Below are 288,358 nucleotides of genomic sequence, written 5' to 3'. Positions count from 1 at the left end.
AACTTGTGTTCAAACAATCTGAAATCCTCCCCCTAATCAAGAGAAAGATCATTCTGCACCATCAGATCATGCTTTGTCCTTCAAGACTACCCTTCAACTTTATTTTAATCAAACTGGTTAACATGCACAAATACCTCAGCTGAATGTGTATATGTGTAATCATCACTTTATCTGACCCCCTGGCTAGATAAAGGTGTTTTTTAAAAACTCAGTCTTCTTTTTCTTAGGTTTTTGAAAATTGCTATTTGGCCTCCACCCTTCTGGGATGAATGAGCCCCTCCTTATCCTCCTCTCTTCAGACATCTCTCATCAATCCTGATTCTCATTTGAATCACGTGCCATCTAGAACAACATGATCTAGGTGTGTTCTAACTGGGAGAAAGAAGAAGGTGAGACTAATGACTGAGACTTTCTTTGAATCTTTCTTTTTCATACTGATCAGTTTTCACCTAGAGAGAAATCTTTTCTAACACTGCCCTCTTCCTGACATCTGGAAGAAGGCTTTGCATTCAAGAGAGTAATTACAAGGAAGGAAGGAATCTGAGCAGTTGTTGAGAGTCCTCAAGTATAAGGATAGATCAAGAGCTGGGATCTCCAGTGTGGTTCTTTCCCTGACATTACCCAAAGGAAGAAAATTGATGTGTAGGGCACTTATCAGGGACCTCACTTTCTAGCAGGCTCCAACATCAATGTCCCATTCCCCAGTGACTTTTCTCTCCCAATAATCTCTATTGGCCAGGAAGTCTACAGAAAGGTTTTCACTGTTCTGGAAGTGAAAGACATCCATCTTATGTGGAGGCTCCAAAGGAACCAGAACCATGAAATGATGAGTTTCAGCTTAGAAAGAAATTTAGGAACAAGCCAAGACAGAAGGCAGAAGCAGAGCTAGAGAGTAATCAGAAGAACTAGTTGCAAGGTTTGCAAAGCTATGAAAAATATTACATCTTTTGGACCTCACAACATCACTGAGAGGTATATGTTGCTATTATCCCCATTTAGCAGATGAGGAAAATGAGGTCAACAGAGAATGACTTGCCTCGGGTCACATAGCTAGGGAGTGTCTGAGAGTTAATTTGACCTCACTCTTCCTGACTCCAGGCTCAGCAGCTTCGCTACTGTACCACACAACTTCTTCTGGTGTTGCGCTGAATTGGGTTCACTCTAAGAGGTCAAGGAGGTCTTGTTTGGTGGAATCAGCATGAACTCTGGCCTTGGCTTAGCATTTGAGGCATCAAGACATCTAACCATCACAATATTTAAAAAAAAAAACTCCAACACCCTTATAATTTATCTTTCATTTATCTGTTCCTTCTAAGAAAACTTAAATTCTCAAGTTTTTATTTTATTTCTTTTTTCTCCCTCAAATCACTTAGCTAGAATATGATTAGAAAAGTGATGCTTAGTATCTAATAGGATAATTAGTTGGTCTTTCTATGAGAAGTTGGAGAGAAATGATGGGCAATCACCTAGACCAGGGTTGAGGAAAAGAGACATTCATAAGATGTGAAAAGACTTTCTCATTGAGTTATGGGCACTGAAAGTGATGCATCCAGTGGAAGAAACTGTGTGCATCATATACAGAAATAGAATTTAAACCAGAGACTATTCCTGTCCTTCTGAAACTTGCTACAGGAACTGTTTAGGGTAAAGATTCAATCTACATAGCTCAAAAATATTGAAAGCCAACCTGGATTGACTGCCAAACCATATGTAGACACACAACTATATAATGATCCTGATTTACCATAATGGTAATAACAGTTACAAGTGGTTGCAATGAATAACCTTGATAGGATTCCTTCCGTTCTTTGTATGAGCTAAAAAATCAGTGAGTGATAAGAGAACCAGGTCTATTAGGTTAATCATAAGGCTAAATTACAGTATCATAGATAAGCCAAAAGATAACAGTTATCAATATATCAAGGTGACAACACTAGTAATTGTCTACATCAAACTTGCAAACAGTTGTTTTTGTTAATACTGTACATATGAATTACTGCATGTTTGAATATGATTTTTCTTACTTTACAATTTGTTCATTTGACTACATTTTTATGTTATAGTCACATTGGAGCAATATCTATTTGGTCCTTTTTTCACATATTATGCTGTTTAAAATTGAGTTATATTTTACATATAAGCCTATTGATAGTGTTTCCTTTTGAGATGTGAATGAGTTATGTCTAATATGTGTAAAGGTCTGAAACTCTGAATAGGTGCACTGGAATCAGACAACCAAGCACTTAAGGCTAAATACCTATTGGACAGTACTCTATTAGCATATGCTTGGAAAATGGCCCTTCTCACTATTCTGTGCTGGCTCGATCTTTTGGTATATACAGATAATTGTAGGAGGGATAAGGGGGTGGAGTAAGACAAGGCAGAGTCCCTTTGGAGAACGATGAGGAGAAAGGAGGTTGGTGGCCAGCCTTGTGGAGTTTCATCCATCTCCTTTACTTCTCCCCCTAAAGACAAAGGACTTTTGCTGATCCTGACTCTGCCTGATCCTGAGGTCAACAGGAAGCTGATCTGGTCTTCACAAATATGTGATTAGGTATGCTGTCACCACAGTATCTTTCTAGTTATGGTCTGTACGATGCCATGTCTACTGCATGTACTATTCATGTGCATTTGTTTATTTTAGTTTCAACAATACTAAAGCTTGGTCACCTGGGGCTTGAGGAAAATCATCCTTGTCGTATTAAAGTACTTATCCTTATTGCATAGTTATAGGTTCTTGACTTTCCTGTTCTTTGCAAGGGAATACAAAGAATTTCAGCTGTGGAGAGAAATATAACCTGGGTAGCAAGGTGATGGCAATGGATAGAATACTAAGAAATAGCTGAGTCCAAATTTATCTTCAGACACTTACTAGTTGTGACTCTGAGCAAGTTATTTAACCTTCTTCAGTCTTGGATTTCTTAAATGTAATATTGGGATAATAATAATACCTATATCCCAAGACTATTGTGATATATTTGATAGTGTTATGAGTATTAAATGTAGGATTGGTATTTGATGGAAAGAGAGTTAAGCCTCCTCTCACCATTAATGAACAGTCATACAAAGTTTAGATTGAAACTAAAACTACATCCTCTAGACTAATAATATTTAAAAGAATGGATAAATATAATTCTAACTCGGCATCCCTCTTTGAGGAGAAGAAATGTGTCAACCACTGCTCTCCACCCCCCCACCCCCCTCTCCACCTGGAAGGGAATAAAGGCTTTCTTGAAGAGAGGTAGAGAGAAAAGAGACCAAGCTTTCTCTGTCAGTCTCTCTTTGCTTCTCTCTTTGTGTCCCTCCATGTTGTGAGTGTATGTGGGTGCATGTGTGCATATACATGATTGAATTTCATAAGAAATCATTCTTAAATTTGATAACTGATCAAAGGATAAAAACATGCAGTTTTCAAAGAATTAATCCAAGCTATCAATGGCCATAAGAAAAATGTTCCAAACCACTAATAATTAAACAAATAAAAGTAAATAAAAAGTGATGCTTAGGAATAATGGTTTATGAAAGGCTTCCTGCCATTGGGTTCTGCATTCTTCAAGACGTGTATGGCTTTATTAATGCAGTCAAAAGTGGTAAATGGATTTGGAAGAACTCATATTATCACAACATCTTAAAACATTTCACTTCTTTTTTATTTATATTTTTTCTGCATTACATTTGAAGAGGAACATGATATTTTTTTCATTCAAATTTTGAGTTCCAAATTCTAACCTTCCATCCTTCCAGGCCTATTGAGGAGGCAAGAAATTCACATAGGCTACACTTGTATGATCATATAAAACACATTTTCATGTAGGTCATTCTGTGAAAGAAAACATATACAAAAAAAGAAAGTAAAGAAAAAGTATCCTTAGTCTACATTCAGGCTCTGAATGGTCTTCCTCTGAAAATGAGCAACACCTTTCCTCATAAGTCTTTCAGAATTGTCTTCAATCATTGCATTTTTGAGAATAGCTAAGTTATTCATTGGAGATCATTACACAATATCGCTACTGTGTACATTGTTATTTTATTATTACTATTATTGCGTACAATGTTATCCTGGTTCTTAAAATAACACTTTGTATCAGTTCATGTAAGTTTTCCCCTGTTTTTCTGAGAGCATGATGTTCATCATTTTTTAAAGAACAACAGTACTCCATCACAATATACCACATTTACAACAACTTGTTCAGGCATGCCCTACCTGATAAATATACCTTAATTTCTAAATCTTTGTCAGCACTTAAGGAGCTTTTAAAATATTTTTGTAAGCATAAGACCTTTTCATTCTTCTTAATCTCTTTGGGATACAGAACTATTAGCAGTATTGCTTGTTCAAAGAGTATGCATGATTTTATGTGCCTTTAAGCAAAGCTCCAAATTGCTCTCCAGAATGGGTGAATGAGTGTGCAATTATACCAATAGTACATTTATAATGTAATTACTTCACATTCCCTGCAATATTTTTCATTTTTTCTCTCAGACAGGTGGAAGGTAGTAGCTCAACATTGTATTAATTTGTATTTCTCTCATAAATAGTAATTTAGAGCCTTTTTTATCTGTTTGTAAATCATTCTCTCAGAAAACTGCTAGTCAATTCTTTTTTTTTTCTTTTTTTCTTTTGTTTTGTATTGTTTTTAGCCAATTCTTAATTGCAGGCCACACAACCTAGTAAATTGAAATTATTTGATGAGTTCCTTGCGCCTTCTACAATGCTCTCTTTAGACAGCTCCCCCTTTCTTCATCAAAATCATTCCTCTTTGTGTCATCAGAATTTCATGGTTGAGAGCCTCCTATCCCTCTGGTATTCACTTCAGCCTTCTAGGGAATTATAGAGTCATTCAATGACTACCTTCTCGTCCTGGGTGAAAGCACACACTTGCCACACCCAGTAGTAGAGCATGAGGACCTGGAAATGACCAGGTTATGAAAGTTGCAATTTCTTCCAGATTTTTTTGGTCTAGAGAATTAGTGTCAAAATTGCCCAGAGTAACAACAACACAAATGTCCCTCCCATTCCATGTGTTTCTGACTTTCCTGCAGACCTTAGTGACTGACTCTCCTCAACACCTGAACTCAAAGTGTCCTGCCCAGGAGGGTGTTTCCTGTTTCATTTTTCCCAGGTCCTGTTTTCCCCACAAGGACAATTCAAAGTTTGAGCTCTTTTGAATCTCCTCCACTGTTGTCTGGGTCTTGGAAACAAGTGTGAAACAAGAATGAATGACTGCTTTTGTTAGGTGGTTGTAATAAAACCCTGCTCAAAAATCTCAGCATGATATGGCAATGACCCTTAGGTCCTTAAAGGCTATGCCCATGGAGCAGCAGCTGAGGCAGGTCCTAACAATCTGGACAAGCTTTGAATATGAACTAGTTCTCTATTGTCCTAGTAAAATTCATATATCCATGCCAGTAGAAGTGAGATCACTACCAGCAGGTACCTATGTGGGGGACGAAGAGCTCAGAGATGAGGTTTCTTAGAATTATATAGTTACAAATGCCAACCTTCCTCTGGGGTATAAGCTAGTGCTTGCTGGTGAACATATGCAAGCGTATGCCCATTTATACATAGCCATATTAAATCTACATTAAATTATACATTATAAAAGCTACATTAAATATAATTACATTAAATCCTTGAGACATTCCCTCCATTTTAGGATGTTTGTGTGGTAGGGGAGTATATTCCTCTCTCCCCCTCAAGAAGCTGAATTATTATGTCCTAGTTAGAATCCATGGGGGAAAGCAATAAGCTCCTCCACGAGGAGGTGTTTCATTTTCCCTTTGGAAAAAATCCATATCCATCCTTCCTGTTGGAAGTACTCTGTTGGAAGACTCATAACCATAGGGTGTTTGCCTAAGTTAAGGTTTGATTTTGTGAAATTAAAGTCTTACACTGAAAAAACAAATGTGCTCAAGCTTAGAAGGAAAAAATGAAAATTGGAAATGATTTTTATAGAAAGATTCTCTGATAAAGGTTTCATTTCTCACATATAAAGAAAACGGCATCAAATTTATAAAAATAAGAGCAATTCCCCAATTGACAAATAGTAAAAGGATAATAACAAGAAATGTTCAGAAGTAAGCAAAGCTATCAACAGTCACATAAAAGTGCTCTAAATCACTAATAATTAGAGAACTGTAAAGTAAAACAAGAATGATGTTCTATTGCACACCTATCACATTAGTTAAGAAGAAAGAGGAACATGACAAATGCTGGAGGAGATGTGAAAAAGTAGGAAAGCCAAGGCATTGTTGGTGGAGCTGAGAACTGGTCCAATAATTTTGGAAAAAAATTTTATAGTCCAATGGCTATAAAACCCTGGATACCCTTTTAATTAGCAATATACTATAGAGGGCCAGCTGGAACTAACAACCTAGAGCTTCTCAAGAATTAATTACTCTGTAAGTCTGAGCTTGTTCACTGCAGACTCACCACTTCCTCCAAGGCTGACCTATTACTCATTTTAGTGGGATTTAAGAAGTGTTGCTAGCACGAGGAAGTAATAAATCTGAAAGTCACATATATGAACATGTAGGCATCAGGAAAACCTGTTTGATATAAATTTACAATAACCTTGATGATGAATGCATGTAATGGGAACAAGGCATCACAAACCTTACAATTTATGACTATGTTACCATAAATAGTTTGTTACTGCTTAATCTTAATGTATAGCTAGAATGTAACTATGGAATATACACTAAGTAACTTAGAGATATCTGGTGTTACTGCGATGCTGCTTTAAAGAGTATATGAATTCTGGCTTTCAGATTTAAAGGGACTTCTTTGCTGAAGTACCTGCCTGTCCCATGTTGTACTTTCTCCTCGGTAGGGCCCTTGAGCTGATCTCAATACACTAACTAGGTCAATATCCTAAAGAAATTTAAAAGGGAAAGGATCTCTAAGAGAGAATTTATCACAACTTTTTTTTTTTCCTTTTTGAAGGTGATCCCGAAGTATTGGAAACTGGAGGATGGTCATCAATGGCAAAAGGACTGAACAAGTTGTGGTATATGATTGTTTTGGAATACTATTGTACTTTACAGAAAGAGGAGGGAAATAGTTTCAGAAAAACCTGGGAAGACATCTGAATGGAGGCCTAATGAAGTGAACTCCACCTTGAGAACATCACCTGCAGTAACAAGATTGCAATGCTGATCAATAGTAAAGACTTAGATACTTTCAGCAATTCAATGATCTATGACAATTCCAAAGGACACCTGATGAAAAATGTTATTCTCAGGACTCATGAATTCTAAGTATGGGTTTTTTTTTTGGTTTTTTTTTGTTTTGTTTTGTTTTTTGCTTTTTTCCTGAGACAATTCGGGTTAAGTGACTGGCCAACCTAGGAAGTGTTGTGTCAGAGACCAGAATTGAATTCAGTTCCTCCTGACTTCAAGGCTGGTGTTCTATCGACTGCACTATCTAACTGCCCTGAAGATATCTTATTTTTTCTTTGTTTTGTGGAACATAGATAATATGGATGTATGATTTGCATGACTTCAAAAGTATAATGGGCATCATATTGTTTGCCTTCTAAATGATGATTTAAAGGATTAAGGATGGAAAAATTGAAACTCAAAATAAAATAAAATAAATATTAAAAGGTAAACAATCAATGATTTCAGAAAGGCCTGGAGAGACTTACATGAACTGATGCTGAGTGAAACAAGCAGGGCCAGGAGTTCCTTATATACTTCAACAACAATACTATCTGATAATCAATTCTGATGGACCTGGCCATCTTCAGCAATGAGATGAACCAAATCATTTCCAATGGAGCAGTAATGAACTGAACCAGCTATGCCCAGAGAAAGAACTCTGGGAGATGACTAAAAACCATTACATTGAATTCCCAATCCCTATATTTTTGCCTGCCTGCATTTTGGATTTCCTACACAGGCTAATTGTACAATATTTCAGAGTCCAATTCTTTTTGTACAGCAAAATAATGGTTTGGTCATGTATACTTATTTTGTATTTAATTTATACTTTAATATATTTAACATCTACTGGTCATCCTGCTATCTAGAGGAGGGGATGGGGGGAAGGAGGGGAAAAATTAGAACAAAAAGTTTGGCAATTGTCAATGCTGTAAAATTACCCATGCATATGACTTGTAAATAAAAAGCTATTAAGTTAAAAAAAAAAGGTAAACAATCAAATTAGAAAAAAAAAGTTAAATAAATAAAAATACAGTACAATTGAAAACTACAGTTTATTCCCTATCCCCCTAGAATTTGAGTTAGCAACCCAAAGCTCTTCTCCAATCACTTAACAGATAATTAGCAAGTTTCCTTTACCTGTTGTCTACTAGATTTGGCTATTGCCCCTAAAGCCAGGCAAGAAGGTCTCTGTGTCTTCTCCAATTAATTCCAGGGATGAGTGTTCATCTTGACTTAGACAGTCCATATGACTCGACATCATAAATCTCTCTATATTTCTCTCTATATAATCCCTTTTCAGCTAATCTTGAATAAATGAAGGAATTTTTCAGTTCAATATACTCATAACTTCAAGCAGTTCCTGTGTTTATACATTCCAAGACTCAAACCTGGAAAATGAAATAGCAAATAACATCTTGGTCCTCATCTATCATCATCCTGCAACAGCCCCTCTCCGAATTTAATTGTCTCTACCAGAAAACATGGGTGAGCATATTTCTGTGAATATAATGGGATTCAGTTGGCAGTACCTGCTATTCCCTCAGGTCCAATGTATTCCAGAAAGCCAAGGATGATATTAGAGGAGTGAAGGTGGAGACTGGGAAATAAAACTCCAGAACATATGCAGAGTATTCCCAAATTTTTAGTGCACATTTAAGCTACTAAGACTTAAAATAGCACTGAGATTTTGGGGACACAGTGTTATCAGGGAACAGAGGCAGAGAATGATGTGAAGTCAAGCAATTGATTGGTGAAAAGTCAGCACTACTACCTCAAAGTCCCAAATCATTCAACAGGTCTCTTACTTCATCTTCTTCAGAACCCACATCAGAAATATGATGCTTGGCCAGCAGCAAAATACAAGGACAGTTTAAGTGACTTCTTCTCTCTAGCAAGAGACAAGTTCCTGGCACTCAGCAATGGGTGTTTTCATAGATCTAAGCAAATTTATCCTGTCCTAAGAGCAAAAGTGAATAACCTTCTTCTAAAGAAGAACCATTTTTATTTCTCTGAAGTCTTATGATTTCCAAGAGGGCCAGTGAGGAGGCTTCTGATACGAGAGGACAATATCTGCTTTACACAGGCTGAGTAGGGGTCACTTTATGGAGGCAAGGAGACTGCCCAGAGTCAAGGAGGAGGATACTATGAGGATATACAAGCCCATTCCCTCATTTTATTGAGTCCCAGGGTGGATAAAATGATTTGCTCAAAGCCACCAAGCCAAAAAGAGTCAGGATATGATGCCAGGTCCTCTGCTTTCCATATTAATATCCTATTACATGACCAGGTAGAGTTTATGGTGAGGAGGAAGAAGAGGAGGAATATGGGGGTGTGGCCATGATGGCTCAGAAGGGAGAATGCAAGGAAGAGCAGATGTGCAGACTGAAGGAGAGAAGACTTAGAAAGGGCATGGTCACTGTCCTCAGGAATCTGGAGGGATATCATCCAGAAAAGGGAATCATCATCCTGCTTGGCCTAGAGAGCAAATTTGGGGCCAACAGGTGACAGTTAAAGGGAAAATATTTTACCTCAATTGAAAAGGAGGAATTCCCTAATAATGGGAGCTGCCTCCACCTTGGGATGGGCTGGCACAAAGTGAGCTCACCATCACTCAAGGTGACCACACTTGTTAGAGAGATAAGAGGGATTCCTTCTGCAAGGAGGACATTGGGCTCTAAAGCTGCATCTAACTCCCATGATTCTCTTAAGTCCTCAACTTAAAATGGGACCAACCTCATTAATATAACTTTAGAAATTATTGCTTCCCTGTAAGGAGGAAGCCTGATTGTTAAGGGACAGATCAATTCTCTGAGAGCTTCCATAGTTGTGAATCATAACATATGAAGGAGTTGCAAGGCAGCCTTTGCTAACCCAGGTGTTGCAGACTGGGAATAAGATAAATTGGAGTCAGAGGGAAGAGGAGAGAGGTGAGACAACACAAAGGCCTCTCAGTCAGAGAGATTAGAAAACAGCACCTGCCTCTCAGTTTCCTTGTATCATCCTCTCACAAGAGGAGATCCATTCTTCAGGTCTGGGATGGATCTCCAGCAGCCACTGTCAGGTGGTGCCCATATATTCCAACAGTTCCTGTGTATTCCAACACCTGACCACACATTTTAGTGAGAGGAAAGGAAAATTGGGGAGTTGTGCTGCTCTCAGATTCACAAAGTATGTTAAAATTATCTCTGTGGATCCTCACAACCATTTTAAAAGATCAATGCTATTAGTATCTCAATTTTACAGATGAAGGAAATCAGGTACACAGAGAGATTAAGCATTATTTAGACACTAAATACTAACACAGAGATAGTAAGGGTCTGAAACTGGATTTCAAACTGTCTTTTCACCTCAGGGTTCAGCTCTGTATTCATGGCTAAGCCCAGATGACTCAATGAAAAGTCTGTCAGGGTGCCCAAATCCTGTGCATGGGACAGAGGAATATTTTGACAGTATTCCTTTTGTCCCCAAAGTACTATCATTCCGTGTGAGAACAGCTCCCAAGAAGACATTGCACAGAAAATGAATAAAGCAGTTAGAATTCAGAAAAAGTGATGTGCTATGACTCTCATTTCATTATGATAAAAAGCATCTTCAAATTATCACATTAGGGAATTTAAGTCATTTGTGTATATCTAGAATAAAAACCAATGCTCAGAAGAAATTGGGGAATGGCAGGTAACTGGTAATGATTTTCAATAGTAAGAATTTCAGGCATTTAATTTAATAATTTCAATTAGTAAATATATTTTCTACCTGACATTTTTCTAGGAGAGATAGGAGTAAAATTTGATTGCTCAGAGGTGCCTTGAGCAACCCCCCTCCCACATGAAATGGATCCTTACAAACTGTAATTAAGTCTCTCAGTCTGACACTCTAATTTCATTGAGTGGATGGAGAAATTCAATGAGTATCCCGATCAGTCCCCACACTCTTTCAACTTAGTTGTTAAAAGTAGCTCTCCCTTACGCAAATTGAAGCTTCCTTGATGTCAGAGGGGGTCCTCACTGGGTCATTCCTGTCACTGCTATGACCAGTCCAGCCACTATCATACACACCAGAAACTCTGAACCTGCCACAGTCCCAGGAGTCAATCTATCAATGTCCCAACAATTCATATCATTTCCTGTTTTGTGTTCATGCCATTTTCCTTGCCCCTCCTCATCCACAGCCCCAGTGTCACAGTCTTTATACTATTTTATATTCCTTAATCTTATCACATACTTCAAAAACATCTGGATCATGTCAGCCTAGGATTACATACTTTGGTGTCACCAAAACAACAGTTGGCTTCCCAGGAGGGCAGGTTGGGGGAAATGTCCTCAGAGCAATGCTCACAACACTGCTCTCACCAAGCCCCAGCTCATAAACAGCAAACCTGAACAGATATTTTGTGCTAGGCTCAAAGCCACTCACTTTTTAAAAAAAAAAAATAATTATAGCTTTTTATTGACAGAACCCATGCCTGGGTAACTTTTTACAACATTATCCCTTGCACTCACTTCTGTTCCAATTTTTCCCTTCCCTCCCTCCACCCCCTTCCCCAGATGGCAAGCAGTCCTATACATGTTAAATATGTCATAGTATATCCTAGATACAATAGATGTATGCAGAACCAAACAGTTCTCTTGTTGCACAGGAAGAATTGGATTCAGAAGGTAAAAATTTTCTAATTTTTTTTTTTCCTTTTCCTGGTTGGGTTTTTTTTTTTTTTTTCTTTTTGGTTGAGAAATGGATAATACGAATGTATGATTTGGGTCACTTGAAATGTATAATGGATATCAGGAAAAAACTGGAACTTAAAATTAAAAAATGAATTTAAAAAGTTAAATAATAATAAGAAAATGTTAACAAAATATTACCCCATTTGGACCTCACAACACCTTTGGGAGGTAGATGCTGTTATTATCCCCATTTGACAGATGAGGAAACTAACAATAGAGAATGACTTGTCTGGGGTCACATAGCTAAGGATTGTTTGAGGAATTGAGCCGATAGTCCCATCCAGCTCAGCCCAAACCTGCATTGTTGCCAGATGGTCTCTAGTATGAGGGGAAGAACACGGGCTGAGCTAATTCACCTCTAAAGGAATGAGCCTCTGCTGAACCAGCCTTTGAAACCCCGGCCCAAGGCCTGGAAAGCATCAAGAATTTTAAACATCATTATTTTTAAAACTTCAAATCAACATAACTTTTCTCTCATCTCTCTGCTTCTTTTAAGAAAACTTAAATCCTCAGGGATTTTATTTTATTTTTTTTTTCTTCCTCCTCAAACACTTGCTTAGGATTTGATTAGAAAAATAATGATTAAGAATAAAATGAAGTTATGAGTCCTTTAAGTCTTCCTCCTCTGCTGTGATCTGTAGAAAACAAGTGAAAGAAGAATGAACGACTGCTTTTTGTAGACAATTGTAATAATCTCAGCATGACATGCAGGTGACCCTTAGATCCTTAAAGGCTATGCCCATGGAGTACCAGCTGAGACAGGTCCTACAATCTGGGCAAGCTGTGAATATTGACTAACTATTATCCTAGTAATATTCATAGATCCTTATCAGCAGAATGGAAACCATCTCCAGTAGTGGTGACTATTTGGGAGGGAAGAAGAACTAGGAAATGGGATTTCTTAGAATTCTATAACTGCAAAGGCCAACCTTTCTCTGGGGAATAAACTATTGTTAAGCTGGAGAGCATATAAAGTCACACAATTAGGCAGCCCTCATTATATACAGCTGCATTAATCAGTGAGGTTTTTCCTCCTTGTTAGGATCTTTATTAGATAAGGGAGTACATTCCTTCCTCCACTAAACAATATGAATTATTATTTACAGTTATAATCCCTAAAGAAGAAATCTATAATCATCTTCAGTAGTAGGCCTTTCCTTTTTCCTTTGGGAAAAAAAAATCTATCCCTCTACCAGTACTCTGTTAGAAGATTCATGACCATATTAATTGGCTATTATTCTGTTTACCTAGGTCATTTAGATATTATGAAATTAACATTTTTACACTAAAAAAATGTACCCCAAATTAGAAGGGAAACACAAAATTGGGAAATGATTTTTACAGCAGAATTCTCTGATAAAGATCTTATTTCTCAGACACAAATGGAACTGTATCAAGTTTGTAAAAATATGAGCCATTCTCCAATTGATAAATAGTGAAAGGATATAAACAGGATATATTCACAAGAAGAAATCAAAGCCACCAATGCTCACATTGAAATGCTTTAAATCACTCATAGAGAATTGTAAAGTAAAACAACCATTATGTGCTATAGCACTGATAGCAGTACTATCAGATTAGCTAATAGGACAAAAGAGGAAAATGACAAATGCTGGCGAAGAAGAGGGACACTAATGGCCTGTTGCTAGAGCTGTGAGATAGACCAAGCATTCTAAAGAACAATTGGGAACTATGGCAAAAGGGCAATAAAACTTAGCATTCCTTTTTATCTACCAATACATCTGCTAGGTCTATGTCCAAAAGAAATTAAAAAGGGAAAGGATCTATATCAAGACATAATTTATAGCAGAGGTTTTTTTTTTCATTTTTTGTTTGTTTGTTTTTGTGGTGGTGGTGGTGGCAAAGTATTGCAAACTGACAGGATAGCCATCAGTTGCAAAAGGGCTAAAAAAAGTTGTGGTATGTGGTTGTGTTTGAATACTATTGTACTATATGGAAAGCGTAGGGAGATGGTTTCCAAAAAACCTGGAAAGACTTACCTGAATGGTTGGTATAATAAAGTGAATATCAGATGGAGAACATCACCTGTAATAACAAGATTGAAATGCTGATCAGTGGTGAAAGATTTACTTACTTTCAAAAATCCAATGATCCATAACAATTCCAAAGAACTCCTAATGAAAATGTTATTCTCAGAAAGAACAAATTCTGAGTACAGATAGAAGTATATATTTTTTCACTTTCTAAAATTTTTCCTGTTTTTCCTTTGTTTTATGCAACATGGCTAATGTGGATGTATGATTTGCATGACTTCAAAGCATAACAGATATCACATTGTTTGCCTTCTAAAAATAATTTAAGGGATTAAGGAACTAAAAAATTCAAATGCAAAATAAAACAAAATGAATTTTAAATGATAAATAATGAAATTGGAAAAAATTAACAAAATAAAATAAAATAGAAAACAAGAGTTTTTTCCCTGAACCCCTATATTCTAAGGTAACAACCACCGGCTCTTCTCTTCTCACTTAACAGATGATTGGTTTAAGTTTCCTTTACAGATTGTCTATCAGGATTTGTTATTGCCCTGAGAACCAGTCAAGAAGGTATCTATATCTTCTCCAGTTAACTGCAGGGATAAGTATCCATCTTGACCTAAATGGCATATGTGACCATATATCATAGATAAGTTTCTCTATATCTCCCTCAGCTAATCATGAATAACTGAGGGAATAACTGATGATATGCTCATCAACTCAAACAATTCTTGTGCTTATACATTCTAACACTCAGACCTCAATAACATTTTGGTTATCACTTCCTCAATAACCTCTTCCCCCAATTAGCTGTCTGAAACTAGATTTCATGATGTCTTCTTTTTAATATGTTGAAGTGTATGTTAAATACAATATATGTATACATATTTATACAGTTATCTTTCTGCACAAGAAAAAATTGGATTTAGAAAGAAGGTAAAAAATAACCTGGGAAGAAAAACGAAAATGCAGGCAAATAATAACAGAAAGAGTGCAAATGCTATGTTGTGGTCCACACTCATTTCCCAGTGTTCTCTCCCTGGGTGTAGGTGGTTCTGTTCATTACTGCTCAATTGGAACTGATCTGGATCCTCTTATTGTTGAAGATAGCGACTTCCACGTGATAAGTCTTTTCACCTCAAGATCCTTCTCTCTATCCATTACTAAGACCAACTGCCTCCTTGAAAAGTCTGTCAAGGAGCATGAGATGGCAGACAGGAATATACTGACATGAGTATTCCCGTTGTTTCTAAAGAACTATCCTTCCATTTGGAAAAGAAACAGACATCTCAGGCTTTCCAAGAAGACATTACAGAGAAGAAGCTACATATGAAGTAGCTAGGACTCAGAAAAGGTGACATACTATGATGCTCACTTTACTATGTTAAAGAACATTGTGAAATTTTCAAGTCAAAAAATGTAAGCTGATTTCCATTGGAAAAAATAAATTTGTGTCAAAGATCATTTTTATATACCAGGAATAAAAACCATTGCTCAGGAAAAAATTGGGGAATGGCTGTCAATTGTGATTATTTTCAATAGTAAGAATTTCAAGGCACTTAATTTAGTAATAGGAATTAGTAAATGTCTTATCTCCCTGACCTTCTTCTGGGAGGGGTAGGAATAAAATGTGATTGCTCAGACAGCTCCACATTAAGAGGACCCTTACAAACTGTAAATAAGTCTCTCAGGGTCTGATGCTCTGTAATTTCATTGAAGGGATTGTATGAGTCAATGAGGGTATTGGATCGATTCCTGCAACACTTCAAATATACCAATAATGAAGAATGTCCTTATGGGTTATAGTGGCAAAAAGTCCCTTACCTACAGCTGAAGCTTCATTTTTGGTAGACAGGGTTCTCACTGGGTCACTCTTTTCACTGCACTGACTAATCCAGCCACCATCATACACAGCAGAAACTTGGAACCTGTATACAGTCCCAGGAGTCAATCCATGAATGTCCCAAAAATTCACATTATATCCTGTTCTGTGTTCATACCATTTTCCTTTCCCCTCTTCATCTGCAGCCTCAGCTTCCTCTTTATACTCTATTTTATATTCCTTGATCTTGTCATGTACTCCACAAAAATCTGCCCACGGCCAGACTAGGATTACATAATCTGTTCCTGCAATAAAAACCTTTGGCTTCCCAGGATGGCAGGGTGAGGGAAGTGTCTTCACAGCAATGCTCATATCACTGCTCTCACTGAGTCCCAGCTCATAAACCTCAGCACATCTAAACACATAATCTGTGCAAGGCTCAAGGCCATTCACTTTGAGGACCTCTGGTTTTCCAGACACAGGGATGACAGTCCAATCCTCTTCCCCTAGAACCTGGTACTCTACCTGATAGCCAGTGATCTCCTTGCTCTCACATGATGGGATTAGTATGAGCTCAACACTGTCTTTTGTGATCTCTGCTATCTGGGGAGGAGGAGGTTTGACTGGAAACTCAAAGTTGGAGCTGACCTGCAGTCCATTTGCATAAAGATAAATGGAGACCCCCTGCATCTGCTTCTCCTGGTCTGGGACAGATGCCACAATGAAACGAGTCTTCTCCATGGAATGATTGGTCCTGGCAAATGCTGAAAAGGATTCTGCCAATTGTATGGCTTTTCTCCTTGTCTCTGTGTCCTTCACCCATGAGGAATAAATCTTTTGCTCACAGTCAGGAGTGAATGATGCTGGATCCCGAAGCCACTGTTTCCAATCTGCTAAGTAGGATTCCTCCTGCAAGGAGGTGAATGCAAACACCAGGACAAATCTGTGGGGAGAGCCTAATATTACACTGTCTAATTCATTCTGGTCAGCTACGACCTGCAGCTCCTTCAGAAGGGTGAGGTAGTACTTTATCACCCTCATCTCAAAGAGCTTCTCACCTAGAAATTCTGAGTGCCTCCTGGTGCTGAATGGGGACTGGCTTTCCCTAGATAAAATATTGGTTAGCTCATCTACCTCTGCTCTGCCCGCCCGGATCAAGGGTAGTACCTTGGCTATTTTCTTCTGTAAAAGCTGTTTGTGCTGCCTATTTAACTCCTGGAACAGCCTGATCTTTTCCTTGGTTGCAGAAAAGACTGAGAGATCTGGTGCCTCCAGCATGTCATTACACCTCATGTCACATTCACATAATTTCTCCAGAGTGTCCTGGGCTTCCCATACCAAGCTCATGCTGATCCCTCGAACCAGCCTGGCAGCCTTGGAGCTCAGCTTCTCCAGAGGGTACATCCAGACTTTGAGGGGTACCCCACAGCCCCTAAGCAACTTAGGAAGGGAGGCATAGACTCGTACTGCATCTTCATAAGTCACTGGATTGGTCTCAAGAACAAAATCCCCATAAAATTTACAGCTGAACCCTTTAGTTGATCTTATGTCTCTCTCTTCCATTTTGATCTCTGCCCCAATTTGTACTGATACTAGGGGAATCTTCGTTATAGCAGCTTTCAACATTCCTTCGGATTCCTTGACATTTTTATTGGAGGAAACTTTTTGATCAAACACAAAGAAAGCCTGGGCCCCATAGAGCACTGCAGTGACCACATGGGTGGCAGTTCCATTATCAAACACATCATGGTAGGAAATATTCTCATCTCCCAGGTGGCTCATTGTTAGGTGGGAATACTGGGTAGTCATACTGTACTTGAGAGTGACCCGGGCTTGCTGTTGGGAGGTCTTGGTATCACATAAATATTTGCCAGAGCCTCCTATTTCAACCAGGCCCCCAAGGACACTTGCTTTCAGCTCTCCAGTGATGTTCATGGCATTGGTCTTTTCCTCCATGGAGTCAGAGGTGATGATGTCAAACTCAGTCTTGTATTGATCTTCTGTGGTCACATTTCTCTTTAGAGTCTCCTTGTCCCATAAAGTGACACCTAGAATGGGACAGAGACATTAGGGAGGAAATTGCAGATTGCAGGGGGCCACAGCCTCCTCACTTGATAAGGCATAAAATTGTATATAGGATATATATGTGCAGTCATAAAAACATTCTATTTGTCATGTTGTATATTCCACACTGCAAATCTCAGGCTTATCAAGGAAAAGTGATAACATGCCTCCCCAAACACATTCCCCTTAATCCTTCATTCTGCACCATCATGTCTTTCTTTCTCCTTCAAGGCTGCTCTTCAACTTCATATTAAGCAGACTGGTTAGCATGAAAAATGCCGTGTGTGTGTGTAATAATTTGCACCAATATCTCCCAACACAGTGTATCTGACTCACCTATGTCTCTGACCTTCTCTCTGAGTAAAAGACTTTTTTCACAACCTTGGTATTCTCCTTCTTCGATCTTGCAAAGATTGCTTCTCTTTTTAATCTTTACTTTCTGAGGTTGAATCAGCCCCTCCTCTCCCTGCCCTTCTCAGATATCCCCAATCCCTCCTGGCTTGGATTTGCCATCCCACTGCATCTCCCTTCAGAACAACATGATCTCAGAGGGTTCTAACATGCAGAAAAAAGCTGAGATGTGCTAATCACTTTGATGGGCTCTTAACTACCTTTCAGATCATACTTTTCAATTAAAAGAACTCTTGCCCAACACTGCCCTCTCCTGATATCTGGAAGAAGGCTGTGCATTCAAGAGAATAATTACCAGGGATGAGGGTATCTGAGCGACAATCATATAGTGTTCCCAGATGTAAGGGACGACCAAGGGCTGGGATCTCCATCATGCTCTTCCAGGTCAGGTTTGTAGGAGCTTCTTTCTCTGCCATTTATCTAATGAAAGAAAATTGAGGTCTAGGGCAGTTATCAGGGAAGTCACTCTCTTACAGGCTCCAAAGAGAAATGCCCCATTCTTCAGTGACCAAGCTCTCCCAGTTCCTGTTAGACAGGAACCCCCCAGGGAGATAGTGACTATTCTGAGATGGAAAAACATCAGGATTGTATGGAACTCACAAGGGAGCCAGACACAATAGGGCGAGGTGATCAATTAAGAGAAAATTTTAGAAACTGATGCTCCCTCTCTTACATCATCTCACATCGCACCTGGACAGGCAGATTGCTAAGGTGGATAGAGAGCTGGCTGGGCAGAGTTGGGGTTGGGTTCAAGATTTCCATCACCTGACATTTGCCACCTTGTCCAGGTCATGTTCTAACCTCATTCCCTTCTCTCATCTGCACCTGCTCAAGGGTCAGGAGTTGCCTACGAAGAACCACTGCTGAGCCTCTTGCCAGCCCTGAGGGCCCTGACTCTGGTTCTCATCCCCAATCTAGAAGAAGGGAATAACTGAGACTTTCAAAGCCTTGGGACTTTAGCTCTTTGATTACCTCTGTCAGAGAAAAAGTGTTCTAAATCTATAATTATTGTTTATCCTTCTTTCTGAAAGAGGAATAATGATGTCACGAGGTCATGATATCAGACATTTCAAGACAATCTTAAGACTGTCTGGCACTTCCCACCTTACCCTTAAATTTTTTTCAGTGGATCCATTGTTTTCATTGGAGTAGGGAATTCCTGGTGAGGAAACTTTTACTAGTACAAGTCAACTCACATCCTGCAATCCCCAGCTTTAGTAAATTTGCTGCACCAGTGAGAAGTTAAGTGATTTGTCCAGGTAACATACCATATGCCAGAGATGAGTCCCGCCAGAATTCTCGGTTTCCTTGTTCCCTTGTTCCCTAGTTTTAAGGCCAGCTCTATGCACTGCCCCACAATGCTTTTCATTTCCCTGTTTTAGATAAGGCTGATTATAAAATGATACCCATCATTTATAGTGTGGTGTTCAAACACCAAAACACACAGGTTTGTGACAGATAATAAGATCAACTTTTATAAGACTGCAGGAAGCATGGGATTGGGGATCTATCTTCTCTTTAAATTTTAGGGCCCAAGAGGAAGGTACCAGAATGCAATATGTAAAATACTCTTTCTCTGTCAATCTAGTACCTATAAGAGGCTTTGTAAGAATTTTAATAAGAATTCAAATACTCTTTGAGGCCTGTGTCTATTCTGGAGCAAAATAATAAAACCTGCATTTTTCCATCTGTAATCTCTGTATTATGTCAAATATGGATGTGAAGTTTAGCCATAGTGGGAACTCAGAGAGAAGTTTTTCCCGTGAGAGATCACAATCCTAAGAAGACTTTATGAAGTTAAAAGCATATTTGCAAAGCCATGTTGACATATTGCCTGTGCATGTGCAAAGAGGCTGCAACAAATGGCATCTGGAAATGAGCCTTGCTTATGTACCCTGTCAACTTGTACAAAAAAAAATTAGAGCAGCTACATTATCAGTGAATAAAGTAAGGCATGTTATTTAGGGTCGACAATGACAACCAGGCAGACCTATTCTCCTAAAATGTCTTCCTTACTCTTCCTGAATGGTGGGTCCATATTGTGGGTTCGGCATTGCCTCCTCCCTCAACTACTTTTCTTTTTATTTAATAACTTTTGTTGACAGAACCCATGCCAGGGTAATTTTTTTTTATAACATTATCCCTTGCACTCACTTCTGTTGCAATTTTTCCCCTCTCTCCCTCCATCCCCTCCCCCAGATGGCAAGCAGTCCTATACATGTTAAATATGTCACAGTATATCCTAGATACAATATTTGTGTGCAGAACCGAACAGTTCTCATGTTGGACAGGGAGAATTGGATTCAGAAGGTAAAAATAACCCGGGAAATAAAAACAAAAATGCAAGCAGTTTACATTCATTTCCCAGTAATCTTTCTTTGGGTGTAGCTGCTTCTGTCCATCCTTGATCAATTGAAACTGAGTTAGATCTCTTTGTCGAAGAAATCCACTTCCATAAGAATACATCCTCAACTACTTTTTAAGAAGACAAATGGTTAATTGGTAAGATAATAAGACACTGTCACAGCAACACTTCTGTAGGAGTTTCCTGAGAGTATTTAAATGACTTTAGTCTCTGACAGGAGAAATGGGGCAGCACTGAGATTTATGCATCCCTGTTCCCTTCCTAGTGACCCAAACTTCAACTGAGTAATGATCCCAATCGTACTCTATGGGCAGGAGATTGGTTTGTTCTTTCCTTCAGATTTCCTGATCAAGGGCAGTTTTCCTCTCTAACCCACTACCCCTCAAGAACAGCCCTCAACTCCCTAAGTTGGCAAAGTGTGAAAGGACAAGCATTCATCTGAGAAGGGCTTATCCTTAGGAGCCAAATCTGGTGTCTTGTGGGGAGTGAAGAGCAGTCATCACACATTTACTTCTCCCCTGACTCAGTAGGAGTCAAAGTTAAAGCTTTATGCAAGCTGAGAAACAAAGCAGACTCCCCGAGAAAGGCATTTCTGGGGCCAGGACAGAAGAGGTAGCCTCCCCCCAATAAATGCCAGCAACCCCTCACCTGACCAATCCCAGCACTAAGGCTGAACAAAAATGCACAGGCTTCTGCCTCCTCCTCACAGAGCTGAGCTTTCCTTTCAGTGGTGATGTAGCATGGGTGTGAGCTGTGTGTATGTGAGTAGCAGAAGACAGACTAAGAAAGAAGAGAAATGAGGGAAAACGAAAGCTGTCTGAGCTAGAGACCGCCCATTTCCTGGAAATGAGGAAATTAAGAAAAAGAGATGTCTGAATCATGGCAATGGGTGTTGTCCTGCTGAGCCCTTCTGAGCCAAGAGGCTTCCTGAGCTGAGGAAACAGGAATTGGATATTTGTGCTGGGCACAAAACACTATAGACTCTGGACTCACATATAATCAGTTCTTCATTATCAGCCTATACTCATTCACACTCTCTCTGTCTCCTTCCCTTTGTCCCATTTTCCTACTTGCTCCTCTGACCATTATTTTCAAGCTGCTCTTTTCTCTCCATTAAAACCTTCTGACAAATGAACTTTCCCTCTCCTCTGACCGTGGAAACCATATTGGACCTACAAGGCCATTGAGAAGTTTTGTGAGGAAAAGGAAAGAAAAGAAACTTAAAAAGAAGAATTATCCTTTGAGGAGTCTAAGATAAGGAACTATTAATAAATGTAACTTTGGATGTTCAAAAGGAAGGTGAAAAAAACTTTTTTTAATAATTAAAAAAATGGTAGGACTTATATGTGTGAAGAAATGGCTTTTCATTTGGAATTTTGGCAGTTTCAAATAGAAAGTTAACTATCTTTGATCTTCTCATTGCAGGCAGCCAGCTGACTGGGAAAACATTGTTTTTAGACTGTTACAGAGTAATGGTTCATGGGAAGAAATTATGACAGAGGCATCTGCCACAGTTCACAAACATTTGCCATTTGTCATGGGAAATAGCTCAGGGCCCAACCAAATATGCCTAAGCAAGGCAGAATCAGACATGAGAAGCAATGTTCTTCAGGATTCAGGAACTGTTAGTGTCCAGGTAGATGAGAAGAGGGATAAGATAAGGGAGTAAGGGGAGGAAACAGGGAGAAGTTAAGGAGAGGCCAGAGAGGGATCAAGGAGAGGTCAGGTGGAGTCTATCTGACTGATCCGGCCCCAGACTTCTCTAAAGATACCTTCATCAAGACAGTCTCAGAGATTGAAGACAGGATGGGTGGGTTAGGGTTACTAACAATGGAGGACAAGTGAGCTGAGGAGTTCAGGCTTCATGTCAATCTGAAATTGTGAGTGTCCATTCATACTGCTATTTTTAAAAGAAGAGACAGTTCTCACTTTAAGAAATTTACCACACTTTTTTTTTTTAAATTCTGTAAAAAAATATCTGCATCCCCATTCTTTTTTAAAAATAATTATAATTTTTTATTGGCAGAACCCATGCCAGGGTAACTTTTTACAACATTATCCCTTGCACTCACTTCTGTTCTGACTTTTCCCCTCCCTCCCTCCACCTCCTCCCCAGACGGCAAGCAGTCATATACATGTTAAATATGTCACAGTATATCCTAGATACAATATATGTATGCAGAACCGAACAGTTCTCTTGTTGCACAGGGAGAATAGGATTCCGAAGGTAGAAATAACCCGGGAAGACAAACAAAAATGCAAACAGTTTGCATTCATTTCCCAGTGTTCTTTCTTTGGGTGTAGCTGCTTCTGTCCATCACTGATCAATTGAAACTGAGTTAGATCTTTTTGTCAAAGAAATTCACTTCCATCAGAATACATCTTCATACAGTATCATTGTTGAAGTGTATAATGATGTCCGGGTCTTGCTCATTTCACTTAGCATCAGTTCATGCAAGTCTTTCCAATCTTCTCTGTATTCATCCTGCTACTCATTTCTTACAGAACAATAATATTCCATAACATTCATATACCACAATTTATCCAACCATTCTCTAATTGATGGGCATCCATTCATTTTCCAGTTTCTAGCCACTACAAACAGAGCCGCCACAAACATTTTGGCACATACAGGTCCATTTTCCTTCTTTAGTATCTCTTTGGGGTATAAGCCCAGTAGTAGCACTGTTGGATCAAAGGATATGCACAGTTTGATAACTTTTTGGACATAATTCCAGATTGCTCTCCAGAATGGTTGGATTTGTTCACGACTCCACCAACAATGCATTAGTGCCCCAATTTTCCCGCATCCCCTCCAACATTCATCATTATTTTTTCCTGTCATCTTAGCCAATCTAACAGGTGTGTAATGATATCTCAGAGTTGTCTTCATTTGCATTTCTATGATCAATAGTGATTTGGAACACCCTTTCATATGAGTGGAAATAGTTTCAATTTCATCATCTGAAAATTGTCTGTTCATATCTTTTGACCATTAATCAATTGGAAAATGGCTCAATTTCTTATAAATTAGAGTCAATTTATTTTTTGAAATAAGCACTTAATAGATTCCTAACCTAAACATGCTTTCCAGTTTGTTGCTTCCTCTAATCTTGTTTGGCTTAGTTTTGTTTGCACAGCTTTTAATGATATAACTAAAACCTTTTCGCTGATCAATACTATCATCTTCCACCATTTATGATCTGTTCTTTATTGCCCAAATCAACTTTTATCTTATCTTGGTATACAGTACTAAGTGTGGGTCCATGCCTAATTTCTGCCATACTAATTTCCAGTTTTCCTAGCAGTTTTTGTCAAATGATGAATTCTTGTCCCAAAAGTTAGGATTTTGGGGTTTGTCAAACACTGGTTGATTATTTTGTATTGTGAACCTAATCTATTCCACTGATCAACTAATCTATTTCTTAAATCAAATGGTTTTGGCAAATGTTGTTTTATAACATAATCTAGATCAATGTTAGCCACCTTCATTTGATTTTTTTTTTTTCATTAATCTTTGAGATTCTCGACTCTTTGTTCCTTCCATACACTTCTAAGTTATTTTTCTAGATCTATTAAAATATTTTCAAGAGTTCCATCGGTATAGCACCAAATAGATTAGTTTAGGAGTACTGTCATCTTATTATCACTCCGCCTATCCACATAATTTAATATTTTTTCCGACTATCAAATCTAAGACTTTATTTGTGTAAGTAGTTGTAATTTTGTCATAGAATTTGACTTTGGTAGACCATTTTATGCTATTGACAATATTTTGAATGGAATTTCAATTTTGCTGTTGATTTGTAGATAAAAATGCTGAGGATTATGGGGATTTATTTTGTATCCTCAACTGCCAAGCAAAATATTCTAACAACTTTAGTAGAATCTCTAGGGGTTTCAAGTATGCTACCCATCATGTCATCCGCAAAGAGTGATAGTTTGCTTCCTCAATACTCACCTCCAATTTGCTTTTAACTTTTCTTGCTCTTATTAAGGAGGCCAGCATTTCTAATACAATATTGAATAAATAATGGTGATAGTGGGCAACTTGTTTCACCCCAGATCATTGGAAAGGTTCCAGTTTTTCCTATTAACATGAGGCTTACTGACAGTTTTAAATATGCCTCAATGTTATTTTATATGTAAAAGTCCATTTATCTCTATCCTAAGTGTTTATTAATGGATGTTGGATTTTATCAAATGCTTTTTCAGAATTCATTAAATGATCGTATGCTTTTGTTAATTTATATTGATATAGTCAACTAGGCTAATAGTTTTCCTAATATTGTCTGCCCTGCATTCTGGTATAAACTCATTTGTCATGTCATTATTATCCTGACACATGATTTTCTTAATCTTTGCCAATATTTATTTTCAAGATTTTTGCATCAATATTCAATAGAGATTGGTCTATAATTTCTTCTTGTTTTCAACATACCTGGTTTAGGTATCAAAATTATGTTCCAATTATAAAGGAATTTGTAGGACTTCGATCCTTGCTTTTAAAAAATAAAGTTTATATAGCATTTATTAAATTTGTTCCTTAAATGCTGAAGAATCTATGTAAACCAGATTTTTCAGGTTGATTACTGCCTGTATTTTTCTAAAATAAACTGTTAGTCTATTTACATCTTCCTCTGTTAATCATGTTTATATTTCAGCTGTATTCTTCCATTTCATTTATTGTCAAATTTATTACAAAGTTAAAAGCACCCACTCATGTTTAATTTCCTCTTCATGTTATCGGTATTAGTTCTCCTTTCATTTTTACATCAACAATTTGATTTTCCTTCTCATCAGAATTGCTAAGGGTTTCCACTATTGAAGTTTCAGAACCAACTCAATAATTAATTAAATAGTTTTTTTTTCAACACCACGATCTCTTTATTTTAGAATTTCAAGTTTAGTGTTTGCCTAGGGGTTTTTAATTTGTTCCTTTTCTAGAATTTTTAATTGCAAGCCCAATTCATTGACCTTTTCTTTCTCTATTTTATGCAAGTAGGCCTATAGAGATATGAAATTTCCCCTTATTACCGCTTTGGCTGCATCCCACACATTTTCATATGACGTCTCATTATTGTCATTTTCTTGGGTGAAGTTATTAATTATTTCTATGATTTGCTGTTTCACTCAATCATTCTTTAGTATGAGATTATTTAGGTTCCAATTATTTTTTGTTCTATTTTCCCCTGGCTTTTTGTTGAATGTAATTTTCATTGTATCATGGTCTGAAAAGGACTGCATCCCCATTCTAATTTAAAAAGCATGCAGGATTTCATAACATGCAAGTGTCAGGAGAGGCTGCTAGTGAATATACTGAAGCCAAAAAAAAATCACTTCCCAGAGTACCTGTGAAAAATAATTTGTGAAAGTCCCTCCCTGTAGAACTGAGCTACTTTATCAAAGAAAGTCATCTCAAACCAAAGTCTGTATTAAACAAACAAACAAAAAAAAAACTCTGCTGGGACATAGAGTTTCCACAGAAAGAATCACTCTACTGCAAGGAAAGAATGTATCCAGAATTACAAGTTAAAGCCTGCTCTTGTATACCACTCAGAAAATCCCAGAGCATTGAAAGGAGCCAGCAAGGAAACATTACCTGTACATTTGGTTTGTAAAGAATGCCAATTATATCCAAACCTTGAAGGGATGGGTAAAGAATCTGAACTAGTAAACTAAAGCTTGCTCTTCATTCTGTATTCACTGTGTCCTTCTTTGGACTGCACCCACTTCTCAATAAATCAAATATAAGATTCTTCTTTCACTCTAAAAGAAAGCTAGTTGTAACACTACGCCTAGACAAGCTTGTAACTAGGGAAGCCATGGGCATCAATAGCTCATCCCAGGCTTACTCTCCCAATCCTTCTGAGTTTCACTAGGTCTTTTGATATAAACAAGGAGAAATCAAAGCTATCAGTATTCATATAAAAAGGTGCTAAATCACTAATAGTTAGAAAACAGTAAAGCAAAGCAGAATTGATGGGCTATTGCATACCTTTCAGGTTAGTTACCATGACAAAAGAGAAAAGTGATAAATGTTGGAGAGGATGTGGAAAAAACACAAGGAGGGAGGGAGGGAGAGACAGAGAGACAGAGACAGACAGATAGAGAGCAAGAGAGAGAGAAAAAGAGAGAGACAGAGAGAGAAAGAGAGAGAAGGTACTATACTTTAATGGCATATAAAAGTATAGCCTGGCACATAATAGATGCTTGATAAATGTTTATTAACTGTTGCATATGGGGAAAAGAGAAAGTATAGTCAGTCAATCAAAAACTTTATTAAATGTGTATTATGTGTGAGTTGTTTTGCTAAATACTAGGTATTCAAAAAAAAAATAAGGCAAAAGGCAATCCCTGCTTTCAAAGATCTCACAATCAAATGAGGGGTGGGGGGGGGTAAGAGGAAAAAAATTTTTAAAGGAGGGGTATGCATAATGATAAGTGATAGCTGGGAGGGAAATGATGACATAACTGGTGAGTTCTTTCCTTACATGGAGGATCTGGAGTACTTCTTTAATATCCATCTTCCATACTTCAAATCTGAAGGGAGAAGTCCTAGATCCAGTAGATATATTAAGGAGGTGCCAATTTCAAAATTGTCATAATCTTGAAGGAAGATTAATTACTGAATATATGAAATCATTCCAAGGTTGTGAATCTAAGTGATGGAGGTTGTTCCTGCCACGGCTGTAAATAGGGAAGTTAGAAAAGGGGAATGATGTACTTTGAAGAAAAATGATGAGCTCCATTGCAGCACCAATTCTGTGCTCCTTTATAGATTATGAAGAGCCCATGGGACATGCAAGTGGCTATAGGTAGAGAGGAAATAGTCTCAGGAGAAGGATAACTGCTCAGGAAAGGGATGAAAATAGAGTATGTAGATTACTGAGTGATCTGCCTAAAAATTAAGCTATGAGATCCTGACAGATCACCAGGAAGAAGATACAAGAAAGAGTGTATTTTACTGTATGCTGCTTGAGACAATGTCCTTGTTTTTTGGGTGTGCATTAAAAATGGAATGCAGAAAATTACCCTTGTGAGAGGATTCATGACCACGAAGTGTGGAAGATGTATTTGAACTGGGAAGGAATTTTGTGGGTCATGATTCAGGTCACACTACAGAGTAGATATGTATGTTCTTCATCTAATGATAACTTTAGACCTGGCTGCAAACTTTTGTTTTTGCCTCTCCCCTCATTGTGAGCAGGAAATGATTATTATTCTCACCAGGCTCAATCTACTTCCTTCAGATAAGTGCTATTGAATGTAGGACAAAGTAGCAACACTGATCATGAGCTTCCTGATAATGTGTAGAGGGGAAGTCACTGAGAAATGAACTGAGAACCAAGAGATGTGAACGATTAATATAGGATGGAGTGGAGAGAATGAAGGAGACAAAGGAGAGAGAAAGTGCGCCAGCATCTGCCTTGGACAGCACTGACAATTCCACTGCAAACTAGTTATTGAATGATAAGAATGTATCAAATTAGAAATTGTGTTGTATTGGAAGAATTTTTAAAATTTACTAGGTGAGAGGGACAAAAATACAAGCAAGATAGTCCCTGTACTCAGACAACTTACATTGGAAGGGGAAGATATCACATATAAGGGAATGATGGACAAGGAAGAATGTTTGAGACAGTGAAGTCAGAGGGCAGGGTTGTTAGTTACACAGGATGATTGCTTGATTGTTATGTCTTTTCCAATCTTGAAGTAATCATTCAGAGTTGGAGCTAGAAAGTGTGAATGTGGCAGGGAGAGAAGGGAAATAAAGGTTATGTCAAGTCAATTAAACAAGCATTTATTATTTATTATACACTGGGCAGTGTACTAAATAGTAGGGATACAAAGAAAGGCAAAAAAGGGTGAAGGAGATTAGCATTTCTCAGTACCTGAGTCAGGCACTGTGCTAAGGGATTTGAGCTTTACAAATATTACCTGTTTTGATCTTCGCAACAACCTTGGGAGATGAGTGATGTATCCCATTTTACTGTTGAGGAAATTGAGAATAACTAAAATTATGTGATTTTCCCAGGGTCACATAAATAGTAAGTGTCTTAGGCCAAAATAGTTGTTACAAAGAGTTAGATGGGTTGAAAATGAGTGCACATCTGCAAAGAATGGAATAACTTAGAAAATATAATTCAAATTAAGTCTAAAACAACTTATTGTACATGAGGGATAGGATGTATAAAAAAAGTGGTCAACATTGTTAAAAATGGGAGCTTATGGAAAGTCTAATGTGAAATACAAAAGAAGTCAAAATTATTCCATTTTGATAAAGAAAAGTTCTGGAAGCAGAGGTCACAGCACCTTGATAGAGAAAGGCTACCAGCTGACTGAAATCAAAGAATCAGAACACATTTCCATTACAGCTATTATTTAAGTGACTACCCACTTTCTAGAGGATAATTATAGTTCTATGCATTCTAAAGGATACCTGGGTGTTAGTGATTCAGAAGCTGACAGCCAAGGATACAATTTCATGAAACAAGAATGAGACCAAGGACAGGGCTGGCCTTAGATCTAAAACTTCCCCAAAGCTAAAAACCCTTTTCCTTTCTGTATTATCCCTGAATTCCCTTCAAAAGTAACAAAACTTCCATGCAATCTTCCATAAAACTACCTAATTGATAGTCCTAATAATCTCATGCCATTATATCCATATGCAAACATCTTTAGTGGCTCCCTATTACCTTTAACAAATTCTTCTATTTTACAGATGTGCAGACTCTGGGGAAGTTAAGCTACTCATTTTGTATCACATGATTTATAATTGCCTTCTCTAGGACTTGAACACACATGTCCTATCTGTTATTATACATTAGTGGATTAGCCATACTGGGCATTTTTATTTTTAAAAGAGGTATTTTTACACTAAAAACATGAATCAATTGTGATTGAACTTTAGACATCCTTTGATGGAACAGAGAATCTTAGAGCTGAAAAGAGTCTTAGATATTATTTAATCCAACTTTATATATGAGGAAACTGAGGCTCAGGCATATAGCCTGATTTCCTTAAGGTCCCAGAAGTTTAGAAATAATCTCCTGACCCTGATTCCAGTGAACTTCCTTTTATTCACCATGACCTTAGTCCATGAAACAGTCATAATTTACTGTCTGTATTCATTATCTCTGTCCTGTCCAATTTCTGTCCATATTCATAATGCCAAGAGGGATGATTCCACCCAAAGTTTCTACTATGTATTTAAATTCTATTGTTTCTGTGACTGTTTCAGGTAAACATGAGAAGAAGGAAGATGAAAAGAGATGAAAAAATCTCTATGGTTTGGGTTTTTTTTTTCATTATTTATTTAATATTTAATTTTTCCCTGGTATATATAAAAGAATTTTTAATATTTATTTTTAAAACTTTGAGTTCCAGATTCTCTCTCTCTCCTATCCCCACTGAAAACTCACATGTTAAGTTATGTAAAACATTTCTATAAAAGTCATGCTATGAAAGAAAACAAATTTGCCCCCCAAAAAAGCAAGTAAAATAAAGTTAAAGAAAAAAAGTATGCTTCACTCTACAGTCGTCAGACACAATCCATTCTTTCTCTCGGCCTACATAGCATTTTTCAGCATAAATCCTTCAGAGTTGTCTCTCTCTCTTTTGACCCTATCCCTCCTCAAAAGTGTTTTACTTCTGACCGCCCTCTCCCCTAACATACCTTGTCCCTATTCTCAGAGGCCCATCTCCTTCTACTTTCCTGAAGGATAAATTCGATTTCTCTCCCAATTGACTTTGTTTTTCATTAAACTTCAGTTTCACCATCTATAAAATGAAGTTCACAGAATCTCAGTTTTAGAAGGGAGGAACCTACAATAATTATAATTTTTCCACCTAGAATAGAGCTAGGAGCGAGGATAGGGGAAGGGTCAGAGCCTTCTGAGACTATTTTCAATGGCTTGACACCATGGGAGACTACAGCAGGAAGGGACCAGATTTGTTTTCTCACTTGTTAAATAAAATAGTCATACCAGATGGACTGACTTGTTCAGGCCATAGCATTAGTCATTGGCAAAACTACAGTGAGCGGTTGGGTCTTTCCGATTGTACTCTGAAAAATGAAGGGATTGGATTATTTCTAACATCCCTTTCTACCTGTGACTCCTTTCATCAACTTCACCAACGGAGTTGCAGAAAGAAGAAGATAAGATTATGAATAGAAAAGTTCATTGGAAAGTATAATACTGAACACATCATGGGATGGGGTTGTTTAATCTAGGCTTATTTGCCATGAAGTGATCCTCTGGGCTAATGACACCTCCCTGACCTTTCTTCTACACAGATTCCTGGCTCTCAGTTCTTTCCTCTCTATCACAATGCCTGGATTCAGCCAACTGGAAATGGTTTTTGGATTATAAAAAGGCATTCTGTTAGAGAAATGTTACCAGAAACCATCCAAGAGGTCTAAGACTTCTTGTCCAGTACTGATTTTTGATGCTGCCTATATTTCCTTCGAATGTTCTTCAGATTTTCTAGGGCAGAGAGGGTCTGATTTGACTCTTCTGATAACATATTCTTTTTACAGAAAGCTCCCTTAGAGTACTGTCTCTGGCCTGTTGGCTCTTTTTTGAGCTCCTCTTTTAGCTGCTTAATATTTTCTTGGATGTAGGTATACATCACATTTGAGTAGCAGCACCAGTCATTTTTCCTAAGAACTCTTTCTACCATCCCCATCAATTCCTTTAGTTGGCCTTCCTGTCCCTCTCCTTCAACTTTATTGTTGAAACCACAGTGAAATCCTTCACAAACCCTACCCAAGCAAAATAAGCTTTTGTTCTCTGTATCACTTAAGTAGTCTTTCAGGGTTCCCTTCCCCAAGTCTTCTTTCCTGGTGAAGACAAGGATGGTGTGAGACAGGATTCCAGCTCCAAATATCTCCTGGATGCACCTGAGGATCTCCTTGTCCTCACTGGTGTACCAGCCCACCTGGATCACTAGAAGCAGGGCATGAGGCCCTGGCGATGAGAGCATCATACTGCGACAGATCTCCAGATCCTTATTTATTTGGGCTTTGAAGGAAAAGATATCTGGGGTGTCGATGACAATAAGTGTCCTTCCATCCCATTCTCTACTCGCTCTTTGGCAGCTCTTAGTCACTGGCCCATAACTGAGCTTTGACTCAAAGACTTCCTTGCCAAGGATGCTATTTCCAGTGGCACTCTTCCCACTTCCTGTCTTCCCTACCAGGAGGAGTCTCAGCTCTTTTGGCATCATTGGATCTGGAAAGCACCAACATGAAAATGAGAGGGTCAGAATTCTGAAGGATGCAAACATCCCTTTTCTCTATTGAGCCAAATTATATTGGAAAACAAAAGACAACCTGTCATTGTTCTTGTTAACAGATGGACCATGGGAAGTCAAAATGGCTCTTCCCACCCTTTTAACATCTGCATTACTCCTCTATCATGAAAATTTCTGATCTCTTTTATCCCTCCTGCAATATCAGTTATCATTAGATTATGAACTCCTTGAAGACCAAGACAATCTTCTGTCTCTTTCTGTACCCCCTGTGTATAACACAGTGCCTGACCATAGTCACCATTTAATAAATTCTTACAGACTTAATAAAGTCTGACTGATCCAGTGTAATCAGGGGAGACAGCATTACATGGTTAGTAAATTCCATAAAGATGATTGACATCTTACACAACTGACTAAACAGCTTTATAGCAGATTTTGAATCAATGTGGTTGACACCAATTTGATGGTGTCTGATACCATCATGATGGTTTGGGGTTATTATCTGTTAATTATACTATTTTGAGAGAATGGATAGGACAGTGATATCTAGGATAATATTGTTCAGAGTCAAAATGCTTTCTAGGCATTTCCCTTTAATAATATAGCTAGAAAGGTCAAAGGCTAAGAGCCAGGAAACAGGAATTGAGAATATAATTTCCAAAAGATTAAATTACTCTTGATCCATTAGATAAAGCAAAATATTTAGCCCAAAACATTGTTTTCTCATTTTGTGACATTTTGTTAGCTTCTGTTTTCTGAACATAGAGTGATGTTATGACAAGGGGATTGGGGAGGAGGAAGCAACTATGGCAGTTTGGAATTTTTTTCTCTAAGCTAGAAATGCTTGTTTTTAGATGAGTGTTAAATTAATTGAAAATTTCTCTTGTAGACGTGTGCCTAAAACAGAGAATACGGTATTAATTTTTTTCTTTAGCATACAATTATATGAATGTATGTGTCTCATGAAAGAATTCTCAGTTCTCTAAAATTAAAATGTACAAAGAAGTACTTCACATAGAAATGGACTGAATGAAATTAAATTCTTTCATGATGCATAATGTACTTTATTTCATCATGAAAAATGTAAATTATCAGCCATAAATAAGCAAGAAAATTTGAGTTATTTGAGTTTTGGAAGTTAGAGGTGAAGAATTTTCTATGCATGTATTCTTTTATATTTTTTCTCATGCTTGCCCAATTTCTCATCTACTAAATCTCTTCTTTTGCAGAATATTTAGAAGACATATGAAGCTATTCTAAAAGCAAGCAATGATTATAAATTTTTCCACTTTGAATGCAAATTATCATTATGACCATTATTGTTGTTATTGTTCTTACTGCTTCCTATCCTGATTATGTCTAGTCAATGACTATTAAAGGTCTGGAGTCAAGGCTTCTTTAAAACCCTTCTTCTTCTTCCTTCTCACCCCTTTCCTGGAGTCAAAAGATCTAAACAACCTACAAAGCAGCCTTAGATCACAATTAACCCACCAGTCAGAATTTATCAAAAATATATTATTAGAGATAGTATAGTAGAAGGCAAAGAATCCTGGATGTGGTATCTTAGGACCAGAGTACAAAACTTGACTTTTCATTTACTATTTGTGACTCATGACAAATTATTTACTTTCTCTGGATCTTGTTTTTCTCACTTGTAAAATTAGGGTCTTAGTATAATGGATGGAGATCTATGTTCCCTTCCATCTCATAATTTGTGACTCAGTTTTTCTTATATGCAGTTTTCTATCATGACAGAAGTTTTCAATATAGTTTCAAAAATAAATTTGACTCACATAAAACTACAAAATAATAGAAGACAGGACAAAATGAAATGCCAAACTGTAGGAAGCAAACTCCAAGAGGGTGATGGCAGAAAAGAGACTGGTAAAAAGTAAGAAGAAGGAAAAGATTTCATTTGGGGACTTCCTTCCAATATACACATTCTTTCCAATTCTCCCTTTTCCTCCATCCCCACCTTCTCTAGAGTATCTACATTTTATTTTCTTACCAGATCTAACAGCAGGTTTCATAAAGATACAAAACCGGCCTCCATTGTCATATACCATTTTGTCAATCTTCTCCAGAAGCTCATTCACTTGGAGTCGTTCCTCCTGTCCTGTGACTCGGTAATTGAAAGCATGGTACTGAAACCCATAGTTCCTAATGAGATTCTGAAGAGACTTATTTGTGTTTGATATGAATTCCATCAAGTCCTTGCCTGCCAAGTCTTCTTTCCGGGTAAACAGAAGGATTACATGTCTCCTAAGAGCCTCTTCTCCAAAGACTTTCTTGATGTTCCCCACCACTCTTTCATCTTCCTCTGTGTAAGAGCCCAGTGAGATCACCAGGAGGAGGGCATGCAGACCTGGAGAGCATAGAGAGGAGACATGGTGGAGCTCTTTCTGGAGATCTGTTTGGGAAAAAATATCTGGAGTGTCAATGAGCACAACTTTTCGTTGTTTCCAGATCCGCTGCTCTGTCCTGCACACTTGGGTCATGGGCTGTTCACTGAGTCTGGACTCAAACACACATCTGCCCAGGATGCTGTTTCCTGCAGCACTCTTCCCTGAGCCATGTTTTCCTACAAGAAGAATTCTCAATTCTTGTATCTCATTGTATTGCTTGGGTTCTGTCATCTGTCCAAACCCTGTTGGGAAAAACAGACATTAATTAATAATCTTTTTCTGCAAAAGGCAACAGAGTTCAGCCGAATTTAGGCAGAATTTGGGACCTGAGTAAGATGTCTCATTTTACCACTCTCAAAACAGAGGTCTTGAGAGTGAGTAGATCCTAGAATCTCTGAGTCAAAAAGGTTCTCAAAATGTTTCTCATGTGAAAATTTCAGATTTCTTCTATATTAGTTCTAGTACAACCGTTTTATTTGTAAAGTAAAATAAAGCCTGCTGAAGCTTTTTAGAATTTAGCTAAGAGTTCCAAAAGTTAACAAGTAGGACAGGGCATATTGCAAGTAGAAATGCCTAATGTTTTTCCTCTTCATTAACATAGAGAAACCTTTGGGCATTTTTGGAGATGCCTATTAAGTAGTAGACTTCAGGCCGCCTTGAGGTGGATCCCCTATCATCTCCATACTTGACCAATGGGGTGTAATTATACTGGTCAATCAGATAGATGCAATGTAGTGACAAATCAAAAACACATTCTGGGAGCTTTTAATCCAGATTAGTGCATTAAATTTCAGTACTGTCTAAGAATTCAGATGGGTCAAATTTCTCCTGATGGAGAATACATGTCAGTATAATAGACTCAGGACATTTAGGGAACTAATTTGAGTTCCTTTTCATTAAGGGTCAGAAAAAAGGAGGCTATTTCTTCATTATCTACTTTTTAATTTGTCATGGACAAAGAAATTAAAGCATGTATTTGTTCCCTACAGGACTTATACAGAGAGCTCAGAACATGCCTGTTGACTTGACTTGACTTGATTTGGTTTAACTTGATGGGATGTGCCTGGAGCAAAAAGGACACTCTATAAATAAAACTCCTACCAGCTATGTTCAGTCTTTGCCCATGCCATGTTCCTTTCTTCCATGCTTTTACTCATGCTCTCATGCTATTTCCCTTGACTAAAATGCCCATCTTATCTCTTCCTAACCAACTCTCTCTTGTTTTAATCTACATAGACAGGTTCATAAGATATCAGACTGTAAAGAGGTAAAATAAAAATGAAGATATGGTCTTACCAGACACATTAGCTTCCTTTTGATAGGCCTTGACTATATTCACCAATCCCTGAAAAAAATAAGAGAGGAAAGGTGGGGAACAATCTTTGTGAATCACCAAACTCATCTTCCCTCAAAGAACTGACATAAAAATAAAAATATATTCTTTAAAGATCAATAGTTCAGCCTCCTAAAGAGCAGAAAGTAGACCTTGATATTATGAATCAGAGATGAAATGATAGGTACCTGCCCTGCCAAAACCTGGGGACTCTCAAGAAAACCAGTGAGGCCTGCCCAGAAAGACAATAAGTTGTTAGTTCCATCTTGCTGCTGACAGTACCTGGAAATCATCCATTCTAATTCTCTCATCTTACATTAGGAGAAAATTGAGGCCTCCTGATGTACTGGCCAGTTTGCTTTAGATTTTACCATTCTCTGTCTAGTCTAGACTTCTATGAACAAAGCTTTCTTGATCCTACAAATCATTAGGGCCTTCCCTCAATACTTTTTTTTAAATTGTGTGTATTTTTTTTAACAGTTATCTGTATGCCTTTTCTTTCTTTCTGGTAAACTAAGACTCTTGAAAGCGCAGAGTGTTTCATTTTTGTTGCTGTCGTTCCAGAACTTAGCAGAATGTCAGCTACATAAAAGAAGCTTAACAAATGAATTGAACTGATATTGAATAAGTGAATTCTCAAAAGGTTGTATTATATATGTAGCACTTGCCTTGGATGTGAACATGTAGTATGGCCTCTTATCAGGGCACATGTGCTCTAACTCCAATGCACAATCTACTCACTCCTTTTTGGAACTGAAAGCACCACAAAATGTCAAGAGATTATGTTGATTATTGTAATTCTTAGATTCAAGCTCTTACCTGGGATTCTTGGGCACGTGATGGTTTTGGCAACATATCTGCTTTAGAATTTATAGTATTTTCTTTCTTTCCTATATTTGCATTAAAGCGTGCATAAGATCCATCATTCTTCTGCATCAACCAATCCATCTGTTCAAGGAGACTCCTAACCTGAATATCCTGTTCTTCTCCACTGATTTTGTTGTTGAAAGCACAGTACCGATTCCCACAGTTATGAGTCAGTTCCTTGAGGTATTCATTATCAGTTTCTTTAATATACTCTGGAAGTGCCTCATCTTCCAGACCTTCTTTTCTTGTGAAGAGAAGTAACATGTGCCTTGTGGCTTCAGCTCCAAATATCTCCTGAATACCCTTCACTATCTCCTTATCTTCCACTGTGTGAAAGCCAAGAGGGGTCACCAAGAGCAGGATATGGGGGCCAGGGAAACAAAGGGTCATGCAATGCCTGATCTCTCGTTCCTTATATCTAACAGAGATTCTTGAGGAAAACAAATCAGGGGTATCAATGACCACAACTTTCCTTTTCCCCACAATTCCACTTTCTTTCTTGCAAGTTTTAGTCACAGGCTCTTCACTATATTTGGATACAAATACTTGCTTCCCCAGAAGGCTGTTTCCTGTCGCACTCTTCCCTGAACCATGTTTTCCCAGAAGGAGAATTCTTATTTCTGAGGATCCAGAGGCCACTTCTGGCTCCATCTGCAGCTTCTGGATCTTGTTAGTTGATTCTGTTGGCACAAAAGTAACCTATTGATACCCATTCTCTCTGACCATCACAAGGTTATCAGAATAACTAGAGAGTACATATTATTTATTTACAGTTCAACACCATTCAACAGTCATTCACCAAGTGGTCCACTACATGTAGTGATTGGCTGGTAAGTAGAAAAGAATGTGAAACCATCATCCCTATTGTTTACCATTACAATTCAAATCAAGAAAAAAAAAATTTCCTCAATATTCATTAGGGAAATTCGTCTGTAGTTTTCTTTCTCTGATTTGACTCTCTCTGATTTATGTATCAGCACCATATTTGTGTCATAAAAAGAATTTAGTAGTTTCATTCACGTATTCTCCTATATAGTTTATGTGGTACTGAAATTAATTGTTTTTTAAATGTTTAAAATCCATCAGGCCCTGAGCATTTTTTCTTCAGAAGTTTGTTTATTCCTTGTTCAATTTCTTTTTCTAAGATTGGAATATTTAAATTTTAATTTTAAATATTCTATTTCTTTTTCTGTTAATTTGAATAATTTATATTTTGTAGATATTCATTTTTAGATTGCCAAATTTATTGGTATAATTGGGCAAAATAGCTCCTAAAATTGTTTTAATTTCCTCCTCCTAGGTACTAAATTCACCTCTTTCATTTCCAATAATGGTAATTGGGTTTTCTTCCAAAGAATTATCCCTCCATGTGGAAAAGAGACAGACATCTCAGATTCCCCAAGAAGAAATTGCACAAAAGGCATATGAAGTAGGTAGGAGTCAGAAGAAGTGACATACTATGATGCTCATTTTATCATGTTAAAAAGAACATTTTTGAACTTCTTAAGTTAGAAAATTTAACCTGACTTTCATTTGAAAAAATAATTTTGTGTCAATTTTTTATATACCTGTAATGAAAACCATTGCTCAAAAAAAATTGGGGAATGGCTGTCAATTGTGATTATTTTCAATTGTAAGTATTTTAGGCACTTAATTTAGTAATTGGAATTGGTAAATATCTTATCTAATTGGCATTCTTCTGGGAGGGGTAGGAGTAAAATTTGGTTATTCAGACAGCTCCACATTAAATAGACCCTTACAAACTGTAAATAAGTCTCTGAGTCTAAGACTCTGTAATTTCATTGAGTGGATTTTGTGAGTCAGTTATGAGTATCTAATCAATCCCAGCAACCCTTCAAATATTCCAATAATGAGGAATATCATTATGAATTATAGTTGCTAAAAAGCCCCTTACCAATGATTAAAGCTTCATCTGTAGTAAAGGGGGTCCTCACTGGGTCACTCCTGTCACTGCTGTAACCAGTCCAGCCACCATCATACACAGCAGAAACTTGGAAACTGTATACAGTCCCAGGAGTCAATCCATCAATGTCCCAACAATTCACATTATATCCTGTTCTGTGTTCATACCATTTTCCTTGCCCCTCTTCATCTATAGCCTCAGTTTCCTCTTTATACTCTATTTTATATTCCTTGATCTTGTCATGTACTCCACAAAAATCTGGACTCTGCCAGTCCAGGACTACATACTCTGGTCTCATGAAAACAACTTTTGGCTTCCCAGGAGGGCAGGTGGGAGGACGTGTCCTCACAGCAATGCTCACATCACTGCTCTCACTGAGTCCCAGCTCACAAACCTCAGCAAACTTGAACAAATACTCTGTGCAAGGCTCAAGGCCACTCACTTTGAAGACCTCTGGCTTTCCAGACACAGGGATGACAGTCCAGGCTTCTTTGCCTACAACCTGGTACTCTACCTGATAGCCAGTGATCTTTTCCTTCCTCCCACTTGCTGGAGTCAGAATGATCTCAACACTGTCTTGTGTGATCTCAACTATCTGGGGAGGAAGAGGTTTGAGTGGCAGCTCAAAGTTGGAGGTGACTAGCAGTCCTTTTTCATAAAGATAAATGGAGACCCCCTGCTTCTCCTGGTCTGGGACAGATGCCACAATGAACCGAGTCTTCTCCGTGGAATGATTGGTCCTGGCAAATGCTGAAAAGGATTCTGCCAATTTTATGGCTTTTCTCCTTGTCTCTGTGTCCTTCACCCAAGAGGAATATGTCTTTTGCTCACAGTCAGGATTTAATGGTGCTTGATTCCAAAGCCACTGTTTCCAATCTGCTAAGTAGGATTCCTCCTGCAAGGAGGTGAATGCAAACACCAGGACAAATCTGTGGGTAGAGCCTAATACCACCTTATCCAATTCATTCTGGTCAGCTATGACCTGCAGCTCCTTCAGAAAGGTGAGGTAGGACTTTATCACGTTCATCTCAAAGAGCTTGTCAGCTAGGAATTCAGAGAGCCTCCTGGTGCTGAATGGGGACTGGCTTTCCCTAGATAAAATACTGGTCAGCTCATCTTCCTCTGCTCTGCCTGCTCGAATCAAGGGTAGTACCTTGGCTATTTCCTTCTGTAAAAGCTGTCTGTGCAGCCTGTTTAGTTCTTGGAAAAGCCTGATCTTTTCCTTGGTTGCAGAAAAGACTGAGCAATCTGGTGCCTCCAGCATGTCATTGCACCTCTTGTCACACTCACATAATTTCTCCAGTGTATCCTGGGCTTCCCATACCAACTTCATGCTAATCCCTCGAGCCAGCCTGGCAGCCTTAGAGCTCAGCTTCTCCAGAGGGTACAACCAGACTTGGAGGGGCACCCCACGGCCCTTAAGCAGCTTAGGAAGGGAGGCATAGACTTCTACTGCATCTTCATAAGTCAATGGATTGGTCTCAAGAGCAAAATCCCCATAAAATTTGCACCTGAATTCCTTAGTTGATATTATTTGACTGTCTTCCATTTTTACCTCTCCCAAAACTTTTCCTGACACTTTGGGAATCTTTTCTACATTAGCCTTCAATATTCCTTCTACATCCTTGATATTTTTATCCATGGAACTTTTCTGATCAAACACAAAGAAAGCCTGGGCCCCATAGAGCACTGCAGTGACCACATGGGTGGCAGTTTCATTATAAAACACATCATGATAGGAAATGTTCTCATCTCCCAGGTGGCTCATTGTTAGGTGGGAATACTGGGTAGTCGTAATGTACTTGAGAGTGACCCGGGCTTGCTGTTGGGAGGTCTTGATGTCACATAAATATTTGCCAGAACCTCCTACTTCAACCAGCCCCCCAAGGACACTTGCTTTCAGCTCTCCAGTGATGTTCATGGCATTGGTCTTTTCCTCCATGGAGTCAGAGGTGATGATGTCAAACTCAGTCTTGCATTGATCTTCTGTGGTCACATTTCTCTCTAGAGTCTCCTTGTTCCATAAAGTGACACCTAGAATGGAACAGAGACATTAGGGAGGAAATGGCAGATTGCAGGGGACCATAGCCTCCTCACTGATAAGGCATAAAACTGTATATAGGTTATACATGTGCAGTCATAAAAACATATTCTATTTGTCATGTTATACATTCCATACTGCAAGCCTCAGGCTTATCAAGGGAAAGTGATAACACTGCCTAGCTAAACACATTCCCCTTAATCCTTCATTCTGCACCATCATGTCTTCCTTTTACTTTCAAGGCTGCTCTTCAACTTTATATTTAGCAGACTGGTTAGCATGGAAAATGCCTTTTGTGTGTGTGTGTGTGTGTGTGTAACAATTTGCACCATCATCTCCCAACACAGTGTATCTGACTCACCTATGTCTCTGACCTCCTCTCTGAGTAAAAGGCTCAGTATTCTCCTTCTTCGATCTTGCAAAGATTGCTTCTCTTTTTAATCTTTACCTTCTGAGGTTGAATCAGCCCCTCCTCTCCCTGCCCTCCTCAGATATCCCCAATCCCTCCTGGCTTGGATTTGCCATTCCACTGCATCTCCCTTCAGAACAACATGATCTCAGAGAGTTCCAACATACAGAAAAAAGCTGACATAGGCTAATCACTTTGATGGGCTCTGAATCTCACTTTCTGACTGATAATTTTTCACTAAAAGAACTCTTGCCCAACACTGCCCTCTCCTGATATCTGGAAGAAGGCTGTGCATTCAAGAGAATAATTACCAGGGACGAGGGTATCTGAGCGACAATCATATAGTGTTCCCAGATGTAAGGGACGACCGAGGGCTGGGATCTCCATTGTGCTCTTCCAGGTCAGGCTGGTGAGAGTTTCTTTTTCTGCCATTTATCTAATGAAAGAAAATTGAGGTCTAGGGCAGTTATCAGGGAAGTCACTCTCTTACAGACTCCAAAGAGAAATGCCCCATTCTTCAGTGACCAAGCTCTCCCAGTTCCTGTTAGACAGGAACCCCCCAGGGAGATAGTGACTGTTCTGAGATGGAAAAACATCAGGATTATATGGAACTCACAGGGGAGCCAGACACGATAGGGTGAGGTGATCAGTTAAGAGAAAATTTTAGAAACTGACACTTCCTCTCTTACATGATCTTACATCTCACCTGGACAGGCAGATTGCTAAGGTGGATAGAGCGATAGCTGGGCAGAGTTGGGGTTGGGTTCAAGATTTCCACCACCTGACATTTGCTACCTTGTCCAGGTCATATTCTGACCTCTTTCCCTTCTCTCATCTGCACCTGCTCAAGGGTCAGGAGTTGCCTAACAAGAACCACTGCTGAGCCTCTGGCCAACCCTGAGTGCTCTGACTCTGGTTCTCATCCCCAATCTAGAAGAAGGGGATGCCTGAGACTTTCAAACCCTTGGGACTTTAGCTCTTTGTTTATCTGTGTCAGAGAAAAAGTGTTATAAATCTATAATTATTGTTCATCCTTCTTTCTCAAAGAGGAACAATGATGTCATAAGGTCATGATGTCAGACATCTCGAGACAATCTTGAAATTGTCTGGCATTTCCTCCCTTATCCTTAAATTTTTTCCACATGATATCCATGGTTTTCATTGGAGTAGGGAATTCTGATGAGGAAACTCCTACTAGTACAAGTCAGCTCACATTCTTCAATCCCCAGCTTTAGTAAATTTGCTGCACCAGTGAGAAGTTAAATGATTTGGTTACATACCATATGTCAGAGATGAGTCTGATGTCCTGCCAGAATTCTTTGTTTCCTTGTTCCCTTCTTCCCTAGCTCTTAGGCCAGCTCTACCCACTGCCTCACATACAGTGCTTTTCATTTCCCTGTTTTGGATAAGGCTGATTATAAAATGACACCCATCATTTATAGATAGTGTGGTGTTCAAAGATCAAAACACACAGGTTTTCTACAGATAATCAAGATCAACTTTTTTAAGATTGCAGGAAGTATGGGATTGGGGATCTATCTTCTCTTTAAATTTTATGGACCAAGAGGAGGGTACCAGAATGCAATATGTAAAAGTGCTCTTTCTCTGTCAGTCTAGGACCTATCAGAGGCTTTGTAAGAATTTTAATAAGAATTCAAATACTCTTTGAGGCCTGAGCCGATTCTGGAGCATAATAATAAAACTTGGGTTTTTCCATCTGTAATTTCTATATTATGGCTATTATGGATGTGAAGTTTTAGCCACAGTGGGAACTCAGAGAGAAGTTTCTCCTTTAAGAGATCACAATCCTAAGAAGACTTTATGACGTTAAAAGCATACTTGCAATGCCAGGTTGAAATATCGCTGACTTTTGTGTATATGTGCAAACAGGGAGCAGCAAATGGCATCTGGAAATGAGCCTTGCTTCTGCACCCTGTCAACTTGTACAAAAAAAATCAGAGCAGCTACGTGATTAGTGAATAAAGTGAGGCGTGATATTTAGAGTCAACAAATGACAATCAGGCTGACCTATTCTCCTAAAATGTCTTATTTATTCTTCCTGAAATTCCCTTCTTGGTGGGTGTAAAATATTGGATTCAGCATTGCCTCCTCTCACAACTACTTTTTAAGAAGACAAATAGTTAATGGGTAGGATAATAAGACACTGTCACAGCAACACTTCTGTAGGAGTTTCCTGAGTGTATTTTAGATGGCTTTATTCTTTGACAAGAGAAATGGGGCAGCACTGAGACTTAAGGAACCCTGTTCCCTTCCTAATGAGCTTCAACTCAGTTATGATCCAGAACTGACTCTTATAGGCAGGAGATGGGTTTGTTCTTTCCTTCAGATTTCCTGATCAAGGGCAGCTTTCCTCTGTCACCCACTACCTCTCAAGAACAGCCCTCACTCCCAAATGTGGCAAAGTGTGAAAGGACAAGTTTTCACCTGAGAAGGGCTTGTCCTCTAGGAACCAAACTTGGTACCTTGTGGGGGTGGGGTTCAGTTATCACACATTTACTTCCCTCCTGACTCAACAGGAGTCAAAGTTAAAACCTTAAGCAAGCAGAGAAACAAAGCAGACTGCCTGAGAGGGGCATTTCTGGAACCAGGACAGAAGAGGTAGTTTCCCCCCAAAAGGTACCAGCAACTCCTCACCTGATCAATATCAGCACTAGGGCTGGATGAAAATGCACAGTCTTCTGCCCCACAGAGCTGAGCTTTCCAGTGTTGGTGTAGAGTGTGTAAGAGCTGCAAAAGGCAGATTAAGAAGAAAGAAAAATAGGTGAAAATGAAAGTTATTTGAACTAAAGATTGCCCATTTCCTGGAAAAAGGAGAAAGAGGTTTATACTAAGCACAAAACACTATTCTGACTCACATAAAAACAGTTCTTAATTATTTAATCTATGGAGTAACTAGACCTTTGCTCCCTCACTGTCTCCATATCTCTCAGTACCTCCCTCCATTTGCCCCATTTTCCTTACTTGCTCTGCAGGGCGTCACTTTCAAGCTGCCCCTTTCTCTCCCACTAAAACCATCTGACAAGTCAACTTTTCCCCTCCTCTTTCCCATTAAGCTACATTGTCCCTTTAAAGTCCTTTTCACATGGAGCACTTATGTGGTAAGAAAGAAAAGAACCGATTGTGTAAAACTGAAGATTTAACTTGAGGAACTATTCACAAATTGTAACTTTGGATGATCAAAAGGAATGTGAAAAGAACTTTTTTTTTTTAAACAAAAAAAAAAAAACTATAGAATGTAGGTGTGTGGAGAAGCAGCTTTCATATGGAATTTTGGGAGTTTCAAGTAGAAAGTTGACTTTGTCTTTAACGGAAATGATCCTGTCATCCCAACGAGCTAGCTGATTGAGAGAGCATAGTTTTAGATGGTTAGAGAGTAATGGTTCATCTGAAGAAATCATGAGAGAGGCATCTGCCACAGTTCACAAAGATTTGCCATTTGTCATGAGAAATAGCTCAGGGGCTCAACCAAATATGCCTAAGCAAGGCAGAATCAGACATGAGAAGCAATGTTCTTCAGCATTCAGGTGCAATGTCCTACTTAGCTTTCTGGAGGTCTCAGGACCAGCATTGTTTTCACCACAAAAATAGCCAGAGATAAAGTCCAAAAGTCTTTATTGTCTCCTTCACAGTCTGTCTCCTTGCCAGGCACTCAGCTAGCTTTCTGGAGGACTTCAGATGGGCCTTGGTCTCAGTGGAAGAAGCAGGAGGATAGGCCAGCCACCACAATGGTGTGAGATGGAATGAATGACTCTCCTTGGCTCTGAGACCTTGAGTTCCAGCCTCCAGTCCTCTCTCTTCTCTGAGTCTGTCTCCTAGTCCTCTCTAGGTCTGTCTCTGACCTCTTAAATACTCTATTACAATTAAATCCACTCATCATACTGAGTATAAGTCAATCATTATATCACTAGTGAACCATTACTTGTGAGATTCAATCAATCATACCGAATTTAGAGAACTATTAAGCACCATGCTAAACTAGATAACCATTGTCTCATCAATTCCACTGAGTTAACACCTTGTAAGAATCATTGTTTCAAGTACAAAGTTCTGGCCCATTTCATTCAGGTACCTCTAGCCTCAGGGTGAATGAGAAGCAAAACAGGGCCTAAAGAATAAGGGGAGGAATTGGGGAGAATTTGAGGAGAGGCCACAGAGGGATCAAGGAAGAGCCAGATGAAGTCTGTCTGACTGGTCAAACCTCATACTTCTCTAGAGATAAGCTCATCAAGATAGTCTCAGAGGTTGAAGAAAGGATGGGTGGATTAGGGTTACTAACAATGGAGGACAGATGAGCTGATGAGGAGTTCAGACTTCATGTGAATCTCAAATTGTGAATGTCCAGGTTATAATGCTATTTTTAAATGTATAGACAGTTCCCAATTTATGTAAATTTGCTTCACTTTTATTTTGAAAATTCTGAAAATAATTTGCATTCCTATTCCAATTTTAAAATCATGCAAGATTTCATAACATGCACATGTCAGGAGAGGCTACTAGTACAGATACTGAAGCAGCAAAGAAATTCTAGAATTTCTGCCAAATTTAATTAATGAAGGTCTCTACACTTGGAACTAGCCTATTTTATCAAAGAAAGCCATCTCTATCCTATATCTGTGTCAAGGAAAAAACTGCTGAGGCATAGAGCTTCCTCAAAGAGACTTTCTACTGCTATGAGGGAATGCATCCAGAATTGCAAATTAAAACCTGTTCTTGTACACCACTTGGGAAATCCCAGGGCATTGAAAGGAATCAACAAGGCAACACTACCTGTGCATTCAGATTTTAAAGCCTACCAATTGTACATAACTCTGATTTAAAGACAACCAATCTAAACCTTGAAAGGATGAGTAAGGAACCTAAACCAGTACTATAAAGTTTGCTCCTGGTTCTGTATTCAGTGTGTCGTTCTTGAGAGTAACTCAATTCTAAATAAAATCAAATAAAGGATTTTTCTTTCACTCTAGTAGTACACACTACTGCTGAACCATCTTGCAAATGGAAAAGCCATGGGCAGTGGCAACTCCTTCCAGGCTTACTCCCCCAGTTCTGCTGAGTTCCACAGAGTCTTTTGATAACAAAAGGAGAAATCAAAGCTATTAACATTCATTTTAAAATGTGCTAAATCACTAGCAATTAAAGAACAGTAAAGCAAAGGACTATTGCTGGGCTATTGCATACCTTTCAGATTACTTAACATGACAAAAGAGGAAAATGACAAAGGTTGGAGGGGATGTTGGTGAAAAGCTGGGATACTAATTCCCTGGGCGTTGGAAGATTTTTTAATTAATTGTTTTATTTTTTCTGGTCATACATATATATTGATTTTTAATACATATTTCTGTATGAATCATTTTGGAAGAGAAAAATCAGAACAAAAGGGAAAAACCATGACAGACAAAACAAAAAGAAAAAAAAATCAGCATTTGCTGATTTACATTCAATCTCCATTATTCTCTTTCTGGATGCAGATGGCATTTTCTATCCAAAGTTTATTGGGATTATCTGGAATCACTGAACCACTGAGAAGAAACAAGTCTTTCATAGCTGATCATCACACAATCTTGCTGTTACTATATACAGTATGTTACTGGTTCTACTTATTTTATTCAGTACCACTTGGTGTAAATCTTTCCAGGCCTTTCTAAAATCAATTTGTTCCTCATTTTTTTATAGAACATTTCATTACTTTCATATACCATAACTTATTTAGTCATTCCCCAATTGTTAGTTATATACTCATTTTTCAATTCTTCACTAGCAAAAAAAAAAAAAAAAAAAAAAAAAAAAAAAAAAAAAAAAAAGAGAGAGAGAGAGAGAGAGAGTGAGAGAGAGCTGTTACAAATATTTTTGCACATGTGGGTCCTTTCCCCTTCTTTATGATTTTCTTGGGTTACAGACCAACTACACTAATGTACTGTTGATGAATTGTAAATTAGTCCTACCATTCTGGAGAACAATTAAGTATATGAAAAGACAAGGGAGATGGTTTCAGAAGAACTTATCTGAATTGATGTATAATGAAGTGGACCTCATCATAAGAACACTGTCTGCAGTAACATTTAAGATTGCAATGCTGATCAATAGTGATAGACATAGCTACTCTCACTAATCCAACAATCCATGACAATTTCAAAGAGCTCCTGATGAAAAATGTTATCCTCTCTAGAGAAAGAACTAATGAACCCTGAGTGCAGATAGAAGTATGATTTTTTCATTTTCATTCCATATCTTATCTAGATTCATATGTAGAATCCCAGAAAAAAAAATTAGTACTTCTATAAATCTTTATTTCCTTTCAGAACTTAGGAATTAGAGACTTACAATGATCATGGTTTTTTTTTTGTTGGTTTTTTTTTTTTCCGGGATTCTACATATGAATGCCTTAGTATAAATTCTTGTTTTCTACTTTATTGTATTTTTATTTATTTTGTTAAATTTTTCTTATTATATCATTTGTCTTTTTAAATCCATTTTTAAATTTTGAGTTCCAAATTTTTTTCCTTCTTCAAACTCTTAAATCACATTTTAGAAGACAAACAATATGATACCCATTGTACATTTGAAGTAACACAAATAAGGCATCCATACTATCCATGTTGTAACCAAAAACAACAACAACAACAATAACACCAACCAGAAAAAGGAAGAAATATTTTAGAAAGTGAAAAAAACATATATTCTGCTGCACTCAGAGTTCATCATTCCTTATTCTTGAGAAAAAAACATTTTTCATCAGGAGACCCTTTGGAATTGTCACGGATCACTGAATTGATAAGATCAGCTAAGTCTTTCATCATTGATCTGCATTGTAACTTTTTTTTTTTTAACGCTTTTTAATTTTCAAAACATATGATAGCTTTCAACATTTACCCTTGCATTTATCTTGTGTTCCAATTTTTTTTCTCTCCCTCCCTTTCCTCCAAGCCCTCCCCCGGATGGCAAGCATTCCAATATATGTTAAACATGTGAAGTTCTTTTATAAATATTTCCACAATTATCATAGCATTGTAATATTGATGAAACTGCAGACAGTGATCTTATAATGAGGTCCACTTCACTATGAATCAATATAGATAAGTTTTCCCAATTTTTTCTGAAACCATAGCCTTCCCCTTTGCATATAGTACAATATATTCTATCGTAATCATATAGCATAACATTTTCAGTCATTTCTTGATTGATGGACATTTTTACAATTTCAAACACTTCGCCAAAACACAAACACACACATATGCATGTACACATACATGGAAAAGGTACTATAAATGATCTCTTAGACACAGATTCTTTTTTTTTTTTCCTTTGATTTCTTTTGGTTATAGACACAGCAGTTATATTGCTTGGTAAAAGGGGATGCAGAGTTTTATAGTTCTTTGGGGATAGTTCCAAATTGTTCTCCAGAATGGCTGGACTAATTCATAGTTCATAGCTCCATCATCAGTGTATTATTGTGCTCATCTGTATCCCAGGGAAATTATAAAAGAGGGAAAATGACACACATGTGCAAAAATGTTTGGAACTACTCTTTTTGTGGTGGCAAAGAATTGGAAAATTAGTAGATGCCCATCAATTGGGGCCGAATAAATTATGGTATATGAAAGTAATGGAATTTGTTATTATGTAAAAAGTGAAGAACAAGCTGATTTTAGAAAGTCCTGCAAAGACTTACAAGAACTGATGCTGAGTAAAACAAGCAGAACCAGGAATATACTGTATACAATAGCAGCGAGATTACACAAGATCTACTTGGTTCTCAGTAGTTCCCCTAGTTGGGGAACTAGAATTCTCCAAAGCAATCCTAGTTAACTTTGGATAGAAAATACTAAGTGCATCCAGAAAGAGAACTAAGGAAATTGAATGTAAATCAACTCATGTTATATTCATTTTTTTCTGTTTGTTTTAATTGTGTTTTTTCCCTTTTGTTTTGATTTTTCTCTCCCAACATGATTCATAAAGAAATATGTATTTAAAAAGTTAACATACCTGCATAACCAGAAAAAAATGAAATGTTTAATAAAATAACAACAGTGCAATAGTGTCCAGAATTTTCCACATCTCCACCAACATTTGTCATTTTCCTCTTTTGTCATGTTAAGTAATCTGAAAGGAATGCAATAGCACATCAATGTGGTTTTGCTTTATAAATCTCAATTATTAGTGATTTAGAACATTTTATGTGAATATCAATAGCTTTGATTTCTCCTTGTTATTATGAAAAGACCATATGGAATTCAGCAGAATTGGGGGAGTAAACCTGGAAGGAGTTGCTACTGCCCACTGCTTCCCTGATTGCAAACTCATCTAGGAGTAATGTTACAACCAATGTGCTTCTAGAGTGAAAAAAAGAATCCTTTATTTTAGAAGCATGTAGTCCCAAGAAGGACATAGAATACAGAACCAGAAGCAAGCTTTATGCTGTTAGTTTAGGTTCCTTACTCTTTCCTTCAAGGTTTAGATTGGTTGGATTTATACTCAGTTATTTACCACTGGTAGACTTTACAATCCAAATGCACAGGTAGTATTGCCTTTCTGATTCCTTTCAATGCTCTGGGATTTTCTGAGTGGCGTACAGGAGCAGGTTTTAACTTGCTATTCTGGATACATACAATAAAGTTATTCTCTTTGTGGAAGCTCTTTGCCCCACCAGAGTTTTTTCCCTCTGTACAAAGGTGGGCTTCAGATTTCATCAAATCGGCCAGTTCCACAGATAGGGATATTCATCAATTATTTTTGATAGGAACATTGGGAATTTCTGCACTTGTGTCTGTACTAGCAGCCTCTCCAGACACTTACTTGCACATTATGGAATCCTGCAGAATGTTTAAAGTGGAATGGAAATGCAGATTGTTTTCAGAATTTAAAAACAAAAGTAAGACAAATTTGCATAAAGTGAGAATGGTCTATACTTTTTAAAACAGCAGTATGAACTAGATATTCACAATTTCAGATTCATGTGGAGCCTGAACTCCTCCTCAGTTTGTCTAGCCTCCACTGTTTGTAATCTTAATCCATCCATCCATGCTTTAACTTTTGATATTATCTTGATGAACATATCTTCAGAGCAATTTCCCTTGATCCCTCCCTGGCCTCTCCCCAAGTTCTCCCTGGATCCTTCCCGTACTCCCTAGACCTTGCCCTTGTTCCTCCTCCACCTGGAAGTTACAGGTTCCTGGACCCTGACTAGCATTGTTTGTCATCTCTGATTCTGCCTTGCTTAGGCATATTTGCTTAAGCTTGTGAGCTATTTCCCGTATCAACTAGCAAATCTTTGTGACCTGTGGGAGATGTCTCTATCACTATTATTTCCCTCTTTCGGACATGCCTGACTATAAAATGACACCCACCATTTATATCGAGTATGGTGTTCAAAGACTTAAACACACAGATTTGTTAAAAGTAATTAATTATAATCAACTTTCTAAACATTGCAGGAAGTATAAGATCTGGTTCATTTTATGGCCAGATATGTAAAAGTACAGATATGTAAAAGTACATTTTCTCTGTCAGTCTGGTGTAAATTTATCTATAAGAAGTTTTTTAAGAATCCAAATTAGGGTCTAGGTATTCTTTGAGGCCTACGCCTATGCTAGAGCATAATAATAGTACCTCCTAGGTTTTTCCCTCTGTAATCTCTATATTGTGGTAACTATGAATGTAAAGCATTAGCCATAGTGGGAACTCATAGAGAAGTTTCTCCCATAAGAGATCACAATCCTATAAAGACTTTATGAATTTAAAAGCAGATTTGCAATGCCATGTTGAAACATTATTAACTTTTGGGTATGTGCACAACCACCTTGCAGGAAAAGGCATTTTGAAAATAAACTTCACTCATGCACCCTGTCAACTTGTACCAAAAAACCAACCACAGGATCACTGAATAAGTGAGATATACTATTCAGAGTTAACGAATGACTACCAAGCTGAATTATTCTCCTAACATGTCTTCCTTACTCTTCCTGAAATTCCCTCCTTGGTGGGTCATTCTCTTGGGTTCAGCATTGCCTCCTCCTTGAGATCCTCATTAAGAGGACAAATGATTTTTGGGCAGGAGGATAAGACACTGTAACCCTAATACTTCTGTAAGAATTACCAGGAAGTGTTTTAGATGACTTTACTGTCTGACAGGAGAAATGAGGCAGCATTTGGCCCTTTACATCCCTGTTCCCTTTCTAGTGACCCAAGCCTCATTGGTTTGTTCCTTCCTTCAGATTTCCTGATCAAGAGCAGCTTTCCTCTCTCACCCACCACTCCTCAGGAACAGCCCTCACCCATAAAATTGGCAAAGTGTGAAAGAACCATCACTCACCTGAAAAGGGTTTGTCCTCTAGGAGTCAAACCTGGGGTCTTGGAGGGAGTGAGAAGCAGTCATCACACATGTACTTCCCCACCCCCACCCCCCAACAGGAACCAAAGTTAAGGTCTTAAACAAGCAGAGAAAGTAGGGAGACTGCCGAAGAGGAGCACGTCTGGCTCGAGGACTGAGCAGGGAACTCCCCTTCCCACAGAGGTGCCACCTCCCCCCCACACTTGGCCAATCTGAGCACTGGGGCTTGACCAAATTGCACGAGCTTCTGCCTCCTCCTCACTGAGCTGAGCTTTCCTTTCAGTTTTGGTGTAGGAGGGGTCTGGCCTGGGTGTGTGTGAGAAGGCAAAGGCAACTAAGAAAGAAGAGAAATGGGGGAAAATGAAAGTTGTCTGAACTAGAGACTGCCCTTTTCCTGAAAATGGGGAGATTAAGAGAAATAGGTGTCTGACACCATTGGACCGGGTGTTCTCCTGCCTGCTGAGCTCTTCTGATCCAAGAGGCTCCCTGAGCTGAGGAAACAGGAATAGGATATTTGTGCTCCTTACCCTACTCTCTGCAGACATCCTTCATCAGTCCTGGCTCGGATTTGTATCACTTTCTGTTCAGAAGATGTGATCTAAATGGTTTGTATTCTGTTTTTGAGATGGAATTTGGCCACACAACAAGGCATCATCATATATTGTTTTCATAAAAATCAAGTCTTCAACAGTGTGGTGCTTTCTTAACCACAAAAATATTAATTCTCAACTCTTAAAAAAAACTAGTAGTTGTCACAAATGCAGCTACTGTCATTCTCGGTATATCTGTGTTTATGTCAGAGTCACTGAAATGAAGGGAAATTGCTCAGGACAGACACTAGTATCTCCTCCACAATAGCAGCAGCAGCAGCAGCAGGAGTGGCCACGTGAGTCCTGAGCTTGTGTTCTTGAGCACCAGGTGAAAATGAGGCTGCATAAGTTGGTCTAGAAGGAGGTGGACTAAAAGGAGTAAAGCTGTCTGGAAATCTCATCAACCAGAATGCAAAACCAATCTTTCATAGCTGATCATCATACAACCTTGCTATAACTGTATACAATGTGTTCCTGATTCTACTTGTTTTGCTTAACACAACTTGGTGTAAAACTTTCCAGGTCTTTCTAAAATCAGCTTGTTCGTCATTTTTTATAGAACAATAATATTCTATTACTCTCATATACTACAACTTATTTAGCCATTCGCCAATTGATGGGCATTTACTCATTTTCCAATTCTTTACCAGCAAAAAAAAAGAGCTGCTACAAACATTTTCACATAGGTGGGTCCTTTTCCCTCCTTTATTCTTTTCTTGGGATATAGACCCAGTACCCTAAGGTATTGTTGATGGAGCTGTGAACTGGGTCCAAGCATTCTGGAGAACAATTTGGAACTATCCCCAAAGGGCTATAAAACTCTGCATGCCTTTTTATTTAGCAATACAGCTGCTATGTTTATATTCAAAAGAATTCAAAGAAAAAAAAGGATCTATGCTTAGAGATTGTTTAGTGACTTCTCTCTCTCTCTCTCTCTCTCTCTCTCTCTCTCTCTCTCTCTCTCTGTGTGTGTGTATGTCTGTGTGTGTGTGTGTGTGTGTGTGTGTGTGTTAGGGAAAGGGTATGTATGTGTTTATATATGTGGGTATTGGCAAAATATTCAAAATTACCAATATGTCCATCAATCAAGGAATGGCTGGACAAGTTGTGTTATATGATTTTGATAGAATAATATTGTATAATATGAAACAGAGATATATGGTTGCAGACAAGCTTGAGAAGGCTTATCTGAATTGATACATAGTGAAGAAGACCTTATCATAAGAATGCTATTTGCAATAACATCAAGATCACAATGAAGATCACTGCTGACAGACTTAGCTACTCTCACCAATTTAATAATCCATGATAAGCACAAAATTCTCCTGATGGAAAATGTTATTCTCTCCAAAGAAAGAACTAAGGAACTCTGAGTGCAGACAGAAGTATATGTTTTTTTGTTTTGTTTTGTTTTTACATTCTAATTTTGTTTTTGCCTTTTACTGGTTGTTGTTTTTTGTTTTTGTTTTTGTTTTTGTTTTTTGGTTGCCACATGCCTAATAAAGATGCATGATTTTTGTGACTTCAATCGTATAATGGGTATCATATTGCTTGTCTTCTAAAGAGTGGCTTAAGAGATTGGAGAAGAAGAAAATTTGGAACTCAAAAAATAATTTAAAAAGATAAATAACATAATAATTAACAAAATAAAAATAAAATAAAATTGAAAACAAGAGTTTACTCCTTATCTTATCTAGATTCAGAGTCTAGGAATTTATATGTAGAATCCCAGGGGAAAAAATAAGCACTTCTATAAGCCTCTGATTCCTGAATTGTGAGAAGAGCCCAAGGCTCATCTCCTATCACTTATCAGATAATTGATAATTTCCTTTACAGATTTCTATTAGGTTTTGTTATTACCCCTAGAACCAGTCAAGAAGGTCTCTCCATTTTGTCCAATTAACTCCAGGGATGAGTGCCCATCTTGGCCTAGATGGTCCATATTACCTGGAATGACAGATAAGTTTCCCCATAGCACCTTCTATGAACTTTCCCTCTCCTCTTATCCTAGAAGCTACATTGTCCCTTTAAGGCCATAGAGCAGTTTTGTGAGGAAAAAAAAAAAAGAAAAAGAACTTTTGTTCTCTTTGTGTAAAAGAGAAGATTTATCCCTTGAAGAGTCTAAGATGAGGAACTATTAAAAAATATAACTTTGGATGTCAAAAAGAAAGGTGAAAAGAACTTTTTAATAATTAAAAAAATCTCTAGAATGTATGTGTGTGAAGAAACAGCTTTCATTGATAATTTTGGCAGTTTCAAGTAGAAAGTTAACTATCTTTGATCTTCTCATTGCAGCCAGCTAGCTGACTGAAAAAACATCATTTTAGACTGTTACAGAGTAATGGTTCATGTGAAGAAATCATGACAGAGGTATCTGCCACGGTTCACAAACATTTGCCATTTGTTACAGGAAATAGCTCAGGGGCTCAACCAAATATGCCTAAGCAAAGCAGAATCAGACATGAGAAGCAGTGTTCTTCAGGATCCAGGAACCTCTAGTCTCAGGGTGGATGAGAAAAGGGATAAGATCTAGGGAATAAAAGGGGGAAATAAAGAGAAGTTGGAGAGGCCAGAGAGAGATCAAAGAGGAGTCAGGTGAAATCTATCTGACTGATCAGGCCCCAGACTTCTCTAAAGATACTTTCATCAAGACAGTCTCAAAGGTGAAAGACAGGATGGGTGGATTAGTGTTACTAACAATGGAGGACAGATGAGTTGAGGAGTTCAGGCTTCATGTCAATCTGAAATTGTGAGTGTCCAGTCATCCTGCTATTTTAAAAAGAACAGACAGTTCTCAGTTTATGTAAATTTACCACACTTTTATTTTTTTTAATTCTGTAAAAAAAATCTGCATTCCCATTTTAATTTAAAAATCATGCAGGATTTCATAACATGCAAGTGTCAGGAGAGGCTGCTAGTGCATATACTGAAGCCAAAAAAAAAAAATTCCCAGAGTGGCTGTGAAAAATAATTTATGGAATTTCCTACCTGTTGAACTGAGCTATTTTATCAAAGAAAGTCATCTGAAACTGACATCTGTATGGAATGAAAAAACTTGGCTAGGGCATAGAGCTTCCACAAAAAGAATCACTCTAGTGCTTGGAGGAACGGATCCAGAGTTACAAGTTAAAGCCTACTCTTGTACACCACTCAGAAAATCCCAGAGCATTGAAAGGAGTAAGTAATGCAACATTACCTGTGCATTTGGATTGTAAAACTTGCCAATTGTAAATAACTGTAAATCTGACCAATTCCAAAACTTGAAGGAGTAGGTAAAGAACCTGAACTAACAATGTAAAGCTTGCTCCTGATTCTGTGTTCTGTGTGTCTTTCTTTGGACTACACCCACTTCTCAATAAAATCAAATAATAGATTCTTCTTTCACTTGAAAAGAAAGCTGGTTGTAACACAATGCCTAGACAAGCTTGCAGCTAGGGAAGTCATGGGAATCAGTAGCTCATCCCAGGCTTACTCCCCCAATCCTGCTGAATTTCACTGGGTCTTTTGATACCAACAAGGAGAAATCAATGCTATCAATATTCATATAAAAATGTGCTAAATCACTAATAGTTAGAAAATAGTAAAGGAAAGCAACATTGGTGGACTATTCCATACCTTTCAGATTAGTTAACAAGCCAAAAGAGAAAGGTGACAAATGTTGGAGGGGATATGGAAAATTTGGGCTACTATTGCTCTGGAGGACTGGAGGAATATTTTTTTATTAATTGTTTCATTTTTTTCTGGTCATACATGTACATCAATTTTTAATACATATTTCTTTATGAATCACGGTAAGAGAGAAAAACAGAAAAAAGGGGAACATCACAAAAGAAAAAAAAAGGTGAGCATAACATGTGTTGATTAACATTCAATCTCCAAAGTTCTCTTTCAGATGGCATTTTCTATCAAAAGTTTATCAGGATTTCCTGAGATCACTGAACCGCTGAGAAGAAACAAATCTTTCTTTCTTTCCTTTTTTTTTTTTTTTTTTGAGGGGTAGTACAATTTAATTTTCAATTATTTCATTTGTAAAGTTCTGCTGTTATTATTTCAAAACCTTCCTTTTCCTGTTTTTCAAAACACACAAAGAAAGCAAGAGTCCTATACATATCAATGAATGACATAAAATTTTATTTCAACCTGAGAATAATTAAAATTCTTTTGTTCCTGCTTTCTTGAAGTTGTCATTACAGTTATTATCTCCATAGTAGTTATAAACTAAAGCTTTGTTTAATGGATCACTGCATTCTTATCACTACCAACTTTACAAGAGAAAAAATAAAACTGGGAGACATACCATTGTAAGATCAAGATTCATGCATTTAGGGCTGTGAGAGATCCAGGAAGAGAACCTGAAGATCCTGTCAGCATCATATAAATAATGTAAGTCAAACCCAAGTGCTGACTCCAAATCCCTGCACAGGTAGCTGCCTTAACTTGCTGCTCTGTGCTTTGCAACTTTTCCATGGCTGTAAAATGAAGGCAATTACTGCTCTGCTTCCTTTTAGATTGTTAGATGAATTAAATCAGATTCAGGATGACAGAAGAACCTGAGGGTTCTGAAAGATATAAGGGTACTCTAGATTCAGCAATAAATGAAATTACTCCTTATCCAAGTTGGCACTAGTATAACCAACAACAAGTGGTTGTTTAAAATCACTTGGAATAGTCCCCATCAGCCTTTTCCTTGACTCCTTGACTCCTTGTACTCAAGGAATGCTCAAGAAAGACATGTCATACTCTGATATTTTTGGACCCAGACACCTGAAGGACCTGCTGGGGTCTGATCTGGAAAAAGAGACAAGTTGATTCTGTCCAACAAGTACTGAACACATTTTGCTCCAGGTAGAAAACAGCCAGAAATAAATGATTTTTAATGTATAAAAATAAACTCTTGCAAACATTATTATCCTCGGTCATCTTAGTTTAGTTCCAAACGTGGTTATTGCCGAAAGTGAAACAAAACAAAGGGAAATGATTTGTGTAATTTGGTGAGAACTAGGAGAACAAGTTGGTGGTTGACCACATGAAAATATGTTCAAGAAAAGCATAAAGAAGATGGTTGAGGGGGAGTAGGAAGGGATAAAGAAACTTTAAAAGGAATCATCTCATTTTACTCAAAGCATGGAGTTTGGATTTTTCTCCCAAGAAATCAAGCCTAGTGATTCATTAATATAAACAAACTGCACCTTCAAAAATATCAACTGTTGATACAAACAAATGGACAACTGTTTTTTTCTGAAGAAAACTAATAAGCAATGCAAACCTTTTTATAATGAGGTAGTTCTCTAAGAGTAGCAGTATTACCCACTTGAGTAGCAGCTGCTGGGTTTGGTTCTGCTTTTGAGATGCAATTTGGCTTTTTAACCTCACGACAAGGCATCATCATATATTCCTTTTATAAAAACCAAGTCTTCAACAGTGTGGTGCTTTCTTAACCACAAAAATATTAATTCTCAACTCTTAAAAAAAAACTAGTAGTTGTCACAAATGCAGCTACTGCCATTCTCAGTATATCTGTGTTTATGTCAGAGTCACTGAAATGAAGGGAAATTGCTTAGGACAGACACTAGTATCTCCTCCACAATAGCAGCAGCAGCAGCAGCAGCAGGAGTGGCCACATGAGTCCTGAGCTTGTGTTCTTGAGCACCAGGTGAAAATGAGGCTGAATAAGCTGATCTAAAAGGAGGTGGACTAGAAGAAGTAAAGCTGTCTGGAAATCTCTTCTACCAGAGTGCAAAACCAATCTTTCATAGCTGATCACCACACAACCTTGCTATAACTGTATACAATGTATGTCTGGTTCTACTTGTTTTGCTCAGCACAACTTTGTGTAACTCTTTCCAGGCCTTTCTAAAATCAATTTGTCCATCATTTTTTTATGACCTGCAAGCAAAAGTAGCAGATAGCACCTTTTCTCCCATTCTGGCACATTTTCTCCATCCCCATCCCAGAAGGAGGTCACATCCTTAACACAACTCAGGAATGGGATTTCCTATACAAAAGGAAAATGGGAAACCATCTTAGGAGGCATTGCTATACCACTCCAATTTGGAAATCAGTTCCTTCATTACAATGTAAGTTTTCCCCAATAAAATGTAAGCTCATTGCAAGCATTACTTTCATATACTATAACTGATTTAGCCATTCCCCAATTTATGGGCATTTACTCATTTCCCAATTCTTTGCCACAACAAAAAGATCTTATACAAACATTTTTCCATATGTGGGTCCCTTTCCCTCCTTTATAATTTTCTTGATACAGACCCAGTACACTAATGCACTGTTGATGGAGCTGGATAGGGGTCCTTGAACAAATGTCTTCTTTCTTTAAAGAAAATTCCTCAAACTCTTGAATTCTTCACTCTAATTGTTTCTTTCCAGTGATGACTCTTAATTGAAATGACCCTTATGTCTCCCAATATGATTTTACAAATAAGTGTCTACCTAGGCTTAAACAACCTGGCACCTGGGATCATAATGTGAAATGAAATATCCCTTTTCTCAACTGACCTCAGAGAGATGGGCCAATCCCATAATTCTCATCCCCCTCCACCTCTGACAATGTTCAATGACCTCAGCCTATAGACCAGTAAGCAAAAGTAGCAGATAGCACTTTTTCTCCCATCCATCTCCATCTTGACACATTTCCCCCAGAAGGAGGGCACATCCCTAATACAACTCAGGAAAGGGATTTTCCTATACAAAAGAAAAATGGGAAGACATCTTAGGAAGCATTGCCACACCACCCCAATCTGGAAGTCAGTCCCTTCAATAGGATATAAGTTTTCCCCAGTAGAATATAAGCACTTTGTAAGCAGGAATTGTTTCATTCTTTGTACTTGTATCAAATATCACCTCATATACTTTTAGACATTTAGTAAGGACTCAATAAATACTTGTTGTTTGATTGTATCACTAACTGTAACATCTCTCTCCCATCTGCAGCCAGCTGTAAAGAATATCTTGTAATATACATCTTTGGCACATCCAAGTCTTGAGTGGGTTTTTCTTGTTTCCCCTTCCTATGGTGGCTACTATATTATCACGTAATCACTTACCTATCCATAGGGATAAAAATTGAAATGGGCTGGAAGAGTTGATCAGTGTCTCCTCACTCCTAAACACCTTGACCTCAATCTTCACTCCTGCCACTACAGAGAACATTTCCAATTCAGGGACATAACAAAGGTAAATACTGGCAGTGTAGGGCAAAAATATCAACTGGGGAAGGGGGGGGGTCTAGAGTGAAAATGCATATAGAAGAACAGAGGTGTGTGTAAAATGGGATTCAGTTGGAAGTAGCTGTTATTCTCCTAGGTCCATAGAATTCCAGAGGGCCCAGGATGGTAGTGGAGAAGTGATATAGATCCTCATTCTTCCCACCCCAATACCCAATACATATCTTTCTACCCTGAGCCCCTCTGTCCTTCCATAGATAGTGAGGCCTCTCCTCCTTATAGTCCAGAAACTGCAAACTGATAGAAGTCCACATTGATATGAATTCACAGGGTTTACAAATCCCTTTCCTCCCAACACTTCTCTGAAGTAAGTAGTGCTACACAATTAAACTGAGTCTCAGAGAGGTTGGTCAACTTTTTGGAGAACATATAGCTAGTATCAAAGCAGAGTCCTTTGCCTTCTGGCTCCAAGAGTAGCCTACCACACTGTCTGCCTTCCTAGAGACTGGAGGTGATCCCGAGTAGAATCAGGGCCTGGCGTGTGAGGGAAGAATGTTGTACATACATGGCATGTTTGCCAGTGTTAGTTGAGAACACAACCTTTGATATCTTCCCTGAGAAAGAAAAGCAGCAGCTATGCCTCAGAAGAAGTATCACTCCTTCTTTGTTGTCTTGGCCAGAATGCTAATTTTTTGAGACATTCAGTGCTGCCAGTTAATAATAATATTATTCCCAAACATGTATATATTAGTCTCATAATTGCAGAGTATTGAGGAATGGCTGAGTATGTTGTAGTGTATGATTATGATGGAATACTATTATGTTATAAGAAACGACAGCTGGAAAGACTTACATGAACTGATGCAAAATTAAGTGAGTGGAACCAAGAAAACATTGTATACAGTAACAGCAAAATTATACAGTGATCACTTCTGAAGAATTAAGTATTCTCAGTCATGTAATGATCTGAGGAAATGCTGAAGAATTTTCAGTGAAAGATGCTACCTACTTCCAGAGAAAGTACTGATGGAATATGAAAGCAAAGAATTTTTTAAAATTTCTTTTTCATGAGTTTATTTGGGGTCTGTTAGTTTTCATTACTGCATATATATGACCCCTATAAAATTTCCTACCTTTCCATGAAGATAATGGGAAGGAAAGAAAAGAGCTTGGAGCTGAAAATTTTTCAAATTTTCAAATTTAACATTCAAATGATCATAAAAATGTGTTTAAAATGAATGATTTTACATGGGATTAAGAAAATAAAATTTAAAATAATAAATAAATATTTGCAAACTCTTTGCAAACATTTTTTCATTTGATCCGCAGAACAACCCTGAGGCTTAGATGTTATTGTTATCATCCCACTTTCATAGATGGGCAAATTAAGACAGAAAGGGTTAAGGGACTGCCCAGTCTCCACTGTGCCTAAGCCTGTATTGGGACTCAAGTCTCCTTCAATTCAGACCCAGTTCATTCAAGTCCATCCACTGCACCACTGAGCTCCATGCTATTAGCTGGCTACCAGGACATGCATGACTCAGGAAGGCAAGAGTAACTGGGATAGAATGAAATCACTCTTCTAGATACTTCTTATTATTCAGCAGTTTCTGACTCTTTCTGATGCCATCGACCAGAGCTGTTCATGGGGTTTTCTTAGCAAACATACTGCAGTGACAACCATTTCCTTTTCTATCGAATCCAGTGGATATTTTTGTCAGACAAGAGGTTAAAGTGACATGTCCAGGATCCCACAGTTAAAGAAGGGTCTAAGGCTGAATTTGAATGTGGATCTTCCTGATTCCAAACCAGGTGCTCTATCCTCTCAGGATCCAGCTGCCTCTCTTCTAGAAGCTGGTAAAGACCAAAAGCCAATATGTGTTCAAACAACCTGCAATCCTCACCCTAATCAAAGAAAAGTTCATTCTGAACCATACTTTCTCCTTCAAGGTGGCCCTTCAACTTTATTTCAACCAGATTGGTTAACTTGCAACAAAGACTATGTGTGTAATTATCTTCCATTCACTCCTCCCAACACTATGTCTGACCCCTTGTCTGGATAAAGGTATTTTTAAAAGCTCAGAGTTTTTTATCTAAGATTTTTGAAGATAGCTTTTTGATGTTCATGCTTCCAGGATGAATGAGCCCCTCCTCACCCTATTCTCTTTAGACATCCCTCATCAGTCCGGGCTCAGATTTGTATCACTTTCCATCCAGAAGACGTGATCTAAGTGGGTTCTAAGTGGGAGGAAAAAAAAAAAAAAGTGAGACCTTCTAATGACTGAGACCATCTTTGAATCTTTCTTTTTCATACTGATCAGTTTTCACCTAGAGAGAAATCTTTTCTAACACTGCCCTCTCCTGACACCTGAAACAAGGCTTTGCATTGGAGAGAGTAATTCTAAGAGAAAAAGGAATCTGAACAGTTGTTGAGTGTGCCCAAATGTAAGGGTATATCAAGAGCTGGGATCTCCATTGTGGTCTTCAAGATCATGTTGATGACCTTTTTCTTTCTCTGGCATTTCCAGAAGGAAAAAAATTGAGGTCTGAGGCAGTCATCAGGGAACTCACTTTCTAGCAGACCCCAACATCAATGTCCCATTTCTCAGGCACCAAACTCTCCCAATCTCTGTTAGCCAGAAATCCTACAGAAAGGGAGTAACTGTTCTAGGACAGAAAGTCTTGTATGAGTCTCCAAAGGAACCAGACACCATGAAGTAAGGTGCTCAGCTCAGAGAGAATCTTAGGAACAAACCATCTCAGAAGACAGAGGCAGAGCTAGAGAGCAAGCAGGATCACTAGTTTGCTTGGAGGTGAGGGGGGAATAAGGATTTATGTATCATTACAAGGTTTGCAAAGCACTGACAGTTGAGGAAACCAAGTCCAGCAGAGAATGACTTGCCTGGAGTCACATAGCTGGGGAGAATCTGAGGGTGAATTTGAACTCAGATCTTTCTGACTCCAGGCTCAGCCCCCTAGCCACTGCACTACCTGGCTGCTTCTTGAGGAGAGGAAGGAGGGGCAGTTAAGTGGTGAGGAGGACCAGAGTTCAAATCTGGTCTCAGATTTGTTACACTCCTTGGGCAAGGCATTTAACCCCAATTGCATCAGAAAAAAAAATCTGAAAAACTGAAAATATAAATAAGAGGACAAAGAGGCCTTCTTTGGTGGAATCAGCCTTGTACCTTGACCTTGGCTTTGAGCCTGAGATATCAAGACTTCTAACAATCACTATTAAGAAAAAAAAACAACAACTCCAACACTAGCATACCTTCTTTCATCTCTGATCCTTCTAAGAAAACTTAAATTCTCAGGGTTTTAATTTTATTTTTTTTCTCCCTCAAATCACTTGGTTTCCATCTGATGAGAAAAGTGATAGTTAGGAATAAATGGTTGGTAAAAGGCTTCCTCCCACTGCATTTAGCATTCTACAAAGGCCTGTATGTCTTTATTAATGCAGCCAAAAGTGGTAAATAGATATGGAAGAATTCATATCGTCAGAAGATCCTAAAACATTTCGGATAATGTACTTTAACTCACTTATTTCTTATTTATATTTTTTTCAGAATTACTAGGGGAAAAGATTTTTACATTCGTTTTGTTCAAATTTTGAGTTCCAAATTCTCTCCCTTCTGTACCTTCAGGCCTATTGAGAAGGCAAACAATTTCACATAGGCTATACTTTTGTAGTCATACAAAGTCGTTCTGTGAAAGGAAACACATTCAAAAAAAAGAAAAGAAAAAAAAAGAAACAAAGTAAAGAAAAAGTATCTTTGGTCTACATTCACGGTCTACTAGTTGTGTCTCTGAAAATGTACATTACCTTTCATCATATGTCTGTCACAATTGCTGAGAATTATTGCTGAGAATAGCTAAGATCATCACTCAACATTGCTGTTACTATATACAATGTTTTCCTGGTGCTGTACATAACACTGCCTCAATTCATGTAATTTTTTACCTGTTTTTCTCAGTGCATCCTGTTCATCATTTCTTAAAGAACAACAGTATTCCATCATAATATACCAGATATACAACTTGTTCAACCATTCCCCAAACTGATGGATATACCCTTAATTTCTAAATCTTTGGCCACCACTCAAGAAACTTTTAAAATATTTTTGTAGGCACAGGATCTTTTCGTTTTGTTTCATCTCCTTGGGATATTTATTAGTAGTATTATTTGATCAACAAGTATGTGTAATTTTATATGCCTTTAAGTAAAGCTCCAAATTGCTCTCTAAAATAGTTGAATGACTGTACAATTATACCAACAGTACATTTGTGATTTAATTACCTTTTATCCCCTGAAACATTTTTTCATTTTCATTTTCTGTTATGTTAACGAGACAGGTGTAAAGTAGTAGCTCAGCATTGTTTTAGTTTGTATTTCCCTCATCAATAGTGATTTAGAGCATTTTTTTTTCATCTGATTGTAGATAATTTGGATTATTGTGTCAGAAAACTGCTACCTTATTAATTGCAGATCACACATCCTTCAAAACTGTGAGAAGCATATTTGGATCATTCTCAACCTTGCTCCAGAAATATTTATCATTATTTCTGTACCTAGCCCATAAATATTCTTTTTCTTTCTTCCCCTGAGTTTCATTAAATGGCATTGCAATTTAATGATTTCCTTTGAACTTCCAAAAAGAAGGAATTTGGTCATTGTACATCTCCCTAATTTTTTTTCTTCATTTCCATCAGATCCTTATAGTATTATTGATGAGCTTTTGTGTTTTTCTGGAGGAGTGCTTCCACAGATTCATATATTTTGTGGGTAAAGTGGTTTCCCCCATTGTCTTGCACCATGTTCCCAACCATGGCCACTAGCTCTGACACCTGGGCATTTCTCTGGGCTCCATTAGTATTATTCTCAAATACATAGCATCAGTGTTCACACTTATCCAATAACTCCCTGATATGAGTCATCATGGTTCCCAAGTAATCCCTTATACTTCCTTTTCCTAGTTTGTCTTTCCCAGTGAATATAATGATCAAAAACTTCACCACTCCATCTTCTAGGGTATTATAAAGCCATTCAATGGCTGCTTTCTCCTCTTGAGTGAAACTGCCCACTTGTAACACCAGGAGTAGAGCATGTGGTCCTGTAGATGACAGTGTTATAGAATAAGCAATTTCTTTCAGATTTTTTGGGTCTAGAATGTTAGTATCAAAAATGCCTGGAGTATCAATAACACAAATGTCCCTCCCATTCCATGTGGTCCTGGCCTTCCTGCAGACCATGGTATTTGAACCCCCTGAACATCTGGACTCAAATTCTGTCTTTTTAGGAGGCTGTTTTGTTGCACTTTTCCCAGAAGAACAATTCAAACTTCAGGCTCTCTTAAGTCTCCTCCACTGTTAATCTGAGTCTGTGGGAAACAAAGTGAGAAAGAAGAATGAACGATTGCTTTTTATAGATGATCATAATAAACCCCTGCTCAGAAATCTAAACATGACATAGAAGTGACCCTTAAATCCTTGAAGGCTATGCCCATGGAGCACTGACTGAGACAGATACCAACAATCTGGACAAGCTTTGATTCTTCATTATCCTATTAAAACTCATATATAGAGAAGAGAGACCACCAGCAACAGGTAACTATTTGGAAGGGAGGAAGAGCTCAGGGATGAGTCAACCTTCCTTTACTCTACCTGGATAGACAGATTGCTGAGGTGGATAGAGAGCTGGCTGAGAAAAAAAAAAACTGAGGTTGGATTCACGTTACCACCATCTAACATTTGCCACTTGTTCTAGCCTCGTTCCCTTCCTCCTTTGCACCTGTTCAACTTACCCATCAGGAGGAGCAGCTGCTAAACCTCTGTCCAGCCCTGAACTTTCTTCTTATTCAAAGGGGGAGGGCATTTTTGGGAAATGCTCAGATCACCATTTTCTCTAAGAGAAGCTGGCTTCTCATTTTGGGGTTATAACTTTGTCTATGGGTCCTTATTTCTTTCCTGGTGACCCAAACCACAACTCAGTAATGGCCCAGGCCTTACTCTATAAGCAGGAGATTGGTTTCTTCCTTCGTTCAGATTTTCTGATCAAGGACAACTTTCCTTTCTGACCTACCACTCCTCAAGAATAGCCCTCATTCACAAATTTGCCAAAGTGTGAAAGGACAAGCATTCACCTGAGAAGGGCTTGTCAAACACCTAGTAAGTATCTCAAACAAGATTTGACACCAAAGCCAGTACTTTGTCCACTGTGCCATCTTGTTGCCCCAGCATGGACTTCTTTTTAGAAAGCAAACTCCAAGCTGAAAAGAGAGGCTTCCCAATCTGTGGAAGGAACAAAGGGGCCCAAATTAAGAAGATTTATAGTGAGGTCCTGGGTAGAAAAAAATGAGGATCCAGATTTAAGATTCAGAGTAAAAGCAGGCTTTGTAAAGGTTCTCCATATCAGTCATAGTAGGTTCTGTAGAACAAGGAACCTTCAGAGACCTAGAGAAGTTTCTTCTAGGTTGGGAATAGTATTTTCTCTACCTATGTGCTTTTTGCCATGCTTAGACGCCTTCCAGATGCTGCCTCCTAGGTCCAGTTGTCCCTGCTAGAAAGGACACCCTAACAAGCTGTGGACCATCTACAATCTGCCATTTGCTCCCTAATGTTTCTGTCCCATTCTAGGCATCGCTTTATGGGACAGAGAGTCCCTTGAGAAAAATGTGACAAACAGAAGATCAATACAAAACTGACTTTGAAATTATCACTTGTGATTGATTCTATTGATGAAAAAGCCAAAGCCATGAACTTAGGCCCTTTAGACCTGAAAGCAAGTATTCTGAGGGGGAGCTGATTAAAACAGAAGGCTCTGCCAAATATTTATGTAACACCAAGACATCCCAACAGCAAGCTCAGGTCACTCTCAAATACATACTACTACCCAGTATTCCCATCTAACTATGAACCACCTGGGAGATGAGAATATGTCTTACCATGATATGTTTGATAATGAAACAATCACCACATGGTCACTACAGTGCTCTATGGGGCCCAGGCTTTCTTTGTGTTTGATCAGAAAGTTTCCAATAATTGAAATGTTAAGGATATAGTAGGAACATCGAAGGCTGTAGTAAAAAAAGATTCCCAGTGTAGCAGGAAATGGAAGTGGAGAAGACTGTATGATAAAATCAACTAAGGAATTCAGGTATAAATTTTATGGGGATTTTGTTTTTGAGACCAATCCAGTGACTTATGAAGATGCAGTAGAGGTCTATGCTTCCCTTCTTAAGCTGCTTAGGGGCAGTGGGGTGCCCCTCCAAGTGTGGTTGTACCCTCTGGAGAAGCTGAGCTCCACGGCTGCCAGGTTGATTCAAGGGATCAGTATGAGCTTGGTATGGGAAGCCCAGGACACTCTGGAGAAGTTATGTGAGTGTGACATGATGTGCAATGACATGCTGGAGGCACCAGATCTCTCAGTCTTTTCTGCAAACAAGGATCAGGCTATTCCAGGAGTTAAATGGGCAGCACAGACCATTTTTACAGACGGAAATAGCCAAGACTTTACCCCTGATCCAGGTGGGCAGAGCAGAGGAAGATGAGTTAACCAGCACTTTATTTAGGGAAAGCCAGTCCCCATTCAGCATTAGGAGACTCTCAGACTTTCTAGCTGAGAAGCTCTTTGAGATAAAGATGATAAAGTCCTACCTCACCCTTCTGAAGGAAGGGCAGGTCATAGCTAACAAGAATGAGTTGGACAATGTGGTATTAGGCTCTCCCCACAGATTTATCCTGGTGTTTGCATTCACCTCCTTGAAGGAGGAATTTTGTTTAGGAGACTGGAAACAGTGGGTTCAGAATCCAACATCATTTACTCTTGACTCTGAGTAAAAGGTTTATTTCTTGTGGGTCAAGGATGAAGAGACAAAAAGAAGAGCAATACAGTTGGTAGACTCCTTTTGCACATTTGTCAAGGCCAATAATTCCACTGAGAAAACTAAGTTAATTGTGGCATCTGTACCAGACCAGGAGAAGCAGGGGAATCTCCATTTATCTCTATATAAAGGGACTGCATGTCAGCTCCAACTTTGTGCTTCCTCCCCAGATTGCTGACGTCACACAAGACAGTGTTGAGCTCACACTAACCCCAGCAAGTGAGAGCAAGGAGATCACTGGCTATCAGGTAGAGTACCAGGTTGTAGGGGAAGAGGACTGGACTGTCATCCCTGTGTCTGGAAAGCCAGAGGTCCTCAAAGTGAATGGCCTTGAGCCTTGCACAGATTATGTGTTTAGAGCTGAGGTTTGTGAGCTGGGGCCCAATGAGAGCAGTGCTGTGAGCATTACTGTGAGGACACATTCTCCCACTTGCCCTCCTGGGAAGCCAAAAGTTGATGTGGTGGGACCTCAGTCTGTTACCCTTCGCTGGCAGCATCCAAGTGATGGAACAGGAATCAAGATCAAGAAATATAAAATAGATACCCAGAGGAGACCAAATCCGTGGGTGTGGATGGGAAAACAGAATGGCAGGAACATAGAACAAAAAATAATGTGACTGATGAACTGAAACCTCAGACTGCGTATAGGTTCCAAGTTTCTGCTGTGTATGATGGTGGCTGGACTAGTGCCAACAGTGGCAAGAGTGATCCAGTGACCCTCTATCTCACAGAGATTTTGTTGTCCTCAGTTAATAAGTTGACTAAAAGCATATTCCCCAAAGTCTTTTAAGATCTTCAGATCCTGTCATATCTAGTTGCCATTTTGGATTGCATTAATAAAGACATATAATACTTGAAAAATGAAGACTCCAATATCAGGAAGTTTTTCACAAACATTTATTCCTAACCAGTACTTTTCTAATTATATCCCAAATCTCCATCATATTAGGATTACTCCATCATACACCCAACCCTAATCAAGTAGTTTGTTGGAAGGAAAGAAATAAAAGACCTGAGAATTTAAAATTTCCTAGAAGGAGCAGACAAAGTGAAAGATAACCTATGTTGACGGCAGAGCGGGAGGGAAAGAGGAAGAAGGGCAAGGGGGGAGTTTTAATAGAAATTTTGAAAAGTTTCAAATATAAGCCACTCCTTATTTATAAAACTTCCTTTATATGTCTAGAGTCTGTTACTTTGGGAACATCAAAAATGCATTGTGTTTAAATCAGCTTATGCCCTGAACAATTATATTTGATATACTTGTAAAGGTGAAAGTCTAAAAACAAAGTAGAAAAATTTAGGAAACTGAAAACCTTGCTTGTCCCCATGAGGAAAAATGAAGGGAAACCCTTACCTCTCTTTTGGCCTGCCTTTTTCTTTTCTATGCCTCTTCAGGAAAGTTTTAATATTTCTCTCTCCTAACCTTCTTTTATAAAATAAAAGAGATTATCTCCTTCATGGAAGGTATTTATAATGTTATTTTGTCACACACACTCTCCCTGGCTCCAGTCAATGAAGATCAGTGGTTCCTTATTGCCAGGATCCAGTATAATCTCCTCTATTTAGCTGTTAAAGCTTTTCCTAACATAGCTCCTTCTTGCCCTCAGCCAGAGTGCCCTCCATGTCTTCAACAATCCAGTGACCCTGACCTTCTTCCTGTTCCTAGTTATTTCACTGGATTTCCTCCATGGTTGGAATTCTCTCCTTGAGTATTTCAGCCTCCAGACTTTCTTGGCTTCCTCCCAATTCCTTCCAAGATGCTAAAATGGCCCCTTTTGTAAGAAGCCTTTCCCCCTCATCCTTACTGCAGGCGCCTTCCCTCTGTGATCATCTCCATTTTATCCTGAGTAAATCCTGTTGCCTCCCACATTAGATTATGAACTCCTCAGGAGCAGGGACTGTCCTTTGCCTTCTTTTATGTCCCCTATGGTTAGCACAGTACCTGGCACAAAACAGGCTCTTAATAAATGTTTCATGATTTGACTATTTTGTCCTGTGGTTTCATTTTCACATGGCTGCTCCAATCCAGTTATAACTGATTAGATAATAGGATGTTTCAGGTTATCTCCTCCTGATTAATAGCTTCTGACAGGAGGCAAATCCTGGTCACTTGAGGGGTTGGAGATTGGGAGTGGGGGAATGGAGTAAGAATCATATTTCATTACCTCAACCATCAACAACAATATTATCTATCAGTAAAAAGGGTCCAACTACTCTGAAAGGGAAATCAAATATAACAAACTCTGGATTAGAGATCCTGCAGTTTTGTCTAAAGGACTTTCTTTCCTTGGGACAATAATATAAAAGTGTAGTATAGTACAGATATCCTTTCAAAAATTGTAAAAGTGTAGAGGTCAAATCCCCTTGTCTCCAGTCCTTGAATCAGAAATGTCTCCTCATTCAGATAAGCCCTGCTAGCTGAAATATTCCCCCAAAATCTTTCTTTGTTCTTTTGAATGATTGGTCTTTTCTCTAAGTGTTTTTCCCCCTTCCCTGTGGGAATTTTAAGAAGCTGTCAAGAGAAAGAAAAAAAAATCTTAGAGAAGGGAGCCAGTTGGGCCTCCTGATCCCTTCCCCTATAACTTTTCCTCACTTCCCACATCAGCAGTTGCCCTATTCAAGCCTGTCCCTTGTCTTTGAAACTCTAGAGAAGTCAAATAAGAAGTGGAAAAAGGAACATTCTAAGAATGGCTCTTTTGGGTTGTGTTGTTTATGATCAGTGTTTGCTCAAGGGTCTGTACCATACTATACTTCTGTACTACACCCCCAGTGGCAGAACTATTGCAAACTGGGGCTTTCATCAAGTTGTTTTGATTTGGTTTCTCTGGAACATTTTTCCCATTTGGTTATGACTTCTTTACAATTCTTCTCTATCACATTTTTTGAGCATTTATGTATTGGGAAATGACTATTTCCCAATAACATATATATGTGTGTGTGTGTGTGTGTGTGTGTGTGTGTGTGTGTGTGTATGCTATGTATATCATATATACACACATACACATAGTTCCATTTATATGTTCATCCTTTATATATCATGGTTACAAAAATCTTAACAGAGAAAATGAATTCAAAAGTTTTTTTTTATCCCCATTTAACCACTTCCTTTCTTATCCTATATGCAGAAGCCTTTCACTATCAAATCTTCAGTTAATCTGTTTTAACTTTTATAGTTTATAAAATCAAAGAACCAAATTAGCTCAGAGGGTGCTAGTGTGAGCAGAGTAATCAGAAAAACTAGTTTACATGTTTCAGTATCATCCAAATTACTGGAAGTAGATTCTTTGATATGTATATCTACCACACTCATGTGTTCTTTCTGAATTTACATTTTCTTTTAGCCTGTTAATAAACATTCTTATTTAAATCCAAGATGTTTGGAATAGGACAAGGAAAACAAGAGGAGGTCAAATTTGTAAAGAATGAAAGAAAAGGTAATGAAAGATAAAGAAGACTGAACTTTCTCTAACCCAAGAAACCAAGTAAGCTCAGGAACCAAGAAGTTCAGGAAGTCTGGTGTTTTCTTGGAGTTGGACTTTGGAGATCAGCAAAACTTTAGCATTTGAGAATGCAACAAAGTTCTGTGGTCAGAGGCAAGGTCTCCAGGTTGGACTCAAATATAAAATTACTTGGCTTTTAAGCCCTTTATAACCTGGCAATGAAATGTTTCAGTTTCTTACACCTGATTTTCTTTTATATACAACTCAGTAAATAATAACAGCTAGCAATTATATACTACATTAAGGTTTACAAAGCATTTTTTGCTAATATTATCTATTTTATCCTCAGGACCACTCTGGGATATTAGAGTCATCATTATCCCCAGCTCATAAACATAGAAACTAAGACAGAAGAGGTGTATCAGGAAGATATGATCTTTCTTTTTCTTTTTAAGGCAATTAGGGTTAAGTGACTTACTCAGGATCACACTAGTAAGTGTTAAATGTCTGATGTCATCAGAATGGCTACTCTATCAACTGCACCAACTAGCTGCCCCTAAGAATCTTATAGAATACTATTTTATTGTTAAAAATGAAGGCAACATGAGGAAAATTTCAATAAAAACTAGGCATGTTCTCTCTAAGCAATGTTGATCAGGGGCACTAACTGCTAATAAAACAATTTTAATGGCTTACCTCAGTTTCTATCCAAAGACAAAGAATTGAACATGCAATTGCTTTTTGTGGCCTACAAAACAGATGAAGAATCATACAGTTGATTATAGGATTGGCAACATCATGGGATTGAGGAATCATGATTGGCTACATTAAAGAAAGGGGATTACACACACACATGAAGAATTAGGACAATCTTTCTATGTTTTAAAGCAGTGTTTCCAAACTTTTGACATATGTGTACCCCTTCTATAGTTTTCATAACACTGAGTACCCCTCGTCAAAAAAAGAATGTATTTTAATAACAATAAAAATATATTTATTTTTTCTTTTTTTGGTACATACACAAAATAATGAACGAAAAATGAAATTATTCATAATAAAATATAAATCCATGCCAGAAGGTTTGTCACATGTAGAAGGAGAGCAGTTGTTGGAATTGGCTTCAGATGGATTCTTGAAAAATAAACATAAGGAATGTACTTTAACATCATTCTGGTTACAAATGCAATGTGTATCCTGTTTTAACTTCAGAAAAAAGTTCTGAAATATATCTTGCCTTTTCCAACTTCATATTTATGTGAAGTTGCTTTTTCAGCATTTGTAGATATTAAGTCCAAAAAAAAAGGAACAGGCTATTGGACATGGAGCTGCATCTCAGATTAAAATTAACAACCAATAAACCAAATTATGAGGATCTGTTATCTCAGCACAAACAATTTCATCCTTCTATATAAAAATAATCAAAATCAGTGGGACTTACTAAAGCACATAACAAACCTTTTCTATAAAAAAAAAATTGCACAAAAGTTAAAAATACACAGGCGCCTGGAGAAGCCACTAACTATTAACGAAGTAAGTTGTATATAGTAATGTAATGAAGTGCAGTATATTCATGCTGTGTCACACTGGACCATCTCACACCTCACAAGATTGTCTTGACTTGACTCATGAGAACGTAGAATTAGGCGCAGCTAAGCTTGGTGCAGTGTATATCCCCACCAAACCCCAGTACAACGCATACCCCTACCAACCTCTTCCCGTTCCCCTAGGGGTATGTGTACCACACTTTGGGGAACACTGTCTTAAAGGAATGCCTTATGGATTTATGAGATCCATTTGTATCCCATCACCATTGAGAGTTAAGGTTAGCAGACTTGTTGGTACCTGGGAATCAGATAAAGCCTTTTTTTTTTGGACATTTAATTGAACAAAGACAAGCCTAAAATGGGACAAGGTCAGCTCATCCATTCTCAAATGTAGCACACGGGTGTCACTGAGTTCTAGGGAGCTGAAGTTATGAGGGATAACAAGTTTCCTTGTCACAAAGTGATTTGCAGGAGCTGCTAGGAAAATAATTCCTTAGAGATAAAATGCTTTGTGAGAGTACTAAACTTAGCTCAGCAGTTTTCTTTACTTAAAAATAATCAATAGGAAGAGTAAACTTTAATATCTAACTGCGAGAGAAGAAGACTAAACTCTTGAACTCAACCTTCACCCCAAAAAAGAAGCTTACATTTTTGTCAAACAGAATATGGAATGTGGCTGAGAATAGAATCAATTATATAGTGAATAAAACATAAAATATGTGATCAATAAATAATTCTCACAATGGGGGTGGATTCAGAAAAATCTGGGAAGAAATCTATGAAGTAATATGAACTAAGGCAAAGTGAAGTGAACAGAGCTAGGAGAACATTGTACAAAGTCACAGCAACATTGTATCAGAAGTCAACCAGGAACCACCTAGCTACTCTGGCCAATACACAATACATGACAATTCCAAAGGACTGATGACGAAAAATTCTTTCCAACTACAGAAAGAGAACAGAAGAACACTGAGTAGAGATTGAAACATATTTCTTCACTTTTTTTCTTGCTTTTTTTTTTTGCAACATGGCTAATATCAAAATGCATTTTATATGATGTTACATGTATAATGGACATCCTACTGCTGGTCTTCTCAACAGGTGAAGTAAGAAATGGAGGAAAGATCAGAATTTGGAACTCAATTTTTTTTTTTAATTCATGTTAAACATTTTTTTAATATCTAAAAATATGAGGGGGGGGGAAGACTATCCTAGAACATTCTTTGAGAGGGCAACTTGTCCCAAGTCAGCTAGTACCAGAAGTAAGAATTGAATCCAAATCTTTCTGGCTTTGAATTTTGATCTCTATTATATCACATTGCCTTTCTATTCTACCTCCCATTTAAGTATTTATATACATACTATAGCTTCACATAAAATGTGAGCTCTTTGAGGTCAGAGCATGGTTTTCCTTTTCTTTGTGTTCCCAATACCTGTCACATAACAGGCACTTGGTAAATGCTTGTTGACTTGTTGATTTGGCCAATAGGACAGAGCACATAACAGCACACAGCTGAATAACAGCAGCACACAGTCATATTTCCCAGTGAACAAACATATCCCTCCCTTTAGCAGAGAGACAATAAGAGCCAAAGGATTCAGATTAGACAAAATCACTATAATCAACTGGTTTCATTTCACTGTTTTCTTTGCTCCAAAGGAGTACTTCCTGGTGGGAGATGGGATAAGCTCCAGAATGTGATGTAAAAAAACAACAACAACAAAAGATGATTTGTGCCCAGATTTATTGAACATTCATATTATCCATTGCACTAAGAATCACTGATCTCTACCACATACAAGAGAGCCAAGGAGGGACAGAGATGATCAAAGTTCTGTCTAAACACACCCTTCTAACTCTTTCTACTCCTGACCTTTGCTTGAAGCTGCTGGAGAGAAGGGAGAACTGCCAGGAGAGGAGAGTCATGTTTTTGTCCTTAGGGCCAGATGTGGAGCCACTGGGAAACTGTTGTCAACCAGCTGCTGCTGGGACAAGATCAACTCATCCATTCTCAAGTGTAGCACATAGATGTTACTGATTTCTAGGGAGCTGAAGTTATGAGGGATAACAAGTTTTCGTGTCACAAAGTGATTTGCAGGAGCTGCTAGGAAAATAATTCCTTACCTCCCCTCTACCCCGGGGCTGTAATGTAAAACCTTAGGTCCGGCTTCTAAACTGTTTCCCTTCTCAGACCATACCAAAAATCTGGGGAGTGAGCAGGAGCCAGAAGAGCAAGCAGAAGTTGGGAAACCGCCATCAAACACCTTGGTTTGTTCACCAATCCTAGATCATTAAACAAAAGGGGAACTGAATACAATTGGGACAAACACAAACCCAGGGAATCTGAGAACATACAGATATCCCTGGTTTGTAGATGTGTATAGGGGTAAGGGAGGAGAAGGAGGAGGTGGGAAAAGCTGGTCAACCAGAACCAGAAAATGTGGACAAGAATAGTTCTTTTTACATATCTCCTAAGTGTCTTATAAGTGATAAATAATTAATGTCAAATAAATTAATTACTTAACAAACAAATAAGAGAACCATACTTCTTTAAGAGTGAGTTTGGTTAGGAGAAAAAACACCAACCTGGGGAGCTGAGTGCTCTGGGTCCTAGCCTCAGAACTGCCATATACTGGATTTTAGTCCTTGGACAATCCTAACCTCCCTTGGTTTGCTTCCTTATTTCCAAATGAGGAAGTGGGCTTAGAGAGTGGCTAAAGGCCCTCACAGTTCTATAATCCTTACAATACAAAGCTCTAACACTAATTATCCCTCTGGGAAGCTTGATGCTGCCCTAGCTAACTATTGCTCAGAACATGACACAGTGACCAGAAAAAGAACTTCCCCTTGCCTGGTGGGGTGTGTGTGCTTTCTCAGGGATATGACCCAAGAGTTCCAACAAGATTATCAGGTAAAAGGGAGGGAAAGGAACACCTAAATTACTTAATGTCAGCTCCAGGCATTCCATTACATCTGTATATCCCATTGGCACTCAATTTATAGAATCAAAGATTCTCCATTGCCCTCATGTTAGAAAGGAAGATAGTACAATTCAGAAAGCTGAGGTGACTTGCCCATGCTTCCATAAAGGGTTACCAGCACAGCCAAAATTTGACTTCAAAGACAGCCAGATCTCTGATTCTAAATTCAGTACTCTCTCTTATTGTTGTTATTGTTTAGTCATATCTGACCCTTCATGATTGAATTTGGGTTTTTCTTGTCAAAAATAGGGGAGTAATTTGCCATTTCTTTCTCCAGCTCATTTTATGGGTGAGGAAATGGAAGCAAATACAGTTAAGTGCCTTCCCCAGAGTCAAACAGCTAGTAAATGTCCTAGGTTAGATTTGAACTCAGGAAGATGAGTCTTCCAAACTCCAGACCTGGTACTTTTTCTGTTTTACACTCTAGCTGACCCTTTCTACTATACCATGCAATCAATTATTTACATGTTGCTATGGGAACATTCTCAAGTCTTTCCCTTTTCCATCTTGTATTTCCAACTAGTTTGTGGAGTAGCAGAAAACCTGAGATCACATCTTCCACAGGTTCCCTAGTGCCAATTTTAATGTTTAGCACCCCCCTTCAAAGGAATTGTGGTAACAGACCAAGGGGACATCTAGCATCTATCTGCTCTAATTGAAAGGGAGTTGAATATATTCAAGAATTCAATGACTAAAGACTTAAAATTTTTTGAGGGAATTTCATTTGTTTTGTTATTAATGTTATTTTTTTTCTCTTCAACTATTAAAAATTTTCTGGTTTTCTTTCATTCTTTATATAAAATTAGCAAGTTCAATGGATAAGCAGACCAAGTTACACACAATAAATATACTTGTTCTTTGGCTCTGAAAAGAACATTTAACAATTATTTCATATATTTTTAGTTTTTACTCCAATTCTATGTTTTTCCAAGAAAGAAAAGAAAGATTCCTCTCCCCTCCCCCATGGCTCACAATGTCCACAAATTTTATATCAAAGTATATTGCAGAATCATAAAGGGAAAATCAAATATTAAGAGCTGGAAAGAATCTCAATACAACTCCCTTACAGGGCCAGGAGAGGTTATGACTTGTCCAGGAAGATTGCAGGTCTCAAAATTCATGATCCAAAGTATCTTCTAAACCAAAGCTTCTTAAACTGTGGCTCATGACTGCATATGAGGTCTCAAAACTGAATGTGAAGGCCATGAAATTACGATTTATTATCAGTAAATGTTTGATTTGTATACTTGTTTTTCATACCTATATACCGGAGGTTGCATAAACATTTCTCAGGCTAAAGAGGGTTGTGAGCGGGAAAAGTTTAAGAAGCTCTGCTCTATATTATATTACCTCCTATCCAAAAACTCAATCCCAGACCCTAGGAATATTGGACACACTCAACAGAGACCTATCCTCATCTTCCTATGTTCAAATCTGATTTCAGAGTGTGGGAAAATCTCTACACTTAGTCACATTTGTAGAAAGAAAAATCACATATTTGGCAGGGGATTAAGTGGACCTGGAGAGAAGGAGGGAAGGGGGTGCTAAAAACTGACAATCCTTTCACTCTGGCCTGAATTACAAGTCTCTCTCCCTTGAGCCCCAGATCTCCCAGGGAAAAGGCTATTTCTTAGAATTGGGCTGGGTTCCTGCTCAAATCCAATGGTAAGATTTGGGTCTAAAAGTGACCAAATTGAAGAGACAATAGAATAATACCAAGAACACAGAGATGGAGAGGTGAGAGGACCATCAGGGTTAACTGGGCCTGAAATCAGTAGAAGAGCAAGAGGGCTGGAGAAGCTGAAAAGACAAAGACAAAATGGATATACAAACATGTGTTAATTAGGTTTTCCTGGCAGCAAACACAATTGAAGTCTTTCTCTATGACCACTTCCCCCTCCCCAGTGCTTCCTATGCTGTAAATACTGTGTCTCTTCCTATTCTCCATGACAACTACCCCAGAGAGAGAAAATTTAAAAAAAGAAAAAAAAAAAAAAAGACTAGAGGACAGTGCCTTGGATCAGAGCCTCTGCTTTTGGGTATGCCTCCTTGTTCTCCCGCCCCAGCAAGGGATTAAAATCCTTCTCTTTCTTTAATTCAAATTGACAAATATTATTAAGCAACTATCCTATGCTAAGGGGACAAAGGCAAAGATCAAAGAGTTCACGTTTATATCCTACCCTGGGAATACAACACATTAATAAATGAGTACAAAGTTTATACAAATTAACATGGAGTAATTCACTAATAATTGGGGAGAGGAAGGAGTTGGAGGAGGAAAGGTTTCATGTAGGAGATGGTGCCAGAGCTGTGCTGAGGAAGAAGCTGCAGAGGGGAGGGAGGAAGTATATCCCAGAAATGGAACATTTGTGGGAAGACATGAAAGTGAAAGATGGAAAGTCATGTATAAGAAACAGGTAGCAGGCCAATTTGACCAGAAAAGAGAGTGTGTTGAGGGGAAGTAATATGCAAAAATCATGGGAAGGTAAATTTTGTATATTTATCCTCGAGGCAATATGTTGGAGGTGAGGTGATCATATCTGTATTTTAAAATTTTCTACTTGACCAACATATGAAAAATGAATTGAAAAGAAAAAATGGTGGCAGAAAACCCAATCAGAAAGCTAAACCTTATTTCAGGAGAATTTGTGATGGACTAAAATAGGATGGCAACATGACAGGGAGAAAGGGATGCAAAAGATTTTCCAGTGTGGGGACCACCTACTTTATTGAGCTTTCCCTAATACCCCTCCTCTCATCAATTGTTCCAGAATGCATTGTTGTCTAGACCTTTGCCTCCATCACAGGTCATCCTGCATTGGTACCAATTCCAGTCACTCCTTTCTGATGAATAGGTAATCAGTTCAAAAACATTTTTCTTCTCAAAACAACATGGAGACCTCCAAATCTATGTACATGTTGTATACTCATTAGACTGTGAGCTACTTGAAAGGCTCAGAGTTATTCTTTCTATTCCGTCCTTGTGCCCATGTTTGTTGAACTGAGTTATCTAGAATAGCTTCTGAAAATCTCAGAAAGCAGGGGTTCATTCAGGGGTAGGCTGAAACCAGCTCACACCAACTTTCAAGAACAAGGATAAATGAGAGCATTTATACTTCAGAAAGCGGCGAGTGATACAAACTAGAGCTTGATTTGTTTTATTGGTTAAGCTTAAGAACGTGCTGGAGAAAATGTTAATATTGCAAAAGATTAAACTCAAAAGCAGGTCCTACTTATCAGAAAGCCAGTATATCCCAGGTTGCCTCATGGCTACTCTAGACAATATAGACAGTAAACTCTCCCAAGGCTTGGATGCTGGGAGGCCCCTCTGGAGTGGGCCATTAGAAATGACCTGAGCTCACTCTGCTGATGTGGGACCTGACTCTGCTGATGTGGGAGCTAACTCTGCTACTCCTCACCACATATACCACTTTCTGTCTCCTTTTGGGGATAGTATCTATCAAACACATACTTTTAGCTTGCCAGAGGCATGTATTACTAAGCTCTCCGAGGGCTAAAATTTTGAGCTGGACCTTGCAATTAAGCGACCCAAATCAAAATGTTTCTGTAGTGACTGAGGGAGAGAATATAATATCACCCATCAAGCTATGGAGTTATTGTAAGGGGTCTATCAATTCCAATGCACATCAAGCATTACCATTTTGAATTTTCTTTAACTTGAACAAAATATGAATGTAATTACTATCATGTGAAGGATAACTGAGAAATTTTTGAGGTTAAAAAAAAAGGTTCTCATACTCAAAAGACATCGGGAATCAATGCCCTGGAGTGCCTCCTTCAAAAAAGCCTTCCTTCCTCACCCATAAAATGTCAGTATTTTAAGAGTGCAGAAAAAAAGAAAAGGTCCCTTTTTGCCTGGGGTGGAAGGGTTGGGAAGGCCTTAGGGTCTCCATTGCCCACACTGGTACCTGGGACAGATGATGGCAGTCGTCACTCCCACAGGAATCGGACATACCAGATGGTCTCATTCTTCATCTGGGGCCCAAACAGAGGATTCAGCTGGGCCAAGATGGCAATCAGCCAGCTATCAGAGGCAAAGACAAGAGGATGAGTTTGAAAGGAGGAACTTCACCCTGACCCTCAGACAAATGAGTTCATCTAATGGGATAATTTTTCCATGTAAAGAACTGCTGCTCTCCTGTCAATCATTAGGGCTTGTGATTTGAGTTGCTTTCTTCTAATAATGATTCTGCATTACATGGAACCAAGTACCATGTATCCCCTGACTGCCCTATGACTAAGCACATGAATTTATGTGATAGTTAGTCAGGGTTACGTCCATAAATCACTGTTTTTCTTACATGGCGAACTAGCTCATATAGGAAAAATCCATGACTTAACATTAACCAAATAATCCTAGTAGTCCAAAATGACTTAAAATTTCTTGAGAATTTTCTGGGATCTGAACACAAGACTGAACTTACTGATTAGAGCCTTGGAAACTGAATTTACTGACTTAGGCCCAAGGCTCAGTTCTGCCACTAATTGATCATGTGTCATGAGACAATCACTCATTCATCAAGTACTTATTAAGTGCCCTCTATGTAACAGGCACCATGCTGATTTCTGGAGATACAAAAACAAACATGAAAGAAGGTTATGTTAAATCACTTCCCTTCCCAGAGTCTCAGTTTCTTCAACTATAAAAAGAGGACATTGGACTAGAGGCTCTTTAAAAGTCTATATTATCAGTCTTCAGCTGGGGTACAAATAGAAGTTTGACTGAGCCAGAGTGGTAATGGGCCAGTTACTGGTGATGAAGAAAAAACAGCTTTCCTTTTTTGTAGACTTGTAGATTTCTGGAGAAAGAAGGTTGGTGCTGGAGATTTCCAGGATCAAGGCTCAGACATCACCTGTGCTTGAGTTTTTCATTCCATCCTATTCTATTGAATCAGGTTAGCCTTCCTAGAGGAAGAACTATTATTATGGTTCTTTGCAGTTTATAACTTTACAACTGTGGGAAATAGGTAGCATGTATATTATTAGCTTCATTTTATAAATGAGGAAAATTGAGGCTCAGTGTGAGATGATGATGATAGTAATAGCTAGCATTTATATAGTGCTTTAAGATTTGCAAAGTACTTTACAAATATTCTTTATTTTTATTGTCACACCAATCAAATGTTGGCTGTTTTACAGATGGTGTAATTGAAGAATACAGAGGTTAAATGACTTGCCTGGATGGAAAAGTATTTGAGGCTGGATAAGAATTCAAATCTTTCTTGACTTCAAGCCCACTGCTCTATACACATCAACATTAAGATGCTCCAGATTGACTGACTTATTTGGAGTTACATAGTTATTACAGCAGGGCCAGAATAAATATACACACAGGTCTCCTGCCTTGGAGTGCAGGGTTTTTTCTACTATATCAAAATGACTACCTAATAGGAGACAGGCTGGAATTCTTCCTGCCAGAGCAGTAATAAAAACCAAAGCAATGAGTCAGAGGGAGGAAGCTGGCTTGACCATTTAAAACCAAGAGAGAAGAGCCTCTATTCCAGGTTCAATCAACTCTCAGCCCCCAAAGGCAATGGCACCCATCTTTTTCATTAGTCAAGATGGCAATAGCCATCACTGTCTTCATTCACTTCACCTCACCTTCACTCCTTTTCATAGCCATATATGCTTTATGGAACTCTCATGTCCTGGATAAACTTCTATATTAAGTGACTATGTGTAAATCAGATCACTTTCCCACTTGCTTACATTTTAATGTCAAGACCTTCTTTTTCCTTACTGAGAGCAAGACAAATACCTATTCAGCATTCCCTCTCCTTGCCTCAACATTTAAGGAGTGCTTTCTTCACACTAACTATGATAATATCTGACATGGAGATCACATTCCTCCAGCAGAGAGGATGACTTTACTATTATTCCCTAATATCACATCATGTGCAGGTAGGTGGCAGAGTGGGTAGTATGCTGGACTTGAAATCAAAAAGAGCAGACATCAAATCATTCTTCAAATACTTATGACCTAAGTAATCCTGTGAAAATTACTTAGTTCCTTCATTTGGAAAATGGGGGTAATAATAATTAACCAAGGGTTATTATAAGGACCAAATGACATAATATCACTTTGCAAATTTTAAAGAACTTTTATTATAAAGCCTTATTGTTATCAGTTATTATTATTATTGTCACATCACATCAAGTTCCTGTGTCCTATGAATGTGGGGACCATTGACCAAGAGAGATTTCAGCTACTGGGTAGAGACTCTGGCTTTATACATTTCCTATTTTAAATCATTTGGAGCAATAATTCATATTGTCTCCTACTTTAAATTTCAAATATGAGTAGAAGCAGTTGCAGGAGAACAGGCATAGGAGGAATAGTCTAGGCATTTGCAGGTTGAACACCAGCAAAAATATTGTAGTCTTTCAGGAAGCTGTACTGTGGATATATGTCAGAGAGAAACTAAGGCAACTGGTTACTAGGCTAATGATTCAAAGAGAGTAACACCAGAAAGACAACTAATATCCAACTCCCTTGTTGGATAAGTAATATAGTATCACACTGCCTTTCAACAGACATCAATTTGGGCAGCTGCTACTACTGTAATCTCTCTTGTGTTTTATGCAATACTTACAAAGTATCACTTGCAGACCACAAAGGAATCACAAAACAAATGAAAAAATACTTTTGTAATGCAAATTTATCTGGTTATAAGTTAAATTGTAATGTATTGGATTTTCTTAAAGCAGGAGGCCCTTGTAAAACTCCACCTCACTTCAGAGAACCATGGAACATTAGTTTCAGAGGGACCTAGTGGCTATCTAGTCTCCCCTCTTACACATACATAGCGAATTGTCTTCCAAATCTTATCTACTTTAAGCAGATCAGTGCAAACTCTGTGATGTTTTAAATGCTCAACTGGCAGAATTAGGGATGTGGGGAAGGGCAGATCAGCAAAATAATTGGTTTAAGGGTTTGGACTTCCTGGAGAGTTACTTACAACAGGTAACAGCAGACAGCAGTGGTGACCAACATGGTGATGATTACCCTGCAATGAAAGAGAAGAGAGGTAAAGATGAACAAAGACAGATAGGTCTAGAATTCACTTGGAGGGGGCAGTAGAGAGCCTTCATGCTGGCTTTTTCCCTATTGCAGCCCACCAATCAGAGGAGTTCCTGAAAACTCATGGAGCAGAGATGGCCAAAGGAAGACATACAACTCATAGAATTTGTAAATTGTAAAAGTCAGAGCTAGCTGCAGAGTTCAAAATTTAAAGAGAAAAGGGCCACGGAAATAAGAAGCTACGTAGGAAGATGTGTAAAGATATGGGGAAAGCAGGAGAGAAATATGAAGTACAGTGAATTTTTTAAATTAAAATCTCAACTAGCTACTTTTCATGTCCACATGAAGCAGAACTGAGAGAGGCCTTTAAAACACATCAAAAAGTATTTTAGTCATATCAAAGAAGAAAAAAAAAACCCTCAGTTCTGTCAATCAATAAACATTTCTTAAGTGCCTACTGGTTTTTAGGCACTGTACTGAGAGATTACAAAGAGATAATTTGGCCCTGAAATTAGTTACAATGAACTGAGGAATTATTATCTACTTCATAGGAAATTAGTTCACAAAAGTTTTTTCAATAACCCTGGGAAAGGGGGAGGGTAGGGGTTAAAGCTGAAAAACATGCAGCCCAGAGAGTGTTAGCTTCTTCAAGGTAGGCACAGTGTAATTTTTCATTTTTCTATCCCAAATGATTCACAAGGTGCTTTGCACATAGTTACTTGATTGGTGTTTGTCAAACTGAAATGACTCCTGCAAGATCACATGGCTAGTAAATAAATGGCAAAGCCTGGTCTTCTCCATTATCCTAGGCTGCCCAAGAGCGCAGTCTCAGTAGAGCTCTGTTTGTCTGGCCGAAGGTTAGCGGTGGATCTACCAGGTAGCCAGGAGTCATTCTCTTTACCCAGCTCCTCACCTGTTGAGTAAACAGTCATTTTACAGAAGCATGGCTCATTCTGACTGCTTGCTCTCTTAATACTTATGACAATCCCTCCCACCCCAGGAGCTAGTAACTGATCTACTGGCTGTGTGACCCTGAACAAGTCACTTCAATTTGTCTGCCTCAGTTTCTTCATCTATAAAATGAGCAGGAAAAGGAAATGGCAAACCACCTTAATATTTTTGCCAAGGAAACTCCAAATAGGGTCATGAAGAGACAGACGTGAGTGAAGCAATACAAAACCAATTTTCTCTACTGATCTGGCACTGTCCTTTGGGGCAGGTAATCCTGTCTTTCAACTCAACACGCAATTTTTTTTTATTATAGCTTTTTATTGACAGAACATATGCATGGGTGATTTTTCAACATTGTCCCTTGCAATCACTTCTATTCCAACTTTTCCCCTCCTTTCCCCCACCCCCTCCCTTAGATGGCAGGCAGTCTCATACATGTTAAACACGTTAAAGTATATTTTAAATACAGTATATGTGTACATATTTGTACAGTTCTCTTTCCACACGCAACTGTTAATCGTTTACTGGATGCAGAGCACAATATTAGGCGCAGAGGAGTTAACTACAAAAGTTAATTCAGGTTTGGTATGATGCCTGCCTTCAAGAAGCTTACAAAAAAGAGCTTTTTCTTTGATATCCATCTCTACGTTTATGGGCCGGAATGGAGACACAACACGAATTCAATAAATATTACTGAATTAATTAAATCAGTAACTGAGGTGAAGAAATAATTCAATGATGGAAGATGAAGTGGAAAGAGCTGTGGGTGGGGATGGGCTTTAAAGTAAGGGAGAGGGCCAGAGACAAATGAAAAGGTGACCTGGTGATTGACAGGTAAGAGGAAGAATAACGCTTAACAGGGCCGGAGATAAGGAAGGGGAGAGGGATCTGGGACTCACGAGCGCTTGGAGAGACAGAGGGGTTTCCTCTTACCCGCGATTGGGCCCCTTGGGCACGAACCAAGGCCCGGCAATCCCGATAAGGCCCCAGAAGGTGGTGAAGATAATCACCGGGACAGCGAAGGAATGAGCCGTCATGGCCGGAGCGCGCTGGAACTAGAAGGAATATTCAGGAACACGTTAGAACGGAGGGGGCCCGGGATGGGATGCACAGGGCCGGAGAAAAAGGCTCGGAAGCAGAACCTCTATGGCAGCGTCGGATTTCTCTGCCTTTGATTAAGCACACAGATTTAAGGAATCAGCAAGCTCAGCCCTGAAGCATGCGCAGTAGCCGTCCTCAGCCTGGGGCTGCGAGAAAGACAGGAGGTTTTTAGGACCCAGGTGAAATTCGCAATATTGGCCCCTTTTTCAGTTTATGCACCAGTTTCCCCAGGCAAGCCTGGCAAGCCTAGCAAGGGCCGAGCAAAGAAGAACCCTGGGCAGCGACTCCTTAAAATGTGGGGTGGGGTCGTGGGAAACAAGATGGGAAGGAGGAAGGAAGAATAAAATCTGCTGGGATTCTGATGCTTTTTCTCCAGATAGGATTAAATTATCCCACTTTTTCTTCCTCCTTTGCACAGAAATCACGGGATGTTATATACCTGAAAGCGACCTCACACGGGCATCTTCATTTTACAGATGAGGAAACCGAGGTCCAGAGGGATAAAATGACTTGCCTACCATTGCACAATGCATAACTAAAAGGAGTACCAGATCTGGCGGCAGAAGACCTAGCTTCGACTTCCCGTTCTGCTACATTGTGTGACCTCGGGCAAGATATTTTCAGTCTTATGATTCTCAGTTTCCTCATCCGTAGAATGAATGGTTTGGACTAGATCCCGTGATCCTCTGATAAATGACAGACTTGGCAACTGAAACCTGCTTGCTATTCAGTCTCTATTCTGGTGCCTTTTCAAAATTAATCAACGAATAAACAATTTACTAAGCGCCTACATCGTGCCTATCATCGCGCGAGACTCCGGCGGAGATACAAAATTTAGACAAAACTTGATCCTAGACTTCGCTTTCAGATCTAGGAAAGAAATAAGAGCTAAGCCCTTGTAGCTATAATTCACAATATTACTGGATTACAAAATAAAGTTTCTCGAGGACTCGGAGGAGGAAGGTTTTTGGGTTTGTTTTGGGAGGTTTGGGTGAGGGGTGTATGTTTGCTTTTTACCAATAGGGAAGAAGGGGGAGAATCGGCTGGAAGCTTTCCGGGAGAGATGAAGTTGGAATTGAGCTTTAAAAGCCCGATTGGTGTTGCAAAGGGGAAAATGAGAGGGATAACATGAGGATCAGCCCTGACCTCCTACTCTCTTCTTTCCATTTGGCACAACGTGCCTAGAGAGCCCCGGCTGCAGGAGCACACCGAAGTCAATCCCATTCTCTTCCGGCAATCCTTGCCGTGCCCGCCATCGGTCCCTTGTTTATGACTTATTTTGAGACTCTCCGAGACACCACTTTTAGTGCATCACATCTCTTCCTCTTATCTAAACTAACATTAGAGGAGGCTGAGAAAAAGCTTTTCACCTTGTCCCTCTTTTAGGCATTCCACGCCGACCCCGATTCCTGGCCCCGTCGCCCAGAATGCAAGAAGAGTGGCCAGTGGGTGTGGGTGCCTCTGGGAGTGGCTACCAAGTACTACAAGTCCCACAACCCACCGGGGGCGAACGGAGAGAATGGGAATAGGCAGAAGCCGCCCAGGTCTTTCAACAGGCACAGCCTATTGGTCCACTCTAGAGCAGAGGAATAATGAAGATGAATCTCACCTTTGGCAAGAAGGATGCTCTTAAATCCTGTCTCCTCCAGCATCTCCTAGTCTGGTCTCAGATTTGATCTCCACCCTTATCCCGTCTCTTATACTGGGCCCAATCCTGCTGTCATTCTCCTCTAAACCCTTCCCACCTGCTAATTGCTTTCCTTCGTCCTCTACCTCCTCCTGTTTTCTTTGTCCTTCAATGTCTATATCACTATTCTATCCCGCCCTGAGTGCCTGAGGTGCGTGGAAGCTTCCCAGCCAGCCCGGCTTGGCCAGCCGGAACAGAGGGCCCAGAACAGGCCAGGGTTCAAGCCGCAAGCCAGTCGCCTGTCTCGGTGACACGCAGAGCTTCCAATGTCTCAGCTGCAGCTCATGCAGGAGAGCCCCGGCCCAGGGCCGGTCTGGGGCCAGAACGCAACCTGGGTATCCGAAAGGCTCTCTCTGCAGGTAGGACTTCCTGCCCAATCTTCCGGGCAGTCCCGGACCCAAGAGAAGGCCCAGCTTGGAAAGAGAGGCAACCAACCTTGGAAAGAGAGGAACGAAGGCATCTGGGCCCTTCTTCCCTCTGCCTGATCCTGTTCTCTTCGGGGGAGAGGTCTGTCCTAGGACTGAGTTTGAGGCTTCTTTACTATTTGGGTGACAGGGAGCCTGCAGGGTTAGAGAAGTAAGTACAGCACAAGTTCTCCTATTCGATAATTTGCACCAAACTGTCGAGACTGGACTATGATGGAAAGGATGGATAGAAGGAATAAGGGGAAACTTGTTCTGGAGACTAAAGAGAATCGCATTCCCTCTTCTAGTTTTTAGGATTTGTAAACCACAAGCAGATAGGATCATTTAAGTGGTCCTGAATAGGGTGGTATTTCTGTGCTGTACCCTTTGCAATTATGAATTAAAGTTGCAAATTAGAGTTGGAAGGGATCTACACTAAGTCTGGAGATCTGGGTTCTAGATCTAGCTCGGCCATTAACTGGCCCCATGACCTTGCCCTCAATAGGCCTATTCCTAAAACTACAGACTGAGAGAGTCAAATTAATTGAATCCCTAATCTCTTCCAGCTCCAAATTCTAAGAATCACAGGGGAGATTGTTAGAAGGGTAATTGTACCTTCCCCTCCTGCAAAAGAAAATACCAGGACCCTGGAGATTATTTTAAAAGCAGGATGCTGACCTGCCTGCTACATTCCCAGGGTTTAGGATCAGCATAATTTGCCTCATTCCTGATTAGATCTACTTCCAAATCTCAGTGGGGAAAATCTGAGTGTCCATATAGTAAGAAAACATCAGTACACATAGTATATGCACTAGCTGCTGTTTTCCACTGACAGGTTGGATTGAAATAAGCCATCCACATTCTATTGGCTCTTATGAGTTTTACTGATGTCTTTCACTTCTACTTTATATTCATTTTCCATTATTTCCTTTCCCAAACTATCAAGCCTTCCCTTGTAACAAAGACTAAAAACAAAAATAAACAATTCAGCAGAACCAACCAATATCAGCCTTGCTCTCCTGCTTTACCTCTGCCCTATGGAAGCTCTGGTGCCTATCAAGGCTTACCATAGTACCACTTTTTCATTCTTTCAGTGATCCATCCCATCCCATCAATTATTTTGTATTTTATTTTGTTTTTACTTATCTGTAGATAGATAAATATAGACTTATAGTCTAAAAATCTTCTGGAAGAAGAGACAGAAAAACAGTTAGAGAAGAGGAGAGAGAAATCTCTTTCATGCCCCCACATAAATTTCTTAAGAACAGGATCTGTTACATTTGTTTTTGTCTTTGTTATCCCAGTGTTTGTCATTTAATGCTATTGAATTGAATCGAAAGTATATGAAACATTTCCCTTCACAGTACCCCCAAATCCTCTACAAAAGATATAGTTTTCTCATCTCTTTTCCTAGGTAAAGCTTAGTTTTTATGATTATATGATGTTCTATTTCATTTTATTGTTCTTTCCATTTATATTACTGCAGTTACTACATGTTTTTCTGATTCTGCTTATTTTATATTATGTCATTTCATTCCAGGGTTTCACTGAAATCCTTATTCCTCATTTCCTAATCCACAAAAACATTCCATCATGTTGTGTACCACAATTTGCAGTTCACATTCTCTTGTAAGAGCCCCATCATTCACTTAACAAATATTTACTGAGTGTTGTTTATAGGAAAAGCTCCATGAAATATACAAAAACATAGTATCCAAACTTGTAATGGAGATCAGACAGGATATGATAATAATGGTACATATTTCTAAGTTTTACAATATGCTTTCCTTGAAATAAATAGCTTTCTGAGACAAGTGATACAAATATTATTATCTTATTTATCTATAAGGAAACTCCAGCTCAGGGGAGGTAAGAGAATTTATATAGCCAGTTAGTCCTGAACCTGGAACTCCTGTTCAAATTCAAGGTTCTTTCAACTAATTCTGCCTCTATAAAGTATGAGGTAAGTGTTATATCATCACAGAAAAACAAATAATAAAGAAAAGTAATGTGATATAATAAGAAACTAGAATGTTTGAAGCCAGACTCTACCATCTCTGCCACCAGTAACCACTGACAAGCCATGTATACTTCTTGACCTTTGGGTATCTCATTTTATAAAAAGAGGCCAAAATTGCATATTCTGCCTCACAAGGTAATTGAGATTCTCAGTCTGTTTCCCCATCTATAAAATGGGGTTATGTTTGTACTACTAACTTTATAGTATTATTGAGATTCTCTGTCCTCATTTGTAAAATGGAGATCATAATACTTTAGCTACCAACTTAAAAGGTTATTTTAGATTGCTGTGAATAAAGTAGTATAAACTTTAAAATGTGTTGTGGAAATTTGTGCCATTATTTTTGTTAGCAATTCAGGGAAAAGAATGTTTGCCATATACTGGTATGATCTGGAAAGGCTTCATGGCCAAAGGTGAAATTCTGGCCCTTGAGGATTATATCCAAAAGTCTCCATGGGATGGATGGCCTGGGTTAAGGAATAATGCAAAGCCAGGTTGTTTACTCCTTTGAGATCATGAGCATGTCTCTGTGCCCCAGTTTTTTTCACCTATAAATTGAGGAGATTGGGCAAGATAGTCCCTAAAGTTCTTTACTAAATCTAGGACCTTATTATTGAGCCAAGAATCCATGGGATAAAGTTCTGAGTCTAGTTTCAAGAGAAACTTTGTTCCTATAGTTAAACTTGAGTGCTCTGTAGTATCAGAAGATGAAAGCTATAAGTTAGTGTAGTTTCCATTTTTTCTTAATTTCAAATTTAGAGGCATTAAATATACAACAATTAGCTCATCATAGATGCCTGTTTACATGTGGTTCCCTTGTTCCCTTTAGATATTCTCTATTCTGCTTTTAGGTACAATTTTCCAAATTTTGCATTATGTTTATTATCTCATTCTTTTGGAAGAAGATGGATATAAATCCTAAGATAACGAATGGAGGAATAAAGTCATTGCTAGAATCAGCTAGCCCAATCCCTATTTCCCAGGACCCAGGAACACAGTCTTCTTCTTAAGTAATTTCATGACAGGAGCATCTTCTCATAGTATTTCAATTTACATTGTTTTGAACTCAAGCCACTAATGGTCTAAATGAATAGGAATCTTAGAAAAGGAAATGGGTTGACCAGATGATGAAATTATTTGGCTTCTAGGAAATCTGTTCATTATTATTCCATCATAGTTCCTGAGCAGAGGCTGGGATTTGAGAAATGGGCTCTGGGAAGAGCCTGGGGAAAATAGATGATGGATGGATAGAAAAGAGCCCTACCTTACAGAAGCTGTTGGAATAATTTCAGTGTGAGGGATCTATTGTTATTTGATACCTTCAGATGGGCAGTTACTACTAATAGAATTGTCCCTATTACCCTTAATGGTGAATATTTCTGATTGGTTAATTGGTAGAAGTTACCATGACAGCCCTCAATCAATGTGACCTGATATAATCATCATTTGTATCTGTATTCATTAATTTCCTAAAAATTACGAAAGCAGAAAGCCTTTAAAATAAGACAGTTAAACGGAAAGGAAAAGGTTTACAGAGCTGAATTCTGCAGAGAGACATGTTAAAATTCAATTGAATTTTCCTGATTCTTCCCAAGGTATAGGAGCCCCAGAGTCACTGCAGGGGGTTAGAAAGTATGCTTCAGACCCATGGAGGTCCCTAGATATCCTCTCTAGGGACTATGTCAGGATGACAGCAGTGCAGAGTGGTTGCTGTCATTGCAGATGCCAGTGACATTCGAGGATGCAGCCGTCTACTTCTCCCAGGAGGAGTGGGCAGTACTGGACCAACAACAGAAGGAGCTTTACCAGGACATGATGAGGGGACGAGGTTGGTGACCTCGATGGGTGAGGGCGTTGATTACTTGCTTGGTAGCTGTCCAGTCAGGAATCCCCAGGTGCGTGGGGTCAGGGAGCCTAGAATCACGAATTTCCTCAGAATCCCTGAAGGCTCAAACAGTTCAAAAAGGGTTCAGAACCTGGTCTTGCCGTCTCCTTGGTTGGGCTTTTTTATTCTGGGGTCGGTAATAGAGTGCGATTTGGAGCTATAGTGAAAAGAGCAATGGATTTCTATTCAGAAGACTGAATTCAAATCTGAGCTCTCTTATTTTTGTGACCATGGACAAACCATATGACATCTCTGGATTTCAGTGTCACCTATAAAATGGGAGAGGGTAGAGGATCCCTAAGATCTCTTACAATTCTAAAACATACTGTGCCAATGTAACCCCCCTGCTTTTATACAGCCCCACAAATGCATGTTGATGCCCTAGTACATCAGCCTTTCAAGCCACAGCATGTTTCTCATGGTGAGCCCAATTCACTACAAATGTGCATTTCAAGTCAGATTTTAATTGAGAACTATATTTCTACCTATGTGATTACAAGATACACTCTCAACCAGCTTTCTTTATGGAGGGTATACTGCTGCCAAACCAGAGATCATTTGTAAAATTGAACAGAAGGAAGAACCATGGATGAAGGAATCCCAGAATGATAGAAGCAGCTTGAATTATCACTGAGGCGAATCTCATGTCAGTGTCAATCACTGTACAGCTCTCTGGTTTTCTAACTTTGCCTTTTTTCTAACTTTAACCAGTTTGCATTCTCCTAATCTGAATTTGTTTGTCTCCAATTTTTTTCTCACAAGTTAATCCAGACTTCCTAGTTTGGACTGGGAGTTCCACTGTTAGCAGTTAGAGCAACAAACATTTATTAAACTCCTACTGTGTGCAGAATACAATGTTAGACTTGAGGAAAATGCATTCAGTCATATACTTTGTTTAAAAAAACTTGAAGACTGTGAGCTTTGACTTTTAACAAGGTAGCACCAACATCTTCCACTATACTTAACTAGAAGTTTGGGTTTGTTTATTTAATCTTCATTGTTTATTTAGGGTTTTTTTAGTTTATTTAGTCTTCATTTGCATCATTGCAGGACTGATTCTTGTTTTCTTCTCCTGATTTATTTCCTATGAGTTTTTCCATTTTTTAATGCAATATAATTTTCTTTTACACATTTGGTATATAGTTTGTTTCCAGTTTGTGCTGTTATAAATAGCATCAAACTATTAATAACTATTTCTTAGTAGTTTGTAGGCCTTTTTTCTTTTTCTTTTTCTTTTTTTTTTTTTACTGGCAGCAGCCTCCTTAGGGAGTAAGACTACTGAACATGTCTGTAACTGTAGTTGTAATAAGGATATTCTCACCTTGTATCAGCACTCTTAATGTACTGGCATCCATTGTTTCAGCTTCCTGGATTTGATGGTTACAAATTTAACACTAATTCTAGGTCTATAACCCAAAGAGAAAAAAAGGGCCTATATGTACAAAAATTAATATAGTAGTTCTTTTTGTTGTGGCAAAGAACTAGAAACTGAGGAGATGCCCATTAATTGGAGAATGGCCAAACAAGTTGTGACAGATGATTGTGAAGGAGTACTATTGTGTTATAGAGATGACAAGCAGGCAGGTATCAGAAAAACCTGGAAAGACCTAAATGAACTACTACAAAGTGAAATGAGAAGACCCAGCAGAACACTGTATACAGTAATAATAATACTGTAATGATGATCAACTAAAACACTTAGCTATTCTGATCCATACAATGATCCAAAAAAAATTCTAAAGGACTTAAGATGAAAAATGCTATCTGCCTACAGAGAAAGAATCAATGAACTCTGTATGCAAATTGAAGTATGATTTATTTCACTTTATTTTTCTTGTGTTTTTTGTTCAATATGGCTAATTTGGAAATGTTTTGCATGACATATATAATCTATATCAAACTATTTGTCTTCTCAGTGGGGAGAAAAGGAATAGGGGAGAGGGAGAGAATGTGGAACTCAAAATTAAAAAATAAAGATAAGTAAATAATAAATTTTTAAATAACCAAAAAAAATGTAAAAAAAAAAAAAGCCTAGGATACAGGCTTTCTCAGATATACAAACCATTAGTAAGGAGAGTAATCTGGAAAAAGGATAAAGCTGAAGGGCCCACATGTAAGGAATGTATGTGGAGAGGGACCTCCCACCTCTGATGACTACAACTGTGTTTCTGAACTGATCCAGCCTCCTGGAACTGGACGGATGTGATCCCTGTGCTTTATTCTTCTAGTCCTTGTCTTAGCTGAGTGGTACTTTGGGGTCATAGTAATATATAGGCCTGTACAGCAAGAACCAGATTAAAATGTAATTAGGAAATAATTGGCAAAATACAGTATAAAGCAATAATGTCAGTATGGGGTTTTCAAAGTTAACATGTGACTGCATTTTTATTTGACAGTGCTGATCTACACTGAGCATTGTATGTTTTAGGTTCCTCTTTTAGATGAGGGGGAGGGAGGTTAAATGGGGAGGAGAGGTTATTGGAGCCATCTCAAGCCTAGGAGATAGTGGTTCTAGCATATAAAGACAGGCTGAAAGCTCTTTGGTCATAAGCAACCCAGGGAAAGTATCCTCAAACTTAGGTCTTTCCTCCATGACCCCTTTGTGCACAATGGACATCACAGCCTTCCTCTACAGATACTATCTAAGCTAAAAGCTAAATACTGCTTTTCATTAAAACCAGCTCTGACTTGGGGCTGCAGCTTTACTGTTATTCCACAATTAATGGCCCTATCTAGATATGGAGCAAGAAGACTAGAATAGGATACTCTTTGTGGGGACTACTCTGGGGCCGGGAGATAATATTCAATGACAGGAGTACAGCCCTCTCCTTAGGCTAACTTATGGGTTCTTTTTCTCCTCTTCAGGTTCTAGGAATTGGATCAGAAATGAGAGGATTGAATATGTTGGAGGCAATATGGAAGACTCAGAGACGTTTACATTCTTGATGAAGTCAGAGGGTATTGTCCAGTTCTCCCTAAAGACCAAAAACAGTAGCAAAGTCCTGGAAAAAACAGACCCATACAGAAAGGCCTAGTGTGCCCCAAAGACTAGTGGGGAAAAAAGAAGCCCCCAACCTGTGCTGAGTGTGACAAGAGCTTCAAAAGCAACACAGCCATGACCATCCATGAGCACAGCTACACGGGGGAAAGGCCTTTTAAGTGCCTCAAATGTGGGAAAGGTTTCCCTTCCAAGGGGGACCTCAAGAGGCATGGAAAGATCCATGTACGGAAGCATGATAAAATGGGAGTGATGCTTAAAGATGCCCTTCCAGAGCATGGCCTCCTCAAGCACAGAAGACCTGACCCCAGGAAGCCTCATGTCTGCCTTCAGTGTGGGAAAGACTTCAGAAAGGCTGGAACCCTCATGAAACACATCAATTGGTCATCTGGCAGAGAAGCCCTTTGTCTGTGGGGAGTGTGGCCAGCACTTCTGCCTCAAGCAGATCTTGGTGTCCCAAAGGCAGATACACATTGGGGAGAGGCCCTATCACTACTCTCAGTGTGGGAAGTGTTTCAGCCAAAAGCACCATCTCAGGAGTCACCACCGAGTGCACACAGGTGAGAGGCCCTTTACTTGCTCCCTGTGCTCTCAATGCTTCATCCAGAAGCACCATCTGGTCAGCCACCAACGCATCCACACAGGTGTTCGTCCCTTCACCTGTGTCAGCTGTGACAAGAATTTTAAGGACAAGAAGACACTGACCATTCACTGCAGGGTACACACTGGGGAACAACCATACATGTGTTCTGAATGTGGGAAGGCCTGTAGCCAAAAGCAGCATTTGAAAAGCCACTTGTGGGTACACCGGGCAGGGGACCAACGAATGCTCTCATCATTCCCAGAAGAAAAACCCTATCGGTGCAAGGTATGTAGAAAGGCTTTCCAAGACAAGAGGATTATGCTGACCCACCAAAAGACCCATGATGAAGAACCAAGGCACTTTCCAGTGCTGGGGAGTTTGACATTCCAAAAGAAGGAACCACTTCTCTGAGGAAACAGCATGACTATTTGTGGATTGCCATGGTCAGCCACTACAAGGAGGACAGAATGGGATATCTTCAAAGAGCCATTTGGGAAGATTATCATGGGACCAGACCACTGGGGAGTTTCCAGGGGAATCAGGTCACAGTAGCTCTTTTCCTTCTGATGGTTAATTATTCCACAAGGCTAACAGATAGGGGCCTAGAGAGGAAGAAATTCACCTTATAAGTAATATGTTGAAGGCTTTTACCTGGGGTGAAAGATTAGCAGTCATTAGTGGAGTTCTCCTCATAGAACAGAAATGTAAGTTCCTCATCTTTGAGAAGTTGTCACTTGAAGATCCTTTAGAAAGGAAGATAAAGAGATCTCCCCATTCTTTTCTCCACATGTGAAAAATCTGGACAAGGTCCAAATAGCCCTCAGCTTGCCATGTTATCTGAGGTCTGACTGAAAGAACTTGCATTTATTCTTTTATCAAAAATCCAAATCCACCATCTTTCTTTTCCTGCAGCACAACAGTAGATTCAAAAATCACTGTTAAAAATCTGGAGTCAGAAATCCTAAATTCCACTCCTAGTCATTTGTCATTTAATCAATCTGGATCTCAATTTCCTCATTTGTAAAATGAAGAAGTTGGACTAAATAACCTATTAGGCTCCTTCCAGCTCTAAATCTATGATCTTGTGATCTTAGATTTTTGTGTGGTTGATTCCAGTTCTATGTTATGAAGCATTTAAGCACAGAATTGACTGATCTATGGAAGAATACTTCCATAATAAAGTTTTTACCATCCCTACATTTTTAGCTGTCTTTGCTGTTCCATGCAGGCTCATTGCAAGTTCCCCTAATACAAATGATCTTCTGATTTGCTATGTTGTTTCCAGATTAGGGAAGAAACTTTCAGCACAATGAGTATTATCTAGTACAGAGGAAAATTTGTTAGATTCAGAGGTAAGACATTGAAAGTGTAGTCCAAGTTCTTCCACAAAGTAGCTGTAACAACTTTGGGCAACTCTTTTTTTTTTTTCTAAATGGTTCCTCCCTCTGAGATCTCTTCACTGCTCTCCTTTGATCATTTTTGTGAAAATCAGGAAAACTACATTAACTTCATGCTGTTATCAAATGAGTCTGAATTTGAGTTGGTTAAGAAGAAACTGATTAAGGCAAGCTAAGCAAAAGGGTGGTAAATTGATTTTGACTGCTGAATCTTTAGCCCAGGAAATTCAAAGGAATTATTACATAATAGAATTTAATGCTCCCTTTCTTTCCTTAATTTACTTCTTCTTTCCATCTTATTTTTTACTTCTTTCTCCCTCCATTCCTACTATATTTCCTTTTTACTCCATCTCTTTTACTCCTCTCCCTATCCTGTAACTTTCAGGACCAAAATGCCCCTTTCTAGCCATCACTTCCTTTTTGTGTTGTGTCTCCCATTAAAAAGTAACTGCTTGTTACCAAAACCATTTGGTATTGGCTAAGGAATAGATTAGTTGATCAGTGGAATAGGTTAGGTTCCAGGGATAAAACAATCAACAAATATAGCAACCTAGTCTTTGACAAACCCAAAGACCCCAGCTTTTGGGATAAGAACTTACTGTTTGATAAAAATTGCTGGGAAAGTTGGAAACTAATATGGCAGAAACTAGGCATTGATCCACACTTAACACCGTACACCAAGATAAGGTCAAAATGGGTTCATGACCTAGGCATAAAGAATGAAATTATTAATAAATTAGAGGAACACAGGATAGTTTACCTCTCAGACCTGTGGAAGGGGAAGGACTTTATGACCAAAGCAGAACTAGAGATCATTACTGATCACAAAATAGAAAATTTCGATTATACCAAACTGAAAAGTTTTTGTACAAACAAAACTAATGCAGGACAAGATTAGAAGGGAAGCAATAAACTGGGAAAATATTTTTACAGTCAAAGGTTCTGATAAAGGCCTCATTTCCAAAATATATAGAGAATTAACTCTAATTTATAAAAAATCAAGCCATTCTCCAATTGAAAAATGGTCAAAGGATATGAACAGACAATTCTCAGATGAAGAAATTGAAACTATTTCTAGTCATATGAAAAGATGCTCCAAGTCATTATTAATCAGAGAAATGCAAATTAAGACAACTCTAAGATACCACTACACACCTGTCAGATTGGCTAAGATGACAGGAAAAAATAATGATGATTGTTGGAGGGGATGTGGGAAAACTGGGACATTGATTCATTGTTGGTGGAGTTGTGAACGAATCCAACCATTTTGGAGAGTAGTTTGGAACTATGCTCAAAAAGTTATCAAACTGTGCATACCCTTTGATCCAGCAGTGTTACTACTGGGATTATATCCCAAAGAGATTATAAAGAAGGGAAAGGGACCTGTATGTGCACGAATGTTTGTGGCAGCCCTTTTTGTAGTGGCTAGAAACTGGAAACAGAATGGATGTCCATCAGTTGGAGAATGGCTGAATAAATTGTGGTATATGAATACTATGGAATATTACTGTTCTATAAGAAATGACCAACAGGATGATTTCAGAAGGGCCTGAAGAGACTTACACGAACTGATGCTGAGTGAAATGAGCAGAACCAGGAGATCATTATATACTTCAACAACAATACTATATGATGACCAGTTCTGATGGACCAGGCCATCCTCAGCAACGAGATCAACCAAATCATTTCTAATGGAGCAGTAATGAACTGAACTAGCTATGCCCAGAAAAAGAACTCTGGGAGATGACTAAAAACCATTACATTGAATTCCCAATCCCTATATTTATGCACACCTGCATTTTTGATTTCCTTCACAAGCTAATTGTACAATATCTCAAAGTCTGATTCTTTTTGTACAGCAAAATAACGTTTTGGTCATGTATACTTATTGTGTATCTAATTTATATTTTAATGTATTTAACATCTACTGGTCATCCTGCTATCTAGGGGAGAGGGTGGAGGGGTAAGAGGTGAAAAATTGGAACAAGAGGCTTGGCAATTGTTAATGCTGTAAAGTTACCCATGCATATAACCTGTAAATAAAAGGCTATTAAATAAAAAAATAAATAAATAAAAAGTAACTGCTTAAAAAGATACTGTTTTTATCTCTGGTTTTATATCCCCAGCACTTAGTCCAAGGTTTAGTGGATGTGTTTTTCTGTTCATTCCTCCTATCCCTCTTTTTTCTCTCAATTCTTCCCTTCCATCTTCCATTCCTCTGTTTCTCCTTTAATCATCTATCCATCTTTTCCCCGTTCTGCTCTTTTTTCATTCCCTCTATCTCTTCTCTCTTCTCCCACAATCCTCCTTTCCATCCTTTTTGTTTCTTCTCCTCTCATTTCAACCCCAACCTTCACAATTATAAGGCAGAGCCAATATTGGGTACTGAAGGAGAAGTCCCCACTTGTTGGAATCTTTGTGGAATAAAGATCCTTGCCCCAGCCCTCTGTCTCAAGGCTGTCTTCCTTCTCCCATTTCCTCTTTTTTGCTTTTTATTTCTCCCAATGCTCTCATGGTTTCTTTCTCTTTTGTGATCAATTCAAATCTCATATAGTGGGGAAAATTCTGATTGGGAATCAGGTGGTTTAGTTTTCATTTCTGAATCTGCTCCTAATTAGTTGGTGACAAGTTTCAGCCTTGCCAAACAAGTTTATCAGAAGAATGCAAATAACAGCTACCCTTCATTCTCCTGGAGACATGAGGTGAGCAGCAAATGATATGACATGTATGAAAATGAAAGTAGGTCATCCCTATCCTGGTTTGCCTTGAGGTGGGGGCTCCTTGAAAACCATCATCTCCTGGTTGTGTATGGGAGAGTCAGAGGACCTAGTTTAGAGATAGGAGAGTGGAACCCAAGTTAAAGAGTATCTGTGTCCACATGGTGGATGTGCAATGGAAGCTCACATTTCTAATCTGAAAAATGAGATGGTTGGACCAGATCACTTCAAAGCATTATATCTGTAATTGATTTATGGGGCTTTAAGCTTCCCAATGAATTTTTCTAAACTATAAGTATTTCCATTTACAAATGAGAAAAGTGGGGAGATAGTGTCTGAAAAAAGTTAAGAGAACTTGAGTAGGTTCAACTCTCACCTTTGATATCAAGTTTTCTCAAAAGCTAAATGAGGTGATAAGATTAAATGGCCTTCAAGGTTCCTGACAACAATTCTGTAAGGCTCAAAGAGGATAAATGATTTGCAAATAGTTATACAATAAAAAATTATTGAAGGCAAGACTTCAACCCAGTCTCCAGTGGATTAATTAGCACTAGATGAAGGGCAGAAGCTTTACCTGGACATGTTGGGGGAACACTAACCTGGTAGATTCTGTAGGAGAGGAACCTGACCCTGGTGAGGGAGGAAAAGGGCCCACTGACATTCCAGTTTCCTGCTTGTACCAATCCCTGCTCTTCTGCTACTCATCTCTCCAGAATATGCCTTTTCCATACACAAGGTCCAAATTCTCATTGGCTTAATTGGATAAGCATCTCTCTGCCCTAGTAGTATTTGGAGTATAGGTGTGGAGCAAGAACTGTCTGGGCCTTGAGGGACATGGATGCCATATGGCATCATTGAACTATATGGCTAATATAGGCTAATACTCAACTTTGTTTCCTCACACCACTCCCTTCCAGAGTCTGAAGTACTCCCCATACCCTTACTCTGGTCCCATACTTAAGACTCCTGTCCTTTGCCCTTAGTTGTCCATTCTCCCATTCTACCTCCTCCCCCCACCCCTAGTCAGAAGCTTTCCTTGGGGGAAGGTGCAGGAGGATGACTGGAACCAACTAGATGCGCAACTTTCTTATAGAGCAGAATCCCAGAGTCCCAATAGAGTGATCAATGTAGAGACCAGAATTCCAGATAAACATTTTCTTCCACCTCTTTCTTCCCATAAGTTCCTTCAGGACACCTGAGCTGTTGGCCTGGCTAAAGCAAGGGAAGGAGCTAGAGAACTGGGTTCCAAGAAAAGGCAAAGTCATTTTTGTATCATTTTTAATATGTATATATTTATCATATCCTTTTGGGGGCAGGATTTTGTTCCACTCAATCATATACCTTTTTAAAAAATCAACATTGTACTGATTATCATTCTGATTTAGGAAACTACAGTCACTCAAAAGAGCTCACCCAACTATCCACTTAGCAAAAACCAAGAGGATAAAGAATTTCTGTATGGACAACATATAGAACTGATCCACCAACACATATAATGCAGGGGTCCAGTGAACTGGGTTTAGAATTGAAGAGAGTGGGCTAAATTGCATTTGGAAAAATGTATTATGTTTTTTGTGACCCTAAGCTTCTCCATTTCACAAAAGTTTTTAAATATATTTTTAATTAAATTTTTTTCAGTTTTGAAAAAAACTTTTGAGTCATGCTCTATCACATCTCCCAAAGAACAATGAATAAGTATATGGTGGGAGTGAATAGGCTGTAATAAATTATTTTTTAAAAGGACTGGTTTATCAGATAGAAGAATGACAGGAAAAAGGTGTATTCACTAAGTAGCGAGATGCAAGAACAATTGTTAAACAGTTTGATTGCTCCACTGGGATCCATGCAATTTTGAGAAGTCCAAAGGAAGACCCACTTATATCAGCTTGAGTCCCCTTCAAATATCTGCAGGAGGATCTAGACAAAAATCACACAGGATGAAATGTCATGGGAGAGTTTTAATCTGCAGTAATGGAAAAAGTATCCATACTAATGAAAACAGATCTATCAAAGTATCTAAGTATATACTTGTATATATGTATATACATATGTGTATATGTATATATATATATATATATATATATACATATATGTGTAATAAGACACTTGTAAAAGTGCTTATCAAGTGCCCACAAGTGCCACATATTAGGTTTTTAATAAATGATTACTCCTTTTTCCACTCATATATCCACAGCAGTCTAGGGGACTGTTCTGTGTACTACATGAGTATGACTACATATCAGATTTTCAAAAAGGCTAAAAATACATGGATGAGCCCCAGAAATTTCCGCTCAGGGCCATTTCACAAAAGAGTAATAACATTGTCTTCGAAGTAGCTACAATCGAGTTACAGCAGATGGCAGCAGCAGCTTGCAAGCAAAGGATTAGTATTGTCAGCTATCGAGACAATGAATCATAGCTTTAAGGCATAATGGAAAAACAATGAAATATATCTGGTTGTTAGGAGACACTGAGTAGTGATCCACTGTCCTACATCATGAGTTGTCTGAGAAACTTTCCCTCTCCTGCTGGCATGGGATTATGTGGAAGATTACATCCCTCCATGTATGAGGACCGAGGCAGAGAATGATTTTACTATTTAATTTCCCTCATTCTCTAATTTGCTCTTTGTTCTACTAATTTGATCTAGCTATTTTGCTATTTGATTTATAGTTCCTGCCATCAATCAATAAAGAAGGCAATAGAAAGTAACCTGAGTAGCATTTGTATGATTACCTAATGTAATGCACCCCACAGTGAACCTAGAATAGGCAAGAGGGTTCCAGAAGCCTCTGCTTCTGTTTAGAAGCCATGCTATGCATGTAAGCAAACTGAGGTTGTTGAGAAGTGACTTACCCAAAATCATACAACTACTGAGAAAGCTAAAGTAGAATCCAAGTTCAGCATTTTTTTCCTAGGCCAAAATACTGTAATTCTTCCACATCTGCCACAATGACTACTATATGTGCTATCTTTCCCAAGAAAGAGATGCAGTTCAAAAAGTTTTCAATACTTTAGTCTTGATTTTAATGGTAATATTTCAGGCACTGAGGCAAGCTAATGACTTTTTTCCTTTTCTTTTTTTTAACAATATTTGGAGAGGTGTTATCCCCCAAATCACATCACATAAGACTATTAATTGCAACTAAAGGAGAGGTTGAATTTGTTTGCTTAATTATGTATATATTTGTTACAAGGGTTTCTTTTTTTCTTTTAAATTGGGAGCAGGGAAAGAAAATAAAAAGGCTCATTCATTGAAAAAATAGGATTTCAAAAAACAGGTAGAAATTGGGTTCTCTCTCCTCCTCAATCCTTTCCCACACCCCTTTGCATCTACACATAGACAAACACATACTCAACATATACTTTTGAATTCAGTCAAGCAATTTAGGATCTAGCTTCTTTCATACCCTTGTTCCTACTGGGAAACACAAATGAAACAGTTCTTTCTATAAGGAAGGGGTGTCAGCCTATTGTTGACAGACTCAAACCACATTAATATGGCTCCCTTAAGGAGGACTCATTTTTTACTTTGGGTGAGTAGTTTTCCAGCTTCGGGGGTAAATGCCAGGTTGGATTCACCTATAATGGGGCACCAGAGGCCTTAGATTTTCTAATTCCATAAACCACAAGAGGAACGCCAGTCACTCCTGACCCCTTGTAGGGATAACCCTACTTAAACCTCTGCTCTTTGGCCAGGTCTTTCACTTAAAGGCCTTCCTCACAATGGACCTCTCCTTCTGTTGCCGCTGAAGACCGTCCCCTCCTTTTTGTAGGGGAGACATCTGCTAAAGACTGGGGTCATGGAGATGGCAAGGGAGGAGATAATTCAATGAACTCATTTCCCCAATTTCAACCACGCATACCTAAGGGCACGCTTTAGACCATTTTTCAACAGATCATTTTCCACCTCATCTCTGATGTCAGAATCATTCAAGGTTTGAATTGCCTCTAAGAATTGTGTCCCGAAAAAAAGAAAAAGAAAAAGAATTCTGTTCCTTCTGGCCTAGGCACTGATGTAACATTCTTCCTCCTCTTGCTTTCATGAAATAGCAGGGGAGTGACAGAATTAGCTCACTCACCTCCATCTTTTCTTTTTTGTGGATGGAAAGTCATTCCTGCCACTCTCCCTTGGTTCTCACCAATTGGTACCCTGAGAAAACAACCCTGTTTCTAGTTAGGAGTGGGCCTAACTCCTAGCTTAATAGGAGCCAGTTATGGTTCCTCATTGCCACCCAAGGAAGCCTCTCCTGACTTACTTTCTGTCCTCAGTCGCCTTGATGCCATTTTATCTCCTGTCCACCCCAATATCAATGACTGGTAGGGGAAGAAATAGAAAAAGGATCATCAGAACTAGCCAGGTCTGCCCTCTTGGTGAAGGAACTGGCTACTTTATGATAAACCCTAGTACCACTGCAATTTCCATTTGGGGGGACTCTGAAGAAAAAATACTTTTTATTAACTTAATTATATTTATAGTCTTTCTGCTTTCTTGTTAAAAGTTCAATGTGGGGCAGGAAGAGGGAGTTAACCAGAGATTTGTTTGTGTGTTTTTATCCTGTCACATTTCACCCTGAAAAAACAGGTACTTACAAGTTCATAACCATGCAAGCCATTATATAAATTATTTATACAATTATATTTATCATTATATAAATCAGTTAGTCCATGAATATCAAATCCCACACTGCATCCTGACAAATCAATTTCTCCCTCAATCCTCTAAAGCATAATTCAAAAATGAAAATGTGCTGAAACAAGATTTTTTTTTGTCTGCATATAAGCAAAGAAGTCAGCTCCAAGCAGTACTATCTGCTTTCCACCAGAAAGCTCTACCCTCTTGGGAGGATCTCACTCCTCTTAGGATCCTTGCTCTTGCCTCCAGAGAAAATCCTGCTTCTTAGAAAAGGAGAGCTGTTGAGGTTGGTTCTCTCCCTCTGTAAGAGCAGCAAGCCAGAGAACTTTTTTTCTTGAATAGACTGGACTCTGGGCCTGTCAGCCTTCGTCAGTGATAGAAATGGAGTTTTTAATGGGAAGCTAAACCACTTCCCTGAATAACCACTGGCATTTTCATAACTAAGACACATACCTGTCTTTGTCTTCTCATCATAATGCTGCATGCTACCATAGAGCTCTACCATTTACAAAGTGTTTATCTTACAACCCAGTGTGTGGAGGCAAGGGAAGGTAACATCATTATTGCCACTTTTCAGTGAGGAAACTGAGCTTCCGATGAGTGATGTGGCTACGTTATGGCAGAGCCCAGCAAGGAATATGCGCTTCCTGACTTTAAGGCCAGGCTCTTTCCACTACACTCATTTTGACAAAACAAATGAATTCTTTAAAGAGAGAGAGAGAGAGAGAGAGAGAGAGAAGCATGAAAGATATGCACAGCCTTTTCTTACCATATCTCTCTCTCTTGGTCCTTCTGCCTCCTTTTGAAAAGAAAGAAAAATAGAAACAGTTTCCACATCTCCTAGAACCTTTGCCCATGGCATGTATAGGACTAAATCAGACACTGAAATAAAACTTCTTTATTCTGATAGCAAAAGCTTAAGAATCAAATGTGTCTTTAAAAAACAACATTTTGCACAGATCTGAAACAAAGGATAGTTGGAAAAGACATCACTGATCCCCTTCTCCCAGTGATCCTACATTGTGGATTCCAGGCTGAATAAATACTGACATAACTTGGATTGTTTTGTTTATCCTTGTTATCCGAATGTTATGTACTCATAAAACATGGGATTGTCTCCCCAGACACACTAGGATTGACAAGAGTGAATGTGGCTGACATCTAAATCATGGCCATACTCTTCATGACACATGAATAGGTAAGAGAAAGGAAGCGGCAACTTTACTTTCCCAGCCCCAATTCTTATGGCTTTTGATTAGAGCTACTGGATAGTGCTGATTAGTCAGAATAGCAGCAAGAGTGGACAAGTCAGAGGGAAGGAGATATGTAAGAATATGCAAATCTGGAAAGATACCCATGATAGCCAATTTCTTTAAGGAGATTAAGCCTGAATCCTCATCCAAGGCAAATGCTGACTCCTCCTTACCCCATCTGTATAAGTCCATTTGAGACACAAGAGGAACCATATCTATTAAACTGGATTTCCAAGGTCCAGTTTCCAAGATACAGGATACAAGTCTTGCTGAGAGTAAACTTGAGCCTTGAAGCTTTCCCCAGGGCCAGTTCTGTCAGAGAACTTTTCATTCTGAGCCCTCAAGCAAAAACTTTGTCAAAGGTCCCTTGGCCCTTGGTTAATAGGGTTATAAGATGTCTAGCAGAAAAAGTGTTCCTTCTTCTGTGATTCCCACACTACATATAGGAAATATATATGTATACCTACAATCACAGCTTTTTATAAACAAATAACATTTTCAGTCACCACAATCTGAGAGCCAACCAGCTCAGAAAGCCAGCAATGGACAGCCTCTTTCAAAGTGCATCCAACTAAGAATTCAGCAATGACTTCAGTTCTGATAAGACCCTCATAGGCTTCTCTACCATCATTTCTATCTCTTATCACAAATTCACCTCCCAGAAGAAAGTCCTTGTCCAATATTAAAGATCAAAATGACTCACGCCCTGTTAGGGCACTTAGAAGACCATGGTTGGCAAGGTATTTGTGAAGAAAAAATAGAGCAGAGGATAACAGGAGAATGGGAATGGTAGGTCCAGCCCCTGGATTGAAGGAATTTTATGGAATATTACCTGAATGACCACTAGGGACTGCATACTGACTACCACTACTTACCATCTAAACTTAGGGCAGTCACTTTTTGTCTTCTTCCAATTCCTTTCTCAGAAATCCATTTATACATCTGAGATTAATTCCCAATATCCCCAGACAGACTTATTAAATCAACACAGGTAGATGGGAAGACTGGGGCTCCCAATCCAATTACGCTGAAAAAGGCACCTCAAGACTTAGAGGACAAGGTATAGTTTGAATCCCTGAACCCCTCTGACTGAATGAGGCATTCTGATTAGATTTCAAGAAAGAAATGTGACAAGAGGTTCCACTCTGGCTGAGAAAAGGGAAATCAAGATAGTGCCTAAGACTGAGATCAGATCATGAAAGCTGGGTCTGCATAGTAAGTGGCACAAGGTGCCAAGGGATAGGTATTCTCAGAAAGACTTCATGTATCTTGGGAATATAGAATAAATCTATCAGGAAAGGAGCAGTTAATTTAGATAAAAGGAATCTTACCACCAACAGCAAGGACTTCAATAGAAAGAAGGCTCTTATATTTTCAGGTGTGTTCCTGTCCTTGGCCTTTATTTATAATCAAATATGGCAATGGGTGTGGCACTATTTCTGTTCCCAATTTGAAATAAGCTGAATCCAGGGCTGTGGATAGGCTTAGATAGTCCTCTTACTTTCACACTGATCCTATTTCCTAAGAAGGAAGGTTTGGGAAAGTAGGGAAGCCCTATCTATCCCTGGATAAAGAAGGGTTAAGTGAGATGCAGCATTAGCCACACTAACCCTAAACCTCCAAGAAAGAAATTGCTCCTAAGAATAATACCAATGTTCACTTTGCTCAGAGGACATGGCCCTTCCATATCACTGCAGGGGTATACACTCATGGCAAATTTAATTGGTTTGGAGGGGCGTTAATGCTTCTTGAAGCATTACCAATTGAAGGAAATATCAGTCAAGGATGAGAAACAGGACTAGTGGTTCCACAATCCCTTGAAGCCAGCCAGCTAGCATTTTGCACCGACAGGGCTCTGAGGCACCAGATAAGAGAAAGGGTGTGCCAGGTGACCCAGATAAGAGAGAATCAGACCCCACTGCCTTGCAACTCTCACTCCACCTCTGGTCTTTCTGCAGTACACAGGTCTGAAGGATTACTGACCTCAAAAAGAAGCCTTTCCAAAAGCATGGAAGAATTCTTCCTTGGCCAGGTTCAGACATTAGATGTCTAATCCCACCCTTGAAATGAGGAATCCCTAATTCCTGACCTAGAATAATTAGATTGGAAGCCCCTTAAAACAGGCATTGCTCTCTCACACTGTGACCCCTATCTGGGTCAAGTTTTCCCCTCCTTCTTTACCAATGCATTAGCACCCATAATGGAAATAAGCAAGCAACCTCCTGGACATACTTTCTAGTGGTTCCTGGACATAATAAAGTACCCAGTTTCAAATAGTCTTTACCCGGACAGACTTTTCCTGTGCTTGAAACTCTTCCAATTATGAAACAAAATACTTCTTGACAAAGTGAGTTCCTAGGGCTTTAAAAGAAGGAAATCATGATAAAAAAAATTTCCCTGCACATTAACCCATAAAGGACTTGCTCCACCAAGAACATGCTGCTAAGCCTGGTGAAAAGGATGTGACCCTCTGAGGGCTGCATCTCCCTGAGTTCTTAGGAGCAGGGCTCTGGTCAGCCTGCAGTTGAATAGTGCCCACAAGGAATTTTCAAGATGATATCTCTGTAGAAAACTTGTCCCATGATCCTTGCCTTTTCCCAAAAAGTTGATTAGGTGGTTCTCTGAGGTAGCTCCTGGCTTTCCTGCTCTTGTAAAATCCTTTCTTCATTGGGACAGTTCTGGGGTTTCTTGGCTGCTGTGAGGCATCTATCTGAGTCTCTGACATAATCTTGTGGTATCTTGACAGGCTTCCCATAAGACTGCATGGCTGGCTCCTGGTCCATTACCTCCTCAACATAGAGACTTCCCATGTTCTCATTCCTGAGCTCAGCACCTGATGGGGAAGAAGAATCTGTAACTGACCAGAAAGGGAAAGTCAAGAAGAAAACTACCTTCCCCTTTTTCCATGAGCCCCAAAGCTGGTCTGATGAAAACCACATTATGCAGACCCACTTATTGCTCCAGGGCCAGTTATCCCTTTTTGAAAGTCATCCCTTACTCCTGCTGCACTTACTGTCATCACCACTTAGCATCAGCATTTTTATTACATACCATCCAATATTCTTTACTACTCATTTCCCACATGTTCATCTTTTCTCCCTGAGAGTAAAAGTTTGATGAAAGTTAAGATTTTATCTTCTGTTATTACTGGGCTTATATTCCAAAGAGATCATAAAGAAGGGAAAGGGATCTGTATGTGCACGAATGTTTGTGGCAGCCCTCTTTGTAGTGGCTAGAAACTGGAAACTGAATAGATGCCCATTGGAGAATGGCTGAATAAATTGTGATATATGAATATTATGGAATATTATTGTTCAGTAAGAAATGACCAACAGGATGATTTCAGAAAGGCCTGGAGAGACTTACACGAATTGATGCTGAGTGAAATGAGCAGGACCAGGAGATCATTATACACTTCAACAACAATACTATATGATGACCAATTCTGACGGACCTGACCATCCTCAACAATGAGATCAACCAAATCATTTCCAATGGAGCAGTAATGAACTGAACCAGAGCAAAATAACGGTTTGGTCATGTATACTTATTGTGTTTCTAATTTATAGTTTAATATATTTAACATCTACTGATCATCCTGCCATCTAGGGGAGGGGGTGGGGGGAAAGAGGGGAAAAATTGGAACAAGAGGTTTGGCAATTGTCAATGCTGTAAAATTACCCATGCATATAACTTGTAAATAAAAAGCTATGAAATAAAATAAATAAATAAGATTTTATCTTCTACTTCTGTACCCTCACAGCACCTAACCACAGAACTGAGCTATAAGTTATATACTATGGATACTCAATACATGCTTACTGAAGCCCAGTTCTCCCCCTGTTTTTTTTGAGAGCTCCCCCTTCATCTGGTCTCTCCTCCTCCCCCACACCTCAATTTTTGAGCTTCTCTTCCTCATTTCATCATCAGGGTCATCAAATTGGAATTTCTGAAGCTATTCCAGCTAGGATTCTGAGGCTACTTATAGAACAGAAATCAATTCCGGGACCAGCCCTATAGCTTGTTAAAGTCTTGGAGGAAAAAGAGGACAATTAGAAACAGCAGGGAAGGCAGGTCGCAACACTATTAGAGGAGGAAATAATTTTTCAGCTTTTAGTGGTACAGGCCACTAAAGAATCCCAGTGATAAGGTTAGCCGGCCCACAGAGCTTTTCAGAGAATGAAGATTTGAGATAATGGGATCTTGTCTATCCCTTTCTTCTACTACGCTTACAAGTCCACCACACTGTCCCCATCGGCTTTTACTTACCTACCTGCATCACAGCGAGGGGGCACTTGGGCACAAGTGTAGACATGGCTAAAGCGGCGGCCTGAAGAAGTCAGGTACCAATGCTGTATGGCAGGCTGTGGGTCATACTCCGTGACTGCCACACCATTCACTGCTGTCATCATAAGCATGTTGATGACTTCATTGGAGAGCTTGGTTCTCTCCTCTGTCTTGATCCGATTCATGGCACTGAAACCCCGCTCACAGCAAGAAGTTGAGATGGGCACACAAATGACCACTGCTATCAGCTGGCTCAGCAGAGGGAAGCGGGAATGCTGAGAAAGAGTATTCTTGCATAGCATGGAGAAGGGAAGATGCTTGGCAATGGTCTTTAGGCCTAGCCATTCATCTAGGAGGCTTTCTTTGCTGTAGCCTGGTGGGAGGGAGAGCTCAAAATGTCTGGCTAGATTAAGTATTTCATTGTTCCCAAAGTTAGCCAGTTCCATGCCATCTGGCCAGGCCATAGTGTCAAATATCTCCATGTTCTTGAGCTGGGCTGACCGGTCAGTATCAAACCTTCTTTGGAGATATTCAATCCCAGTTAAAATCATCTTCTCTCTGTCTGTCTGGAACCGCTGTTCAGCCATCTCCATCCTCTCTAAGGGAATGCCATGGAGCTGACCTTCCTTAAAACTGCTGTTGAACTCTTCCTCTTTGGGTCCTGCCTGGTGAAGGAGGGTTTCCAAAGCAATGTAAGCCCTCTCTAGTGTGGAGTTTACCTCTGTGATCAATACAATCTCTTTCTGGCACACCTCAGACACAGGTCGGTAGATGCTTAAGAAGTCTAGAAGGAAGTGGCAGAACTTAATGAAATGAAAGCTTTTCATCAGTTTCAGCATTCCCTTAGCCCTGTGCCCAATCTGGCCCCCAGCTTCCGCCACACTCTGCAAGTGGCTGGCCAGGGCGGGCCAGCTCACAATCAGTGCATTCAGTGTCCGTCTTTTGCTTGCTACCCACCTAATAGCATTCAAGTCCTTTAGGCGAACAATTTCTTGTTCTAGGGCAGCTGCACCCACCTGTAACTCATTCAGCCTTTTGTTTGAAGACTGGTAAAACTTAAACACCGTCCGGATGTGCCGGTCACATTTCTTTACCAAGTCAATGCTTCCACAAGCATCTACTACCGCCAGATGGAGACGGTGGGCTACACAATGGACAGGCAACAGCTGAGGAATGATTTCTTGGAACTTCTCTACTAGACCTCCTTTACAGCTCAGCATGGCTGAACCATCAGTTCCCAGGCCTACTACCCACCCAGGTTTCCGAAATGGTATATCCAGTTCATCCAGAGCAGAAATGATAGTTTCAAAATAGCCATCCACCGTCTCACTGTAGAGTGGGGCCAGTGTAATGTAGGACTCTTTCACTTCCATCTCTTTGAAGTATCTTATATAAATCCCCACACAAGACTGATCTGATGAGTCTGTGGAGCTGTCCAACAGCACACTCATACAAGGGGAATGACGGATATCATCCAGAATCTCCTTTTTCAGTGTCTCAGAGATGTACTTAATAAACTGGGTACAAGCAGTACGGTTTCGATACTTGCCCAATATCATGGTCCCTGTGCTCTGCAGAAGCTGCAGAACCTTCTCAAAGTCATTCAGTGGTCTTGAGTGGTAAGCAATGGAGTAGGCAGCATTAAAAAAGTGTTCCATGTTTGCCATTAAGTCACTAGAAATTTCTGGCATGACCGGGACAAGGGCAGCCCGGGGTGCATCTTCCTTGACCTCTGCTGTGTTGACACAAAGCTTATGAGCTTTGCTGACTTCATGGTATTTTAAAGTCTCCACTTTAAAAGGTCCTGTGTACCCTTTAACTAATCTGGAAGATCTGTCATGAAGGGAAGGGCGTTCTTTGCAAGCTGAGCAAAACAGCGTGGTCTCTTCAGGGTCACTTATCAACCAAGAAAACTGCCCAAACCAAGATTTCTGAATTGACCGGGGTCGGTAAGTCTTCTTGACTTTTCCAGTCATATCTCCTGTTTCAGTGTGGTCAGGATTGGGGCAAGAGTCACAAACTTCTACTAAAGAAAGCAAAGGAAGCCCTGCCTCTTCAACAGAGACTGGTGTGTCAACCTCCTTGGTGGTAACAACAGTCTTCTTTTTCCCTTTAGAAAAAAAAAAAATAAGGATATCAGTTTTGTTGTCCTGACTTGTACAAACTCAGAGAGGTCTCACCTTTTTCCTTAAGGGCCTCTATGAGCTCAGAGACCCAAAACATCTGCCATGAAACCAGAAAAGAAACGACTAACCCAAGAAAAGGTGGACCTCTTCCTAGAGAATGTCCATGGCCACAGATAGACCTTCCATGACCTCTAAATATCCACTGAGTTCCCCAATCTATTTAGATTCTTCATCCTGACACCTTCATTGCTTGTGGCTATACTAGGGTCAAGTGATCACCTGACACCAAACCCAAGAACAAGCAGCTAAGCAACAGTCACTGAGGATGCTGGTAGCAAAACTGGCAGCAACTCCACACTTCTGGGGGAACCAAGAAGAGAAGAGGTGCTTGCATTTGACCTCCACAGACCTGGAGAATCTTACCTGTCAGAAGCAAAAAGGCCAAAGATTGCATTCCCTGCTCACCATGCTCAGAATTTTCACTAATAATTATAGTTGGCACTTAATGGTCACATTAGGGTTGCAAAGCTCTTCTTTTGTGTTATCTGGTTTGATCATCATGACATTCAATCCTAGGAGATGGGGGTTGTTGTTTTCTCTATTTTACAAATGTAAGAACTAAAGAAGCTAAATGATTGTCCAGGATCACCCAGTTATTCAAGTACCCAAGGAAGCACAGAAGTCCTCCCATCTCCAAGGATAGCACTCAATCCATTGTGCCACCCAAAATAGTTCCAGTTGTGATCCTGGGAAGATATCAATTTCTACAAATAGAGATCTGGACCCTAAAAAAGTCGGGTAGCTTCCTGCCTACCTCTTCTCATCAGCTACAAGACCCCTTATAAAAAGTGCTTTGAGGATCCTTGTCTTCCACCCCAATTTCTCTTTACTAGACAAGTTTGAGCTCCTCCACTTCTGCCTTATCCATTACTAGATGCAATGTGACAGCTGAGAAGATATGATAGAAGCCTTGGGTGTGAACATCCAAGTCCCAATAAAACTTTTGGGCTCATTTGTTAGAGACTCACCTGGGGGGCGACCTTTCCCCCACTTTGGTCCATTGGGATCCTTGATCCAGGGGGCTGCTCTGCGCTCCAGCTTTGAGATCAGTTCTGGCTTGGCGGCAGCAGGTCCTGTTCCAAGAACAGAAAATTCAACTTAGGTTATACTCACAAGTGGTTAATTTATTGGCTCATCTACAGCTCTCACACACATCAAATACCTGAAATAATATTTGGCTTGAAAGCAAACTCAACAATGGCCATGTTTCCATTGCTAAGTACCCATGAAATTGGGTCAGAGTAGGAGCTAAGGGCAAGTTAACTGCATTTTCTAAGATACTAAGCAGTTCTTTATAAAAAATGAGGTGACTAGGCCAGATATGAGTTCCTCTAGCCATGGAAACCATCAACCTTTTTAGCTCCAAGGACAACTAATAGCAGTATCTATAAGGGCCAGTGGCAAGTTTAAGGCAATAACACAAGAAAAGAGGAAAAAAAGGAGAAGTGAAAGGAAAAAGCAGAAGAGAAAAGGAGAAAAGAGAAAGAAAGAAAAGTAATAGAACAATGTCATCAATATCACAAATCTAAGGTGGAAATAGGGATACAGCATTCAACAACCACTCAATCTAATGACTAAAAAAATGTCAGTGAACTAGGAAGTACCTATTATATGCCAGGCATTGTATTAGGCCCCTTGCCTTCAGATGGACTGATCTAAGACCAAACAGTAGAACCTTTAACAAAAAGAATATTAAAGTATATTTTAGAACTTCTAAACAGAGCTCTCGAGACACCTGGGTCTAACCATTTTTAACCTTGCCAAAAATTTTAATCCATTTTTATTCTTCTGAATTACTTTTGACTACTTTTAGAACTGCTTTTGCTAATAAGTGCTGGATTGTGTTTTTGGTAAAAAAGGATCATTTGAACCTTAAGGCTCTGAGTAATACATTTTTTTGATTAACAAACATCAATTTTTCTTCTCTTACACCTCCCTCCACTGGAGAAAAAGAAAAAAAAAAAAACCTTGTATCAAACATTCACAGTCAAGCAAAAGAAATATCCAAATTGGCCATGTTCAAAAACAAATGTTTCACTCTGCATTTAAGACCATCATCTGTCAAGTAGCATGCTTCTTAACAGGTCATCTAGAATCATGTCTGGACATTGTATTGATCAAAGATCTTAAGTCCATAAAAGCTGTCTGAAAGCTTGTCTGTCCTTACGCTGTTATTGCCTAAAGTATTCTGATTTAGTTCACTTCACTCTGCATCATTCTATACATGTTTATACATGAAATCATTGCTTTCATCAAGGTTATCACACTTTCTCCATTGGCAAAATTTCCCAGTGTGGCCAGAACCAGATTAGAATATTAACTGGAAAATGTTTAACAAAATAAACAAAGCCAGTACAACATGAAGTTAATTTTTAGTTTTCTAATATGAAGAGTTTGACATCACTGGTTTTCATCATTTCTTACAGCGCAAAAGTATGCCATTGACCTAGGAGTTCTGGATTTTGGCTATAATATGCATGGGAATTTTCATTTTGGGGGTTCCTTCAAAGGAGTTACTGATGGATTCTTTCAATTTATACTTTGCCCTCTGAAAATAGGCGAGTTTTCTTTTGTGATTTCTTGAAATATGGTGTCTAGGGTCTTTTTTTTTTTTTTTTTTTTTTTGCTCATGGCTTTCAGGTAGTCCAGTGCTTCTCAAATCAAATTATCTCTCCTCAATCTATTTTCTAGGTCACTTGAGATATTTCACATTTTTTTTCATCTTTTGAATATTTTATTATTTCTTGATGTCTCATGGAGCTTTCATTTGGCCATTTTCAAGGCTATTATTCCATTGAGCTATTTTTAAGAAGTTTATTTTCTTCAGTAATGTTTTATATCTGTTACTAAATTGATAATTTTCCTTTCATATTTTATTTGCAGAGTTCTCATTTTTTCCTGATTTTTTTTCAACTACCACTCTAATTTGTTTTTTTTTTTTTAATTTTGTTCTTTTAAAAAAATAACTTTTCTGGGCTAGTGTTCAAGTTGCATTTCTTCTTTTAGGCATTGCTGATAAGTAGTTTAAAAACTTTCTCTTCTATGTTGGTGTCTTGAGCTTCTCTATCATCTCGGTAACTTTTAATGGTTGGATTCTTTGTTTGTTTTCTCATTCTTCCAGCCTGCAATTTGATATTAATAGTGGACTCTGAGTACTTTTTTTTTTTTGAAGAGACAAGAGTCAGAAAAGAGAAGGCTGTCTGGTCTGGACTTCTGTCTTTTCATACCTCTCTATTGCTTTACAATTCAATCTAGGGGCCTGCAAATTTTCAATATTCCCAAAGTAGTATAATCTAGGTAAGCAGCTAGGTGGTATAGTGAATAGAGCATCAAACTTGGAAACAGGAATACTCATTCTCATTTGTTCAAATCCAGCCTCAAACATTTTATTTGCCTCAGTTTTCTCTTCTGTAAAATTATCTGGAGAAGGAAATGAAGAAGGCAAACCACTCCAGTATCTTTGCCAAGAAAACCCCAAGTTGGGGATATGAAGTCAAATGTGACTGAACAACAACAAAGTGTAATACAGGGAGAGATCTATTTACTACCTTCCTCTTCTGACCCATGTTCTAAAGTTCTTGACCCATGTTTTGTGTTTTTAGTTTCAAGAGATTATTGCTGGACTCCAATCACTAGGAAGCTCTGCAAGTTTAGAGTGACTGATGCTGGCTTATTTTTGGTTTGGGATTCCTGCCCTGGTTATTCCACTGCAGGCTTAACCCAATGGGTTAAAAGCTAGAACTGAATCATAGTCCTGATGCTGGGGCTCACAGCTCTTCAGAACTTATTCCCTGCTCAACACTCTGCTAGGATCCTATTTGTTAACTGTTCCATTTTGTCCTGGAATCGCGACCCAAAACTGGGTAATAGGAGACAGAAATGGCTGTGGGATTCCTAGGGATCTTTTTCTGCTCTGATGCTTCCCATCCTGGTACTCTGTCTCAATCTCATTTCCATTCCTATGCTCCAGAATGATCCCTGTTCTTGTTTCTGCTCCTGCTACTACCATAGGATACTTTTGTTAAACCATTTCCCCCTGTTCTTTAATTTGTGTTTTGAAGGACAGCTCTCTAAGAGGGAAAGGAAGAAGAATATTCTGAGAAATGAAGATGAAATAAAAATTTTAAATATCAATAAAACTTATTTTAAAAAATAGCAAAGGAAATCAGGAGTTCCACTACATAAATATCCTCAAACTCTAATTTATGATGTTATGATTAGCTTGATTGAGTCATTTTTTTCAGTCATATATGACTCTTCTTGACCCCATCTGGGGTTTTCTTGGCAAAGATCCCAATAGAGTTTGATATTTTCTTCTCCAGATCATTTTTACTGATGAGTAAACTGAAACAAACAGTGTCTGAGGCTGGATTTGAATTCACAAAGAGAGAAGAGTCTTCATGACTCCAGGCCTGCCAACTCTATCTACTGTGCCACATAGCTGCCCTTATGTTGCTATGATATCTACTAAATTTAAGTTAAGGCAAGTGATCAGATTTTAAAGACTCCTGAGGTTTGACCTTAGTATATATAAATATGCCTATTTTAACCTCTAAATCACAGGCAATTATACTAAAACATTTTTATAGAACCAAAAAGACCTAGAAGATCAGGGACTTTCCATTGCCTCCAGAAGCAAATACAAAATGCTCTGTTTGACATTCAAAGCCCTTTAAAATCCAGCTTGCTCCTCCTATTCCAGTATTCTTATACCTTAGTCCCCAACACTTCTGTCTAGTGACACTGACCTCCTGGTTGTTCCATGAATAAGACACGCCATCTCTCAGCTGAAGACTTTTCTCTGGCTGTCCTCCATGCCTAGGATGTTCTTCTTCTACTTCTAACTACTAACTTCCTTGGTTTCCTTTAAGTCCCAGCTAAAATCCCTCCTTCTAGAGGAAGCTTTCCCCAACTTCTCTTATATTCCAATACCTTCTCTCTGGGTCCTATTTGGCCTATACATAACTTCCTTTGTATATATTTGTTTGTATCTTACCTCTCCAAATAGATTTTAAGCTCCTTAAAGGCAGGAACTGTCTTTTGTTTCTCCAGTGTTTAGCATGGTTCCAAGAACACAGGAGGTGTTTAATAAATATTTACTGATTGACAATATTCTGGCAAATTCTTTAAATGTTATAAATATTAGAAAATTATAAAATTAAAATGTACATACTGACTGTTCCAGATTTTATTTCTCATAAAGTATTCTATTAAAGTTAAACAAATACACATAAACTAGTCTAAAAAACACTATACTACCACCATAACCAATAATAATTATATAACAAGGGGGGTCAGAGCAAAGGGCTAGAACATTAGCTAATATTATGACACTCAAACTAGGACTGGGAACCCCATACTTTAGAATCTAACATGATAGTTAATATTTGCAAAGCTATAGGCAATAATCTACCTAACTGAATAAGACAATCAATATGCAATTCCTTAAAAGAATCATTATGGTTACACAAAAATGAAAGTCATATTTATATAATATTAAATCAATTCCTTATATCTGCACCAAGATGAGATAGATGGATAAACAAATAGCACTGAAAAAGTCATTGGTTTCCTTATTTCCATGACATCAATGCTTCTAACTGGAAATAATTCATGTTTTCAAAAAATGGAGGACAAATTCCTCTTTAAATCTTCAAATAGTTAAAAAGTAATAGGTATGTTATTCAGTAACAACTACTGAAACAATGTGAAAATGTTGTGTTTCCACAGTTTGATTTCTTTAAATGGGTTATTTTACTGTAACAGCAAGTTTCATAATCTATTTCTAAAGATATTTTTAGAATTTGAGAAATTAATAGTCAATGATATTGAGAGTCTTAAAGACACTGTGTCTAAGCTATACAAATATATAGATTAATAATAGGATCCTACTAAATACATCCTAAACAAAAGAGATTAGTTACAAACTAGATATACAGGCCCAAATCTCTGAATATTAAACCATTTATTATTTAAACTCTCTTGCCCAGTCGTACAAAATATCCAATAGATTCTCTGACGTAAGTCTCAATTCTCAACAAATTACCTAAGAGGTTATATATTTGGAAGGAGGGTGTGGGGTGTATATTTGATGTAAGAGAAAAAGAGGGAGAGGTGGAGAGGGGGAGGAAAGAAGGAAGGGAAAGAAGAAGGGAGAAGGAAAGAGATACAAGCAGGAGATGGAGATTTTAGGATTATGGTTCCAATATAATTAAGTCTACATAAAGAGTAATTAACTATGTGAAATCCATTACATTAAAAGTTGCCCTGGGTCAGTATCAGTGAAACACTAAAGCATCAGAATAATCAGGTATCTCATCTATTCTAAACCTCTCATTTTACAAATAACTCTAAACATATTCAAATACCAAATATTATGAAATATCTTCAACAAAGAACTATTGTTTTGCTCTTAACTCTTGACAAAATGATGTATGATTAAACAATGGTATTAAAAACATTTTTACAAATCAAAGGTGCTTAATAAATTATGGAAGGCGATGATACCAGACAAAATGCCATAACAGCTAAAGAATATTTTGAACCTCACAGTCAATAATCATTTCTTAAAACATTAGATGATGCTTTTTTGTTTTTACATTTTGAAAGTGATAAAAAAAACCCAGCTATATGCTATAATCACATTGTTTTGAGAGGTAGAAAGAAACTTCCTAGCCATTCAGTGCAGCTAATGAATTCAAAGACAGGAATGTCCACTATAAATACCCCAAAAGTCATCATCTAGTCTATCTGAAGACCTGTAAGGTCCCCAGTAACATGGCAGTCCACTCTCATTATAAGGACTTTGTGACATCCAGCCCAAGCTGACCTCTCTGCAGCTCCCTGACATGCTGTCAGATCTCTCCTCAGGGACCAAACTGAAGAAATCTAATGATTTCTTTCTGACATGATAGCCTTCACATACTTAACCACAACTATCATGTTAAGTCTCCTATTCTCCACGTTAGACAGGCCTAGTTCAACCTACTTCTTACCAATCCTCTTAGGCTATCGGCTCAAGGCCTTTCCCATCCTGGATGACCTCCTCTGGGCCTTTTCCAGATTTTCAATGTCCTTCTTAATCTGAGGTACCAGAACTGAACATGATGCTGCAGAGGAGGTGTGATGAGAACAGAAGGCAGTGGGACTATCACCATCTTATATCAGGAAGCTTTGCCCCTCCTAATACAATCCCAAGCCTGCAATAGGTTTTTTTTGGTTCCACATCACACTGATGACTCACATTAAACTTTCAGCCTATTCTAACTCCCAGATATTTTGGAACCACTAGCTATTTATGCCTCACCCACTTTATACTTATGAAGCTCATTTGTATCTAAATGTGCGCTGTTACATTTTGCCTAACAGAAGACATCTAAACAGACTCAGTTCTAGCCTTCAAAAGCCTAGATGCTTTTGGTCTACCATGCAAGCTCTTCTTCCTAGCTTTGTGTCACCTGCAAATGTGATGAGTATACAATCTATATCTTTATTCAAGTCACTGATGAAGTTAAACAGGCCGAGCACATAGATCTCTGGGATTGCTCAATGGTGATGCTGAACCATTAGTAACCACTCCTTCAATCTGGCCATCCAACCAGTTCTAAATCTATCTGTCTTACCACCTAGTCCACCTCTCTCCACCTTTCCCACCAGAACAGTATGAGATACTTTATTAGAAGCTTTGTTAAAACAATAGAAACTACATCCATAGTGCATCTCCTACTGTCCAGAAATGGCATGAGGTAAATCAGGCATGATCTGTTGCTGATGAAACCATGCTGGCTCTTTGGGATTGCCATTTCCTTTCTTAAGAGTGCCAACCATTTCTTTAAGGATCCATTCTAGGATTTTCCCAGGAATCAAAAGTTAACTCAACAGCTTGTAGTTTGCAGAATTTCTCCTCTTCCCTTTTTTTGAAAATAAAGGACACTTGCCTTTGTACAATCATATGACACTTCTCCCATTTTCCACAATCTTTTAAATATTATCATAGACAGAGGACTAGCAGAGGAATCACATTTACCAGTTTTTTCAGGACCCAGGAATGTAGCTCATCAGGACCAATTGTTCTGATTTCATAAAGAAATAAAATAGCTCAGTGTTCTCTTACTCTTTCCTTATGTATCTTGAGTATCCACTGCCCATGAGTCACCTTTGTTTTGTCATTTCCAATCTACAAATCATTCTCCTTTACAAGGAAACGGAAATAATAGAAACACATGGAAGCTCTCCCTTTTTCTGCTATTTTCACTTCTCCCCCCCCCCCCCCCCCCCCCCCCCGCACAAGCAAAGTCTTATTTCTTTTTAACATGCTTGCTACTATTTCCAAGGCTGTACTGATACAGAGACTTGCTTCTATTTTCTGTACATTTCTTTTAAAAATTTTAAGTTGACTGGGTGAATTCCCTGCACAGTTATGTCAGTCTCTCTAAACCAATCCCATTTTTCCTACTTACTGGAATGATTTCCCTTTGTGTCTTGGGAATTCCATTACTGAGTATTTCCTGTCCTTCCAGAGTCACTTTATCATATGCATTTTAGTCCCTAGAAGGCAGCTAAATGGAACAGTGGTTAAGAGAGGAAAACCTGAATTTGAATCCTGCCTCAGACACAAACTGCTAGATACTTACTATACATTCAATACAATTTTAGGTATATTAGCTCCCAGATCCTGGCACAGTGCTTTGTTCCCATTAAATACTGAATTAAAGCAATCTCTGCTCTATATTTTAGTTTTCTGTTTTCTTAGTTCACACAAGAAAAGTTGATTTTAACAAATAATTATTGTTTTTCCTCCTGAGAGGCTAGGTGGTCCAAGAACCTTAGATAAAAGTGAAGTCTCCAAAGTAAAAAAAGGAAGAGGCAGTCATTTCCAAAATATATAGAGAACTTACTCTATGAGAAATCAAGCCATTCTCCCATTGATAAATGGTCAAAGGATATGAACAATTTTCAGATGAAGAAATTGAAACTATTTCTAGTCATATGAAAAGGTGCTCTAAATCACTATTGATCAGAGAAATGCAAATTAAGATAACTCTAAGATACCACTACACACCTCTCAGATTGGCTAAGATGACAGGAAAAGATAATGGTGAATGTTGAAGGGGATGTGGCAAAACTGGGACACTGATACATTGTTGGTAGAATTGTGAATGGATACATCCATTCTGGAGAGCAGTTTGGAACTATGCTCAAAAAGTTATCAAACTGTGCATACCCTTTGATCCAGCAGTGGCTCTACTGGCTTATATCCCAAAGAGATATTAAAGAAGGGAAAGGGACCTGTATGTGGAAAAATGTTTGTGGAAACCCTCTTTGTAGTGACGAGAAACTAGGAATTGAGTGGATGCCCATCAATTGGAGAATGGCTGAATAAATTGGGGTATATGAATGCTATGGAATATTATTGTTCTGTAAGAAATAACCAACAGGATGATTTTAGAAAGGCCTGAAGAGACTTATATGAACTGATGCTAAGTGAAAAGAGCAGAACCAGGAGATCATTATATACTTCAACAACAATACCACATGATGATCAATTCTGATGGATGTAACTCTCTTCAATAATAAGATGAACCAAATCACTTCCATTCGTTCAATAATAAATAGAACCAGCTACATCCAGCAAAAGAACTCTGGGAAATGAGTGTGAACCACCACATAGCATTTCCAATCCCTCTGTTTTTGTCCACTTGTATTTTTGATTTCCTTCACAGGTTAATTGTACATTATTTCAAAGTTTGATTCTTCTTGCGCAACAAAATAAGTGTATGGATATGTATACATATATTGTATTTAATATATACTTTAACATATTTAACATGAATTGGTCTAACTGCCATCTGGGAGAGGGGGTGGGGGGAAAGAGGGGAAAACTTGGAACAAAAGGTTTGGCAATTGTCAATGCTGAAAAATTACCCATACATATATCTTGTAAATAAAAAGCTATAATTAAAAAAGAAAGAAAAAGAAAAGGAAGAGGCAGAACACAGACATGTTTCATCATCTTTACAAATTAGCTAATGACCAACTTAGTGACGGTTATGACAAAGGTTTCCATAACTGAATAGGAGTGGTAAGAATGACCTCAAGTAGCCACCTGCTACTTTCACCCTGAACCGCACAGAACTAGCCCCAAGGGGAAAGAATATGATGCAGAAACCCAAATCTAGAGGGTTTATGAAGTGCAGCACAGTCAGTGCCTCTGCTGACAGAAGGACAGGAACAGAGAGGGGGAGCCAGGCTGCTGGAGCCCTAACAGAAGATTCTTTACCTAATGAAGCCAGCAGCTCGTAATTCATGCGCATCACATCTCTGTACAATTCCTTCTGCCTCTTGTCTAGCATTGCCCACTCCTCACGGGTGAAATACACTGCCACGTCCTCAAACACCACTGGAAGCTCCTCAAACACCACTGGCACCTCCTGAAACAGCCCCTCCTCAGAAGGATCCTGCAACAAAAAGCATCAGGCACTCAGTATCTCCAGATGTCCAAGCACCATTCACAAACTCCATATGGCCCTTCTCACAGCCCATCCCCTGCTGGACAAAAAAGTCCAGCAGAATCCCAGAAACTCCCGAGTTCCTGAGGGACTAATTTATTTGGCATCATGCTATCCTGAGGTATATAATCAAAGTAATCCCCCTCAAGCTTAGGCAGGAAAAAAGAAATGGCTATGAAGAGTGTGCCTTCATAGAAGTCCATTCCAGTGACATATTTCTCTCTCTAAAATCTTGATTCCCAAGGTTAGCTGTGAATGAAACTACTACCTCCTAAGCCTCTCCCCAACCTTCTTAAAATCAATGCACTAAATGTGGACCTTAAAGCTATGAGGTAGGCCCAGACAGCATAAACATTGTGCCTAGATGGAGAGAGCAAGGCTCAAGCAAAGGCAGTCAGAAAAGCTCCATGGCATTCCCTGTTCTTAACTATGGGCCAGCTTCTCTTAGGAAGCCCCGTCTTTTCAAAGGAAGAAGGAAAAGGGAGAACTGCCCAGGAGCTAGAAGGCTAGAAGCCATACCATAAGCTAGACACAAAAATAAGGCAGAGAACAATGTAGGGAAAGTCTCTTCTTCCTGTAATGTCTCCCTTGGAAGTAGTCTTTCTCATTTTAATGCTACCCTCATAGCTTCTGATGGAATTTTGAGTCAAGAAAGTTCACTGATATAATACAATTAAAGCTAAAGGTATAAAAGAGCATACATCATGGGCTTTTCCAACTAGAGTCTAACAAACCTTCAACTGTACAGTTAAAGGAACTTAGGCCTAGAAGCAGAAATGACTTGCCAGAAGTTCCACAGAGAGTCCACAGCAAAATCACCCCTACAAAGGAAGAGAGGTCTCCAGATTCCCAAGCCAATGTTCTTTCCAGCACAATGTAGGGCTTCATGCAAACTTTGGTCCACAGTGATACTACTTGGTAAGACTAAGAACTGGTCCTTGTAACATCATGCACTGCTGAGATACTGAATGCAAATCCCACACTGATCGGATTATCCACCATTAAGGCAGCTGAGGATGCAAAGAGCTAGGCTTTCTCATTACTTCCTAAAACAGTAGCAAGGATAAGAAGTTAACAAAACTGGACAATCTTTCAAAGGGAGTCAAACATTTTTCTATAATATTGCCTTCATATCAAATTTATAAAAGGTGAAAAAACCTTTTAGTTCTTCACTCTAAAGAATTAATGGATTCAAGGCCATCTCAATAGATTTTGGGTCAAAAATGCCATCTGCATCCAGAAAAAAGAACTATGGAGATTTAATGTGAATCAAGACATGCATGTTCACTTCTTTTTTCTGTTTTTTTCCATGGTTTTTCCCTTTTATTTTGATTTTTTTCTCCAATATGATTCATTCAGCTATATGTATATAAAAAAAAAAGACAAAAAAAAAAAAAAAAAGAATGGAGTTTTTTTCCTATATGAAATGGCATTCTTCACTTTGAAAAACAGAAAAGTTTCAAGAATCATCTTCTTACTCCAAGCAGGGATTACTTAATGCCTTTATAACAAAATCTGGCAGTGTTTGGCCTTTTTTCATCTAAGGGGATACAATGCTTAGTTTTGTTTAGAAAGAGAGCAATGCTAGAACATCTCTTTCCCAACTCTTCCTCATCATTCTGCTTATATCACTTATTTAACCCTTACATTAGAATATTAAAGTCTCTTTCTTAAATGAATTTATTCATTTTAAAATATGAGTTTAACCTTTTGTATTTCCCTATCAAAATATTTTTTTAATTGATCTCTTTCCAAAAAAAAAACTCCCTATCCCCACTTTTAACACTTACTGCTCAGAATGACTTAAAGGAATGTTTTTCATGTTCCCTCCACCTGCTAATGAATGAGATTCTATGCAATTTCTTTCCTTCTATTCTGCATATATCTTATAAGTGCATACTTTTTTACATACTATTTTTCTATTAAAACATAAGCTTCTTGAGAGCAGGGATTTTTTTTGTCCTTCTTTTTATCCCTATCATTTAGAATGATACCTGGAACATGGTAAATCTTTAACAAATACTTGTTGACTGATTAAAGATATAAAAAATTATGCAAACATAGTACCTGACAAAAGAACTCTGTGGAATCATCGAACAAATTATTAATGTTTGATGAGGTACAGATGTCATTGATAGCATCATTCTGCCTCACATCTGAAATACAATCCAAGTAGAGAGCTGATGCTGTTCCATTTTCAGTGGCATCCCCAAGTTCAGATCTGGAGTTTGGAAAAAGTTCATCCAAACCATCATAATCACCCAGGGATCCTGGTGGATAGAGCACAGGATAATCTGCATTGAAGAGATGTTCTGCACTGGTCAGCACGTCCTCAGATGTTTCTCTGATGCTGTCAAAACGCGCTGCCCAAACGGGGTCCCTTGTAGCCAAAGCATTGACACAAAACTTGTGGGCTTTACTCTTTGCATGATACTTAAGTGTTTCCACCTTGAAAGGTCCTGTGTAACCTTCTATTAACCTAGACCTTTTGTCCCGAACAGACGGGTACTCCCGGCAAACAGAGCAAAACAGGGCCGTCTGCTCCTCATTCATGATCAACCATGGAAACTGCCGAAACCAAGATTTCTGGATTGAACGTGGCCTTAATATCTTTTTAGCTTTTCCTATGGAATCATCTTCTACACTGTCACATCCTGGGTGACTGAAGTGGGAAACACAGGCTTTTTTCCGTGGTGGCAGATGCAAGCCAATTTCTCCAGTGGGACCCTGTATGTCTACTTCTCCCATGGATCTCCTCTTCTGATTTCCTTTAGAGAAAGAGACAAAGGTAATTTTTTTTTTAATTTTGAATTTATATCTAGTAGAATGTAAATTTTTTGAGGGCAGAGACTATTTTTGTTTTTGTTTTTTGTCTTCATAACCCCAACACCAAGCACAATGCCTAATATTCAGTAAGCACTTAAATGCTAAGAGTTAAACCAAGTTACTACCTTGAAATGAGCTTGTAGCAATGTGTCTAACACACTCAAAGGATCCTGAACATGGACACTGAAAATTCTGGTAAAGCTGAAAGTGACCCATTTTTCAACTGTACAAATGGGCTACAATCTTTGCTTTAATTCTTTTCCCATTAAATAAAAATAATTCAGCAGAAGGTTAGATGTGCCAAAAAAAAATGAGGTGTTCATGCTTGTAAAAGGTTAAAGGACTTTCTCTTTTAAAGAACAGAATCTGGCAGATACCACATCTCTACAAGCTATTCTGGATACCACAAGGCACTGGTGATCTTTCCCACATGGTTTAAAAGCTATTTCTAGAAGATGGTTTAGAATCTAGAGCCATGGAATGTTCAAGTAGAAGAAAATGTAGAGAAAATTTAGATCTACTTGTAAATCTCTTCTGTAGCAACCCTCACAGATGGCTATTCTAATTTTGTCCAAATTCGTCCCAGGAAAGGCTATTCTACTGCTGGACAATTTGATTCATCAGACAGCTATCTTTATGTTGAGCCCAAATCTATTTCTTTTTCATTCTGATCATCAGCTTTTAATTGTGCCTTCTGGAATAAGATAGATCAAATTTGCCTTCTCTATTACATGACAGCACAAAAATTCTTGAAGATAGCTATTGTATGTCTCTCTAATCTTCTGTCCAGAATAAATATCCCTAGTTCTTTCAATTGTTCTTTACTTGAAGCCTGTGTCAGACAGCCCCCACTCTTCATCTCATCCAAGAACTATTTAACTGGCACAAGGAAAAGAAGAGAAGAGAAATGAAAGTATTTATTAATGCATCAATATCTACTCTAAGCATAGCAACTGATATGCTGTACCTTCTCCCTTAACAATTGAGAGCCATTACTGTAAAGCTGATAAAATTAAGACTTGAGAGCCCAGTCAGGGAGGAAAACCTAGTGCCTGTGACAACTTAAATCTTAAACAAAAAGTACTTGAATCCTCTGGGTCAACTTTAGTCAAATATGAAGAAAGTTGGAGAAAGGAATACTATGGGCATAATGACTCTTTGTGGTAGGGCTTCTTTAGGGCACTCTCAATCACCTTTCTCTCTCAAAGCAGAAGACAATCACTTAATACAAAGGAACACTATTACTTGTGCCATCTCTAAACAGAAAGCAATCCTGAAGAGGGTGGTTACTAAAAGGGAACAAAGCAGACAATGAAGAATTCCTGAAACTGAGCAGTCAATCAGTGTCACTGGCATTTACCAAGCTCCCACTATTAGGATAAGACTAGGTAGATTCTAAAGATATAGGAGACGTAGTTCTTGCCCTCCAAGAATTTAAGTCTAACAGTAGAGACAGAACAGACTAAAATAAAAATTAAAGTAGATGTCAATAAGAAACACACAAATCAATTATAATCATATAAAATATATAGTTATTAAAGCTCATTTGAAGAAATACAGTAATTTATAAACAGGTTGCTATTTGTAAACTGGCTCAAAGGAAAAAAAATTTGATTCAAGAATTAAAATAATTAAAAGAAGCATGTCAAAATATTGATTTTTGAAACTTTCAATTTCATTAACAATGAATTTTTACCTTTTAAATTACTGTTAAACTATAATGATACATTTATTTAAAATAATATAATTAACAACTGTTTTAATTCAATTAAATGGATTTTGCTAACTCTGATATCTAAAATCCCAAATGAGTTTTCTCTTCCATTCCACATGTAAATCAGTATGCTGCTAGGGCCATAGACAATATTTGTAGTATCCTCGGACATCAGCAACTTTTGAGTTTTGGAATTTACTCCTCATATTTAACTCTACCATTCTTCCAGCTCCTCACATCCCTACTGTTCTGCCTAGTCTTAATCGTCGATATACTGGTGATATACAAAGTATTCTGGGGAACTAGAGAAACACAGCCCAGCACAGCCCCTTGTTTCTATATAAGTTGGCAGTATCTCAAGTCTCCAGACTGAACCAAGACAAGGGTGCTATAAGGATACTTCAGTATCATATTCATATGGCCCTGCTATAGACTGATTATGCAACTTAGAGGATGTAAAAATCTCTGGGGGGAGGAGGGAAAATTATGAGCCAGAGAAGAGATCCAGGATTCTTATTCTTTCTCTTTCTAATCCCCAAGCTTTCCATCCTCTTCAAAAGGCAAGTCCAAACTTACCTAGGTGATGATTCAAGAATTTCCTCGGGTCTGGGGCATCTCCCAGCCATGGTTCTACCCCTCCTTCAAGCTTACAGAACAACTCCGGGTTAGCAATGGGAGTTCCTATTCCAGAGAACAAAGAATTACAGTGAGGCCCTGAGTTCCAGAGGAAGAATATTCCTGTAAGTTGGAGACATCATCTGAGAATAGAAGTAGGAGACAAGTAGCGGATTCTCTTCATGGGTGAGTAGTCAAGAAAAGGAGCAGGTGCTTTGAGTTAGTTAGGAGAAAAAGGAGGAAGACTCACTACTCCAAAGAGTAAGGGATCACGTGAGTTAGTGGACACAAATACAAAAAAGAAACTCCAAGGGAAGTTCTATTCAGTTCACATTTATTACTGAGGATTTTAAAGCTCTTTACAATAAAGGGAGTCAACTATCCTAGAGTGTCAGAGATTGTGAAGGTGGCATGGTATGACAAAGCACCGGACTTGATCATGACACGGCATTGTCCTTTCTCAGGGAGGACACAAGAGCTATACTCATGTCATTACTGGACTGTGTTATGTGAAAATTTCTGACAGTTGAGAAGGGAGAATGCCAGATATAATCTGATATATCCACTAGACTTTCAGCAAAGAACTACTACTTATCAGGTGTCTACTTTGCATAAGACATTATACGAGGCATTAGGTATGCAATGACAAAAATGAAATCATTGATATTCTGCTAAGAGAAACATGTCTACTAAAAAGTAAATAAAAATAACAATATAAATATATTTCAGGGAAAAGGAGGTGAGGGGGAACAGAAAAGGCTTCATGAAGCAGATGGCAGCAGAACTGAGCTTTTGAACTAAGAGATAGAAGGGAGAAGGGAATGGCCTCAAGCTGGTTGTAGAAGCTTTAAATGCCAAACATCAGGTCCTACAAACACCAGGGAACCACTGCAGCTATATGAAGGATGGACTGGAGAAAAAAAAGTTTTGCAATTTGTAAACTTCTAAGAAGACTTAAGGCAAGGAGACCAATTAGGAAGATATTGATATAATTGAGGACAGAGGGAATGAGGTCCTATTCTGGGATGATGGCCATGTCAGTAATGACAGGAGGAAAGACTGGAGAGATCGTGTGGAGTTGGAATCGATAGGGGTTTTCCAAGAGTTCTGAGAAAAGAAGAATCCCATGTTCCAAGATTTTACAGGAGAACTAATTCAAGAATTAAGGAACCTTAACCTATTTTGTGTCATGGAACTCCTTTGACAATCTGTTGTAGCTTATGGACCCCTTCTCAGAATAACTTTTTAAAAACTCATTGTTAAATAAAATGCTAAATTTCAATTGCATTTAATGACAATAAAGATGTATTTTTCCATTCAAGTTCACAGATCTTCTGAAATCTATTCATGGACCCTTGAAGTCTATAGACTTCAGAGAGAGAACTACTTCTCTAGAGAATTAACAAAAACAAACTAATAAAGCAAACAAAAATGACTGTAATGAGGAAAGAAAGGCATTTTCTAAGAACATGCCTTCACAAGGAATTTATACGCAGATGTAGATTTTTAAAAGGCATATATAGAAAAGTCCAACAGGAATAGGTAACAGAGAATGAATAGTAAAGTGAGGTATAATCATGTAAGAATAAATTTCTGACAGTTAAGAAGGGTGAATGCCAGATATAATATGATATATCCACTAGACTTTCAACAAAGAACTACTACTTATCAGGTGCCTACTTTACATAAGACATTATACAAGGCATTATAAAAAATAAATAAAAAATTTTTTTCTGAAGCCTATTTTGGGAGACATATGTTTAGACATGTGAAAAAGACTAGGGATTTAAGACTTCAAGTTCATTAGGAGTAGAAGATACAGAAGCGGCATTCAGCTTGATATAAGAAAAAGCTTCTAAACATTCTGAGCTGTACAAGCTTGGAATGGACGATCTCATAAAACAGTGAATTTCCCCATCACTTAAGATTTTCAAAAAGCCCGTGATATTATAAAGGAGAATGTTACTCATATATGTATAGAATAAGGGTGGTCTCAGAAGTCCCTGACAGCATTAATATTCCATGATTTGCTGTTTGCATCCATTCGGACCTCTTCAAAGACCAAAGGCAAATTCTATATGGAGTAGAAGATATAGCAGAGTAGAAAGAACAGCAGAGAAATGATCAATAATTAAAAAGAGCAAAAAAAGACAGACAGTAATAATTCATATCCTCCGAGGCATATGTACAAATATGAGCAATAAATCAGTTGGCCAATATGGACCTCTTGTCAAACAAGAAGCATTTATTATATATTTACTTTGGGCCAGACACTGTGCCAAACAGGGACACAAAGAAAAGGAAAAAGGATTTCTGCCCTCAAGGAGCACACACTTTTCTTAATCTTTTTTTTTTCGGAGGCAATCAGGATTAAGTGACCTGTCTAGGGTCATACAGCCTGAGGCCGAATTTGAATGCAGGTCCTCCTGACTCCAGGGCCAGTGTTCCACCCACTATGTCACCTAGTTGCCTAAGAAGCCGGCATTTTAATGGGGGAAACAACATAGAAATAACCATATACATACAAGATATCCTGAGAATAAAATCAAGGAGAAAGATACTTAGGGATTTGGGGAAGAAGAGTGAAATCAGAAAGGACAATAAGAAAGTAGGTAGTGGCTATGTCAAAAGAAACCAGAGAAGCTAAGAGGCAGGGGAGAGGAGGAAGAATATTCTAGAAATGGGGGACAGCCTATATAAAAGCAAAGCATCACAAACTGGAGTGCCTTGTACATGGAACAGCAAGTGAGGATAATAAAGTACAAGGCAGCCAGAAAAGTAGAAAGAGGCCAGGTTGTGAAGGGCATTAAATAATGCTTTATATCTAGCACTAACCACAATGTCTGGCACAGAGTAGGTATTAATTGACATTTGCTCAATTGAATTGAATATTTGATCCTGGAGCTCCTGGAGTTTATTCAATAGGAACATTATAGGAAGGTAATATGATCAGAACTGCATTTGGATTGGAATGGAGAGAATGGAGAGAAACCAAAGAAAAGAGACCAGCAACATTCCAGTGGTGAGAGCTTGTGCCAAGGTGGTGGCTGTGTGAGGGGAGAGAAGGAGTTAAGAGAAAAATGAAGATGCAACAACAGACTTGACACGTGGGATAAATGCAGAAAAGCAGCAGACCGTACTGAGTGTGTGAGCCCAAAGGTCTGGGAAGATGGGGGCAACCTCAATGGGAAGAAGAAAGTGAAAGGACAGAAGGATTCAGAAGAAAAGCAGTTCATTCTGATATTTTAAGTCTGAGATATCTAAGGGGCCTCAGGTCCAAGATGTCCCTGCAAAAGGATGCAGGAGTGTGGAGAAAAGAAGGAAGAAAGACTGATATTGGTTATACAGATCTGAGGATCATCTACACAGAGATGATAATAAACCAGGTAAACGAGGGAACTTAATGGAAGGAACTAAACTTGGTCAAATTAAGGACTGCTGAGAGTGCAATATGACTTAAATTTATTACCAAGAAGTGGACAATAGAAGTAGGTGGAAGAGGCTGGTGGGTATGTTTATGTCTACACATTCAGTGACACTTTGTCTGTGGCCTGGCTTGTTGCATAGTTTTTCATATAGATGATCTGTCTCCTTTGCTAGACTAAAAGTTCCTTAGGGGACAGATGACAGGCACTTTGCCTCCTCCCTTTTCCTACTTTATAGTCCCCTATCCAGGGTAAGTGCTACTGCCCAGTGGTCAGTGGGAAGGCTTCTGAGTCAGAAGACCTGGCCTAGATTACAGCTCAGATGCTTCACTTCTTGGTGACCCATGCAGCTCTAAAAGACTAAAGGCTGCATCACACGTAGGAATCTACACTAGTAAAGGGATGTCTTCACTAAGAACTCCCCATTCTGATAAAATCACAGGTCAAAATAAATAAATTTTAACCCTGAAAATGTATCTCTTTTTTCTTATCTGAAAAAGGGGGAGAAGTTGAACTAGATGGTTTCTAAGGCCCCTTTGGCTCCAAAACTCCATATCTGTATAAAGCAGTTGGGGAAAAATTGACTAGAGAGATGGCCAAGCAGCAGATGTCATGATGAATGGGGAGGGAAGGAGGGAACGTCCCTATCCTCATATTCTCCAACCTCACATATACTCCTATAAAGAAATGTTACCCTAATATGACTCTAGGAAAGCAAAGTCAAATTCCTACCCAGTGGTGCCACCAGCTTGTCAGAACCACAGAGCTCCTTCTGCTGCTCTCCCAACAGCATCCATTCCTCCTGAAGCAAATACACTGTGATGTCATCAAATGTCACCAGCATCTAGATGGGGGAAAAAAAGTCAGCACAGACTTTTACTCGTTTATTTTTTTTTTTACCTCCTCCCCCCTCCTTTTCTGTGTCACCTCTTCTCCCTGATGCCCTATTAGTCACTGCCTAGTACCTGCTCTTGGCTCTAGCCTGAGCCACATCCTTTCAAATATTCTTAATGATGGCAAATTGACCTGTGAGGATAGATATAATTTTTGGAAGGTGTCTGATGTCATTCAGTATCAAGACTGTTGAATAAAGTAGGTGTTTAAGCTGTTGAATGACAATATTGTTTACAAGTAAGGTATGATTATAAAGCAAAAAAGACAAAGAAAAAAAACCATGAAATGTGATTCTGAATGATATACAAAAAAATTCCTAAGATATTTTGATTAAAGGAAGCATTATTGAGAAAAGAATATAGCTCCCAAGTGAGATGATCATGGAAGATAATATTTATTGGATATATATGTTCAAATATATTAAAAATCAGTTTGCTTACCTTATGTTTCATTAATATAAACAGCCAGCTATATCAGAGATGTTTATTTGCTTTTGCTTTGCAAGCTCCCAGGGGCAGGTAAACTGGTCTTTTCTCTATTCTATCCCCTCAACACTAACGTACAAAGTATAAGATCGAGCCCTTTAATAAAGGCTTAGGAAATCGTAAAGACAATTTTGTCTTCTCATTTCCAAATACCTTAAATTTAGTACCCACTTTCATCATGCTACTCTACTACTCAGGAACCTTTAATGGAGGGAAGAATACAGCATTGATTGGAATAAGAATCCAAAACTAGAACTTAGGACACTTAAAATGGGAACATAAAAAGCAAATAGTCAAAATGGGAAAATCCACAAAAGAAAGTTGAGAAAGGAAATGGGTTTAACTGAAAATATCATTGGTAGACAAGCAATCAATGCAAGCAAATTATCTTTTACGAAAGAGCAGCAATATTGCACTGTCAGGCTATGTAATGGAATAATTTATACAACTTGGAAAAGATAACCAAGTCAATATGTTGACCTATTCAACATACTTGAACCCCCACTATGTGCCAGTCAGTGTGCTAATTACGTTAAGGGATGGAAACATTAAGAAAAAAGGGAACTAATGTCCACAAGGACTTTATAATTCTATACCTCAAAGTTTTTAGCAACTATGCAATTTTAGATTAGCAGAATACTTTACATATATTCTCTCATTTGAACCTCAGGCAGATGCTATTATCCTCATTTTATAGATGATAAAAGTGAGGCAGACAAAGGTTGAATGACCTGCTCAGGGTCACCCAGCTAGTAAATATGTGGCACCATTTGAACCCGGGTCTTTCTGATTCAAGATCTAATGCTCTATCCACCTCAATACCCAGTGTCTCCAAGTTAAATGTTCATCCTAAAGTTCTAAAGTTCATTCTAGCTTTAAAGCTTATGTTTACTTTGGACAAATCTTACAACCAAAAGAAATGGAAATTTTTAATTTTTGTATTTTTAAAAAAGACAGGAAATGATATATGTATGTGTATGTGTATATATATGTATATAAATGTGTATATATGCACATCATGAGAACTTAATGAATTTAATATATGTATATACATATATAGGCAAATATCTATATGTACACATCACTTATATATACATACATATTCATCCAAGTGATGGTCCTAAAAAGTTCCTAGATTTAGGATAAAACACTTTTTCACTAGGATCCCAGGATTTTGAGCTGGAGGGGACCTCAGCAATCACAGCCCAATCTCCTCATTTTTACAGATGAAGAACCTGAGCCTAGTGCAGTGAAGTAACTTACCCCAAATCTCACAGGTAATAAGTACAAGTATTGAAATTTGAACCCAGAACCTGACTTCAAATTAAGTGCTCTTGTTTTTAATCAAAGTGCAGATGCTGCTACTATTAAAGTGAAACATATCTGCTATTGTTTTGGAGTTTATGAAACATGTTATCTCATTTGATCCTCATGATACTGTGTGAAAGACAAAAAAAAAAAACTGACTAGCAAATGGAGCAGGAAAACTGAAAGCAAAGTGGGAAATAAATTAACTAGAAATAGGGAGATATAGATTCTAATCCTGGCTCTGCTACTAATGGCCAAGAAACCCAGGCAAGCATTCTCCAATTGAAAAATGGTCAAAGGATATGAACAGACAATTCTCAAATGAAGAAATTGAAACTATTTCTAGTCATATGAAAAGATGCTCCAAGTCATTATTAATCAGAGAAATGCAAATTAAGACAACTCTAAGATACCACTACACACCTGTCAGATTGGCTAAGATGACAGGAAAAAATAATGATTGTTGGAGGGGATGCGGGAAAACTGGGACATTGATGCATTGTTGGTGGAGTTGTGAACGAATCCAACCATTTTGGAGAGTAGTTTGGAACTATGCTCAAAAAGTTATCAAACTGTGCATATCCTTTGATCCAGCAGTGTTACTACTGGGCTTATATCCCAAAGAGATTATAAAGAAGGGAAAGGGACCTGTATGTGCACGAATGTTTGTGGCAGCCCTCTTTGTAGTGGCTAGAAACTGGAAACTGAATGGATGCCCATCAGTTGGAGAATGGCTGAATAAATTGTGGTATATGAAATTATGGAATATTATTGCTCTGTAAGAAATGACCAACAGGATGATTTCAGAAAGGCCTGGAGAGACTTACACGAACTGATGCTGAGTGAAATGAGCAGGACCAGGAGATCATTATTTACTTCAACAACAATACTATATGATGATCAGTTCTGATGGACCTGGCCATCCTCAGCAAGGAGATCAACCAAATCATTTCCAATGGAGCAGTAATGAACTGAACCAGCTACGCCCAGAGAAAGAACTCTGGGTGATGACTAGAAACTATTACATTGAACTCCCAATCTCTATATTTATGCCCACCTGCATTTTTGATTTCCTTCACAAGCTAATTGTACAATATTTCAGAGTCTGATTCTTTTTGTACAGCAAAATAACGGTTTGGTCATGTATACTTATTGTGTATTTAATTTATATTTTAATATATTTAACATCTACTGGTCATCCTGCCATCTGGGGGAGAAGGTGGGGGATAAGAGGTGAAAAATTGGAACAAGAGGCTTGGCAATTGTTAATGCTGTAAAGTTACCCATGCATATAACCTGTAAATAAAAGGCTATTAAATAAATAAATAAATAAATGGATGAATGAATAAACAAATAAACAAATAGATAAATAAAAATGCCATAGGAAAAAAAAAAAAAAAAGAAACCCAGGCAAGTTACTTCACAGGGTCTAAGTTGACTAGCAAATGGAGCAGGAAAACTGAAAGCAAAGTGGGAAATAAATTAACTAGAAATAGGGAGATATAGATTCTAATCCTAGCTCTGCTACTAATAGCCAAGTAGCCCAGGCAAGTTACTTCAGGGCCCAATTTTCTTCATCTGTAAAATGGGGTCAGCCTAACTGACCTCTAAAGTTCCTTCAAACGTTCATATTCTTGTGATTCTAAGTTCTGGCAAGAGCTAATTGACAATCTTCCCTTAACTGTGAATATTATACAAAGGACAAATTTACCTGCAAAAGATGCTTAAAATATTACCTATCTTTTTTCAGATGTCTTTTTCATGTCTGTCATAGATCCTTTTGACCAGTGGACCCCTCTTCAAATAATGTTTTTAAATGCAAAAAATAAAATATATAGAATCACAAAGTAAAACAATTCTATTGAAATTGTCATTAAGATATTTTAAAAACATTAAAGACTGAAAAGGGCTAGGGGATTCAGGATCCTTATCATACCCACAACAAAAATTAAAACTCAGGAAAAGAAAAAAAGAACAGAAAAGATTGATCTAAGAGTTTATGTAATAAACCTATGCTATGGCTCCTGAGTAAGTCCTTGTTTTGGACATTGCACATTTCCATCATTAAGAATTTAGCCACAGTTTTCTGCCAAGACTTTGAATTGAAGCTCTGCTACCACAAACCGGATATGAGGTATACTAGAGGCTCAGAGACAGGGGAGGACAGAAGCTTTTTAAAAGTGGGAGAATTTATTTTTATTTAAAATTCAGGTTTATAAAATTCTATGAGTCTTTGGTTCAAATCCTAGCTCTTCTACTCACTAGTACCTTACTGCAGAGGCAGCTGGTAATATAATAGGTAGAGTGCTGAGCCTGGAATTAGGCAGCACTAAATTCAAATTTTATCTCTGATGTCTAGCTTTGTGACCCTAGAAAAGTACTTAACCTCTCTTTGCCTCAGATCTTCATAAATAAAAATGCTATTTACCTTGCAGGGTTTAAATGAGATAGCACTTGTACAAATGCTTAGCAGTGAGTGCCTCATACACAGTACAAGCTATAAAATGCTTATGTCCATACATGATTTTAGAAAAGGCACTCAAACTTTCAGATTCTCAAGTTTCCTCAACTCTAAAATAAGTATTCTAATAGTGCTAACATCTCATGGGAGGGTTATTGAAAGGATCAATTCTGAGAAGGGATGTAAAACACTTGGTAAATCACAAAATGCCACCATAATTTGGTTCTTATGACTGATAATTATTATCAAAATGGCACTATATCCAAATTATTGTCTCATAAAAAGATTGAAGAATGTTAAGTTTTCATTAAGAGTTTCAATACTCTAGCTAATCCATTAGAAGAGGGGGAGGAGGAGTATTATCTTTTAGGAATAAAATTCCACAACTCTAAATGCTTAAGGAAAAACCTGACATGATCATAATCATAACATAACAAGACACAGAAGGCTAATTTCTTGGGTTTTATTTAATTCTACACAGTTTCAGTGTCACCTGATTACTGAAAACCTCAAAAGCAAGAGGGGTACTAAAATATACCCATTTGATATCCAAGGCTTAAAAAATGGATCCCCAAAAGCTATATTTTTGTTAAAAGTGCAGATTTTAAAAGAAAAACATTAACAGTAGGTTCAGTTTATACTCAGGACCAAATATATATATATGTATAGATATATATGTATATGTGTGTGTGTGTGTGTGTGTGTGTGTGTGTGTGTATTGCTATTTGGCTGACAATGATCTAAGACTTATGTGGCTACCTTTGGGGGGGGGGGGGGAATCAGTCCAGCGGGCTCCAAATCTATTCTCACTCACATGACTTTTTTTTTATCTCCAGTACTAGAAAAGAGAAGGAATTTGGTGAGAGGCTCCTGGTGTATTAACTCTATAACAATATAGATCAAACACAGTTCTAGAACTTAGTAGCTTAAGAGGAGAATAGGTATTCACCAGGGCCAAGGAATCAGCACGTGTCAAAGTAGGAACTTAAACCAGACTTTCTGACTCTGAGATTAGTTTTCTCCCAAGTAAGCCACATTATTTTTCTCATATAGACTAATCTATTTATGGTATAAAGACAGGTTGGAAGCACATTAGCTTCAATATATACACATGAAATATTATGAAATATCCACTTTTTATTCAAAGAACAGGGCCCTTGTCTTTACATCTCCTACAATACCAAGAATCTATGAAGTACCCAGTCAGTTGCTCAGTACTAATCATATTTCTGTTCCCATTCGTAGGCCAATGCATGGCACAAGAGGTAAGGCTTAATCATCTACAACAGGTGCAGACTGTTGTTGCCTCAGCTGCTCCTCAAAGTCAATGTACAGGAAGAACATGTGAGTAGTTTTCTTCTTAGCCTTCCTTTTATCACCATGCTCATGCTGGTGAAAGATCTGTGTTCATATCAACTATCAGAGAATGAGAACTTTTTAGAGAAGACCAGATCTCTGAACAAGTTCCACTCATCTGCTAAAGAATCATCAAGCCCTAAAGCTACTGCTTATGAATAAATGATTCCAAAGGAGAACTACTATCTTTGACTCTGAAAACAGCAAAGCTATTCCTCTCCAGTCTCGCCAACAATGGAAAGAAAATTCTTATGATATTTCAACATCTGAACAGAGCACTTACTATATTCACCCATGGGCCTCAGGAGCTGTCCTTGAGTTTGGAAGGCAGCTTACATTGGCATTTTATTTTGCAATCACTTTCACTCATTAACTCTGGGATAAAAATCTCATTTCAAAAGATACTAAAAAGAGAGTCTTATCCATTATTCTTTGAGTCTAGATTAGAATCAACCATGAAATTAATAGCCCTGGGAATCTGTATCCCTGTACCAAGGATATTTGCACATCCAATCTAAAAAGCATTATCCCAGGGCATTTTCATTTATTTCCTCCCAGATCCATATGCCAAGGAAATGGAGTTATGGAAACCAATTAAACTTCAAGGGATGAAGGTCTGAGTGTAACAAAGTAAGTATATACAGATCTCTATGTAACTTTTTTCTAATCTCCTCCCCATATATCCATAAAATCTATGTCACTGATACAATTTAGGGAGATGAAATTACAAGTTTCTTTGAGTGCAGGAACAGTTTTGCACATCTCTAAATTCACTGAACCATAAATGTAGGGCTGGAATGAGCCTCTGAGGTTATGTAGTCCAATTCCTTCATTTTACAGATGAAAAAACTAAGGGTCAGGAAGTTAAATTTGCCCAGGATCACATAAGTATGTTAAATAATTCTTTATACTCTCCAATAAAAAGCTGAGCACATACAAGCTAGTCAATAAATGATACCTGTAAGCTGATCAAGTTACATTGTGTCAATTCAGCACATAAAATCCTATCACTGAATTGTAGGACAAACTCCCTAAAGTGAAACAAAGAGAGAAGTTTAAGAAGAGTCCCTTAAAATATAAAATCTCTCTTTACAATATTATAGGATTTCTCTCAGCATGAATTCCCTTCTAAGCAGTGTCTTTAAGGACTCATCTACCTTTGCAAATATGCATTCGTTATATTCTGAGGAGACTGGAAGAATGGTAGTTCTTTATATCAAAGAACCATCTCAACTTTCGGAAAAAGGCAGCAGCAACTAAGTAGAACTTTATTTGGCAAACAGGAGCTGCCATAGTTCAACAGAACTTGCTTCTGCCCTAGACAGTCCATACGACCATAAATAGCTTATTTCTTCTTCTCCTTTCTCTGTTCCCAAAGCAAAGCAGCTCCCTTTTTTCTTCCCAAATTTTTAAGACCAAAGAAGCATTGGGAGACCAAGATGACCTTCTATGAAAGGGTTTAGAAGGAAAAAACTGAACACGGGGCTCGAACTTCTGTGGGACCCAGGTGAGCCTGGGACGTTGATCGCTTCTCCGCGATCAGTCCACCAGACAACTAATAGGGAAAGCCCTTTTCTCTGAGACCCTAGGTTTTAGCACTGAAGGGCAAGAGGTTTAACGTTCACTGAACCTAACCGTCTAAAAGTCCCACTACCTAGATTCAAACCCAGGATCCTCTAATTCCAAACCCATCGTCACTGTGCATAATGCCCCGATCTGCTAACTGCCAACACCCTGAGAAGCAGATCAGTTTTCCCAAACCTTCTTGGGGGAAGAAGGAGGGTAAATTCCTTCCCATCACCCCGCCTTCTCTTCCAGGGGGTCACTCGCCCGACCATTTCATCCAGCAGCTAGAGGAGGTCGAGGCAGGAAGGTAGGTGCAGGGTTGGGTAAAGTACTAACCACTGCCCTGCTCCCTCTCCTGAGTCAAGGAGCTCCGAGAAGCTGCGGCAGATCAAAGAAAGCAGCGGCAGATCCAGGAGGCGGCAGAGAGCATTATCCTATCAGGCCTGCGGGCGGGCGCCTCCTTTCCTGCAAGGCAGGCTCACCCACCCTGCCGCCAGCCCGGCGCGGGCTTCCCTGAAGTAAGGGAGCTGAGGGAGGAGGAGTGGGGGGTCCCCGCGTCCTTTCCCATCCTACCTGCCCTGACTCCCCGGACTCCATGGCCCCGCTGTCCTCGGGCTGCGCCGACCCCTCCACGGGACCCCTCCCCCAAACCCTCCCGAAGACCCCCTCTCTTCCTCCCTCCCAGCCCTGAGGCCTGTCAGAAGACTGGGCTCCCTCTGAAGCAGAGAGCGCCGGGGAGGGGTCCCGGCCTAAGGACTCAGGGAACCGAGACCATAGAGGGGGGACGGGCAAGTGACCACGACCCAAAGGGGGTACTAGGGCTTTAGCGAGCGTCGCACCCAGCACCCAGCTTTACGGCATCGGCCGCAGCCTCACGGGAGGAGTAGTTCGACCAAAGCAGGCTGCCCTCTGAAAGCGCTGATTGGCTATTGCGAAATGTTGTCCTGATTGGGCCAGAGAAATTCTATTCCCGCCCCACCATCTCTTCTCCCCCGCATCATAACGGGTCACCATTCTTCGTTGCTAGGTAACCGTCTCCTGCCTCCCACCACACACGCCTTCGATTCAGCGTCCACGATTGGCCACCGGAAAGGCGGAGCGTGGAGTAGGTGGAAAGCTCTCTTTTGGTTTGGCACGCCTCCTACTCCCTTCTGCGCGTGCCCTCCTGCTACTAGGCAACCGTTCCGCGTTTCCAAGGCCAACATTCTCTTCCCCGCCCTCAGCCACAGGGGCCCGAGCCGGGGAGAGACGTCAGTAGGTTCTCTCTGCCTACATTCCTTCCGAACCACAGGGTGGGTCCAAAGAAGGCTCAAAGAAACTCAAAAGAAGAATCAAACTTTGGATTCTAGGTCTCTGAACCACAGAATGTCAGAGCTGACCCGGGGCCGGGGAAGAAAATGACTTGCCTACATAGCCAGCTGAGCAGTTGGAGATGAGAAGGGCTGTTAATAATCCTCCTTTCCTTTTCTCCTGTTCCTTGGAAATAATAATAGTCCCCATATTGGTGTAGCTCTTAATGGTTTAAAAAGTGTTCTCCTTATAGCAATCCTTTAAGGTAGGAAGTATGAAAAAACTAGGGCTTAGATAGGATGTGGCTTGCCTGAAGTAACAGCAGATGGATATTGTTGGGTAGTAATAAGGACGCTCTAGTTCATCTGTGTGGTTTTGTTTGTTTTTTTTTTTTTGACAGATCAAGTTTTCTCTCCCCTAACAGTTCATCTGCAATTAGAATTAGTCATAGAGACACTGACTGTGATAGGCCCTGGGTATGGAAGCTGACTCAGAAAAGTAGTTAATTTATTTTTTTTTCAGTCTGGCACCTGCATGTTTTGGGAGTGCATTTCTTCACATCCTCCCTCTGACCATATTAATATTTGACCTTCAGACTTACCCCCAAGATTACATTTCCCTTGCTTCTTTTTTATTGTATTTATTTATTAAGACTCTTTTTTTTTTTTTAAAGAGTCTATATAACTCACTCAGGTTCCCATCATTGATCCACACTTTGAAATACTATTTCAGACCTAAGTCCCCTGCCCACCCCTTCTGGACTCTCACCATATTGTTCCAGTTTTACTTTGGACACCTGATGGGCTTAACTCACTGCAGCCAAGCACTCCTGAGCCTTAAAAATCTCACAGTGAGAAAGTGAACAGAATACGGGTCCTGGAGTCAGGGAAACTTGAGTTTAAATCCAGCCTCGGATACTTACTAGCTGTATGACCCTGGCAAGTCACTTCAAAGAAACTTTGCCTCAGTTTCCTCATCTGTGAAATAGGAATAATAATAGTACCTACTCTCAAGGTTATTGCAAGGAACAAATGAGATAAGTGCTAAGCACTTAGCAGAGAGATTGACACATGTTATGCACTACATAAATGTTAGCTATTATTATTAACTGGTAACAGGGATTATAGGTATCTACACCATACCTGGCACCTCGTTCACAAAAATAAATAAGTGACCATAAGTTCCTATTCTTTACTCCTGTAAATGTCCTCTTTCTTTATCCTCACCTATCCCATTCTTGGCTTGTTAATTAATCAGTCTACCAATTTTTATTGAGCATGTTCTATATGCTACACTGAGCTTCTCTACTATGGAGAAATCCATATATATATATATATATATATCTTCAGTATTTCAATTATTCTGTAACCTTATCAATATGGCTATTCTGTCAATGCAGAGAACAAAATATCCACATCTTTTCACCCCATACAACTCTTGTCCCTGTTATCTCATATTCTCCATAATTTCCACAATGTATTATATAGGCCTTCTATGTTTTTTTAAAAATATTTTGTGGTTACCAAAGCAGCTCTCAAGTTCTCCATCCTTTATACTTTATCCTTTTTCTATGATCATCTCACTTTTCCCTGTCATGTATTTCATAAATGATAACCCTTATATCACTGGTGTCAAACTGAAATAAAATTGGGGACCACTAAAGTATGCATAAGAATCCCTTAGGCCATGTATGTAGAAAAATTCTGCTAACCCTCCCTACAATTAGAAATCCAGATGAAAGCTGCAAGAACTCCAAAGTGATGATCTCAAAGAAATTGAGAGAGCAATAAGTCCTCTCCTCACATACTGTACCTTGGACAGCTCTCCCTGGCTCAATTGCCAATCATCTTTGATACACTCTCCTAGTCCCAGGGAGCAATAAGGGATTGCCAGGTAATCCCAAAGCACATATCCTTTAACACAAAGTCAGGGCGGTCTATCCTTAACAAAATCAGAGCATGAATGCCCAGCTTCATGGGAGGTACCCTTAATTACCCTATTATTTATTTTTTATTTAAATGTTCTTGTACATGTTGCTCCCATCCACCCAACCCCACCTCCTTTATCCTTGAGGATAAAGACTGGTCTCTGACTTTGTATCTTGGGGCCCACCAAAGTACCCCAGCCCATTGTCAGTGCTGGATAAAATGCTTGTTAAATTGCTCTTAATTCTACCCTCTCAGGTCAACTGAATCAAGATTAATCTCAATTCCTTCAAAACAAAAGCTCTTTTTTTAAAATCTCTGTGTCCAGAAGCTAGTGTTGTATGACAGTTAATAAATATGGAATTAATTTTAACTTGGTTGAATTAATTATTTGAAAGAAATAGGTTAGTTGAATATGACAGAAAAGGAAAATGATAAATGTTAGAAAAGATACGAGAAAATTAAAATATTAATGCCCCTTTGGTGGAGTTGTGAACTGATCCAACAATTTTGAAGAGCAATTTGGAACTATACCCAAAGGGTTATAAAACTGTGCATACCCTTTGATCCAACAATATCACTATTAGGTCTATATTCCAAAGAGATCATAAAAAGGGGAAAAGAACCCCACATATACAAAAATGTTTATAGCAGCTTTTTTTGTGAAGTCAAAGAACTGAAAATTGTGAGGTTGCCTATCAATTGGGAAATGAATGAATAAGTTGTGGTATGTAATGGAATACTATCGTGCTGTAAGAAATGACATTGGCCAGGTCACTAAGCACCTAAGCACAAACAGGCACCTTTCTGCCTCAGTTTTCCCAAATGTAAAAATAGGGATCATAATTGTACTTAACCACCCTGTAGGTAAAGTCACTCAACCACTGCCTGCTTCAGTTTTCCAAATGTAAAGTGGGGATTATAATGGCACCTACCTATCTGCCAGAGATTCTTGTGAAGATCCAAAGACTATTTATAAAGTGCCTGGCACATTGTAGGCTTGTTACCATTTCTTTCCTTTCACAGATGAATAAAAAGAATAAATTACAGCTAACTTAGCTGAGATGACATAATTAGTAGGGGATTACGGGTTTAAAGAACACCATCCTTTTTGTCCTCCTGCCCCACAGTCCTGTCCGTTGCACAGATCCACCACCTCCTTTCCCTGAACCCTCAGACAGAGATTCCACACACAAAAGTACTGGCACATTTGCTTTATTAGGGAATGGGCTGCTCCTGTTCCACAGCCCCCAGGACCATTTGTGGTTCATATTCACGCCTGTTGGCCTTGTGAACAAAGAGGGTGGGTCTATCAGACTATATTTTTCCAAACCCTAAATTGCAGAAACACATTCTGACAAAGTATATTCCTTCAGATATGCTTTGTGAATATATTTTTTTCTTGTTTTGAAATGAGCTCTGTTCCAAACGATGCAGGTCATATTGTGGAGTTAAGTGTGTTATCAATCAGCGCTTTGATAAATCCCCTCCTGTGAATGAGACCCAAGAAAAGAGAGATGTATAAAAGAAGGCAGCAAGGGGCGAGGTAACCCAGTTTGTCTGGGGCAGGAATGAATTCTGGGCAGATAAGGGAGAACAGGGTGGGCAGAGAGGCTTTGCTTGTTTGGTCATGAGGGGAGAGGATAGCTGGGGGTAAATAAGGTCTCCCTAAAAACAGACCAGAACAGACCCTGCATTTGTACCCTCTAGCCCACTGGGCATCTCTCCTGGGAAGACAGGAAGGATGCTCTAGCCTAGGCACTCCCCACTAAAAACCCACCTGCAAATACTCTTTGGGCTTACCCTGGCAGGGACTGCATTGGCAGCTGTGTATGACGGGAAGTACCACCGGCTCTGTGTCACCCCCAGGGCAAAGCAGACTCAGGATGCGGACGGGGCTCACAGGGTCCAGCAGGTAGCTGCAGCAGTCACACACCCTCAGCAGGTACGGCTCCTAGGTGAGAGAGGAGGGCAGCTGAATCAGAAAGGGATCAAGGGATTGGCTAAAAGTGTCACCTTGCCAAAGCTCACGGTATTTCCCCTATGCCATCTGCCCCCTCACTATCAAAAAGTGAAATCCAAAAGCCTGGAGTAGCAGCCTCCAATTTTGACTCTCTCCATTGGCATGTTTAGCCAGGCAGAGAGGGAAAAAAAACAGAAAAAATGTATCCTCCTCCACAACGTCTCCTGATTACTACAACATACACTGATATTCAATTAATTGATCATCTTTTTATGTACCTAGCTTTGAGCTTAGGGCAAGACAAGGTTAGAAGAGATCAATAGTCCAGTTCTCCAGAGGCTTATAGTCTAATTAGGAAGAAAATTGTGAAATTATTAAAGTACTTTCCCACCACACACTTCTGGGGATTTTTGCATATAAATTTTGCTATGCATTTAAGTGATAAAGTCACTTGGGGAAGGTTAGTTCATAGGGCAATTCTTGTCTCTATATCAGAACACTCAAGGAGCTAACTGTTAACCTGAGACAAGAGGGATGATTATGGAAGGAGGGAATACTGATATTTTTTCCCCACATTTAGTAGTATTTTTTTCAATTACTTGTAAAGATAGTTTTCAATATCCATTACTGTAAGATTTTAAATTCCAAATTTTTCTTCCTCCTTCCTCCCTAAAATGGCAAACAATCTAATACAGATTATACATGTACAATCATGTTAAACATTTTTCCACATTAGTCATGTTGAATCAGTGATATTTAAATAATCCTTTAAGATTTACAAAGTATTTTATATACATATCATTTAAACCTATCCTATAAAGTGGGTATTTCCATGTTAGAGATGAGGAAATTGAAGTTGAAAGAGGTTGTGACTTAAGAGGTGAGAGTTAATGTTAATAGGCAGAATTCAACTCGGGTTTTCCTTATGCCAAGTCCAGCACTCTGACTCTAACTGTAGGCTCTACAGGACCTGACAACCAACTATGCAGTCACAGAATCTCAAAAACCATCAACTTCAACCCAAGAAGCCTCTTGATAGCATCTGACAAGTGATCATCCACTTTATGGGCAGCTAGATGGTACAATAAAGGGCTGGACCTGAAATCAGAAGAGCCTGATTTCAAATCCAGCATCAGACCCTAGCAGCATCCCTCTGGGCAAGTCACTTAATCCTGTTTGCCTCCAGTTTCCTCGACTATAAAATGAACTGAAGAAGGAAATGGGAAACCACTCTAATATCTTCATCAAGAAAACTCCAATGGAGTCAAAAAGAATTGGCGATAGAGTGAAACAATTGAACAAGAAGATCCAGCCTTTGCTGGAAAACTTCCAACCCATTTCCTCAACATCCGTTTCACAAGTGTTGCCATGACCATTTTGTTAATGAGGAAACAGGGTCAATTTATTAATCTAATTCTGTATTATCAAATGTATTGATTAACTTATTATTTATCAAATTAGAATATTATCAATTATATACTCACTAGCTGCATGATTCTGGGCAAGTCAAAGAGGGATTAAATCTTTGTTTGTCTTACTCCACTGAAGAAAGAAATGGTCAATATCTTTGCCAACCATGGACAGAATGGGTCCATGGGGTCACAAATAGTCTCAAACAATTAATAGCAAGAGCCTAAAAGAAGAGATTTCCCCAAACAAGCCAAAATAATACTTCAAACTCAAGAAAGAATAGGAAAAGAGGAATGATCATATAGTATTGTTCATCTAGAAAACAATTAAACCCTAGAAACAATTGTTGGAATTTTCCAACTCTGCCACATATAACAGAAAGGTTACCAGATTTGGAATCAGAGATCCTGACTTCAAATCCCAACTCTGTTATTTTTTAGCTGAATGACCTTGAAAAAATCACATAATCTCTGTAGATCTGTTTTCTTCTCTGGAAAGTCAAGGGAATGAATGAAGGTCCCACAGAGCATTATAATGAAATGTAACTCTCTCCCCTTACTCCAGTAAAGTGGGTTCCTGCTAAAGCAAAATATGAGCTATACGGTCACTCTCTCAGTGCTTTTCTTTGTCACCAAGAACTATTCAATCTAGATGAAGGCGAGAAGTTGAAACAATTGTCATGTAAAAACAAAAGGCAAAACTGTAATGGATTTTAAATTGTTAACAATCAAAGGAGTAGGTTGGACTGGAATAGAAAGAGGTTCTTAGCCTTTCTTGTGTTTTGAATCCTTTTAGCAGTCTAATGAAACTTATGGATGCCCTTTTATAATAACATTTTTAAATAGATAAAATAAAATATATAAGGTTTACAAAAGAAATCAATTATATTGAAATATAATTATCAAAATATGACAAAAATGAGTGCATAGACCCCAAGTTAAGAATCTTTAAACTAAATGACTTCTCAAGACATTTTCAGCCCTAAATCTTATGCCCCACAAGGAACTGAAAACTGAGTGGAGTCCCATCAGATGGGGAATGACTGAATAAGTTATGGTATATGAATGTTATATAATATTATTGTTCCATAAGAAAAGATCATCAGGATGATTTCAGAAAAGCCTAGAGAGTCTTATATAAACTGATGCTAAGTGAAGTGAGTAGAACCTACAGAACACTGTACACAGCAAGAAGATTATGTTATGATCAATTGTGATGGATTTGGCTCTTTTCAAAATTAGGTGATTCAGGCCAATTTCAATGAACTTGTGATGGAAAGAGCCATCTGAATCCAGAGAGAAGATTATGGGATCACCTTTTTATTGTTGTTAGCTTGCTTGTTTTTTTCTTTTTCATTTTTTCCCTTTTGATTTGATTTTTCTTGTGCGGCATGATAAATGTGGAAATATGTTTAGAAGAATTGCATATGTTTAACCTATATTTGGATTACTTACTATCTAGAGGAAAGTGGGGAGGGAGGAAGAAAAATTTGGAACACAAGGTTTTGCAAGGGTAAATGTTGAAAACTATCTTTATATCATCAAATTCAAGCCCCTCATCTTACAAATGAAAGATGGATATGACTGAATATATGATTGATATATGTGTGTGTGTGTGATATTGTAAACTTATAAATGTTTTCCTTTGGGGAGGAGAGATAATTTTTCATGGGGAAGAAAAAGAGGAAGAATGTTGCAGTCATCACTTTGAAAGAGTAAACAAAAGGAACTGTATTAATGTGGTACACCATAAATTCTTTTCTGGGGACTGGTAGACAAAACCAAATTTAGTGAAGCTGTTCTTGGTAAGAAAAAAAGCAGCTAGATCTGGGTCAAACTGAGGGACAAAACCAATGGGTTTGCTCCCAAACAGAGATAGTTGCACTGTGAACCATGGAACCCAGATTCTCGGACTGTAAGCAATGAATGTTAATTCCTCATCCATCTAAACTTGCCCTAGATATTTATGGGTAATATCAAAAGGGACCCTTGGCTAAGATTATTAGGATTCTGTGGCAGGTATCTCTAACTCTTCAGAGATTGTAGACTTTTATCTCTTTCCATTAATTGCTAATAAATGTCTTCAAAACTCATCTCCAGGATGAATGTGTTAGGAAGGGGAAAGAGTCTATTGATTTGGGAAGATAATAATGGCAAAAAGGTATATATAGAAGGGCTATATTCTAAAATAGCTCTCCTGAGTAGGTGGTTGCTAGAAATCATTTATTTTGGTTCCAGAAAGATCATAATAGAAGAAAGTGAGCTGAATAGGATGTAGGCTAATCCTCCTGCCTCAACCAAAGCCAAATTACTTTTTTTGCTAGCACTATTTATCTCTGTCTCATAGCTTATCTTTTTGTTCCCTTCAATTTGCCAGGAAAACAGAACCTTCTCTTATTGTATAACTCAAAGTTCCAGTTGTAATTAGTAAAACTTGCTGACTCCATTCCATCAGTCCTCCTGTCTGACATGACACTTTCCCTCAGTTGGACAAGAAGGAACCCATTTTTCAGTCTTCCGTTAACAATGTTCCGTCCTCCTTCCCCTAGCCTCCCACCTTCCCTTCCTCCCCCTTTATGGACGATCCCCCACTCACCTCAGGAATGACGTTAGTGCTGGAAGGACAGTGCCCACCACAGTAGCTCACCTCCACCTGGTGCAGGTAGCAGGAGCCCTTGGTGATATTTCGAAGCTCAGTGAGGAGCTTGCAGGAGACTGATGGCTCCTCTGCCAGGAAAAGGGAGGGAAGCAGGCAATGGGAATAGAACGAGGGCAGGTAGGAGGAGGGGATTTGGGGTAAGGAATGGAGCAAGATGAAAAAAGGCAGAAACTTGACTGTTCTTACCCTGAGGGACATCAAAGTGTTAGGAGGGGTCAGGCCGGGACACCTAGACAAGGCCTACAGATAAGAAGTGCCCACAGAGGAGGGATCGGGGCTGCTCAGGGACCACGAAGTAGGCCCTAGTTTTTTCTAGGACTTCTCGGGAGAAGAGGAAGAGCAGAAACAATTCAGAAAGAATGGTGGGGTTTAGGGCACTGAGGAATATGGCAAAAAGGGGGCAGAACAGGGGACTCCCCACAATGCTCACCGTACCTAATGCCTCCTGCTGACATATGGGGCAGCAGCTGTCTGGCTTCTGTACTTTCATCTCACCCTGCAGGAATAATCAGAGACCCAACATGGGAAAGAATCGCACTCCAACTCACTGTCTGTCCAATAGCCCTGCAAGGGAACCCCACATCCTGGACTTGACCCACTCTGTGGTGTGTCCCTTCCCCAGAGAAGCCCATTAGCTCCTTCAGAGGTGCCACACAAGGAGGGAGCATCGGGCCCTCCCTGGCACAGGGAGGAGACGCACCTGAGCACAGGTGATGGGGGGACAACTCCGTGTACAAAAGCTCCTCCCATCGATGCACCTGCACCACTCACAGTCATCCTGCCATTCAGCCCCAGGCTTAAAGGAAGAAAATAATTGGCAATGAGCACCTTTCCACCCTAAACATTTCTCTCCAAAGTACCCTGTTCATTTGGTTCCAACTGAGACCTTCCAAACAGGCCAAGTGAGAAAGAAGAGGTTCTGGTGTCTGAGTAATGGAGCCATATGTTATGGTGGGAAGGAGATAGGACTGCCCAGGGATGCTTTCAAATCAGACAGCAAGCCCCCTGGTTTTGGGCCGAAGAGCCTATCCCCGTGTTCAGGGACATGGGAAAGAGGAAAAAAACAAAATTGGAGTCAGAGGGGTAGCTGGCAGAGCCAAGTGGCAGGAATGGCATTTTCCAGGTGTTGGCAGAAGGGGCATCTCACCAAGTAGAAATGCCCATGGTGCCAGCACTCGCAGTGGGCAGCTGTGACACAGGTGCCCGCCTGGTTGCGGAAATGCCCATTCTGGCAGATGCAGCCCTCGGTCTGCACCATGCTGCAGTTACTCTGAAGCGGCTCCTCGGCATACATCTCCTGACAAGTCTTCTCACACAGGCCGGATTCCCCCGGTGCCATCCGCTGCCACCTCTCTCCAGGTGGGCACTCTGCCAGAGAGCCCCCCAACCCCACCATTTCCATTAGCCCCAGCCTCAGAAAGAATCCCACATCCAGGGAGCTGGGACCTCGAGGCAGATGTCCCCCAAGGATTCTATTTTCTCCCATTTCCCTGGAAGACTGCATTCCTTCCCTCTCTTCCCATCTCCACAGAGAGTGTCCTTCCTTGCCCTCATCACACCATGCTCACTCCCCCCCCCTTCACATCCTGTACCCTCTGCCTTACACCCACTTCTCCACCTGTCCATGTAACTCCCCTTCTTCAAGCCCTACCCTAATTTCTCCAGCCCCCAGCCCACGTGCTTCTTTCCCAGCTCTCACCTCCTCCAGCATCACTTCCTGTGGGTGACACTGATCATATGCTCTCTTAAATGCTCCATGAATATCTGTCTGCCTGTCTGCCTCTCCAGCTAAATTACCAGCCTCTGGAGAGCTGGGCAAGACTTAGAGCGTGGGAACTAGAAAGGATCGCAGGGGCCTGTCTGGCCAAGACCCGGTGGGCAGTGAGGAGCAGAACCCAGGCTTTTTTGACCCAGTGACACCCACCCCTCCACTTTCCCATGCAACCTCTCACAGAGTTCTCAGTGGAGGCTGGTGAAACTGAAGCCTTCATCGAGTGGAAAGGGCACTGGGAGTAAAGAGACATTGAGTCCCTGTTCTGTCAGAAAAGTTCCTTTAGCTCTCAGGACCTCAGCTCCCCCTCTGTACCATAAGGGGATGATCTCTATGGTCCCTTGTGCTGGACTGCTCACGCTCCTCTTCTGAAGTCCCCCTACTCTTATCTGCATGCTCCATAGCCACTTTTCTCCCCACCTGCCTACCCCAATCTGGCAACTGGCTGGATTGCTGAGATGAACAGAGGCCTTGAATGCAGGGCCTGGAAGGATGGGGAGGTCAGCTAGTGGAATACAGGTCTGGAGGAAGTTGAGGGCTCCATCCTAATTGCTTAGAGAGAAAACCTCCGTGCTCCCCCAAAATGCCCAGACACAAGAAGTCAGAGGAAAGGGTGGGTAGACAGAAAAGGTAGAACAAAGGCCCGTGAGGATGCTTACTGGACAGGACTTCCCTGAGAAGAGGGAGGCTGGCAGGTGGGCATTACATTCAGAGGAGCTGACCTCATCTGGACAGCTGAGTCTAGATCCCTCGCTGCCAGCCTCATACATGCCTAAGGGAACAGGACACTCAGGGGAGACATTCTCCATTTGTCCATTCTGTTCTCCCTACCCAGATACCCCATCCTTTCTGACCAGCCAAACATGCCCATCTTCCTGAGTCCAACTGAGGTCAGGCTCCTCCAGGAAATCCTCCCAGCTGGTCCAGCCCACAACAAGCTTTCCCTTCTCTGAAAACCTGCACAAGTTTCTTTGCATCAGGCTTTTATCTAATCGATATTAGTCTGTATCACTCTCGACCTGTTCCTTCCCCGTTAGACTGTAATCTCTTAGATGACTAGGAGACTCCCTCCTGGGGCTTCGTATTCCCCACAGTATTTGTCTAGAGCTGGGCACATAAGCGGGTTCTAAGTCCTGTGAGGACTTATAGAACGTGCCGAATACCAGCTGTCAATCTAGTTGAGAAGACAAGATATAGATTGATAGATAGATAGATAACTGAAGGAGAGCCAATAAATGCTAAATAACAGAAGTGATACAGAAATTGAGGAAGAAGAGATCACTCTGGTCAGCTGGAAAAAGTGGGACCTTGAAAGATAAGTACACTTGAGGAAATAACCTAAATAAATCAGGGGAGGAAGGATCAGAACCTGTGACCCCCACACACACCCTAAATACATTCTCCCGGCCACTGATAACCCCCAGTACAGCCCCATTCCCAGCCCCACCCCCATAGACCCAGGTATTGAGAAGATGGCACCCTGAACTTGAGCCAGATCCTTGAGCTCTTAGGAATCGAAGCAAACCCTACCCTTGGTGCTGAGGGAAGGGTCACTGGGCAGGACTATCTCTCACCCTGACAGTCGCTGGAGCAGTTGAAGGATCCTTCCTGGCAGATGCTGGCAGAAGAGAACCACAGAACTCAGGGGAGCATCCCATTCCATTCCCTTTCTCTCCTCTTCTCAACCTATTCCATTCCTAGTCTTAACCCTATCTCTTTTTTGTCCCCAAAGGTCCCATCTATTAGGTTCCTCAGTGTCTTCATCAGTTGGCGTAATTTCTACTGAGCAAACCCCCCCTCACTTCTGTCCCGTTCCCTCCCTCCTTAACCTAGCCTTACCCCCATCCCATTTCTCTCCCCCTCCTTATATTTTGCCAGGTGCCCCAAGTTTCTAAGTTCCTAGATGCCCTCACCTGTGGCTACAGTTTCTGCTGAGCATTTTACTCCATTATTTTCTCCCATATCCCTTCCCCTTCTATTCAATCCCTAGCTTTATTATTGAATTTTTTCTTCCCCCACCCCCCTTCCTCCCAAAATTCTCCTGGATTGAGTTCCTGGATGCCCTCACCAGTGAGTACAGTTCCGGACAAGTACAGTCCCAGAAGGTAGCTCTTGAGCTTGCTCCTCTGGGGTCAAGAAGAGGGCCCAGGGCAGTGAAAGCTGGTTGCAGGGGCACTCAGCCCAGGGGACACATCTGTCTGCATGCAGCAGCTAAAGCAGAAGCATGGCAGTGGCTCAGCCCTATGCCCACTGGAGCTGGCTGCCTCCACACACTGGCCGTGTCCAGTCCTAGGCTCGGAGCCACTTTCTGCCCTCACCCTTCCCCAGACTGCTTATCTTCTTCTCACAAAGTCATCCAAGATCTTCACTCCCAAGTCACTTGCACACCTGTCACCTGGGCACATAGGGAATGGAGAGACGGCCTCTCCAGCCACGTGCCCCTTCGATCCCCAGTCCTACAGCACCCTCACTGTACTCACCTGCCCTTCAGGACAGCTGCAGCCAGGTTGGCAAGGCAACTGCACACAGAGACTGCCAGGCTGCAGGTCTGAGCATCGGCTTGGGCATGAGGTGGCACAGGGAGTGGGTCTCTGACCAGGAGGGCACTCTGGAGAAGGAAGCAAGGGAGACCCCAGCTTCATGGGAGGAACGGCAAGGTGTGGAAGGAATGAGTTTGGGAGGAAAGGAATACAGAGCTGGGAGCCATGAAGCCTGACTCCCTAAGCTGACACTGCCGCTGATCTGCCCATGAACTTGGGGCAAGACTTCTATGCCTCAGTTTCTCCAAATCAACAATGAAGATATACTACCTTCCCTGCCTGTAGTTCAAGAGGTATCAAAATAAAATTAAATCAAAGCTCTAAAAGATGTTAGAAAGGTAAAAAAAAATATATTCTTTAGCAATATAGAGCTCTGTTCCTTGCCTCCCACTCTAAGCACACCCTTTCTCTGTCCTACAGAGCTTAGGACTTAGAAGCCTGCCTCTGCTTCCTCCCCCTGCCCCTTACCTTGGCTACAGGGCTGGGTGCTGCACGTCCTCCGGAGCCGCAGCAGGGAGAGCAGGGGGCATAGTGTTCCCAGAAGTGGATCTCTCTTCCTTTCCGACACACCTCCCCCACAGCTGGCACTGCAGTCGCTCCACTCTGACCACTCACCCAGCTGGCATGAAGCTGAAAAACAAGATACCCCAGTCATGTGCAGCCTGGGCATCTGAGGAGGGGTGAGAAAGTGCTATTTTGCAAGAACTGGGGAGCCATCCACCAGTACCCACCTGTGCAGGGCTCAGAATTGCATTCTTCTGTCTGCTTTATGGCCTGAAGCTGGCATGGGAACCCCTGGAGATTCTGCTCACAGCTCTGCTGCCGCTCCCGGGTACCCCCACCACAGGAGGCTGAGCAGTCGCTCCAGCCTGACCAGGGCCCAAAGACCAGGCACTCATAGGGCGTGCATCCCAAGGACCCATTGACACAGGTACTAAGGATGGGCAGAGACACCGGGGAAGAAGGCCTGAGATCTCAATCCCTGGGTCGCGGCATTTCCCCTCTCCTTACCCAGGGCTCCAGACCCAGTGTATGCATAATGATAAATGATTAGCAACTGACTCTTCCAAATACAGAAGTACATATAAGATACTTTTAAATTTAATCTGCATTATTAAACTTTTCTCCATAATTTTCCTAGATAATCAACAAAATAACAAATCAAATCCTGATTTGTGCTGCTCATTGATTTCTGAGGTGTAAATGTTCACACTGAAATTTTTATAATTAATCTTCTGGAGCCAGTTCTAGTACTTTTAAGTTTAATCTACATTATTAAACTTTTCTCCATAACTTTCCTAAGTAATCAATGAAATAACAGATCAAACCCTGATTTGTGCTGCTCACTAATTTCTGAGGTGTAAATGTTCACACTGAAAGTTAAATCATTAGTCTTCTGGAGCTGGTTCTAGTACTTTTAAGTTTAAGCTGCATTATTAAAGTTTTCTCCATAACTTTCCTTGGTCTAGGTAATCAATAAAATAACAGATCAAACCCTGATTTGTGCTGCTCATTGATTTCTGAGGTGTAAATGTTCATGCTGAAATTTTAATAATTAATCTTCTGGAGCCGGTTCTAGTACTTTTAAATTTAAGCTTTATTATTAAACTTTTCTCCATAACTTTCCTAAGTCTAAGTAATCAATGAAATAACAGATCAAACCCTGATTTGTGCTGCTCATTGATTTCTGAGGTGTAAATGTTCACACTGAAAGTTTAATCATTAGTCTTCTGGAACCAGTTCTAGCACACTCCTGTTCTAGGTCAACCACCTCCTAGCACCACCACAGCCCCCATACCAATTATGGCAATCCAACTGCAGCTCCCCAGGTGGAGCCAGCTCCCAAGTGGCATTGGAGCTCAGGAAGCCACAGGGGCAAGAAGATATAGGTACACACTGGCCATCTTGAAGCAGTTGGCCAGGAGGACAACGACAGCCTTTGTGGGAAAACAAGATTAAGGGGTTAGGGGAAGATCCAGGATGCAGAATAAAACACACACACACACACATACTCATTAGCTCCCTAAAGCACAGTGGCTTAAAATAACTACAGAAAGTATGAAATACTTGGGACTCTACCTGCCAGGACTTAGACAAAAAAGATGTGAATATAATTGTACAACTTCCTTTACAAACAGAGATATATCTACATATTTGGAGAGATATTGGTTGCCCATGGATAGGCTAAATCAATATGGAGATGACAATACTATCTAAGTTAATTTACTTATTCAGTGCCATATCAACCAACCCACCAAAAGATTAATATAGAGAACTAGAAAAACTAAAAACAAAATTCATCTGGAGAAACAAAAGGTCAAGAATATCAAGGGAATTAACAGGAAAAATGTAGGAAAGAAAGGCATGTAACAGCACCAAATCTTAAACTACACGGCAAAAGATTAATCACCAAAATAAATTGGCACTTGGATAATTAATATTAAAGTTATTCAGAGGAACAGATTAGATACACAATATATAGAAGCAAATGAGCAGAGAAGCCTTGTTTTGGAAAAATCCAAAAATTTTATATGGGGTCAAGAATTTAGAATTCAACAAGAACTCTTGGAAAACTAGAAAGCAGTCTGGCAGAAACTAGGAACACATCAGCATCTCAAACCATATCCCTAATACACAATGGCTCTCCAGTGTCTGCAACATTTTCAAAACTACTTTGAAAATTGGACGTTTTGAGACTAGAAAGTCATTGGCAGAATCTATAAATGATTTTCCAAGGAGGCTAAACCCACACTGCTTCCTTGAGCCACCATCCTGGAGAAAGGAGAGTAGGGATAATTTTGAAGCAAAATAGAGGCAATGAAACTTATTCCCATGCAGGAATGATTATCGCATGTCTTGCAGTGGCTAGAGAGCTGACATAGACTTTTATGGCTACTGTGCTCTGGCCTAGTTTTTCATCAGAATGTAAAGAGCTGATTGAAAGGGGGGTTTATACCTGGGCTGCAGGGCCCCTGGAGACACTGCACTCTATCCCACAGGTCAACACAGCTTCGGGGACACCGGTTGGCACAATCAGCTGTTGGCATTGTACCTCGGGCCTCACAACTCTCATCTGGGGACACAAAAAATGTATGTTAGAACAAATGGAAAGCAAAGGGAAGCGTCATCTTGTCTACCCTCCCAATCCTCTACCACATCATTCTTTCCTTCTGTAGTCCCCCCTTTGCACTCCCTCCATTCTTCCCCATCCCTGACTAAAGAAGGGAAAGGGAAAGAAACAAGCATTTATTAAGTGCTTACTATGTGCTACGCTGTACTAAGTGCTTTATAAATGTCTCATTTGATGCTCACACCAACTTCATGAGGAGGATATTATTATTATCCCCATTTTACAGTTGGGGAAACTGAGGTAGAGGATAAATGTGAGGCAGGTCATTACCCAGGAGTCTTGCTCTCCCTGTTATTGGCCCCCGCCTTAAATTCCTGGGGTGTCTGAAGCAGGAGGGCTTACCTGGGCATGGATTAGTATTGCAACTTTCTGTCTGAGCCCAGGGTTCCTGGCATTTTTCTCTGGCAAGACCCCTTGCCTTCCGTGAACGTAGCCGGAATCCTCCACTACAAGATACTTGACACGGACTCCAAGAGCCCCAGGTTTCCCACTGGCAAGGGTCTAGTTGGGCAAAGAAAGATCGCTGAGAGGAAGTGGGAAGGGGGAAAGATCAGGGCTTACTTCTTATCCCTATTTTCCTAAAGGAGACTGCCCCTAAACCAAGGCTTTCTTTAATTAATTTCTGGGAGTACAGCTGGGTCTAGGGAGGAATCACTGCTGAAAACACTGGCAATGGGAGAGCTAGCTTCCTAACCCAAAGTCTAGGAAGAGAAAAGGGAAGTAGAGGAGGGGACCTCAGGCCTGGTTCGAGATCCTCACTGGGGTGTGGACATTCCCTCCCGTCTCCCGCCAATGCCAGAACCACCGCCCTTTGAGGGGCTCTCTAGTTACCTTGGCAGACCCCAAGATTGGGACAGCGGCGTCGCTGGCTCAGAGAGGCAGCGCAGAGACCAGGGTCCCCGGCCCATGGCCTTCCCGTCTCAGGATCCAGGCATAGGCGGTGCCGGTGCTGCTCAGAGACCCCAAGGGAGACCCCAGGAGGCGGAGGAGCGGGTCCCTCCTGGAACCCACGCTCCCGCAGGGCACTCAACAAGGTAGGGGCTGGAGCAGCAAGTGGCAGGCAAGGTCCGCAGGGCGACCACTCTGACCACCCACTCAGGGGGAGAAGACCTGGGGAGAAGGAAGGGCTGTGTCTCTCCTGAGGCTCAGCTCTAGGGGAAATCACTAGATGCAGGCAAAGAGAAGACTGGAGAAACAGGGTAAGTCCGGCCCAAGGAGAAATAGTTAAGCTGGGTATACATGAGCGTGGAAGAGTAGCCCAATGGGACCGGGGAGGAGAACACAGAGAAGGTTTCAGGAAAGACCCAGAGTTACCTTGGCAGTTATGGCTGGAACACTGCACTTCTCCATCCCGGCACACGCTGCAGAGAAGGCATTTTCTGTGTGAGGAGAGCTGGCTCTGGATAATCCGGTGCCAGGGCAGGGGTAGGGGCTGTGTCTCTCAAGGTTTGGGTGAAAGAAGATGAAGAACCAGATGGCTGAGACTACTCGGGGATGGTTGGGGGAAGGAGGATATACTGGGTATTCCACCTCTTTATTCAGTTTTCTCATCAAGATGGGATCAATGTCTCTACCTCTCCCTACTTCCCCACATCCTTTCTTGGCCACAGAACCCATTTCTCCATGTTTCTCCAACCCAGCTTCAGTCACAGATTTTTCCATGCATCCCCCTCCAGCACTTACCACTCCTTACAGCCCAAGTGTACGTGTTCTCCAGGAGCCAGAATCCGGGGCTCCCCTCCTCCACCGTCGGGGCCCAAGAGACAGCTACACTGCTCAGGAGGGACACAGCCCCCTGCCTGCTCTAATAACCCCTGGGAGAGAGCAGAAGAAGAGCTGGAGCTCCTCTGTCCCAAATGTCCCTGTTTTCCTAGGTAACATCTACGGGTGTTTCAAAGGGTCTTTCTAGACATAGACATGGACACAGACATAGATCACTTGAGCATCATAACAGCCTTGGAAGGCAGATACTATCATTGTGCCCCTTTTACAGATACTTGTTCAAGCTTACACAGAGAGTAAATCAGTATGATTTTAACTCAGGTCTTCACGATTCCAAATCTAGCTTCCCCCTGCCTCCCCAGAGATGTACCCTCCGTGCTGCTCCCCTCACCTTGGGGCAGTAGCAGCCAGGCTGACAGGGAGCTTGGTCTTGGCAGAGACCGGCACGCTGATGAGTGGCACAGAGCCCAGCACAAGGGGAACCACAGACCTGGAACTCGAATGGTGGCTCACAGCTCTCCTCTGGGGAGGGGGAGAAGTTAGAGAAGCAGTCACCTGATGGGAAGACCCCAAGAAAGACCCCCCCCCAGTCCCTGCCCCAAAGCACCACCCAAGAGCACATGGTCCAAGAGTGATGGACGGTGTCTAACCCCAAAGAGGGATCCCAGGAGCCATTTCTCACCAGAACAATTTCTGGGGTGGCAGGGCCGGAAGTGGCCATCGAGGCGAGTGCAGGGGGTCTCCTGACTTGTGCCCCTGGAGCCTGGGCGCTGGTGCCGGTACCGCTGCTGGACCAGCACCCGGCATGAACAGACTGTCCACCTGCTCCAGCTGGTCCACACACACTCCTCTGGAAGAGACAACAAAACAAGGGGTTAGCCAGGCTCTTCTTCCAGTAAGCCCTCACACAACCTCTCAGTCTTTGCTCCCCTGTTCTAATCACAGCGAGAAAGGGGGAAGGATATTCAGAGGGAGTTTGGGTCATTTCTGGCTAGGTTCCCTTTCCATGGTTCATGGCTATAAAATCTTTCTTCTATATTCCACTATAGAGCAGCAAAGGGGTCTTTAGAAGGCAGAGAAAAAAAAAATAAAAGAATATAACAAAAGTAGAAAGTCCAGAGTTTGGGGAGGGGGGAACCCAAAAAAAAGATACTCACGTAGAAATCATTTTTTCCTGAAATTTTCTATCTACCCTCCTCTCCTCCCTCTCCTTCCCCATTCTTCAACACTAGATAGGATTAAACAGACATGGGATAGTCGATCCAAAGCAGGAAGGGACCTCAGCAATCCTTCTATCCAACCCTCTCATTTTACAGATAAGGAAACTGAGGCCCAGAGAGATTTAGTGACATCTAAATTATTTAAGTAGTAAATAACAAGGAAAATTTGAGCCCTGCTTCTCCCACCCGGAATTCTATGTTCTTTCCATTCTACCTCATTGCTTTTCTATCCTTACCTGGGCAAGGTCCAGAATAACAGGCCCTGGTGTCCAGATGGGATGAGGTGCCATTGCAGAAGGAGCCAAGGCCATTTGGGGAGCAGGGACAGGAATCAGATCGAGAAGTAAGGCCGGGGCCACAGCTTCGGGAGCAAGGTCCCCACGGCCCCCAGGAGCAGGACACAGGCAGCCCTGGGCAAAGCTGCTGCCCACAAGGCTGGGCTTGGGTGTCTGGGCCTGGGCAGGGCAGCCCTCCATGTTGTGGGGGTGGATCAATACAAGCTCTGGTTCGAACCTGGTTTGCGCCCCCACAAGAAACTGGACAATCTGACCAGGGGGACCATGGTGTCCAAGCCCCAGGCACTGTAAATACAGAGGTCAGAGATTAAGGGAGCCAAGGCAATGGGGATAATGTCACAGGGATAGCCACCCTCAGGGTACAGGAGTTAAAGGAAGCTCCTAGAGGTTTTGGAGAATGGGTATGAGTAGAATCTCAGCCTCTTTGTGCCTTCAGGGCCAGACTGTGAGATCAACTATAATAGGAGGGAAGAAACGGACCTGAGCAGAGCTGCATGCAGCAGAGCAACAGAGGACAAAGTGAAAAGGGGCAAAGGTGGAAGTTAGGGGGAAATGGGGATATTGCACCTGCACATTCGATGTCCTGGCAAATAATGCCCTCTGGGGTACAGGAGCTGGAGGGAGGAACGACAGCCCTGAGTCCCCAGAAAGCACAGCTGGAACATAGCTCCAGAGGACCCACCCCTTTCCTCAAGCATTTCTCCCACTTGGGGCTTCCCTTACCCTATAATACTATGTGCTTGCCAGGTCCTTGGCCAGTGTGCCAGACACACATCCACCCCCACCTAAGCCAGCAGGCCCATTGCTGCCTCTGGACTCACCACTGCTGACACTCTCCTTCTAGCCAACGGTCCCCAAGGGCTTTGAGGTGGCTGCCATGGGGGCACAGGGGTGGGCACACGGGCTGGGGGCAGGGCTTACTCTGTGACTGCTCCTCCCGGCACTCAGGGGCCCATGAACCAGATGTGGATGACCTGGGCGAGGTTGAGAGGAAGAGCAGAGAGAGAGAGAGTGAGCTGGGATCCCAGGGATCCTTTTCTTGCACATCTGAGAGGACTTACAGATGAAGGCTCAGGATGGTACAAAGACAGGCTACAAGGAGCTAAGATAAGTGGGTCAGGAAAGTTGGGATAGGCCTGAAAGGCATAGAGTGGAGAGAGGATGTGCTGGGGAGCGGAAAGAAAGAAGGAAGAGAAGAGAATGGAAGAAGAGAAGAAGAGGAGGAGGAGAAAAAGGAGAAAGAGAAAGAAGAGGAGGAGAAAGAAGAGAAAGCAGAGGAGAAACAGGAGGGAAAAAAGTGCCCAAGAAACCTTTTAAAATGCACAGAGGAAAATAAGAGTTCAGAAGGGGACACAGACAAGCAAGGCTTAATTAATTATTTAATGCTTGATTAATTATTTTAAAATAATTTAATCAATTTATATATTTTAAAAATCAATAGTATGTAATGGATTCATAAATTTATAAACAATCTCTATTTTGGATCCTTCTTTATATAGGGAAGTATTTTTGCTTGTTGATAATTTTCTAGTTTGATTTTTTTTTTCAAAAAACCTCAAAGAAAGGGAAATTTAATAAAGGAGTGACAATTCAGGTGGTTGTTGTTTGTCCTTCATTCCCGAAGAGGACCATGACATCAGGGAGGAGAGGCCATAACAGGCAAGTGAATTGGATTTAAGTGAGGGAGGGCTGGGAAAAGTCACCTGCCTCACTTTCCCCCCAGAGACATTTGGGTCCAGAAGGAAATGTGATTGACGAGGGAGAGGATGGAATAGAGTTCAAGGTGAAAGAAACAGCATCCCAAAGAGACACTGGGGAAAGAAAAAGGCACAGTGGAGTAGGGAGAGAAAATGAAAGGGAGAGAAATATTGGCAAGAGAAAGGGGCATTAAGGGTCAAAGAGACATTGAGGGAGAGCCAAGGAGTGACCATGGGATTAGAACAGGAAGGAACTTTGGAGGTCTAATCTCGTGGTTCTCACAGGATGTGCTGAGAGTTTACTTTCAGCAAATGTGATTGTAACATTTAGAACTCTATGTTATTGCAAGTTTTTAAAAACCATAAATCATTTTGTTCGATATATATCTTAGCCTGAAGACAGTCTGTCAGACATATTATTCAGAAAATAAATAAAACATTTCTATTAGCCCTATACACTAACCTCAAAACACATGAGACCCTGAACTTTTAAAGTACTAACACAAACAGCTACTTGAAGGGAAGCTATCCATGTTCAATTATCCTGACTCTGCTACAGTGCTGTGGACTTTACAGTGACGGACTAAGACCTGAGTTCAAATGTGACCTCAGATACTAGTTGTGTGTCCCGCCTTCACCTCTGTCAGCCTCAGTTCCTTCATCTGTAAAATGGGGATGACAATAGTACTCAACCTCTCCCCACCAAGGATTGTGTTGTGAAGATCAAATAATATAATACCTGTAAATCACTTTGCAAATCTTAAGGCACTATATAAGTGCTGTCTGGTGGAGCTAAAAAGAAAAAAAAACCGTCTGCACACCATTGATTTAGTCTGGCTCTTCCATTTTATGGATGAGAAAAGCTAGGATTTGCCTAAAGAAACACAAGAAGCAAGCAGCTTATCCAGGATCTGAACCCGGTTTGTTGGGGGAGAGGCAGACAACGGGCAAAGAGAAACATGAGAGAAGAAAGGAGCTGGGGAGAGACGTCAGGGGACTAGAAATGCCAGGGGGAAACTGAGGTGCAGGGGATGAAGGATGAGAAGCATGAGGAGAGGGAGTTGCCGACTAGGGAGCCCAAATAAATGCAAGGAAAGGGTGGGAGGAGGGGCTCTCCTGTTAGTAGAAAACAGAGAGTGCCAGTCAGAGGGGGCCCTCACCGGAAGCGGGTCTGCCGCCCCCCGGGGCCACAAGAGCGACTGCACAGTGACCAAGCTGACCAGCGGCTCCAGGCGCAATAGGCGGGCGGTGGGCAGAGCTGGGCGCTGCAGGAGAGCCGCCCAGCCTGGCACGTGCAGTTGTTGCAGCCATCCTGGTGCTGGCTCCCCGGTGCCCAGCTGTGCCCGTGAGCGTCGGTGCACTCACAGTGCCCCACCGGCACGCAGCCTCCGTCCTGCTCCAGGAACCCTGCGGGACAGCGGAGAGAGAGCCGAGCGCTGCCCACCTCCCAAAGGGTGGAAGGCCGGCGCCGGGCGGGGGGGACGGGAGCCGTCTCACAGGCACATACCGTCCAGGCAGCGGCAGCCCCGCGCGCAGGTCTGACCATCGTGCGTCCCTGCCCCTGCGCGCGGGGTCTGGCCCTCTTGACACGCGATGCCTTCCTGGAGGTCCGAGCAGCGGCGTGGGCACCGGCTGGCGCAGGCTGAGATCTTCATGCCCGGAGGGCAGCCTTTCTCTGAAGAGGAGGACAGGCAGTCCCCGGTGAAGCTCCCGCCCCTCTCTCTCCCCAACACCCAGGGCGCGGACACCCAGAGATGCTTGTCGGGGCATGGGAAACCTCTCCTCTCCATCCCATACCCCACCTCATCCCGAGACTAAAAGCTCCTTGAGGGTAAGGATCTTGGGACTCAAACAAGCTAATAGAAGGGGACACTCTCGGCAAAGTAGAAATTGCTCTTAAAAGAATTTTTAGTAGTATTGACATTATGTTTAAGAATTTATTTTATTTTAAATAAATTATTAATAAATGACAATAAAATAAGTAAATTTTAAATATTTTATTTTTAATTATTAAATTGGATAATTATTAAAATTAGATATTTTAAATAATTTTACATTGAGGATCTCACAGCTAGTGTGGATCCAAGGTGTCACTCTCGCCCAAGTCTCCTTGACTTTAAGCCAGCTCTCTATCCACTATACCACACTGCCTAGCAACAATTTAATTATCGTTCATAATAATAATAGCATCTTTATGGTTTCCAAATGCTTCATATTCACTCTCTTACTTGAGTTGCTTATTGTCACCTTACCGCAAGGTTCGGGGTTGCAGAGGCGTACTTGATGTTGCTCTCCGGAACAGGGAGCACCCCCATTCTTGGGTGGGGGACGGGTGCAGCTCCGGCTCTTCAGCGAGCGACCCCCTCCACAGCTCCGGTCACACCAGGACCAGGGGCTCCAGTGGGACCAGCCGCCAGCCACTGTGTGAAGAAAAGAGCCCTTGAGGAGATGAAGGGAATCGGCTTTCACACAGTCAGAGGGTCATATCCATCCTGCAGCATCTCCGGATTGCCAAGAATTTCACCGGGCCATCCCTTGTTCTATGTAAGAAATTACTGGGCACGTGATAGCCAGCACTTGTCCTGGGGCAATGAAAATGAAGTCACTGTGTCACTGACTTCACAGGGAGCAAGGGGAAAGCCCAGGCTGGACATAAGCCAGGTTCTCTGACCCCTTACACTGCTCGGGAGACTCTACAAGTCCTCACGGTGCCCTCTCTATCTCGAACAGCATCCCCTTACTTGAGCATGCCCGCAAGTTGCAGAATCCCCCTTACCTGGGCATGCCCGCAGGTTGCAGAATCGGCGCTCTTGGTAGGCAGTGAGAATGTCAGGGCACCAATGCCCACCAGGCCCAGGGGGGGAGTAGGCCCGCAGGCGACGCTGCTGACCCACACCACAGCTCCGGGAGCAGGGTGTCCAAGGAGCCCACTCTGTCCAGGAGCAGTTCCCCCCAGGGCAGCCTGGGCCAGGGCACAACAGCGTGGCTGGGAGGGAGGGAGAGGACACAGATTAGGTCAGCTCTCTGGCTGGACCATTTCCCTATCTTCCAACAGCTTCTCGTCCCAAACAGGCTGGACCAGAATCCTAACCTTATATTTATTTGACACTATTGGTCCAGGCTCAAGGAAATTATAATCTCAAAAGGAGCTCTGATGCTGGCTTAACTGTTGATTTGTTGTTTTGTCTTGAGCAATTTAGCGCTATCGCTCTGGGTCTGTTTTCCCCTCTGTCAAATAAAGATAATTACCCATCTTCAGGGGCATTTGACAAGATAATATGTAGAGGGTGCTTTGAAGAGTATGTTGTACTTGAGTATAAATTGTTACTATTTATACTAAATTAATAATATGTTGTTATACTATATATAATATAATAAATTAATAATTAACATGGAGTTTGGAAGAGCCATCTGGTTTCCCATGTAGGTTGAGAGAAAAGGGTTAGTCAGGGCTCAGAGGCCTCTGCCTTAGGGGGAGACACCCAGGGTTACCTGTACACAGAGGTAAATTGCAAGGCCGCTCCTGGATGGCCTCCCCACTGGTGCAGTTGGCCAGGCAGTGGCGGCTCCGACCACGAAGGGCTGGCTGAGCTGGATCTGTGCAGCTCTGGGAGCAGGGGGACCAAGGGGACCATGTGCCCCAGCCGCCTGGCGGGGTAAGGGCCAGAAGGTCATTAGTCTGAGGAGGGAGATGGACCCCAGGGTCCTCCCTCAGGGAGGGGAAAGGTTTAAGGGCTCTCTCATTCCAGCAGAGAAGTGATGAGAAAGAGTACACAAAGAGATGGGGAGAAAGGATTATGGGGTCGGAGAACCAGGGACCAGGCCATACCTGGGAGAGCCGTCCCTGGAAATACTGTGGATTCTGCAGCTCCTGCGGGGAGAAGGAATATCAACACAGACAATGACAGAGGGTCATAGATAGAGACAGAGAGAGAAAGATAGAGAGAGAGAGAGAACAGAAAAGAAGCAAAGAAAAGGAAATTCAGAGATGGAGATACAGACCCATAAAGAAAAGCGGAGGTAAAGAACGAGTGGGACAGAGGAATTCCTGCTTCCCAATGGGCCTATCCACCTCCTTCTTCCTCCCCCCTGCCCTCTCACCAGGACAATCTGGGCTGAGACAGTATTCGAGGTCCTGGCGGGGCCCTTGGCAGTCCTGGCCACCATGAGCAGGTTTGGGGTGGGCACACTTCCGAGTGCGGGTGCGGGTACCCATTCCCCCACAGGAGCGAGAACAGGGCCCCCACGGACTCCAGGGAGTAAAGCCTCCACTCACAGGACAGTGCATGAGGATGCAGGCGAGCTGCCCATGGACACAAGAACTGGGGAGGAAGAAGAGAACACAGGAGATGGAAACAGAACGAGTGAGGAAGCCCAGCTGAGATAGTGGGCCTAAAGAGCAGGAAGAGAAGAGACCAGATAGTTTTAACATATTTTAATCCTTAGTCCCTTTAACCCCTCCCCTTCTCCTCTCCCTCAAGCCGTTCTTCAATTCTTCCACTTCTCCCATCTCTCACTTTCTATCCTTACTTCTCCTAAACTAGGTTTCCAGGATCTCCCTTTCACCCTCAGGCTATCTCACCAATTGCTGCAACCCATTCTGAGGGTCCAGCCAGAATCTAGCTCATCCCCAGGACCCAGATGCTGTCCAGTCTCCCCCACAGTGGGTAGAGGTGCCCTGGATTCTGGGCTGTGAGCTTCCAATTCCCAGAGCAGAGATACAGTCAGGACACATGGGCATTCCTAAGGAAATGGAGGAAGAGGAATAAAGTCAGCCTGGTTAGGAAACAAATAATAACAATAATAATAATTATTATTATTATAGCTAACATTTATATAACACCCACTATATGTCAAGTATTATATTAAGCACTTTACAAATATTATCTCATTTGATTCTCACACAATAATTCTGGGAGGTAAGCACTATTATTATCACCATTTTCAGTCAAAGAAACTGAGGCAGAGATTAAGTGACTGGCCCAAGATCACATAGCTATTAAAAGACTAAGATCACATTTGAAGCTAGGTTTGGGGGGGGGGGGGTTGGTTTTTTTTTTTTTTAACTCCAGACTCAGAACTCAATCCAGTGTACAACCTATCAGTCACTATGAATAAACATCTTCATTTCTTCAACCATTTCCCATTCAATATGATCTCAAAGTCAACACTGTGGAAAAGAATGGCAATTCCTAAAAAAAAAAAAAAAAATACACCTTCAAATTATCTTCAAAAGTAGAATTAATCAAATGGGAAAAGAGATACAAAAGCGAACTGAATCACTCATTAAAAACTAGAACAGAGCAAATGGAAGCTGATGACTCTATGAGACATCAAGAATGAAAAAATATGATCTCAAGGCCCCTCAGCAATCTGATTCACCTCTGAGGGACACTCTGCAGCTCATAATATCGTTCCTAAAAGTAGCTCCCATAACTCACACAATACCCTATTCTGACCAGGATAAAGAGCAGCAAGTTACTATTTCTCTAGTTTTAAACATGAGGCAGCTAGGTGGCTCAGTGAATAGAGCAATAGGCCTGAAATCAGGAAAACTCATCTTCCTGAAGTCAAATCCAACCTTAGACAATTACTGTGTGATCCTCGCCAAGTCATTTAATCCTGTTTGCCTCTGTTTCCTCATCTGTAAAATGAGCTGGAGAAGGAAATGGCAAACCTCTCCAGTATCTCTGTCAAGAAATACTAAATGGGATCATAAAGAGCTGGACATGACCAAAAATGAATCAATAACAACAACATAAAGTTCTGAATGTGCTGACTTTCAATTTAGGCAAAGACCACCTTAGTTTTGGGTGCTTGCTATAATACACTCTTGACTTGTATTGAGTTTGTGGTCCATCCCCTAAAATTTCCAAATTCTTTCCCAGGGAACTATCACCTAACCATGTCTCTCTTTTCTTATATTTTTGAAGTCAACTTTTTAAAGACTTCACCTTTATTCCTGCCAAGTTTCATTTTATTAGATTCATATTTTAGTCTGTTGTGAAATCTTTTGGTATTCTGACTATCATTTACCCTGTCAGTTCTCCCCAGGGGGTATGCAGGCAAATATTTAACAATTTCTGAGGGGGACAAAAAAACCTGCACACATAACATCATTTTGAGTTTAACTTGCATTATTGACATTTTCTCCATCACTTTCTCAAATCTAGAAATAAACAAAACAACAAATCAAGCCCCAATTTGTAGCATTTGCTGACTCCCAAGAAGAAAATGCTCATACTGAAAACCTAATAATCTGGCTCCAATTTACTCCTAGCTATCCTTTCTAATTTTTGTGTCATCTGCAAATTTAATAATCATAGCATCTATGTCTTTATTCAAATCATTGATTAAATATAAGCACCACTGGGCCAAAAACAGAAACAAACAAACAAACAAACAAAAAAAAAACCCAGAAACCAGAGTCACACCACTACAGACATCCTTCCAAGTTGAATAACTGAGTTATTCACCATTTTTATGGTGGTTTTTTATTTTGTTCAACAAAGATACTAGAATGGTTTTCCATTTCCTTCTTCAGCTCATTTTTTTAAATGAGGGAACTGAGGCAAGCAGAATTAAGTGACTTACCCAGGGTCAAACAGCCAGTAAGGCTGGATTTGAACTTAGGAAGAAGAGCTCTGGTCTTGATTCCAAACCCAGCATTCTACCCATTGTGCTACAGCTTCTTTGTTCTGAAGCTGGAGACCTGGATTTGAATCCCTACTCTATTATTTGCTGCCTGGATGATCTTGAGAAACACACTTGAAGAACTCTAGTTCTCAGTGCCCTCATTTGTAAAATATGAGAGTTCAGCTTCTGAAGTCCTGGCTCTAAGTGGCTCAGTAATTAGAGCACTAGGCTTGAAGTTAGGGAAATTTGAGTTCCAATCTAGCCTCTGATATTTAAAAGTGTGTGTGTCCCTGGACAAAAATCACTTAAACTCTGTTTGCCTCGGTTTCCTCAATTGTAAACTAGCACCTACCTCCCAAGGTTGTTGGGAGGATCAAATGGGATAATAATTGTAAAGAGTTTAGCACAATGCCTGACACATAATAAGTGTTTTTAAAATACTTATCTCCTTTCTTCCTGAAAAAGGATAAAAAGAGAATGTGTTGACCTGTCAACTCTAGTAGCTGGCCAGTTAGCACAGAATTAATCAAAGAACAAGAGGCAGAGTCTATGCTCAAATCAGGTAATAGAAAATAGAGGATAATAATAATAATTTTTTAAATAACAATTATGACTGGTTATAATTTTATAGAGTGCTTGAAGGTTTGTCAGGCAGTTCACAAAATGACTGGCATTTATGTAGCTTGGGAAAATTTCTCAAACCCTTTGCACATATTATCCCATTTGTTGTCTTGAATCCTCCCTTAGTTGACCAGGTACAATTGTTACCTGGTCCCTATGGGGCAGTTTGAAGTCAGAATGGACTCTTTGGGGTGCTGGCAAGAATGTGCCTTTTTCCTTGCATGGGTCAAGAATCAGGACAGTAAAAATACATTTCTATAGCAATTTCAAGTTTGACAAAATGTCTTCCTCAAAACAGGCCCTGTGGGCTGGGTGATACAAGTGCGTTTTTCTCTCTGTTTTACAGATGAGGAACCTGTGGCTCAGAAAGGTCATTTGTCTATGGTCACCCAGCTATCGAGCATCCAAACCCTGCACTCTCTCCATTACACACTAGCTCTTATAGCACCCAGCCAAGAAGATGGAGAAATGGCTACAGAGACAAAGAGGAAAAGAAAAACCTGCTTCTATATTGGCAAGCACCAGAGCAGAGCTAGGAACAAGAGAGTGTTCGGAAGCGAGGCATAAGGCTCTCTTAAACTTTTTGCACTCAAGCTTTGAGCCAGAGTTAAAGCTCTAATCAGCAAATCTACAATAAGCAGAAAGTGAACACAACTGCTCTGCAGAGAATCCCTTTTTCCTTCTCTTTTTTGTTTGTCTTCTATCTATTCTATATTTACTATCATTAAAATTTCTTAGAAGATCCTTAAGGAAGGAAGCATTTATTCAATGCCCATTATGGGCCAGATAGAAGGAAAGTAATGTTTAAGCACCATCCGCTGTGCTATGTGCTTTTATAAAGATTAAGTCATTTCATCTTCACATTATTTCCATTTTACAGATGAGAAAACTGAGGCAGGCAGAGATATAGTGGTTTTCTCAGAACCACACAGCTAGTATCTAAGGTCAAATCTGAACTCAAGTCTTACTGACTCCAAACCCATTATTCTATCCACTGAGCTGCCTTGCTGTGTCTAAGGGCTTATGGGACAGGTAGCAACATAAAGTGAGAAAAGTCTGGGATTCCTGGTGCTCCTGAGAGAGCACTGGATTCTGAATCAAAGGGCTGGGTTGTAAAATGGTAGTGCTAATACCTTCCTCTTTCTGAGTGTCAATTTCCTCATCAATCAATAAGCATTTAAGCACCTACTATGTGCTAAGTTCTGGGTCTACAAAAAGAGACATAAGACACCTGTGAAGTGAGGGGGAAAATCTTTAAAGATCACTTCTAGCCCTAAAGCAGGACTTCCCAAGGAATTTATGGATATATTTCGGGGGGGGGGGTCTTATTCCTGAACTGAGACAGAAAAATGAAAATTATATCTTTATTTTCACTAAACTTTAACTAAAATTTAACATTTTTTTTTCATCAGTTAGGGACATTATTCTGAGAAAAAAGTCAGAGGATTTACTACCTAATCAATGAATCCAGGACCAAAAAAAGATAAAGATTTCTCACTCAAAAGCACGCCAAATTAGCTCTAACACTGTGCTCCTGTGGGTCAGGGTTAAGATTTCCTGGGCAGAACTTGTGGTGTTGACTATGGACACTTAGAGAGGAATAGGCTCATTCCTAGTAAAGTGGAAGGGGGCCAGGGAAAGGGTGGGAGAAGAATTACTGGTCCCAGGATCTACAGGAAGTGGCAGGTCAGTGGGACTACCTAGGATGGCGGACAGTGTATCTGGGCATCTGCCACAAATGAAGGGCTAATAAACAAAGATACATCTTTAGACTCAGGCCATTTTGAAGGAGCCCACATCATAAGGGAAATACGTCCTGGAGACAAGATGATTCCCAGGGGAGAAATGAGCTCTGACCGGTAGGCAGGCTGAGCCATGATGAAAGGTTCCCGGTGGGCAGTGACAGCCCTCTTCACAGCCGTCTGAGAAACAGTCCACCTGCTGGGTGATGTGGGCGCAGGAGAAGGGGCAGCTGTCATCCGACTCACATTCCCGGAACAGCCTTCCAGCCGGGCAGCCCACCTCTGTGAGAAGACACCTGTCTCAGCGAGACCCTCTCGTCACCCACAGCCCCCAAAGCTCACCTGCCCGTTGTCAGCCTGGCTCAGGACCCACTTTAGTCTCCATCAGTATATTTAACTGATGCCCATTCATATTCCTAGCACAGGCTATGTGGCCCCTCTAGAACTTGGACAAAGCTTCTTAGCCCCCAGTAGGCAGTAAATGAATGCTTCTTTTCCCCTTTAGTCGCAGACAGACTACCTAGGGCAACACACCCCCTCCATTGGCTTTTGCCCCCACTGTTGGCTCTGAGCTTGTGCCAGGCTCCCTTCTTCTTCAATAGCTGCTGAGACCCAGTTTCTCAGTCTTTGCCCCAGCGGGGAAGTGTGAATCAGAGACTCGTCCCCGAAGCAGAAGGAAGAGATGAAAGACAGTGGCAGGCTAAGGCGGACCTGAGCACCACGGGACATGTGCAAGTGGGCAAACTCACCTCTGCAGACCTGGGTTTGGCAAATCCGGCTCTGGAGGGCAGGGCCCAGGCACGGGGGGCGAGCACAGCTCCGGGAGCGAAGCTGCTCTCCACCTCCACAGGACACGCTGCACGCTCCCCAAGGGCCCCACGGTGTCCATCCCCCGGGACCTGGGCAGCTGGGTGCTTCCTGGCACTGCAGTGTGCCCCCCACACAGGTGCTGGGGAGATATGGGAGAAGGGAGAATCCAGACTGAGTGACCCACGGCATCCCCACCAGCCAGCTCTCTGTCCTAGTCTGTACTTTCTCCAGGCCCCTGCCCTCCCTCTCAGCCTTCCCCCAAACGACCTCACCAATTGTCACAAGGACCCATGAGAGCCCCTCCAGACGCCAGACTCTCCCACGAGCTGGCCGGGGACCCCTCTGAGCGGCTTCTGTTCTCAGGGATGCCTGGGAAGAAAGGTTCGGATGTGTGATGTCCCAGATGATGAGGCTGCTGCCTCACCCTCCCCGTTCCCCTGAGTTCATTTATGTTTCCCCCCAGCCCTTTTGTCCAGTGGGGTTGCCCTCAGCCCCCTTGGCTCAGGGGAATAGAAACAAACATGGGATCCCAGGGGGAAATAAAGGCCTGGGAAGGACACGGGTCTGGAAGAAACACGCCCCACTTGCAGCCCTGGGTCGGAGCTCTGGTTGGGTGGGAAGGAGCAAGGTGAAGGAGAAACTGACCCATGGCTCTGGGCTGGTACTGGCAGCGGCAGTGAGCCTGAGGCACACAGAGCCCGTCTTGGAAGAGCTGGCCAGGCGGGCATCCACATGAGGGCTGGCAGTCCGACGGCTCAGAATGGCACCCATTCCCTGGGGACAGATCCTGGCAGGATCGGGGGCAGGGCTTCCCACAAGGGAGGAGTCCCTGCCCACCGCCACAGTCTGCAGGGGAAAGGTGAGCTTGCTGAGGAGGTGGCTCCTCCCAGCTTTCACCTTATACCTATATTTTTGGTCATATGCCATTTCTTGGAGATGTGGGACAAAAAGGCTGAAAACACTCAGATTTTAGAAAACAGAAGAACTGTCCTGAGAGAGTAAAGGTCATGGGTCAGAGAGAAAGTGGCAAAGAACAGAAATCGGGATGGGAGGTTTGCCCTCAGGACCTCACCTGTGCAATGGGTAGAATTGTCCTGGCAAGGCTGGCTCTCCCGGTACCTCCCAGGGCAGGGCCGGCCCCCCCTCTCTGCAGATGGATGGGAACACTCCCTGCTCCGAGACGATTCCCCGGTGCAAGCATTGCAAACAGACCACGGTCCCCATGGGCTCCAGCCGCCATCCACTGTGCCGGGGGGAACAGAGGTGTCCGTGTCAGGGGCACCAGCTTAGGCAGGGCACCTCCCGAGGGCATTATGGGCACTGTGGGTATCAAGGCCAGGGGCTCAGGTGGAAAGAACGGAGATCTGGGGCACCTGAGGGAGCCTCCCCAGCCTACCTGGACACCTGATGGGTCTGGGACAGGGCTCCCGTTGAAGCTGTGCGCCAGTCTCACCAGCCTCCCCTGGGCATGAAGCTCCTCCATGCTGAGGTGAGGGACAGGCACAGGTCCGGGAGCGGGCACGGTGCTCTCCCCCACATGGCGAGGTGCATGGGGTCCACTCGGACCAAGAGCACCAGCCTCCAGGGACTGTGAAGGAAAGAACAGGAGCAGAAGTTGGGAAACACTGCAGAGAGCCCCAGATGTGGAGTCAGAGGATGAGCTTCAGACGGGGCCCTACACCTTCCTGCCAGTGAGGCTGTGGGCCTGACCCTCTCTGGGCCCCAGTCATGCCCCCCTGGGCCATGCCGTCCCCAAGGCTTCTGTGGCAAGGACACCGGAGTGACTGCCCCTTCCTTCTCGGCAGATTAAAACAAGCAGAGCTTAAGTGACTTGCTCTGAGTCGCTCAGCTAACAAGTGACTGAGGCCGGATCTGCTCCCCATGTCGCCGAGCTGCCTTCAGTACACTCAAATGTCAATTGAATGACCTTTAAGACCCCTTCCAGCTCTAACTACTAGGAGATGGGCAGGGACAAGGCTCCCCCCATCTCCCTGGCCCGATGGTGGCACCCCTTCTTCCCTTATGGGTCCCCCCCAGACCCGGCACTCACCTGGGCAAGGCAGGTTAGTACAATTCAGCCTCCCTTCCATACAGGTGCTAAGTGAGAGAGGCAACATTCAGTCTCAAAGCCCTGACCAACACGTGAGGATCTGCCCCAGGGGATGGGAGGGGAGAGAGGGCCACAGTTCCTCCCCAAGGTGTCCCCCTGCCCCCATGCCTTCAGGCCCTCCAGAGGAAGGGACATCACCCCCACTGAGGCACTCTCCAGAGCACTGCTCAACCCCTTTGCTGCCCCACCTCCTCTCTCCCCCCATGGACAGGGAATCCTCCCGGGGCCCCATCCCCCCGTCCACTGGTTCCCAGTCCATTGCTGAATTCAATTTAGCTTAAATTTCCTCTGCTTAAATTCAGGAGTCTGAAAACCCAACAAATGGCCCCACCGTGTGGCTATCCCTAGAAATGGCACCTTCTCCTGGGTCAGAAAATGTGACATCCCCCCCTTCCCCATTTAAAAATACAAATAAATGCCTTATTCAGCTCATCCATTACTCACTGTGTGATCATGGGAAAATCACTCACCTCCTATAAATCTCAGGGTCGTCTTGTATCAAATGGGAATAATAACTGCAGGGGGTTGTTTGGAGATAAACTAGACATGGAAAGTCTTTCAAAGCATAGTTCTACCAAACCAGTTCTAATGGAACAGTAATGAACTGAACCAGCTACACCCAGGGAAAGAACTCTGGGAGATGACTATGAATCACTACATTGAATTCCCAATCCCTATATTTATGCCCACCTGCATTTTTGATTTCCTTCACAGGCTAATTGTACAATATTTCAGAGTCTGATTTTTTTTGTGCAGCAAAATAACTGTTTGGACATGTATACTTATATTGTATTTAATTTATACTTTAACATATTTAACATGTATTGGTCAATCTGCCATCTGGGGGAAGGAGAGGAAAAATTGGAACAAGAGGTTTGGCAATTGTCAAGGCTGAAAAATTACCCATGCATATATCTTGTAAATAAAAAGCTATAATAATAATAATAAAAAGCATAGTTCTACATGGAGCTAGTGTCCTGTGAGCTACTGGGAGATGGACTTGATGTTATCGTTACCCCACTTTCCTCCCTGCCCAGGCCCTGGTCCTCACCACTCGTTGCAGCCATCCGACCGTGGCACTATGGAGCCCAGTTGATGCCGCTTTCCTGTCAGCAGGTCAAGGCAGTCACAAAAGCTTGGATCTACGCAGGCAGTGCCATCTACGCTCAGCACCTGGCCCCAAGGGCAATAACAGCCTGGCTGGCAGCGCCACACACAGTGCTAGGGGCACAGGAGACGGAGGGGGCCGCGGGTCAGCAGGGGCACAGGGAGGGGAAAGGAAAGGGCAAAGACAGACACAAGTATGGGTAGGAGCTGGTCATAGAAATAGGTGGAGGACTTGTAGGTGATGCATGGGAGTGTGAGAAGAAGGAAGAAAAGCAGGAAGAAGAGAAAAGAGAATGAAAAAGAAAAGGGAAAAAAGTTTTTGGTAGGGGAGGGAGAAATCTGGACTTATGATTTCATAGTCTGGGGAATTCCCAATGTAGAAACTCCCTGTTCTAGTGCACATTGGATATGTACCTTGTATCCTTGAGAAGTAAGATGGCTCACTGGCTAAAGCACTGGATCTAAAGACCAGAATACCTAAATTCAAGCCCAGTCTCAGATACTAGCTGTGTGAATCTGGGCACATCATTTAAGCTCTGCCCTAATCTACTAGAGAAGGAAATGGCAAATGATTCCAGTATCTTTGCCAAAAACCCCCATGGTCTTATGGTCCACAGAATCACAAAGAATCAGACATGACTAAACCCAATCTCACAATCTTAGGAAGCTGTGTGGGACACTAAGAGATTGATTAAGTGACATGCACAAGGTCACCAAGACAGTATGTGTCAGGAGCAGGACCAAATCCAAGTTTTTCTGATTCTAAAACCTAAAGTATATTAATGCTATACTCCTATTTCATACACTGTAAGATATAATCAATGTGCTGGTTGGTTTTGTTAAGCTTTTTTTTTTCTTTTTAATATTTATTGAAAGAGAAGGTTCACAAGTCAAGAAGAGGGAGGGGGTATATTCAGAAATATTCAGAAAGGGGGAATATCAAAAGGCATCAGTAATTTGTTAAATAAAAAATAAATAAATTATGTTCTTTTGTAAAAGCCTAGTAGGAGAAAGATTCATTGAATTTCATTTTCAGATCTATATTCTCTCTCTCTCTCTCTCTTTTTCTTCCCTCCCCCCCCCCCCCTTCCCCCCCCCCCCCCCCCCCCCCTCCCTCCCCCCCCCCCCCCCCCCCCCCCCGCCACATCTTGAGAAAGTAAGGTCCTTATTCCAAACATGACAAATCAAATAATACAAATTTCTTCACTGGCCACAGGCTTGGGATTTTTAAATGAAAACAAATAAGCTTCCCTGGCTTTTTTAAAAGAGTGACAATTAGTACAGTAAGTGGGAGAAAATGATTCTCCATTTTGAAAGAAGAATATATCTGAAAGCCAGGGAAAATGGTAGTTGGACAGGAGTAAGGATCTCTTCAATGAGTCATCAAAGGACCTTAATCCAAAAAAAAAAACAAAAAAAACAAAAAAAAAAAACTCACAAGAGCATAGAGCTGGAAGAGACCTTCCAATCTAACCTTTTCATTTTGTGGTTGAGGAAATTAAATTAAAAATAGAGAGTGGCAATTAACAGAATAGTGGCTAGTAAGACAGCTAGATGGCTCAGTGGATAAAGTTTTGGATCTGAAGTCAGGGAGACCTGAGTTCAAATACAGCCTAAGATATTTACCAAATGTGTGACCATGAGCAAACCATTTAACCCTGTTTGCCTTAGTTTCCAAATCTGTAAAATAAAATGGAAAAGGAAGAGACAGACCACTCTAGCATCTCTTCCAATAAATCACCATAAGGGGTTCAAAAAGAGTTGGACACAGCTGAAATGTCTGGACAGCAATAAGATATGTCAGGCCTGGGTTAAGGACTAAGGGACACAGAGAAAGGCAAAAACATACTGTGTAAATGGAAGGATGGACCTCCCTCTCCTTCCAAAAGATCACTAGGATTCTTTCTAGACCAATCTGACCCTCAGGGTGGCTTGAGTCCATCTGCCTATTCAATGGTGGTAAGAGTAGAAAAATGGAATGCTGATTTTAAAATGCCCAGGTGACTTGTGCTGATTTTTTTTATCAGGTGAGTTATGTCACCATATGTCTGACCATGTATCCCTGACGTGAACGCTCGTGATGGAGGAAGTGCAAATGGGCAGTGAAGACAAGTAGTGTCCACAGAGACTTATCCCTGGTCTGACAAGGCTGTTAGAGCTGTTGGAAACCTAAGTTTCCTACAGTTATGAGTCTGAGAGGCAGCATGATATAGTAGAGAGGGAGCTAGCTGTAGAGACACAAAGAGCTAGATTTGAATTCTACCTCACACACCTGTTAGCTGTGTGTTCACTGGCAAGTCTTTGCCTCTCTGGGCTAGGTTTCCTCATCCATAAAACAAGAATGGGGTGGATTTATGATCCTGGGTCATTTTCTAGCTCTAAAGCTACGCTCCCACAAGCCTTTAAATTGTCTGACGTTAATTCGGACACATAAAATCCCATCTCCCAAATCTCTCAGCCTGTATGCCCCACTTTGGGGCTTGGGAGAAGAGACCTGGTATCATTCCTATTTGTGTAACCATCATTAAGTCACTTTGACCTTTGATTTCACTGTCTATAAAATGGGAATAGTAATATTTGCACAGCCAATCTCACACACTTGTGGTAAGAACAGTCCAGTGCTTTGTAAAACCTTCGAAGTCCTTTATAAATGTTAAATGATCTCATCACCTTGCCCATCTAGACAACACTGGGCCTGGTAGATAAGAGGTAGACTAGGAAGGACAGGGAGACAGAGACCCAAAGGCAACTTCTTGGAAGCAAGAAAGATCGCTGAGTAATAGTGATAAAGAAGTGCAATGAGAAGAGCCCTGAAAATCAGGAATGACTTCCACCCCACTTAGGTTTCACATGCTAGTAATGGGAGCCCCCAAGGCAGAGGTGTAAGCCCAAAGAAGATCAGGGACAGGGTAGGAGGGAACTTGACTCACCGCAAGGTCGTCACAGGACCTGGGGCAAGGTGGACCACAGGGACTGAATTCAGCACCAGGGACAGCGCTGCAGTTGGACACTGGGGACATAGAATAAGTCAGGAAGCCCCCCTTTCTCGCCTTTCCCCATACTTCTGTCCCTCTAGCTCCCTCCTTCTAGAGACTCCCAGTCTTCTCCCCTTTAGCCTCCTTCTTCAGTCCATCAGACAGTCCTTCTCAGGTCCTTTCTATCCCTCCCCCAAAGGTGTATATGGGTACCTGGGCATGGTGATTCCTGGCAGACCTCCCCCTGAGCATGAGGCCCTTCACAGTAGTCACCCAAGCCCTGAGGCAGGGGCTGGTCACAGCGCCGTGCCCGGCTCCGAAGGCCTCCCCCACAGGTTCGACTGCAGGCTGACCATGAGTCCCATGGGCCCCAGCCTCCTGAACCTGGGAGAACAAAAGGGAGAGCTTAGGGAGGATTGGGAGCCAGGAGGAAGGGGCTCCGCGGGGACACAGGGTGGATTAATCAGGGCCACTAAAGGCACAGAACAAAGGCTTTAGGAAGTGGACATCAGACCTAGATAAGGGTAAAGGGGAACTTACGGTCACAGGGGGACTTACGGTCACAGGGGGACAGCATGCAGGGTTCCTCTTCGGCCTCTGGCCCGGGGCAAAGAAAGGGAAGGGAGGTTGTTGAGATAAGAAGCATGATGGTGGAGGATTTCAGATGAGGAGACCTGGGGCAGAAACGGTGCCGGTGACGGCGAGCAGGACCACAAGAAGCGGAGCACTCACTCCAGGGGGTCCACGGTGACCACACGGCTTGGTCTGGTGAAGAAAGGGGACATCGGCCTTAGTGGCACTGGTGGGATGGCACACTGAGGATGTTATCTGGGCCAAAGGCAGATATTTCATTTCTCACTCTCTACCACTATGACATCTCCTAACTCCACCTGGCCCATAGCAGCCACTTAATAAATGCTTACTGGCTGACTGACTGACTGACTACGACCCCATCTTTAGACTCAAAGGGTCAAGGAATATTCAAACTAGAAGCTGGAGAATGCTAGAGCTTATCTAATCCAATCTTCTCCTGTTGGCTTCTTCCATCCTTCCCCCGCCTCCATCGTGGCAGAGGAGAGGGACTGTGCTTACCTTCTTCACATGGCCGGGATGTACAGTTAGTGATGAGCCCGGAGACACAGGAGCTGGGAGGAGAAAGGGAATGATGAGAGAAGGGAACAGGAAAACAGAACAGATTCATTCTCAGGCCTGACTAGGACTAGGGAGAAACCAAGGTTTCTTGCCCACCCCCTGCCTTTGATGTGATATGCTGGGCATTAGGAAAAAGGAGAGAGATTGGGAAACTGGGATCCTCAAAAGGTCATGGAGAGAGAGAAACAGAAGTCTCACCAGTTCTCACAGGGCTGGAGGACAATGCTGCCAGCGGGGTAAAGATGCCCACCAGAGGCACAAGGGCAATCCTGGCGAGGCACACATATGTTGTTCTGAAATAAATAAGTTTATCGGCACCTTCCTGACTTCTGGTTTAACCTTCATTCCATTCCACTATGGGTTCTATGACCCCCAGAGCTGCCTGAGCCTTGGTTTCTAGCCCAGTTAAATTCCCCTACCGTACCCATCCTCAGCTCTGCCCTCCTCTCTGCCCTCTGATCCTTTCTTCAGATCAGATCTAAGCTTTTGTCAGCTCTATCTCTCCAAATCCATCTTGCTTCTGGTCTCCCCCCTCCAGGAAGTCTTCCCTGATCAACTCCAGCTCACAAAGTTCTACCTCTTGCCTTCTATTCTATAATAATTTCATATGTATGTCTTGGCTTCCCAGAGATTCCCTATGAACTCCTAAGGAATCCCTTGTGTTCCCTGAGATTCACGGGGACTCAGAAAATATGTATTGACAACTTGCAATCAAAGAATTGTTTTAAAGCTACAAGGACCTTAACAAACATCTTGTCTACAGCTCTCTTTTAGAGCCTTCAGAGAGATTAAGTCACTTAAAAAACAGCTAGTTGAAGCAAAGTTTAGGTCAGAACTCAGGTGTTCTGATTCCTAGCCTACTGGTCTTTTCATTATCCCTTGCTGTTCCTAGGTAGCTGCCCTTTCCCCCTCCCTATCTGTCCCACCTCCGGTGCCATCTCTCTCCTTTCCCCTCCCAGTTCCAGGTGCTCACAAGTGTCCCCCATTTCTCAATGCCCAGCAGGGGGGCTCACCAACAAGAGAGTCCCAGGGGGACAATAGCAGCCAGGATGGCAGGTTCCATTGGTATTTTCCTGGGCACTGAGCTCTGCACAGGTAGATGGGCCCTCCGTACAATCATGCCATTGCTTTCCCTCTGGACATACTCCCAGCATCGGCCCTGGGAATACAAAGCAAGGGAGCCCAGACTCAGTCTCTCCACAAATGAGTGTTGAATTGAATTAAATCTTTCAGTTCTCCCCTTCCAGCCCCACCACTTAAGAAATGTGCCAAGCTCTTAAGATAGAAGGAGAGCCTGGGATGATTGCAAAAAGAAGGGGTCTCACCTAGATGATGACGAGGGAAATGGAATTACTCTGAGAGCAGAAGTAGCAATAGTGACCCAAGCCTCCAATCCTTCCACCAAAAAATAACCAAATAAAAAAAGCCACACTCACCAGTACACGGCTGCAGACCACAGGTAGAGAAGTCAATCGGGCTATGGGGGTCGTTGCCTCTGGTCCGATTCCTGTAGCCCCCACCACAGGGTACGGAGCAGGGAGACCATGGCCCCCATTCCATCCCAGGACCTAGAGATGAGATAAGAATCATTCCCACATCCCCCTGTGTGACTTACATATTCCAGGGTAATTTACTTTGTTCTCTACCTAGACAGCAAGGCTCACTACTGTCACATCACAGGTCCCACGCCAATGCCTTCAGCTCACCTCCTGATGTCTGAAGGGGAATCCCCCCCCCCCCCCGCCAATTCCAGGTGTCATGTGAGATAATGAGATTTAGGGCTATATGAGAGCTTTAAGATGGCAGAGTCTAATGTGCTCATTTCACAGATGATAAAAAAAGAGGCCCAGAAGTAAAGGGACTTTTTTCTCACTGTCTTGCTTCCAGGGCCAGCCTCTTGGAGAAGTCTAAGATATAAACTCTCAAGGTGTTTAAGGGGACTTTCAGGGTCTATCCAAAAATAGATAAACTCCCTAAGTTGGTCCCTTGGGGGAATATCTTGAGGATATAATGAAGGAAATGTAAGGAAATCTTAGAAAGGAGTGCATCCTGAAAAACAGTCAAGGGGTTCCAGGCCTCTCACCACGACATGGCTGCAGACTGCAGAATTCAGCCTCTACACTGGGACCCTCACACTCAGCACCTCCAAAGGCAGCGGCAGGGTCTGTGCCTGACCGGAAACGTCGCCGGATGCCCACATTACAGCTTCGGCTACAAGGACTCCATGGGGTCCAGAAGCTCCATCCACAGGCCACTGTCAGGGCCAGGAGAGGATGGAGTCAGAGTTCCTTTCCTCCATTCCAGCCCCAACCCTTCACTAACCATCAGGCCACACTCTGGAAGGAGCTACAGGAGGGAAGCTATGGGGGAGGAGGTGGGCAAGTGTGTGTGACATGTTAAACATGGCAGGACCTGTGCCAGCCTTTCACCACTGAGAACCCACCCCGCCACTGCCTCAGCAGCAAAATAGGAGACACGGAGATACCTGGGCAAGGCACAGAGCTACACTCCATTTCTCCAGAGATACACGTGCTGGAGGAGAAAGGAAGCCAAGTGAGACCCAGGCCAGCCCTATGTAAGTGCTTCCCTTCCTCCCCTCTCCCCAAATGATCCTAATGGGGCAGTCTTTTACCTAAAACTTACCTGACCTGCCAAAGGTATTGGGAAAGTATCTGCCTGGGCAGATCTAACAGCCCACGCTTTGTCCACCTTGCAGTCAATGGAAAGGAAATGGACTATTCTCTGTACAATTTGAGGTTAATGTGTATTGAATTCTTCTGATTTTTTAAGTAATAAAAATCACTGTCAGGAGAATGGACTGTCATATTTACCTATTTTTCTTTCTTTATCTTCCCTAGGTAGGGCAGAAAAGAATGGGAGTACCATTATAAATTCTGAGTTACAATTAGGAAACTTTCTGTTTGGCTAAGAGAGATGTGGGGGATTGGAAAATGGATCAATGAGTTCCATCCAGAATGGCTGAAACCTTTGGCAGGAATAAAGTCATTTTGTAATATAGAAGATGTCATTTCTTCATGGAGAAGAGCGAGGTAGACATATGAAACAGACATATTCTCAAATCACACAGCATCTGGAGCGCCTGAGAAATATCATCTAAATGGAAAATGTTAATAGGGATTCTTTATTGTGATCCACGACCTTAAAAAATTTTTGATCACTCTTTCAATATAATTGAGTTCCTTTATAGTCCTATATTCTTTATTTTCTTATTTAAAAATATATTCTCAGAAAAGATTTAGAGTCTTCACCAGACTGAAGTTCTTTTTTTAGCAGTTCTTCTTTTAGAAGAACTTTAGTATACCAGACTTAATAACTTATGAGACTGAATACTTTTCCTCCATTCATATTTCCAGTTACCTATCCTGACACACTATTTCTGAACTTTTACATTCTTTTTCCCTATAAATAAAATCCCCATGGCACACATTTGTGGTTTTGGGGTAGTGTATCTCAGCTGGGGTCAAAAAGGAAAGCTCCAAGCATTAGACATCATCTTAGGATGATAGCAACAGCAAAGAAAGAAGGCAATGGCAAATCTCAGAGCAAATCTCTGAACCTAAGCCTCCAAGACCACAGGGAGGTCCGGGAAGCTACTTACCTTTAGTTAATTCAGGGGTCCTCAAACTTTTTAAATAGGGGACCAGTTCACTGTCCCTCAGACTGTTGGAGGGCCGGACTATAGTAAAAACAAAAACTTTGTTTTGTGGGCCTTTAAATAAAGAAACTTCATAGCCCTGGGTGAGGGGGATAAACATCCTCAGCTGCTGCATCTGGCCCATGGGCCGTAGTTTGAGGACCCCTGAACTTTGGATCATCATTCATTAGAAACTAGTGAAAGGAAAAAGCTCTGGGCCAAGGGAAAGAATCCCTTGGACTGATTCTAGAATCTCCAGTAGAATTAGATTGATTCATCCTGGCTACAACCTTTACATTCACACACGACCTCACCTGCTTTTTGAGACCCTGCCCCTCACACCTCTCCCACCCGCCGACCCTTCAACACCTTCCTGGCTCTGGCTGGGGTAACCTACCAATTGTTGCAGGAGTCAAGATGAACCACAGCCCCAGGTGGATAGAGCTGCCCGTGGCGCTGGCAGGGGCACTGACTCAGGGGCACGCAGCTGGTGTTGTACAGGAAGAGACCAGGAGGGCAGGTACAGCCAGGCTCACAGGTTCCCGTGCACTCCACACCTGGGTCCTGTGCCAAGCAGAGCCGTGGGCACGGTCCCCCCTCCTGCTGACATTGCTCCTTGGAGTGGAATACCATGCCCTCAGGACACTGGGCTAGTACCAAACAAGAGAGAAAAAGAAGGTTACCCCCGCCCAGAGCCTGTGCCTAAGGAGAGGGGACGCAAATTTCTAGCTTTCCCAGGAGCCTGAGCCCTTAGGCATTTAGCCAAGTCCTTTGGAAATGGGCCCATGTGGGTTTCTCTTGGGAAAAAAGTGAGGAAAATTGGGACAGCTTCTTATTTTGTTGGACAAAACATCCGCCCAAAGAGTAGGGAGTAGACAGCGGCAATTCCTTGGAGCAGGGTCAGGGGAGGATAATGCAGGAAAGTGATAATGTTTGGTGTACGTTGGTTGTGGCCTTGGCTGGCTGGTGGGAAAGGCCTCCATACCTGAGCAGGGCTGGGTGTGGCAGTCTCGGGTCTGGCTATGAGGTCCCTGGCACTCGGGACTGCCAGAAACTGAGCCAGAGCACCTGCGCCCACGGGTCTGAACGCCCCCATCGCAGTCAGCCGAGCAGGAGGACCACGGTGCCCAAGGCGTCCAAGTACTAGACACTGTCAGGAAGGACAGGACATAATCAGAGACACTGGAAAGGCAATGAGGGTTCGGATGTAAACAAGCAGATGGAGCTAAAATAGCAGGATGGACACCCAGAAAGAGGGGGAGAAATCTCGGGAAGCCAAAACTGCTTCCCTGACTTCCCACTGACCCATCCCCTCTGAAGATGGAAGCAAGTATGGATGGTTTTGGATTTTTTGGACCAATAGGGCTCTGACATTGGCCCTAGGGATCTCCCGGGACACAATGAGCAGGGTCCCAAGCATGATGACTGGGGACCTCCCCCATCACGCCACTTCTTGGCTCCGTCATGTGTCTTCCAGGTACCAACCAGGCCCAGTCAGGCCCTCGGGGTCAGCGTGCCCTCCCCACATCCTTCTTCCATCAGACACATTCTCCTTCTCTCCCTTCCCATTCCTCTGCCTAGGGCCTGAGCGAGCACCTGGACATGCAGGAAGGCTGCAGAGCTCTTCTTGAGAGGGCTCTCCCTCAGGGCAGGCTGCCCCCTCAGATCTGGGGCAGAGGCGAGAGCGGTGTCGCCAAGCAGGGGGTCCTCCAGGGACAGAGCAGCTTCGGGAGCAAGAGGACCAGGGTGTCCAGGGTGTCCAGCCCAGAAGCTCTGTGAAGAAGAGGAAGAAGTAAAGAAGAACTATGGTGGGGAGAGTCAAGGGGAGGGGGAGAGGAAGAAGTTGTAGGAAGTTTAGAGGAAGTTTCAGGGATCTGCAGGAACAAGGAAAAATCAAAGAGTATCAGGAGAACCAGAGGAGACGTTCCTTCAGCCTCTGTCCTTTACTATCTGAGAGAACTCCCTTGGCCATCAACTGTAGTAATGGATGCAAAATACTTTGTAAATTTTAAGGCAATTCTATAAGCGACGGCTACTATTACTAAGGAGCAGAATGGATGATGTAGTGGAAGGAGAGTCAGGATTCCAGCTGTCACCCCTGCACAGATCATCCCCTACTCTTGAGTGCCAGTCTCAATTCCCATTACTAGATAGAATGTCCCTCCTGGTTTTCCCTCCTCCCCCTAAGATGTCCCACTGGTATCTTAAACTCAACTTATCTAAAACCATGCTTGTTTCCCTTTCCCCCAGAACTTATCCTTATCACTGTCAAGGATACACCATCCTCCCAAGTTCAGAACCCTCAGCTGTCTTTGCCTCTGCCCTCTCCCTTCAGGCCCCAAGTCCTTCAAAAACTCATTTTCTACTTTCCTGTCATGGCCCTAGCCCAGATCCAGGGAACCTCAGCCCTGGGCCATTACAATGGCCTCCAAAGTGCTCTGTCTTTGTCTATCTCTTTCCTAATCTCGAGAGACAATGTGGTATAACAGGGAAAGTACTGGAAGCCCCTTTATCAAGGTATGTCCTAGCAAAACGTGGGAACCAAGGCAGGAATCCTTCTGATGGGACATGGCGGGACAAATTGAGATATAGGGATGCAATGGAACTATACTGTGCACAAAAATGGGTTGTGCTCTCACCCCATCCCCTGACTTTACCAGTTCCACAGTCCGTGTGGCAAGCCTGAACTTCCTGCCTACTTCCCTCACAAGGGGCGCCCCCAGAAGCTGCTGCTGGGTTGGAAGGAGACCTGAATAGAGAGGAAGAGGCAGAAGCAATGGCCATAGCACCACCATCAACGTTCCCCCGGCTTCCCTTCTCTCCCCATCTACCTTCTTGTGTCTTTGTGACCCTCCAGTCCTCTGTTAGACTGAGGTCAGATTCCTTCCCCCCTCACCCCAGTAATGTCTCTTCACATCCCCTCCTTCTCCTTCCTCTCAGTCCCTCCTTCCCTTTTCAACCCTCTCCTTCTGACCCCCACTGCACCCTAACCACCCCAACCCACTCTTCTCTCCTTACTCTGACCCACACTCCTGTCCCTTGCTCTCCCCTCACCTCTGCCCCATTCCAATTTTACTTTTCCCTTCACTTCCTTCCATTCACTATTCGTCTTCCCCTCCCTCCCCCCTTCTCTTCTCTTCCTCTCTCTGTCTCTGTCTCTGTCTCTCTCTGTCTCTTTCTCTCTTTCTCTCTCTCTTTCTCTCTCTGTCTCTCTGTCTCTGTCTTTATCTCTCTGTCTCTCTCTCTCTCTCTCTGTCTCTCTCTCTCTCTCTCGGTCTCGGTCTCTGTCTCTGTCTCTCTCTCTGTCTCTGTCTCTCTTTCTCTCTCTCTCTCTGTCTTTCTTTGTCTCTCTCTCTCTCTCTCTCTCTCTGTCTCCGTCTCTCTCTCTGTCTCTGTCTCTGTCTCTGTCTCAGTCTCTGTCTCAGTCTCTCTCTGTCTCTGTCTCTCTCTCTGTCTCTCTGTCTCTGTCTCTGTCTCTCTCTCTCTCTGTCTCTCTCTCTCTCTCTCTCTCTCTCTCTCTCTCTCTGTCTCACACACACCCCCTTACATACGTACCTGAATCTGGTTCTGGTTCCTGGCCCACATGAGCGGTCACAGGGGCCCCAGGAAGACCACGCTGACCAGCCACAATGCACAGGACAGTTCCCTGCCTCACAGCGAAGAGCTCCATCTTCACACACACTGAGGGAGAAGGCAGAGGAGTCAGATACAAAGTGGAGGAAAACTCCGGGTAATAGAATCTCCCTCACCCAGCCTTGGCCCCGTCCCCAGCCCCCAGCCCATGTGGCCCCTTCTGGGCCCCTCAAGACGGGCACCCACAGACCAGCCCCCCCCCCACCATTGGCTGCAGTTGCCCAGCAGGAAGGACTCTCCGGGCAGCTTTGTCTCTGCTCCCACCACACAGGGGCACTGGGAAAGTGTCAGACACTGGGCACCATGGAGGAGGAGTCCGGGGGGGCATCGGCAACCTAGAAGTGAAGGAGACGATCAGAAATGGGGAAAGCATTGAATTGAGGGAATGGGGGGAAGACACGGACTGAGGAGTCTGAAGGTAGAAAAGAGAGGGAGAAGAAAGGTTAGTCCCAAGCAGCCAGTCAGCCCCCCTCGGCAGGCCCGCCTCACCCTCCATACAGGATAGGCTACAGTTCTGCTTGGCTTCGGGGTCCTGGCAGGAGGGTGGGCACTGGGGCACCAGGCCCTGCTGGCATTGCTCGGGGTTCACATACACAAGCTCGGGGCCACAATCTGCGGGGCAGAAGGTTATGGAATCAGAGCATGAATAACCCCAGCTGCCCAAACTTCCCGGCAGAGTCATCTGTGCCCTGGTACCTGAACCACCGCAGGGCTGCAGGCCACAGGGAAGGCTCTCCTCTGGTACCCCAGGACAAGGGGCACCCCCGTTCTTGGGTGGGGGATCGGTACAGCTGCGCCAACGCTGCTGCCGGCCTCCGCCGCAGGACACACTGCAGGGACTCCAGGGGCCCCATGCAGTCCAAGCCCCGGGAACTGCGGAAAAGGGAAGGTGGGCCTGAAAACGGATGCGGATCCCTCTGTGTGGCAGAGGTAGCAGCTAGCTTCTGGGCCCCAGAGAGGTGAAAGGAGCCAGCATTTATATGGCATCCACCCTGGGCCGGTTTCCTGCAAGGCTCTTCACAAACACCAGCTCATTTGAGAAGGCAGTCCCTGCCCCCAGCCCCCCCGCCTCCCCATTCTGTCAGGCAGATTTGAACTCAGGAAGATGAGTCTTTCTTGCCATAACCACTGAGCCATCTAGCTGCCCTGACTGAAATTCCAGACCTCCTGATCCTAATCCTCTTCCCTTCCCCTTAAGTCTCTATTTGGCAAGAGCTATAGGGGCTTAAGGACGCCTAGGAGACTCATCCTTCTTAGAAGATGGAAGAATGGGCTCCCACAGCCTTTTCAGGGGCCCAGTTTTCCCATCTATAAAACCAAGTGGGTTGTGCTAACTCAGTATTTACTGTCTAAAGCCATGATCTGAACATCTCAAAGGTCTGTTAAGGCATTCATCAGATAATGTTAAATCAGTTAATGTTTTATATCCCTAATAGACTCCAGGAGGACGGGGACCAAATCTCATCTAAACTAACAGACAATTAAAAACCGTTTATTGGTGTCTGGAGAAATTTTAGGAGATTGGGACCTTAATTAGCAAAAAAAAAAAAAACTTAGTTGGGATTTCTGGGATGGGGGAAGGTAGACTTTCTATAAGGTTTTACCAGGTCTCCTCTTGTTTCGTCCCCATTTCTCCTCTTTATCAACAGTAAATACTGAGGTAAAAAAAAAACCTGTGATGGGCAGGGAGGGTGAGAGGAGGGAAGCTAATAAAGGGCAGACAGGAATAAATTGTTTGAGAACTGTCCAGTAGAACTACATCAAGGCCAGAGCACCCTCTGATGGACATTTCTGGTGGTGAAGAAAGGCAAAAAGGACTTTTCCGCGGGCTCCACAAGAAAAAAGTGAATATTCCTTTTCTTGTGCAGGCATCTAATTGTACAAATATGTATGCATATAGTGGATTTAACATATATTTCTACCATGTTTAATGTATATTGGACTACTTGTTATCTAAGGGAAGGGAGGGGAAAACTGCAAGGTTTTGCAAGGGTTAATGTTGAAGAATTATCCATCCATCTGCTTTGAAAAATAAAAAGCTTTAATAAAAAAAAATTTTTTTAATTACCATGAAATCTAAAAAGACAAAGAAAAGAAAAAAGTATTTATTCCCCATCGCAAGTCCTGATAAGACTGGGTTGACCAGTGGGGGGGGAAAAAAAAAAAAAGCTGTAGTGTGCTACAAGGGACCCAATCCTTCAGGATTCCTTTTTTTTCCCCCTGAGGCAGTAGGGGTTAAGTAACTTGCCCAAGATCACACAGTCAGGAAGTGTTAAGTGTCTGATGCCAGATTTGAACTCCAGTCCTCCTGACTTCAGGGCTGGTGCTCTACCCACTGTACCACCTAGCTGTCCCCAAGATTCATAAAGAGGACAGTTTCCCTGATTTCACCTCAGTTTCTCCATCTATAAATTGAAAGATTAGTGCTCCCCTCCAGTCCCTGAATCTCAGGTAGGAAGAAGATCACAACCCTGGGCTTCCTCAGGTGTCAGGGTTCTATACAGGGAGGAGGGTTCTTCCCTAGGAGCCCCCACACCAGAATTACCTGGGCAGGCCTGCAAGAAACAGGAGCGACTTTGGAAATCTTCTTGGGGACAGCTGCCACCAGGCAGCGGAGCTCGAAGCAGGGCCCTCCGCTGGAAGGTCACCCCCAAACCACAGCTTCTACTGCAGCTGCTCCACCCGGACCAGGGGGCCAACATGCAGTCCACTGGAAGGGAACAGGGACAGAACCAGGAAGGCCCATGGATATGGGTCCCACCATTAACAGGGGCCCAGGAGATGCCTAAGCAGGGCTAGCCCCTCCCTCCTTCCTGGGTTCAAAGATGCCATCTGCCCAAGGTTCCCATACCACAGCCGTCCTCATCAGAGCCATCCTGGCAGTCAGTGTGCAGGTCACAGCGACGCTCAGCAGGGAGACACTCACCACTGCGGCAGCTCAACTGCTTTGGGGAACAGAGAGCTCCCATGGCTGGCAGGGTGGGCTGGGTGGCCGTGGGGACCACGAAAGGTGAGGGTCTCACTGCCCACGAAGCAAAGAAGAGAAGGAGACTGGTCACTTGTCTGCATTTCTGTCCATGTCCCCATCTCCCCAGCTAAACCTCCAACCAGTTAGACACAGGGCCGGCTGAAATAAAGCCTGGTAACCCCACTCTTCCCCAGAAAAATTGTCTTGACTAAGGATCGGACCAACTTCCTAGATTCTTTTCCATGTGCTGTGTGCCAAGTTATGTATGTGTGCGTTCACAAGTGAGTGAATGAACAGATGAAAAGGATCTGCTGAGCACTTACTGAGTACTGTGATAAAGGCCCACCTTTGGAAACTGAATGGTGTTTTTCTTGGTCAACACTAACTCAAAGTTCTGATTGTGCTTTTTGAGGGGCTTGACCCGCTCCATAGACCCTCAAAGATCGGTGGACAGATTCCACAGCCATTCCATGAACTTGGAAAAGAAAAATCTTAATTCTCACTAACTTCTCACTGAAGTGATTTCCTTCAGTTATTTTAAATTATTTAATTCAAAATTTTTTCCATTATTTAATTCAATTTTTTATAACATTATTCTGAGTCTGTCCATGGATTTCATCAGACTGCAAAAGGGATGGATTCAGATCACACACACACAAAAAAAGTTAAGAATCCTTGAACCAGAACAACAACAACAAAAAAAAAAAAAACCCATTAGGCTCTCTATGGCCCTTATCCTTTTTTCTTTTAGGGGCCCAAGGATACTCCTTTCTGACTGGTCATATTGTTGCTAATCCTAGTTCTGATTGGATGAGCTCTGTGCATCCTGATGCCAGGATCAGGAAAGCTGTAAGCAGCAACTCCTCTCCTGATTGGACAGTTTCAGTGCATCCTTGTTCTCACTGGGTACCTGGGACAGCCAGCTCAATTACAAGGGCCCAGAAAGGTTGAGCATTTCAAGTTGTCAGAAGGAACAGGGAAAAGGTGAAAAGTAGGAGCCCCAAGCCCCATCCTCAGACTTGTTCTCCCTTGTTGCTGAGAAACAACTTGTCTCTGTAACTTCATCTGATCTCTGCCCTAAACTGGCTTCTGTCCAATGAAGAGAGAGCTCCTGAATCTGAGCAGTCAGTGGTTTTCTGCTGCCATCCACTGGGCCTTGGCTGCTATGGCTTCTCAGGACCTTAGCTTCTCTTATGATTTAAAATCAGAGTTTTGGAAGTGGAAGGGATACTGATGGGCAGAATGTGTGTGTGATTACTGCAAATAGATGGGGAAAAACCAAGCTTAATAAGTTAAATTCTGCCCTGGGAAAAATACGTTTTGAAAATGTTTTAGGTAAAAACTCATCTGTCTAAACTTACCAATCTAGATATTGGACCTAAGAAATCAACTAGCCCAACTCCTCATTTGACAGATGGCCCAGACCAAATGCAGCATTAGCTAGAGTGGGAAACCTCCTGCCCATTTCTCAATCGATGGCAATTTGGCTTCTGATTGCGCTACCTAAACTCTTCCACGTTAAGCAATGTGTTAAATGCTAACTTCAATGGCTTTTGGACCTCTCTGCAATTTTTGACACATAGGCTTCCTGGATGCTCTCTCCTTCATTACATTCTTTAATGCTGTTTGGGTTTGGGTTTTGTTTTTTTTAATTCTCCTTTTTTAAAATTCTCCTTCTTCCTTTCTGCCTGCTCTACTCTATATTCTGTGCTGGAGTAACACCCCGCTCCCATCTTTCCTCTTACTCTCCACCAAGTCTCTATTCTGGACCCTCTTTTTTATTCTCCCTGCTCTTTGTCTTTTTGTACAAGCCATCTGTCCCTTGTACCTGGACTAAACTTCTTTCTCCCTTCAGCCTCAGAGAATTCTTATCTTCCTTCAAAGCTCAGGCTGAACTATCTTATCTATCTTGGTGTGTTCAGCTTAGTGGCTTATCTATGGACATTTTATGTTCCCTCCAAAAGAACAGGAACTCCTTGAGGGCAGGAACTGTTTCAATTTTATCTTTATCTCCTCAGAAGCCAACACAAAGCCTTCCTTGTAGGAGGTACTTAGTAAATGTGGAATTGAAGTGGGTTGAAATGACTTGTCTAAACTCATTTAAAGTCATAAAGGCCTGGACTTCTGATTTCAGATCCTGAGCTGTTTTCATCATAACTCTCTGGTCACTAACATTCTGTGTCTATTATTCTGTGAGAGCTTTCCAAACAATAGCTTGTGGCTGTGATTAACCCTTTACCTTTCAGGCTTCCTCAGAATCTACTATAAAGCGCAAATTCTTAAACTGAGGGTTGCAACCCAATATGGTGTCTCATAACTAAACATAGGGGTCACAAAATTATGATTTATTATCAGTAAATGGTTGGTTTGTGCACCTATTTTATATACCTACATATCCAAGGTCAAGTCAGAATTTCTTGACAGAAAAAGGTCATGAATGGAAAAAAGTTTAAGAAGCCCTGGCATAGAGTACTTTGTAAGTAGTAGGTGCTTAATAAATAGCTGAATAAGTGAATAAGTAAATGAACGAATAGTGATTAGAGTTCTGGGTTGGAATCAAGAAGACCTCAAATCCAAAATTTACTAGCTGTGCGACCCTGGGTAAGTCATTTAACAAGTTTGCCTCAGTTTCCTCACTTGTAAATGACTTGGCCAGGATCACACAGTTCCTACTGGGCTGAGCAGGATTGGACCCGGCTCTTCCTAATTTCAGATTCAGTGCTTCCATTTTCTGGGTGCAAGAGAAGGCATAAATCTAAAACAAGAACTTGGAGAAATGTCTCCTGGCTGACTGTTGGAACTCCAGCTTCTCATCCAAACTCACTTGGGTACTGAATCCTATTAAGAAAAGCTAAAAAATTTAAAAACCCTTAAGTCCTTTCTATTTGGAATGTGAGGCCTTATCCTACATTTTTGTGAAGATCAAAAGAGATAATGATTATAAAGGGCTTATCACAGGGCCTGCCCATAGCAGGCACTGTGCAAATTTTCATTATATGGGCTGCAGTCGGCCAACCCCGTTGGTCCCAAGCTACTCCCTCTCTCGGAAAGATGAAAATTGAGAAAAGAACTCTTGACCTTCCTTCTCCTAGCTACAGCAGCCTACAAATGTATTCGTTCTCTCAATAATCATTTACTAAATGCCAACTACTTGCAGATAAGCCTCAGTACCTGCTTTCATGGAATTTATAGCCTAGTGCCAAGTTGTGCCAGGTTTTGAAAAAAGAAATTATTTTTCTGCCAAGGTTTTCCACCTGTCCCTAAGTCCAAGTGCCAGCCCTTGCCTCCTGCCCCAGCCCTTGCCCCCCTGACCCAGCCCTTTCCCCCCTGACCCAGCCCTTGCCCCCTGACCCAGCCATCCTCCTGCTTACCACAGTGCAGTTCATCAGAGCCATCGAGACAGTCCTCCTGCCCATCACACACCTGCTTGGGCTCCACACAGCCCAGGAACTCACAGGGAACCTGGTCTGGGCTGCATAGCACTCGAGGGAATGGTGACCACCGTGTCGGGCTCGAACCTGTGGGCGTTGTGTCGCTCCCATTCACTCTAGAAACAGGGTCTGCTTCCCTCCCCTCCCTTAATCACCATCCTGGGCTCCAGGTCTTGGCGGGGGGCGGGGGGGGGGGGTCAAGTATCCAGCCTGTCCCCATCTTCACCCTCTCTCATTCCTATTACCTCAGAGCATAAGCAGCCCTGGCATCAGGAGGCAGGAAATGCCAGTCGTGGGTCAGCCATTTACTGGGAGACCTTAATCAAGTCCTCTAATTTCTCCTAAGCCTCAGTTTCCTTATCTCTAAAATGGGACTATGTACCCATGATCTATCTTACAAAGTAGATCATGTCGATGAAAGCACTTCATAAACATGAAAACATCATCCAAATTTGAGCCATGTGGCCCTGATGTCTATACCAACATAAGGGATCATTATTACCTAGGGAAGGCTGAGTATGAGTCACTGCAGCAATTTTGGGTTGAAGAGTCTGTGTCCTGGGTGGCGCCTTTGTACTCAGGGAGGGAGATTCTGAAGCTGGAAAAGTATCCTCTGGGAGGACACCAAGGCCTGGTTCTGTCAAAAAAATAAATAAATGAAAATGAAACCAAAAGTTTAGCTGGTCTGGGACCCCTACAAGAAATTGCTTGAATACAAGGAAGAAAGTAACCTCAGGGAAACCAGGTTTGGAGAAGCAAGGTGGCTCAGAGTTCAAATCTGACCCCAGATACGTATTAACTGTGTGGCCCTGCTCAAGTCACTTAACCTAAGTTTACCTTGTTTAAAGCCCCACCTGTAAAATGGGGATAATAATAGCACCTACCTCCCAGAGTTGTTGCAAGGATCAAATAAGATAATAATTATAAAGCACTTACTTAGTATGGTGTCTGGAATATAGTAAGCCCTATATGCGTGTTAGTTTTTATTGTTATTGTTATTATTAATGTTTATTAATTAATAAGTAATTAATAATATTCTTAATTATTTCCTTCTTCCTGTAAAGTAAGCAAATCATACCTTGGTCTCTTCCCTATCATATGGTCTGACACTGGCATGGGTGACCTAGATGGAAATGGAGAGTATGGAGTAAAGCCTCCCCTTCCAAACAGAAAGGATTTAAGGGTTGGGGGGAGGTTAGATACTCTGAATAGAAATCAGTGCCCAGAGGAGTTTGGATGAGAAGTCTGAGCTTCAACAGTGAGCAAGGAGACATTTCTCCAAATTTTTGTCTTAGATTTATCCCTCACCACCCCTTCCCTTGCACCCAGAGAATGGAGACACTGGACCTGGAGTCAGGAAGACTGGGATTGAAATCCAGCCTCAGTCCCATAGGAACTGTGTAACTCTGACCAAGTCACTGAATTTCTCTTATTTTCCTCCGTTATAAAAAATAAGGATAACAGCACCTGTCTCATAGGATCATGGTAATAGCCAAATAGAGGCAAATCACTTGACACACAAAACATTAGAACTGCTTTTTTCTGGACTTACAGGCAGGATTGCTAGCCTTTCTGTGTGTCTACTTCTGGGAAAAAATAATAAAACCTGCCTCTTAGGTATTTTTTTTAAACTGCTTTTTCCTCCTTCTCTTACTTATCTCGTTTTTGTTGTAAAATAATTTCCTGGATGAAGGCAGGTGGGGAGATGGATTTGGAAATGAAGGTTATGTCATAAACAAAAGAAGTGATTTAATTTAAGTATTATTTAGAAACCATCATAATAAAAATTAGCCATCACTATTACCTATAGGAAGGAAAGTTGACTCCTGTCCAGGAATCCAGGCTTCAGTATCCAATGGCCCCTAGGAAGAAAAAGAGTTCAACCCCCAAATTCAGCCGTGATTCCAGTTCTCCCATTGTCCATAAGCCCACACCATGGGCACACTCCCATTCTGATTAGAAGCTCTAAGGAATCATTTCCCCATCACTATAGTCTCACAGGGCATTCCCCTCACACCCTAATCACTCAGCCCTCTTATAGATCACTGCTTCCGTGGCAGACCAGGAAGACACATTAAAAACTGGCCTAACCAGAATCGCTCAACATCAGTGAATAAGCCTCTGCCTAGGGCCAGCACCCTGCCTTCAGGGGACTCACGGGAAAGTTGGGGAGGGGGTAAATTCTACTGTTCTCCAGAGTATATCTACTTTCTCCTCTAAACTGGGGCAATACTTCTCAACTACTCTTTCACTACTAAAATATATGTGTGGATATTCACACACATCCATATACATGTGTGTATATATATTTGTATGTATAAATACATACAGATATGCTATTCTTATTGCTATTGTTCAGGCATTCCAGTCACATCCAACTCTTCGTGACTCCATCTGGGATTTTCTCAGCAAAGATACTGGAGTGATTTCCCAATTCCTTCTCCAGCTCTGTTTACAAATGAGGAAACTGGGCAAATAGGGTTAAATGACTTGCCTAGGGTCACACAGATAATTGGATGAAACTGTATTTGAATTCAGGTCTTTCTGATTCCATGTCCAGTATCCTATCTACTATCCCATCTTAGTGACTATTTCTTAAATATATATATTTATTATAAAATATTATTTATTATTGTGTTAATATATATTAATTAATATATTATTAAATAAATGAATTCTATTTAAGAAATAAATATTTTTATTAAATATATCTATTTCTTAAATATATATAAATATAATTTTATAGACAGACATGTGTATATACACACATATATACACACATATTGCACATACGTAGGTTTTATGTCTATATAATATATGTGATACTTAGAAACACACACACATATACATAATGTATATATTTATATATATCACACATTACACAGTTACTTGTGTGTGTGAGATGCAGAAGAAAATAAATCTGATTCAGGGGACCTGGTTTTGAGATTTGGATCTACGTGTATTCCAACTATGATCTTGTCTCCTGAACCAGACTGCCAGCTCCCTGAGAACAGGAACTATTTCCTAGTATAGTATAATACAGTATAATATAATATAAGTGACTCCTAAAAAATCTGAGGTCCAAGAAAAGTGACCACAAGGAGGTGTTGGGTTATGCTGGAGTCAGTTCCAACCATTCCCAAGAAATAATTGTTAAATTTTTGATATGAACATTTACTCCTCCATGTTCAGCAAAGTACCACAAATGAGAGCTTGGCTAACTGTTTTGTCCTTAGTGAAAATAGAGATGGAGAAGATATCAACAGTACAAATTAAGCTCTTAAAAATGGGTCTTTTTGATTTCAGAAATCTGGTTGTTAAACATTTACCAGCACCCCCCTGGGTTAATTTAATTATAAAAGCTGCAGTCATGCTAGACAATCTCTTTAGACAGCTCATCTTAGTTCCTGGGGTGAATCAGAAAGGAAACATTGTAGACAGGATAAAGGAGGATGGAACACGCCTCTGGATGACCTTGAAAAAGTCCATTTCTGTGTTCCAGGAGAAATCTGAAGAGGAGTCCAGCTCCTAACAGGATGTGCAAGAGAAGAACAGAGCCGGAAGCAGGGAGGCCAGAGGAAGCCGAATGGAGCCAAGGGAGTGGAAGTGCAGGCCCAAGATGGGAACACTAGGGTATCAGAACCGAGACTGTAGTCCTGAGGCAGCCTCCAGGGGAGGATACTGGCTCTGCTCCTGGGGGACCTCTGGGCAGCCTAATTTCCTCACATATAAAATGAGGACTTTGGGCTCTTGTTTCCAGCTCTAAATCTATAAATCTAAGATCTTAGCACAAGACTAGGAGGGAGAGAGAAACATTCACAGAGCACCTACTGTGTGAGAGATAAGCATTCACAAAGCACCTACTGTGTGAGAGATAAGCATTCACAAAGCACCTACTGTGTGCCAGGCACTATACCCTGCTTTAAATATTGTCTCATTTGATCCTCCCAACAGCCCTGGGAGGAATGTGCTTTCATTAGCATCCCCATTTTACAGCTGGAGAAAATGAGAACGATAAGGGATGACTGGACTTTAGCTAGGGTCATGCTGACTCCGGGCCCAGCGGTCCATCCATCATGGCACACCGGCTGCGCCAGCGAGCAGTGGGTGTAAGCAGAAGGTGTAATCAGGGAGAGCTTCCTGGAGGACAGCAATGTGAGCAGGGAGGCTACATGGGAGCACAGCCCTCCCTGCTCTCCCAAAGCCTCCATCCTTATTCCTCTAGACTTCTGACTTCTCACCTCCTTGGGCCAGGGAGTTGGCTGCGTGAGGCGGGCAGGAAGGACCGATGTGGTGGGCTCTCTGGGCCTGAAAGGAATCAAGGAACCTCTGGTGGGCCCTCAGGGTCCATCCCTGGCTCTTTTTCTTATGACTGGGGCCTGGTAATGGGGCAAGACTCCAACCGTGGGAGATGAGAAGGGAGGGTAAGAAGCCCCGGCGGGGGCAGGGCCCCCATCCAGAACAAGGAGGGCTGACCTTGAAGATCCCCCTCGTTATAGCCTTGTAGCGGGGAATGCAGGGGAAGCAGGGCCCTTACTCACGGGTAAAACCTGACAGTGCCCAGGAGCCAAAGGGCAGCCCCACCCCAGCCTGGAAGGGCCATGGTTGGGCAGCCTGGCAGGGCCCAAACTGTACCTGGCAGCACTTGGAAGTGGGCCGGCGCAGTCCTCTTCATCAGACCCATCGCCACAGTCCCCTACGCCATTGCACACGGCCTCCCGTGGGACACACACGCCACTGGCGCAAGGGAATTCATTTCCTAGGCACGGTGGTACTGCCGGGCTGGATACTGGCGGGCAGAATCAAGGATCCTCAGCGATGGTTCCTGCATCCTCTCCCTATCCACACTTGCATGAACCTCTCCCTACCTGGATCACAGCCCAGCAGTTCTACCCTCAGGAAGATGCTGTGGTGGAAGTCCCGGGGGAGTATCCGGACATGCCGTGTCTGTACCACCCGACCAAACGTCCTCACTGCAGGTGTAGAGTCATCCCAGTTCCCTGGGAACAGCTGTCAAGGTGAGGAAAGACCCAGCACAGATGATGCAGGCCCCCAACTTCCCCTTCGACTTGATGCACCGGGACAGGAGGTCAGCCCCTTCTCCTGCCACTACCACTCTGCAATCTTTCCTCCCTGGAGATTCCATCCATCTCTGTCCCTTTATACAGATCTTTGCTATTATAACATACTGGTGGCTCTTCCTCCCTTTCTCCAGGAGTTCAGTATCTATCTTACACTCTTCCTCATCATTCCAAATGAGGATGTTTGGAGATATTAACAAAGATATCAATGTCTTCTCCCAAGTCATCGATCTCTTTAGCACCCATCAATCAATACACATTTAATAAGCACTTACTATGGGCCAAGTACTAGGCCAAGCTTAAACTAACCCGTGACACGCGTTTCCCCAAACTCAAGTCACCCATCTGGATCAGGACCTCACTCATTATTTTCTGCTACCATGGACTTGAATACTTATCTCTAGTGGTGATTCTCTCTCCATCCAGTCTTCCATCCTTATATCCTTCCTTATTTCTATCTTGATCCCGCCTTTACATCTCCTCTGCAGTCACCCTCTCTTCCCCTAATCTTCAGTCTCTCCACACCTTTATCTTCTGCCAAAAGACATCCCTGAGTCTCCCCCAATTTTAAAAAAAAATTCTCTCATGATCTTATGATCTCCCCAAACTGCTCTCCATGTTTGTCCTCTGTCTTCACTCTCTCTGATTCCATCTCACTACCTCCTGGACACTTAACTCTGTCTATTTGCTCCTTCAAAGAATCCCTTGACAGGTCATTATTCATGTCCTAACCTCCAAATATAGGCCATCTTCTCACTATCTTAGTGACCTTGGCAACTCCCATCAGTTTAATTATCATTTCTATGTGAATGATTTCCAGATCATATATCTAGGAATAGTCTCTGTCCTAAGCTCATCACCAACCATTCTAGTCATTTCCAACTGGATGTTTTCTAGGCAAGTCAAACTCAACGTGCCCAAAACAAAATTCATTATCTTTTTCCAAAAAAAAAAAAAAACCAAACAACCAACCACACTTTTCTTCCCATCTTCCCTATTTGTGTTGAGGGACCTGCCATTTATCAACCTTCTCAATTCCAGAAATATCCCCTGCTCCATGCAATTAGTTGCCAAATCTTGTTTACTCAACAGCTCTTTCACATCTGCATCCTTTCCACACACAAGGCCTCCGATTGGTTCACAGCCTCATCATCTCCTACTTGAATTATTGCATCAGGCTCCTAATTGATTTCCTTGTCTCTTGGTGTTTTCTCTGTCTCTGTCTCTCTCTGTGTCTGTCTCTGTCTCTATCTCTGTCTCTCTCTGTCTCCCTCTCTGTCTCTCCATCTCTGTCTGTCCGTCTCTCTCTGTCTCTGTCTCTCTGTCTGTCTGTCTCTCTCTCTCCCCCCAATCTCTCTCTCTCTCCCTCTCTCTCTCTCTCTGTCTCTCCATCTCTCTCTGTGTGTCTCTCCCTCTCTCTTTCTCTCCCTCTCCCTCTCTCTCTCTCTCCATTCTCTCTGTCTCTCTGACTGTGTCTCTCTCTCCATTTCTCTCTCTGTCTCTGTCTCTCCCTCTGTCTCCCTCTTTCTCTCTCTCTCTCTCTCTCTCTCTCTCTCTCTCTCTCCCCCCTCTCTCTCCCCTCTCTCTCTCTCTCTCTGTCTCTCCATCTCTCTGTGTGTGTCTCTCCCTCTCTCTTTCTCTCCCTCTCCCTCTCCCTCTCTCTCTCCATCTCTCTCTGTCTCTCTGACTGTGTCTCTCTCTCCATTTCTCTCTCTGTCTCTGTCTCTCCCTCTGTCTCTCCATCTTTCTCTCTCTCTCTCTCTCTCTCTCTCTCTCTCTCTCTCTCTCTCTCTCTCTCTCTCTCTCCCTCTCTGTCTCTGTCTCTCTCTCTATCTCTGTCTCTCTCCCTCTCCCTCCCTCTGTCTCCCCTGTCTCCCCTGCAAAAAGCTGCCAAAGTGCTATTCCTAACTAAGTCATAAGTCTGACCATATCACTCCCTGATTTAGAAAAGCTCCCATGGTCCCCATTGCCTCAGCTATAAAACTCCATCTCCTTTGTCTGGCATTAAGAACCCCTTCACACACAGGCCCCTGCCTACTCTGACAGACGTGTTACCCATCACTCCCCTTTCCACAGCCGGACCAGCTTACTTGCTACTCCTCCTACGTGACATTCCAGCTTTCCTCTCTGTATCAACAGTCTGCTGCTAAATCCAATGACCTTTTCCCAGTCCTCATCCTCCTTGATTTGTCTACAGTTTTTGATACTGCTGAAGAGTACCTCCTTCTGGATCCTCTATACTCCCTTGGTTTCTTCTTTGTGGAAGGGAAGGGGGAATCAGGGTTAAGTGACTTGGATGAGGTCACACAGCAAGTGTCTGGAGGCTGAATTTGAACTCGTGTCCTCCTGACTCTGGGGCTGGTGCTCTAACCACTCTGCCACCTAACTGCCCCTTCCCTTGGTTTCTGAGACACTTCTCCTTCCTTTTTCTCTTCCTAAATTCTTGATAGTTCCTTCTTAGTCCCCTTAGCAATTCCCAACCTCTACCCACAGGTGTCCCCTATGGTCTCATCCTGAACCCTCTCCTCTCCCTTACTGATCTCAGTTGCACCTGTGCATTCAGGTATCATCTCCACACAGGTAAGAGTAGAGACAATAACTATACGTACACACATATTCTCTATGTAAATCTCAATCCAGATTATCATGCAATTGATAAAAGACTAAATTCAACTCATAAAAGAGATTATAGCTAGAATATAAATATATGAAATAAGCTAAAACTTTTATATGCAAACATGTATGCATGTACACATATTTTTGGAGCGGGATTAAACCTGTAACTTCTTTGGTACAAGGTGAGGAAAGTCCCTCCACTAGCATAAGTCACCACAGGTTCTGCAACCTACTGCCTTAAAAAGTTGCGTGGAGAAGTGAAAGTTTAAAGGTCACATAATTGGTAAGTGTTATAGGCAGGACTTGAGCCTTTGACTTTGACTCAAAAGCTATCACGCTAAAACAAGTTCTTATTATATACACACATATATAAATATTTATGTGTACACACCTCTCTCTCTCTCTCTCTCTCTCTCTCTCTCTCTCTATATATATATATATATATATATATATATATATATATATATGTAGTTTTTCAGTATTTCAGTTGTGTCTGACTCCTCATGACCCTATTTGGGGTATTTCATGGCAAAGACACTGAAGGTTTGTCATTTTCCTCTCCAGCTCATTTTTACATATAAGGAAACTGAGGTAAACAGGATTAAGTGATTTTTCCCAAGGTCACACAGTTAGTAAGTGTCTGGGGCCAATTTGGAACTAAGGTCTTCCTGATTCCATGCCTGGCACACTATCCACAGGGCCACTCAATTTCAGGTCAGGAAAACTCATCTCCCTGCGTTCAAATCCAGTCTCAGACACTTACTAGCTGAAGAACCCTGAGCAAGTCACTTCCCCCTGTTTGCCTCAGTTTCCTCATCTGTAAAATGAGCTGGGGAAAGGAATGGCAAATCACTCCAGTATCTTTGCAAAGAAAACCCCAAATAGGGCCACAAAGAGCTGAACAGGACTGAAAAACAGCTTAACAGCAACTACTACCACTTGCACATTATAGGTATTTCTATGTTAACCGAGCTCCTAGCCATCCTTCAAAGACTGGCTTAAATTCTGTTCTTCTATGACCACCCCAGGGCTCAGTAATTTGTCTCTCTTCTGAAGTCCCTCAGCACTTACAGGTTGTCTCTATCAGTCTTCCCTCCCCATCTCAAAATAAATTCCTGCAGTCAGGAATCATTTCTTGCATCTCATAGGAGAGTCAGTCATTTTGGTGATTGAACAGAGGCCATTAGTTAAGCAAGCCTCATGTAGGTGAGGAGAGGGGTTACCTTGGTTGTAGGCGGAATGCCTGGCAGGACCTCGTGGTAGTCATACCAGTGATACCCATCAGTGCTGAACTGGAGCGAAAAGCTAGTGACATAAGCATCAGAGGAGCCAGCGCCCTGGACCACGATGCCTGTGGGGAGGTCAGGGAGAGCACCTGAGCTGTCAGAGTCCTCTAGCATCCCCCAACACTCTCACAGCACACTCTCCTTCCTCCCTCTCCACCCCGGGCCTGTTCCCCTGCCCCTCATCCATTCCCCCCAATTCCTGGGATCCTTCCTCCGGACTTCTGACCCCTACCCTTATTCCTCTGCCCTCTCAGGTCTTGTCCTCCCCCTCTCCCCCCTCCTCCCCAAGTCAGTTCTCCTGCCCTCTATCCACTGACCAGTGAGGTTTCGGGGCCTTAGCAAGTCCACCTGAAGGAAAGGGGGCTGGATGTGCAGCTCAGCATAGGTATCTTCCCTGGGGCTCCAGCCCTGAGGTTCCAGCCCCAACACCCCTAGACGACCAGCCCAGGCCGGATGTTTGGGATGTTCAGATGATGCTTTTAGACTGCTAGAAGGGAGTCTTGACAAGCCCAGTGGGGAATAGCAAGGGTCTGGGGAAGGAGAAATATTGAATGGGCAAAGCCCAGGGGGCTGGAGAGACATGATGGTATACAGGGAGGGAGAATAAGGACATCTGGCAGAAACATGGGAAGGATGGGGAAACACGGGGCAGGTTGGAGAGAGGAAGCAGGTAAGAACAGATGGATTCTAGCCCACCCAGCCCAAAGGAACCCACTAGTCTGAGGCACAATGATAATCCTAGAGAACCGAGAGAAGATCCATGGGAACAGTCATACCATAATCATCCCAACCAGAGCACAAGCTCATGCCAGAGTGGCTCCTCGGTACTCAGCACCCCATGAAGACCCAGACACTAATCCCAGGGAGCCTGACCCCAGCCCCACTCCCCCAAAGGCTTCTGGTCTTCACCTCCAGGTACAGGCAGTGAATAGGTGGGAAGACTGGGTTCTGGCAGGAGACTGGGAGGAAGCACTGGAGTGGTCACAGGGGCAGCTGTCCTGTCCTCTCCTAGCAGAGAAAGGGAAACCTGACTGTGAGGATGGAGACACCGCAAGGCCTCTCAGTCCCCCAAGCCCTTAGGGCCCACAGAGACATCTAGCGCTGGACAAAACTGTATAGATCACCTAATCCAACCCCCCCCTATTTTATAGATTAAAAAAAATGAGAAGATGAAACTTACTCAAGATCATTCATGTATCTCAAATTCTGAGACAGATCTTAGAAATAAATAATAATAATAAATACTTAACTTTCTTTATATTATATCCAATCCAATGCTCAGGAAATTTTGTCCCTGGATGTGATTTCTATTTCTCAATTGTCATTTCCACTATTATTCTCATAAGAAACCCTGAGAAGTTATTCTCCCTATTTTATACATGAAGAAATTGAGGTCAAAAGAAGGTGAGTGACTAGCTGATCAGCTGGAATTAAAAACAAAATACCACCACGTAGCCAATGGGATCTTCCTGGAGCTGTGTGTGCAATAGCTAACAACGACCCCCAAACTTCACCCCTGTCTCCCTCCTATCGGTTCATCTTCTGATTAAATTTTTTAGCTGGGTTCTAAGTCAATCCTCGTAAATAAATGGGAATATGGAATGTTTTCTTACTTAATAAAGTATCCTGAAGAAGAAAAAGTTTTGATCTGAAAAGCTATGATCAAAATAAAAATTGTTTGTATTGAGGCAGAGACGAGCCCCAAACTGTTAACGTTCTGTGGATTTGTGCTAACACTCACCTTGTCCAGCAAGTCAGGCTAAGACTGATCTAAATGAACCAATGGGGGTGGGATGGGGCAGTGGGCAGCCAGATTTGTCCATGCCGTAGCATGGTTTCTCTTATACGACCTTTCTCTTGAGTTTGCCAGAGCAATCATTTTTCAAAATAAACTCTCAGTGGTTTGTGTGCGTGGAGTCCCAGGCAAATGTGGAAGGGGGTTCTAGCGGTGCTCCCTTCAGCAAAAAGAGAAAGGCCAGACGGAAGGAGATCCACACTCTCTGCTCTTGTTCTCTCCTCTCGTCACCATCAGAGTGGTGGCGGTGGGAGCTGGAAAGCCGGGGAAATCTAGGGTAGTTCTAGGTCTGGGAGCCGTAGCCATGCTGGTATGTCTTTCCTTGCCCAGGATTCAGAGCTCAAGTCTCTAAATCCCCCGCCAGCTCAAGTCTCTAAATCCTCTACCCCAAATGAAGTAGGAGGAGAGCTCCTCACGGTGTCAGCATCCTCACATTGTCTGTCCCCTGTCACTCTGCAGCCCCCTCTGACTCACCAACAGGAACACAGTGGCAACATGCGTCTCCCTTTCCCTCCACCAGCATCCAACCCTGGAGAGAAACAGATCCCAAATGGGGAAACCTTCTAAATCGCAGCAGGCTCATGGGACCAAGTCTCGTTTTATAGACGAGGAACCACCTTCTCCTCCTCCTCCATTCCTCGCATCTCCCACTACAGTCCACCCTCCCTTTTCCAGCTTTCTCCATGCGGGCTCCTCCACCTCCCCTGCTCCTGCCCAGGTAACGCCAGCACCCCCCCCCCAGCCCTCACCTGCGGGCAAGCTCCGCGAGAGCAGTAGGGAGAACACTGAACTGTGCGGTTGGGCAGACATTGGCAGACCTGGCAGGTGCCCCACCGCCAGCGCTCCCCCACCCTGCGGGGGCTCCCCTGATGCTCACACTCCTCACAGGGTTCTGTCTGACACCTGGGGAGAAAGAGAGGAGGAGCTGGGTTATTCAGCGCAGTCCACAGCCTGGGGGGCTCCAGGAACAAGGGTCCAAGTTCCCGGCCACACACCCCAGAAGAACAACGTGCAAATACAAATAAATATAAAGCGTGCAAAGAGTCCATAACTCAAGCTCTTCCATTGAGTTTTCCTTTCAGGAAAATCCCCCATCACCCCTTTCTGCTAGATCCTCTCTCTATCTCCCTGGTTTTCTCCTAAGGACCATAAACAGAAGCGAGGAGGCAGAAAGCGATTCCGACGCGGAAGGGCCCTTAGAGGAACAGAATGATCTTTGACTCTTGCTTTATTGAGATATGTCTGTGAGTTCACAAATGCTCTGGGCTGGAATCCCAGAAATCCTTCTAGGAGAGGAACAGAAAAACAGGACCCCAAGCAGGTTTTTGAGCCCGGATTTGGCAGTTCCCCTAACGGTACACACTATGTAGCCTGTGTTTTGATGTCCGTAGGGTATAGGTATCATTTTTAAGAAAGTTCCAGTGTCTGAAGGGCTGGGGCATCCGGGGCTTCCCTATATCCTGGAGGCTCTGGTATTGGGAGGTTTGAGAGTATGTTTTTGGGATGATGCTATTCCGGGACAAGTAGGAGTTACCTCCGGGCCTTTCGGTAGATGCCCCGGCACTGCTGACCATGACCCACGTGGCGAGGGTTGTTGGGACTTCGGAAGGACCACTGGATGCTCTGGCTCCCACAGGGGCCCAAACACTCGGCCCACGGGGACCAAGATGACCAGCCACAGTTCACTAAAGATGGGTTCACAAGGGGTGACACAGAGGGCCCAAAATCAGGTTGAAAGGAGGAGACCCCAGCAGTTTGGAGGGAGGGGTCTGACCCCCCCCCCCGGGGGGACTGACCGGGTCCTGGAGTAGAGGGTCCTAGGTAATTTCTGACAAAGGACCCAGGATAATATAGGAAAGCATGAGGAAGAGGTACAGGTTCCCAAAGTGTCAGGGGCCATGAGTTAAGGGGTCATGAGTGGAATATGAAGAATTATTCTGGGCATGTCTCACCAGCACAGTCAGGGTTAGGCCGGCATCGGCGCAGCCTGCCATCCTGACACGTGCAAAGCCGGCAGTTAATCTTGACCCGCTGCCCTGGCCAATAGCGAGTGCCTTCCACTAGGCAGGGGCACTGCCATGGCTGCACACACTGCCCGTCAAGGCCCAGGACCTGTCCTTCGGGGCACCAACAGCCTGGGGGAGAGGAAGGCACAGAAGGGCCCTGGAGAAGATTTCCAGTGACCAGACCCTGATGATGAGAGAGAGGCTGAGCTGGGGCTCCAAGGTACCCCAAGCCCCTCCCTGTGAGAACATTACCTGGACTGCAGGACTGCTCAGGTAGACAATTGACCTGACTGGAAATGTCAGCACAGGTCAGAGGGCAAGGGGCACAGGGCTTGAGTACCAGCTCTCCTGGGCATGAGGTGACATTGGGACAGCTATCCTGTGAGCACGGCTCTGGTCAGAAGCAGAAACCAGAAGATATATTGAGGACAGAAAAAATCCAAAAACACTCCCTTCCCCCTGACCAGTTATCCCATAAAATTAAATAACAATAACAATATTAATCTTTTTTTCTGTAATCATTTCCTCATTAGGAATTGTAGAGTAACTAGTACAAGTATTATTATTATCCCCCTTTTTTAATTAAAGAAGCTGAAGCTAAGATGGGCTAAGTGATTTGCAACGGTCATAGAATTAATCAGTATCAGAGCTAGATTTTGAGCCCAGGTCTTCTCACTGAAAGCCCAATTATATATTTAATATACTCACTAGCCCATTTCCCTAATTCAGCCCATTGTCCCACTGACAGGTCCCACCCCTTGGGTGAGCGCTCACTTGTCTGGAGGGTGCTGTGGGGGGCCCCAGGCAACAAGGCACAGGCCCGGCCGCCGTTCCGGGGTGGGCGACAGGTCCGATGTCTGGTCACAACCCCCCCACACGGCTCCAAGCATTCAGACCAGGGTGCCCAGTCACTCCAGACACCATCCTCTGCAGGAGGGATGTGAGGGCAGAAAGAGATGTGAGGCTCCCGGGACCAGGGGGAGGAAGGGAATGGGTAGGAAGGGGGCACAGCAGAGACGAGTGCTCCAAATCCAAATCCAGAGGCCTCAGCAACTTTGCTTCTACCTCCTCTCCTTGCGCCAGATTTCCGCCATCCCTGGACTCTGCCGTGCCCCTCTCCCTCTGTTCCTGAAGGTTTCTAGCCTCATTCCCGGGGGCCCACACTCACCAGGGCAGATAACGGTGAAGCAAGCGCGAGCTTGATGTTCCGGGCCTAGACAGCGCTGGAGCACAGGGAGACTAGGGGGGGAGCACCGGCGACTCCGAGCCTGCACCCCTGACCCACAAGTCTGGCTGCACAGCCCCCAGGGGGCCCAGGAGCCCCAGGTGGCGCAGCCCTGCTCCTCAGAGGATGGTCCTAGCCCGTCCCTCAACTCACAGTCGGGCTGTCCATCACATACCTGGGGTGGGGAGATGGGGAGAAGGGCAGGGGGAAGCAAAAAGGTCAGTGTGCAGACCAGGGGCCAGGCAGGACTAGTGAGGATGACCCCCTAAATCCCCAGCTCTCACCTGCTGAAAGCTGATACAGTGTCCATCTGGGCAGGAATATTCAGGGCAAAAAACACCAGTCTTGTTAGGAGTTGTAGGAAATGGCAGGCTCTCTGGGAAGGGAAAGGGAAAGGGAAAGGGAAAGGGAAAGGGAAAGGGAAAGGGAAAGGGAAAGGGAAAGGGAAAGGGAAAGGGAAAGGGAAAGGGATAAGGGAAAGGGAAAGGGAAAGGAGATAAGATGAAATGTCAGGGACGTATCCTTGTCAATGATAATGCAGACAAGCACAGAATCCACCTCCCTGCCCACCAGCACTCCAGCCTCCTGCCCACAAACGTGATGTGCTCTAGCCCCCTCCTAGACCCTCCCTGCTGGAGGGAGAAGCGGTCAGGGAGGGAGGAATCCATACCACAGTCCAGTTCATCTTCACCCTCTGGGCAGTCAGAGATTCCATCACAGACCCGAGTCAGTGGCAAGCATAGCTGGGGAGCGATGCCACAGGGGAAAAGCCCAGGGCAGGGTGGCGTGTGGGTGGAGCCTATGGGCACAGAGCCAGTTTCCATATTACCCAACCACACCACGGTAGAAGAGAACCATGCCCAAAGTACAGAGAAGGCCGAAGCCTGGGCCCCCAGGAATGGAGCTGAGGCTGAGATGCAGAAGACCACCCTTGGGTAACTGTCCCGGCCAGGACAGCCGAAGGCACAGAGGGGTCCCCTATGGAAGACAACGAGGAATCATCATTCCTGGAAGAACTGGGAATGCAAACCGAGAGGCCTTTGGGTACCTCCTGGCACGTGGCCACAGCTCTCTGGGGGTTGCAAGGGCCAGCTACTCACCGCAGGAATCCAAGCTTTCGTCAGAGCCATCTGGGCACTGGGGGGTCCCATCGCAGAGCTGCGGGTAGGGTATGCAGTGGAGGCTGAGGGGGCAGGGCGTGTGATGTGGGGGGCAGGGCTGCCCACAGCCCAACTCGTCTGTGCCGTCCGGGCAGTCCTCCTCTTGATCACAGCGCCAGCCCCGAGGTATGCAGCCCCCACTGCCACAGCCGAACTCGTAGTGGCCACAGGACACTTCTAGAGCAGGAAACAAAATTCCCCTTGGTCTGTCTGCAGGAGTTTTCTCCCTAACATACTGGAAGTTCCTTGAGGCTAGAAACCCTGTCTCCATCTTTTGGGTGGGAAGACAACTGGACTGAGAACTGGAAAGCCTGTGGTTCAATTTCTGGCTCTGACACTTGCTGTGTGAGCTTGGGGCAACCCATTAACATATACATCTACATCTACATATCTATATTTATAATATATATACTATACATACACATAGATACATGTGTGTAGATACATATTCTTGTATAGGTAACTTTCAGTGTCATTTGTTTCCTGTGTAATTCCGTATATTTCACTTTATACATTTGTGTGTATTTGATACAATTTATGCATTTAAAAGCATTTATCTGAGAAGGGTCCAGAGGTTTCACTAGATTCCCAAAGAGGCCCCTAAAACACACAAAAAAAGTCAAGAACCCCTAATCTAATTCAGCTCTCATTTAGCGGATAAGGAAACTGAAGCCCAGAGAAATAGAACGACAGGCTTGTTCAAGGTCGTGTGGCTAATTAGGAGCAGGGCTAAGGCTGTATTCCACTTCTGACTTCCCCTCCAGGGGTCTTCATCCCCATCTCCCACCCCCACCTGCCATATAGGAGAAACAGGAGGCTCCAGGGAGACTGGGAATGGACGATGTTTCAGGTTACATGGACTGACAGTGCAGTGTGGATTGCATTCATCTGAGTCATAGTTATTAAGGTAATATTATCGTCGTTGCTGTCCCTCACTCTCCCCCAAAGTGGTCAGAGCCCCCCCCCCACAACCCCTCTGATCCCGGGGCTCTACCTCTGATGGGAGAAGTCGGTCCGGTCTCCAGGCTGCCCATGAAGGGGCCAGTCGGGGTGTCAGCAGGGGGTGTGGGGAGGAGGAGGGAGGGGCAGTGCCCCGGTCCTTCATCGGCCCCGCCGGCACAGTCCCAGACCCCATCGCACAGCCGAGAGGTGCCAACACAGGTTCCATCTGAGCAGGGCACTTCTCCAGGGCCGCAGGCCTCCCACCCTGTGGCCAAGAACACAGGGACGAGGGCCTTTCTGCCCGCTCAGTCCATACTATGCACACTCCCTCTGAAGGCGTTAGTTCTGGGGCAAAGGAGGGCTACGGGAGCCCTTGCCAGAAACAACCCAGTCACATACTGGGTGCCAGCCTTTGGTGGCATCGTGGTTGACGTCAGACAGGGAGATCTTGGGCTGGTTTGGAACATGTTGCCCACAGGAAAAAGATGGGCCCTAGGAAATGGGCTGGCACCTAGAGCAGCAAGCAGGGTGTGCCCGGTGGGACGGGGCTGTCAAAGCGGGACTTACCCAGGCAGGACTCTTCATCAGCACCATCTGGGCAGTCGGGCTGCCCATCACAAAGCTGGGCAAGGGGCAGGCAATGCCCATCTGCACAAGGCAGGGACCCCACGGGGCAGGGGCAGTCACGCTCGTCCGCCCCGTCTCCACAGTCCTTCCGTCCATCACAGCGAAGTGACAAGGGCAGACAACGGCCCTCCCCACAGGGGAACTGTGCCTCTCCACAGCCCGGCGGGGCACAGCCTGCAGGCAGAAGGGCACCGAGCTCTCACAGCCGGCCCCTGTGTCCGGGGGCTCCCCAGCCCTCATCCAGGAGAAGTCTTATCCCTTTCCACTCCTGATGGAACAAGACCCTACACCCCCACCCACACTTGGGCTGGCCCCTTAGACTCACAGCTCTCAGGAGCGGGAAGCAAGGAAGCGAGATGGACCCCGGGGACATCTCCCCAGGGAGACACAGCCTGAGAATTACCTTCCTCGTCAGAGCCATCTCCACAGTCATCCTGGTTGTCACAGAGCCACTCGTGGGGCACACAGTGCCCATTCCCTCGGCACGGAACCTCCCCCTCAGCACATCCCGGAGCCCCCTCTCCACAGCGGGGGTCAGCTTCCCCACAGCGCCACTCTCCGGCCTGACACGAGCTGAGGAAGGCAGGCAGTCAGTGGTGAGAGCCCAGAGAGCCTGTCTGGCACCAAGGTCCCCCACGCACTCACCAATTCCCACAGTCCCTCTGGAGCAGGGTTCCCGGCGGGAAGGAGCTGCCTCTCCACTCACAGGGACAGGCGACTGGCTCCAGGCAGAGCCCACCTGAGGGAGCAGCAGTGTGTGGGAGCGGGCCCAGATCTCCGGGGAGGCCCCTGCCCCAGCTCTGTCACCGCCCATCCCACTCCGGACCCTTCCCAGAGAGCACCCCTCCCCCTGTGCTCCAGCTGCCCCCCCTCCCACCTCCTCTCATGCCCTCTCTCACACACCGTGCAGCCGAGTGCCCTCGGGGCAGAAGCACCCCTCCACACAGGGCACGGCTTGGCAGGGCCATCCGGGCTCAGCATCGAGGCCTTGGCAGGTGAGCGGGCAGGTGGGGCCACAGGCTTCGTAGACCTGGCCGCCCTCACACTGTATAGCTGCACAGATCAGAGACAGACCACAGAAGAGTAATGAGGGGTCATGAGAACCTGTGGGCACCAAATACGCTAGAAACTAGGGGCTCAGGACGTGTGGGCAGGTGGGCACTGGGTAAGGTGGGCACAGCGGACACTGGCATTCGGGGACACTGGGAGAAGGCAGGGGGGCTTCTTAAACAATGCTAGGGCCGTTCTGAACTGTTTGCCTCAGTGGGTGAGAGAAGCAGCCCCAAGGGGGTCAGAGGAGAGAGGGCAGGCAGGAGAGGGGGCGAGGCACTCACGGCAGAGGTCCTGGCTGCGCCAGTGCAGGTGGAGCCCGTGACGGGCGCACTCCTCGGCGTAGGTAGCGATGGCCGAACAGAGGCACTCACAGTCGCCTCCTGAGTCGCAGCTGCGGAGGGATACTCTCAGCAGCCGCCCCCTGCCCGCTGCTGCACAAACCCCCCACCCTCAGCCCCACCTTTTCTTACCCGCAGGCGTCATACACGCACCACTCGTAGTACTGCTGAGGGGGCACCTCCACGTGGCACGGGGCAAAGAGTGCCTGCAGCAGCGCCCCGCACCGGGTCCGGGCCCAGCCCACCCTGTGGGCATTCATCTGCAAGGAAAGGGGAGCCCCACACCTGAAGGCGGGCTCTCCCTTCCCGCAGCCTCGGGCTTTCCTGACCCTCCCCTTCCCTTCCCTATCACCCCCTCCCGCGGCTGGAGCAGGATCGCGCCCCGCTTACGGTGCAGGGGTGGGGCGCGTCTCCCGGATCAGGCTCGGGGCACAGAGGGCTGAGGCGCCAGGAGTGGGCGGCCAGCTCGGCGGTGGGCTCCAGGACGCCCTGCCGGCTCCGAAGATCGTTGGCGGCGTCGCCGTCAAAGTCCCCACACAGCCCCTCCACTCGGCCCCGGAATTGGGGGGCCAGCTGCACCGCCACCCGCGTGCCTGGCAGGAGGGACAAGCAAGGCGGCTGTTTAGGAACCAGCGGCCCAGTGTTTTCTGGGGGCAGCAGAGAAATGGGGAGGTGGGCGCGGGACTGTCCACGAGGGGCCTGAAGTCTCATCCCTGATAAAGGCGATCCAGGGGTGATGGCTGCGGGCAGAGAAATGGGGAGGTGGGCGCGGGACTGTCCACGAGGGGCCTGAAGTCTCATCCCTGATAAAGGCGATCCAGGGGTGATGGCTGCGGGCAAGTAGGTGACCTAACAATACTTAGAGAATCCTAGACAGTCACCCCAAACCCACTGGAAACAAGTCACAGCCTTAGCAAAGCTGCAGGACACAAAAGAAACCCCCACAAACCATCACCTGTTACTGACCGAGTCCCTCAGCAAGAGGCAGAAAGAGAAGGTCCATTCCAAATAACTGTAGATATTGGGGGGGGGGGGAAGGGGTCTGCCTGCCAAGACAAACCCAAGGACTGCGAACACAGTCAGAATCTCTCTCAGTCAGATTACAGGCAAGTCACTTAAACATCCGCTAAGACACAGCAGCTGGGACCCTCATGGCATTAATGAAATCAAAAGCTCGCGGTAAGCTTTTGTTTTTTTTTGTTTGTTTGTTTTTTAATGGAGTAAATTTGGGACAGTTGGCCATAAATTTTCTCTTGGGAAAAAAGTCCAACGGCAAAGGGCCGCCTTTAGGACAAAAAGTGGGACTTTGTAAAGAAAGCCTCCTCAAGATTGATTGGGGGGATCCAGGCTTAGGGCTCCGCTAACCCCCCGGGAGCCGTGCTGGCTAGAAAAGCACGGGGAAGATGAGCGGAGCGGGGTCAGAGTCAGCCCGATATCAGCCTGAGCTGAGTGAGCCTCGTGAGGCGAAGACGAGAGCACTGGGGCAGGGGACAAGGCTTCTGACCTCCGTCCCAGAGCAAGGACAGGCCGCGGCGGGCCGTGAGCAGCAAGGAGAGGCCGACTTGTCTCAGGCTCAGCCCGGATCCCGTGTAGGTCTTGGGAGGGCGCACGCTCACGCCGTTCACTGTGACCGCCCGGCCTGCGGGGCAGCAGAAAGATGCTGTGGGCACTGCCCCCCAGGCTGGGCAGCGCTGCCCCTGCGGTGAGACTCTGAGGCGCGAGCAGGGACCAGTCAGGCAGAGAAGGCCCGGGCTGCCAGTCCCCCCAGGGAGCAGACCCGCCGCCCCCGCTCCCGGCCCCCTCCTCTGGAGCGCTTGCTCCCCCATCCCCACCCCGTTCCCTGACCGCGGGCACCTCTGAGCAGGTGCACAACGGTGCTCCCCAGGCGCACAGTCAGGGCCTTGGTGCAGGTGAGGCCGCCCGTCCCACAGGGCAGGTTCTGGGCCGAGATGGAGAAGCCCCCGTCCACCTCCCGAACCAGCAGGTACTCGCAGGTGCCGGGGAAGGTGAACGCCAGACCGTCGAACGTCATGTAGTGGGGGGCTCCCCAGGCCCTGCAGAGCCCTCCGCAGGGCTGACCGGTGCAGCTCCACCGTCCGCTCAGGCACACGCTGCATAGGGGGAGGCGGAAGAATCAGCGGGGGCCGCGGAAGAATCAGCAGGGCCAAGGGTGACCGGGCCTTCGGGGCACAAGCACTGAGGATGCTGGCTTAGGAGCCCAGAGGCTTTTGTCAGAACATGGTGGGTCAGAAACAGTCAGAGGCAAGGAGGCCGGCCGTAATGTCCCTGACCTGACTGAGATTCAGTCCCCAGCTCGTCCTCCGAGTCCCCTTGGTACTGACTTGCACCCAGTTGTACATGGTAATTTTTTTATTATAGTTTTTTATTTACAAGTTATATGCAAGGGTAATTTTACAGCACTGACAATTGCCAAACCTTTTGTTCCAATTTTTCCCCTCCTTCCCCCATCCCCTCCCCCAGATGGGAGATTGACCAATACATGTTAAATATGTTAAAGTATAAATCAGATATAATATAGTACATGGCAATTTGTACAAAGCTCTTTGCACGCTCTCTCCTTAAGCGGAGCTCCCCAAGAGAAACCCATTGATCAATAAGCATTTAATGAGCAACTACTATGTACCAGGAAGTGTGCTCAATGACGGGCTAAAAAAAGGAGCTCACAGCCTGATGAGAACAGGGACCATATTTTACCTTTCTTTTAACACCCAGCACTTAGCAGTCTGCCTGGCACATAGTGGGTGTTTAATCAATGTTTACTAACAGACTGCCCAGGCCGGAGACAGCCAAGCCTCTTCAGAGGCAAGGCGGCAGGGGCTGGGAGCACCAGATCGTGGAGGGACAGAGGGCAGACCTTACCAGGTGTTGCAGTCTTCCTGGATGGTTGAGTTGGGGGGGTACAGCTGCCCGCTGTGTCTGCAAGGGCACAGCTCAGGGGGCACACAATGTTCATCCTAGGCAAGAGAAGAGGAGGATCAAAAAGGATCAAGCCCAGAGGCCAGAGGGAGAACATCATGGACCATGATGTCAGGCCTCCATCTGGACTCTGCCCTACTCACCAGCAGCACAGTGCCCAGGGGGCAGACGCAGCCCTCAGAAGCATCCTGGGCACAGGAGACGTTGGTGCTAAGGCTGTCGCAGGTGAGGAGGCAGGAGCCCGGGGAGTGTATGCGCCCTCCGGGGCAGAGAGCCACTCCTGAGCCACAGTCCTGATCCGTGCAGTTCCAGATGCCCCTGTCCTGGCACAGGCTTACCAGCAGGAAGGAGAACCAGTTCTCTCAATCTGTCCCACACCAAACTCCAGCCCTCCCCCAGCCAGAAAAACCAAGCATCTCCCAACCCAAACCCCGCAGGCACCCAAATCTCACTCCCTGATAAAGGACACAGGGTGCCCCATGTTTTAATTCTGGGCAAGTCACTTATCTTCCTCAGTTTCCTAAACTGTAAAATAGGCATAATAATATCACTTAATCCCCTTGCCACTCCCACCAGGGATGTTATGATGATCAGTCTGTCTCTTTCTGAGCTGAAACTACCTATGGGTGACAATGAGATCAAAGAAATGACCAGTCCTGCCCGTGACAGGGCTGGAGTGAGAAGTGGGAACTGGGGAGGTTCTTGAAGGGGGAAGTCAGGATATTTGAGAGGACATTCACCTGAGTAATGAGACCCCTAAATATACAAGGATTGGGCACGGAATATAGAGCAGGACCAAGACCTAGGTCCCAGGCACCTCAAAAAAGGGAGAGAGAAAACTATCAAAAAAGGGAGCAGGCAGTGTGCTTCTCCCTCCTTCTGGCCGCAGTGTGTAATAGCTGTGTGTGTGTGTGTGTGTGTGTGTGTGTGTGTGTGTGTGTGTGACAGAGAGAGAGAGACAGAGATAGACAGAGACAGAGAGACACAGAGAGAGACAGAGAGAAACAAAGAGAGACATCTAAGATACCACTACACACCTGTCAGATTGGCTAAGATGACAGGAAAAAATAATGATGATTGTTGGAGGGGATGCGGGAAAACTGGGACATTGATGCATTGTTGGTGAGTTGTGAACGAATCCAACCATTTTGGAGAGTAGTTTGGAACTATGCCAAAAGTTATCAAACTGTGCATACCCTTGATCCAAGTGTTACTACTGGGATTATATCCCAAAGAGATTATAAAGAAGGAAAGGACCGTATGTGCACGAATGTTTGTGGCAGCCCTTTGTAGTGGCTAAAAAACTGAAACTGAATGGATGTCCACAGTTGGAGAATGGTTGAATAAATTGTGGTATATGAAAATTATGGAATATTACTGTTCTGTAAGAAATGACCAACAGGATAATTTTCAGAAAGGCCTGAGAGACTTACATGAACTGATGCTGAGTGAAATGAGCAGGACCAGGAGATCATTATATACTTCAACAATAATACTTATATGATGACCAGTTCTGATGGATCAGGCCATCCTCAGCAACGAGATCAACCAAATCATTTCTAATGGAGCAGTAATGAACTGAACTAGCTATGCCCAGAAAAAGAACTCTGGGAGATGACTAAAACCATTACATTGAATTCAATACCTATATTTATGCACACCTGCATTTTTGATTTCCTTCACAAGCTAATTGTACAATATTTCGAGTCTGATTCTTTTTGTACAGTAAATAACGTTTTGGTCGGGTATACTTATTGTGTATCTAATTTATATTTTAATATATTTAACATCTACTGGTCATCCTGCCATCTAGGGAGGGGGGGGGGGGTAAGAGGTGAAAAATTGAACAAGAGTTTCAATTGTTAATGCTGTAAAATTACCCATGTATGTATCGTGTAAATAAAAGGCTATTAAATAAAAAAATAAATAAATAAATAAATAAAAAAGAAACAAAGAGAGACAAATAGAGACAGAAACACATGCAGAAACAGAGACAGAAATGAAGAGGGGGAGAGAGAGAGACAGAGAGAGAGAGAGAGAGAGAGAGAGAGAGAGAGAGAGAGAGAGAGAAGGAGATAGAGAGAGCGGGAGAGGGAGAGGAAAATGTCAGGAGGGGAACTTGAAAGAAGATGCATCTGGTGCTGAGACAATGGATAGCCATAGTTCTCGTATCTTTTGGCGAGTCAGGTTTCCATGATAGAAAGATGATACCCCAAAGAGATCAAAGAAAGAGGAAAAGGACCTACATATATAAAAATATTTATAGCAGCTTTTTTTGTGGTGGAAAAGAACTGGAAACAAAGAGAGAGTCCATCAATTAGGAAATGGCTGAACAAATTACAGTATATGAATGTAAGAAATAAAGGGAGACTTGTGTGAATGAATCAGAAGAACAAGTGATACAATAATGTAAAGACAAACAACTCTGAAAGACTTAAGAAACACCGCTGGACTGAGCAACCATGATTCCAGAGGACTGATAGTGAAGCTGCCTTATGATAGGAAAATGATGGCTCAGGAGACAGAATGAGACATAATTTTTTTGGATATGGTCAATATGCAAATTTGCTTTGCTTAATCAGGCATATTTCTTTCAAGGATGTGTTCTTTTTTTTCTTTTAAATGGAAAATAGGAATGAAAGAAAATAAATGGTTGTTAATTGAATAATAATTATTATTATTCTAAGTTAACATTCATATAAGACCCACTATGTGTGAAACACTGTGTTAAGAACTTCATAATCGTTATTTTAGTTGGTTCTCATAACAACCCTGGAGGATAGGGGCTATCATTATCTCCATTTTATAGATGAGGAAATTGAGACAGTTAAGTGATTTGTCCAGGATCACATAACTTGTATGTATCTAAGGCAAGATTTGAGTTCAGGTCTTCCTGACTCCAGGCCTAGCACTCTATCTTTTGTGCCATCTAGCTTGTTGGACTGGCTAAATGAATAAATAAATGGATCAATAATAGACAGTCTATCATCCATAGGCAGACATAGGATAAGTTAATTACATATGTGTGAACATATAGATATAGTATATATATGTATGTATGTATGTATGTATTAAAAAAGACGGAGAGAGGACTAGAGAGAGCTAATATCAGGAACAACTTGTTAGCAATACAACAGGGTTTCCAGAGGCCAAATGGGAAGGGCATGTGGGGATAGGAGCATGTTGGGGCTGGTTGAAGTGGATGGGGAGAAGAGAGCAGGAAATGGGTGCAAGAGAAAGGAGTTTTTGCCTTAAGAAGGTTTGGGCTCCAGGTTTTGAGGAGGAGAAAAGAATTTATAGCTAGATTGTCACCATCTTTCCTAGGACCAAGGATAACCGAGTCTCAGACCTGAGAGACGATGTTGGATGGAATGGAGCAAAGGTGGCGAGAGAGTTTAAGAGGGACTCTGGACTTGCACTGGGTTAGATCAGCTCAAGGGAGGGGAGCAGTGTCTCATCAAAGCCTCCCTGCCCCAACTACAATCATGGCTGGCTTTTACAAAGTACTTTAGGGCTTTACAAATATTACCCTCACAACAAGCCTGGGAAGTAGGCGCTATTATTATCCCCTTTTTAGAGATAAGGAAGGCAGAAAGCAGTTCCCTGATGCTCTGTGTGTCTGAAGCCAGAGTCACATGCAAATCTAGTTCTGTCCACATTCCTCTGGGTTGATATTTCTATATAATACACTAAAGTGGACAAAGCACTTTACGTACATTTTCTTATTTGATCCTAACAACTGCCCTGTGTGTGGTAAAAGAGTTATTGTAATCATCCCTATTTAACCAAAGCCAAAACTGAGACTGGGTATGATAGTCATCTGTCCAAGAGGAAGCAGCTCCGTAAGTGGCCAAGCGGCTGCTCTGAACTCCTCATTCCTTGGACCACACCATCCTGCCCCCCAAATAATCCCAATCCTGAGCTTTTTCAGCTACCACTGTCTCAACCATGAGAACACCCTTGTAGCCTTCCCTGTGGTGATCCAAGGGTCTGCATCTCTCATCCTGGTGCCTTAAACTTTGATTTGTGCCCCTTCTTCCCCCTTGTCCCCTGCAATGCATCCTGAAGGCCTCTCTCACCAGACCCCCTCACCCCAAGCTTTCCTTCCTCTCAGCCTCCCCCTGGTCCTCGGGATCGGTCCTCACCAGCGGCTGCATCCCTGCGAGACGGCGCTGCCCGGAGCATGAGACCGGCCTCCCTGCTGGCAGGGGCACAGGCTGGGGGGCACACACTGGCTCTCATGATCCCACAGCAGGCCAGAGGGACAGTTGCAACCGGCCACGCAGCCCACAGGCTCCCCACAGGCCTCGGGTTCTCCACATCTCCGGCTGCACGCCGGGGCACACTCCTGGTACTCTTGGCCGGCTGGACACACAACAGCTGCAGATGGAAACAGACACGGGTCAGAAGCCTATTCCCCGCATGGGGAGATTCTCTGGAGAGGAAGGAAGGACCCAGATCGCTGGGGAAACTGAGGAGCAGGATCTCCACTGAGGAGAAGGGCTGGGCTGGGAAGGTGGGCAGAAGCGGAACTCACGGCACAAAGTCTGGCTCCTCCAGGGGCCTGGCACACCCTCCCGGGCACAGTGGCGGGCATAGGCCGAGAGCACAGGGCACAGGCAGTCGTGGCCCGGGGCACAGCCGCACACGGCTGAAAGGCACCGCAGCTGGTAGGGCTCTTGCTCCACCAGCCTGTGACATCGCTGGGAATGAGGGGGAAAGGAGTGAAGGTCTCCTTCCCACCAACCAGTGTGCTTAACCCCAGTGCTGTGACCCTCTCCACAGCAATGGTCCGGCGCTTGGGTACCTGGAAAGCCGGGCCCTGGAGAACGGCACAGGCGGCTTCTGCGTAGAGACGGCGCTGAGCATGGGTGCTGCAGGGGTTCAGTGGGACAACGGGAGCCCCCACCTGGCAGGCTCCCTCCCCACCCAGCTGAAACTTGCTGGCAAAGGCCCCCACGCTGGATTCCACGTCTCCGGCGGGGGTCAGGAAATCATCCTGCTGGTTCCAGGTGAAGGTTCCACACATCCCCCTTACCTGGGACCACCAGTGGGAAGAGATCAGAAGCCTTCTCATCTAACTCATAACAAAATCCCTCCATCACCCCCCTACAAAGTGACCACTTCCATTTAAAATGCCTCCCTCAGTGGGAAAACTTCTGGAGCAACCCATGCACCCCAAGACAGTTCTGAGTGTTAGGGAGGTTTTCCTTGGGTCGAGCCAACATCTGCTTCTTCTCCCACCGACCATCCGTAGTCCCCCCACATTGGGCCAATCAGAATAGCTTCGATTCTCTTCAACAACAGTCCTTGGAAGGAACGCTGGACTGGAGAGCGAATTCGAATCTCAACTCTGCCACTTAATACTGCGCCACCTTGGACAAGCCATCTCATTTCTCTGGGTCTTCCTCATTAATAAAATAGGGAATTTGGGAGAGACGGTCTTGAACCCTATGACTCTCATCCCTGTCTTATCCAGCTAAATATTCCCAGTTCTCCCCATCACTCCCTAGGGCCTCCTTATTCTGGTTGTTCACCTCCTCACCTGTTCCTCCCCCCAGGGCCTTGCCCCCTCCCCAGACATACCCTGTGGGCATAGAGCGGTTCCAAGGTAATATAGGCAGCAGGTTCATGTAGGCCCCAGAGGAGCCAGACTCCGGGGCCACGAAGCAACAGAAAGGTGGAGGAGGCTCGATGAACACTAAGACCTCCGGGCCCAGCCCAAGGTAATGCTACCTCTCGCCTGCCTACCAGCACCGCCCCTGGGGACAAAGAGAGCATTGGGAGGGGGAGAGAGGGAAGCGGAGACCACCCAGAGAGGATTGGGAGTGTGTGGAGGGCACGCCAGGGGCAGGGCAGCAAAGAAGGGAGACCCTGGGGGAGAGCGAGTTGTGGTGAGGCAGGGTGTAAGGGAAATGTTCTGGAGACAGAAGCCATGGTTTCAGGGCTGGGGGGCACCTGAGTCCCGCAGCTGCACGTGGACTTTCCCCAGGGTGACAGAGATGGCACGCAGGCAGCTCCCAGCCTCACAGACCCCATGCTCTAACACCACCAGCAGCTGCCCCTTCAAAGAATCCTAGGACAGAAAAAATTTCAGAGCAGATCCACGGTCTGCCTTTTTCCTCCTCGGGTCTGTGCCCAGCTACCCACCCCAAAGTGGGCAGCCGGCTCTCATGATAAAACGCTTTACCAGAAGGGCCATGTGTAGACAGTTTGTTTCCCTTTTGGCTCCCCCTCTGATGCCCACCTGTACCAAGGTGTACCGGCAGCCCCCAGTGCCCTGGAAGAAGAAACTTCGTCCATCGAAGGTGGTGTAGTGCCCATCCCCGCCCACTGCACATTCTGCTGGGCATGGCTTCTGGGAACAGTGCCAGTGGCCTTCCTGGCACACGCTGAGGCAGGGAAGAGAAGGCTGGATCAACAAGCACATCCCGGAGAAGGTGGGAGCCGAGCTGGGGTGAGCCCCTCGCCATCCCTCCCTTCCTGCATCTGAGCAGATGGAGCACCCATCTAAAGTCAGAAATATCCAAGTCCAAATCCTTTCTCAGAGGTGTCCCACTCTAACTCTGGGCAAGTCCCTTAACTTCTCTCAACCTCAGTTTCCTCATCTGTAAAATGGGGATAATAAGAGCATCTACCTCAGAGGGTTGTTGTAAGATTCAGATAGTATCATTTATGTAATGTGCTTTACAAGCTTTAAAAGACAGTTACTCTTGTGACTATTATTATGGTTACTCCATTAACATTCTTATCATTGTGAGTCACTCTGGCCAAATTCATGGGGAGATCAGACACCCCGAAGCAGAAATGTGAGGGGGGTAGGGGTCTGGGAGACAAGGGGAGCGGCATAGAGGGCAGGTCGGTTGGAGTGCAGAGACAGAGATGAAGGACCGGCCGGGGCCTTGCCCCGAACGCTGGGGGGAGCCCCGGCTCACCACGGGTTGCACAGCTGGTACACCGTGTCGCCCGGGGTGTGGCGCTGGCCGTGGCGGTAGCAGGGGCAGCGAGCAGCGGGGACGCAGAGGGGGCCGTCCCTGTACAGTCCCGGCGGGCACTCACAGCCGCTCACGCAGCCCTCTCGGCAGCGCCCCTCCTCCTGCTCGCCCACAGCCCCACAGCTGGGGGGGCAGGATGACGCACAGTCCGAGTAGAGCTGCCCCCCGGGGCAGAGGCGCTCTGTGGGAGCAGGTTAATGCACGATGAAGGTGGCGATGGCCCTTCTCCCCCACCCCCCACCCCAAGCCGGGCGCAATCTCAGGGCTGGAGACAGCAAGGGGGAGAGGGGGGAGGGGGGGGAGACCAAAGCCCGCTGGTGGCCGGAGGGGGGTGATGGGGAGGGCCCTGCTTCTGGACCAAGGCCACAGAAAAACATCCGGGCTGTGCGGGGGCCCAAAGGGTCCTCCGGGATCTACTAGGGGTGCCCTGGGAGGCAAGGCCCAGAGCGGCCTCCTGAAACTCCCAGTCGTAGCCAGCGATGCCCGGGATGAGGAGGATGGGGAGAAGGGAGGGGAGGGGGCACAGGAAGAGCCAGAACGGTACCGCAGAAGCCAGGCTCCCGCCAGAGGACGAGAACGTCGCGCTGGGCACAGACGCGGGCGTAGCTGGCGAACGTGGCGCACACCGCCTCCCGCCTCCCCACCGGCCCACCCCCTGCAGTGCAGTAGGCAAAGAGGCAAGCTTCATGGAACCCGCCGGGGGGGACCTGCAACGGGAAGCACAGTGAGCCAACTAGCCTGTGACTGTGCCCCTCGCCCCCTCCTGGGTCCCCCTTTTCTGCCTCTCAGGGGTCCCCCATTCATAGAATCCCATATTGTCAGAGCTGAAAGGGCCCCCAAAACCTCCGGCCTGGGGGTTCCAGGGCCTCCCCAGGGCCACCTAAGGCACTGAGAGCCCCTCCCGGGCCTGTGTTTGGTTGTTTTCCATAGAACTGTCCCAGCATTTATTAAGCGCTGCGCCTTACAGAGAAGGAAAGGCTTGCCCTCGGATCATTCGCCAACTGCTTCAATTAAAGGGAAGATTTTGCCCCACAATCAGCCCCCCCTCCCCCAGGGAAAAATGGTTCTTGGGTAGAAAAAAGTAGCAGCGCAAGGATCCTCCCCGACACCTAGTTGAGTCTGGGGCAGCTAGCAGAGCTCCCAGGGGAGGAGGGAGGGAATGGAGGGGACCGTGGGCCGAGTCAGGAAGGGGGTTCTGGCCCTGACTCGGGACCCCGAGCAAATCACTCCGCCCTCGGAGACTGCATCTCCTACCTGTGAAAGGGGAGGGTCTATAACTGTGGCCGAGTCGGCTCTCCCTTTTGCCTCCAAATCTACCTGCTGCTCCCCCGCCAATCCCCGCACCTGGACGTGACACTCTCTGAAGGGACCCTCCAGCAGCCGGTGACAGACGTCCTGAGCTTCGGCCTGCAGCAGCCCCGCCCCTGCCTCTGTATCCTCAGCGGGGCCCCTGCAGCTCTGAGATGCCTCCATCGCATCCCCACACCCAAGCTGGGGAGGAAAGGAAGGTTTGTAAAGCAGGGCAGAGGGCAGAGGAGGCCTAGGAATGCCAGTTCTACCCCCAGCCAGAGCTCCTCTAAATGGAGGTGGCAAAATAGAGAGCCAGGGAAGGAGCAGACCCCAAACCTGGACCCTGAGTGGGTTAACCGGCTGTTCCGGGGGCCAGTCACTCCTGGTGACTGCCTGGTGCAGAGGTCTGTCCTGGAGCCCCCGGCTAGGTACAGTGCTGGGAAGCAGAACCTGCTACTGGTGCTGCAGTGGGGCTGGGGGACGGAAGGTCGTTTCAGAGTTCTGGGGAGCAAGAGGAGGAGGAAGAGGGTTCTACAGAAAATGGGGCTGACGGGGCCCAAAGAGCCGGACTAAAGGCCCGGGGTGTGGGAGGAGAAAGCCTGGAGTCAAGGGCAAGACCTCTCACCTCCGAGTGAGGGGACTTCCAGGAATTGCCAAAAGTAGCAGCTAACACGGCTTGTTCCCCATCAGGCTCCAGAAAATCATCTGCAGGAGTTGGAGGAGGGAGCCCTCAGCTTCCAGCTTCATCTGCAGCTCTCCCCTCCAGGTTCTCTTTCCAGCCCACTCTCCCTGCCCACTCCCCTCACCCCTCCACACACACATACTCCCTGCACACACACACACACACACACACACACACACACACACACACACTCATTCTATCCCTGAAACCCTTACCCTCAGGTTGGCCATTATAGAAGCCACAGAGACCCCTGGTCTGTCCCTGGAGTTCATGGTCAGCGGTGAGTGAGACAGAACCAGCCCTGTCCGTCCTCACCGCCACACCCAAACCTCCAGACAGGACTAGCCAGTCCCCTGGCCACTGCAGGCTCAGCCCTGGACAAGGAGAGAGAAAGGGATAGGGGATGACTAACTGCCTCCTCCTCATCTCCATTCCCAGCTTTGCAAGGGCAAATTTAGGAGGACGGGGGGCAGGAGATAAAGCCTTTCTTTCTCTTGCATCTCCTAGAGAGAACATACTTGATACTTTTTGCAGTAGTCTGGGATGCTGAAAGTAACATCACCACTAACTAGAAGACGTTGGTCGAGTCATTTAAACTCTGCAGACTCCAATTTCCTCATCTAGTTAGTGAGGAGATTAGGCTTTGGGGTCCTTTCCATTTCTAATGGTCTATGACTCCTCATAATCCTTTCCCATCTGCTGTCCCATTATCTCTCCACAACATCCCTGTGACATAGGCAGGAGAAGCATTATTATCTCCATTTAACAGCAGAGCAACCTGAGGTTCAGAGAATATGCTATTTGGTTTTTGTTTTTTTTTTGTTTTTGTTTTTGTTTTTTTTTATCTAAGGTCATACAGTGAGTTGGTAGCAAAAGCTAAGTCCCCTCGGTCCCCAAACCAGGGAGAAGATGAGAGGAAGCACGTGAGCCCTTGGTTTCCCCATCCCTCAGCCTTTGGATCCCCTCAGTTTCCCAAGAGATGCCCCTGCCCTAGGTGGGCAGAGGAGCTCTTACAAAAGCTTTACCTCCTCAGCCTCAGGGAAGAGCACTCACCATGCTGCAGTAGAGGTTCCCCCTCCAGCACTAGTGCTCCATTTACTGAGACATTGGACCCCTGGATCAGCACCTCATCCTGCCCCATCAGAACCCGAACAGTCTTGGAGCAAGAGGAGGGAGAGAATAGAAAGCCATCATTCAATATTTAATAATAATAATAGCATTTATATAGGGCTTACTACATACAAGGCACTGTGTAAAGAGCTTTACAAATACTTCATTTGTTCCTTATAATAATCCTCAGAGATAGGGATTATTATCATTCCCATTTTACAAATGAGGAAACTGAGGCAGAGGTTAAGTGACCTGCTCAATGTTACACAAATTATAAAAGGCTGAGACGGGATTTAAATTAGGTCTCCCAGCTTCAGATCTGGCACTCTGTCCTCCCAGCTGCCCCCAAGGATGGTGAGAACAGGGGCGGGGGGAAGTCATGGGTTTTAATAATTAAGGGGTGAGAGAGCAATCTCGGTGGTATATGGTAATGGTGGTGATTGACGGGCATTTCTTCCGGCTTTGTCCTGGACCACCCCTCACTTTGACTCCCTAGCCCCTCACCGGGTGGCAGTAATCGGGTCGGGGGCAATGGCCAGGAGTGAGGTAAACAGCCCAGGTGGCATCCGTATCCCCTGCAAGTAGGTAGGTGCATCGGCCCAGGAAGTGGTAGTGACGCCCATCAAAGGTCTGGTAGTGGAAGCCCGACCAAGTGGTGCAGGTGGCCGAGAAGCCCTGGCGCTGGCTCCGGAGGTGGCCCACTGCCCCAGGCAGGGGCTGCAGGAGGGCCGGGGACAGCTGGTGACCTGGGGAAAATCATCCACCCTGAGCCAAGGGGCAGGAGGGCAGAAAGCAAGGGTGGGGCAGGGGGCAGAAATCGGAGCTGTGCATTCTATGGGCTAGAAAACAACAGTGTAAGGTTGGCCCCCTGGGGACCGGACACTGGGGAGAACTGGAGGGCTCATGAGCTTGCCCGGAATATGTGGGGAGGATACTCACCTGTCAAAGGCCAGGAAGAACAACTAAAGCAGTGTTCTGAGCTGTCATTCCACCAGCTGCGCCCCCAGGGCTGGGCACAGCACTCCTCCAAGCTGTCTGCTGAGGCGTTCAATAAATCTGGCCCTCCTTGGCACTGCCATGTGGCAAAACAGCGATCTGCAGTGCCGGCACCTGCAAAGGAAACCATGGCTGGAAAGGAAGGCATCTGGTGCAGGAATATCCGGGTGGGGGGAACATGGGAGGCGGGGCTTGGCTGGGACCTGGGCCTCCCCACCCACTCTGACAGAACCCGCTCCTGATCCCAACTCTCCTGATACTTCTGACGTGGGCCCCTTTCAGCTCTGTATCTTGAAACAGATGTCACACAAATTATAAAAGGTTGAATCGGGATTTAAATTTAGGTCTCCCCGCTTCAGGTCTGGCACTCTGTCCTCCCAGCTGCCCCCAAGGAGGGTGAGACCAGGGGGAAAAAGTTTTAATAATTCAGGGATGGGGGAGCAATCTCAGTTGGGCAGTGATGGGCACTAAGAGGTATCTCTCACCTAGAGTGCAACGGGGCCCTCTCCACCCCGGACAACAGGCCCTCATTGTCCGGTTCCATACCACCGGCCGCACATCAGCTGGTCTGGAACACATAAAGCCAGGAGGGTTAATGTAGCATTTTGTGTTCTTCAGGCCCCCGGGGAAGGAGGGCTCATAATGTCATGCAAGTGGGGCTAGAGATTGGAGTGCTTCTTGGGAGGGGCCCCCTCCCCTCATCCAGAACTTTCCCCTCCTTCCAACCTTTCCCACTGCCTAGTCAGCCTACTTCTCTCATCCTCAGGTGTCTCCTACCCTTAGGTGTACATACATAGAAAGAAGGAAAGTTCGAAGTTGATGAAAGATGGGAAAGACAGATAGACAGAGGTCTGTCTCTATCTGTGAGTGTGTCTGTCTGTCTCTCTCCCTTCCTCTGTCTTTCTTCCCCCTCCTTTCTCTCTTTCTGTCTCTGTGTCTCTCTGTCTCTGTCTCTCTCCCCTTCCTGCCTCTTTTCTCTCACCCATGCCCCTGACCCCACTTATTCTCCCCTGCCTCAGCCATGCCACCCCCTGCTCAAGCCCTCACACCTTTTCTCCTCCCCTGAGCTCTATTTCCTGTCATGCCCCCAGCCCCATTGTCTAGGCCCAATTTCCCCCCTTCCTCTTCTCACTTGTAGATCGGGCAGAGAGCAGCAGTGGGGGAGTCTGTGGGCCTGCTCCTGGCCAGGTCCAGCTGCCAACCCTGGTGAATATAATGGTAGAGATAGCTGCAGGGCACCAGTTCCTCCCGTCGAGGGGTCACCACCTCCTCTACCCGGACAGTTTCTGTCTGCTGGCACCATCGCCTGTCCAGGAAATAGCAGAAGAGTAGTTGGTACCACAGGACCCCTCCGTTGAACTTTCCCAAGAATTTCCACCCATAACCCCCCTGGCACCTCAGAAGGCTAATCAAATTGGGGGGAAGGGGGGTACAGAAAGTATAAGAAATGCCAAGGACAAAAAAAAGAAATCTAGTTTCCTGAGGAGTCATGGGACTCCTCAGAGATGTCAAGAGGATATCAAAGAACTGAAATAATAAGCAGCAATCTCCTCTGAAGTTGGGAGGGAACTGACATTTCTTGTTCTAACCCCAGCCTACATAGGGGTAGGAAGTCAGGGTGAAAGAAAATATGGAAGAGAAGAGCTGACTTTTAGCCTTTAAGATTAAGCCCACGTCCTGAGTGGCCGTGGGAGCAAGACTCTTACCCATCAGTCCAGGACCAAATGGCCCAGAAACAGAGCAGGACTGGGAGCAGCATGGGATCTGCTCCTCCTGAGACCACCTGCAGAAGACAGGGAGGGTTATAGAGAGAAAGAGGAGCTGAGACCCTGAGAACTGCTGCATAGCTATGCGGATATAGCCACAGACCCTTATTCTCCATTCTCAGGACCACTGCCCACCACCTGCTCTGAAATTCCAGCATGACTGTCTGTCTGAATGCCCAGGCAGGCGAAGGTTCTCAGCCCGTCCTCTCTTCCACATCACTCACCAGTCTTTCTTCCCAGGTAGGTTGGGAAGTGTCAGATCCCTCGGTCTCAGGAAGCTTTTATTCTGCTCTCAGCCACGCCTCCAGGGCAACATCTGAGCGGTCCCAGATCGGATCTGACCCCTTGATACCACCAGAGGCCAGCAATGACAAGTCATCCTGGAAACCATCTGTTTTTCTACCTCCTAGTGTTTGCCTCTGTGTGTGTGTGTGTGTGTGTGTGTGTGTGTGTATGAGAGAGAGAGAGAGACAGAGACAGAGACAGAGACAGACAGAGACAGAGAGAGGAGAGAGACAGAGACAGAGAGAGGAGAGAGACAGAGACAGACAGAGACAGAGACAGAGAGACACAGAGAGAAAGAGAGGGGGGAGAGAGAGTGAGACAGAGACAGAGAGAGGAGAGAGACAAAGAGAGAGAGAGACAGAAAGAGGAGAGAGACATAGTGAGACAGAGACAGACAGACAGAGAGAGAAAGAGAGACATAGAGAGAAAGAGAGACCAAGAGAAACAGAGAGAGAGAGACAGAGACAGAGAGGGAGACAGAGAGAGACAGAGAGACAGAAAGAAACTGCAAAATCTGTATTAAAACTACATAAAGGGGGCAGCTAGTTAGTGCAGTGGATAGAGCATCAGCCCTGAACTCAGCAGGAGGTAAGTTCAAACATGACCTCAGACACTTAACACTTCCTAGCTGTGTGACCCTGGACAAAGTCACTTAACCCCAACTGCCTCAGCAAAAAACAAAAAACAAAAAAACTGCATAAAGGCATAGACATCTCAACAGTATAAAATCCAAATTATTATCTTTTCCTAAAAAAAAAAAATAACCATCCTACTAGGCTTTGGTTGTTTTTCATGTTGCTGAGTTAGGCTGTTTTAATAAAGAAGTTTCTTTGAAATTGGGAGGGGGGGATAAACGGTCTGTATCCAGGCCATCTTCCCCACTTCCTGTAGTTCTCCCCACTTCCCAGTAAAGCCTTCTCTTTCCAGACCCCCAAAAAGAAAACACCTTCTGCCTTGCATGTGTGTATGAGAGAGCCAGAGAGAAATTGGATGGGAGACCTAACGGGCTCCTCCATCTCTGAGTGGGTGCGTGTGCACGTGTGGGTGTACATAGGATTCTTTCCCCAGGTATCCCTGAGCGGGCCTTTGCCCCTGCTGCAAGGTTCTCTTTCAGAGAGAATGCCATTAGAAGCTGGGACATTTCAAGTTTGCCATTGGCACTAGGTCAGGAATAGCAGGGGAGGAGAGAGACAAGTCAGGGCAGAGAAACGGGGGGGCTCCCTTGAGAAGGGCCTCCCGATCCGGGGGGAACATCCTGGGTCCAGCTGAGATGAGCCGGATGGGATGATCCAAAGATCCGGGTTGGGGAAAGGCAGGACCCGGGGGTCCGTGCTGGCTGAATCCTAGTTACCAGTCATCCCCTCCTGAAGGCCAAAAGGTGGCCTTGGACTTAAAGCTCAACCTCTGGCCTCCCCCTCGGCTCCTCCGAAGCCTGAGGCAGCGGCCCAAGAATTCTCCACAATCTTCCTGCCCAGTAACAAAGAGGCCTGAATGGAGTACAGCCAGGCCAGTGGCCAGGCTGATTCTGGGGCTTGAGGAGAGAGGGGAGGGGAGCAGGGGGAGGGGAATGGAACCAGCATCCTGTCTCTAGGGCCCTATCCGAGGGGAACCCCACAGGAGGCCCTGAGAACAATTCCGGACTAGGTCACCGAAACACATAGTGCTAGTCCTATACACACTTTCCTAATTAGATATGGATAAGCTCCGTGTGGATGTGTGTGCCTGTCTGTCTCACTGTCCCTCTGTCTTTCTCTTTCTCTCATAGATACACATAAACACCTTCTCTGATCAAAGGGAATAAATAGCTGGACATTGTAGCGAATTGTAAAAAAAATAAAATAAAATAAATAGTATTTGGAGTCAGGACCTAGGTTTACATCTCATTTCTGCTGCTTCTAGTAACTAGTTTTGTGTGACTTTAGAAAAGTCACTGAAATTCTACATCTCATTTTCTTCATTTATTTTGTAAAACTGGAGGGGGAGGGGGAGTTTGACCTTCTTTGTTGTCCTCAACTCTAAAGTCCTTCTGGCACTAAATCTTAGGAGAGACCTTTCCAGCTACCTTCTTTTAGACAAGAAACCACAATCTTGGGCCTCTCTGTCTCTGTCTCTTTTTCTCTTTCTGTCTCTCTGTGTGTCTCTCTCTTCTTCTCTCTCTGTCTCTCACTGTCTCTCTCTCTCTGTGTCTCTCTCTCTCACACACACTCACTCATACTAAATCCCAAGTTGTCTCCTACACGTTCACTCAGTCACCAGAGTCATCCCTAGGGTATGATGAGCAAGCAGAGCAGTGATTTAAAAAGGCAACAATTAAGGGAGAAAGAAGGCAATAGTTCCACCTGTTGTCTTTTAAAGACCTAGGCTCTGGTTCAACCATTCCATTCAATTCAATAAACATTTCTCTGACACCTGTTAAGTGGGACACTATGCTGGGAGCTGGGGATACAAAGGTAGAAAATGACTTGGCCCCTGTCTTCAAGAGTTAATAATTTATTCATAAGAAATGAACATTTCTAAGTATGATGAACAACAAAATGTGATAAATATACAATGAAGAACTCCAGAAGAAGTGCTCTGAGGTGTCTAAAGCCCCAGGCCTAGAGTCAGGAAAATCTGAGTTCAAATCTAGCCTCAACTATTTATCTTCAGCAAGTCATAATCTCTATTTCCCTCAGTTTCTTCAATTGTAAAATGATGATAATGATAGTTCTCAGAGTTGTTGTAAGGATCAAATGAGAAATAATGCTTTTAAAGTGTTTTGGCACAGAACTTGGCACAGAGTAGGTACTTAATAAATGCTGGTTTTCTTCTTCCTTTTAAGAAATTTGAGGAGACCCCTGCATTTTTGATTTCCTTCACAGGCTAACTGTACAATATTTCGGAGTCCGATTCTTTTTGTACAGCAAAATAATGGTTTGGACATGTATACATATTTTGTATTTCATTTATACTCTAATATATTTAACATGTATTGGTCATCCTGCCATCTAGGGGAGGGGGTGGGGGGAAGGAGGGGAAAAATTGGAACAAAAGATTTGGCAATTGTCAATGCTGTAAAATTACCCATGCATATAACTTGTAAATAAAAGCTATTGAAATTTAAAAAATTAAAATCAATAAAAAATTAAAATAAAAAAAAGAAAGAAGAAATTTGAGGAGAGATAGCACTTTCCCTGAGGAAAAGCCCTTCAGCAGCTGAGCTGGGTTTTGAGAAAAGGGATTTCAATCAGTGGAGACTGGAAGGAAACACATTTCATGTCTGTTTGAGCCTATACGGACCCAAGGAAATTGGAAAAAGAATCAAGTTTCCCTGGGAAACTAAGAGCATAAAGCAGAATGTTATGAACTATAATCAGAAACGAATGGATTATAAAGTCTTAGATTTAAAGCTGGAAAAGGCCTGAAGGTCATTTAGTTCAGTTCCTTCATTTTAAATATGAAGAAAGAGCAATCTAGAAAAGTTAGATGACTTGACCATGATCACACAAGCAACAAATAGCAGAGTTGAGATCTCAGACTCATGGCCTTTGACCTCTAATCTGTACTATTGTACTATTCTGACTTAGATTGGGGCCCTATCGTATTGGGTCCTGAATGACAATTTAAGGAATCTGTCCTCATTATCAAATGAGATAATATATGCGCCTGGCACATAGTAGGCGCATAATAATCCTTCCCTTCCCCCATCATAGGCTACAGTCACTTAAGTTTTTTGAGTAGGGGGATAGGCCTGAGCAGATACAGGCATTTGAGATGTTTTAACTGCTGTGTAAAAAGATCGATCAGAGAAGAAAGGGAGGGAGCTCGGTCCAGTCCATGTGAAAGACCAAGAGGGCCAAGTGAGAGAAAAGTGGGAGACGGATTGTTTTTATTTATTCTTCTATCAGCAGAGGACCAAAACATCAGGGAGGTCGTGCCATGGCATGCAAGTGAATTGAAGTGAGGGAGGGACTTGTGCAAGGACACCTGCCTCATTTTCTCCCCCAGAGTCACCTGGGCCCAAAGGCCACATATAGATCAGGAAATGGATACAGTAGGAGACCTGGGCTTTTTAAGTTAAGGTCTTTAACAGGTCTCAGTTTGACTGAAGCAACACCAGATAGGAAAGGATTTCGGAGAGGTATCTCCATGGTAGAAACAGAATGCTTTCTTCACTATATTCCATTGGGGAGCCACCAGGTAGATGGCGGGAGTACACAGGGCAGACATACATTAAGTAAACCAGACTTTGAATCAAAAAAACCTGGACACTGTAGCTCTGCCACTTACTAACAGTATTTCCCTCGGGCAAAGTCATTTCATCTTAGAATCCTCCCATGGATGATGAAGGGGGTTAGACTAGATGGCCTCTACAGAGGTCCCTTGTGGTTGTAACTTTGTGGATTTTTTTTAAGCCAGATCATCCTACCCCCAGCTGCTGATGTGATTTTCCTAAAGCACAGGTCCGACCAGGTCACCTTACTCCTTGATAATCTCTGGCGGCTGCCTGTTCCCACTAAAATACAAACTCCTTTGGTATTAAAAGCCCTTCAAATCAGGCCTCTCCCTATCTTTCCAGTCTTCTTACACATCAGTCCTCTTCCCTACCCCCATCTGTGCTCTGGCACTGACGGTCCTCCGAGTCTAGAACGCTCCCCCTCTTCCTGGTTTTCTTAAGACTTCAAGTTCCATATTTTATATGAAAATTACTGATCTCTCTGACCCTTCCCCCAACTGCCTAAGTGTTCGCTTTGTATATAGTAAGTATATGTTGTCCGACCCCACCTTAAAATGTAGGCGGCTTGAGTGCAGGGACCCTTAGTCAGGGTTACCTTGTACCCTCAGCTTAGAATACTAGCTGGTCCACAGTAGACTAGTAATAATTCATGTTGACTGGGATTTATTGGTGTCTTGGGGTGGAAACTCCTTCCATTAACAATGATCAGAAGCTCATCTGCAAGTTTTAGTCATGGAGAACTACCTGGAAGCAAGATAAGTTGGGACAGCTGAGTGGATACAGTGGATAGCGTGCTGGTCCTGGAGCTAGGAAGAACTTTGAACTTCCCAAGTTCAAAACTAGCCTCAGACATTTCCTAGCCCCGGGACTCTGGACAAAGCCCTTCCCCCTGTTTGCCTCAGTTTCCTTATCTGAAAAATGTACCGGAGAAGGACCTTGCAAACCACTCCAGTATCTGCCACAAAAACCCCAAATTCAGTGGTGAAAATTAGGACTTAAGTGACTCGCCCACAGTCACCCAGCCCAGCATGTGGAGAAGGCTCGGTTTAAAGGCTGACCTCCCCCCACTCTAAAACCACGGTGCCATCTGGGATTCGTTGTGCCCATTTTAGAGGCGAGCAAAATAAGGGTTTAAGTGCTGGCAGGTGATCCAGCAGCTGGCAAATAGAGGTGCTGGGACTCAAACCCAGGCTTTTGACTTTTGATCCACTGCACCATTACCCAGCTTCGGATGATACATCCATGTAAAATCCACCCACTAAAAGGCCCTGCCTCACCACGATACTTAAAATAGAGGCTACTCCTCCCTCTTCCACACCCTTCCCTTACTGGGCTCTTTCCTCCCCTCTCAGGTTGCTTGGATGTAACTTCTTCAAGATTACCCTCGATGTTCGTTTGACCCTGATTTCACCTTATAAACATGGAGGGGGGCGGAGTGTGAGTGGAGTGAGTGTGACTGGCCCCACCACAGCCACCTGCCCCGCTGCTCCCGTTCCCTTCTAGATTTTCCCATCGCCGGGTTTCGGCTCGGAACCGGGCCAAGGCCAGAATGCTGGGGTGAAATGTCGCTCCCGGAACCATCCATTGGGAAGAGTAGCCCAGGGACGGGGAGATCCGGGCACCCGGAGGGAGGGGCGTGGGAGGGGCCGGGGGTTAGAGGGACGCATTTCAGGCACTGGCCACGAAGCAGTGAGAAACTTTGGCCCAACCTGCCCCGGTGTCCCCTTACCCCAGGGAGGGAGGGGAACGCGTCCAAGTTTTCAGGCGGAGGGACTGCGGCCCCACAAGTTTAGTTTCTTGGGGGGTCCCACTCCCCTCACCTCCCACCTAAAGTTGCCGGTGGCCCCACACCCCAATTCCCGGCTCAGACTCCTTTCCAGCCCGGCTAGAGAGCCCCGCCCCCCTCCCCTCCCCTAAATGCCCTCCCAGCCCCACCCCCCTGTACACACACTTACACACACCACAGACACACACACCCCTCCCCCTGTCCCGAACCCCGCCCCCAACCCTCTTCCTGACCAGCTAGTGGACTGGGCAGGCTGGGGGGTGGCGTGTCGAGAAGACCTCAGTTACCGAAGTGGTCAGGTGCCCCCTCCCCGCCCACTTCTCTCCCAGGGCCTCGTGGCTCCTGCGGACAGTGCCCATCCCTCTGGGAACTGAGAGAGGGGTGGGGAAGATAGGAGGATGAGACCGGAGGCGGGTGGAGGGTCCGGTCAGAGGAAGGACTGTTAGTGCCAGAATGGGCAGAGGGCACTGACCAGGGCAGGCGGAGCCAGCTGGGAGAAAGGGGAGCCTAAGCTCCCAGACAGACACAGGACAGACCAGTTAACGCGCACACGCGCGCGCACGCACACACACACACACACACACACACACACACACACAACACACACACACACACACACACACCCACACACAAAGCACGGGCACCGCTATGGAAAGACAGACATACACACACATTCAATCACCCTCCCCAGAACAGTCCATCTCCCTCCCTCCAAGCTCCTAACAGTGCCCTCTCATATCCCCTTCCCCTTCCCATCCTCCTTCCCTTTCCCCTTCCTTCTCTTTCCCCCTTCCTTCCCTTCCTCCTCCTACCCTCCCCCTGGGGCCTTCCACCTTCCCGCTCCTCTTGGCCCCAGCGCCCCCCCTTCAGTCCCCTGCCCCTTCCCTCCCCGCTCTCCCCTTCCCCCCCCTTTTTTCCCTCCTCCTTTCTCCCTCCTCCCTTCTCCCCCTCTTCCCTTTTCTCTCCCCCCCCATCTCCCTCCCCCCCAATCCCTTTTCTCCCACTTACCATCGCCCATTCTAGGTCCTCTTATTACCTCTCCCCCAATAATTCCCTTCCCTTTAGTCCTCCATTCCCCTTACACCCCATCCCTAACCCCCCCCTCCCCTTGGAGTGCCTAACCCTCTTTTCCTTCCTCTTCAGGCTCTAAGCCCCTGCCCCCCTTCTCCCTCCCCATCTCTCCGTTTTGCCCCTCCCCTCCCCTTCATGTCCCCTAACCCCTCCCTTCCTTTAACTTCTAACCCCCCCCGGCCCCCCCCCTCCTTGGTTCTTTCCCCCCTCCTTCTCGCTTCTTCCCCTCCCTCTTCGCCGTGACTCTCCCTCTCCCGTCTCGGGGAAGTTTCAGAGCCATCAGTCTGTCCGTCTGTATGTCCGTCGGTGGGTCCGCAGAGGCTGAGGCAGGGCCCTTGTGCCGGGGCGGGAGGGGAGGGAACCCGACGCCTGGGTCCGGGGTTCTGCGGCTGTCCGCCAGGTGGGGAAAGGGGGTGAAGGGCGATGGTCCCTTCCCCCACTAGACACACCACAACACACTCCCTCCACACGCACATCGTGGCTTGGGGGTTTTGGTGGGGGGGGGAAGGTTTCTAACAGGGAGGAGGAAGGGTGTCAGGGAAGTGGGTGTCTGAGGAAGAAGGGCAAGGAATGGGAGAGAAGGAAGGTGGGGATCGGGGTCTTAGCAGAGGCTGAAGGGGGGCCAGGGGTCTGAGGAAGGAAAGGAATGGGGAGGAAAGGGGAAGGAGGGGGTGAAAGAGAAGAAGGGAGGAAAAGGAAGGGGAGGGATGGAATGGGGGGTCTGGGTGGGAGGGGGAAGGGATTGATTGAAAGAGTGGGGGGGAGAAAGAGAAAGGGATCTGGGTGGGGAGAAGAAAGGGAAGGGGTTTATCTACAGGGGAGAATCAAAGGGTGTCAGGGGAGGGTTAAGAAGGGGGTGTCCCTGGGGGAGGCAAGGAATAGAGGTGTGTCAGAGAAGAGGAAGAGTGTGGGGGAAGGGAGAAGGAAAGGTATTGAGGGGTGGGGGCAAAGGAAAAAAATAGGAGACTTGAGAGGAGGAGAAAGAGGGAAAGAACCTGGGGGCAGGGTCTTTTGGGGGTTGGATTGGGGAAAGAGGGAGTCTGGGGAGTGGGGGGGGAATCGGAGAGGGGGTGGAAGGGTGGGGTCTCAAGAGAGGAAGCAGAGGTTCTAAAAGAGAAAAAAAAAAGAGGGTGTCCATAGGGGAGGGGGAAGCCTGAAGTCGGAGGGAAGCTGGAGGAGGGAGGGCACGTTTCTGGAGGGATTGGGTAGAGACTAGGTAAGGAGAAGGGGAGAGGAAAGAGGTAAATCTAGTTTGGGGAAAGGAGGAAGAGAAAACCAGAAGGAAAAAAGTAAAGGAGACCCAAAAGAAAGGAAAGGGTGGGGCAGGGGGGCATATATATATAAAGGGGACTGGAAAAGGAGAAAGCAGAAATCCCCCAAGGTTAGAACAAACGAAGAAAATTGGAGGGTGCAGGGAGTGAGCAGGAAGGAAGGGGGAGGGGAAGAGCTTGTCTCTGGGAGGAGGTGGGGAAGGGAAGAGTGAGTATGATAGGAAGGTGTAGGGGAGGTAGGGGTCAGGAAGGGGAAGGGGCGAAATAGAGGGAGAGAACTGAGAGGGGGAGGGGAGAAAGAAAAAAGGGAGGAGGAAGAAAGAAGAGAGGAAGGGGGACAGAGGGGGAAGGGAGAGGAGAGGAAGAGAAATCAAGAGAGGAAGGAGGAGAAGGAAGGAGGAGGGGAGCAGGAGAGTGTAGATTGAGAGGTGGGGAGACAGAGAGGAGAATAAAAGAAAGAGAGGAAGAAGAGAGGAAAAGAGAGAGGAAGAAGAAAGAAGGGGGAAGGGGAAGAGGAGGAAGGAAAAAGGGAAGGTGAGAGGAAGAGATGAGGGGGAGGGGAGAAAGAAGACAGTACAATATAAACTGGATGAGGGAGGGAGAGGGAGAGAGAAAAGAGAGCGGAGATAGGGATGGGGACCAGAAGGGGAAGGGGAAGGGAAAGGCAGGCTTGGGAAGGTGGGGGAGGGGAGTGAGTATTGCCACCAGAGACAGGAAAAAAAAAGGGAGGTCAGGGGGAGGAGGAGGGAGCCAGAAGGGGTGGTGGAGGCTAGGAGGGGTGGAGGAGGCTGGGGAGGAGCAGGAAGGGGAGGGGAGAGGGAAGAGCAGAGGGGGGCCCACAAGGGGTAGGCCAGGCCAGCCCATCGCCACCACCAGCCCGGCGGGGGCAAGGAGGCAGCCTGAGAGGAGGGGGCAGAGGAGGAGGAGCTGGGGGGAGCCAGCCAGATTCGGGAGAAGGGAGGGAGGGAGGGCGAAAAGAAGGGAGGGAGAGAGAGTGAGCAGGAAAGGGGGGAGGCGGGGAGGGGCAGAGGAAAGGCAGCCAGAGTTGAAGGGGAGGGAGCCCCAAGGGGAGGGAAGGGGGGAGGGATTGCCGAGAGAAGGGAAGGGGGAGGGGAAATGAGCCAGCCGGGCTGGGAGGGGGAGGAAGGAAAAGAAAGGGGAGGGGAATATTCACTGCCACTGGGGAAGAAGCCTGGGGAGGAGGAGGGGCAGAGGGCCCTTTGGTTTTGGGGTTGGGGCTGAATCGTGGGGTTTGGACTGTGAAAGGAAGCTAGAGCCATCTCGCAAGTCCCGTGAAGACCCTATTGGGAGACTATGAGGGAGGGATCCACCCCTCCCCCCATTGTGGTTACCCCTCCCCCCACGGCCACTTGCCCAATAGGACCCAAGAGCTCCCCCCTCCCTCCCACTAGGCTCCTATTTCACTAGCTCCCAGTGACAGCTGGTAGGGAGCCTGAGCTCCCCATCTCCTCAGCATACTACACACACATACACACACTCTCTCTCCCTCCTCTCTCCGTCTCTCTCTCTCACTTTGTCTCTGTCTCTCTCTCTCTCCCTCTAGGTCCTGGAGAGTTTCATCTCACCCTGGGATTGGGGGTGGAGTGGGGTGGGGGAGAAGCCGGGCCGAGGCCGCCAGAACGGTCCAGAGGGGGGAGCATCCTAGCTTAGCCCCCGGGACTCCCAGAGACTCCCTTTGGCCCTGGGCCTCAGTTTCCCCAACTGTAAGCCCGAAAGAACTCCCTTGGCCGTTTCTACAGAGATCAGTTAGTGTCTGTGAAGGTGTGGGAGGGAGCCTAGTACTCGGAGAGCTGGGCGATGCCGTCGTCCCCAGGGCAGGGAGATCTGGGAAGCCCTCTGAAAGCCGAACTCCCCTGCCCTCGAACTCCCCTACCCTCGGACGGCAGCAATGGCCCCGGGCGCAGGGGTAGGGACGCCGGGGAACTGGGAAGGAAGGACCCTATTTCTGCAGAGGGGGCTCCCAACAATCCCCCTACACTTCCCTGCCCCCTGCTGTGTATGAAGCACTGGGGGGGACCGTGTGTTTGCCTGGATAGACACAGAACTCTACAGTATTGCGACATAACTGCTTTCTGTGGTGCCCCCTTCCCCCACAGAGGAGTAAACACATCTAGGCTTGTCCTGATGGAGGAAAGGGGAGAGGAGGGGATGGGTCAGGAAGGGAGGGGAGGAAAGGGGAGGGGCTCCCTACTGCAGCCCAGAGACCTGCCAGGGGAGGCACCGCAGGGACTTGGGGTGGGGGAGACAGAACTGATGTCTGTTCATCTGCCTGTGACAGGTCAGCCAGAGATGGCCCCACAAATTGAGCCAGGGGACAGGCCTCATGATGCCCAGGAACAGACAGCCCCTCCAGGGGGAGAAGGGCCCCCAGGTGCATACTCAGGTAAGAATAGCCAGGACGATAGGGCAGAGGGAGGAAGGGAAGCAACTGGGAGTGGGAATGAAGAGTGGATTAGGGAACACGGATTCTGCCCAGTGGTTTGCCTTAGAACTGGTTCCCCAGGGATTCTTGGCAGTCCCACAGCCCTCCCTTACCTGGTCTTCACTTAATCCCTAGTGGACCCCCTACTCTCACGTCTTGAAAACAGTGGTTTAGTCACCTAGATCTGGTCAGACAGACCAGGCTGAGATTTATTGTGTATCATCCTATTAAAAGCCTTGGCTGGACTGGAACTTGGGATCCAGTGGAAAGGGCACTGGATTGGATGGAGTTCAAAAGAACTGGGTTTGAGGCCTGCCTTTCCAACCTACCAGTCACTTGGCCCTTCTGGGCATCAGACAAATTTTTTCATCAGTAAAATGATGGTGCTGGACCAGGACTTTAAGACCCATTCCAATTCTAGTCTATGAATCTATGTTCCCCTTGCTACCAGATTGGGAGGGGGGAGGGAGCTTCTACCCTAGTTCCATACTTTGGTCACTGCAGAGCCACATCATTAATCTCTTTAATAAAATCAGACCTGTCTTCTTCCAGGGACCCTTATTCCCAAACCTGAAGATGTTTTCCAAAATGAACAAGGGGAAGAACAAAGCACTGCAGAACTAGAAGGTGGACTCCAAAAAACAGAGCCTGAGGGCTCCTGCCCAGGTGAGCTGAGACCCTGTCCCTTCTTTTTGGTAACTCAGAGCTCAATGAACCCTCCTCCCTCTACACATATTTAAACCTCTCTCTTAAAAAAAAAAATCTCTGAAATTCCACTGCCTTAGAAAATAGTAAATAAAGAGCATTGACTCTAAAGAACAAAAGTAAGTAAACCCTGATGTTTCCCTAGGATCCCTAAGGTCTTCCCTCACAGTGAAAATCTTCCTCTTTCGCTCTCTCAGTGCTTCATTCGATGGCCTACTCTCCAAGAGCTTACAATCTATTTGGGTGGGAAGAGATGACAGCATGAGTGCCAGATGCCAAAGAAAATAAATATGACAGGAATTCCAGGGGATATTACTTTATTTTGATGCCACTGAGCTTGTTTTTCAGTACTATTTTTCATTACACACTTGTTGAATATTTATTGCTAAGGCTCTCCACTCAGTGTGATCTCATGACCTTCATTTCTCTGTTCCCAGATGAGATCCCTACACACACACACAGTCAGTCTGTCAGCAGCCATCATTGGTCCCTAACTCTCATTCCTCAAGGCCAGTCATTCCCTAGGCCTTTTATTCACATCCATTCCCTTTTCTCCCTTCCCACTGGTATCCCCCTTCTGTCTATCTGCCTGATGTCTGCTTTCATCCAACAAAGCTACAACTGCCAAATACAGGGCCAAGCTGAGTGCCATACTAAGTAATGTGGGGGATCCATGAGGAGCAGCAGACACCATCTTTGCCCTCCAGAAGCTTGAAATATAGTCTGAGGGAAAAGATAGAGATGCAGAAAAAGTGAATACAAGTCAACAGCATGCTAAATGACACACAAAATATGTAGGATGGGATTACAGAGGGAGATTATTTTCAATGGAATAGGAAGTCATTGAGTGTTTTTGAATAAATAAGTGAATAATTATTCACATAATTAAAAACAGTCTTTTAAGAAGAGTAATTCAGTGCTTCTTTTTTGGATGAATAGTCTATACATGCAACAGTGAATTCAATTCACTGACTATTTAGAAAAGGTAATAAACATTTATATAGCTCCTACTGTGTGCCAGGCACTTTACAAATGTTATCTAATTTGATCCTCACAAAATTGCAAGGTGTTTGTTATTATGATCCCCATTTAAAAAAGAGAAACTGAGGCAGGTGTTAAGTGATTTGCCTAGGGTCACACAACCAGTAAGTATCTCAAGGAAGATTTGAATCCAGTTTTTACTGTCTCCAGATCTAGTTCTGTAGACTTTAACATCTAATTGCCTTTCGTGTCTACTCTGTGCAAAGCACTGTTTGAAGCATGGGAATACAGAGATCAAACTAAAAAAAAAAAAAAAAAAACAATAATTGTCTTATCTAGATAAGTATAATAATTCAATAGAGATTGAATAGTACTTGGACTTCAAATTTGACTTAAAGGTTTGCAAAGCACTTTATATTTGAGCTTCACAACAACCCAGATGACGAAATAAAATCATAAAGTAGCTAAGTGATTTGCCCAAGCCATACACACAGCATTAGAGGCTGGTTTCAAATCCAGATCTCTTTTGCCTCCTAGGCTAGCAAACTATTGTACCAGGAGAGATGAGATAAAAAGCTCCAGGAATATTTACAGAGACAGAGAGCCTTAATAGCTGAAGGGCTCACAAAAGGCTTCCTGGAGTAAGTACCACCTCAGTTGAGTTTGAAGATTAAGGTTCTGAAAGGCTGAGATGAAAAAGGTGATGATAAAATGTTTAGGTTTCCACTAGGATGGTAGCAGCAGGAATAGGAAGGACAAAGAGTAAGCTGAAGTAATATTTATTATAGTCTTACTATGTGGTAGGCAATAATACGTTATAAATGAAAAATAATAACAGCTACTAAGCACTTTATGATTATTATTTCATTTGATCCTTGTGACAATCCTGGAACATAGGTGCTATTATCCCTATTTTGCAGTTAAGGAAACTAAGGCAAACAGATGTTAGTAGCTTGCTCAGGGTCACACAGTCAATGTGTCTAAGGCTGAATTTTGAATTAAGGCCTGATGCTTTTTCTATTTCACACCTAGTAGCTATCCCCAAAGTCAACATGACTTAGTGAAAGGGAGACAAAGAAAACAGGGAAAAGTCAAATTCGGCTGCACTGTTTCAAGCCTGAATAAGTGATAGAAAGGTGATGCCTTTTGCAAAAATAAAAGATTAGAAGGGGGTAAGCAGATTATTCAGTAAAGATGAATTTGAAGAAAGGACAGGTCATAACAGGTGGAAATGTCAGGAAGGCAACAGAAGCACAATGATGTAGTGTCAGGGTGCCAAGGGAGAAGAGTTCCAAGAAGGGGAGGTTATCAATGTCAGATGTTACAGATAGGTCAAGGGAATGCAGTCTAAAAAAAGGATACTGGATTTGTCGATGACATCATGGGTAACCATAGAGAGAATAGTTTTATTAGACAGGGTAAGGAAGATAGAATAGGGTGGAGTTCAAGCAAAAACTAGTGATGAAGAAGTAAAAGCACATTGTACAGACAAATCTGGAAAAATCTATTTATTGCCTATATTTACATAGCCAGTAAGTATCAGAACACTTAGGAATCTGGGTCTTCCTGAGTCCAAATTCTGTTCTTACTACTTGAAATGGACCTTAGAAATCACTTAATCAAGTAGTATCCAACAGCAGGGCCACAGACACATTAGGGAAGATATATGAAATATACTATACATATACATACAATCTCATTAAATGACTCAGTATGATCAATAAGCAATCATATCTTCTATGGACAAAATGTCTTGTACACGTGTTGTTCTTTCCTAAATGTACATAGATTTTGTTGTGATTAATTAAATGCAAATTCATTTAAAAGCAAAACAAAAGTGTGTCATCAGAACTCAGATCAACCACTGACTCCTCTTGCTCCCACAATGGCCTAGTGACTAGAATGTTAATCCCAGAGGCCGGAAAACCTGAGTTCAAATGTGATTCAGACATTTGTGATCCTGGGCAAGTCATTTAATCTGTCTTTCAGTTTCTTCCATTTTAAAATGGAGATCATTTGAAATAGCTCCTACTCTCACAGGGTTGTTGTGAAGATCAATTGAGGCAAAAGAAGTGCTGGTGAACTGAAGGTGAAGAATGAGGTTGTCACAGGTTGTCAAACATCAATGATCAGTTAAAATTCTCGGTACAAGAAATGGTTCGGTGAGCTGGGGGGTAGGAAACGAGAACAATGTAAAAAGAAAATCAATAAAGCCTTCAAAAAGAAAGAAAAGTCTGTCTGGAAGTCTCAGTACCATTCCTTGTCTTGTCTTTCTAGAAGACTGGATGATCCGAAAGGTGAAGGTGGAGGATGAGGACCCGGGAGAGGAAGAGGAGGTTGCATGGCCCCAACACCTCCCCCAGTTACTTCCAAGCGGTCCCTTCCTGCCCGCCGATCTCGGACCTCTGGCGGCCGTGGCCACGGCCTGTAAACTGGAGCCTGGCGCCCCGGGGCCTCTGAGCGGGCTGGCTCTGGCATCCTGGCCCCAGGTCCTGGAGAAACCCTATGGCTGCGGCGAGTGCGAGCGGCGTTTCCGGGACCAGCTGACCCTTCGGCTGCACCAGAGGCTGCACCGGGGCGAGGGTCCGTGTGCCTGCCCAGACTGCGGCCGCAGCTTCTCGCAACGCACCCACCTGCTGGCCCACCTGCGCAGCCACCGGGGCGAGCGTCCCTTTCCGTGCCCGGAGTGCGGGAAGCGCTTTAGCAAGAAGGCCCACCTGACCCGCCATCTCCGCACGCATACCGGGGAGAGGCCCTACCCGTGCGAGGAATGCGGGAAGCGCTTCAGCCAGAAGATCCACCTGGGCTCCCACCAGAAAACGCACACCGGAGAGAGGCCCTTCCCCTGCGCCGAGTGTGAAAAGCGTTTTCGCAAGAAAACGCACCTGATCCGTCACCAGCGCATCCACACGGGTGAGCGACCGTACCAGTGCACCGAATGCGGCCGCAGTTTCACGCACAAGCAGCACCTGGTGCGCCACCGGCGCGTGCATGCGGCGGGCCCTGCCCCGCCGCCACCCCCGCAGCCGCCGAGCGCGGATCCCCTGGGCCAGGACGCGTCCGCAGACCCTTCGGGACCCAAGGCCTTCGCCTGCGCAGACTGCGGAAAGGACTTCGGCTGGAAGAAGAACCTGGCCTCGCACCAGCGGGTACACCGCGGGAGCCGGCCCTTCGGGTTCTCCGAGCGCGCGCGGGGCCAGGGGGAGCGGCGCCCGGCCGGAGCTGCCGCGGCGGCCCACACAGCCGTCAAGGCCTTTGCGTGCACTCACTGCGGGAAAAGCTTCAGCCAGCGTCCGGGGCTGGTGGCGCACCAGCGGACCCACGCCGGCGAGCGGCCCTTCCGCTGTCCAGACTGCGGGCGCGGCTTCTCCCACGGGCAGCACCTGACAAGGCACCGGCGCGTGCACACGGGCGAACGTCCCTTTGCCTGCACCCAGTGCGGCCGTCGCTTCGGCTCCCGGCCCAATCTCGCCGCTCACACCAAGGTGCACAGCGGAGCCCGGCCCTTTGCCTGCGCCCAGTGTGGTCGGGGCTTTAGCCGCAAGTCACATCTGGGCCGCCATCAGGCAGTACACACTGGGAGCCGCCCCCACGCCTGCACCGTCTGCTCTCGCTGCTTCAGTTCTAAGACCAATCTGATCCGCCATCAGGCGGTCCACACCGGCTCCCGCCCCTTCCCCTGCTCGCAGTGCGGCAAGAGCTTCAGCCGCAAGACCCATCTGGCCCGGCACCAGCGCACCCACGGCGAAATCGCTCATCTGGACCCCAGCCTGTCAAGCCCAACCTGGCCTGTTCCCACAGTGCCTGCCGCAACCCCACTTTTCCTCTAAATGGAATAGAGCCCGATCCCTCCCTATCCAGGTCTCTGTCCAGCTCCTCAGCACCCTCTTTCACCTAACTGCTGGTCAGATCCCTTGTGGTTTTTACCTCCATTTCCCTTCACTGTGACTGCTCTCCTTTGCTGTTGCTCATCGGCTCCTGTGCTGGCTCCCTCCTTCGCACTCTTTGCCCTTCGCTTTTTCTCTATTTCATCTGTGTTCTCCCAGTCAGCCTCCTGCAGGTGTCCTTCACCCCCACCACTCTCCTCCCTTCTCTCCCGAGCTGCCAGATGCTGGAAAGCTTGGAGAACACCCCTGTCTGAGTGAGGATGACCGAGAGAGACCCTCTGTCAGATTCAGGTCTGCATCTGTAAAGTGAGGGGGTTAGACTGAATGAACTTTAAGGTTCCTTCAATATGGAGCTTTGGGTGTTGGGGGATAGAAGTGAGGTAACTGACCAAAGGAAAATAGAGGGCCAGACTGAAACACATGGGAAGACTGGTAAGGAATGACTCCCTTCTAGTTGCTCTTCCATGCCTTCTTCACCATCCTTCAAAGCTGTAGGACTCTCTACTCCTCCTCAAATGATGGCTGTTCCAAGAAGAGGGGAGAATAGTCACCTGTGTATTTGATGTGTTATTAAAGAGAAAATCTGAAAGCATGAAGGCTGTGAGATTGGTGGGCACTGGGGCTTTCTTGTCTAGTCAAAGATTAAGGGAAGTTGAGCCTTATTGATAGCTAGCTTCCTTGGGTTTCTCCTAACCACCTCTGTGAGACTTCAAGTTCTCAGATGATAATATTTTTCTCACCAAACACTAAGAGTCAAACAGTAGGACAGTCCCCTCAATTAACACAGCATTTACTCTATTCATCTGCATCTCAGCAGAAAGCAAGAACACCCCAGCCCCTAGCAAAACCATATAATTTTGAAATCTGCTCATTTACTAAGCTTGAGTAGTAGCCCCTGCCTCTTAGCTGAAGAGTTGGCCAGCTTTTCTTCCCACTTCTTTTAGCAGATGGTAAAGTTTAAAAGCTGGGGAATGCAAAGGGAGGGTCTCTATGACTCTAGGAGGCCCTTTCATCGTTAACTGTGGTAGCATCAACTAGTTATCTGAGTTTTGTGCCTTGGGTCTCTATGCCCCCTCCTAGAACTCTTCCAAGGTCTCTCCCCTCCCAACTTCTGACCCATTTTGCCACCTCCAACTCTAGCTCAGCACAGAGGACCAAGGAGGTATAAGGACGAAGGAAGAAATCTGCTGTTTCCAGACCAAATGTCCTAAACTCTTGCTCCTCCTAGATGAGTGGTGAGTCTCTGCTTCTCAGGCAGAGAACAGGTTTTGGAACTAACTGGGACTAAAGAGAGCAGAACAGATAATTTTAATAGGGTATGTGGACAAAAGCCCAGAAGAATTTAGATACAAATGAAGGCTTTCACCTTAAAGTGGACTCCAAAGGGAGTTAGACATTAATTTCAAGGATGGGGTCATTGATCAAAACAGCTTTGAAACTCTTAGAGTTACTTCAGAGTATGGGATGGAGTGGAGTGTGTGAGAAAAAGAAAGAGATCTAGAATGTGCAATGACCTTAGAGAGAATCCCTCATTTTGTAGATGAAATTGAATTACTTGTCCCAGGTCAAACAGATCAGAGGCAAGATTTGAACTTAGGTCTTCCAGAGCCAGTGCTCTTGCCCCTGCCTCCTATATAATCTCAGTGTTTGGAAATCTTCAGTCTTTGAGGATCGAGTTGGTGTATTTCTATCTTTAAACAACCAAAAAAAAAATCTTTTGGAGCCACATCTGATGAATAAAGTAAATGATAGAATTAGCTAATTTGGTTTTTGGTTGGGGGGCGGGGGGTTGTTTGTTTGTTTGGGGTTTGGTTTGGTATCAACAAGATATAACCATAAAGTAAAGATACAGTTTTTTCTCCTGTGGCTCCTAAATTGGTAACGGAAAACAGTTCTACAGAAACAAATTTTTAACTCAAAGGGGAGGCAAGTGTTGCTGGCATAGGAGTGTAACCTCTCAAGGTAACAACCTCAATACTCAAATGTGCATTTATAAATTCTGGTATCTTTGTTATTAAAAAAAAAAAAAAAAAGCATGCCCAGTATAAGGGAGAGAAGAAGCCTTGGTATCAGGGTCACCATCTCTGCTACTCAGCAGTTGTGGAGTCATGGGCAAATCACTTTCTCTCTCAACCTAGGGCAATTCTCAAAGCCACAGGTATAGTGGTCAGTGCTTGGCTTGGAATTGGAAAGATCTGAGTTCAAATCCTATCCTCAAACCCGTAATAGTGTATATTCTTGAGAAAATCACTTAATATCTGGGCACCTGCTCCATCTTCTGTAAAATGAGGAAGACGGACTCCTTCTCCTGTATGGTCTCTTCTGGCCCTAATTCTGTGATGGTGTAAGAACTGTTATGCAGAGTTTCTATCCTCAAGAAGCCTACAACATGGGTGAAGAGACCAGACTAGCACACAGCTAGCAATCAGAATAGATGATCCAACATAATATTTATGTATAATATGTTTTTAAAATGTATTGGGAAGTTAGAAAAGGGGGGAGTTGGTGAGATCAATGAAGACATGATGAATGAGGAAAGCCTTGAGTGGGGCTTTTGGAAGGGTAATATAGGGATAGAGAATGATTTAAATCTCTCCTGCCTCTGGCTACTCCATCAGACGCTTCATTTCTTCATTCCTCAGCTACTACTTGATTTATCTTTGTCTTTAGGTTTATTCTCTTATAATCATGCACCCTAGTCTTTTCTAATAGTGCTGCCAAACTCTGTTTGCAAGTCTCCTTCACATAGACAGGAAATCTTGCAAACAAATTAAAGTCCTTTTCCATCCAGATTTATGCTGTGATGTCATCTTATAAGCCCAGTCATCACTAAATTATCATTTTTGTCAAGAATATGAAAAGTATATTATACTCAATTCCAAACCCTCTCACAAATTCAGTGATGATTCAGTTACTGCTTTCAACTCTGAAGAGAGGTTCCATGACTATGTTAACTTCTTTTCTCATCAATTTAAATAGCTTAGGAAGTGTGGAACAGTGGGCAGAATGCTAGAGTTGGAGTCAAGGGACATGAATCTCTTGGCCTCTGTTTTTTATCTATAAAATGAGGGGGTTAGGGACAAGATGGCTCCCAGAGTCCCTTCAAATTCTCTATGATCTTTCCATTTTCCCTGATTCTAAAGCTGCTCAATCCTGAATCAAAGGTGAATGAAAAAATAAATGTCCAAATGTCAATAGTAGGGAGAACTTTTGCAGTACCCCACTGCTTGGATTTATGGGACTTGTCCATAACATGGCATCTGGTCTGTTGCTCATAAAAATTTAATTCGGTTCTAACCCCTCCAACACTTTGAAACTTGAACCACTCCCAACTTTCCCTGAGCCCAAGTATTTTCCCTCCCCCAAGTTCTTGGAAGTCAATGTATATTCAACTCCACAGCTCCTCCCAGGGCAAACCACCCACCCCTATTGTGGAGAAAACAGTTGGAGAGAGTTAAAGAATATTTCTCCCACTTTCTCCCAGAGACAAAGCCCCAGAAGTAGGCAGCAAGGTCACCATAAGTTGTCCACTTGAAAATCCTGTTTCTATGATAGAAACAGCCTATGGTAATAAACTAAGATATGGTGAGCTAACCAGAAGGAAACAAAATTCCTAGAATCACAGACTGCTGAATAAAACGGGGACTCTTGCTCATTTTGTGCCACAAATCAAGAGTTTCAGCTGGCCAAGGGATTGATGAATCAGGATCTATATCTTGTTTCACTTGGAGGAAGAATGAGAGAATGGTTATTTGATAAGTTTGTATGAAGGTCTTAGACAAATGAAAAACCAATAGCAAACAATAGGGGATGTTTTGGTGTCTTGTTTTCTCCACTCCAGCACTAGACAATGAGAGCTCATGCTCAGAGTGTTCCTAATCCCACAAGATTTCTGCAATATTCCTAAACAAAAAAGGCAAAATCAGAAGAGTTTGCTAGATTCTAAAGACTAAAACCAGAAAAGAAGGTTCAATTAAAATGTCTGTCACTTAAGGAATTTTTACAAAGCACCTAGTACATATTCATCCCTGAATAGGCCTCTAGAGGATACAGCAACTGACATCTACATAGCACCTTTTTAAATTTTTTTTTCAATTAGCACAATTCTATTTTCTCTCTCCCATTGAAGGAAAAGAGAAACCAAACTTATGATAAAATGCATTTAAATAGCACTTTCAAGTTTGGGAAACATTGTACATGTATTTTATTTGGTCCATATTATTATATTCATACACTATACATATTATCTTATTTGTAATTTTCATCCTCAGTTAACTTACAGTCCAGTTTGGGAGATATGGGAAACAAATGGAGTATTTTCCTTTAGTGTCTATGTTTCTGTTGAGAGGCAACATGATAGAGAGCATGGAAGGTTGGCCTTGAGTCAGAAAGATCTGGGTGAATCTTTGATACATACTAGCTAAGCAACCAAAGGCAAATTACTTAACCTCTCCTTGACCCAGATAATTCTAGAAAAATGTTTCATAGCCGAGACTGTCGGTACCGGTGAACAGAGTTTCCTGACTGGGAGCTCCTTATATTAATGAAATTGTAGACTCAGATCTAAAAACAATGTATCTTTTTCTAGTCTAAGCAATGAGGGGATAAAAAAAAAAAAAAAAAAAAAGACAGTATGGTTCTTGTATGCAAAAAGTTTAGAGTCTAGTTGGGGAAATGAAGCTAGCAAGACATGAAACTGGGAAGTATGACGTGATTAAGTTATAGTGCTGGAGCAGGAACATGTGGGTTTGAAGCCCATCTTAGACATTTTCTGGTTGTGTTAACCTTCGTAAGTCACTTAAATCTCTTGGAGCTTCAATTGCTTCATTAGAAAAATGGAGATAATAATACCTCACAGGATTTTTGTGAGGATTATATGAGATAATGTTTGTACAATGCTTTTCAAATTCTAAAAGCATTGTGTAAATCTGAGTTGTTATTACAGAATAATTTAAGGTGCACTATTCAATTCAACTAGTTCCTGGTTTGTATAAAAAAACAGAGTTAGGTCTTGGGGATATGTTGTTGAAAAAACAGTACATTCAGGGCCTTCAAGAAATTGGGAGTCTTAAAGGGTTAATATGATATACACAAATATGTATAATTAACCAATCAGTTAAAAGCATTTATTAAACAATTACTATATCCAGGCACATGCTAAATTCTGGGAATACAACAACAAAGTTAAAGAGCCTTCCCCATCAAGGAACTCAAATACATGAGATAATACAAACTGGTTGACAGAGATGTAGATAATAAATACCAAATGAATACCAGGTGATTCTGGGAGGAAGAGCCTGGCAGTTGGGATAATAAAGAAAGGCTTTCTTTAGAACACATTTGGGCTGGGTATTAAAGGAAAGTGGGGATTCTTTGAGGTGAAGGTGAGGAAAGAATGTAACTCAAATATGAGGAAATCAATGCAAAAATTGCATAGAAAGTGGTAAGAATAGAGGGCACAATGAAATAAACAAAGTACTCTGAGAAAATTTGAAGAAGAGATCACTTTCAGCTAGGAGAACTGGGGAAAGTTTCATGAAAAAGCCAGTACTTGAATTAAATCTGAAAGGGAAGAGATCATTACTTTGGTGACCAAATTGAAGAGAGAGATTACAGGAATTAGAAGATAGCTAGAAATCCATTGACTAAAATGGAGCACACAAGAGGGAAAAAGATGAACTAAGACTTTAAAGTCAAATTTATTTACAGTATTCATAGGGCTATTGATCTATCATCACACACTGATTAAATGATTTTTATGTCCAAACACTGTATTATTTGTTTTGGAAGGTAAAAAGAAATATAAACCAAAGTTCTTGCCTTCATAGAATTTATATGCCAGTTTAAGAGCTAAGACACAAATACCTACAAGACAAGTACCAAGGTAGTAGATGATAACATGTGAAGTGAAACTAGAATAATTCAGAGGAAAGAAAAATTAGGATGTAGTTGGGTGATTTGGGATGGTTTCACAGAAGTGATGGGAATTGAAATGGGCTTTAAAAAATGGATTCAGTTTTCATCAGAATGTGTAACCCCAGTCCCAAAATCCATTGATATAAGACCTTTTCCTCATTGATGGAGATCGGTACCCTGCCCTACATGAAGGTTAAGGTGGAGTTGATGGGAAAGGTCAAATTTTGGGGGACCTTCTTTGACTTACTGAGTTTCTTCAAATTTTGAGTCATCTTGGGAACTTCTGGCTTCCAGCTTTTAGGAAAAAAGCCTGCTAATCCCACTTCAGGCTGCTAAAAGAAAAGACTCTGGAAAGATATGAGAGGAGCTAGTAGAGGATCTTTCCCATGAGTGAAATCTGGGACTCTGTCTCTTGGTTGAGCTCCCAAAGGTAGAGCACCTTCATTCTATATTGTCTGGTATATATTCTCATGTGTATTCCTTTTTTTAAAAAAGCTTCTACCTTGACATCAATTGGGATAAATGGGTTTGTTATTTGTTGGAAGGTTATATGTGTTCATTGTGGAACTCTTATTTGGTGGGAAAGGGGATCAAGCCTTGGATATAAAACTTGGGATCCTTCTTCTTCCCAATAATGAAGCAGTGGTCAAAAGTTAGACTATCTAACCACTGGTTAGACAACTATATTGTCTAGTCCCTTCTGCTAATAATATTTAAGCAAGCAGATAGATATAATTCTGGCCTGGTGTCCCCTCTCTCTCAGGTGAGCAAAGTGACCAAACCATCTGGCTCTTCCTGCTTCTTCCCACAACCCCCAGTAATTAAAGTGTAATTTAATTCTGGAAGAAGGGTGAGGGAGAAATAAGCTAGAGATGTCTATTCTACTTTCCTTTGAGCCATACAAGGACACTCTTATACTCTGGATGGGGAATAGCCCTCAATACACAGAGGAGATCATTCTGCAAAGGAATGTTATAAGCAAAGGCATGGAGGCTAGAATTCAGAAGATATATTTGAGAAATGATGAGTAGATACATCTGGTTAAAAGGGAGCATCCTCTAAGAGAATAATAATGAGAGAAAAAGTTGAAAAGGCAAATTAGAATCAGATTGTATTTAATCAATAAGCATTTATCAAGTGTCTATTTTGTGCTAAGCACTGAAGATACAAAGAATGGCAAACAATAGTCCCTACTGCGGAGGAGTTCACAGTCTAATGGTGGGGAGACAATGCGAAAACAAATATGTACAAACAAGATATATACAGGATAAATTAGAGATAATCACAAGAAGAAAGGCCCTAGCATTAAGAGAGGTCAGGAGAGGCTTCTAATTGAAGGGAGGATTTTAACTGGAACTTGAAGGAAAAGCCATCTGAACCAGAAATCAGAAATGAGGAAGGAAAAGTATTACAGGCATGGAGAACAGCCAGTAAAAATGTTCAGAATCTGCAGAGAATCTTTGAGAGAAACAGCAAGGAGGCAAATGTCACTGGATCACAGAAAACATCCATGAGGAGGAGGAGGAATAGGATTAAGGTACAAAATGACTGGAAAAGAGGCAGCTAGGTGGCAAAGGGAATAAAGTATAGGCCCTGGAATCAGGAGGACCTAAGATCAAATATGACCTCAGTCACTTATTTGCTGTGTCACTCCGGGAAAGTCACTTAACCTGATTGCTTCAAAAAAAAATCTGGAAAGTAGGAGGGAACCAAATTATGAATGGCTTTGAATGCCAACTAGAGGATTTTATATTTAATCCTAAAGGTCATAGGGAGCTACCAGTTACTGAACAGGGGAGTAATATGGTCAGATAGTGCTTTAGGAAGATTAATTTGACAATTAAGTGGAGGAGAGACTGGAGTAGAGAGAGACTTGAGGCAGGAAACCAACCAAAAAGTTATTTTAAATAATTTTCAAAATTAAAAAAGAGAGGTGATAAAAGTGTGCATCAAGGCCATGACAGTGTCATGGGAGAGAAGGAAGCTTTATCTTCAAGCTAAAAAAGGTTTTGGATAAGGAATGATTTGATCAGTACATTGTTTTAGGAAGATGAATCTGATAGTAGTAATCAAGACAGATTGAGTTGAGAGACTGAAGACTGAGAGATCAATTAGGAAACAGAACAAACCAGAATAAAGATCTGAATTATTATTGGGGTCTATGAAGATTAAATGAGATAACTGTTGTGAAATGTCTTGCAAAAGTAAAAGTTCTATATATCCAATTCAACAAACATCCTATGTACTAACCCAAGCACTAAGAGTTACAGCACAGACACTGGGTTTAGCCATTTTTATTAATAAAGGTTTCCTCCTTAGGAATTCTATATACAAATGAATTCACAGCTGTGTTCCCCCTAAAATATTCGAGGCTCTATCTTAGGACCTGGATACAAAGATGTAAAATAACAGGTCTCTGATCCTCTCAAAGAGCTTTCATCTTTGTTTCAGTCCCATTTGACTCTTCGTGGCCCCAATTTGGGGTTTTCTTGGCAAAGATATTACAGTGGTTTCCCATTTCTTCTTCCAGCTTATTTTACAGATAAGGAACTGAGACAAACAGGCTTAAGAGATTTGCTTAGGGTCACCCTCTAGTTAGTATCCGAAGCTGGATTTGAACTCAAATCCTCCTGACTCCAAGGCTGGCATTCTAGCTACTGTACCACCTAGGTATCCCTGTAAGCCCAAAGAGTTTACAATCCTCTAAGGCAGATACAACCCTGGACACAGATCACCATGATTACTAGGGGAATTTGAAGTGCCTGGGGAGCTTTAGCCTAGCGAGGAAGATTTTGAACCCGTGACAGTTATCTTCCAATATCTGAAAGGTTAATCTGAAAAGGATTAAATTTAGACAGAACCAGAAGCAGTGGGTGGAAAAATGCAGAAGACAACTTGGGCCTGATTGTCAGACAAGCTTCCTAATACTTACAGCTATCCAAAAGTAGAACAGGCTGCCTTAAGAGGCGCTGGGTTCAAGAGGAGACTGAATTACCATTGGTCAGGTATGTTCATGTGAAGATTCCTGTCACGTGTGAGGTTGCTGAGGTTCTTATGACTTTCAAATTCTAGGATTCTGTGGGAGGATCAGGAGCTAGATGAAGCTTGCCTGGGTAGCTCAGGACCATCACCCACTCACATTGGGGCCAGAATTGCCTTGAAGAGAACACAGCCCTTCTTAAGGAAGCTGGTTGGGCACAGCCAAGTGAGGCTCCTGGAAGTGCACAGGGAACCTAATGACTCTTGGAAAGGGTAGGATCCTCCCTCCACTGCCCTCTCCCCCAAAAAATGCCCATCTTCCTGCAGTCAGGGAGGTGTCTTAGAGTTAAGGAACTCAATTCTTTTCCTGAAGACCCAAGAAAAGTCTCAGTCAGGTCTGGCTTCTGTACAGCCTGGAGGAGATTCTAATTTGTCCTGACTGTGATGATGTTACATAATGATATTACATAACTACATTACATAAATCACAGCTCTGCATATTGAAGGAGACCCTTGCTGTCTCGCTGCCTCGTCTGGCACTAGATGCCCAGTGAGAGGGTCAGGAAGTGCTGCTTGGCAAAGCAGTTGAGATTTCCCAGACCTAAAACCGACCTGCAATGATTCTGGGCCTTAGGAAAGACTTTGTTAAGGTCTCTTGTGACTTCAGGTCAAGCTTTCCATCAGTATCCCCAACTTTTCTTTTCTGTCCCCTAATTTAGCCCTCTGTTCCCTCCCTGAGATTACTATTGCCTGTTTCAGTGTCCATCTTTCTTCCATAGCAACACTTGCTGCTTTTAAAAGGGTTACTAACTGGAAATGGAGTCCTTCAGTGTGAACTCAGGTTTCTACCCCTAAGCTCAAAGAAGAAATATGTGTGAGTGTGTATCTGAGTGTGTGTGGGTGTGTGTATATATATAATATATATACAGATATGTAAATATATAATATACATATACATATATACAAACACACGTACACACATATACATATGTATACATATATACCTATATAAACATATGCAGCTATATCTATAAATATATATATATGTATGGACATGTACATGTATACATATACTTAAACATGTACATACATACCCTGCATTATGTGTATGTACATGTGTATACACATATGTAAACATATACGCACAAGTTTTCTTTCTATTATTATGAATTAGGAGCTTTCCCATTCTAATGGGAATTTAAAACTTCCACCATCCTTTCTATTTGTTCTGCCCCTCCCCCTCTTTGACCCTCTCTGACTCCCAGCTCCTCATCTTCCACATTGTACCTAACAGAACCTCCCTTCTCTCTGCATCTGGCCCCATTTCACACTCCCCGACTATCCTGGTATAGACTGCCTGCCCTGCCTAGCTCTACTCACTTAAGTGTTTCCTTAACCCCACTCCAGGCTGATTTCTCCTCCTTTCACCCACTGATTTCACCACCACCCCCGCTTTGAATTTAGTTTAAGGGCGTGGTCTCTCTCCTCTCCTTGAACTCTCCAGCATAGTCTTAAATGGCTCTCATTTCCTTCCTAGGAGAAGCAACCTGGCTCTCCACTCCTCCATTCCCTTCAGGTCACTTCGGAGGAGGATTTTCATTGGTGAAGAGGTGGAGGACGAACAACAGGGAGGGGTTGGAAGAGATGTTAATGTTTTGTTAAGTTCAGTAACTTTTCACTTACTGTTCCAGTCTAAACTCTGAATTCCTTCATGCTATAGTAAAGAGGACTTGCATAAATTGAACAAAATCTGCATGTACTGCTAAGGACAGGATTGAGAAGGGGTATTACTTGACAAGAAAAAAAAAAAAAAAACAACTAGAGAAAAACCAGGAATTCTATAAGCCCACTTTTTGTAAGAGAAAAAAACCACCAAGGTTCTAATGTTTGAAAGTTTTGAGCTGATTTCCATGTTGCACAAGCAACATGCCATGATGACTCAGCATGCAGAAACAGAATTTGATGTCTTAGTTAAATACAGCTTAAAACAAAGTTAATCCAGGGCATACTTAACAGTATGCTACCTTCTTATTCAACAAATATTTATTAAGTTCTCTTTATTCATCAGGGGATGTAATAACCAAAATGAAGAGGCAGCTAGGTGTGAAGTGGATAATGAGCCTGGAGTCAGAAAGAACTGACTTCAGATCTAGCCCCAGATACTTACTCACTCTGTGACCCCAGGAAATTCGCTTGACCTCTGCCTCAGTTTCCTGGACTATATAAAATGGGGATAATAATAAGACCTACTTCCCAAGGTTGTGCTGAGGAACAAATGAGATAACACTTAGCAATGCCTGGCACACTATGGTCCTATTAAATGTCAGCTCGTTATTAAATAGTAACTGCCTTCCAGAAGCTTGAAGGGGAAGGGGATACAACATGTCCACAAATAATAATATACAAGATAATTTGAAAAGGGAGCATGGAACATTAGGAACTGCTAGGATTATGGAAGATATATTAGAAGAGGTAACATCTGAGCTGAGTCTTGAAGAAATACAAAGATTCTGAAAGGCAAAATGAGGAAAGATGAATTCAAAGCACTTAGCCTGCAACAATATGCTTAGTAGGAGATGGAGTATTAGATCCAGGGAATGGCTAATTGTTCATTTTGTCTGGAACACAGAACTTGTGAAGGGGTGTGAAACAGGCTAGCGTCAGAGTGAAGACCCTTAAGTTACAGACTAAAAGAGTTTATATTTTATCCTGAAGGCAATGGGGAACCTTGGTTTTTCAGAGTATTTGGAGTGACATTTGACTTCATGTGACATCCCCAGAGGGCTGCTCCTTTACTTGGGACTTACACTCACAGGGGGAACACCCTGCTGATAGGCTGACACTTGAATTTCTAAAAAGTTATTGTTCAATAGAAAAACAACAAATCCAACTGCCTTCCCAACAATAATCAGTCAGGCAACATAATTAGCTATTAATAAAAGTGTTTGTTCAAAGAGCAAAGCAAGAAAAATGGATAGAGAATATTCCAACCTTCCCCCCCGATAAATCTGGACTGCATTGTCTCAATAAGACATACAACTAGAGGAAGAGTCAGAACCCCCAAAACGATGGTAGTCACTCACATGCTAGGCTAAACATGTAGCAAATCCACCTTACAACTCCCAGTGGTACAGTGCCTGGAAGTCTTTTCTCCCTATGTAGAAGTTTTATGCCAGACTTTGGGAGGGCACTGCCTCTACGGGATGCCACATCCCAAGGCTCTCTTCTCTGCTGCCAGGGTCATGCTCTATGAAAATTCCCCCCTCTGATAACCCTGTCTCTGAAGCTATGCTTATTTGGAGTGCCTTGTGTCTGCTTCCTGCTGGATAAAGTGTCTCCCATTGGTATAACCTACAACAGCTGATGGAGAGTTGGAGTTACAGATTTCCCTCTTCCCACTGCAGGAGTCTCTCTTTAGCCAGTTCAAGCTATCTACAATAACTTCTACAATTCCTCTGGGGCTTGACTATTCAAAACCCCTAAAGATTTAGATCGTTTGTTTGTTCAACCAATCATTGTTAGGATCTTCTTAACATTTCACTTTATAAAAATGTAGAGATGTTTTATAGTTGAGTTGGCTTAATACCCCATGACTACCTTATGCTTACATTCTGGGTTTTCTGTGATTACATCCCTCTCCTATCAAGCTCCCCCATGGCCATGAAACCTTGGAGTAACTGTTTCTTCTGTCTCAGCAATTATCTATTCTTTCCTATCTTTGGCATGTCATGATTAGAGACATAATGGACCAGATTATGACCTTATGAGCTTCAAAAGTTTGGAGCAGTCTCCAGAAGTTCATAGCAGAGTCAGAGGCAGGAATCGAACCCAATGGGGGCTAGAACTGTTGAATAACCCATTTGTCCATCAGTGAATTGCCCAACAATTGAGACACTTAGACATGAGGTTCTGCAAGCAAGGGAGCAACTCCTCTCAGCCATACCATCATATTAACTCAGGGAGGAAATATTTTTGTAGCAACATTTTATATTATAATCCATGTTTTTGGAGACCAAGTGAGTGCATGGGGGAGGGGGGTTAATTGTGCTCCAGATTTGTTTGGGCTTGAGCTTGGGGGTTTGGGTTTTTGGTTTGGGGAGATAAAGTTTTTGTGCTTTGTTTCTTGCTATATATCTTCTTAGTAAATACCTTTGTTTTTTGTTTTGTTTTTTTATTAAAATTTTTTTTTGTTTTCAAAGCATATGCATGGATAATTTTTGAACAATGACCCTCGCAAAACCTTGTGTTCCAAATATTCCCCTCCTTCCCCCCCACCCTCTCCCCTAGATGACAAGTAATCTAATATATGGTAAATATCTCTTTGAAAAAGCTAATTGATGTTCAATTTGGTCAAATGGTATTAAGGAGAAATCAACTTTTCAATAGGTTATATGATATTCGGGAAATGTTAAACTGGCTAAATGATACTGAAGGAAATACAATCCCCACAATCCTTCAGTATTACCCTCCCCAGAACCTTTCAGGGAGAAGCAGGAGCAGCATTCTAGGGATCCGACATTTCTGTTAGGAAAATAAGGCCCAGAATCTCTGTGTACTACAACTGGGTCTTCCAGTCTTCAGCACATTGATTACATAGTAAGAAGAAGGGCTGAGGCAGCAGTGCAAAGTGTACATTTCAGCTTTGGGAAGACTGAAGGAAACAGCTGGTACTTGGGGATCCCCTTGAGACTGGTAGCTGATTCCCTAAGGTTATTCTGGCAACCTCACGGACAGTGGATGGGAGAAGAAAGACTGGAAGTTCGGGCAATGAAACTGAGAAATGGAATGAAGCTGGTGGCACCTAGTGGCTCAGTGGATAGAACACGGGAATCAGTCAGGAAGAGTTCAAATTCAGCCTCAGACACTTCCCAGATCTTTGATCACGGACAAGTCAAGTCAGCTCTGCCTGCCTGGTAAAATGTCTCCCTGGAGAAGGAGATGGCAAATCACTCCACTCTCCTTGCCAAGAAAACCCCAAGTGGGATTGCAAAGGGTCTGACACTAACAATGTGAAATGACCAAATAACATATGGATGAAGCAGAGGGTGTGGAAATTGTGCAGGCAGAATTGACAAGACTTGGCAAGACTCATTTCCTTCTCTAAACTTCTCTTTTTTTTTTTTGAGGGCATCATTCTCTACCTCTCCTTCTCCCTCACCCCCCAACCCTAATCAATAAATTACCAAAACTCTTCCTTTCCAAACTGTCTTTCACAGAGTGCCAAAATCCTGTTCCTGAATCACAGACTTGATTGTGCTGCTCCCCTCCTCAAGGATTGTAAGTGGCTCTCCATTACCTCAAGGATAAATAGCAAGCTTCCCTATTTGGCACTCAAAGCCCCAGCAATCTGGCTCAGCCTACCTTTCCAGACTCTTTTCACACTCCTCCCCCTCATGTAGCTGTATTCCTGCCAGACTAGCTACTTACTATTCTCAGAACTCGGCATAGCAAGTCTCTCCTGTGTGTGCCCACTCCCACAGTTCTCCCTTCTCCTCTTCCCCTTCCTTCAAGGCTGAGCTTGGGGCCCAGATGCTCCAGGAACCCCTTATTTCTGTTCTTCCTGACCATGGAGGTCCCAATGCTCCACTTTCAAAGGGTCTATTCACAGGTTGTATTTCCCAGTAGAATATAAGCTCCCTGAAGAAAGGGACTCCTCATTTTGTTTTTGTTTGCCTTGCACTTAGTACAGTGCCTTATGCTTAGAAAGTGCTTAATGCTTACTAGATTTAATTAAGCATGGGAAAGATAGGGAGACAGAGACAGAAGCAGAGAGACAGGGAGAGCTAATGAGCTAAAGTTGACTGAGGATAATGGAATGGCAGTGACTGGAATGGTAGTGCTCTGAAAGAACTAGAATAATGGAGGATAGACTAATAATAAATAGTCTATTCCATTTTGGACATAGAGAGATGTAAAGGTTGCAGAAGAAACATTAAGGAGTAATGTTCAATAGGCTGTTTGCAATGCAGAAAATACACAATTTGGACATTTAGTTTTAAGTGGCAAGTCATCCACAAAATCTTTTTTGTTTTTGTCTGTTCATACCCAGAAACTAGCACATATTATGTGATGAGTGTTTATTCAAGAGAACTATTTTTATACAGTCAAACTATACATTTATGGAGTCACCTGGGAGATGAGATGGCATTGGGGTGTAGACCAGGGCAACCCAAGTTTTTCTGGACCACTTTGCATCCTTCCTTTACCTTAACCTACTACCTTATAGCATAGTTATATGTTGTCCACATCTAGTACATAGCAGGCCTTTAATAAATGTTTCTGTCATAATTCCTCTATTGAATTGAAAGTGCCTTGAGGACAATTTTTTAAAATATTTGTGTCTCCAATGCCTAGCACAAAGCTATGGGGATCATAGAGCTGAAAAAAAAAAAAAAAAACCCTCAGATACCTTGTAGTCCATCTCCTTCAATTTCTAAGTAAGAAGCCTGAGGCCCAGAAAGATAAAAGATATTCACCCAAGAGAACCTAAATAGCAAGCGTCCAAATTCAGATGATCTGATTCCAAATCTATTGCTCTTTCCAGTGAAACACACTACTTTTTCTTAAGCCCTTAATAATTGTTTGCTGGTTTCCAGCTTCTACTATCAGACAGAAGGGTCAAGCCTCTGTTATCTTCATTCTTCTTTCTTAGATCTGATGTTAAAATATATGTTCCCAAACCTCAGAGAGCCCTCTTTGTCCTTTCTCCAGTACCTGGAGGTAGACAAACTTGTCAGGTATTCCTAGGGTGATGGGGTTATAAATCACCTCTTATTTTGGACCACAGAAATTAAAAAAAAAAAAAAAGTAGCTCTTCCAGGGAGTTGATTCTAGGTCTCATTGAGAGGTGGAGTTTGAGATTTGAGAGTAAGGTGACAGGTGACTGCCTCCCTGTGATAAAACAAGCAGGAAGAAAAAAGCCCAATTATAGGGGATTTTAGACACCCAGAAGTGATTGGAACCAGCTGGTGAGGAGAGGGAAGGGGGAGGGGAGAAGCTGGGGCAAGATACAAAAACAGCTGTGTTTTAATTCATTGTACATTATTGTGTTTGCCTTTCTTAACCAGTACTAAAGAAATAAAGAGTTTTGATTGGGAGAAATGAGAATCTGGTGAAATGCTGTAGGGGGGCATCTTTGATCAACAGCAGAGGGCAACATGAACACACAGCTCCTAGGGAGAAGAGGAAAGAAGGATAACAGGAAGTGGGTGAGGATTACAATAGGAGGAAGGAGCCAACATTTGATCCTACTTTGCAGTCTGCCCTGTCCAAACTCATCAATTCAATTCAACAAACAATGTGCTTCCCATGGTACTAGGTTCCAGATATAAACGCTTCAGAACCTAAAGTAGTCCCTGTCCTCCAGGGAGCATACTTTCTACCTGAGAAAATCCACTCCAAAGAAGGTATTTTGTACACAAAATACACAGAATAAAAAAAGTAACATGGAAGTGGGCTGGAACTAGAGAAGACAGATAACTTGGAGGGGTAGGAGGTTCTATAAGAAATAGCACCTTTCAGCAAAATAACGGTTTGGTCATGTATACTTATTGTGTATCTAATTTATATTTTAATATATTTAACACCTACTGGTCATCCTGCCATCTGGGGGAGGGGGTGGGGAGGAGGGGAAAAATTGGAACAAGAGGTTTGGCAATTGTCAATGCTGTAAAGTTACCCATACATATAATCTGTAAATAAAAAGCTATTATTAAAAAATTAAAAAAAAATAGCACCTTAACAATGCATTGGGGGAAAAAACACCTAGGGATTTGGGGAGGCAGAAGTGAAAAGGGAAAACATTTCAGACATGGGGGATGGGCTATACAAAGGTATGGAGACAGGAGACAGAATGTTTCATATGATAAGCAAGAAGTAGGGAAACTGGCTTAAACAGTGTGTAAAGGGATCAGTCTGGAAAGACAAGTTGAAGCCATATGCAAAAGGGCTTTATACTTTAGACAGAGGAGTTCATATTTGCTTTTAAAGGGTAGTCACTTGCACTTTTTTTTTTTTTTTTTGCTGAGTCATTGGGGTTAAGTGACTTGCCCAGGGTCACTCAGCTAGGAAGTGTTAAGTGTCTTGAGATAACATTTGAACTCAGGTCCTGCCTTCAGAGCTAGTGCACCACTTAGCTTCTCCCACTTGCACTTTCAGATTTTTAATTGCCCTTCAGGATCAGGAAAGGTCTTCTTAAAAACAAAACAAACAAACAAACAAAAAACAAACATTTCTCTGCTTGGGACATGTGAGCTGCAGTTGCCTAAGTCTATTAGATGTCTGAACTAGCCTGTCACCAGTATGGTGAGTCTCTTGTAAGAGGGGCTTAACTACCAAACAACCTCCTGAGGAGTCAACAAGTCCAGGCCAGAAACAGAGAAGTCCAGAGTCTCAGAGTCAGGCCGAAGAGAGGCCTGCTAGTGAGGAACGACCCAGTCTCAAAAAAGAGGCCGCTCAAGTACCATCTTCTTCTTAGGACCTTTCCTGATCCACCCAATCGTCAATACCCTCTCTCCCACCCAAGAAACTCCTCTGTATATATTTATACTTATTAACTTTATATTTATGCTATATGTAAGGCAAAGTGGATAATGTGCCGGGCCTAGAATCAGGAAGACTCCTCTTCTTGAGTTCAAATCTGGCCTGAAACATTTACCTGCTATGTGACCCTAGGCATGTCACTTAGCTCCATTTGCCTCAGTTTCCTCCTCTGTAAAATGAGCTGGAGTAGGAAATGGCAAACTCCTCCAGTATCTCTGCTAAGAAAATCACAAATGAGGTCACAAAGTCAGATATGACTGAAAAACTTCCTCATCTCTGTCTCCCTCTGTTCCCCACCTCTGTCTCTCTTCACTGTCTCTGTGTGTGTATAATATATATATGTATATATTATACACACACACACATATACACACACACTTATTTGCCCCATTACAATGTAAGCTCCTTATGAGTAGATTTTGGTTCATTCTTTATTCTTGTATCCCTTACATGGCATTTAGTAGGTGTTCAATAAATGTTTAGCATTTAACAAATTTCTCAACAATATGTCTGTTGTCTAATAATCAGTCTAGTAAAATGTAAGGAGGATAATCACTAGAAGATTAGCTACCAAGTAGTGAAGTTTGGGGGTTTTTTTGGCCAAAGCAGCTCATAGACATACACACACACACACACACACACACACACACACACACATGCATATACATATATATGTATATGTATATATATAGTTTGCTATCTACCTTGGTGGAAAGTATTTACCCAAGAAATCACCTCTAAGTCAGTAAGCATTTAGTCTGAATCAGGCACTGTGCAAACCTGTAAAGACAAATGAAACAATGGCATTGTAATGTAGTTAAAATGCTACATATTTTTAATGAAAAAAAGATTAGAAAAACACCTACTTCAACATTAATCATTAAAAATTTTAAAGGTAATATAATGCTAAATAAAATGTAAAATTTAATATGCTACTAAATAGAATTTTGAAATTGAATATATATCATTTAATAACATCTTGAATTCTGGTTGTCAGGAAAAAAAATTCAATTAAAGAAAAATCAGGAGGTAGATGGAAAAGTCTATGGAGATTCCAAAACAGAAAACTGGACACTTTCCAGGAGGATGTTAACCATTTCATAACACTGATTCTTTATTATGTCTAATTTCTTTTCAGAACAATGTCTTTCCTTTTCCTTGATTCAGATATATTGTTAATATATGAATAGGCTCATGGCTTGGTGGGGGGAAGGGAAAAGGACTCAAAGGAAATAAAAGGGAGGAAAAAGGAGAGCAGACAAAGGAGAGGCACTTGAAGTAACTGAACAAGTTTGAAGAGAGGAAGAGGACAATTAGAGGGGATGTGTAAAGTTGAGATAAAGAGATTACCTGAACAGTGAGACCTGTGAAAAACAAAAGGAGGTACCACAGCGTGTGTGTGACGCCATACCTTTGAAGGAAAAGAAAGGAATTGATAGGGAAGGCATTGTCAACCACCAGGTGGCGATGTCTGCCCAAAATAGGTATCTGCAAAGGCATCTCTGATTTTTATTTTATTTTATTTTGTGCTGATGAAAATACAAGGTAGGGGAAAGAGAAAATTCCATACATATGTTTCAGGATTTGCTGTTAGGTTGTTTTTAGCAACTGCTGACCGAAGCTGCTTCCTTCCATTCCACTGGCTTTTCCCCTAAATCTTATCTACTACCTGGTCTCTAAAGCAGTTTTAGAGAGCGACCCCTCCTAAACACTGGACAGTTCTCACCACTCTCTGTGGCAAGAACACAACGAAGACAGAAAACCTGCCTAAGAAACATCCGAGACCCTCCACATTCTCACTAACCTTTTTTAGCCTTTTCTCACAGAATTCTCCTTCAGGTATCCCTTAGTCCTGCCAAAGTGGATTTCCTGCCATTTCCCAAACACACCTTTTCACCTCCTTGACTTTGTTCCAGTGATTTCCTTAGCCTGGAATCCCTCTCCCCAACATCTGCACCAGATGAAACCCCACCTAGCCTTCAGGTTTCGGTTCAAAAGCCACCTCTTCAACGAAGATTTTCCAGATCCCTTAAGTTGAAAGTGATCCCATTCTCCGGATTTCCTAGTACTTTGTAACTCATATACTTTTACAATGTTATGGAATTTGTTTGTGAACATGTCTCTCTTATGTTTCTTATGAGTTTGTAAGATGATAGCGGGCAGAGACTATGTCAAGTTCATCCTTGTCCACAGCAGTAAATCTAAAGTAGGGTTTGTTTGTTTTTTTCCCTTGAAAGTCAATTGACTTATACTTGCTGTCCCAGTTAAGGAAAGAAATAGCAGTGTTGAATGCAAGGGAAATTGCCTATAGAATATCTGAGTCTAGTTACTTGGCAGCTCAGACAGTGCCTGGCTCAGTTTCTGATTTATCCCCCGAAGTGGAAGAATCTTTTCATTTAATTGACCACCGACCCATCTGTTTACATCCGGCAATGATTAAACAAATTCTAATAATTCTCCAGAATTAAAGTTGGGGGGAGGGAGGGAATGGTTTTTATATAATGCAAAATGGGAACCTGCATCAAAGACGAGAGCCCCCTCCATCCTGCAACAGTTGAAACCATGCGCCCGTAGTGTTTTAAACCCGCAGGGCAGGAGGGCAGACGAGAACTCCCGGAGAGGGATCCCCGCCCAGCGCCCTCCCTGGAGCGAGACCGGAGGAAATCGTTTGCGGCGGACCTCACGGCGGCGGCGGCGGCCAGGTGATCTGCTTGCTAGGGAAAGTAGTCCAGCTAGACAGACACCTACGGTAAAGACGTACTCGGGAAGCCTACACATTCGCTTATCACCTAAGCCGAGCTAAATGATGGAAACTGGCTCTGGACACTCCTTCCCAAGCATCCCAGTTAGTTCCAACAGCTTGACTAAAATAGCTTCTCGTTTCTGGCCGCGGTGGAAGTGCAGTGACCAGAAGAAAACATATAAATGAGAAGAAAGCCACGTTAGCAGAAGGGGGTATAGCTCAGGGGTAGAGCATTTGACTGCAGATCAAGAGGTCCCTGGTTCAAATCCAGGTGCCCCCTGTCACATGACTTTTACCATCAGAGCAGCTTGCAGCTCAAATGGGTGGAGTCATGTTTACTCCCTCTTTCACCGACATTTTTTCCCCTCCCAGAAGTTTTAATACTAAAATAGAAGGAAACATGAAAACGGAGGAGAGTTGCTATGGTGCTTATTAAAGAATCAGAACATTTGTTTGCTAGGACAAAAGGTCTCTGGTTCAAATCCCAGTGCTCCAAAAATAACTCACCTCTAATTAGCCTCAGATTTATCTTTTATTAGGTCCTTTGCCTTTACAATTCAATTTTACCCCCTCCTTTTTTTAAAATCCCAACCTCTGTCTTCACTGATGGAACAAAAACCGACAGCATACAAGATAAATCTCACCTTATCACTAGAAGCAGCTAGGAAAGTCCTGGAGTCAGAAGCAGCAATCCTTAGACATTTACAAGTTTTGCCACCAATCTCTGAACTTTGATTTTCTCATCCGTAAGATGGGGTCCCTGCCTACATCATAGGGTTACTATTAGAAACATAGCTCTTTAGCTGAAAAAAAAAACCTTCATTGTCACTTCACCTAAGTATCTAATTTTACAGATTGTACAGTTATTGATTCTAATTTACAGAATCTGAAGCCTAGAGGAGTTAGAGATTTGCTCCCCATCCCCAACACAGAAGCAATTAAATGGCAAAAGCAAGGTATGATCCCTGGTTTTCTCACCCCCCAAGGTCAGAAATTTTCCCACTTTATAGCTGCAAATGAGATGTTTAGAATTTGTAAGAGACTATTTATATGTTAGCTGTTATTATCTAATAACTAGCATTTACATCGTTTGAATGTTTGCAAAGCATAGGTTACCTAACTTCTCATTTGATCCTAACAACAGCCCCCCAGTCAACAATCATTATGCAACTACTATATGCCAATAACATATCTAAAGGAGGTCCTTGATAAAAAATAGAGGTTCCATATTAACCAAAATATTTTCATTAATATTTTAGCATCTTCTCTCTTTTGTATGTATATCTCATGTGCTCTTTACCCTGCCTGTCCAAATGTGAAAAGGGATGGCTCAGGGAGGAGCAAGTTCCTTATAACCCGAAGTGAGTAACCACTGGTCATGGATTAAAACATTTATTAAGGACCATATTATTAAAACATATTAAGGTGCCAAGCACCAAACTGGATGTTGGGAATATAAAACCCAAGAATGAAACAATTCTTACTCTCAAGGAATTTACATTTGATGAAGAAAATGAATTCTGCCCTCAAGGATCTGACCTTCAAGTTGGGGAGAAAAAAGGACTTGTTGGGAAAAATAACACATACACATACACACAAAATACACACAAAATGGATATGAGAACTATATGGGCTGGAATAAATATCGGATTTGGAACCATGGGGGTGAAGATTTAAATACATACAATAAAAGTATTCTGCTCCTTAGTAGTTCTGTGACTTTGGGTATCATTTAACATCTCTGGGCCTTAATTGTCTCATCTTTTAAATGAGGGAGTTGAACTAGATGACTTCTGAGGTCATTTCCAATTCTAAACTGAGAGGCCAGTGCTTTTGAGGTCCCATCTTGGTTCTGAGTCTATGATTTTTTTGTTCCCCCCAAACCACTAACTGTCCCATGAATATAAACACACAAGCCATTTTTCTTTAAACGTTTTTTTCTTACCCAAATAGAAGAAAACAAAGCAGAAACCATAATTTCCAAATTTCCAGCAGCAGTATAGACAAAAGCTGTCTTTGGCCTGTTACCTAGATTGTTTGATGACAAGGAGGCACAATAGTGACTTTTGCATATACTTCACCCACACCCACCCACCCATACATCAATTAATTTATCCTGGAAGTAATCCTCCATTCTCCCTCCCTTTTGGAAGAAGGATCTTACTCTGGGCCCTCTATTTGATTCACCTTGGGATGAGATCAGATGTGGCAATATCAAATTATTACTTAGAGAAGGTGCTAAGCTAGGGTTCCACCGCTCAAAGCATCCCTTAAGAATGCTTTGTTCCTCCACAAAGAAGTTTATGCCAAGTGACTTGCCATCAATTGATCTTAAAGTAATACAGTAACATGACAAAAAATTTTTTTCACATTTCTGCTGCTCTTCCTGACAACCGGTGGTTTTAAATTGTCGATATTATCTGGATATTAACATCCCACCTTTTGCATAAAAGTCTGTCTCACAAATTCTAATCAGCAGTGTTCTCTCCCATTTCTGACTGCTCTGAATACTTAGAAAGTTGACATGGTATAGAACAAAGAAGCTAGACCTGGGGCTAAGGCCTGATTCAATACAATTGACAAGCTCTGTGACCTTGAGTCATTTAACTCGGAACATATTCTATTATAGTCACAAGTTCTTGACAATAAGATTTTGACATCTACTCTATCATATATTGCTTTCTTTTGGTTCTCAGGTTCTTCATATAAATCTTTCCTCAGTTAAGTTCTCTAGGGCAAGGATTGGGATTTTGCTTGTATTTCTGAAAAAAAGATTGATCATGTAGTATACTTTGACATTTTGATAGATTCATGACTGATTCCAATAAATTCAAATCCTTCAAAATTCATGAAGCAAACACACAGAAGAGACTTGAAAAAGACCTCTTGAATTGAGTCTCCTGACCACACTAATTTTTTTTTTTTTCCATTCTCATCCTTCCTAATGCCTGCTATTCATTTCATTCTAACAGTGGAAAGATTCCTAATCTGGGAATCAAAAAACTTGGATTCTAATTCTCTGTCATAAATTGTATGACTTGGGGCAAATTACTTCATCTCTGTCTCATTTCTTCATCTATCATCAAGGAAATAAATCATTTCCTACATAATGATAAATACCTTCAAATACTTGAAGGCTTGTCATAAAGAAAAGTAATTTATTCTGTGTGGGTCCAGAACGGATAGAATGGATGCAATTTATAAGGAAAGAGATTTCTACTCTAATTTGTAGAACTATTAGAAGTTTTGAAACATGATGTATTGTTACCTTTTAAGTAGACAGCATCCCTAAGTGTTCAAGCAAATATTAACTGGATGACCATCTATCAGAGAGATTGAATCACAGATTAAGAGATAGAATTTTAGAGGGTATCTTGGATCATCCCCCCTTCCTGCCCTCTCACTTTATACATGGGAAGACTGAAGGAGTTGGTGAAGATGACAAGTTTCAAAAAATAATAAGAGGCAGGGTTTGATTCTAGGTCTGCCACTACTTTCTTTCCCTCACTAGTACATGTGTAACGATCTGAACTAAGTTTCCAAGTCTCTGGAAAGATCAATGAATGGATTAGGAGAGGGAAGAGTCCACACTTAATAAATTGGGTGACCACATGAAACTCACTTAACCTCTCAGAGACCCATTGCCTACATATGCAAAATAAGGAGGCTGGACTAAGGCGTGGGTTCTTTACATGAGATCCCTGGAAAGATTTCGGCAGGTCCATAAACTTGGATAGAAAAAAAATGCATCTTTATTTTTACTAACCTCTAACTGAACTTCAGCATTTCCTTCAATTATTTATTTATTCAATTATTAATTATCAATCAATCAATCAATTATTCAATTGAATTATCAATTCAAAAATTAATCAATAATTAATTTAATTATTCAATTATTTAAGAACATTATTGTGAAAAGAGATCCACAGGCTGTACAAGGATGCCCAAAAGGTCCTCGATATAAACAGTTAAGCAGCCTCGGACTATATGATCCTTTAGAGTTCCGACAAGTCTAGGACGTAGTTTACATTTCAATTACGCAATGCTGCAAAATTAAATCCTTGCATCCGGAAACAAGAGCGATGCAGCCTGGGAGATGTAGTCTCCTGAGGAGGAGCATCCGAATGCAACCTCGGGTTAAGTTGTCCCGGAGGAGAAACTCTTGAGTTCCTATGGCACGATCAGAGTGGGCTCGAGGTTGTGATCCTAACTGAGGCCAAAACCCTGATCTAAAGGGGAATGGGAAGAGGCGGAGGAGAAAAAAGGCGGCCTTAGTCCTAACGGAAGACGAATCTGCAAAGAGAAAGGCGAGAGGGCAGAGGGCAGAGGGCAGAGGGCAGAGGGCAGAGGGCAGAGGGCAGGGGCTTGGAGTTAATCAGACTTGCATTAAAGTTCGGCCTCAGGCACCAGCTGTGTGAATCTGCTGTTTACCTTAGTTTCCTCATCTATATAATAAATTGGAGAAGGAAATGGCAAACTCCTCCAGTATCTTTCCCAATAGAACCCTAAAATAAGATAAGACTGAATCCACTGAACAGCGCACCTCAGAAAGCTAGGGTGAAGTCACTTCCTCTGAAGTGGAAACGGAAGTGTTCTGCCGGAAGGAGCGGTTACTAGGAGCCGGTTGCTTAGGCAACAACGGTCGAGCCTTTGTGAGAGGCTGCTGGTGGAAAAGGAGGCCCAGTTGTTTTGTTCTTGGGGCCCCAGTAAAGGAGGCGTCCTCTCTCTGCTTGTGACCGAGCCCGTCTGAAGCCCCCAGCACGGCCTCCCCGAGGGGGGCGGTGTCGGTGCCCCCTGCTCGGCCAGCGCTTGTAGGTGGCCCCGGATGGAGGCCAAAGACATGGCTGCCGCTGCGTGACCTTGAGCGGGCCGCTCCGTCTCCCCGGGGCGGCTCTCTCTGAAATGCGGCTGCCCTCTCTCCTCTCGGGCCCTGTGAGAGCTCCGACCTGGGCCGCTCCCAGCCTCGGAGGAGGCCGCTGGGGATAACGAGAGGCGTCGGTGCCCACCGACGGCTGGGGTCTGCGGGCCTTGGGACCTCGGGGCGCGCGAGGCTGCGCCTGCTCAGCGAGCCCCGGCTCTTTGTTACCGCCCTTTCACAGAGGCGGGTGGAGAGGCTGGTTAAAGCCTCGTGCCTGGGAAGCGAGGGACGCTTAGGCGCCGATGTCCAAGTCTGATAAAATTTTTAATGCATTTTTAAAGTCCACATGACTTTATTCATGAAGCGTATAAACGCCTGGGAGAGTTAAATCTAAGTCAGTGACTTAGTTCGCACAGTGGCTAGTTAATAAGGGTTTAAATAAATGTATCTAAATGTATCATTCCATTGTGAGGCAACATGGGCATAAATAAGCACATACAAAAAGAATACAGATTTTGTCAGGCGAGGATAAAAGCGTTGGCGAATATCGGGAAAATGTTAGTATAGGTCACCCCCGCTGAGGGAAAATAGGATATGTGGAAGAGGATCGTTTGTTGTTGATGTTCAATCATGTCTGAGTCTTAACCTCATTTGGGGATTTTTTTGGTAGAAATGAGTGATTTGCCACTTCCTTCCCCAGCTTTTCTTTTCTTTTTTTAAACGAGGAAATGGAGGTCAACAGGATTAGATGATTTAGAGTCAGGCAGCTAGCAAGTATTTGAATTTAGGTCTTCCTAACTCCAGGAGGGGCACTACCCACCGCACTACCTACTTGCCCAGGAGGATCATAGTTACATATAAATCTAAAACTGCAATGGTTCTTAAAGGCCCTCTAGTCTAATCCACTCATAGTCAGAGGAAACAAATACAGGACACTTGTGTCATTTCCCCAAAGTCAAAAGATCCTTAATGTTTGAGTTTTCGATCAGGACAACTACAACAACAATGCATTCCAGGATATATGTATCAGAAAAAATTATTTAAATACACACACGACATTGACAGTTTTCACCTTTTTCTCCTGATCATCCTATATATATCCAATAAATTTGTTTTTACTTTGGAACTGATGAATCTTAGATCTCTTGTCTGCAATATCCTTTTCATTAGTCTTCTTGTCTCCAGTCTCTTGTCGGCAATATCCTCTTCATTAGTTTCCTTGTCTCCAGCGTCTTCTCTTTCAAAGAGAAAATCCTAAAACACAAGTCTTGACCATGTTAAATTGTACATTTCAGTAGCTTACTGTTGTCTTACACATAAAGTATAAATTTTTCCTTTAAACACTTAATATCCACAGTCGACTCCATCTTAACTTTACATACTTATTACATATATATGTTATTACATAACTTATTACATACACATTACTTTGCTTCATAACATTCTATAGATCAACCAAATTGTCCTTCACAGAAGACATCCCATCTTCTATCCCTATACCTAATGTATTCCCACCATCACAAGAATATACTTCCTCCTCACTGCCACCACTTAGAATTTCTTCCTTTCTTCAAGTACCACCTTTTTTATGAAACATCTCTTGATCACTCTGTGCGAAAACCTTTCCTTCCCCCTAAAATAACTTTGTATTTGCTTTGCATTATATGTGTGCATGTTTTCCTTCAATAGAACTTAAACTTTTTGAAGACAGGGATTGTTTTGATTTGTCATTGTATTCCCTTGTGCCCAGCTGGCTATTAATAAGTTTGTGGATTGCTTGCTAAATCTCATCAATATTTGTAGTTGTTCCAGTACTGTAGATCATAACCTAGTGCTGTGTTGGGTTTTTTGAACTAAGTGCTGGGTGAATAGTTTGTAGTTATTGATTTAATATTAAGCTTCTAAAGTCTACCTCACCCTGTTCAAGGCAGCAGCAGCAGCAGCACTAGTCTTTATATAACATTTTGTGATTTACAAGCCATTTTTCTTCACAATTCTATAAAGTAGAAACAGCACAAATAAATACTCTTTTTATGTTACCATACACTCAAGCGATGTGTAATATTGTAAAACTGTAGGAATTTTTTTTTTTTCTGGATGTCCTTACAAATTGCATAGGGAAGTATAGTTCTGCTTGAAAGTAGGGAACTGGATTAAGTGACTTTTCAAGGTACCTATCAGTATTTATATAGTTTTAACGGAGTTTTAGTTGTTTTCCCTTCCCTGGAGATGACAGTGCTGCTCTGGAAGGGATGTTCTCATAATTCCTTTTCCCCTCTTTAATTTCATCCTTCATTCTTTGGGTTACTCTTTTTCCTCTTCTATAATCTTCCTGCCATTAACAGCTGCTACATTTCATTCTACAGCTAGCAAACTAAATGGTTTTATTCCAGAATATATAAAACCTATTCTTCTCCAATAATCTTCATCCACCTTCTAGTACTATGACTGAAATTATTCTATTAGATGTAATTGCTTTTTCAAACACTGAAGATCCCTATCTAAAAGGAAATATGTTTAACGCATCAATATAAGCCATTAATCATTACCTTGAGTTCATTTCTCAGTTTCTTAGCTGAGTGTATTCCTTGATACAGGACATAAGATGGAAGTCCTTGATACAGGACACAAGATGGAAGTTTTAATATGTAAAAGGCAGTCAGGTAAAGGTCTAGAGTATAAATGGTGACCTAAGTGGGGAGAGCCAGATGGGAGATAAATAGTATACAAAAGTAAATTCACAAATCATCAGCATTTATGTATATTAAAAAACAGGAAAAAAGAAAAATAACATCTGAAAAATAACAAAATAAAATCCTTGTGAATTAATCCTTGTGAGTTAATCTAGCAATACACACAGAGAACACATATAAATACAATTACAAAAACAGTTTTCACTTTAATAAATGAGAATCTAAATAAGAAAAGAAATATTCAATAGTCTTGGCTATTCAACATCATAGTTTTGATATCTCCTAAATTAATCCTAGGTCAAATATATAGCAAAACACTTTATAGAATTAGACAATATTTATTTAGGGAAACAAAAGGCCAAAAACATTTAAGGGAATAAATGAAGATAAAAGTAGGAATAAAGGGGAGTTAATACATAAAATAATTATTTTAAAAAACTATTTTTTAAATGGAGACAATATGTCTTATGCTGAAATAAGAGGAAAGGGCAAAAAGTGCAACTTTCACATCAAAATATGGAAAATCTTTCTAACTACTAAAGCTAGCAGAAAGTAAACCAGGCAAAGCCAGAGGTATCAGTTTTTCACCAGATATCTCCAAAGACTTTTCAGTTATGTTGGGAGAGGGGATTCTTAATAGTTAAAAGTTGAATTAGGTGGCCTCTGAGATCCTTTCCAGCATTAATATGATGTATCCATGACAATGTATTCATAGATTTTGTGGTTTGTTAGAAGGAATCTTAAAGATGATCTACTTTCTTACCTCCCAAAATTACTCTGTAAATATTCTGCATTTACTCATTTGTGTGGAGCAAGATTCTGTTGTCTTTTAAAGATACAGTAACTTTTTTTTAATAGCTTTTTGTTTACAAGTTATATTCATGGGTAATTTTACAGCATTGACAATTGCCAAACCTTTTGTTCCAATTTTTCCCCTCCTTCCCCCCACTCTCAGAGAAGGATTTTCTTTCTTTTTTTTTTTAATTAACTTTTTATTACCAGAACCCATGCCAGGGTAATTTTTTTTAATAGCCTTTTATTTACAGGTTATATGTATGGGTAACTTTACAGCATTAACAATTCCCAAACCTCTTGTTCCAATTTTTCACCTCTTACCCCCCCACCACCTCCCCCAGATGGCAGGATGACCAGTAGATGTTAAATATATTAAAATATAAATTAGATACACAATAAGTATACATGACCAAACCGTTATTTTGCTGTACAAAAAGAATCAGACTCTGAAATATTGTACAATTAGCTTGTGAAGGAAATACAAAATGCAGGTGGGCATAAATATGGGGATTGGGAATTCAATGTAATGGTTTTTAGTCATCTCCCAGAGTAAAGATACAGTAACTTTAAAAAAAAAAATACAACAACCTCTTCTATAGGCTCCATGGAAAAAGGTTATTGAAGTGGGTAGTTTGTTTTGTTGTTGTTTGTTGTTTTTCCTCAATGAAATTTCTTCATTTCGAGTCAGAATGATTCTGTCATTTTTCCTTCATTACCCCAGACCCAGTACTGTACACTGAATGAAGAGAAATGTGAAGCTCAGAATAATTAAGCAGCCTTAGCCTTAACTGGTTGTTAATTAACAACCAGTAAGCATCAGGGAAAAAATTAAACTATAGAGGACCTGGATCCGGGCTTTTTCCTTATCTCCATGTTTTTTTCCATCTTTTCCACTTAATACAGGTTAAATACCTCCTAGTAAAAAAATAATAGTAAATGTTAAATCCTCAGATATATAACAGAATCATTAATTTCCTATTTCACTGAGTATCTTAGTTGTTTGGTTTTTGTTTTTTTAATTAGCTTAGTCAATTCCCTGGAGTAGATAAGGAGAGCCAGGGTCTGGATGGGAAAGAAAGTGTGCATAAATTCTAAAGAAATGTTTTTAGTGCCCATATGAATCCAGGAACTATAATTCCCAACATGCATTGCCGCCAGACTTATTCAGTCCTTTGGATTATGTCTTGAATCTTTTTTTAATTGTGTGTGTGTGTGTGTCTTGACTTTTTGTGACCCTATTTGAGCAAAGACTGAAGTGACTTGCCATTTCCTTCTACATTTTATAGATAAGGAAATTAAGCCAAACAGAGTTGGCTTACTCAGAGTCACATAAGTCTTCCTGACTCCAGGCCCTCCCCTTGATCCATTGAGTCGCCTAGCTGCCTAAATTAACCAATAATTAAAGAAAAAACACTCCTCTAGGTAATTTGGGCCTTCTCCATAATCAATGAGCTGGAAGAAGACCTGGGAATGCCTGCTGGGAATTGTAGCCCATGACACCTTGTAGAAGGAGGGCACCCAGGCCCTAATCCTGTGGTAGAACATAGGACTCCTGGCCTGTTTTAGGGATAGCAAGGACCAGAAGACTCCTGTCTTCGTGGGAGGGAAGAGAAGCCCAGCATGAACAGACTTGTCCATGGAAGGAGAAGGCTTTCCCAGGACAGTGGTGACCATGCATTAACAGAGTTCTTTGTCCTTTGGGAGGCAATAGGGAGTATTTTCTGACTGCGACCTAACCTCAAGCTCCTGCCTCCCCAGCATTTACCGCTTTCCATCCAGAGCATGCACAAGTAGATCGAGTTTCATTTGGACTAAGCAATTTTACGCTGATAAGACTGGGAGTTAGGAGTGACTTTGAGGGATCATCAATTCCAACCCTGTTATCTTAGAAATGAGGCACAGACAACTGGTATGGCAACCACAATCTTTTCAATTAAAATTATTACATTTGTTCCTTGAAACAAACACAGCTTGTGAGACAGCTTGGAGCAGATTAATGTCTTCATTTAAAAGAGGAGGAAATTGCAGGGGTGAGTGTAATAAAAAAAACCCTCAATAGATGAAGATTGAGAGCATAGATTTTTATAGTTGGAAGGTTTCTCAAAGGCCATCTAGTCCAAAAAACAGCTAAAAGAAAATCTCTTCCATAACATAACTGTCAGAGGTAATGCATCCCAACTTTGAAGGATAGGAGAAAAAGGGAAAGTTTCCATCTCCCTGAAATAACTATTCAATTTTTGGGTCTCTGAAATGGTTAGAAAGTTTTTTCTTACATCAATCTTGAATCTGCCTCACAGATATGAAAGTAACTATGATCAAACACTACATATTCACAAAGGGGAAGAACTGAGCCAGTCCCCTGTACCACATATTTCCATTATAGGATCATAGTTGTTAATAGTTACTTTCATTATGAGGTACTACTGCCAGAAAGTGTGTTTATAAGCCATCTCATTTAGTCCAACCTCATGCAAACCGATAAACATCTACAGGGAAGTCACTTGTGCACAGTCACAGAGGTGGAAAATGGCAGAGCAAGGATTTAAACTGAGGTTCTTTATTTCCAGGTCCGGAGAACATCATTCCACAATATTGCCCCATGTAATGAGGCATTGATGAGATCTTTAGTGAACTTGATAAGCTCATAAGATGGTAAGCCTTTATCTGAGGCTTTTTGAAATCTTTTAAGAATATTGGATATGCTTTTTGACATCTCATGAAGACAAACCATCTGGACTTCCAGTATCTCAAATCAGTCTTTCAATCAAGGCCATCACCACTGCTCTGATTTTGTTTTCCGTATTTCTTAAGACTTTACAGTTTAAGCAATGCAAATTATATCATCTACTCTTGTCCTATTCTTTACCCCTTCTATCTCTAATCATGTCTTACCAAACACTAATTCTTGATTACATGAGAGTTGTCTCACATGCAGCTCAGTGATGCTGAAGGAACTTTTACCACCATGCAAAAAACAATCACTAGAGATTTGTTACTCAAAAGTATTTTATTTTTTTCAATTATGTGTATAGTTTTCAACATTCATTTAAGATTTTGAGTTCCAAATTTTCTCTTCCTTCTCCCTTACCTTCCCCCTTCCCAAGACAGCAAGCAATTGGATATGTACAATCAACCTGTTATTTACAAATCAACCTGTTATTTACAAATGCCTAATTTGTATGAATGGCTTCCTTAGGGCAGAAGTACTTTCATGATATTCTCCATGGAGGTTTTTCCCCATTTGGCCAAAAAAGGATTTTTTTCCCCCTGAGATAAATGCTCAGCCTGTGTTGAATTATCCTAGGGATGCCCACAGATGTTAAATGCACTCATGTATGACTAGAAAGAGGAGTCCAAGGACAGTGTCACTTCTGAATTCCCTCTGCTCTAGAATTAGAAGAGAGTAATTGATTTTATGGGTAATGTCAGTCTTGAGGATATTCAAAAGATATAACTAGTATTATCCTTGGGACCCGGACTACCTTCCCTCTCTTCACAGCTCATCAGCCATTACAACTATATATTTCTTAATGTTTTAATGTTTGGTCATGTTGATTGACAACAATCTTTTAATAAGAGGGATGACCTTTACCTTCATCAATACCAGTGATGATTGCTCAGGTTTGGTTTGTTTGTTTTTTTTTTTTTCCTGAAAGAACAAGCATCTTTTCTCCCTAACCTTTCATTTCTGTATTTTTTTCCCCTGAGGCAATTAGAGTTAAGTGACTTGCCCAGGGTCACAGAGCTAGGAAGTGTTAAGTGCCTGAGATCAGATTTAAACTCAGGTCCTCCTGACTTGAGGGAGGCACTGTGCCACCTAGCTGCCCCTCCTATCCTTTACTTTCAAAGCAAAAACAGTGGTAAGGAGAGATATCTAAGTGATCTCTTGCTGAAACAACTCTAAAATTTCAGGAAAGATTGAAAAATAAAAAGAGGACTGGGAAGGATGGGTATTTCTTTCCTTAAATACATTATTTTCTCCTCTCATTTTTCATAATTTGTATAATGTCAACATTATAATAAATGGTAGACTGAAAAAGAAAAAGTCTTGTCTTTTAAAGGAACAGTTCCTCCAGATCTCAGGCTTGCAAATGTTTGTGGACATAGAGAAAAAAGTCAGCATTTTCACAATCAGCACACTTTAATATCAGAATTTTTTTTTACTTAAAGGGATAGGAGAATATGTGAGGATTAAAACTGCCCAACTTACAATAAAAGAGACTGAGGCAGAACTCTGAGTCAATGACACTTTATTAAAAGGTCTGTGGTCCTCTCTAATGGAGTGGACCTCAGATCTTCCTCACGATCTGAGAGGCATTTCTTCTTCCAGGGCCTTGTATTTGTAAAATTTGATTTTTAAATATGCAAACGAGGCATAGTGAAATATAAAATCTCACTTGTTGGTAGATTTTGCTCTTTGGGGCCAAAAATAATATCAGCAGGGGAATCATAGGTTGGGTGAAGGATAGGATTTCTTCACTGACTAAGTCATAAAATGGTCACCTGCTGTATTGGACAAGAGAGAATGGTCCAGACGTACAAAAATAAACTGGAAGACTTTCCATGTCACTTCTGCCACACTGGGATTGGTCCCCATGACAAAGAAAAACAAGGATGAAGGGCCTCTAGTCAGCTTCCTATAATTAAGTGAACTTAAAATCTGCATCTCAGAGCTCTGGAACCTAATATACAGAATTTATAATCACAGTATTAATTTGATATAAGTCTGACTGGAATAGAGTAGGGTTCCAAATAAATTACTTCTCACAAATGCATCCTGCCCAATGAATGAGTCCAGAGATTATTTTCCTGCCCCACTCCCACTTCAAAACATCCGGGTCCTTATGGGCAGGATCATATGAGGCTAGTAACAACATTCATTTACATAGCACTCTAAAATTTGGCAGAGCGATTTTATATACATTATCTCATATGATCCTCAACCTGTGAAGTGCTTCAGATATTTTATCCTTATATATTTTCAATATATATATTGACTTAATGTGTAGAATGTAAACATAGGTCATCTTGACTCTCAAAATTAGCTCACTCTTCACCATGCCATTTTCCATTTTATCTGAGAGGAAACAGATGTAGTTTAAGAGACTAGAATCCAGTGGTTCTGAAACCCAGGCATACTTCCAATTCTGACTTCCCACCCACAGCACCATCCATGACCCTGTGGTGTATTATTGACTGCTCTGTCACACTCTCCCCAATCCACAAAAATAATACACAATTAACAGAGTAGTCACAAAAAAGACACCACAACAAACAAACAACATACAATATATGTCATCACCACTACAAGGAAGCATCAATGTCTGAATTCCATGGGTGGGAGGACTTGCACATGTATTCAGAGTCTCAAGTGGGAGTCATTGCTAACTAACCTGTGCAATATTTCCTTCACACTGATTCTCAGGCAGCAGGTGTAGAGTCTTCAGGAATTTCTCGCAGCCATCTCACTGTCCCTCACCTCACTCTCAACCTCTCATAGTCAGCAACAGACATTAAATCTTGTGGGAACATTGGTAAGATACAATAGAAACTATTAAAGAAATGACCAACAAGAAGATTTCAGAAAGGCCTGAAGAGACTTACACGGACTGATACTGAGTGAAACGAGCAGAGCCAAGAGATCATTATATACTTCAACAACAGTACTATATGATGACCAATTCTGATGGACTTGGCCATCCTCAGCAATGTGATCAACCAAATCATTTCCAATGGAGCAGTAATGAACTGAACCAGCTACGCCCAGAGAAAGAACTCTGGGAGATGACTAAAAACCATTACATTGAATTCCCAATCCCTATATTTATGCCCACCTGCATTTTTGATTTTCTTCACAGGCTAATTGTACAATATTTCAGAGTCTGATTCTTTTTGTACAGCAAAATTAACGGTTTGGTCATGTATACTTATTGTGTATCTAATTTATATTTTAATATATTTAACATCTACTGGTCATCCTGCCATCTGGGGGAGGAGGTGGGGGAAAGAGGGGAAAAATTAGAACAAGAGGTTTGGCAATTGTCAATGCTGTAAAGTTACCCATACATATAACCTGTAAATAAAAGGCTATTAAATAAAAAAAAAAGAAAAAAACTATTAAAGAGAGAGAAGATCCTACAGCAGGGAGAGAAAAAATATAGATGTTCTCCTGGAGTTCTTCATTTGGGGAAAAAAATGATTTTGCTTTAATATACAAGAGTTTACAAGATAACTCCTCAACCCCACTATTATTTCAAGTTTGGGGAAAAGCAAAACTATTTCTTCTATGAACTTTTTTTTCCCGGTAGATAATTCTTCAAATCATCTGCCTTGCTTTATTTCAGAAATCTATCCAATATACTGATATTTAGTGAATGTTCAGTAATAGAGTTATCAGGGAAATGGTCAATGACTAAGCAAAACTACTTGGTTTCTCTAACATTCTAGCTTACAGGTTTATTTAAATTAATGTGGAAAAGCCAAATAATGCCCTATTAAATGGAAGCTTATTTCACTAAGTGGTATATCTTGGCATATTTGCCCAATTTTCTATTGTTTTTCTAAAGGTGTCATCTCGCTTGTCTATTTATGGATGATTTTTTGCCAGTTTGGTTCATAGTTTCTTAGGTAAGATTCTTTCATGCAAATTGTAAAATTTTTAAAGTTTGAATTTTTTAGAAGTTCTCACTTTTCTCTGATACTCCCTTTCTACATTTCAAGCCTCTCACACCTCCCTATCATGGGCATCAAGCCAGAGATAACTGTTTTTCTTGCGCAAATATAAAATTTTTAAAAAGAGAATACATTCATTATATGAGAAAACTCCACAAAATGATTTAAGAGGTGATTCACACATGGCTAGAATCTAGAGAAAGTCAATCAGGGGTTTAAACAATTTTCAATGCAACTAAATCATTTATTGAGCACTTACTATGTGCAGGGCACTGTGTTAGTGTATCATCAGCATTCATATTAATTATTAGCATTCAATTCAACCTAATAATAATTAACATTCAATAAAACTTTATTCAGTTGAATATTGAAGCAAAAGTGAAATGATCAGAACAAGAGATTATATACTTCAACAATGATACTGTATGAGGATGTATTCTGATGGAAGTGGATTTCTTCAACAGAGGAAATCAAAGATCTAACTCAGTTTCAATTGATCAATGATGGACAGAAGCAGCTACACCCAAAGAAAGAACACTGGGAAATGAATGTAAACTGTTTGCATTTTTGTTTTTTCTCCCTGGGTTATTTTTACCTTCTGAATCCAATTATTCCTGTGCAACAAGAGAACTGTTCAGTTCTGCACACGTATATTGTATCTAGGATATACTGTGACACATTTAACATGTATAGGACTGCTTGCCATCTGGGGAAGGGGATGGAGGGAGGGAGGGGAAAAAGTCAGAACAGAAGTGAGTGCAAGGGATAATGTTGTAAAAAGTTACCCTGGCATGGGTTCTGTCAAAAAAAAGTTATAATTATTCAAAAAAAAAAAAAGATGAGCAGCCAGATTTCAGAAAAGTCTGGAAAGACTTAATTGGACTCATGCTGAATGAAGTGAGCAGGACCAGAACATTATACATGTTAACAACATTGTTTGATGATCTACTATGATAGACTTAGCTCTTTTTAGCAATGCAATGATCCAAGACAATCCCATGGGACTCATGATGAAAAATGCTGACCATGTCCAAAAAAGAACTATATTATGTTAATTCAGATTGAAATATACTATTTTCACTTTAAAAAAAAGAATATTGAAGCAAAGTGGATGGCGCTAGGCCTAATGTCAGGAAGACCTGAATTCAACTCCAGCCTCAGATACTAGTTATGTGACCCTGGGCAAGTCTTAACTGCAGTAGGCCTTAGTTTCCTCAACTGCAAAAGGGGGATGAATAGGACCTATCTCCCAGAGTTGTTGGGAAGATCAAATGAAATCATATTTGTCACTGTGCCTTTGACCCAATGTTACTACTGGGCTTATATCCCAAAGAGATCTTAAAGAAGGGAAAGGGACCTGTATGTGCACGAATGTTTGTGGCAGCCCTGTTTGCAGTGGCCAGAAACTGGAAACTGAGTGGATGCCCATCAATTGGAGAATGGTTGAGTAAATTGTGGTATATGAATGTTATGGAATATATTGTTCGGTAAGAAATGATCAGCAGGATGAATACAGAAAAGCTTGGAGAGACTTACATGAACTGATGCTGAATGAAATGAGCAGGACCAGGAGATCATTATATCCTTCAACAACGATACTTTATGATGATCAATACTGATGGACGTGGTTCTCTTCAACAATTAGATGAACCAAATCAGTTCCATGTGTTCAGAAATGAATAGAACCAGCTATACCCAGAGAAAAAACTCTGGGAGATGACTATGAACCACTACATAGAATTCCCAATCCCTCTATTTTTGTCTGCCTACATGTTTGATTTCCTTCACTAGCTAAGTGTACACTATTTCAAAGTCTGCTTCTTTTTGTACAGCAAAATAACTGTATGGACATGTATGTATATTGTATTTAACTTAAACTTTAACATATTTAACATATATTTTGGTCAACCTGCCATCTGGGGAGGGGGAGGAGGAAGGAGGGGAAATATTGGAACAAAAGGTTTTGCAATTGTCAATGCTGAAAAATTACCCATGCACATGTCTTGTAAATAAAAAGTTATAATTTTTTAAAAATCACATTTGTCAAGGGTTGGCACAGTAGGCACTATATAAAAGCTCATTTTCTTCCTTTCCTTCACTTTGTTCAACGAAATCATCTAAATGTGATTATTGGAGAATTAATTGTATTACTAAGTATAGATTTCTGCAATTTCCATTGTGAAGCCTTCCAGGAAGGAATTGACAGAAACACTTACCAGTGGTATGCTAGTCAATGTAATCCTTAGGGAGATAATGGAGACTTTGTTCTTTGATGGAACTGGGGAGCCTCAGTTGGTGTTTTTTCATGGATTCATAAGCTTTGTATGATCATTACATCCCAAAATGTTTTCTCTAGAGTCTTGAAACTCCGAAGTACTTAGGTTTTTGGCTTCTACTTTTTGACTCAAGGCCAAGTCAGCTAACTATGGTACTCAAGCTAAAGTGGCATATGACATGATTTTTAAGAATATAGTCAGACATATATTGGATTACTTGCTGTCTAGGGAAGGGAGGTGAGGGAAAGGAAAAAAGAAACATTTGGAACACAAGGTTTTTGCAAGGGTGAATATTGAAAATGATCTTTGCATATATTTTGAAAATAAAAAGCTATTGCTTAAAAAGAAGATAGTTAAAGCCAGTTATATAGAAAATCAAGTATATTTTTCCCTACAGCTTCTTTACCTCCTTTTCCCTGAGAATAATCTACTTCCTCCAATATCAGATTTTTATTCTAAAGCTGGTTATTAATTACTTCTAAGGTATGTACTAAGAACAGCTTTGAAGCTAAAAAGGAAGTTCAACAAGAGAAAAGCCTTCCGTTTTATGTAACAAACCCTAATTCTGCCAAACAGACAAGAAGGAATTGACGGAACCCAGTTGCTATTAGCTGTGACCTCTGGCACACTCTGCCCTTCCCTCATCCTGGAGTGAAGAAGAAAAATTTGCAAAACTTTATGATAGGTTCCCAACACTTGAGTTAAGGTAAGGAAGACTTTTGTTCAAATTCAAATACATTATTTAATTAAACCATTTTAAGTCTATAAGATCTTAGTTGGAATAGTAAACACAATCACAGAATCTCAAATTTGAAAGTGAGATGAGAAGACACCTAGTTTAACCCAAAAAGGAATCCTTTCTGTAGCATCCTGACCAAATAATCAAGATTCTGCCTGAAGACCTCCCCAAATAGAATTAACTCCTGAGACAGCTAATCTACTTTAGGAACAGTCTGTTAAGAAGTCCTCACTTTACATGGAATCCAGTCTACTTCCCTACAAATGTCTGTTCCTGTCTTTGTCCTTTGGCTCCAAGCTCTCTTCTACATAATAGTACTTGAAGTACTTGACAGTAGCTCTTAAGTCCCCTCAAATCTTCTCTTCTTCAGGCCAAACACCTATGATAATTTGGCCAATCCTCCTATTGTATGTCCTAGTCATCTGTTGCCGAACATGCTCCAGTATCACAACATCCTTGCCACTTTCACCATCTCCAGATGAGAAAAATAAGGATCAGTAAGGAGGAACAGAAAGCGGTCCCCTAGCGTGGTGTGCCCCTGAGGACAATCTTGGAAAAGGCATCAAAGGAGGACCTGGCTCACCAGTCCAGTGGGCCGAGCTTGATCAACTCCAAGCTGATGGAATTATTGGCCATATTGCTGAATTGCTGATCCCAACCGGGACAAGCAAAAAAGTGTTCACTGCTATGGATGCTTCTTTGGTGCTTATTTAGGTCGTGCACCCGGGTGAAGGAGCGCCCACACTCAGGGCAGGGAAAGAGCCGTTTACCACCTGGAGCCCGCTGGTGCACTCGCAGGTGCTTCTTCAAACCCTGTTTTTGGGCAAAGTGGTGCCCACACTGCGGGCAGAGGAAAGGGTGCTCCCCGGTGTGCACTCGCTGGTGTTTCTTCAAGTCTTGCTTCTGAGAGAAGTGATGCCCACATTCAGCACAAGGAAATGGACGCTCCCCACTATGCACACGCTGGTGCCTTTTGAGATCCTGCTTTTGGGCAAAATGGCGCCCACACTCAGGGCAGGGGAAGGGGCGCTCCCCGCTGTGCACATGCTGGTGTTTCTTGAGGTCCTGCTTCTGGGCAAAGTGGCGCCCACATTCTGAGCAGGCAAAGGGGCGCTCCCCACTGTGTAAATGCTGGTGCTTTTTCAGGTATTGTTTCTGGGTAAAGCAGCGTCCACACTCCACGCAGTGAAAGGGGCGCTCATTTCTATGTACCCACTGATGTTTCCTCAGGTATTGTTTCTGGGCAAAGCAGCGTCCACACTCGGGGCAGGTGAAGGGACGCTCCTTGCTATGCACCCACTGGTGGGTCATGAGGGCTGACTTCTGCCGGAAGCACTTCCCACACTCTGGGCAAGGGAAAGGCCGCTCCTTTGTATGGACTCGCTTGTGCACCTTAAGCTCATGCCGTCTCTTGAAGTGCTTTCCACACTCAGGACAATGGTGAGGTTTCAGGGAAAGCTCATTCTCAGAGGCTAACTCCTGGTTTTGTATCTTCTCCATGAGGGCTCTCTCACCTGGAGAAAGGCTATACAAGACTCCATTCTCTCCCCTACTGCCAGTGGGTTCAGTCCTCACCAAATTATCCATCTGTCCAGGAGACAGAAGATTTATTTCTTGAGACTTTTTGTGGCTGGGAGTATGAGAACCTGTTTTACCTTGTTCCCCTGGGAAATTCCCACTCAATTGCTGTTTCCTATTACTTTCTTTCTTAGGAGGCTTCCTGACCCCAACACCTATAAGAGAGAGAGAAAAAAAAAATCAATATTCCCAAGGGGCTTCTGTGGAACCATGGAAAAGGAACCATGGAAAAGGAATTGCTCATAGGACATAGCATAGAACAGGAAGGGATCTTAAAAGTCATTCAGTCTGAGCCCTTCATGTTATCGAAAATTAAGGCTTAAAGAAATTTGCTTGACCAAAAGTATACATAAGTGGCACAAGCAGGACCCAGTGGGATACTGAAGGTCATCTGAATTGGAGCCAACTGTTACATTTTCACTGTAAGCACTGACACTTCCAAAAGTGACACCACTGCTAGGCATGAATGGCAAAAGAGACTTTTTTAAAAAGGAAAAGAAGATACATAGATAGATTGGTAGGTAGGTGGACAGAAAGGTAGGGAGAGAGACAGAGACAGAGACAGAGACAGAGAGACAGAAAGAGACAGAGAAACACACACACACACAGACAGAGAGAGAGAGATTTATAGCAGATCTTTTCTTAGGGCAAAGAATTGGAAATTGAAGGGATACCCATTAATTGGGGAATGGCTGAATAAACTGTGATATGGGATTATGAAAGAATGTTATTGTTCTATAAGAAATGATGAACGGGATGCTATTAGAAAAATCTGGAAAGTCTTCCATGAACTCAAGCAAAGTGAAATGTACCATATCCGAGTAATAACAATGTTTTGGGGAAACTAGTTGTGAATGACTGCTACTCTCAGTGATACAATGATCCAAGACTACTTTGAAGGTCTTATGATGAAAAATACTATCCACTTCCAGAGAAAGATCTGATTGTATCTGAAAACAAACTGAGCATACTTTTTTTTAACTTTTTTTTCTTGAGGGTGGGGAATCTATGTTTTCTTTCGCAACATGACTTTAATAGAAATGTTTTATACAACTTCACATGGGTTTCTTCAATGTGGAGGGAGGAAGAGGTAGAATCTGGAATTCAAAATTTTAAAAACAAATGTAAAAAATTTGTTTTACACATAATTGGAGAAATTAAAGATATTAAAGACACTTCCAAAATTAGCAAGTGCTAAAAATCAAGCAAGGCTTGAGTTTTTGTTTTGTTTTGTTAATTGTCAAGATTTAACAAAGTGATAAAGAAAATATTAATGATGCAGATTAAACTTAAAAGTGTTTCCTATAGGTATAACCATGGAGACCCGGTTATTAAACATTTACCAGCACACTACTGGATCCCAGTCTTGCATCTCCAACCAATACAAGTACTTATGTACAAAAAAAAAAAAGAGCAAGTCTCCCTAACAGCTAGTATTATATAAATGTGGGTACTCAATCCATTGCACTTGTTGGCTGACAGAGTCAGAGATCTGGCCAAAATCAATGGCCTTAAAAAAAATAGAGGAAAATACTCACTCAAGCATGTGCTTTCCAGGTTATCTCTGCTCATCAAGTTCTGCTGATCTTCCCAGGTTTCAAAGACTTGTCCCAATGTAGCCAATAGTTCTGCCAGGGTTCCCAATCTGCCTGGTGGAAGCAAAGTTCCCAAAATTCTCAGTATGTGGTCCTATTATGCCAAGGCTAATTTCCCACAAACACCTGTTCTCTTACCTAGCTATGCTGAAGCAACCATTGCCCACTTCAGCCATAACTGATGTCAGGTTATGAGAACAAGAGGTGGTCCAATGCTCTGTGCATATGCATCCACCTTGACATCCTCTAGTACCTTGGTTTCTAAGTGTTCATACTAATCTGGTTCTTCCATTTCAACTTTTAGGATCTTCTCTCTACAGCCTTTCCATCACCTAAAATCTATTCCTATAGTTCATCCTCTTGGAGGCCTTACATAGATTTGCTTGCCTCCTAAATTGATGAGTCGAAATGAATCTCTTCAGTAAGAGCCTCTTACCAGCGTATCAAATCTATTTCTTACATTACCTTCAATTCAGACACTAGATAAAAATAAGTGAAAGAAACTGTCGCTACCTTTTCTAAAATTGGATCTTTCCCATATGTAAATGCATGAAAAATCAAAACTCACCAGCACTCAAAGAGCTCAAAGTTTCATAGTTTTCCTTCATCACATTCCAGTACAACTGTTGTTGCCAGGGAGCCAACATCCCCCACTCTTCCCGAGAGAAAGTGATGGCCACATCCTCAAACGTTAGGAATACCTGAAATCCCCATTCACACAATGTCTTATTCCAATCTTTCCAGGGTTTCCCTAAATACCCATTAGCAGTGTTCATTCATAGTTTGTTTAGGATAAATAACCTATATAAACAAATCATAAATATGATTCTTTTCCCACATCAGAACTTTGTCTCTCTCTCCTTTCTCCACTAAACTACAGTTTGTGGCAGAAAATCTCGACAAAGGTCACTATCTGAATATGCTATTTATCTGGGAAAGCCTTGATCTGGAGAAATAAAAAACAGCCCTCTGCTTTTTTCACTAACACACAAATATGGACTAGTTTACTATTTATATAATTGTCAATTCTATAAAACTGACAGCTTTAGGTAATGATACAGGACAGATATTTTTCAATATGAAATAATAGAGGGGACACCTTATAAACAATTCACCAGCATAGTAACATGAAGAAGAACAAGTCCAAAGTCTTAACATCTAGCATTTATGGAGGGCTTTAAGGTTGGTAAAGCACTGTACAGAGAGACTATCTTATTTTATCCTCATAACCTGGAAGGTAGCTGTTATTATCCTCATTTTATAAGATGAGTAAACTGAGGCACAAAGAGGTCAAATGCTGTTCCAAGGCCACACAGCTATTAAGCATCTGAGGTTGAATTTAAACTCCTATCTTTCTGATTCCAGAGCTAGAGCTCTATCCCATCGTGGCGCCAGCTGCCTCAAGAAATGGAGCACCACTGGTCACTAATTTCCCTAGCAGGTTAGGACTCCATTAGCCACATAATGGATTAAGCTGTCAGGCCTGTCCAGAAAGAAGACTTCTTATTCAGCCCCTGAGACTTGGGAAGAGTTCTCACTCACATGCTGAGTCCCCAACAAGGGAACTTTAAACCATGTCCCAGGTGGCCCAGTGGGGAAAGTTCTGGAGTCAGAAAGAATTGACTTCAAATTTGACTTCAGCTACTTAATAGCTGTGTGACCCTAAGTAAATCACTAGCTGCTCTCTACCTCAGTTTCCTCATTTGTAAAATGGGGATGAATAATATTAGGACCTAATTCTCAGAGTTGTGAGGATCAAATAAGATAAATTCCATCAAATTCTTTTCAAACGTTAGAGCACCCTGTAAATGCTAGCTACTGTAAGAATTTCAATTACTGCCTGACATAATGGGTATTCCTGCTTCCAACCTCTCCATTCCCTAATTCACCCTTCATACTGTCACCCAAGTGAGTTTCTTTTCTGATCACGTTATGCTACCCAAAAACTTTCCATGGCTCCTCTTTTGTGTCCTACATCAAATTTAAATCCTAAATTCTGGCATTCAAGTGGTCTTGCCCTTCACATACTTATAGAGCACCCCAGCCTGTACACTCACCCACCCGTTTTATCCTGCCTTCTTCTACCTCTACATCTTTGCTCACAATAACCCCCTTACTTACAAAGGGCTCCTGGCTCCCCAGCCCTATCTCTGCCTCACTTCAGACCCAACTCACCCATCTGTCCCTGTCCTGCCCCCACACTGGAAATATCTCCCCTTCCTCAAATCTCTCAAAACTTTATTTTGGCCTGCACTTTTTTCACCTATTGTATTGTGCCCTGAATTATGTGTGTGTGTGCATGTACACATACATATACACACGTTTATATACACATTTTTCCTTTTCCCATATCAACCATATGTTCTTTGAGGATAAAGACCATGTCTTATTTTATCTTTTTTTATCTTCAGCACCATAGTGCCTTTAATTATATGCAAACAATCCCTCTTCTTTCTCAACATAGAGGCACAAATAAATACAAAGGGATCTCCTCAGAGACTCCCAGAGATATGAGGTACAGGTTAAATCACATGATCCTCCATCTCCCCATTCTGGAAAAATATTCATAAAGATGAAATCTCATTAATACAAACTTTAAAATCAGCCTTTATGGAAAAAAATAAATCACAAAGCCCAACTAGAGCATGAACATGAGTACCACTCCTTTGTATTGGGTGACAGTAGTGTGGGAAATGGGCATGGGGGAGGAACCTGAAAGAACAGAGGTTCGTGGTGTCTGTTTTTCTAAGTACTAGGTGGCTCAATCACCATCTCTTCCACTACCTTTTCCAAATCTCTGAGTCATCACCTAAATAGCCTCTTTGCAGCAGTGGGCAGTTAGAGTGGCTGACTCTCCAAACCACAAGGAATAGGGAGATGCCCCCAAAATCCTGTCCCTGGGGAAAGCCCCCCCTTCTGGTCACACTCATGCACACCTGGAAAACCAGCTAAGCCCACTCATTCATGAGACAGAGAGCCAGGTGTTTAGGCCGCACCTCTCCCAGGGCCCCAGCCACTCAATGGGTCCTGCAGAGCCCACCACGAGGGTCTTCTCCACCCCTCAGTGCCCCCGTGGAAGTCGAGGGGCCTACCTGAGCTGCCTCGACCTTGGCCATGGCCCAGGCTGGAGCTGCCTCCTCCTGTTGCTCCTAAACGGGCAGAACTACACTTGGGTGATAATGACTCCTAAGAACCCTGTCTAAAGGAGATCCAAGAACTACCCTCCCCTGCTCCTTCCTGGGCTCTGATAGAGTAGGGATAAAGAGAAAAGGAAGCTGAAAATGGGGAAAGGAGGGGCGGGGTGCAGTTCCTGGGACTGCTGCGCATGCCTACAGCTACTTTTCCATTTCCCCGGGGCTGGAGAGGGGAGGGAGACCGTTAGAAGGGACGAGGTTGGGGAGCCAAAGGGAAAGGGGGGGGGAAGGGGCGAGCTGGAGAGCCCCCCTTACACCACAAATGGCCTTTGGGCCTCCGAAAGGGGCCGCTTCCCCCGCCCTTCTTCCCCTGGGCACCTGCGCCTAACAAAATGCTCAAGAAACATCTGATCATGTTAATCATCCGTTCCCTACAAGGTCATGTGCCTGAATCGGGCCGCTCCGTGTCTCGTCCCGAAGAGGAGCCCGGGGTTGCTCTGAGTAACAGGAGAAGCCGTAGGGATTTGCCGAGGGAGCCAGAGGGACAGAAAGGAGGAAAATCACTCGGGGCTTCGCAAACAGAGACGGACCGTTAGGTTCCGGGCCCTGTGTCCCGGCCCTGCTCACCGGGCAAGCCGCTCACCGCTCTCGGACCCGCGTTCCGTTCTAATGCTCCGCCCCCCCCCACTCCCCGCACTTCAAAGTTTCCGGGCCCTGTGTCCCGGCCCTGCTCACCGGGCAAGCCGCTCACCGCTCTCGGACCCGCGTTCCGTTCTAACGCTCCGCCCCCCCCCCACTCCCCCCGCACTTCAAAACCGCCCTGCCGCCGGCACTTAGCCCAGCGAGAGCTACCCAAGGGTGCCCGCTGCCGTGCGCTCAGTGCCTGCTCGCTGCCTCCGCTCTAAGCCGCTCAGCTCACTCCCAGCTTCCTCCTGTTGCCTTCCATCTGAAGAAGCTTCTTCCTTTGGCTCAGCGCGAGGTGAAAGGGGAACTGCCTTCTCCATACACCTGGAACAATAACCGATCTCCGAAGCTAGTGAGAAGCCCTGAGTCCTGAATGACTGCTTCCGTTTTTCATGCTCAAGCTAAGGTAACTGACTTGTCCGGGGTCGCACAGCTGGGGTCTGAGGCCCCATTTGAACTCAGGTCTTGTGACTCCAGGGCCAGCCCTCTGTCCTTATACCACTTCGCTACTCCAAACAAAGAAGTATCATGAGCAGTGAGAATATACTAGAACCATTTTCAATAAACATAAAAGTGATGCAAGGATGCCCACTCTTCTCACTGTTATTTAAAATAGTTTTGGAAATGCCGATCATAATAATATGACAAAGGAATGAAAGAGATAAAAGATAATAATATGATGATTTACTTGGAAAACCGCAGGGAATCAGCAAAGATACTATTTGAGACAATGAGTTCAGCAAAGTTTCAGGCTACAAAATAAATCTTCAAAAATCAACAGCATTTCTATGTAATAATAACCATAACATAAGAAACAATATTACAAAAGGAAATCCCATTCCACATAACCTCAAATGCATAAAAAAATCTGTGTATCAGTGTTCCAAAGTACTCAGAAAACTTGTATAAGTTCAATTACAAAGTTCTACTTAATGAAATGGAAAACAACTTAAATAGCTGGAGGAATATTCAGAGCTCATGACTAAGCTGTATCAAGATAATAAAAATGACAATTCTACAAAAATCAATTTATGTTTTTAATGCTTTTTCAATCAAATTATCAAGGGGATATTTTTACAGGGCTAAATAAAATAATTCATTTGGGAATTTTAATGACATAGGAAAAAATAACAAAATTCATTTGGGAAAACAAAAGAGCTAGAATATCAAGGGAAATTGTAAAAAAAAAAAAAAAAAAAAAAAAAGTAAGAATGAAGAGGAAACAGTACTTCCATATCTAAAACTATATTTTAAAGCAGCAGTCATCAGAACCATCTAATATTAGTTAAAAAATAAAGAGTGCAATGGAACAGATTAGATAAGGGAGATTTAGAAATAAAAGAATTCAATAAGCCATTATTTCATAAAATGGAAAATATAAATTATCTATAGAAAACCTCACTATTTGATTAAAAAGTACTGGAAAATGGAAAGCAGTCTGGTAAAAAAAATTAGGCTTTCACAAAAATTGGGCTTAAACTAACATCTTTACATCACACACCACAGTACATTCTAAATAGATGACAATATACAGTTTTAAAATTAGAAGACAAACAGATCAAACATTACTCACAGTTATGGATAGGAAATGTAATCTTAATTAACAAAAGGTAAAGACAATTCCAAAAGATAAAATAGATAACTTTAGTGACTTGAAATTGAAAAGATTCTGTACAGACAATATTAATGCATCTGAGATTTAAAAAAAAAAAAAAAAAAAAAAGGAAAGTGGTCAAACGGTTTTAAATCAAATTTCTCTTCATAAGGGTTTGCTAAACAAAATACATAAATAATTAATAAGTATGTATAAAAGTAATAGCCATTCCTCAATAGATAAATGGTCAAAGGATATATAGTGGTTCCCAGAAGAAAACCTACTAAGTATTAACAACCACATTTTAAAAAATGCTCCAAATCACTAATACAAAAAATGCACAATCAAATATCTCACACCCTGAAAGGTGGCAAACATTTCAAAAATTGGCAATAGTTAATTTTGGAGGGGCTATAGAAAGAAAGGAGGCTGGATTGTTAATGGGAGCTGTGAAATGGTGCAACCAATTTTGGAAAGCAATTTGAAATTATACAAATAAAATTACTAAAATAGCCATATCCTTTGAATCAGAAAGTCCATTATTAGAATTATTCCCCAAGAAAACTATTAAAATGGAGAGAAAGAGAGAGAGAGAGAGAGAAGAAGAAGAAGAAGAAGAAGAAGAAGAAGAAGAAGAAGAAGAAGAAGAAGAAGAAGAAGAAGAAGAAGAAGAAGAAGAAGAAAAAGAAGAAGAAGAAGGAGGAGGAGGAGGAGGAGGAGGAGGAGGAGGAGGAGGAGGAGGAAGGAAGGAAGGGAAATTAACTATGTCATAACAGTTAGGGAACTTGGAATTATTGATAAAGGAATCAGTTTAAAACCAGATGTCAATATTCAGTCACATCATCAAGAATTTATAGCAAAGATCAAAATAGAACTAAATGAGAAGGATAGAAATTAAGTGAAAATTCTCTGTGGACAATTAAAAAAGCTCCATCCTCTATTTAAACAAAAATAAGAAAAATAAAAGATCATTTATTTTTATTATCATTAATTCTTATCTAAATGTATCTGATATAAGTAAGTCTCCATGATCAAAGGATATGAACAGACAATTTTGAGATGATGAAATTGAAACTATTTCCACTCATATGAAAGCGTTCCAAATCACTACTGATCAGAGAAATATAAATTAAGACAACTCTGAGATACTACTACACACCTGTCAGATTGGCTATGACAGGAAAAAAAATGATGAATGTTGGAGGGGATGCCGGAAAACTGGGACACTGATGATGCATTGTTGGTAGAGTTGTGAACTAATCCAACTATTCTGGAGAGCAATCTGGAATTATGCCCCAAAAGTTATCAAACTGTGCATATCCTTTGATCCAGCAGTGCTACTACTGGGCTTATATCAAGAAGAAATACTAAAGAAGGGAAAGGGACATGTATGTGCCAAAATGTATGTGGTCAAATGTTTTGTAGTGGAAACTGGAAAATGAATGGATGCCCATCAATTGGAGAATGTTTGGGTAAATTGTGATATATCTGATG

The 288,358-nt window shown here is 42.5% G+C and overlaps 7 protein-coding genes, 1 long non-coding RNA gene, 1 other non-coding gene and 1 pseudogene across 13 annotated transcripts; 4 read left to right on the top strand and 6 right to left on the bottom strand.

Annotated features, from left to right (window-relative positions):
- Positions 1–12,419: 12,419 nt before the first annotated feature.
- On the bottom strand, positions 12,420–21,338 carry LOC105750728 (stonustoxin subunit alpha-like). The gene is made up of 5 exons (XM_031939366.1): positions 21,196–21,338; positions 18,478–18,602; positions 15,710–17,755; positions 13,889–13,934; positions 12,420–12,523 (listed from the first exon to the last, which is right to left on the bottom strand). The coding sequence occupies exons 2-5, from the start codon at positions 18,596–18,598 to the stop codon at positions 12,499–12,501; spliced, it is 2,238 nt and encodes a 745-aa protein (XP_031795226.1). The 5' UTR covers positions 18,599–18,602; positions 21,196–21,338; the 3' UTR covers positions 12,420–12,498.
- An 8,550-nt stretch (positions 21,339–29,888) lies between these two features.
- On the bottom strand, positions 29,889–52,268 carry LOC100932386. The gene is made up of 8 exons (XM_031939365.1): positions 51,116–52,268; positions 43,441–43,533; positions 41,097–41,221; positions 38,327–40,369; positions 36,364–37,091; positions 35,508–35,556; positions 33,815–34,453; positions 29,889–31,784 (listed from the first exon to the last, which is right to left on the bottom strand). Exons 3-8 carry the CDS (start codon positions 41,215–41,217, stop codon positions 30,970–30,972), a joined length of 4,395 nt encoding a protein of 1,464 aa, XP_031795225.1. The 5' UTR covers positions 41,218–41,221; positions 43,441–43,533; positions 51,116–52,268; the 3' UTR covers positions 29,889–30,969.
- An 11,907-nt stretch (positions 52,269–64,175) lies between these two features.
- LOC100930285 (V-type proton ATPase subunit e 2) lies at positions 64,176–85,315 on the bottom strand. Of its 3 annotated transcripts, none has more exons than XM_012551143.3 (5): positions 85,215–85,315; positions 83,677–83,798; positions 81,731–81,778; positions 78,680–78,795; positions 75,613–76,550 (listed from the first exon to the last, which is right to left on the bottom strand). In XM_012551143.3, the coding sequence occupies exons 2-4, from the start codon at positions 83,778–83,780 to the stop codon at positions 78,702–78,704; spliced, it is 246 nt and encodes an 81-aa protein (XP_012406597.1). In that variant the 5' UTR covers positions 83,781–83,798; positions 85,215–85,315; the 3' UTR covers positions 75,613–76,550; positions 78,680–78,701. The 3 variants fall into 3 exon arrangements, with proteins under 3 accessions (XP_012406598.1, XP_012406597.1, XP_012406596.1); XM_012551142.3 differs by lacking the exon at positions 85,215–85,315 and adding an exon at positions 84,284–84,430; XM_012551144.3 differs by lacking the exons at positions 75,613–76,550; positions 85,215–85,315 and adding an exon at positions 64,176–64,282 and having other exon boundaries at positions 83,677–83,978.
- LOC105750726 lies at positions 65,140–67,574 on the top strand (annotated as a pseudogene).
- Positions 85,316–85,573: 258 nt separating the features above from the next.
- LOC100932127 lies at positions 85,574–92,976 on the top strand. The gene is made up of 2 exons (XR_004229730.1): positions 85,574–85,890; positions 92,706–92,976. It is a non-coding gene; the product is annotated as an uncharacterized LOC100932127 (long non-coding RNA).
- Positions 92,977–103,049: 10,073 nt separating this feature from the next.
- Positions 103,050–137,990, bottom strand: ZNF862 (zinc finger protein 862). Of its 2 annotated transcripts, none has more exons than XM_031939361.1 (8): positions 137,629–137,990; positions 129,718–129,829; positions 125,522–125,626; positions 122,473–123,173; positions 120,177–120,354; positions 110,866–110,970; positions 107,698–109,821; positions 103,050–106,257 (listed from the first exon to the last, which is right to left on the bottom strand). In XM_031939361.1, the coding sequence occupies exons 1-8, from the start codon at positions 137,650–137,652 to the stop codon at positions 106,034–106,036; spliced, it is 3,573 nt and encodes a 1,190-aa protein (XP_031795221.1). In that variant the 5' UTR covers positions 137,653–137,990; the 3' UTR covers positions 103,050–106,033. The 2 variants fall into 2 exon arrangements, with proteins under 2 accessions (XP_031795221.1, XP_031795222.1); XM_031939362.1 differs by having other exon boundaries at positions 106,171–106,257; positions 107,694–109,821.
- Positions 137,991–141,476: 3,486 nt separating this feature from the next.
- Positions 141,477–223,848, bottom strand: LOC100931600 (SCO-spondin). The gene is made up of 106 exons (XM_031940235.1): positions 223,647–223,848; positions 223,363–223,439; positions 222,789–222,962; positions 222,142–222,224; positions 221,600–221,770; positions 221,165–221,406; positions 220,604–220,706; positions 219,766–219,924; positions 219,494–219,573; positions 218,923–219,069; positions 218,123–218,285; positions 217,519–217,759; positions 216,831–216,975; positions 216,542–216,659; positions 216,170–216,345; positions 215,391–215,621; positions 215,121–215,286; positions 214,729–214,963; positions 210,727–210,916; positions 210,527–210,621; positions 209,501–209,757; positions 209,151–209,285; positions 208,037–208,239; positions 207,779–207,906; positions 207,590–207,699; positions 207,159–207,308; positions 206,901–206,994; positions 206,659–206,828; positions 206,196–206,429; positions 205,681–205,893; positions 204,627–204,863; positions 204,197–204,325; positions 203,811–203,902; positions 203,470–203,701; positions 203,076–203,228; positions 202,554–202,694; positions 202,248–202,430; positions 201,830–201,980; positions 201,045–201,198; positions 200,770–200,824; positions 199,410–199,508; positions 198,818–199,030; positions 198,438–198,565; positions 194,386–194,527; positions 194,153–194,306; positions 193,759–193,825; positions 191,322–191,379; positions 190,020–190,154; positions 189,458–189,604; positions 185,970–186,140; positions 185,664–185,828; positions 183,815–183,991; positions 183,608–183,730; positions 183,324–183,453; positions 183,041–183,166; positions 182,143–182,234; positions 181,082–181,258; positions 180,471–180,635; positions 179,883–180,135; positions 178,316–178,362; positions 177,914–178,084; positions 177,267–177,398; positions 176,844–176,989; positions 176,029–176,123; positions 175,771–175,823; positions 175,237–175,443; positions 174,892–175,062; positions 174,634–174,713; positions 171,648–171,817; positions 170,537–170,583; positions 169,883–170,074; positions 169,559–169,729; positions 169,132–169,332; positions 168,759–168,855; positions 168,426–168,625; positions 167,792–167,958; positions 163,260–163,420; positions 162,779–162,999; positions 162,507–162,548; positions 162,170–162,325; positions 161,454–161,663; positions 160,930–161,097; positions 160,185–160,352; positions 159,838–160,084; positions 157,802–157,954; positions 157,548–157,594; positions 156,921–157,265; positions 156,147–156,314; positions 155,856–155,986; positions 155,426–155,556; positions 155,057–155,103; positions 154,574–154,852; positions 154,085–154,243; positions 153,569–153,685; positions 152,411–152,549; positions 151,344–151,546; positions 151,081–151,242; positions 150,553–150,680; positions 150,141–150,283; positions 149,647–149,690; positions 147,449–147,669; positions 147,002–147,097; positions 146,737–146,797; positions 146,239–146,369; positions 142,074–142,224; positions 141,477–141,760 (listed from the first exon to the last, which is right to left on the bottom strand). The coding sequence occupies exons 2-106, from the start codon at positions 223,413–223,415 to the stop codon at positions 141,738–141,740; spliced, it is 15,714 nt and encodes a 5,237-aa protein (XP_031796095.1). The 5' UTR covers positions 223,416–223,439; positions 223,647–223,848; the 3' UTR covers positions 141,477–141,737.
- Positions 223,849–233,435: 9,587 nt separating this feature from the next.
- ZNF467 (zinc finger protein 467) lies at positions 233,436–244,694 on the top strand. The gene is made up of 4 exons (XM_031939354.1): positions 233,436–233,978; positions 234,351–234,455; positions 235,047–235,160; positions 238,458–244,694. The coding sequence occupies exons 1-4, from the start codon at positions 233,870–233,872 to the stop codon at positions 240,008–240,010; spliced, it is 1,881 nt and encodes a 626-aa protein (XP_031795214.1). The 5' UTR covers positions 233,436–233,869; the 3' UTR covers positions 240,011–244,694.
- Positions 244,695–260,454: 15,760 nt separating this feature from the next.
- TRNAC-GCA lies at positions 260,455–260,526 on the top strand. The gene has a single exon. It is a non-coding gene; the product is annotated as a tRNA-Cys (tRNA).
- Positions 260,527–277,312: 16,786 nt separating this feature from the next.
- On the bottom strand, positions 277,313–285,247 carry LOC100918664 (zinc finger protein OZF-like). Of its 2 annotated transcripts, XM_003772595.3 has the most exons (4): positions 284,545–285,247; positions 282,021–282,153; positions 281,396–281,506; positions 277,313–280,012 (listed from the first exon to the last, which is right to left on the bottom strand). In XM_003772595.3, exons 1-4 carry the CDS (start codon positions 284,566–284,568, stop codon positions 278,859–278,861), a joined length of 1,422 nt encoding a protein of 473 aa, XP_003772643.1. In that variant the 5' UTR covers positions 284,569–285,247; the 3' UTR covers positions 277,313–278,858. The 2 variants fall into 2 exon arrangements, with proteins under 2 accessions (XP_003772643.1, XP_031795212.1); XM_031939352.1 differs by lacking the exon at positions 284,545–285,247 and having other exon boundaries at positions 282,021–282,732.
- Positions 285,248–288,358: the final 3,111 nt, after the last annotated feature.

The sequence above is a fragment of the Sarcophilus harrisii genome, chromosome 5, assembly GCF_902635505.1.
Source record: "Sarcophilus harrisii chromosome 5, mSarHar1.11, whole genome shotgun sequence".
Lineage (NCBI taxonomy): Eukaryota > Metazoa > Chordata > Mammalia > Dasyuromorphia > Dasyuridae > Sarcophilus > Sarcophilus harrisii.
The sequence above is the reverse complement of the archived record's forward strand: the minus strand, read 5'-3'. Positions and strand labels throughout refer to the sequence as shown.

What these genes read in the sequence shown, in the direction of transcription:
- LOC100930285 (XM_012551143.3), bottom strand. Translation starts at nt 83,780, where the DNA reads ATGACGGCTCATTCCTTCGCTGTCCCGGTGATTATCTTCACCACCTTC. An exon ending in CCCAAGGGGCCCAATCGCGG is followed by an intron (nt 81,779 to 83,676) that starts GTAAGAGGAAAC and finishes CTTTCATTGCAG; the next exon opens with GGTAATCATCACCATGTTGG. An exon ending in GCTGTCTGCTGTTACCTGTT is followed by an intron (nt 78,796 to 81,730) that starts GTAAGTAACTCT and finishes TGCCTCTGATAG; the next exon opens with CTGGCTGATTGCCATCTTGG.
- ZNF467 (XM_031939354.1), top strand. Translation starts at nt 233,870, where the DNA reads ATGCCGTCGTCCCCAGGGCAGGGAGATCTGGGAAGCCCTCTGAAAGCC. An exon ending in CAATGGCCCCGGGCGCAGGG is followed by an intron (nt 233,979 to 234,350) that starts GTAGGGACGCCG and finishes TGCCTGTGACAG; the next exon opens with GTCAGCCAGAGATGGCCCCA. An exon ending in GCCTGAGGGCTCCTGCCCAG is followed by an intron (nt 235,161 to 238,457) that starts GTGAGCTGAGAC and finishes TTGTCTTTCTAG; the next exon opens with AAGACTGGATGATCCGAAAG.
- ZNF862 (XM_031939361.1), bottom strand. Translation starts at nt 137,652, where the DNA reads ATGGAGTCCGGGGAGTCAGGGCAG. An exon ending in AGTCCGGGGAGTCAGGGCAG is followed by an intron (nt 129,830 to 137,628) that starts GTAGGATGGGAA and finishes TCCCCCATCTAG; the next exon opens with ATGCTGGTGACATTTGATGA. An exon ending in CCACAGAGTTCTTTTGTCAG is followed by an intron (nt 120,355 to 122,472) that starts GTACTATGTTTG and finishes TTTTTGTTGCAG; the next exon opens with GATCCTTCTGAGGAGGGGCT.
- LOC100931600 (XM_031940235.1), bottom strand. Translation starts at nt 223,415, where the DNA reads ATGCTGCTCCCAGTCCTGCTCTGTTTCTGGGCCATTTGGTCCTGGACT. An exon ending in TGGTCTGCAGCCGTGTACTG is followed by an intron (nt 176,990 to 177,266) that starts GTGAGTGTGGCT and finishes TTGTATTCCCAG; the next exon opens with GGCCGATGCTGGGAGTATGT. An exon ending in CCCCTGGGACTCTCTTGTTG is followed by an intron (nt 176,124 to 176,843) that starts GTGAGCCCCCCT and finishes TATTTATTTCAG; the next exon opens with AACAACATATGTGTGCCTCG.
- LOC100918664 (XM_031939352.1), bottom strand. Translation starts at nt 282,228, where the DNA reads ATGAACACTGCTAATGGGTATTTAGGGAAACCCTGGAAAGATTGGAAT. An exon ending in TTTGAGCTCTTTGAGTGCTG is followed by an intron (nt 281,507 to 282,020) that starts GTGAGTTTTGAT and finishes TGCTTCCACCAG; the next exon opens with GCAGATTGGGAACCCTGGCA. An exon ending in CCTGGAAAGCACATGCTTGA is followed by an intron (nt 280,013 to 281,395) that starts GTGAGTATTTTC and finishes TCTCTCTTATAG; the next exon opens with GTGTTGGGGTCAGGAAGCCT.
- LOC100932386 (XM_031939365.1), bottom strand. Translation starts at nt 41,217, where the DNA reads ATGGCAGAAAAAGAAACTCTCACCAGCCTGACCTGGAAGAGCACAATG. An exon ending in AAAGGAAGCTAATGTGTCTG is followed by an intron (nt 34,454 to 35,507) that starts GTAAGACCATAT and finishes TTTTCCCAACAG; the next exon opens with GGTTTGGACAGATGACAGAA. An exon ending in GAAACCTGCTGTTAGATCTG is followed by an intron (nt 31,785 to 33,814) that starts GTAAGAAAATAA and finishes GGTGCTTTCCAG; the next exon opens with ATCCAATGATGCCAAAAGAG.
- LOC105750728 (XM_031939366.1), bottom strand. Translation starts at nt 18,598, where the DNA reads ATGGCAGAGAAAGAAGCTCCTACAAACCTGACCTGGAAGAGCATGATG. An exon ending in AAATGAAGCTTCAGCTGTAG is followed by an intron (nt 13,935 to 15,709) that starts GTAAGGGACTTT and finishes TTGTTATTACAG; the next exon opens with GTGATGTTCTCCATCTGATA. An exon ending in TTATTATACCAACCATTCAG is followed by an intron (nt 12,524 to 13,888) that starts GTAAGTCTTTCC and finishes TGTTTTCTACAG; the next exon opens with ATCACAGCAGAGGAGGAAGA.